At 50.7% G+C, this 249,168-nt stretch overlaps 8 protein-coding genes, 1 long non-coding RNA gene and 18 other non-coding genes across 30 annotated transcripts; 23 read left to right on the top strand and 4 right to left on the bottom strand.

Annotated features, from left to right (window-relative positions):
* Positions 1 to 12,856: 12,856 nt before the first annotated feature.
* Positions 12,857 to 23,682, top strand: LOC144731989 (uncharacterized). Its single transcript, XM_078613178.1, has 2 exons — positions 12,857 to 13,394; positions 18,341 to 23,682. Exon 2 carries the CDS (start codon positions 18,917 to 18,919, stop codon positions 19,964 to 19,966), a length of 1,050 nt encoding a protein of 349 aa, XP_078469304.1. The 5' UTR covers positions 12,857 to 13,394; positions 18,341 to 18,916; the 3' UTR covers positions 19,967 to 23,682.
* Positions 23,683 to 26,593: 2,911 nt separating this feature from the next.
* On the top strand, positions 26,594 to 46,973 carry LOC144732002 (kelch-like protein 29). Its single transcript, XM_078613187.1, has 13 exons — positions 26,594 to 26,753; positions 29,462 to 29,709; positions 30,459 to 30,543; positions 32,360 to 33,196; positions 35,059 to 35,200; positions 36,426 to 36,685; positions 37,053 to 37,312; positions 38,027 to 38,225; positions 39,094 to 39,276; positions 40,020 to 40,200; positions 40,635 to 40,828; positions 43,137 to 43,281; positions 44,597 to 46,973. Exons 2-13 carry the CDS (start codon positions 29,479 to 29,481, stop codon positions 44,778 to 44,780), a joined length of 2,901 nt encoding a protein of 966 aa, XP_078469313.1. The 5' UTR covers positions 26,594 to 26,753; positions 29,462 to 29,478; the 3' UTR covers positions 44,781 to 46,973.
* Positions 46,490 to 52,343, bottom strand: LOC144732014 (uncharacterized). Its single transcript, XR_013588143.1, has 2 exons — positions 52,199 to 52,343; positions 46,490 to 47,857 (listed from the first exon to the last, which is right to left on the bottom strand). It is a non-coding gene; the product is annotated as an uncharacterized LOC144732014 (long non-coding RNA).
* Positions 52,344 to 57,468: 5,125 nt separating this feature from the next.
* Positions 57,469 to 57,542, top strand: TRNAI-AAU (transfer RNA isoleucine (anticodon AAU)). Its single transcript has one exon. It is a non-coding gene; the product is annotated as a tRNA-Ile (tRNA).
* Positions 57,543 to 58,957: 1,415 nt separating this feature from the next.
* TRNAI-AAU (transfer RNA isoleucine (anticodon AAU)) lies at positions 58,958 to 59,031 on the top strand. The gene has a single exon. It is a non-coding gene; the product is annotated as a tRNA-Ile (tRNA).
* A 1,036-nt stretch (positions 59,032 to 60,067) lies between these two features.
* TRNAI-AAU (transfer RNA isoleucine (anticodon AAU)) lies at positions 60,068 to 60,141 on the top strand. Its single transcript has one exon. It is a non-coding gene; the product is annotated as a tRNA-Ile (tRNA).
* A 1,338-nt stretch (positions 60,142 to 61,479) lies between these two features.
* Positions 61,480 to 61,553, top strand: TRNAI-AAU (transfer RNA isoleucine (anticodon AAU)). Its single transcript has one exon. It is a non-coding gene; the product is annotated as a tRNA-Ile (tRNA).
* A 1,884-nt stretch (positions 61,554 to 63,437) lies between these two features.
* On the top strand, positions 63,438 to 63,511 carry TRNAI-AAU (transfer RNA isoleucine (anticodon AAU)). The gene has a single exon. It is a non-coding gene; the product is annotated as a tRNA-Ile (tRNA).
* Positions 63,512 to 64,998: 1,487 nt separating this feature from the next.
* On the top strand, positions 64,999 to 65,072 carry TRNAI-AAU (transfer RNA isoleucine (anticodon AAU)). The gene has a single exon. It is a non-coding gene; the product is annotated as a tRNA-Ile (tRNA).
* Positions 65,073 to 66,385: 1,313 nt separating this feature from the next.
* TRNAI-AAU (transfer RNA isoleucine (anticodon AAU)) lies at positions 66,386 to 66,459 on the top strand. Its single transcript has one exon. It is a non-coding gene; the product is annotated as a tRNA-Ile (tRNA).
* A 1,050-nt stretch (positions 66,460 to 67,509) lies between these two features.
* TRNAI-AAU (transfer RNA isoleucine (anticodon AAU)) lies at positions 67,510 to 67,583 on the top strand. Its single transcript has one exon. It is a non-coding gene; the product is annotated as a tRNA-Ile (tRNA).
* Positions 67,584 to 68,641: 1,058 nt separating this feature from the next.
* Positions 68,642 to 68,715, top strand: TRNAI-AAU (transfer RNA isoleucine (anticodon AAU)). Its single transcript has one exon. It is a non-coding gene; the product is annotated as a tRNA-Ile (tRNA).
* Positions 68,716 to 69,764: 1,049 nt separating this feature from the next.
* On the top strand, positions 69,765 to 69,838 carry TRNAI-AAU (transfer RNA isoleucine (anticodon AAU)). The gene has a single exon. It is a non-coding gene; the product is annotated as a tRNA-Ile (tRNA).
* Positions 69,839 to 70,879: 1,041 nt separating this feature from the next.
* Positions 70,880 to 70,953, top strand: TRNAI-AAU (transfer RNA isoleucine (anticodon AAU)). Its single transcript has one exon. It is a non-coding gene; the product is annotated as a tRNA-Ile (tRNA).
* Positions 70,954 to 72,291: 1,338 nt separating this feature from the next.
* Positions 72,292 to 72,365, top strand: TRNAI-AAU (transfer RNA isoleucine (anticodon AAU)). The gene has a single exon. It is a non-coding gene; the product is annotated as a tRNA-Ile (tRNA).
* A 1,049-nt stretch (positions 72,366 to 73,414) lies between these two features.
* TRNAI-AAU (transfer RNA isoleucine (anticodon AAU)) lies at positions 73,415 to 73,488 on the top strand. The gene has a single exon. It is a non-coding gene; the product is annotated as a tRNA-Ile (tRNA).
* A 1,041-nt stretch (positions 73,489 to 74,529) lies between these two features.
* On the top strand, positions 74,530 to 74,603 carry TRNAI-AAU (transfer RNA isoleucine (anticodon AAU)). Its single transcript has one exon. It is a non-coding gene; the product is annotated as a tRNA-Ile (tRNA).
* Positions 74,604 to 75,941: 1,338 nt separating this feature from the next.
* Positions 75,942 to 76,015, top strand: TRNAI-AAU (transfer RNA isoleucine (anticodon AAU)). The gene has a single exon. It is a non-coding gene; the product is annotated as a tRNA-Ile (tRNA).
* A 1,041-nt stretch (positions 76,016 to 77,056) lies between these two features.
* Positions 77,057 to 77,130, top strand: TRNAI-AAU (transfer RNA isoleucine (anticodon AAU)). Its single transcript has one exon. It is a non-coding gene; the product is annotated as a tRNA-Ile (tRNA).
* A 1,338-nt stretch (positions 77,131 to 78,468) lies between these two features.
* On the top strand, positions 78,469 to 78,542 carry TRNAI-AAU (transfer RNA isoleucine (anticodon AAU)). The gene has a single exon. It is a non-coding gene; the product is annotated as a tRNA-Ile (tRNA).
* A 1,053-nt stretch (positions 78,543 to 79,595) lies between these two features.
* On the top strand, positions 79,596 to 79,669 carry TRNAI-AAU (transfer RNA isoleucine (anticodon AAU)). Its single transcript has one exon. It is a non-coding gene; the product is annotated as a tRNA-Ile (tRNA).
* Positions 79,670 to 90,628: 10,959 nt separating this feature from the next.
* WDR35 (WD repeat domain 35) lies at positions 90,629 to 115,557 on the top strand. 2 transcript variants are annotated; one of them, XM_078613203.1, is made up of 27 exons: positions 90,629 to 90,774; positions 92,483 to 92,600; positions 93,519 to 93,593; positions 93,704 to 93,796; positions 94,230 to 94,358; positions 94,952 to 95,085; positions 96,197 to 96,362; positions 97,172 to 97,317; positions 97,989 to 98,114; positions 98,735 to 98,920; positions 100,358 to 100,418; positions 100,607 to 100,751; positions 101,163 to 101,232; positions 101,356 to 101,409; positions 102,066 to 102,175; positions 103,233 to 103,491; positions 103,856 to 103,936; positions 104,278 to 104,414; positions 106,352 to 106,555; positions 107,066 to 107,212; positions 107,843 to 107,975; positions 108,661 to 108,771; positions 109,238 to 109,402; positions 111,342 to 111,482; positions 112,360 to 112,516; positions 113,719 to 113,977; positions 114,463 to 115,557. In XM_078613203.1, the coding sequence occupies exons 1-27, from the start codon at positions 90,751 to 90,753 to the stop codon at positions 114,611 to 114,613; spliced, it is 3,582 nt and encodes a 1,193-aa protein (XP_078469329.1). In that variant the 5' UTR covers positions 90,629 to 90,750; the 3' UTR covers positions 114,614 to 115,557. The 2 variants fall into 2 exon arrangements, with proteins under 2 accessions (XP_078469329.1, XP_078469339.1); XM_078613213.1 differs by lacking the exons at positions 90,629 to 90,774; positions 92,483 to 92,600; positions 93,519 to 93,593; ... (1 more) ...; positions 94,230 to 94,358; positions 94,952 to 95,085 and adding an exon at positions 97,017 to 97,041 and having other exon boundaries at positions 96,285 to 96,362.
* Positions 112,729 to 122,830, bottom strand: LOC144732030 (opioid growth factor receptor-like protein 1). 2 transcript variants are annotated; one of them, XM_078613226.1, is made up of 8 exons: positions 121,641 to 122,721; positions 121,421 to 121,493; positions 121,238 to 121,313; positions 120,634 to 120,700; positions 118,592 to 118,740; positions 116,812 to 117,054; positions 115,755 to 115,988; positions 112,729 to 114,231 (listed from the first exon to the last, which is right to left on the bottom strand). In XM_078613226.1, exons 1-7 carry the CDS (start codon positions 121,944 to 121,946, stop codon positions 115,757 to 115,759), a joined length of 1,146 nt encoding a protein of 381 aa, XP_078469352.1. In that variant the 5' UTR covers positions 121,947 to 122,721; the 3' UTR covers positions 112,729 to 114,231; positions 115,755 to 115,756. The 2 variants fall into 2 exon arrangements, with proteins under 2 accessions (XP_078469352.1, XP_078469361.1); XM_078613235.1 differs by having other exon boundaries at positions 112,729 to 115,988; positions 121,641 to 122,830.
* Positions 122,831 to 128,854: 6,024 nt separating this feature from the next.
* Positions 128,855 to 142,048, top strand: LOC144732040 (kinesin-like protein KIF3B). Its single transcript, XM_078613250.1, has 8 exons — positions 128,855 to 130,300; positions 136,023 to 136,124; positions 136,794 to 136,916; positions 137,454 to 137,572; positions 138,550 to 138,666; positions 139,439 to 139,541; positions 139,806 to 140,071; positions 140,840 to 142,048. The coding sequence occupies exons 1-8, from the start codon at positions 128,855 to 128,857 to the stop codon at positions 141,138 to 141,140; spliced, it is 2,577 nt and encodes an 858-aa protein (XP_078469376.1). The 3' UTR covers positions 141,141 to 142,048.
* Positions 142,049 to 152,541: 10,493 nt separating this feature from the next.
* LOC144732046 (uncharacterized) lies at positions 152,542 to 170,195 on the bottom strand. Its single transcript, XM_078613264.1, has 19 exons — positions 170,173 to 170,195; positions 168,341 to 168,412; positions 167,413 to 167,537; positions 166,882 to 166,928; positions 166,597 to 166,676; positions 164,023 to 164,226; positions 163,501 to 163,721; positions 162,595 to 162,737; positions 161,256 to 161,409; positions 160,157 to 160,252; positions 159,905 to 160,041; positions 159,219 to 159,402; positions 158,625 to 158,687; positions 157,901 to 158,062; positions 157,173 to 157,286; positions 156,107 to 156,252; positions 154,340 to 154,417; positions 153,586 to 153,735; positions 152,542 to 152,672 (listed from the first exon to the last, which is right to left on the bottom strand). The coding sequence occupies exons 2-18, from the start codon at positions 168,399 to 168,401 to the stop codon at positions 153,618 to 153,620; spliced, it is 2,133 nt and encodes a 710-aa protein (XP_078469390.1). The 5' UTR covers positions 168,402 to 168,412; positions 170,173 to 170,195; the 3' UTR covers positions 152,542 to 152,672; positions 153,586 to 153,617.
* A 3,437-nt stretch (positions 170,196 to 173,632) lies between these two features.
* LOC144732050 (uncharacterized) lies at positions 173,633 to 193,215 on the top strand. 2 transcript variants are annotated; one of them, XM_078613287.1, is made up of 11 exons: positions 173,633 to 173,914; positions 178,278 to 178,360; positions 179,079 to 179,193; positions 179,911 to 180,076; positions 183,005 to 183,135; positions 183,883 to 183,988; positions 185,121 to 185,284; positions 186,401 to 186,494; positions 187,163 to 187,262; positions 187,407 to 187,459; positions 188,175 to 193,215. In XM_078613287.1, the coding sequence occupies exons 1-11, from the start codon at positions 173,861 to 173,863 to the stop codon at positions 190,151 to 190,153; spliced, it is 3,045 nt and encodes a 1,014-aa protein (XP_078469413.1). In that variant the 5' UTR covers positions 173,633 to 173,860; the 3' UTR covers positions 190,154 to 193,215. The 2 variants fall into 2 exon arrangements, with proteins under 2 accessions (XP_078469413.1, XP_078469405.1); XM_078613279.1 differs by lacking the exon at positions 173,633 to 173,914 and adding an exon at positions 176,287 to 176,859.
* An 11,043-nt stretch (positions 193,216 to 204,258) lies between these two features.
* Positions 204,259 to 211,073, bottom strand: LOC144724343 (nucleolar protein 4-like; the record flags this gene model as incomplete). Its single annotated transcript, XM_078603397.1, has 6 exons — positions 204,259 to 204,549; positions 204,874 to 205,126; positions 206,649 to 206,765; positions 208,145 to 208,381; positions 210,215 to 210,415; positions 210,801 to 211,073. Coding segments are annotated over 6 exons (1,359 nt in total), but the record flags the coding sequence as incomplete, so codon positions are not given.
* Between the last annotated feature and the right edge of the window lie 38,095 nt (positions 211,074 to 249,168).

Consider the following 249,168-nt stretch of genomic DNA (forward strand, 5'->3'; position numbering starts at 1 on the left):
ATTGTCGGGGGCAATACACAAATTATGGTTTATGCTCAGGGGCCTTACTAAAGGCTGCCAGGGGCAATCAGTGGCCCGTGGTTCTCGCAATGAAGAACACTGATCTGGAGGGGCTCTCTTGAAGCTCCTAGTGGAGGCCCTTACGCCGTGGCCATGAGCGAGTCAATTAATGCAGTGTTGCTAGCTGCTACGCCACTCACAGCGTCCCATTTCAAGTGTAATACGGAGCACTGCATTCACTTCGCACGCCAAAACTGACTGGCCTAGCGCAAGAATCAATATTTGAGCTAAAAAAACTGATTTTTCATTCAGCCTCTTGCCTGGTCTCCTCCTACGAGCTTCTCCCTCCCACCTCCCCATTTCTCATGGACTCTGAAACTCACCCCAAACACTAAACATTCCTTACCCCAACCCCTCTCCATTGCAGACATTCACGTACCGGAGATTGTGGTACGATGATGATGATGATGCTGTTCTTACAGAATATGGAAAGTGTGTGATGTCGTGACTAATTTATTTTAGCAGGTAAGGCCCACCACCCACAGCTGTTCTTTTTCATAAGCGAACCTGACCACAAGTGATAGCCCAATTGAAGTGGCTCATCATGTGGAAATGTATAACGGCCAAGTATCTTCTTGGTTCTTTCGGTAAAGTCACGTAGAAGGGAAGTAATAAAATAATAAAAATAAAACATAATCCCTTCTACGTGACTTTACCGAAAGAACCAAGAAGATGAATCCCTGCAGTCACGAAAGCTTTAAATCGAAAATGTAATGGCCAAGTACTTTAAACGCACGTGGATTCTAAATGTTGGAGGGAAAAACCGGAGGACCCGGAGAAAACATCCACGCGAACACTGGGAGAACATTCCAACTCCAAATATCTAGGCGTGTCAGGGTCGGGATCGAAACTCTGAACCCCTATCCTGTATATGAGGCGAGGTCGTTAACTGATTTCCACCGTGGCAACCAGGAGTGCAATCCATAAACGTTGCAATTTGGGGGAGACTCTCCAAGCGAATGGTTCCTGGCAGTCACTGGGTAGATTACAGATAGGATCTGTGAAGTTCTGCCCCTGCTGTGTGGCGGATTAAGGAGAGTTCTGCTGCGCTAAAATTATATTAAATCTCTGCAGCTACCGGCTAATGACTGGGTACTTAGTCTACGGTTCGTGCGCTGCTGTATAATTATAATTGTCAGCATAAGTGAGAATAAAGGCCGACACAAAAATCTAATACCATATTTGTCAAAACATTTTGTGGGCGTCTCTCAGCCACATCTAAACATGTTGGGGAATGTGTGGACACCCATACCAGCTACGTTGCCTGTGCCCCTGGCTGTGAAGATAATGTAGGGTTAGGTGAGGTAAAGGTCTATAGATCAACTCTTACTTACCTACTCAACAGTTCATCTGGTGTGAGACCGCCTTCTTCACGAAACATAAAAAACTCGAACAAGACGAATTGACCGAACATCCCAAACGCGGCACTCCAAACGTAAAAAATTTACATTTCAATGATTTTCCGTTAACTCGTTGGAGAAATCACTCCACTTACTGCGATGAAGTAAATAAAGAAATATTCCGTCTCATTCCTTGCCTCCCGCTGCTGCTGATATGCAATGGTTATCAAAGCGCAGAAGTTCCAATCCAGAGGTCGCCGGTTCAATTTTGTTTCCTGGCACGACAGATATAAAACAATTGGCATTTAAATTGTAATCCCCCCAACCCCTAACCCTGTCCACCCAGCAGTATAAATGGGTTCATCAAAGTGAAAAATAGCTTCGTTGCTCAACGGATTTATAAATAAAGATTCCAATTCTAATGTCCAGGTCTCATGTGGTGGGCCAGAGCATAGGTACTACAGCGTCTTCCTAAGACGTCTGGGCAGTATGGAAGAGTAGGCAAAACCACCCTGTAGATGAGCTCTCCGGCGCTCCGCCTAGTGGAGGCCCTTCTGCCATCAGTGGCATGAGCAGGAAATTGCGGGGCTGTACCTTTAACTTTACCCTAACCCCATTGTATTCTAAAGCAATGTTAATATATAAAATAAACTAAACTATTTACCAGGTAAGGCCCACTGAGCTATATAGCTTTTTTCAGAAGCAACCTGGCTATCACAAATGATAGCCAATGAAGTGGCTTATCATGTGGCAATTTATTGCAGCCAAATATTCTAGATGTACGTTGATTATAAATGTGGAGGGAAAAACCGGAGAACCCAGAGAAAAATCTGCGCGACCACCACGGGGAGAGAGAGAGACACGCAAACTCCAAATATACAGCAGGCGTTAGGGTCGAGATCGAACCCACGACCTCCTGTATACAAGGCGAAGTAGTTAACATCTCGCCACCGTGGCGCCCCCTGGTGTTGAGTGGAAACATTTTCTTAAGTGATTTTTCTACAATTATTTATCTTCTAAATTTTTCTAATATCTTTTTTATTTCCTGTATATAAAATAATAACTTTGATATTTTATCCAGAAAAGCCACACTGAGTCGTAGGATTCTTCTTCAGGAGTGTCGCGCGAAATCGCGCTTTTATTTCAAAATATTTTCAGCCAATTAACGCTGAGTGTGTACACCGTACAAGTGGGAGGAAACCAGAGCACACGGAGAAAACCCACGCGCGCGAGGGGACAACACTCAATCCCCGTGCAGATGGAAACAGATGGCGATTAAAACGGCGATTCGTCCATTTGATGAACCGTCTCCTGCTGACGAGCCGGTGTATGGCAACCTCCCACGGGAAGGGAGAGATTCTCAACATTTGTGCGGTGATCCACCAACCCTTGGGGCTGCCTTCACAGTGCTGGACTACAGGCAGCCAACGTGCAGAAGCGTAGCACAGTCACCACCGCCGTGCGGCTATTTTCAGATTACTTGTTTGAACAAAACAAAAATTGGAAACTGTGTGAACAAGACTCGGTAGGAACACTTCTCCTGGGTAAACAAACGTGTTCTCACGATGATGCAATTAAATCATGACTTAAAGCTTTCGTGACCGCAAGAATTTACATTCTTTGGGTATTTCGGTAAAGTCACGTAGATAGTTTGAAAGAAAATTGCGGAAAAACTACGACGTTTCGATCACAACACAGGCGATCGTCATCAGGAGGAGAAGTCGCTTGTGTTGCGATCGAAGCGTCGTAGTTTTTTGTTATTTGATTTCAACCTATCTACGTGACTTTACTGAAAGACCCAAAGAAGATGATGCAATTGTTTAGCTGTTGACACGGAGGGGGGAGGGGCACAACGAACGATGGTTGTCCTCTTCCCGTCGCTGCCTGAGATTGTTCGCGGTTCTGACCCAACGCAGGCAACCACCACGTGGTGGGTAGGGGGGTAGGGTGGGTTATCAAATGACCCGGCCTGCAAACCCCGGATTTCAAACGAGGCTCAACAAACACAGCCTGAAATCACAGGATTTGCTATGTGTCTACTTGCCCTCGCCATAGGAATGTGGAATTTCCCCCACAGGTTCATCAGGCCTGTAGGGGGCGGTTGGATTGTCAAATGACCCGCTCTGTAAACACCGGATTCCAAACCGAGGCTCAACAAACACAGCCTGGGATCACAGGATTTGATATGTGTGTCTAGTTGCCCTCGCCATAGGAATGTGGACTTTCCACCACAGGTTCATCAGGCCTCTAGGGGACGGTTTGGTTGTTAAATGACCCGATCTGCAAACACCGGATTCCAAACCGAGGCTCAACAAACACAGCCTGGGATCACAGGATTTGCTATGTGTCTACTTGCCCTCGCCATAGGAATGTGGACTTTCCACCACAAGGTTAATCAGGCATCTAGGCAGTTGGGTTATTAAGTGACCCGCTCTGCAAACACCGGATTCCAAACCCAGGCTCAACAAACACAGCAGGCTGGGGTCAGAGGTTGTGCTCCGCGTCTACTCAACAAAGGTTCAGTCCCGTCAGAAGTCAGTGGTAGGATGCTTTACGCGGATAATTGTAAACTATTTATACTTACAATTTGCATTTTGAACAAGTGATTTATATTTTATTCACTTTCTTTTAAAGTTGTACGCTTTAATGTTTGCACATATTTGTTTGTTTTTCTCTCTGCAGTGCTTCGAGGTGTTACAGCAGCCCTTTTGCCCACTTCAGCAATTGTTTCTTGCTGTGGTTGTCCCACCTGATGACGGACGCTTGTGTTGCGCCCGAAACGTCGTGATTTAATTTATTTTTTTATACCTACGTGACTTTACCGAAAGAAACAAAGAGTAGTGTGTGAATTATTGCCACATGAGCCATATAAATATCACGTTTGATTGACTATGCAGTACTCTCTTGACTTGGTACAATCAATGTCATCACAAAAAGTATACAGCATAAACATCCGATTTCAATGTGTCCATCTATGTGTGTGTGTACACGCGTGTGCCTGGGGAGCAGTGGGCAAAGTGGTTAGCGCACTGCAATACAAATCCGGCCACCTGGGTTCGATTCCCAGCCACGGCTAACATCAGTAGCGAGTGATATGACAACGGATCCTTGGTCTCCACTAGGTCGACTCAGTCTTAAATGAACGACTTGGTGCAGTGTTTGATTATCACTGGAGAGACAAAGACAGCCGGCCATGCCTCTGGCCACACCATCCTCTTGTGCACTGTGTTGACCTTCATAGGGGCTTTCTAACAGCACGTGCCCCAACAGTCTGAAAAGACAACGTGGCGTGTGTGACGAGAGTGTGTGTATCTCTATAGGTGTGTGAGTGTTTTTGTCTTCTATTTGGGCATCGGTAGTGTACTGGTTAGCGGTTTAACACGTAGGCTTTCGCGACCAATATTATTCACAATCAACGTTTTTGGGTTTAGATCGCGTATTTATAAATAACGCGATCTAAACCCAAAAACGTTGATTATGAATACTGGTTAGCGCTATGAACCCGGCGATCCGGGTTCGATTTCCGTTCGCTGCCACCACCAGTGACGATTATCTGAACCGGTCCTGGGCCTCCCCTAGGTGGACTCAACCTCAAATGCATAGCTGATGCGGTGTGTAAACATCGCCACTGGGGAGACAAAGGCGGCCGTGCGTGGTGCTGGCCTCCCACCCCATATAACAGCACTTGCCGCGAAAAGTCTATTATGGCTATGCAGGGGATTTTTCGATTTAAAGCTTTCGTGACTGCAGGGATTCATCTTCTTGGTTCTTTCGGTAAAGTCACGTAGAAGGAAAATTATGAAGTAATAAAAATAAAACATAATAAGATCATTCTTTTATTTTAATAATATTTTATTTTTATTATTTTATTATTTTCCTTCTACGTGACTTTACCGAAAGAACCAAGAATATGCAGGGGATCTTTGTCTTGATGTGTGTGTCCGTTGTAATTGTTGTGCCTGTTTATCGCTCCATATGTTCCGCAGCAACCCTGAATGGTGAAGTTCACTGGCATTGTGGTCCGAGGGTGCAGCTCGGGATTTGAAGGTTGTCGACTGTGCCCTTCATCCCGACAGATTCCATTAATTGAGTAGCCGCATGAGGAGGCCGTGAGCTGTGAATCTCTTTTTTTTCAAAGACGTCCAGTCGGGACCCATCGTCCCGTGTAGAAACAGACCCCCACCACAGGAACATTGCATTTTCACCACTGGGCTGACAGCATGAGTGCTCTGATATGCTTGTTTAAGCAAGAAACGACTTTTGACTCTTTTCACAAAATTACTTTCACTAACGTTGTAAAGTAAAACATTTACTTTTGGGCCACCCTGTATTTGACTAAGAGGACCTATTCATCTTTCAAAAAAATAAGTTTTTTATTTTACTCAATGACCCCCAAAATAACCTTCGGTGAACATTCTGTGGTCATGGCACTGCCTTTCTTTCTCGGTCGCACTGTACAACCCTCCGGTGTGTTTTCCGGTTGAGTTCCTGAAGGAGCACATGGAGCGAAACGTCAGACACCATTCCCGAACGACATGCGGTACGAAGCCGAAAACACGTCGGGCGTTGTGTGGTCATGTTTTGAAAATGCCAAGTTGACCATTTGTGTTGATTGGGTTTACCTTGAAAAAATACACTTTTACTCTCAATGGCTGTCGTTTGATTCAAGGTCATATTTTCTCTGACTCCAGAAATTATGACGAATTTATATAGTTACCTCCCCAACAGCAGTCATGGAGATATTTTTTTTGTGTTCAGTTTATTGTCCTTCCCCCACACCTCCGAACAGCACGGTTGGCTACGCACGGGTTGAAAGACCTTCAACATACGTACAGCAGAAATTAACAGATGTGTATCTCTACCCAGCTAGGAAGATTGTTAGACTATTCACAATGTGTTAAAAGGATGATAACTCACCACATCACGAACACAACCTTATTTTATAATACATTGGAAGGGCAATGGACCATCTTCAGGTCAGAAAAGAACGACAGCAAGAGGAAACGATTCTAAGTAGGAGGTTGTACAGCGCACTATGTAATACGGTGCCCTGAGAAAACTGCTCATCGCAAACATGATAAATGAACAGTTTTGAATCGACATATGGAGCACGCGCTGCCCTGCTGCAATGGGAAGCACGCTAAGCTTGCGACCCAGAGGGCGCCGGTTCAATCCGAGTTCCCGGCGCGGCAGTTGAAACGATGTAGGGTGCGAGCTCCTCAAATCTGATAATTGGTTTTTTACCCTTCTATCTGGCAACAAAACTGACACCTTTTTACAAGGAGTCATGTTTGCATAGACCGCAATACCTGCAGTCATAAAACAAACAAAAGAACATAACTCTGATAATGTGCACTGTCCTTGAAGTTGATTGGTCCACAACCGAGACAGCTTTCCTTAGAGCCTATAGTCTCACATGGGTTGTTGCCAGATAGAAGGGTAAAAAAACAATTTTCATATTTTTACTGGCAAATGAGGTTCCCATAGTGTAGCTCCTCAAATCTGTCACTGCCTTTTCCCCACCCAGCGGTAATCAATGGGTTCACGCACGGTTATTTGATCGGCAGATCGCGTGGCATGTATGTATGTATGTTGAACTTCTTTCACACCCCACGTAGCCAACCGTGCTAATCGGAGGTGGGGTAATATTGTGAGCATTCTCACCCGCGTCGGAGACGTCTGGCCGGCGTGGAAGAGTAGGCCAAATGCCCTCTCGTGGGGCTCTATCTCGTGTGGCTCTTCTGCCAGCAGGGGCGTGAAGCAGGCGATTGCAGCGCTGCACCGTTACCCTTTACAGCAATCACAGTCAGCGTTGGTGATTTCACATCGCAATCGGTATGTACCGAAATCGTCAGTCGGCATTAGGTAATCATCACGGTCGGCGTGACGGTATTAGTTAGCTATATGAGTGCGGTAGTGCGACCCTAAACTCCCCTTGGAGATCACTTTAAAGACCGTGGCGTCACCACGGCGCCTGTGCCAGGCCAGGTGCACTTCGAGGCCACGTGAAGTGTCGAAGGCCTCGCTTGCCGAGAGGGAGGCTACGCGCTGCGGCATAAGCGACGCAAACAGGCGACGATTTGATTTGACGTCCATTATTACCAGTGTAATCATTAACTTGGACATCGATCCACAATTAGGAATATTCCGGTGTAAGGTTTCCGTTACGCTACAATAATTATGAGCGTGTGCGTTATGGGTGTAGGAGGGCTGGGGTGAGAGCAAGGTCATGATTAGTGGAGGGATAGGATTTACACTTGAGAATCCGAATTCATCGCGGGTGGCCGACCTGATTTGAACCCCAAATCTCAGCTGCATCGGCTCAGTGGTGTTTAATTTGTGTTCAGCTGCTTGTCCTTCCCCCCCTCCCCAACCCAGCGCCTCCGATTAGCACGGTCGATTACGTACGGTGCGAAAGAAGTTCAACGTACACACGCAGTGGTCCTGCCAGTATAAATCGCTTAAGGCACGAGATCAACCTCAGTTGCCAGGGTTACCGTTAAAGGTTCTGTCGGAGGCGAGGAAGGGTAGAATCCCTCCCAGGCGCCTCCGATTAGCACGCTTGGCTACGTACGGCGCGAAAGAAGTTCGCCGTACGGTGCCACAGAATCGAGGCGTCGTGGTCATCTGGGGTGAAATCTTCTTCTAAGCTCAGCACTCGCGGGGGTTTGCCCGTGTGACTCAAAAGCCCGGGACGCAATCCACATCTGATCGGATCAGCGTTGTCCACGCGGGTTTGAACGTGTTCCCTAATTATTATATTAGCAGGCGGCACCGGCTAATTGGTCGGCTTCCCCGCAAAGGGGAGGGAGGGCGAGGCGCCTCCAGGCCCATTAGGGGCCGTCCATAAATGACGTCACGCACCTAGGGGGGGGGGGCGGTCAGACATTTGTGACGATGTGTGACGAGTGGGGGTGGGGGGGTTGAGAAATGTGACGTCACATCAAATGCGCAACTTTAAATAAATATAGACAACACGTTCTACTTAATTAAATAGACTTTTTAATACATTTTTTCTCCTACAACATCAGAGTGCAGCGCCACATTAAATACGCACTACAATGACAATAGTTTAAAGCGATTTGAAGCATGGTTTTTTTTTTGGGGGGGGCAGAGCTTTGTGACGTCATATTTGAGGGGGGGGGGTCCTGACTTTTTGTGACGCCGTGTGACGAATGGGGGGGGGGGGTAAAAAATCGTCCAAAATCGCGTTACGTCATTTATGGACGGCCCCATTACGAGGGTTCGAGGCGAGCACAGCGCCGTGGTGCAGTCGTAGAGAGAGAATCGTTTGAAATTCTGAACGCCGCTGCTCTTGCCCATTGTTGTTGCGTGGCCATGCATGATGCTGGTGTACGCTCATTGCTGAATGCGAACGTGCGTTTGAATGATGTCTTTAGCCTTCGCGTGTCCTCCAATCCTCGTGTCCCTCTTGCTCTTTCTCGGCGCTGCTCCCAAAGCGTGCAGCTCACCACGTTTCCTTTGCGCACTTTTACTTGTTCAAAAAAAAAAATCTAATTTCAAACTCAAGCTGCTAAGAAGAGGACGTTGGCTTGGTTACAAGACCCGTCTCGCTCGAAGGGTACGACGGTCGATGGCCAAGGGTAGTGAAGGAGCGGCAGCCGAGTGAATGGGACGCTTTTCGAGGGAACATGCAGGGAGGCGATCGGGAGGCGAGGGAAGCCCGCGTGAAGTTGCTGGGTGAGGTCGTTACATCGCTAGATGTTGGGGGGGTGGGAGCGGCTTTGGGGAGGCACTCATCCAGCAGTGGATTGACCACGGCTGATGATGATGATACTGTATAGAAAATTGTTTTCATTCATTATCCTGGGTTCAATTTACATTTCGCTGTCTCTGGATGTCGATTAAACTTGAAGTCTATTTTTTTTGCATTGTCTACAATGGGGGAGATGGGCAAGTTTTTGGTTTGACATAGAGGACAATGGGAGGAGCGGGTGAAGTTGTGTTAGTTTCTCTCCGTGGTGTCTCTTGAAGTGCGGTGTGCAATTGCTCCATCATCATCATTATCGTCGATGTCCGAAGGCTTTAATCCCCACCTGATATAACTCTTTGACTCACGTCACTTCAATGTCAATAGAAAATCACTTTCCCTGCAACAAAAAACCACCATCGTGACACATTCTTCATCATCAACGCTGTGGCCTTAAAATAAAAAAATACAAAATAGGCGATATTTGGGCAACGGCCCTTCTTCACCACACAGTCTCCAGCTCTAATTATCCACTTTACCTCTGTGGCCTCGAATATGTACAGGGACTCCTCTGCTAACGAACGAGTTAGGTTCCAGAGGTCTGTTTGCAAATCGATTTGTTCGTAAGTCCAACTTTACTCCTGTCGATTACAAACACGTGGTACGGCGTGCACACTAAACACAGGGAATGGCTTTAAAAGTTGAATAATATCCTGTAGATGCCACTGGTTCTTCACATTCTGTAGATGTAGATGCCACCACCATCTATTGCGCGACGGTTGAACGTATGCCTCTCGGTCCAAACAGGCAACTCGACACACAGACGAGGTTTATCCAATGTCCGTAAGTAAAGGAGTCCCTAGATGTGCTATTCTATTCTTGCGTATGGCAGCGATATGTTCAAGAGCGAAATGACCCAACGTCGAGGAATGTCAAAGCCGACGGTACTACTATGAAGAAGGACCATTGCTTGAAATGTCGGCTATTGTATATTGTTTTCCAGGTCACGTCGCAATTGACGAATGTGTTGTTTTTGTTAATTGTAATTGTGTGATTTTTTCACTATTCAATCGTATCGAGAGCACCGATAATCTGGGGTCTGTTTAGCATAGGATTGCTTAAGATGTGTCCGTATGTTGCAGTGTTCTCCATTTCCAGCAAACAAGTTGACTTCAAACAGCACCAAAACTAATTGCCACTCTTGCTGAGAAAGTTGACGGCCAAAGTGTTGGAAACGCATCAAACTGACACAGGATCCGTCATACGCTCCTGGACACATATCTGGCCAAAATTCACCGAGTATCGCCCATGGCTTCCCGCCCATCCAGTCGATCGGCGGATCATGTGTGTGGTGGGGGAAAGTGTGAGTACCACTGACGTGGAAGAATAGGCCAAAACACACCCTGCAGTACTCTGGAGAGGGGCTCCCCCTGGTGGAGGTCGTTTCACAAAACAGTGGCGTGAGATATAATATTAAAGGTTGCACGTTGGCTTAAAGATGTCTCAATGTTCTTCCAAAGTTGAATATTTTGCCCTTCATTGGAGTACCCCTGTGCTCTGCGAAATACCGCGTGTGGACTTTTCCATCGCGGCTGCCATAAACGAGGGAAAACTTGAGAGTAAAGCATCGGGCCATTGCCAAGCAATTGAGCAAGCTTTACATCACACAGTGTATCGCCTTGGGAAATTGTGGTGCAATGTTGGGATTTATGAGTGTGTTGAACAGCGATATTCATTTTATATGGTGGCCTGTACGCGTGAGAGATCTATTTGCATTGCCCCAATAAAAAAACAACACGTAGCTATGATGGCAAGGGAGCAGGCAGGCAGGCAGAGCCATCAATCCATCTGCGCACGTGCGTGCATACGGTATATGATCCCGGTGACGTGTATGGGGTTAGTGGAGGAGGTGGGGTGCAAGGGAGGTTGCTGGATTGGTGTTCGGTGTCTTTGTCTTCCTGCGTGTGTGTATGACTTTGTTTGGCGCGCGGTGGAGCAGTCGTGAGCGCACTCGGCCGACAAACCCGGAAATCTGAGTTCCATTCCGGACCACGGCTAACATCAGTTTGTGAGGGATGACCAGTGCCGGATTAAGCTAGTGCGGGACCTGTAGCATATGTTATAATGGGCCCTAAATAAAAACACATAAATATTAAAACACATACATTTTTTTACTTGCATAAGTAAAGTAATTATATTCTTTCATTTGCTATACAGCCAGATAATACGACGAATCGCTAACCTTAAACTCCCAGTCGTTCATAAAAGTTGAAGGCAGTATAGTACTATAGTAATAGACCAAGTGCAGAATCACTGAACTGGAATTGATAGCTTGAAAGCATTTAGCGCGGGGCCCTTGAAAGTGCGGGGCCCGTAGCTACTACATATGCAGCTACTTTTGCTACTAGGATAATCCGGCACTGGTTGTGAGGGTTTAACTGACCCTGTCCCGGGCTTCCCTTAGGTTGACTCGGCCTTAAATTAGTACTCTACAGCAGTGGTGTGTAAACATGTTTTGTTATGTGTATGTATGTATGTATTTCTGCATTTTTATTTTGTCTATGTTTCTCTGGCTAATGTACAGTATGCCTACGTGTCTTTGTGTATGTCTTTGTCTGTGTAGGTGTGTATGCCTCTCTATGTGTTATTTAAGTCTTCGTTGTGTGTGTGTGGGCAGCGCACTACGCTAAGAACCCGGTGACCCGAGTCCGATTCCCGTTCACTACCAACACCAGTGGCGAATATTTGAACCGGTCCAGTTCCTGCCGCAGGTCGACTCAGCCTCAAAATGAGTACCTGGTGTGGTGCGTGGTGTGAAAAATATCATCATTAGGGAGACAAAGGCGGCCGGGCACGGGCGCACACACGAGCCCGTGTGTGCCCGTGCCGACCTTCATAGGACAGATATTCATCGCTGTCAAGCCATACGGTTTAGCCGTATTCTTGTACAGGGAAATTGAGTTTTCAGGTCCGTACGGCATACAGCAGTTTCAATACGCGCAAAAAATATTTGTGTCTATTTGTCTGTGTTTCTCTCTTGTGATGGGACTTTGTATGATGAACGTCGAGATTTATACGGTGCACGGGGTGACCAATAAGATCTGAATTGGTCTGATCGGGGGTTGACAGGTATGCAGATACTCGCTTACAGCACTTGCCCCAAATAGTCCGTTAAGGCTATACGAGACGAGGGGGGTCCTTTGCCTTTGTACGAACCATGCTGGGTGGCCAACGCAGGGCGGTGCAGGGGGGGGGGGTAAGGAGGTGGCGGCGGTGGCCTGCAGCTAAAAAAGCCCCCCCACCACCACCCCCCCACCACAACCACCCCCCCACCACAACCACCACCCCCCCCCCCACCACCACCACCCCACCACCACCACCACCCCACCACCACCACCCCACCACCCCCCCACCACCACCCCCCACCAACAACACCCCCCCCCACCACCACCACCCCACCACCACCACCCCCCCCCACCAACAACACCCCCCACCACCACCACAACCACCCCCCCACCACAACCACCACCCCCCCCACCACCACCCCCCCACCACCACCCCACCACCACAACCACCCCCCCACCACAACCACCACCCCCCCCCCACCACCACCACCCCACCACCACCACCCCACCACCCCCCCCACCACCACCCCCCCACCAACAACACCCCCCCCCCACCACCACCACCCCCCCCACCAACACCCCCCACCACCACCACCCTCGTCACGCGCCACCTCGTGACGAGGACGACGCCGCTCAGCGCGCTCCGTGGGAAGCTCCGCGGCGCTGAACCTCATCATCCACGAGCCCCGCCACGACACCGACACGACACCGTCACGACACGCGCGCGCGCAGCTAACGCGGCACGCCTCGATAACATCAACAACGTCGTCGTCATCTTCGTCGTCGTCGTCTTCGTCGTCTTCTCACCCGAGTGTCTACATCTTCGCTTCGTGATTATTATTATTATTATTTGTATTTGTTATCGGCTGGCTAGAAAAGACGTCGTCACAATCACATGGCCGAAGAGGCAAGCCGCGGTTGTTTTTTTTGCGCTCTGCGTGAACGGCGGCGCGTGTGGGTGGCCCTTTGGAATTGAAGAGGCAATAAAAGTTGCCGCCGTCGCTGCTGCTGCCGCTGCTGCTGGACGACCTTTTGTGGCTCAATGATTTCCGAAGACTGATTCAGCCAGCGGCTGCTCCGTCGATTGCCGGTGGATGTGCCCGCGACAGACGCAAGACGCAACTCAAACGTGGAGCGCCCTCTCCGCTGCGTCGCCAGGTGAGAAGCCGTCGAACAGTCGTGCGACCACGGGAGGTCCCGGCGACACGCGACTCCTCCGTAGACGCGTGTCGCGGGGTCCTTTTTTTAAAGGGGCTGCTTCGTGACCGTTATCGATTAAGGATCGTCTCGTATCCACCACCACCACCACCACGGTGCATTGCGGCTCTTGAAAGATTGGCCGAATTCGGAGACAAATAATATTTTTGTTATTTTAGCTGCCGGTCGCTGTGCTGCACTCACAGGCTATGTGTGCGCGCGTGTGTGTGTGTGTGCTACATATTGTGTGTGATTAGAGTCGTTATTATCCTGATGGTAATACAGACAAATAATGATGATAATTACAGCAACTTAATTCATTCACTGATGTGGTAAAGACATCCCCCACACCGTATCGATTATGGATGTGCGCGGGGGGGGGGGGAGTAACCATACTTCACCACGCTGGTCAGTACCGGTTCTGATGTTAGGTGACCACTGATGTTAGCCGTGACCGGGAATCGAACAGAAAATTTAAATCAAGTGTGAATCGAACAGAGGTTTCCGAGTTCACAGCGTAGTGCGCTAATCACCGCGCCACCGCTCCACTCAACGTGTCCTTTATTTAACCAAGAAAGCCTCACAGAGTCTCAAGACTTTTTCACTATTAAAACGCTCACTAACGTTTGACACATTCCATTAATGAGCGTTTTAATATCGCCGTACTCTACAACGTGTCACCTTACGTGGGGAGCGGTGGCGTAGTGGTTAGCGCACTTCGGGACGAACTTCCACCAACTTGAGTTCAATTGCCAACCACGGCTGACATCAGTGGCTCGGTGAAGCCAGAAGCAGCTCTGTATCTCCCGGTGTAATCGTAAATAATGGGGCGGTGTGTGTGTAAAACATCGGCACCGGGGAGACAAAGGCGGCCGGGTGTGGAGTTTTACAAAATCCTCCCACTCGTGCGCCGTTCCGACCTTTACTTATCGTAATAGGCGCTCGCTAACAACACGTGCCCCGGCGGCAGTCTGTTAAAGGCTACACGCGGGGGGATCTTTAACGTCTCCAATTCGCTTCCCGTCAAATTTACATATTCGATTGTCGCTGTAAATCAGCGTCGGAATGTTCATTTATACTGCGGGAGGAATCCGATGAGCTATGAAGCGCGTTCCCCCCCCCCCCCGCCCACAGATTTCCCAGTAGATGGTCTCGCTCAGGACGAATTTCTCTCATGCCCCGACTCCACTCGTTTTGCTCTAAGTTAACACGCGCAAGTCTTACGCAAACTCTGCGGAAGTTGTTTCATAGTCCAGAAGGCTATTAAGAACTTATGATCGGAGCGTGTGGTTACCACCACGACGTAGACAGTACATCCGCATAACGGGAGTTCTCTAGCTCGAGTGCGTCCACTGATTTAAATCTGATTATCTTATTATAATCGTATTAGCCAAAGTATCCCAGAAGAGAACCCTCCTAGAAAAATCGAGCGTTGAGCCTCAGTGGGGCTAACCGTATCAAGGGACGTCTACCTTCGTTATCTTCGTTATACCTTTGTTATCATCATAGCCATGAGATCAGCACGTGCCCCGGTGCTTGGGGGTTGGATTATTGCAGCACAGCGAGGGATTGCGACATCACAAGGGAGGCCTGCATGCATCCAGCAGTGGATAGATGAAGGCTGATGATGAATATTCAGATATACAGTTAGCGGGATGCGGTCAGGATCAGGGGTAGAGCTAGACTTTGCTTGCCTCGTGTGGTTTGGGATATGGTTATGGTTAGTGTCTGGTTTGCTGAGTATAATTATGGATCGAGTAGAATTGGCTAGTTTGTTGTGGTTACAATCTGGACTAGTCTTTGATTGGCGAGTGTGGTTTGGGATATGGTTATGGTTAGTGTCTGGTTTGCTGAGTGTATTTAGGGATAGAGTAGAATTGGCTAGTTTGTCGTGGTTACAAGCTGGGCTAGACTTTGATTGGCGAGTGCCGTTTGGGATATGGTTACGGTTAGTGTCTGGTTTGCTGAGTATATTTAGGGATCGAGTAGAATTGGCTAGTTTGTTGTGGTTACAAGCCGGACTAGTCTTTGATTGGCGAGTGCGGTTTGGGATATGGTTATGGTTAGTGTCTGGTTTGCTGAGTATATTTAGGGATAGAGTAGAATTGGCTAGTTTGTTGTGGTTACAAGCTGGGCTAGACTTTGATTGGCTAGTGCGGTTTGGGATATGGTTACGGTTAGTGTCTGGTTTGCTGAGTGTATTTATGGATAGAGTCTATTTGGCTAGTTTGTTATGGTTAGAGCTAGGGCTAGGCTTTCACTTGTGGTGCTCGCCGCATCGTAACTTGACCTCGGATGAGGCCAACTTTCGCAAATCCTCTCCAGCAACCGATCGCGAACTTAAAATCAATATTTTTTATCGCTTTTGCCGCAGTCTGCTAAAAAGCTCCCACCAAAATACATTTAATCAAAATCGATTTGCAGAAGCCATTTGGCATTAAAGTACATTGCGATACATTTATATAAATGGGTATAACACTGGATTGAGGAATTAATGTCTCACTGAATATTACCTCTGGCCGCATCATGAGGTATCCTGGATGTGGTGTGCCGAATTTAGAATCTTTTTTTGTGGTCACTGACCCAGACAAGACACAGCTAAAATGAATCCCTGACGATATTTTACATCTTCAGTGATGATAGCACGAAGACCGGCGCTAACCTACTGGTTCCTAAGCCTAACGTGAGACATGGCGTTTAGCGAATGTTTAGTGAGAGTGAATGTAAACCGCAATGCTTCTTGGTTCTTTCGGTAAAGTCACGTAGAAGGGAAATAACAAAATAATAAAAATAAAACATAATAAAAGAATGCTCACGACGTTTCGGTCACAACGCAAGCAGCCGTCCTCAGGTGAAGAACAGGTCTGTCGGAAAGACAGCGTCGTGAGAATTATTGTATTATATTTTATTTGTATTATTTTACTATTTCTCTTCTACGTGACTTTACCGAAAGAACCAAGAAGATGAATCCCTGCAGTCACGAAAGCTTTAAATCGAAAATTAAACCGCAATGCCTTTGCTGTTCTCGTCAAGGAGCATAAACCATCATCACACGAACTCCGGTCATCCTCGCAGCAGCAGCAGCAGCAGCGGCTTTTGACTCAGCCATCGAACAAAGACGGTCACCGCATCGCGAGATTTCAGATGCGCTTCTGCGGCCGTCTGGAACGCTCTTCCATCCGATATTAGGACACCACCGGAGCTGTGCACTTTTAAATAATTTTAATTGAAACTCATTTCTTTAGAACTGCTTTTTTGTGTTGAGTTTGTTGTCCTTGCCCGCACATACAGTACATATGTAGTGACATCGCTGGATGTCACCATGCTGTGGGTGTAGTACCAGCCCTAGAGGGGCACGGTGTGCACTGAATAATAGCGCTGGATGGCATCACGCTTTAAGTGCAGTGCCAACCATACAGGACAGGGTGTGTGGGTGCCGACCGAACGATAAGGTTGTGTGAGGCCATGGCACTCTGGTTGACCCTGGAGGACACGTGACCGGTTAAGTTGACAGAGGGGCCCCAAGAGGGGTCTAGGGAGGGTCACGTGATTGGGGCCCAGATCCTTCCCGAGGATTCTGGAAGGTGGGCGTGGCCAAGGGCGAAGCCAGCCACGCCACAGAGAATATAAGCAGGGTCCCGAGAGGGACCGGGTTTGTTGTTCATCCTGGAAGAAACCCTTCGTCTACGATCTCCGTTCAACGAGTCTCCAACACGTGGGCACAGGCCGAAGTCGTTGGTCCCAGTCCGTAGTAGCAGTTACGTGGTAACTAGTGTAGTTAGCTGGGTGGTCACCACCTTAGGTTGTTATTCTGTTCAGGGGAAGTGTGTTGGAACTGAATAAATGTGTCTACGTCTGTGACTCAGTTGAACCTATTACACATACATAAACTAATTTTAAGAGAGGTTTAATTGGCACAGAAGGCCCTGTATGGTGTACTGTTATTAATAAGGCAATTGCATGGTGGCCTGAGTTGCATGTTCTCCTGCCAATCACGTGATGCCTCTCTTGACAGCTTCCATGCAAAGTGGGGGTGTTTTCGGTGGTAGCGCAGACATTAACTTAGCTGACACGATGCACACAACCCTCCTGGGTTTCCACCACAGTAATAGAACAATGGCTGCTTTCAAACCATTCGTTGGTTGTTTGATTGCACGTGTTAAAAATACAAGTTCAACCCCCGCCATCCCAACTCCCCCATCCCCGGCCCGATTGGCATGCGGAGGCGTCGTAGCCTCACGGAGCGCGCTGGTTATTGGTATCAAAGGTATCCGCTTATCTGTGCGCGCCCTCGCACCCAATTGCACATTCGCCCCTTTCACTGCGCGGGCCTGAGGTGTCACACAAGGGAAATTTAAAAAAATCGTTGTCGTCGTCATCATTATCAGCAGCAGCAACAACAACAGCAGCAGTCGCTGTGTTATTATTGATGGAAAAAAAGAAGAGGATTTTTTTTCCTTTCCGGCATTAATTCAGATGTTAAGACGTTCAAACACCAAATATACGCGTTTTGATAAGCGTCGAGTCTGCAATAAACACACATGTTTATGGTAGAACATTCAAACAAACGTGCTTTGATAATAGTGTATGCGTTGTCCTTGGAACTGATTGCTCTACACCACAGACAACCTCCTTGTTTCACCAGTGTCAAACCAGAGAATGACAAAAGGCGAATAGCACAAAGGCAATCCAAATGCATCAATAGCTCCGGTTGAGCAGTTATTATTATAATTATCATCATCAGCAGCAGCAGCAGTATCAGCGTAAGCAGACATCAAACCATCATCATATGCTGCCCTTTGACAATGTGTGCATGGGGAGTGTTTTAAAAGTAAAACTGTGAACTTACCTGTGATTGGTTAAATGCTTGGTGTTATTCATCATGTGTGAGTTTGTTTATATTTTAGGAGAGGAGGCGTCTGACCAGGGCCTACTGACCGGGACCATTTCCAAGTGCTGAATATACCTTGCTGATCTCGTCAGGGAGCATAAAGCATCACGTGAACTCCGGTCATCCTCGCAAGTGGCTTTTTCCTGGCCATCGGACAAAGACGGTCACTGCATCATGCGCTTTCAGAAGCGTTTCTGCGGTCATGGGGATTGCTTTTCATTAAGCTAGTAGGAAACCACTGAGAGCTGCTTTTTGTGTGTAGTTTGTTGTCCTTCCGCCGCACCTCCTATTAGCACGTTCGGCTACAGACAGTGCAAACGAAGTTCAACATACATACAAGCAAAACGAACTCACTCCCTCACTCGCCCAGGACTTTCAGCTCTGCCAGCTCAGCGCTCTTACCCCAGAGCCACCTGGCCAACTCAAACACCCACCCACCGACCCCCACGACCTGCACACTCACTCCCTCGCTCACCCCCTTGCTCACCTACCCTCTCATCAACGCACCCACGCGCTCACCCTTCCCCTGCCACAGCTCCTCTCTGCGCTCACAACTCTATAATCACCTCACCGATCAAAGACTCGAGGCGCGATGCAAAAGGTACAGGCCCCCATGCATCCCACGGGAAAGAACGCGTGGCTATGCCCTCAGGGCCCACAGAGACCTCTCAAATCTGCCCTCAAGGCGGCCGAGGGCGACGGAGACGCCAAGGAGCGACCCGCCTTGCGTGTGGGCTTCGACCTTCGCTCTACCGAAGTTCGGTACGTGCCTCGGGTGGTGAACGGCTCGGAGGAGCGGCTGCGCCGGGAGAAGGCGATCATGATGATGAGCAGCAGCAAAGCCGAGGAGGCCCTGCACCAGCTGCACCTGCACCAGCAGCCGCCGATGCTACTGCTGCAGCAGCAGGGCAGGAGGCGCGCCCTCTCCACGTCGTCACTCACCGACGACCTGGTGTACCTGCAGCCGGCGCACGGCTCCCGCTACGAGCAGCAGCTGCAGCTGTTGAGGGTTCCGCAGCAGCAGCTCCACCGCCGCAAGCGCAGCCTGTCCGTATCGTGCGATGGCACGGAGCGGCAGCTCGGCTCGCCCGGCCGTGTGGTGGTCACGATGCCGGTCAAGGCACAGACGCTTCGCACGCTCAGGGACACGCGGCGGTGGCAGCTACCGGCGTCATCGCAGCAGCAGAGCGAGATGATGGACGGACCCCCGATGCAACTCATGATGGGACGTCGTGTGTCGCACAGCACCCAGGGCACCGAGCAGCACGGACTTCTGCCACGCCGTACCTTGCGCTCAAGCTCGCTTGACCGCTCCACCCTGCGGCTGGTGCCGGATCGGCTGGAGGTGCCGCCCAGCAAGATCGTCCACGAGAGGCGCCGGTCAGCGAGCGTGATAACTTCCCAGGCCGCGGCCAAACCCCCTGTGGGTCCCACGGCCGGCGAGGAGAAGAGGAAGAGCAGCGCCAACGTCAAAGGACGAGCGGCGGAGTCGAACTCGGCCGGGAAGGTCGGGGACAGCCCGAACGGCTCACCGGTCAAAGAGGACCTCACACAGGTGGAGGAGAACTCAAAGCCGTCGCTCCGCGTAATGCTGCTGGGCATCATGAAGATTAAGAATTCGCGTGGCAAAGACACGACGTAGTTTGGCCTCTAGCTGATCCGCGTGAACAGCGCCTGGAGGTTTTAGCACAAGATGGCCGGGTGACACAGGAGACTGATACTGTGTTTCAAGTCTCTGAGCCCTTCACCTGTGAGGTGCGAATCTGAGTTTTGGCCACCCGTGGTTAAACCGAGGTCTCGAATGTAGTAAGTTGGTGGTTTCAGTTCGGTCATCACTGACTGCACTAAGAAGACATTAAGTTATAAAATTTGGGATGTCACTTCAGTCGGTGTATTTAAATTCTCAAAATTACAAACATGTTTGCTTTGTCATGCGATGAATGCCTCTACAGCAGGGAATATGCGTTGGTGCGCCTCGTAGTGTGGATGAGGCAATTGAATGGATTTCAGAAGTAGTTGTTTGCTATCACCTTCCACATGCCATTCTCTAATAAGTTGTGATGTTATGTCACTGCTGTCCAAGAGTTCTGATTAGATAACTCCACCGTGTGACGTAAGCACAATATACCTTGGAAAAAACAAATGCTTTTACACTGCTGTCACTAACAGGCACGACCCTGTAATTAGAAACAGGTGAATGAATTTCGGGGGACAAATACCCCTGGATATGCGTAGACCTTGACTGGAAGGTCTCGAGTTCACATCTCTATTGGGTAGTCAACTCAGCTACTCATTCGTTCATCCTTCAGGAGTGGATAAAATGAGTACCACTTTGTGGGAAGCATCCACGTGGGCTAGAACAAATACGGGGGTAAAGTGCAATTGGCAAAGTTTTTTTTAAAAATAAGTTTCGTGGGCCAAAGTAGAATAATTAAATAAAAACTTGGAAGGGCAAGCGTCAAATGGTTTTAATCATTACTATAGATTACGCTTATATAGCACATTTCACAAACTACTGTTGTTCCAAGGCACTCAACAGTCTATCAAAAAGTGCAAAGTCTCCCAGACTACAACTGTTAATTCAACTTGCTCGCGCTCGCCATAACATTCTGGATTTTTTTTATTGGCAGCTTATGGCTTTGCCACACTTGCCAAAATTGGGGGTGGGTTTGGCGTGGCAGCCATGACAGGCACCCTGTGTTCCTTTGCTCAGGCAATCAACACAGTTGCGCCTCGAAAACACACACACACAAGAACACACATGCGTCAGCGGAGCCATAATGCGGCTCGGTGTTTTTTGTAAACAAGCCTTGCTCACAAAGGTCAGGTTCAAAGTTGACATCGCCTGGGCGTGCCTTTCTCTGCCCAGAGGTCAGGTCAACAATATTGCTGAGAGGCAAATTGTGTTGGGCCCTGCATTCCTGTGAAAATCAAAACATGCGTCTTGAGTTCCTGCAGCTGATACAGGCTGAGTCTGTGCCGTGTGTCTGCATGCGTGTGGTATACAGTGATGTGGTGGTTAGCGCACTGCATGATGAAACCGACCATCCGAGTTCAATTCCCGCTCATGGCCAACACCAGTGACGATTATGTGAACTAGTCCTCGGCTTCCCCTAGGTCGACTCGGCCAGGAATGAGTACCTGGTGCGGTGTGTAAACGTCGCCACTCGGGAGACAAAGGGGGCCACTCACCCCCTCGTGTGCCGTGTCTCATTAACAAGGTGATCGCTAACAGCATTTGCCCCAACAGTCTGTTAAAGATTTGAAGCTTTCGTGACTGCAAGGATTCATACTCTTAGTTTTTTCGGTAAAGTCACGTAGATAAAAAAATTAAATTAAAATTATTATTTTTGTATTATTTTATTTTATTAATTTTAATTTCAGTTTTTTACGTACGTGACTTTACCGAAAAAAATAAGAGTATGAGTCTGTTAAAGGCTGTGCGTACGGCAGCAGTCCCCAACCTTTTTGGGACCAGGGACCGGTTTCGTGGAAGACAATTTTTTCACGGACCGGGGGGGCGGGTCATCATTGGGTCTTTCCCCCTTTTGAAAGAAGCTCTCCAGCGACGTTTGTTTTTTACTCATTTTGGCTACTAGGGTTAGCAGCTTGTGGGCTCACCAAAACCGTGACTGAAGTGGTGAATAAAATAATGGGGCGAGCCACGCGCGGACTCACCGCTCACCTCCTGATGGGGGTTGGGGAGCCCTGCTGTACGGGATATCTTTGTCTTGATGTACAGACAGAGACAAACACAGAGAAACAAACACAACGAGACATGGAGATCTGTGGACACAGAGAAACACAGAGAGACGTGGTGCAGAGACAAACATAGAGACAGGAGGCATGCAGAGAAACACAGAAACGTCCACGCGTGGCGATTCAGAGACGATGAAAGAGACGGACAAGGCAAACGGAGAGACGCATCGAGACTCGGCAAAACACATCCACACAAACGCAAACAAATTTTGGAGGCGGTCTCCCAATCTCAGCGGCCGCGGCATTTAAACCCGGCCACCGGGTCACCAAAGGAACGTGGGCACACAAGGCCAAAGTACAATGCACCGAAATAAACGAGAACGCATTCCCTGGGCTTAGCAAACACGGGCGGAAAAAAGTCCTAAAATAATCTGAGCCATGCGCCACCCAATAGATTATAGGCTTACGTGACATCACGTCCACGCGGAGCAATGCGTAAAATGTAAAAGTATCTGGAAGCTGGATAAGATTACGCCTTATATAAGCACAGCTCCGATATAAGCAACATCCTTCCTGAGAAGTTTGATTGGACACAAGGTGAACACGTGGAAGCAAACTGAGAGACACGGTGTCCTGTGGACACAGTGAGATACGGAGGGAAACCAGACACAGACGCATACACGAAGACAAAGACACAGAGACATAAAGTGATATACTGTAGAGAGAGAGAGAGAGACAGATACTGGCAAACGGAGGGAACACGCTGACACTCAAATATAGACGGAGAAAAACATGTATCAGGGGCACTGGCTCTGGAGGGGGCAAACGGTAACTTAGAATACAGGCACACTTCAGAAATAAGCACACATGGAGGTGTGCATTTCGTTTCTTCTCCCCAGTGCTCGGTGCACATGAGGAATGTTGTGTCGTGCTGGCCTTAATCGGGTGCTCGTTAAGAGCTCTGATTCCCCACGGCGTGTAAAGCTGAGAGTGGCTATATAGTTGCTCTGTTGTTCAGTTATATGTATGTGCACTGAATGGACATCCTGTAATCCAAGTGGGTATTTGTATGTTGAAATTGTACGCATCTTGGCGTGGTGTTTATATATAGCAGGGCGCAGCTTTATTACCGTGTTATTGTTAATTCGGATATGATCCGATCGCGATGTTGATTGACACAGACACGCAGATCGACGGATGCAGATCCACGGCACGGAGAGAGATGTAGTTGAAGGAAAAGTCACATGGAGACAGACCGACAGACACGTGGAGGACGCAGAGATGGCGTTACTGAGACGGGACGGAGAGAGAAGCGTAGACGGTGACTGAGATGGACATGGAGAGAAAAGACATGGAGACGCAGAGAGATGAAGACAGAGATATACGGAGACGATCACTGACATACACATATACAGTGGAGACTCGTATATGTAGCCAATAATGCAGAATATGCTGCATGGATTATTGTTGACATTTGAGTACTAAAATTGTATATTGCAGTCATGTACTATACAAAGCGGGACTTTGTATGTCAATGGCACATGATGTTTTCTGTAATTACTAGTAGTTAGTACTATCACTAACAAACACAACAATAAAAGCGTTTTGTAACCTTCGGCAGAGAGACAATGACAAAATAAACACGTGTCATCAACCGCCGCCAATGTTGTTGCTGTTATTCATGTGTGGGATTCGGTTGACCTTATCTGAGTTTCAGCAGGTTCAAGTTCAAAGGACAGCAGGGCTGGGCACAGCTGAGAGTGCAGATGCTGCATCTGTCAGTCGTCTCGGTCAGTTGAGCAATGCCACCTGGGTCTGTCCCAGGACCTCCTTGCCAGCGGCGAGCATTCCGCACTTGGACATGATGATAGCAGCCTCAAACTGCACGGAGCCTGGCTCAAGTGGCCTGTGGCTATGCCAATGCCTCTTCGTGGAAGGATGGTGGCAGTTGTTGTTGGTGTTGACTCAACGAATAAATGGTGCTGTGCTTGTAACTGCAGTACATGCAGAGGTGCATCTAGTAAGGGGGAAAGGGAGGGCAGTTACCCCCCTCTACGAAATGCTTAGACAGCCGCTGTATCTCATGATTTTAGATAAACAATGTCTCCTTCATATATCTGTCTCGCCAAAGTAACGACAGTATTTCATCACGCGACCCACCAAGTCCAACGTCTGGACTTGAGAGGGCGCCAGAGGTGGGACAAAGTCATTGTTATGCAAGTCCAAGTCGAGTCGCAAGTCATCAAATTCATGACTCGAGTCTGACTCGAGTCCAAGTCACATGACTCGAGTCTACATCTCATAGGTGGGACAAAGTCATTGTTATGCAAGTCCAAGTCGAGTCGCAAGTCATCAAATTCATGACTCGAGTCTGACTCGAGTCCAAGTCCCATGACTCGAGTCCACATCTCATAGGTGGGACAAAGTCATTGTTATGCAAGTCCAAGTCGAGTCGCAAGTCATCAAATTCATGACTCGAGTCTGACTCGAGTCCAAGTCACATGACTCGAGTCCACATCTCATAGGTGGGACAAAGTCATTGTTATGCAAGTCCAAGTCGAGTCGCAAGTCATCAAATTCATGACTCGAGTCTGACTCGAGTCCAAGTCACATGACTCGAGTCCACATCTCATAAGTGGGACAAAGTCATTGTTATGCAAGTCCAAGTCGAGTCGCAAGTCATCAAATTCATGACTCGAGTCTGACTCGAGTCCAAGTCACATGACTCGAGTCCACACCTCTGGAGGGCGCGGATTTCTGCAGCATCATTTCAGTCCGAGGGCACTCGGACTCGGTTTCAACGTGCGACGCCTACATCAGTTTCGTTTCAGTTTCAGTTTCATTTATTTGGTATAGCCCTGTGAGCCATTCGGCTCTTGAATCGGGTGCAACCGCAACAAACACAAAACTAAAACATCTTAAAGTGACTATGCGCAAACAGAAAAATCCAGGGAAAAACTGCAAAGTCTTCCAGAAAAAAGCACCGTACACCAACGCTGTGTGCAAAAATCCCAGTGGGATACAAGTCAAACAACAACAACAACCACAAGACAACTTAGATTAAAGCCATCATTCTAACTCCGTCTAACATCGGCAGATGCAGGCTTGCTGGACGTACGTAGCCAACCATGTTTACACAATATTCCTCCTGCTGCTGTGTTCACATTCAGTAGTTCATTGCAAGTGCGGGGGCCAAGCACGGGGCAGGCAATCTGAAACCACAAGATAAATAAATACAAACTTACACCTCCGTTCCCATAATTGTCTCACCGCATAAACGTTAAAGCGTTTGTGTACACATCCCACGAGGAACCCGGTCACACGGCCTTCTCCGAGTGATTTTGTTCTGCGGCATTTGTTCGACACAAGAAAACTCCGCACCGGTTTCAACATTCACCGTCTCATCAGCAGCGTCGGATTTGCTCAAACTTTCGCTGATCATTATTTTGTGTTTTTATCTACTCCGTAGGTTTGCCTTAGAACTAGAGCCCATAATACTGGTAAGATTCTCCTGGTTACACCAGCCCACAGGGGATTATTGTGTCCGTCTTGCAGGGAGGGGCTGGGTGGGGAGGGGAGGGTGGGGAAGGGCTGGGTGGAGAGGGAGGGGTGGGGCTGGGTGGGGGGTGGGAGGGGTGGGGCTGGGTGGGGAGGGGCTGGTCAGTCTATATTTGAAGCTTTCGTGACTGCAAGGATTCATACTCTTAGTTCTTTCGGTAAAGTTACGTAGGTAAAAAATGAAATTAATAAAAATAAAACAATAAAAATCACGACGTTTCGGAGGCAACACAAGTCTCCGTCATCAGGTGGGACCGTCACAGCCTGATTTATGCAGCAAATCTGGCTGTGACGGTCCCACCTGATGACGGAGACTTGTGTTGCCTCCGAAACGTCGTGATTTTTATTGTTTTATTTTTATTAACTTCATTTTTTACCTACGTAACTTTACCGAAAGAACTAAGAGTATAGGGGCTGGTCACCCCGTGGTGCCCTTATAAAACTCAACGTTCAACCTACTCACGCCGGCTTGTGCCCGCCCTCACAGTCGGCCATATTTGCGGAATACACCACGCCGCCGTTGACCCTGGCCATTGACCGAGCAACCCAACGTTCCTACCAGCTCCCTCCGCAGGAATGGGTTTAAGAGACAGAGAGAGAGGGTCCTTTGCGTAGAGTATAAACATCTGGTAGTTCACCAGCATTGGTTCGAGCAGGAGATGGAGCGATGAAATTAATCCACTCGCTGGGTGGATGTATTGTATGGGAGGAAGACGTTCATCCAGCATTGTATTGAACGTGGCAAATCGTGTTGACGCTGCCACACCACCACGTACGCAGCGAATTCAAATTAAAATCTCGCCACAATCGATGCGCGTGTCGAATCACGTTGAGAATCGACTTTAAATCGATTACACTCAAAGCCAGCGACGTCATTTTGCACGGCAGTGGGTCGCACGCTACGCAATGACGTCATTCGCGCCGAACCGTTTCGCGACCGCACGGTAAAGAAAAAACACGCGGCGGCGTAATGACGTCACGCGTTGAGCTACTGCGCGGGTGGTGACATGACGTAACCGTTACGTCATCACGCAGCTGACTGTCTCCATTGTCGGGGTTGGGTGGTATAGGGTCCGTATCACGTCGTAGGCGCTTTGTGTTTTTTTATCCTTTTGGTTCGTAATTGACGACTTTGTAATCCCTACGACGATTCTCCTAACGACCCTGCAAAGGTAATCTTTTTTTTTAATCTGTTGAGTTGGTGAATGTCACGCGTTTGCGTAGCTGCCTGTGATGAATCTAGTCGAGCCGGGAGTGTGGGTGAGTGCTGCAGGCCGCCACGTGTTGTGATTGCCGTGTATGGGTCCCAGTGATTTTTTCTAAAAGTGAGGAATAATTATAATTGGTAACGTTATAATTAACCGCACAATTAGAGGCGCTCGGAGTTGATCATGCTTGTCAGCGTTTCAGCGGTGGGTCAGCAGCAGCAGCAGCAACGATCAATCGATTGCTTGACAAAGGCCTTCCGAATGCTTCTCCATCCCTCGCTCCTGCACGGCAGTCGATCTCATCTCGCTCCATCTCTCGCGGTGCGCGACCTCCTTTGCGCGCCACTCAGTTATTCCTGCGTTGTATCGCCATCCATTCTTGCCACTGGAGCTGTGCACTTTTAAATCTAGAAGGAAGTTCAACATACATGCATTGAGCCGTATACTGGTACTACCCAAACCCACTTACATACTTAAGCAGTTAGCATTGCCTCACCTGCACATGTACTCTAAGCCACGTGTTTCTCGTGTTGGTCGTGTAATCCCAAGTGTGCTTCTTTGCTCGCTTTTCAACGTTTGTTCCATCTGTTGAATCAGTCTCGGGGTTCACGTTTCTGGTCCAGATTTTCTCGTAGCTATAACATATACAGTGCCAAGTTGGGGTCGCAAACGAATATCTATATTAAACAAAGTTTGCTGTGGCCAATCGTGAGGAGTTGATAATGAGACACCTTTTGGAAGGCTACTGCTGGATGAAGGACTGTTAATTCATACAGGCAGACCTTGTTTAGTGCTCAAGATGCGTTCCTGGAGAGGTGAGCGATAATCGAAGCAGTGCCATTGTCAGAATCAATATTTATAGTGGAGAAATCAGATGAGCAATACAGCTCTTTTTCACAGATGACCAGTGGGGTCACGGGGTAAGAACGTTACAACAACAAACGGTACGAAACATGATAGTTCAAAGTACAAGAAAGGTAAACAAATCACCCAAACACCGACAAATAAAACTAAACCATTCCCAACAGGTGTTAACTTATTTTTCAGAAGCCACAAATGATAGCTCAACAAAGTGGCCCATCATTTGGATATTTGATCTTTATGGCGGTACCCCGGGGTACCATATAATACAAAATAGCCGAAACAATTAAATATTTTATTTCTGGGACACTTTTTTTCCAGGGGTGTACTTAATTCCGCGATTGGGGTACCAATCAATCCAAAATCAGTGCTCGCCAAAAAGCAGAAAAAATCCGTTATCGAAAAATTCAACTTTGAATAGTGCATCGTGTACAGCTCGTCGAGATGAGTCGATTTCCACATCGCCGACCATCAACAGACTAAAAATGGTTCTAGATTTGAAGCTTTCGTGACTGCAAGGATTCGTACTCTTAGTTCTTTCGGTAAAGTCACGTAGGTAAAAAATGAAATTAATATTAATAAAAAATAAAAACAATAAAATCCGAAACGTCGTGATTTTATTGTTTTTATTTTTTATTAATTTTTATTTCATTTTTTACCTACGTGACTTTACCGAAAGAACTAAGAGTAAAACTAAAAATGACTGCATCACGGACATTATGCGATAACCGGGGCACTATGGTACCCCGGGGGTACTGCCATAAGGTTAATTTATAGAAGCAAAATCTAAATAATCTCAATGCATGTTTGTATATGGAGAATGCATTTCCGACAGCTTTATTTCTCACGTCTGAACATATGAGGCCTTCGTTGGGACTTGGGGTATCGGTAGTAGCGCTACTAATAATACATTTGATAAATTATGCATTCTACTGTACTACAGTCCTGCTGGACATTTGTGAACAAAAGAGCTGTCTAGCTTCTCGGATGCCTCCAGCATAAATAATAAATAATAACTCCAGGACCTCCGTTACCTTAGTGATTCCCGAGGACAGCATTTGCTGTAGTGAGGTTTCTCTTAGGTGGAGCCTCAGAGTCTATCCCGGTCTCACGAGTTCTCACGAAGCTGTATAATAACATTGTAATAAAAAATCGATATAGATATTTTTATGTAATCGTTATCGTGAATCTTGTTAATCCATCGCGCCGGAGTGGCTGAACGAATGTCAGCACAGTTGCCAACGGGTGTGCGAACTTTGGGTTTTCTTCTTCATTCTCGTGCAGCGTGATCCACGGGTTGTTAACAACTGCTTGTAAACTCTTCGCCCAAATTGAATGCTGTAATTCAATTCTCTCTTCAAAAATAGATTTTTAAATCGAGATCTCCCTCTGGAGGCGTTCCGCGTATCAAACCACCGGGCCTGTACGCATGGCAAATTTCCAGTGACGGTAACAAGGGTAACAAGCCGGAGGGGATAATGCGTTTAGTGGGTGAATACATGAAAATGAATGGGAAATAAGTAACGGATTGCACCGGCTAATCAGGTGAATGCATTAAAGTATAAAAACTCATGCGTTTATGTGGGGCACCGAGTAGAAATAAATAGCAGAACTCAGTTCTATGTCTGCACATGTAAATTTAATGTTTTAGTCCATCGGCCTATTGGTATTCCAGACCGATTTTATAAGGCAACATTTGTTTAAGCAAGCAAACTCTGAACCAGTTAAGACCTTCTTGTTGAACAAGTTTGACTAATGATGAAAATTATGATGGTAACAATTGTCATAACGGTCACGACTCTTCATCGTAGGCGGTGCAGCTGAGATCATGTCACGGCAGCAAGGCGGAAGGTTCGAGAGAAACTTCGTCTCCAGAGGCTCACGGGACCGCGGGGGCAACCACGTCGTCGGCAGTGGCTCGCGGTTCGCGGGCTCCGTGTCCTCGTTCGCCTCCACTCCCGCGTCGTCCTACTTCTCCGTGGGCAATGCGGCCGGGGCTCAGCTCATACAGAGTCTCGCCACCAACTCGCTCAACTCGCAGTCCAACGTGCATTTCAGGGTAGGGTGGGTCTCGCGTTATACTGGAGCTGTACACTCTTAAATTTCGATTGAAAACGTATTCGTTTAGAACTTGCTGTGTTTAGTTTGTAGTCCTTCCCCCCGCGCCCCTCCCGATTAACATGGTTGGCTACGTACGGTGCAAAAGAAGGTCAACGTTCCTGTAATTTTTCACGATACGACTCTTCGCACTCAGTTTAGCCTAACTTTGCAATTGTATTTTGTTGTCTTGTGTGATGTGATGTAGTTCTTAGTAGGAATAAATATAACTTAAAGGTTTTAAATACTCTCATCATCAGTCTGCCATAAGTGTGCTGATCATGGTAACTTTACAATCTGTAATGCTTAGAGCGCACATGCTCTCAGAACCACAAAACATTATTACGGAAATTACATATGCTTATTGCGCGGTCAATTACTCTGGAATTTTTTTTTACAAAGCACTGATGTGACGGGTAATGGAATTAAAAAAAAATGTATTTTGATGAACTGATTACTTCGTAAATATTTTGTCAATTATTTAGTATGTTCACACACGAGAGGGATACCGAAGGAAACAAGTATATGTGAGACGATTGCACTTAGAGGTGTCGTATAATCCAATACCAGCGTTATATAACTTTATTGACACTGGACACAAGTTTGTGGTGCATAATAGTTTCCGGTTCGTCTCTTAGAATACGGTTACATTAATTATATTTTTCTCTTACAATGTGTGCTGTGTTTGTGCATTGTTTACTCCGTGGCTAGCCATCGCAGCTGCTGCCTGATGGCATGCAGTTTGGAAACATTCCCTGGAACACGGACGAGCCGCCGTCTAAGCAAATGAAAAGCAGTAAGTGCGTTTAGTCAACGTGTGCCTGGTGTCCTGTTATGGTTGCGTCAGAGACTGACATCTGATCCAGTCTCCTAATATACGCCTCCTGCCACGTGGCACGAGACAGTCAATGATAAAGAGGTCAGCGTAAACAGATGCCCTCATGTAGACCCCATTGGTACATTTAGATGAATCAGTATAATTATGCTCGTGTTTCCTTTACATGAAAAATATGACATGTTTAACCGCTTGAAGTTACATTTTCTATTTCCCAGCCTGGCATTTGAAACTGAGCAATATAAAGTCTATCAAATCTCGCCCCCTCCCCTCACCACCTAAGTCCACCCACTAAATGGTTACACCACAGTCTTATCGGCAGTTTGCATGTGGTGGGGTAAAGTGTGTGTACTGTCACCTCTCAAGATGTTTCCCAAAATACCCTTTAGAGAGGGCTCGGCTCTCCAGGGCTCCCACTAGTTGAAGGCCCTTCTGTCAGCAGTGGTATGAGCAATGCGTTTCCTGTTTCGCACCGTTTACAATTTTAATTGGACTGTGACCATATATGTCAGCAGCGACGTGCAGTATATGCTGTACTGGTAAACTGTAGGTGTAAAATGCAGTATGCAAAGCAGAACCAAATAGCTCTTGTAGATACGAAGGTCGTGTATCCTTAACTGTCTATGATTAGTTTAGAGCTTTGTTTATGAAGGAAAAAAAGCACTTTCAAGTCCGTCAGGTGTGCTATGGCACTGCAGTAATGCAACTCCAATACATTTTAACACATCCATAAAGCGATGTCATTGTAATGCTATGCCTGCACACTTGACCATAACGAGAAAACTTTCAATCAACATTTCAAACTCATATTGACATGGCCATCGACAAAATTATAACTATTTACGCATTTCATGTAAACCTCACCGCGATGGGTCCGTCGTCGTGGTGACCAATGGAATGCGAGAGTAACGAGGGAGGATTCCAAAGCGAGGGGCTGATGTGATCATCCCGAGCTATTTCACCCCTCCTACAACCCACCCGTAGCCAAGGAGCTGCAGTCAAAGACTTCATGGACAATTGTCAATGGACCAGAGAAATTAGTACATTTTGATACATATGTAGTGACATCACGGGATGTCACTGTACAGTGGCGGCCCTAGAGAGGCACGGCGTGCGATGTAACGACATCGTGGACCCCGCTATGATGTGGTTGTAGTACCGGCCCTAGAGGCGCTCGGTGAGCACTGGTTGATATCCCTAGGTGGCACCACGCCTGGCGTGCAGTGCCAGCCCTACAGGATAGGGTGTGGGAGTGCCGGCTGTAGGAATGAGGTTACTAAAGGCCATGGCACTCTGATTGACCCAAGAGGACACGTGACCAGTTAAGTCTACAAAGGAGCCCCAAGTGGGGGCTAGGGGTGGTCACGTGGTCTGGGTCCAGCTCGATGAATTTGGAAGGTGGGCGTGGCCAAGGGCAGAGCCAGCCACGCCGCAGAGGATCTAAGCCGGGTCCCCCAGAGGGACCGACGCTGTTGTTCATCCTGAAGAAACCTTCGTCTACGTCCTACCGAGTCTCCAACACGTGGACCTGGACCCGAGCTGTGGTCCCGGTCCGTAGTAGCCAGTTACGTTGTATTTAGTGTAGTTAGCCTGGTATGTCACCACCATAGGTTGTTGTTCTTTTAAGGAACAGTTACCCCGTATTTTGGTGTTAAATAAATGTGTTGCATCCAAGAGTACGTCTGCAACTCAGTTGAACTCACTACACATTAAAATACAAAACAGCTTGCGAAAGTGTCATTTAAATCCTACACGTTTCGTGTCTCCTTTGTCTCAGATCCAACCTGGATGTCAGGGCTGCTGCAGAACCAAAGTGGGTCCTCCACCCAGGACAGCTTTGGGCTTGGCCAGAGCAACAACTCCCTACTGAACCAGCCACCAGCTCAGGGTTTCCCATCGTCCAACCAGAGCGCTTTCAACCAGCAGCTGATCTCACTTCTCCTGCAGAAGCAGCAGCCACAGCAGCAGCAGCAGCCACAGCAGCAGCCACAGCAGCAGCCACAGCACATTACAGCTGTTCCTCCCGTTCGCCTGCTGGGGCCTGGCTTGACTCTGTCCACGCAGCCGAATCAGCAGCAGAAGGGGCTTTTGCCATTGCCGCCGAATTTCCTCTCAACGAGCAGCGCATCCTCGGCCTTCAGCTCGACGCCGTTTATGCAGCTCGCCTCGTCCTCGAGTCTCATGCAGTTTCCCCCGCCCGTGCCTCCCGTTCCACCCACAGCGGGGCTGGCGCCAGGTCTCGGCACAAACGGGATTGGCTCGCCTTTCCCGTCAAATATGTTCTCGTTGCCATCGACGGGCCTGGCCATGAACCAGGCTGCCCAGGCGATGAACCAGGTGGCCCAGCCTCTGTTGCAACATCTCGCACAGCAGGCGCCACCTGGCCATTTCATGATGAGCATGCAACAGCAGCAACAGCAGCAACAGCAGCAGCAACAGCAGCAGCTACAGCAGCAGCTACATCAGCAGCAGAATGCGGCGGTGCCGATGATTGCCGGTGTGCCGCTAAATGGCATGCTCCAGAACCCTGGTACCGTGGGTCTCCAGCTGCCGCAGATGAAAAAAGAAATGAGGGATGGGAAGATGGAGTTCAGCGATCCTGACCACCCGAAAGGTTAGTTATGTCATCCTATGTACCAACTGCCTGTGCAGTGATTTCACGAGCAACTGAGCAGTAGTTGTGTCTGCAATGACGAAACACATGTTTTGAGAGTGAACCTAAAGTGATGTGAACAAACTTAGGCAGATCAGGAATTGGCAACAGATGTCATCATTGAGGTTATCATTTAGTAAATTGTATCATGTACATAAAGTATGTTCTTTCGTGATAGATTGCAATTGTGATAAAAGTGTAATGCGTAATATGGTAGTTGATAATTATAACTTTTAAGCATATCTTTTTTTTTTTCAACGTTTATCATAATTGGCGTTTTTCAATACACTCCGTTATGGCTTGTCAATTGCTTGCTATCGTGTGCAGCTCCTGTTCGTTTTTGTCCCCCATCGACTGGCACAATAATTGTCTTCTTGTGTTCCTATTGTATATGTCATAGGTATTGTCTGCAAAGTTTTGTTTGCTCACACTTTCCAACTAAAGTTGAAAGCGCGTATGCATTCGCTCTGTCTCGGTCTGTCTGTGTAGGCAGTTCCCAATAACTCCCGTAAAGATGATCCAGTATGAATAACATTTTAGTTAAAAGTTGTGTTGCTATACGAGACTTAATATCTCGAAAACTGTCCATATTGATTAAAGGGTTACCCTACGCTTGCCAATAATGGGTAAGCCTTTTCGGCCAAGAAGATTACATGGGCACACTCGCCTCCAGACGACCTCATGTGTGATGTCACCTCGCGACTTAGTACGCCGTGTAACATCTCGTTTTGTGTTTGGGAAAGGTAATGTTGTTCGCAGTCCTTTGTAAATCCACGGTTTTCAATCCACTGTTAGATGAATGCCTGCCCATGCCGTGCCAGTCTTGGGGGTTGTTTGACTATACTTCGCCACACTGTGTGAGGTGGTGAAGGTGGTGGCTCAAGTCGAGTTAGGATGGCACTTGTCACTGATCTTAGCTGTGGCCCGGAACCTTTGTTGCCGGGGTGATCGCTTAACGATGGAACCGCTCCGCCACGACTCCCACCACCACGTGAATCATTGTGTAGTATCATCAGGTGTTAGGCCATTCCTATATGTCGTTTTAAACCACTTGCTGGAATTATTTAAAAGTAATTTAATAAATAACCATTCATAGTCTGAAATATGTCAAACCCATTGTAAAATGTACAGTTTTTAAATATTCTGTTTCGTGACCTTTTTATTTTCTCTCAACAGGACATGGACTGCCTACCACTAAAGAGTAATGTGATTCTGTCCAGTCAGTGTCCCTAATAGTTTATACAGGTCAATCAAGCAGCGTTAGTGCAGCTGTGATACACCGCAGTAAGTACTGCATAAAACTGCGATTTTTAACGGCGGCTCGGAGGAAGAACTTTACATTGGCAAGGAAAAGGAAGTCAGTGTCTGTCTGTGATCGGAGCTTGTTTCTGACAGTGAAACAGCCTTGGGTTCCTCAGCATCCATGGTTCGTCCAGACTCAAGACTCGAAGCCGACATATTTTTTCTTCCTATTTCCAACACCCTCTTCCACCTCCCGCCTTCCCCCACCCTCTGCTTGTTGAACCCACACGTCGTGGGTGGTTGCCCGGCTGCCCAGCGAGAGCGATGAGAGCGCGTGTGCTTCCCAGGTTTGAGTGCGGATGAGACGAAAGGCTCGGCCGTTGGTGACGGTTCCCCATTGGGAGCCCTGGCTGGTCCAACCCCACCCAAGACCCCCCTTGACTCCGACGCATCAAACTCCATCTGCCAGGATCCAAAGTTTTTGTGAAGTGTTAAAAAAATAACTTTGTTGGTGTTATCCCCCCTTCCTCTGTTTTTGTTGCTGTTCCCCCTGGCTGTGTTTGTGTGTCCACTTCTTGCAGAAATGCTGAATGAAATGAACCAGCAACGGCATGACAGAGAGTTCACTGACGTGAAACTTATAGTTCAGGGTGGACTGTCCGTGGATGCTCACCGTAACGTTCTAGCCTCCTGCTCTCCTTATTTCAAGGAACTGATCAAAAGGTTTGCCGAACGCAATCGTCTCCCCCCACCACCACCTCCTTCCCTACCCGCTACTCTACCCGTTCCTTTGCGAAAATATAAAAAAAAAACTACCAACAAGTCATCGATCTTCTCCTGTTCATACTACCCTTTCCCAGTTATAATCTACATTTGTATTCCTTCGTTTCTCTCTCATCAATCATTGCGCTATGATTGATTTATAATTTTGCTCCGCAGAGTGTTGTGCGGAATGTCCCCGTCCACTTGTCCTTCTTTGACGTCCGTTGTTCACAGAGTATTATTTTTCATTCAGAACAAGTGTTACGCTGGAAGAAAAACATCTACGACGAGATATATTCAAATGACCAATAACATAATTAGTACAATAGTTGAGTGCTTTTCGTCTGATGTTCTGTAGGCTTTTCCATTTTGTTGTCGTGTTTCTCCGTGCCTGTTTGCAAGCCTTTCCACTTCCCTGTGCCAAGACATTTGCTTGCAGATCCTTCCAAGGTGGAATTATTCAAAACAGTTTGTTGAGCCGAATAATTGTCGATTTGAATTTGCCGATGGCCACCACCACCAATCCTGCCCCCTTTCCGCAGAAGCCGGGTTAAGAGTACGGTTCCGAATAAGTCCACAAGACAATAACGATCGCTTTTAATCCCAAGGAAGAACTCGGCAACGACGCGAGGTCACCAAATGTGTTTACGGCAAACTGGGTGCGTTCGTGACATTGTCCTAGCAGGTGCTATGGTTTGGCTCCGTTCGAGATTGTTGATTGACGGCGGCAGTGAATGGATGTTGGTTCTTTATAGGAGAGCGAGCTGGCAGTTGCTGAGTGAATGGGACAATGAACACAGTGATTGTTTGCCTACACTTGTCTGCTGCATTTTCACATTTTACACAGATGCCACGCTGCCCAGGAGACCCAACGTGTATCATGTGCTTGTGCGAGCGTACATGATTGTAGGTATACGAGCTGCAAACGGACCCCGCATCAGCATTTAAAAATGTTTGGTTTTGTGTGAATGTGCTTCCGTTCCAACGGTCAGCGGCTACAGCTCGAATTTCCCTGCGTGCCCGTTCGGAACTACACGTGCTAGTGGATGGAGAATGGTCCAGGATGTTAGTAGTGACGATTAGCACGGCGGAATGACGGAGAATCTTGCCTGCCACGCCATCATCTAACCGACCGGCACTTAAGCGCGTAACCGTCTTCTCCCTGGCGCTGCTTTTGCCAATGCAGAACGCAGCTGGAACAGTCGGGCACCTTCGTCCCGACCAGCGGGACCGGCATGGGCGGTGTCCCCCCCCCCTCTGGTCCAGAGTTGCGGGCCCTCGAGCTGCATGTCGAGGGCGTGAGTGCCCAGGTGATGGAGATGCTGCTGGAGTTTATTTACACGGGCCGCTGCGTGTCGGAGAGCATCGCTCACGCCCGCCCCCTGGCAGAGGCCGCCCGCACGCTGCAGATCGCCTCCTTCTGCCGCGTCTGCACTACTTACCTAGGTACGACCGCCGTTAGATAAACTTTAAAAACTTGCGGACAAATCGGAGCCAAAAAAGGGCTATATGCAAATATGCAAGTTGCATTTTGCACCGACAGCTTTACATTAGCATCCGTAAAAGGTAAAAGTTCAGCCTTTCAATTACTTGCTCACGTGACTACTGACGAAGGGCTTCCACTAGAGACCGCTCTTAGAAAGTCTTTGTCCCACTCTTCTACGCTTGCCGGATGTCTTATTGGCATCCGTATACGTCTTATTAAAAACATTGTGAGCGTGAAAGCACATTAGACAGCGTCGCATTATCACGCATGCATCGATTTTTTTTTTCACTTTTTTGTTTTCACTTCACATCATTGTGAACGACGCAGAGAAGCAGCTGAACGTCAGCAACTGCCTGGGTGTGTACGCCATGGCTGAAGCGCTGGGCAGCGCCGACCTGGAGAGACGGGCACGCGCCTTCGTTCTCACCAACTTCCCCGAGCTGGCGATGCGCGAGGAGGTGCTGAGCGTGTCGTGCGCCCAGCTGGTGTCGCTGCTCTCCAACGACGACCTCAACGCCAAGACGGAGGAGCTCGTGTACGACCTGGCCATCCGTTGGGTGCGCAAGGACATCTGCGCCCGCTTGCAGGTGCCCGCCCGTTACCCCGTGATGGAGGCCGCGTTTGGAAGCGTCCGCTCTGTTGTTTTGTGCTCTCGTGCGTATCGTTACTGGCACGTGCCTTGATGGGTACTGCAAGATCCGACCGTGTCCGTCCAATGCTCGCCCAAGCTGCATTGGCTTCCGGTTGCCGAACGAATACATATGCAGAGCAGGTGGGTGGTAAAATGCTGCCCCCTGATTATGTAAATCAAAAGCAGCTTGAAGGGATCTCAGAGGTATCTCCGTGATAATAAAATAACTTCCTTGGGCCATTCTTTCTAACACAAACGGTTAAACTGCTCGTGGCCATGACGCCGATAAAAATTTCGGAAACGTGACCGCGGCATAAATATCCAGAGGCGGCGTGGAGACATTAAGTCCTGGCCTCGTTTGACGCACGTTTTGCCGAACGACATCACATTTATCCCTCTATTTAACAATGAAACAGGAGGATGTCTCCACAAATATGGCTGTCTCCTGATGATGCTAGTCGTAATTACTGGCGAAACGTCGTACTCTGATTATAAATGTTGTGGCTTTACTCTCCAACACACCTGTGTGCTGTACGAGTAACGTATTGGCATGCTGTGTTTTTATGGCAAACCTTACTAAGTGGCTGTGTCGGGTTGCGGCGGGTTTAACGACACATTCACGCGATCTAACCCAAATAAAACTCTAATACGGAACGAAATCTGTGCGCAGCACGCCGCCGAGGTGCTGTCGGTGGTGCGGCTGCCGTTCCTGCACCCGAGCTTCCTGCTGAACACGGTGGATAACGAGGACATCGTGCGCTCCTCCGAGGCTTGCCGCGAGCTCGTGAACGAGGCTAAGCGCTACCACATGTTGCCGGATTCGCGCCAGGACATGCAGACGGCGCGTACACGGCCACGCGCCGCTACGGGTACGGCCTTTGGCGCTGCCTCCCCCTCCTTCCCTATCACGCCTCTCCTCCCCTCCATCATCACCACCACCACCCGCCCACCCATCCAACACCCTATTGCCCGGCCTTCCCTGTCATCCACTCACGTGTAACATTATAGGGAGACGCAGCCCAAAACGAGAAAGAAAAATGCGTATAAGTGTTTAATCCATGGAAGTGTTTAATTGGCAAAAATAATGTTCAGGATATTGCAAAAAATGTGGAGGGGAATCAATCGCTCGTTGCTGGACTGGTATGCACAGTACGTGGACCACTGCAGCACCAACCTGCACTAACCAGCAACCGGTAACAACCTGTACGGCCAAAACGGTGTGGGGAGGTCGTCATCCAGCCGATCTCTAACACAGCACTGACATTACGCGGGAAATCGCACAATCGGGATAAAAGGCGCCACCTTAGACAACGGTGGTGCCAGTGAGCTCGTTGATCCTGACGCCCCGACCCATCCGGCTACCTTGCTTGCTCATTCCCTAATCCATTTAATTGGAAAAGTTCAGCGCTTGGGTCATCGGGCAGAGTCACGAAACGGAAGTGCCAGAAACGCTGTGTGTGTGTGGTAGTGCAGCGGTTAGCGCGGTAGTGCAGCGGTTAGCGCGCTGCACTACGAACCCGGCAACTCGAGTTTCGTTCCCGCTCACGGCCCACACCGGTGATTATTATCTGAACCTATCCTGGGCATCCCCTAGGTCGACTCGGGAGACAAAGGCGGTCGGGCGTGGTGCTGGCCAACCACCCCCTCGAATAACGTTCCGGCCTTCATAGGTGCTCACTAACAGCACTTGCCCCAACAGTCTGTTAAGGCTATACGTGAGATCTTTGTGCGTTGCAGGCGTGTCGGAGGTGATCGTGCTGGTGGGCGGGCGACGCTTTGACGGCGCCAGCCACCGCTGCCTCACGGCCGTCACCTGCTACAACCCGGCGGTTGACAAGTGGTTCCCGCTCGCCAGCCTGCCCTTCTTTGAGCGCGACCACTACTGCGTCGTCAGCGCCGGCGACAATATCTACCTGACCGGTCAGCATCCTCATGCGTCGCACGTGGCGAACACAACGCTAGTGCCGATGCATCAAGTTGCTCGACCTCGTATGTTCTATATGCTGAAAGCCGTGGTCAGGAATCCAACCCAGGTCATCGGGTTTTTTTAGCACAGTGCCGTGAACACCTACACCACCAACCCACGCTGACCAGCGTGGTGAAGTATGGTCCATACAACCCCCATGAACAACACATCAGTGGGTTGACAAAGGGGCGGTACATACATTTTTAAAAATGTATGTGTTCATGTAAAATAATCTCTTATTACAATTATAATTGATTATGATGATGCTGGTGGAGGTGACAGTGTGGGGAGCGGTGGTGTAGCGATGAGCGCGCCGCACTACGAACCTGGTGACCCGAGTTCGATTCCCGCTCATGGCCAACACCAGTGACGAATTTCTGAACCGGTCCTGGGTCTCCCCTAGGTCTACTTAGCCTCAAATGAGTACCGGGTGCGGTGTGTAAACATTGCCACTAGGGAAATAAAGGCGGCAGGGCGTAATGCTGGCCACCCACCCCCTCCGACTTGGTGGGGGGGGGGGGTGGGAATTCCCTCCCTTGTGCCGTGTCGGCCTTCATAGGTTAGAGGAAGGCAAGGGGAAGCAATCTCAAATGCTCCTTCCCTAGGCAAGGCAGGTCCACGGCAAGAGACGTGGACCTGCGAGCGTATAAGTAAGTCTCCTCTTTGTTTGAACGAGTGCAATTGACGTGATTGACAGGCGGCATCGAGAACGGCGTGACGCTGGGTGAGGTGTGGTGCTACTCGGTGATGAGCGACAGCTGGGGCCTGGTGTCCCGCATGGCGATGGCCCGAGGTCGACACAGCGGCCTGGTGTACGATGGCAAGCTCTACTCGCTGGGCGGCGTGGGCAGCTCCAGCACGCTCACGCACTGCGAGAGGTCAATGCTCCTTTGTTGTTGCTACAACTACTGTTACTACTACTACTACGACTGGTTTCATCATCAGGGTTGCCACGATTTAATGTTTCACCATTCGATAGGAAATGATATCGGATTTCTCGATATGACGATCATGATAGTTATGTGTCCTATAAAATTAAACGGATTATTTGGTAATACTATGTTAGCAGTGGGTGCACAAGCACAACAACAAAAATAACCTCATGCGCCATTAAGAAGGGCATTTCCCAAAACTATTTTTCATGAGGCATGTTAAGTTAGTGTAGTGTATTGCATATTTATCATTGATTCTGTGCCTTCGCTGTACTTCTGGTACGGATGCATTGTTTCGAAAAGTTAATCGACTGGTTCACTCGGCCATGACGATGTTTTATTTTTTACGTTTTTTGTTTCGCTTACCGCACCGTCTCCAGGCTGGACACGGTGACCAACCAGTGGGAGGCCTTGTCACCGATGCCCAGGGCCGTCCACTCGGCTGCGGCCGCCACCTACGGGGGGCGACTCTACATGTTCGGCGGCATCAACGACGCGGGCCGCTCGGCCAACGTCATGCAGTCCTTCCTGCCGCACATCAACTCCTGGAGCTTCATAGAGACGCCCATGATTGGTGAGGGACTCGTCCCGAGAACGCGCGGGACGCGACAGCATGCCAGGAGGATGCTTGCTACTCGCCGCGTCTGACTTTTTTTAAATCCTTTATATTAAGTTCGCTTGCTTGCTTAGGACTGTGCAAATATTTCGGTCGTTTTTTAACCCACTTCCCGTGATCCAATCGAGCTGACATTTTGCACACAGACTCGTTGTGCGTGACAATGCATTTTCGTGAAAATTTTTTTCCAAAATTGTTTAGGGAAATTTTTTTAAATATTTAATTACCAATTGTTTAATGCTGCCAGACAATCATCTGACCCATAGGTGGCAGCCATCTCAAGCCAGAGGACGAGAGGACTCTAGCCGCCACGCATATAAAGGATTTATAGTGAAAAACTTTGTTTTTACGGGTTATACTTGTTACGTATGTACGTACGTAGAACTTTCTTTCGCACCGTACGTAGACAACCGTGCTAATCGGAGGAGGTGTGGCCAATTGGAGGTGCGCTTAGCCTAGCGTATGTAAATTTGTCCCATCCTTACCGCATTCAACCACCGCACGCACTGCAGGTCCAAAACACTTCTTTTAATGCCCGACTTCGGAATTCCCTCCCGTCGTATCGTGCCTCCCACCAAGTTAAAAGGTAAAGTTACACATTTGTAACGCGCGCAATGTCCATACGTTCAGAGGCATGGGAAGCCACCGACGAGTGTGAAGGCAAGCGCGAACAGGCGCCTCCAACACATTTTTATTTTCCTTTATATTCATTTAACCTTGCTCAATTCGAGAAATGTATTAACCCTTATCCATTGCAACTTTAATAGTGCTGTGTTTGGACCTTTGAGCCTCTGCTCGGTAACCATAATAAAAAGAAAAAAACGTGCACACACGTACAAACATTCTTGTCAGTCCACTGTAGGATGAAGGCCTCCCACACCCTGAGAGTTATGAGGGTTATTTTATTATATCCTTCACCTCGCGCGTCAGCATGGGTTAGGGAAGGTGGGAACACATTCCTGCGGAGGGAGCTGGTAGGACCGTTGGGTTGCTCGGTCAATGGCCAGGGTCAACGGCGGCGTGGTGTATTCCGCAAATATGCCCGACTGTGAGGGCGGGCACAAGCCGGCGTGAGTAGGTTAAACGTTGAGTTTTATAAGGGCACCACTGGGTGACCAGCCCCTCCCCACCCAGCCTCTCCCCACCCAGCCCCTCCCCACCCTTTCCACCCTCCCCACCCAGCCCCTCCCTGCAGGACGGACGGACACAATAATCCCCTGTGGGCTGGTGTAACCAGGAGGTTCCTACCAGTAAAAGTGATTTCTCTGTACTGTCTTCTGCTGTCCGCAATTGCCTCCAACAACAATTTTTTTGTGCGTGGCGGTCACTCATCCAAGTGCTACCAGGCTCAGCGCAGCTTAGCTTCCTGGGGTCTGATTGGATCGGGTGGCATTTTTGGCAATTTGGACAGGGGCATAAAATGTGGACTTGCAGTTAACAAGGTTGCCAATGAAAGGAAATGTAATTTTGATTTAAAGCTTTCGTGACTGCAGGGATTCATATTCTTGGTTCTTTCGGAAAAAGTCACGTAGAAGGGAAATAATAAAATAATAAAAATAAAACATAATAAAAAAATTTTTATTTTATTAATAAAAAATTAAACATAAAAAATATTGTTTTATTATTTGTATTATTATTTTATTATTTCCCTTCTACGTGACTTTACCGAAAGAACCAAAGAGTAATGAAAGGAAAGTGTATGATCACGTTCTCAGTTATATTATTTATTTGTTTATTGCGATATTTTTCCTTTGTAACCCAGGTGCGAACCTCATAATACTTTCTTTAAATGGATGTGTAAATTCACAGTCTTATCTGCTCATGCACCGTAACAGGTATTGAACGACATGGCTGAGGTTCTTGTCTAGAACTGCTATTTATGTATTTTGTTACCTTAACACTTTGCTTTTCACAATCATTATGATTCATAATTAATTTTTGGGTAAAGCCACCGAATGATCTGGCCAAATTTTTGTCATAAGACCCTCCACCACCCGACAGACAACCAAACAAATGTGTCACATGTACAAGCGTTGCATGCCCCAATTGTTATTGATATTCAGCTCGTCGGTAAGTTTCAGAGGAATATCTTACAGCGAAATTTAGCAATAAGGTATGATGTTTCGCTCGAAATTACGCCAAACATCTTCAGGACAAGATCCAGGAATAAAAAAAAACAACAGCATAATTTTTTGTTGCATCCTATTTTAAGTTGCCCGCTCAACCTTCAGCTATTTGAACGCCTAACCCCTTGTGCCCCTTGCAGACAACAAGTATGCGCCGGCTGTGGTGTTCAACGGGCTGATTTACATCCTGGGGGGGGCGTTCTCGCGCACCACCACCATCTACGACCCCGAGAAGGAAAACATCAAGTCGGGTCCCACGCTCAACTACACCCGGCAGTGCTGCGGGTGCGTTTCCGCGGCAACCACCACCCACAATTCTCGCCGCCCTTACCCGGGAGATGGTCCAGACGGCAGGATTGGTCACCGAAGCGATGGAGTTGGTTGCGAAGGTTTCCCGTCGACAGGGTGGGGGCCAAAAGTAGGCTGTTGTCATCTGCACCACGAGTGTAAAGGGGGCAGGATGGACCTTTGTAGAGTTAGGCTCAGTTGGATGGCTGTTACTCTTGGCTGGATGGATAATTGACTAGATTAAGGGTTTAGGTAGTTAAGGTTATTAAGATAATTGTTAGAGCTGGTGATGGTGGCTGGTTGGCTAGTTCATTCGGGTTATAAGCAGGGCAAGCATTGGGTTAGCTCGTGTGTTCCCATCCCAAACACTATTTGTTTTATGCTCTCCCCCATTGCAATGTGTACGGCCTTTTTAGTTTGTGGCCATTTTTAAATCCTTTATATTAAGTTCGCTTGCTTGCTTAGGACCGTGCAAATCTTTCGGTCGTTTAACCCACTTGCCGTGATCCAATCGAGCTGACATTTTCCACACAGACTCGTTGTGCGTGACAATTTATTTTCGTTACAAAAAATTTCCTAAATTTTACACTTTTTAGGACAAAAATATTTTATTTAATTACCAATTGCTTAATGGTGCAATGCAATCATCTGACCCATAGGTGGCAGCCATCTCAAGCCAGAGGACGAGAGGACTCTAGCCGCCACGCATATAAAAGATTTATAGTGAAAAACTTTGTTTTTACGGGTTATACTTATTGGTTCCTAACCTGTGAGCTGTGTATCCCAACCTGTGGATCATGGCCACTCACTTGTGCTCCTCCGCAAGGCCTTGGACAGTGGTCCGCAGAACTGTTGCAGATACTCTGGGTGATATTTTATAATTTGCCCATTCCACAGCTATTTAGAGCAAAGTATTACTTTTTATGGCATGTTAACTGACATGTCGTAGTGCTTACAGGTAAGTTTCAATTTAGAAAAACTATGTTTTTGGTGAATGGAAGTAAGCGAAAAAACGCTGAGCATTGATAGGGTTGGGAACCACTGCTGTAGACTGTGTTTGGCCTAGTCTTCCACGCTAGCCAGACGTCTTGGAAAAGGCGGCAGTACCCACACTTTACTCCAAAACACGCAACTTGCCCACCTGCGGTGTAATCATTTACACTGCCGGGTGGAGAGATGCAGGGAGATTTCAGAAACTTTGCCCCATTGTTTCAACTGCCACGGTATGGAGATTAAATCGAACCAGCGACCCGTGAATTGCAAGTCTTGGAGCGTTCACCGCAATGTGATGTTTCTTATCGTTTATCCCCAGGGCGGTCGTGCGCGGAAACAGGATCTACGCGACGGGGGGCCTCGTGAGCCCCGAGGGCCCCGCGCTGGGCAACCTGGAGGTGCTGGACCTGGAGAAGAACACCTGGACGCTGCAGTCCGGGCTGCCCTGCGCCCTCTACCGCCACGGCTGCGTCCTCATCAAAAAGTCCTTCTCAAACAATTGACGTGCGTCGCCAAACGCACCACGTGCGGCTTCGTAGCCCCGGCCTCCCAAGGCTCCCTGATGTTCCGGGACGACGTCGGCGGTGGCACGTTTGCCGCACGAGTTCGCCGACCTGGTTAATTGCTGCGGGTGTATTTAACTGTCAAAATAAGCGCCGCCTGCTTTTGCGTTGGACGTTAAAATATCCCGTCACCTTTGAAACGGTAGGCCGCGTTTGCTGAGGTCGAAGTCTAAATTGGCCAAATTCGATAAATTGCTCGCAAATTCCTTCGTTGGGATGCCCACAAAACAACATTGCCTCTCTAATTGCAGACCAATGCCCGCTAACTAGCCGGTGCCTATTTCATTGCTGCATATCAAGAATCAGGAAAATAATTTATGCCGCCAAATTTCAGTTTCATGCTCTGATCTTCTTAACCATCTGCAATTCTCTTTTTCTTGGTATCCCTGCCTCTGCCCCCCACTCCCCTCCAACGAATTGAGAATGCTTCTGCACGAGTTTTTCTCAATCTCCCCTTTAACTCTCACACTTCACCTCTCCTCCTCCAACTCCACTGGCTTTCCCATTCACTACACCGCTGTCTTTTCAAATACCCGATGCTCGTCTTTAAACCTCTTCTATGGCCTTTCCCCACCTCATCTCTTCTCTCTCATCTCTCATCATGTCCCCTCCTTCTCGTCCCCTTCGTTCACAATCTTCTCTCGGTCTCCTCTCCCTTCTCCCCTGTGCCCAATCCTGCAGTGTGTCACAATTGTGTTGACCTGGTTGTACAATGTATATTTTTGTGATTGAAAGCGTCGTGTTCTGCTTTCACGCGAAAACCGTTGATATAATGCACACTGAGGAGTGTGCAATTTACACTTGGCCCTATTCTCCACATTATAAGACACTCCGGAAATGAACACGTACTCCATACTTGTGCCCAGGGGCGGTGGCACGAGGGAAGTGCGTTTTATAAAATGGAAATTGTGCTTTTTGTTTTGTAGTGCCGTATTTACCTAAACTTTAATTTGTTTTCCATAATTCACTCTTATACGGGTATAGATGAATGTTCTGCGAAACTATAATTTAGCCCATAGATATAGTGTTGCATACAATGTGTACATATATATACTTCAGCATTTTTGTAGTGTCGCATACCATGTATTTGCATTTCAATTGGAAATCGTATTTCGCGTGAATGGATTTCATAGGACTTTGCATAAGGCAAATGCTTTTAAGGTGCAGATGCCTTTTCCACCTGGTATATAAGGAGTGTACGCAGTGCAACCACGTTTGTATGTTGAACGTCTTTCGCACTATGTAGCCAACCGCGCTAATCGAAAGTGCGGTCGGCTGAATGCATATGTCTGCGTAACTACCCGAGATCTCGTTTGCGTGGTCCCACCCTGGGGAAGTCAATTACAGTGGCACTGCTGGTCCCACCATGGCGAAATTGGCCCAGTGGCACTGATATGTACACGTACTACCCGCTTGTCAATCCGCTGCTGGATGAGGGCCTCCCCGCACCGTGCTAGCCATGGAAGTAATTTGGCCATATTTCACCATGCTGGCCACTGCGGGATTGGTGAAGGCGGGAGCATAGAAGTATAGTACAGCAATGGCTTTTGCTGTACTGCCCTCTGCTGCCCACAATGTGTACCTCTGTAGCTTGTCAACCTGTGTGTGATGGTCACTCATCCAAGCTCTTTGTAGGGTCAACCGTGATTGGCTTGGATTGTACAAGGCCGGACACATTCTTGGTGATAATGGCCATACGCTATTTGGTTTTGGGCAGTTTGATATTCGAGCTAGTAAGTCCTCATTTATACCCCCCCAATAGTCCCATCCCCTATTGGTGCGACGATTTATGTTTGTTACTTGAGTAACGAACGACTGCATTAATCGATTTTGCATCGCTTAAGGGACATATATTTGCTGTACAGTTTAAATGAATACACGCGCGTGTCGTCCATGACACAAGCACCAACGTTCCTAATATTGACGGTATCGAGGGGCATCTGGGCCAGATCCTTTAATTTGAATGTGGTCTGGTCAGTCCCCCAAAACCAGGTGCCCCTAAATACAAATAAAGACATCTCCCGTTTTTAATTCAAGGACTTTTGTAAATATTGCTCGTATTGTTTTAATGCATATATTTTGTTCCTGCCCTCAACCGCGTACATGCGTCCCGTTAATAAAATGCAATAATTACACGTCTCCTGGCTACTTGTATCAGGGGTATTTAAAAAAAGAGTACTTTTTACGTATATTTTATTGATGGAATTTATTCAACCAAAGCCATGTAACAGGAATAATTTATCCAATTGAAAGCAAGAAGCGCTGTGTAGCTATTCGTAATTTTGCGACGATGCTGCAATAAGTGCAGCTACAAAGTATAGGCAAACGCCGACCACTGGGTTACCAATGTTGATCCATATTTGTTTTTACGGTGAGACACCACGTAGTAATTGTGTTTGCCGAATTTCGTGTCTACTACCTGACAATTGTCACGTCTACAAAGATATTAATACGTGGCAATGCATTGAGAAAATTATTCTTATCAATAAAGCTCCACTGGTGGCTCCAGACTTAACGCACGACGATGTTTGATTCAAACTGATTCGAGCTTCATCGGGTAGTGAACTCGGAATTAAAGGATGGGGATTAAACCCAAATAACATGGATCATGATGGCTACGAAAACCTACATTTTAAGTGCTGTGGCTATGGCCGTGTGTTTATTGTTATAGGTGATCCAATGTGGCAAAGGATTACCCTTTGTGAGAATGACGGTGCATACACAGGCGAGGGTTGCCACCTGTCCTGGCTTTCCAAGACACCACTCAAGACAATGCTTTCACGTGTCGTTTTCCCCACATTCGTGGTTGTCTTCTGCTTCCCATGTCCTGGATTCTTCGTAGCCTGGTTCAGGGGTTTCTTCTTATGCCTCGGAGCTCGCGTCATCTGCGTTGCGTGCCGTGACCGTCCCGTGCCAGACCCGTCTCCTACCCTCCCGCACCACAACCTCTGCACCCGGGTCAAAGGTCAGCGGGATCAAGTTGTTCTCATCCCCACCGATGATCATCCACGTCTCGCCTGTTGAATGTTCAGCAAGGGGGGAGCAGAGTTCCACACGCAAACACAACGGGGTTTGTTGAGTTACTGATGCATTGATTCACAATACGGTACGCACCAAATGCATGCGTGTTTCGTGGATCAAACAAATCACTCGAGACGCCGGTGCATGGCAGCAAGAGCGGTTTACACAAATGCTGTCGCAAGAGGTCACGCGTTGGGCGCCGACTGCCTGATGAATGCATACATTTTGTTTTAACCATTCACACCGAATAGTAGAGGCACTATCACGGTGTTGCCAAAGTCACCGCACACTCAAGCGATCCCAGCAAATGAGGCATTCTTCAATAGCTTTTTCTTGCTGATTGCAATATATTTCATGGAGAACGTGCCGTATATATGTGTGGTGGGTTCACTGAGAGACACACACTAACTCAGTGGACAACACGTTTATTCTATGGACCACAAGGGGATGACTACATAGACCGGCTCAGGACAGTCGCCACACTGCCTGACCCATTATGCCGAGCACAAAGACCGAAGGCGCAGCACGGAGGACTCCATTCCAGCAGACAGCCCCGACCCAGCCTCGTGACCTCTCTTTTATGCCCCCCAGCGTGGCTGGCTCCGCCCTCGGCCACGCCCCCTTCTGGAACCTACCAGAAGGTTCTGGGTCATACCCCACGTGTCCCTTCTGTCACCTTTCCTTCCCCTGGCCTATCACGTGCCCTTTGCCAGCCAACCGGGCTGCTACGTCCTCAGGTTCCCCCTCGTTGCCAGCCACCAGAACTTCGCCCCCTAGAGACCCGTTCCCTGACATTGCATGCCCTTCTGGCACAGAGGGCTACTACACTCCCAGTTGTCTGTCAGTAACTGACGCTCGGCACCGTAGTGACCAATTCTATGTCACTACATATGTTTGACAGTTTTTATAGTAGCTTCCGTGGGATACACCGATAGTTGCCTATGGTTTTTTTTGGTCTAACTGTATCGTGATGGGGGTTTTACTGGTCAGTATTTTTATGACAAACACATTTTTTTAAATCTGTGATGTACAGTGCTTTGAGATTAGCAATATTGAAAGTTGTATTAAACAACTAAGTTTATTATGTGAATAACCATTCAATGACATTTAGATGTCGCCCCACTCCTCCACCTCCATGCCACAACTTTTGATAGTAACCAGAAAAAGTGGATGAAATGCGTTTGACCCTTTTATCTACCATGTGACATTTTATGGAATTTAGAGAGGTTGTGTCAAGTCGCTTGTGTTGCGATCGAGACGTCGTGATCTATTAATATTTTTTTTATCTACATGACTTTAGCGAAAGAACCAACGAGTATGGATTACTGCAGTCACGAAAGCTTCAAATCAAGATTTCGTTTGCAATGTTTCTGCTTTTAGGCGACTGCAGAAAACTGGCCAAATTATTAAAAAGTTGCCTAAAACTTGCACTAAAATGCGTTTTGCCCTGACAGCAACGCAGAGGCGGATCTAGAAACTGGTAAAGATGGTCCCAAATTTCCACTCGTTTGTAAATAGGGCCCTAGATTAGGTGACTGTTGCTCACCCGTCCATACTGGATATCTATGAAAAACAGCTTCATATCTCATCGGATTCCTCCCAGTCTAAAGAAAGATTCATATTTTTATTTTTAAATCATTCAATGTATTTTCTTTGGTGAGTATCAATAAAATACCAAACGAATGGGGGTCTCTCAAGGTGGGGCTACCCCCATTTACCCCGAGCCACTTACGTCCTCCAGGTGCCTGTACGGGATTACGCGTAAGTGAAGTCCCATGACAGCCTCTTTTGCATACGGAGAACTGGATGGTCTAATTTCTGAGACAGCGCCTGAAATACAGTGCTTATCGGCTTAGGGGGTTGTTTGGGATCTTGCCCCGGGATGCTGCCGCGGCTGATCCGACATCTTAACGGAAAAATAATCTGGCATTTTTTTTTATAGCGTCGTCGTGCATGGAAATTGCCTCTCACAATCGCCGAAGGAACCAGAGACACGTGCTAAAAGGCTGGAGCCAGGCTGTGAGCCGGCCCCACCAACAGTCGCTCTGCAGTTCTCAATGTACTAAGATGTTGTTTATTATACATGCGGGAGGAAACCGGATCACCTACAGGCGCACGCATGCGAGGAGGCAATCAGTCCACACACTCGGCTGGACTACATTCCGCTGGCAAGCCAGGTTATGGCACTTCCTCGACACCCCACGGGGAGGGAGTTTCGCAACATTTGTCATTCGATCCATCGTTCCTCGCCTCCCACCGTGCTGGATTACAGGCGTGCATAGCCACCACGGGACCGGCTGTCGATTTCTGTTCGCAGGACTCGCCTTGTGCACATCCCTGCCTGGGTATGAGCGCTGTCTTTCCCACGCTCACAGCGCGAACTTTTACGCGTCGAGCCGGCCGCTAATTCGTTCCGCGAGAGTCGCTGTGTTAAGGCGGCTGCAGTCAGAGGTGAGACCCTGTTGTTGTCACGAGTCAGTGTTGGAACCGGCACTGCTGAGGTTTGCTAGGTTTTGCATCCAGGCAGCCGCCTATGATTAAAACACATTGTCCTGCGGAGGGAGCTGGTAGGAACGTTGGGTTGCTCGGTCAATGGCCAGGGTCAACGGCGGCGTGGTGGATTCCGCAAATTTGCCCGACTGTGAGGGCGGGCACAAGCCGGCGTGAGTAGGTTAAACGTTGAGTTTTATAAGGGCACCACGGGGTGACCAGCCCCTCCCCTCCCCACCCAGCCCCACCCCTCCCACCCCCACCCAGCCCAGCCCTACCCTCCCCACCCAGCCCCTCTCCACCCTCCCCACCCAGCTCCTCCCCACCCAGCCCCTCCCCACCCTCCCCACTCAGCCCCTCCCTCCCCACCCAGCCCCTCCCTGCACGACGGACGGACGGACGGACACAATATTCCCCTGTGGGCTGGTGTAACCAAGCCGTCCCTACCAGTACCAGATTCTCAAGTCTATTAAGTTCATGGTCTCAGCCCGCTCACCAAAGACTGCACACACACTAAAAAGCCATCACTGTATATTATAACAGAAACATATATGTATGTGAACACGCAGGTTTTTGGGCGCCCAATGTTATGATTTATAATCTTTTTTTTTCTCGTTAGGACACGGAAACATTCCGGCCAGATTTGTGTCGTTAATACCCTCCACCACCTCGTAGAGCCGAACAAATCAAATCGTCGAGTGTGCACGCGTTTAACGCGCCATTTAACATCGTGGCAGGTGACCGGTAACTTTAACACCCATTCCTCACAACCAGACCCATCGATTGGAGACATTGTTGAGTTATTCCATCGGTTATTTCGTATCGCTTCTACACCCACTTATGCAGAATGCGTGAACTGTAACGATTTCGAGGCTAATCTCGTTACCTAGAGATTTCGCATTGATTACAGGCAGCTTCCACATACCGTTGACCGAATGTACAGTCGAATTACGGTAATTCCCCCGTCCTGTGCTTAATCAGATAAGAGCATATTAAGATCGCCTCGTGGAAAAGAGACTTGTGTAACCAGTTCATGAGGAATCGTCATTCAGTCTACATTTTATGTATTACGTATGTTGAAACTCTTTCTCACCGTACGTAGTCAACCGGGCTAATCGGGGTCGCGGGTTAAAGGGCATTAAAAGTCACGTGTTTTTATCAGTTGTGTTATGCACACGTAGTTCTCTCCTCGGCGAATATTCATCTTTGCATGATAGGTCACAATTTGTATTGTACCTCAGAAATGGTAATCTTATCTCCAAATGCGGCCGGGCGTAGTGTTGATCACCCACTCGGGCTGAACAATTAATCGATTTCAAATCGGAATTTGAAACAATGCGATTAGCAAATCGCAAAGGCTGCAATTTTTGCGATTTGAAAAGTCCTCTTACTTTCTAATTGGAATAGTTTTATTTTTTGTGTTATTATAACTTTATTTATTTAACTTAACAATTGTTCTATGTTTTATCGTTCTATTTTAATTAAAACATTTTAATAAATACATGTTGGAAGCAATTAATATCTTTTAAGTTCTCATCCTTGCATTAGAATATATAGAGCAGTTCATATTTTGATGATATCATGTGGGTAATGCTCCATCACATGTTTTAAATCTATTACACAGTGAATATTGAATTCAAGCTTGACTTTTAAAAATGTCATCGCAAATCAAATCGCAATTAGATATTTTCTCCAAATCGTTCAGCCCTACCACCCACCCGCTCGTGTGCCGTGCCGGCCTTCATAGGTGCTCGCTAACAGCACTTGCCCCAACAGCCTGTTAAGGCTACACGGGGGATCTTTATCTCTGTGTCTGTATGGGAGCGTCGGTGTCCTGTGGTACCCACCAGCTTGAATCTCGACGACACGCAGCGCGAACACTTCCTTGACCACGCCGAGATGCAGGCGTCCTCCAGCGAGGAGGAAAATTCCCGTCTCGTTCCCATCCGATCCGCCCTGCACGCACGCAGATTCAACGTACGGCAATCAGGGTAACCGATGATCCAGTAATCTACTCCAGGAGTCAGTCGCCCCCATATCACTCTTCTATCGCTGCTACCATGGTTACTGTTCCCACGAACATCACTCATTGATTCGTCCACCCACGTTAATGACTCGGTATATCAGACACTGACGGGTTTGCGTCACCGCACTCCATATCACAGCACTTTCCTTGCTGTCTTTGTCCTAGCCGGGAAACTTGCTCAACTCGATAATCCGTGCACCAAATCAAATAAACTCACACTGCTCGACTTTGACATTCCCTCCCACCGTCTCTTTTCTAGAGTTCTTACAACCTCAATTCAATAATCATATTACTGGTAGGAACCTCCTGGTTACACCAGCCCACAGGGAGTAGTGTGTCCGTCCGTCCGTCGTGCATCCAAAAATGGGAGGGGTGGGGCTGGGTGGAGAGGGGAGGGTGGAGAGGGACTGGGTGGGGAGGGGAGGGTGGGGAGGGGCTGGGTGGAGAGGGTGGGGCTGGGTGGGGAGGGGAGGGTGGGGAGGGGGCTGGGTGGGGAGGGTGGGGAGGGGCTGGGTGGGGAGGGTGGGGCTGGGTGTGGGAGAGGTGGGGCTGGGTGGGGAGGGGAGGGTGGGGAGTGGCTGGGTGGGGAGGGTGGGGCTGGGTGTGGGAGAGGTGGGGCTGGGTGGGGAGGGGCTGGTCACCCCGTGGTGCCCTTATAAAACTCAACGTTTCACCTGCTCACGCCGGCTTGTGACCGCCCTCACAGTCGGAATACAGCACGTCGCCGTTGACTCTGACCATTGACCGAGCAACCCAACGTACCAGCTCCCTCCGCAGGACAAGGTGTTAACTCCTTCAATTAATTTACTCTTCAGTCGTGTTGTTTGTTGCTGGCCGTTTGGCCCCTCCCAATATAAGTGACAGGGGTCTGGAGTGCGCACGCGCGTGAGAGCGCGGAGCGGTGGCGCAGTGGTTAGCTCGACGAACCCGGCAACCCGAGTTTGAATCCTGCTCAAGGCCAACACCAGTGACGATTATCTGAACCGACTACGCCTCAAATGAGTACCTGTCGCAGTATGTAAACATCGCCACTGGGAAGATAAAGCCGATCGAGAGTGTGCTGGCCACCCACCCCCTCGTGTAATGTGCCGGCCTTAATAGGTGCTCGCTAACAGCACTTGCCCATAAAGCCTGTTAAGGCTGTCTTTGTTAAAGTGTGGTCAAAAGTATGGGGCGCCACGCTCGCGAGATATTATCTACCTTGCCTGGTTTACAGGAGGTCGTGGGTTCGATTCCGATCCCGACCCTGACGCTTGCTGTATGTTTGGGTGTCTCTCTCCCGGTGATCTCCGATTCCCCCGGTTTCCCCCTCCACGTTTAGAGTCAACGTGCGAGTATTTGGCTTCTATAAAGTCCCACGCCATCATGTGTTGGCCAGGTCGCTTCTGAACAAGAACTAGTAGCTCAGTGGGCCTTAACCTGGTAAAATAAAAGAGTTTAGTTTTAGAAATCGTTCCCCAGCTCAATGGCGGAGCCAGGATTTTCAGGTAGGGGGGGGGGGCAACCCCTCCAGCAATGAAAAATTATAGAGGAGTTGTTAGTAAGTAAGGACTTGTCCCTTGATTTTTACTCGACGCGTGTGCGGCGATGGCGCAACCATCGATCGAGGGTCGAATTCGAACCGCGCTGTGTGATCGGCATCGCGCTCGCTGAAGGTGTTTGCCTTCAGGGAAGTCGTGTACTGTATACGCAACTGCGCACAATTCTGAGTCACCTATAACTGCTTTGCCGTTACTTATTGCCAATTATGGACTCAGACGATTGTCCTATCATCTCATGGAGTCCCTGGCACGTAATAGCATGCTACACAGTGGCAGTGGGGGTCGCAAAATGCCGATGTATTACTAATAAACCCCAATGATCCGATCGAACTTAGGCATTTGGATCAGATCATTGGAGAGGGGGGCACGTGCCACCCGCCCCCCCCCACTGGCTCCCCTATCGCTGCGTGGCCTTGTACGCCACTACACTCCCTGGGTCGCGAGCAAAACGCGCGTCCAGCCACCTGGCAGGTGACGCGCACCCACTGTGCGCGCTCGGCCTCGGGGACCGTCACGCTCCTCTCGTCCACCAGCAGCGCCACCTGCGCGGCCCGCACCCCGCTCCGAGGTGACCCGTCACCACCACCTCCCCTCGCATCGTCCACCCCCTTCGCCACGCAGCCCGGAGGCGAGTTGCGAACAACGGCACTCGCGCGGACTCGATGCTGCTGCTGCTGCTGCTGCGTCGTCCGGTGATGAAGAGGACAACGTGGTGTCGTCAGAGGCGCCGCGGTCGAGATGGGCGACGTCGGCACCTTGGGCCGATCGGCGAGGTGCACGGTGACCTCGGCGACGTTCGAGTTGAGGCGCTGCACGTTCTGCCGCAGCTGCACGAAGAGGCTGTTGAGGCTGTCGCACACGGAGCTGCGCAGGAGCGGGGAGAAGGTGGGACCGGCGCGGTCGCACTCAGAGGCGGGTCCCGTGCGCACATCCCCGTGGGATCCCAGGTGATCGCTGGAGTCGTGGTGAAGCCTGGGATGTGAGCCGAGCGGTCGTGGGCTCGTCATTAACTTGCCTGCCAATTGTAGGTCTGTTGTTTTGTGTGTGGATATGCATGCGTGCGTGATTGTGTACGCAAGCAAAAACACAAGCCGAGTATTAACCGTGAGTTAGACTTTGGCACGTGGCTTCAATGCACATCCGGAGGAAGCTCCCACAGAGCGTGGAGCGAAACGTCGGACACCGTGCCGAAGGACACGCGGCGTAACCCGAAAAACACATCGGAGAGCTGTACAGCACAACCGCGAAATGCTACGCATTTTAGTTGACTGTATTAATAATACGACGAATAATAACGAAACGACGAGAGTAATCAACTCGCAAAAAACACAGAAACTCGGGTGTGGATGGAGGTTGGATCACGCACCGCCGCTGGGGTGCTCGCCGTTCACGAGGAGTCTGGTGAAGTATGTCTGCGAGGTGGCATGCTCTTGGCCATGCCCTTGCCATTCCCCTGCCCTCGCTGAGCGAATGCCACGTGGCAGAGTTGCCTCCGAGTCTCCCGGGGTCGGGGGTCCGGCCTCGCACTCGACGACCAGCGGTGCACAGATGTCATCTTCACCTTTGCTGTCCGCGCTCACCTGGATTATGGGACAGGCTCGTGAGCATCGTCATCATTGGCGCCGCCGGCAGTAACAATAACACTGGTCAACACACTTTTTCTGGCATAAGGTATTCCAACGGTTTAATTTTGGGGTGCTGATTCCAAATCTGGCATCAGTTTTTATCTATCACATCAGGTTTTTGAGATATCAAATATTGCATTTTCAATAAAAAACTGCAGAAGAAAAATATTAAATAAATGTTGATATCTACATAAAATGATATTATAAACACACTATCCTAAAAAAACAGCACCACTGACTCGCAACAACTTGCAATCATAAGTGACAGAGTTAATTTCGGGTAATTTCGGGTAAAATCAATGAAAAGGGGGTATGCCGATGGCATTAAAATGAGATGTGATAGAGCACATCTCATTTTGGAATCAGCACCCTGAAATTAGTCTAAAACAGCTGCAAAAGTCCAGGCCAGAATTTTTTTTTTTTGTTGACCAGTGTAATCATCAGGAAAAAAAATCGGAATCCCATTCCATTACGCGCCTCCCATGCAGAACATCACGAGGCACCATCGGTACGTGAGATCAACACTTTGGTCAGGGAATGACCGCAGAAGAAATACAATGTATGAAAGCAATGCGGTGGAGATAATGCACACAAACGGGAATTTACAACATTTCATTTTGTGTCATTGGCGGGATGTTAATTATCTCGCCTGGTATACAGGAGGTTGTGGGTTCGATTCCGACCCTGACGCCTGCTGTATATTTAGAGTTGGCGTGTCTCTCTCTCCGTGGTCGCGTGGATTTTTCTCCGGGTCCTCCGGTTTCTCCCTCCACATTTAGAAACATGTCTTTAGAGTACAGTGTTTGGCTGCTATACATGTGGGGCCGTCCATAAATGACGTCACGCGACTTTGGCCTATTTTTGACCCCCCCCCTCCCCCCCCTCGTCACACGGCGTCACAAAAAGTCAGACCCCCCTCAAATATGACGTCACAAAGCTCTGCCCCCCCTCCCCCCCAAAACCATATTTCCATTTTGAAAATAAAACATGCTTCAAATCGCTTTCAACTATTGTCATTGTAGTGCGTATTTAATGTGGCGCTGCACTCTGATGTTGTAGGAGAAAACACGTATTAAAAAGGAGGCGTTGGAAAGCTGAAATGTAGCATAAAATTCACTTGAAAATATTAAACGTCTAACTAAAACTGCAGATGTTCAGAAAATTATATTGAAATTATCTTATAATTATAAAATATTAAAAGTAATAATAACTATTTAAAAAATACTTGAAACTTTGTAGTAGAACGAAGCAAAATGAAGAGTACAGTTATAACAATCACACATTCATTCCACAGAATGAAAAGCCCTGGTAAAATAATTAAAATTAAAATATGTCATAACAATCATAAAAAAAAATTCAAAATGTATGCTTCTCCATTCTCCGATGGAGAAGCAAAATGCTCCTTCATGGAATAAATAAAAAGTAACCTTAGTAAATGTAAATAATCAAATAGTTAATAATGAAAATTAATCAAATATTTTGATGTGACGTCACAATTCCCCCCCCCCTAGGTGTGTGACGTCATTAACGGACGGCCCCGTCCACATGATAAGCCACTTTGTTCAGCTATCATTTGTGGCCAGGTCGCTTCTAAAAAAGTGCTATATAAGTCGGTAAAAATGTAAATAGTTTATCTCTTAATAGAGCTGTCCTACCTCGCCTCTAAGCATCCGGCAGTTCACCAGCATTGGTTCAGGTCAAGCCTAGGCTCTGCTGGTGAGACACTGAAATGTCGAAACCGGTTCAGAGTTTTGCTTGAATTGCACGAAAGCTGCCGAAATTGTGCACTGGCAGAGAGGTCCGTGTGGCAACGATGAACGTGTGGTTGATGGCACGTGAAACAAATACTTTGAAGGCGTGAATGCAGAAATGCGGGTATAGAAAGTACACATATCACGCGTGGACTCCAGCACTGTGAGCAACGTGGCCGGTTAGCTCAGCTGGTTAGAGCGTGGTGCTAATAACGCCAAGGTCGCGGGTTCGATCCCCGTACGGGCCATTGACGCTTTTGTTAATTCACACCGTTGTTGTGTTTCGTTTAGTTTTGTTCAGCCTTATTTATCACAGAACGGTTCACGTAAAAAGCATCGTGATTTCTTAAATTACATTCCTTGAAGAGGACAGTCGTCATGGCTTCTTTCTAAACCGAAAGGTTTTGCAACATCGACTGCTAAGTGGACACGCAGACACCGCATGCCGGTGAAAGTAGAGAACAGTTAAATATAATAATATCCCATGCAGGTATTCTTTGGGTCTTTCGGTAAAGTAACGACGTCGTAGTTTTTTTGTAACTTTTGTCATTTTTTTTGAATCTATCTACGTGATTTTAGCGAAAGACCCAAATAATATTCATTCCTGCAGTCGCAAAAGTTGTAAGTCAAGATTTTATATCCCAGGTGTTATAGGCTGTGGAGCTATGTGCAGGAATGCAAAGGGCATGGGCAACAGCACCCGCTGTTGTACTGAACGTCTATGCTACCCTCCTCCATTCACTTGTGTTACTCACTTCGACTGTGATCCGTTGCTTTGGGGGTCAAGGGTTGGTGGATCAGGAACGTGGTGAAGTATGGTCAAACACATTATTTAAACCAGGAGGTTCCTACCAGTATTACATTCCTTGAAGAGGACAGTCGTCACGGCTTCTTTCTAAACCGAAAGGTTTTGCAACATAGGCTGCAAAGCGGATGAGCAAACAAATGAGATGAAAATGCCAGAGAGAGGACGTCCACTGCTGAGATCCACCGGTATATCTGCAACAAGGACTGCGTGTGTATATAGTGCATGTAGTCTCCAGCCCCACATTACAGTGGATACCATCGTGTGTCATTTGTGTTGGTGGCGATATGTTAACTACCTCGCCTGATATACAGAAGGTTGTGGGTTCGATTTGGACCCTTAGGCCTGCTGTATATTTAGAGTTTGCAATCTCTCTCTCCGTGGTCACGTGGATTTTTCTCCGGGTCGTCTGGTTTTTTCCTCCAAATTTAGAAACATGCCTTTAGAGTACAGTATTTGGCTGCTATAAATGTCCACGTGATAAGTCACTTTGTTCAGCTGTCATTTGTGGCAAGGTCGCTCCTGAAAAAGTGCTTTATAACTCGGTGGGCCATATCTGGTAAAAAACTGTAAATAGTTTGTTTCTTAACAGAGATGTCCCCTACCTCGCCTCTAAACATCCGGAAGTTCACCAGCATTGGTTCAGGTCAATCCTGGGCTCTGCTGGCGAGACACTGAAATGTCGAAACCGATCCATGCTTTTTCTTGCATTGCACGAAAGCTGCCGAAATTGTGCACTGGCAACGATGAACGTGTGGCTGATGGCACGTGAAACAAATACTTTGACAAGTTTGAATGCGGAAGTACGGGTATAGACAGTAGACATATTACACGTCGACTCAAACGCTGTGTGTATGTGGCCGGTTAGCTCAGCTGGTTAGAGCGTGGTGCTAATAACGCCAAGGTCGCGGGTTCGATCCCCGTACGGGCCATTGACGCTTTTGTTAATTCACACAGTTGTTGTGTTTTATTCAGAAATGTTCATCCGCCTTTATCACAGTATTGTTCGCGTGAAAAGCATCGTGATTTTCTTGAAACACATTCATGCGGAGGGAGCTGGTAGGAACGTTGGGTTGCTCGGTCAAGGGCCAGGGTCAACGGCGGCGTGGTTGATTCCGCAAATATGCCTGACTGTGAGGGCGGGCACAAGCCGGCGTGAGTAGGTTAAACGTAGACTTTTATAAGGGCACCACGGGGTGACCAGCCCCTCCCCACCCAGCCCCACCCCTACCACCCCCCACCCAGCCCCACCCTCCCCACCCTCCCCTCTCCACCCAGCCCCACCCCTCCCAATTTTTTGATGCACGACGGACGGACAGAATAATCCGCTGTGGGCTGGTGTAACCAGGAGGTTCCTACCAATATAGCATCGTGTGTAATTTGTGTCGTTGGAGAGATGTTAAGTACTTCGCCTGGTATACAGAAGGTTCTGGGTTCGATTCCGACCATTGCGCCTGCTGCTGTATATTTTGAGTTGGCGTGTCTCTCTCTCCGTGGTCGCGTGGATCTTTCTCTGGGTCCTCCGATTTTTCCCTCCACATTTAGAAACATGTCTTTAGAGTCCAGCATTTGGCTGCTATAAATGTCCACGTGATAAGCCACTTTGTTTAGCTATCATTTGTGGTCACGTCGCTTCTGAAAAAGTGTTTTTTTAACTCGGTGGATCTCATCTGGTAAACATTTGTAATAGTTTATATCTTAACAGAGGTGTCCTACCTCGCCTCTAAACATCCGGCAGTTCACCAGCATTGGTTCAGGTCAAGCCTGGGCTCTGCTGGTGAGACACTGAAATTTTGAAACCGGTCCAGAGTTTTGCTTGAATTGCACTCATGCTGCCGACATTGTGCACTGGCAGAGAGGTCCGTGTGGCTCATGGCACGTGGAACAAATACTTTGAAGGCGTGAATGCAGAAATGCGGGAATAGAAAGTAGACTTATCACGCGTCGACTCCAACATTGTGAGCGTGTGGCCGGTTAGCTCAGCTGGTTAGAGCGTTGGGCTAATAACGCCAAGGTCGCGGGTTCGATCCCCGTACGGGCCATTGCCGCTTTTGTTTATTCACACCGTTGTTGTCTTTTGTTCAGCCGCCTTCATCACAGGATGGTTCACGTTAAAAGCATCGTGATTTTCTTGAGTTACATTCGTTGAAGAGGACAGTCGTCATGACTTCTTTCTAAATCGAAAGGCTTTGCAACATTGGCTGCTAAGTGGACACACAGACACCACGTGCGGTTTAACATAGAGAATAGTTCAATCTAATAATATCCCAGGTATTATAGGCTGGGGAGCTTTGTACAGGGATGCGAAGGGCATGGGCAACAGCATCTGCTGTTGGACTGAACCTCTATGCTCTCACGTCTGTATGCTACCCTCTTCCATTCACGTTTGTTCCTCACTTCGACTGTGATCCGTTGCTTGGAGGGTATGGTCAAACACATGTTTAAATTTGATAAGGTCATGAAAATAAAAACAAAAGCTGAATAAGCCCATGAAGAACGATAAGAGAGATACATTGAGGCAGGAGGAGGGACACGTGGATTGGAGAACACATTTAAATTTAGAGACATCGTTTTGTCTGTTGATTAAAATGGGCCTGGGAAGGACAGGTCAGCTCGAAGCGACGTTGGCAGGTGGTCGAGACGAATGATGGAATGACAGACAAATGAGGTGAATATGCCAGAGAGAGGACGTCCACTGCTGAGATCCACAGGAACATTTACAAGAAAGGACTGCGTGTGTATATGGTGCATGTAGTCTCCAGCCCCACATTACAGTGGATAGCATCGCGTGTCATTTTGAGTCGTTGGCGATATGTTAACGATCTCGCATCGTGTACACGATGTCGTGGGTTCGATTCCGACCCTGACGCCTGCTGTCTACTTAGAGTTTGCGAGTCTCTCTCTCTGTGGTCGCGTGGATTTTTCTCCGGGGCCTCCGGTTTTCCCCTCCACATTTAGAAACATGCCTTTAGAGTACAGTATTTGGCTGCTACAAATGTCCACGTGATAAGCCACTTTGTTCAGCTGTCATTTGTGGCCAGGTCGCTCCTGAAAAAGTGCTTTATAACTCGGTGGGCCTTATCTGGTAAACATTTTTAATAGTTTATATCTTAACAGAGGTGTCCTACCTCGCTTCTAAACATCCGGCAGTTCACCAGCATTGGTTCAGGTCAAGCCTGGGCTCTGCTGGTGAGACACTGAAATATTGAAACCGGTCCAGAGTTTTGCTTGAATTGCACTCATGCTGCCGACATTGTGCACTGGCAGAGAGGTCCGTGTGGCTCATGGCACGTGGAACAAATACTTTGAAGGCGTGAATGCAGAAATGCGGGAATAGAAAGTAGACATATCACGCCTCGACTCAAACGCAGTGAGGATGTGGTCGGTTAGCTCAGCTGGTTAGAGCGTGGTGCTAATAACGCCAAGGTCGCGGGTTCGATCCCCGTACTGGCCATCGACGCTTTTGTTAATTCACACCGTTGTTGTGTTTCGTTCAGCCGACGTTATCACAGTATGGTTCACGTAAAAAGCATCGTGATTTCCTAAATTACATTCCTTGAAGAGGACAGTCGTCATAGCTTCTTTATAAACTGTGTCCGCTAAGCAGACACACAGACACCGCGTGCGGGTGAACATAGAAAACAGTGAAATATAATAATATCCCATGCAGGTATTCTTTAGGTCTTTCGATAAGGTCACGACGTCGTAGTTTTTTGTTATTTTCCTTGACTTTACCGAAAGACCCAAAGAATATTAATTCCTGCAGTCACGAAAGCTTTAAGTCAAGATTTAATTTCACAGGTCTTTTAGGCTCGGGAGCTATGTGCAGGAATGCAAAGGGCATGGCCAACAGCATACGCTGTTGTACTGAACGTCTATGCTCTCGCGTCTGTATGCTACCCTCCTCCATTCACTTGTGTTACTCACTTCGACTGTGATCCGTTGCTTTGGGGGTCAAGGGTTGGTGGATCACGAACGTGGTGAAGTATGGTCAAACACATTATTTTAAATTTTGATTTAAAGCTTTGCGTGACTGCAGGGATTCATATTCTTGTTTCTTTCGGTAAAGTCACGTAGAAGGGAAATTATAAAATAATATAAATATAAAACAATACAAATTATCACGACGTTTCGACTGCAACACAAGCAATCATCATCAGGTGTGAAATCCACAGCAAGAAAATTTTAAAAAAGTAGCGGTTTTTCTTAACGTCAGCACCACAGACAGCGATTTGTCAGTTGGTCGGTAAAGAGGAGGGGGGAGCGGAAAATGGAATGCGGTCTGAAAGTCACCGTAAGCGTGAACACAATAAATTAAGACCCGAAATGCTTTATCAAATCCTTCAAATGATTGCTAAGCCAGAATCCATCTTCTCGGTTGAAATTGTCTCTGTGTTTGTATATGTGAATAGCCTCATGAACGAACCTCTCATGGTAGCCAGATGATTTCCAAATGTAACCTCGTCTCCAACAAAAGACCGGACCCACACCAAAAAGCTAGACGTTAACAAAGTCGTAATTAATCGCAGTAGCAGTTCTCTTTCCGATGGTCTGAAATCCGTTTTAGCTAAAGGGCTAAACTTTGCAGTCACACCTAAACACATACCAGTTAATGGTATCATTGCCCAAGTAGACGTGGCTCTCAAGTGCCTGGGTCACATCGCTGCAGACGTAGCAAGATCTGAAATCGCTGCAACTCTCAAAAACGCTAAGATACCAGCTAGCAACCTCAGCAAAAATTAGCGTTTAGAATTATATAAATTAAAAAAGAGGGATGACATTGTCATCCTCTCAGCCAACAAGGGCAATGCCACTGTCATCATGGATAAAATTGAATATAACAACAACATTCAAGAATTACTTAACGATGGCAGCTATGCAAAAATTAAAATAGATCCCACCAACAGCCTCGTCATTAAAGCCAACAAAATCATTTCAGAATCAACCGCATTAATTGATCAAACCAAACAGTTCTCGTTGAAACCTTCTGCTGCAAGGTCACCAAGATTATATGGCTTACCAAAGATACATAAAGAAGATACACCCCTTCGTCCCATCGTCTCCACTATCAACTCCCCCACCTACAAACTTGCTCGTTTTTTGTCTGAAATCCTGCGTCCGTTCACTGGATAGCAACACCGACGAGGAAGCAGCCTAAGCCTATCAGAGTTTCGTATTCATTAAACCAGGTTTTAATTCCCCTAAATTGCGTTTAATGTATTAAAGAAAAAACCCGATGACTGCCGCTGGAAAAATCGGGTTTTTTCCACCCATGATACGGAAGTACGGGTATAGAAAGTAGACATATCACGCATCGACTCCAACACTGTGATCATGTGGCCGGTTAGCTCAGCTGGTTAGAGCGTGGTGCTAATAACGCCAAGGTCGCGGGTTCGATCCCCGTACTGGCCATTGACGCTTTTGTTAATTCACACCGTTGTTGTGTTTTATTCAAAAATGTTCAGCTGACTTCATCACAGTATGGTTCACTCTTAATTTAGGAGCTTTCGTGACTGCAGGAATTATTCTTTGGTTCTTTTCAGTTAAGTCACGTCTAAAAATAAAATAATAAATTAAAATAAAATAACATATTACGACGTTTCGATTGCAACACAAGCAATTATCATCAGGCATAACAGAAATAGCAACAAAAAATCTAACTAGAAAAAACTATAGACAGACATACAAGCAGACAGACATCACAACGGCACACAGAGAGAGGAGCAAGCTGACAACGCGGCACGGGCACGCAAGCCTGAAAATTAGGAGGCAGGCACACGAAAATTAAATAACCTAGTAAAATATCGAAATGTGATGTAATACAACACAGAGAGTCGGTTAACACACAATTAACGCATAGCCTGGTTGATTACGTGTTTCAAAATTTGCTAAGTTAGAATTTTAAGTATGGTTCACGTAAAAAGCATCGTGATTTTCTTGAAACACATTCCTGCGGAGGGAGCTGCTCGGAACGTTGGGTTGCTCGGTCAATGGCCAGGGTTAACCGCGGCGTGGTGTATTCCGCAAATATGGCCGACTGTGAGGGCAGGCACAAGCCGGCGTGAGTAGGTTAAACGTTGAGTTTTATAAGGGCACCACAGGGTGACCAGACCCTCCCCACCCAGCCACACCTCTCCCACACCCCCACACAGCCCCACCCAGCCCCACCCTCCCCACCCACCCACCCACCCTCCCCTCTCCACCCAGACCCACCCCTACCATTTTTTGATGCACGACGGACGGACGGACAGAATAATCCGCTGTGGGCTGGTCTAACCAGGAGGTTCCTACCAATATAACATCGTGTGTAATTTGTGTCGTTGGAGAGATGTTAACTACCTCGCCTGGTATACAGAAGGTTGTGGGTCGATTCCGACCATGACGCCTGCTGTATATTTTGAGTTGGCGTGTCTCTCTCTCTCCGTGGTCGCGTGGATCTTTCTCTGGGTCCTCCGATTTTTCCCTCCACATTTAGAAACATGTCTTTAGAGTCCAGCATTTGGCTGCTATAAATGTCCACGTGATAAGCCACTTTGTTTAGCTATCATTTGTGGCCACGTCGCTTCTGAAAAAGTGTTTTTTTTAACTCGGTGGGCCTTATCTGGTAAACATTTGTAATAGTTTATATCTTAACAGAGGTGTCCTACCTCGCCTCTAAACATCCGGCAGTTCACCAGCATTGGTTCAGGTCAAGCCTGGGCTCTGCTGGTGAGACACTGAAATTTTGAAACCGGTCCAGAGTTTTGCTTGAATTGCACTCATGCTGCCGACATTGTGCACTGGCAGAGAGGTCCGTGTGGCTCATGGCACGTGGAACAAATACTTTGAAGGCGTGAATGCAGAAATGCGGGAATAGAAAGTAGACTTATCACGCGTCGACTCCAACATTGTGAGCGTGTGGTCGGTTAGCTCAGCTGGTTAGAGCGTGGTGCTAATAACGCCAAGGTCGTGGGTTCGATCCCCGTACGGGCCATTGCCGCTTTTGTTTATTCACACCGTTGCTGTCTTTTGTTCAGCCGCCTTCATCACAGGATGGTTCACGTTAAAAGCATCGTGATTTTCTTGAGTTACATTCGTTGAAGAGGACAGTCGTCATGACATTGGCTGCTAAGTAGACACACAGACACCACGTGCGGTTTAACATAGAGAATAGTTCAAACTAATAATATCCCAGGTATTATAGGCTGAGGAGCTATGTGCAGGGATGCAAAGGGCATGGGCAACAGCATCTGCTGTTGGACTGAACCTCTATGCTCTCACGTCTGTATGCTACCCTCTTCCATTCACGTTTGTACCTCACTTCGACTCTGATCCGTTGCTTGGAGGGTATGGTCAAACACATGTTTAAATTTGATAAGGTCATGAAGATAAAAACAAAAGCTGAATAAGCCCATGAAGAACGATAAGAGAGATACATTGAGGCAGGAGGAGGGACACGTGGATTGGAGAACACATTTAAATTTAGAGACATCGTATTGTCTGTTGATTAAAGTGGGCCTGGGAAGGACAGGTCAGCTCGAAGCGACGTTGGCAGGTGGTCGAGACGAATGATGGAATGGCAGACAACTGAGGTGAATATGCCAGAGAGAGGACGTCCTCTGCTGAGATCCACAGGTATATTTACAAGAAAGGACTGCGTGTGTATATAGTGCATGTAGTCTCCAGCCCCACATTACAGTGGATAGCATCGCGTGTCATTTTGTGTCGTTGGAGAGATGTTAACTACCTCGCCTGGTATACAGAAGGTTGTGGGTCGATTCCGACCATGACGCCTGCTGTATATTTTGAGTTGGTGTGTCTCTCTCTCTCCGTGGTCGCGTGGATCTTTCTCCGGGTCCTCCGATTTTTCCCTCCACATTTAGAAACATGTCTTTAGAGTACAGTATTTGGCTGCTATACATGTCCACATGATAAGCCACTTTGTTTAGCTATCATTTGTGGCCACGTCGCTTCTGAAAAAGTGTTTTTTTTAACTCGGTGGGCCTTATCTGGTAAACATTTTTAATAGTTTATATCTTAACAGAGGTGTCCTAACTCGCCTCTAAACATCCGGCAGTTCACCAGCATTGGTTCAGGTCAAGCCTGGGCTCTGCTGGTGAGACACTGAAATATTTAAACCGGTCCAGAGTTTTGCTTGAATTGCACTCATGCTGCCGACATTGTGCACTGGCAGAGAGGTCCGTGTGGCTTATGGCACGTGGAACAAATACTTTGAAGGCGTGAATGCAGAAATGCGGGAATAGAAAGTAGACTTATCACGCGTCGACTCCAACATTGTGAGCGTGTGGCCGGTTAGCTCAGCTGGTTAGAGCGTGGTGCTAATAACGCCAAGGTCGCGGGTTCGATCCCCGTACGGGCCATTGAAGCTTTTGTTAATTCACACCGTTGTTGTGTTTTATTAAAAAATGTTCAGCTGACTTCGTCACAGTATGGTTCACGTAAAAAAACATCGTGATTTTCTTGAAACACATTCCTGCGGAGGGAGTTGGTAGGAACGTTGGGTTGCTCGGTCAATGGCCAGGGTCAACGGCGGCGTGGTGTATTCCGCAAATATGGCCGACTGTGAGGGCGGGCACAAGCCGGCGTGAGTAGGTTAAACGTTGAGTTTTATAAGGGCACCACGGGGTGACCATCCCCTCCCTACCCAGCCACACCTCTCCCACACCCCCACACAGCCCCACCCTCCCCACCTACCCACCCACCCCACCCTCCCCTCTCCACCCAGACCCACCCCTACCATTTTTTGATGGACGACGGACGGACAGAATAATCCGCTGTGGGCTAGTGTAACCAGGAGGTTCCTACCAATATAACATCGCGTGTAATTTGTGTCGTTGGAGAGATGTTAACGATCTCGCATGGTGTACAGGATGTTGTGGGTTCGATTCCGACCCTTACGCCTGCTGTATATTTCGAGTTTGCGAATCTCTCTCTCCATGGTCGCGTGGACTTTTCTCCGGGTCCTCCGGTTTTCCCTCCACATTTAGAAACATGCCTTTAGAGTACAGTATTTGGCTGCTATAAATGTCCACATGATAAGCCACTTTGTTTAGCTATCATTTGTGGCCACGTCGCTTCTGAAAAAGTGTTTTTTTAACTCGGTGGGCCTTATCTGGTAAACATTTTTAATAGTTTATATCTTAACAGAGGTGTCCTAACTCGCCTCTAAACATCCGGCAGTTCACCAGCATTGGTTCAGGTCAAGCCTGGGCTCTGCTGGTGAGACACTGAAATATTGAAACCGGTCCAGAGTTTTGCTTGAATTGCACTCATGCTGCCGACATTGTGCAGTGGCATAGAGGTCCGTGTGGCTTATGGCACGTGGAACAAATACTTTGAAGGCGTGAATGCAGAAATACGGGAATAGAAAGTAGACTTATCACGCGTCGACTCCAACATTGTGAGCGTGTGGCCGGTTAGCTCAGCTGGTTAGAGCGTGGTGCTAATAACGCCAAGGTCGCGGGTTCGATCCCCGTACGGGCCATTGATGCTTTTGTTAATTCACACCGTTGTTGTGTTTTATTAAAAAATGTTCAGCTGACTTCATCACAGTATGGTTCACGTAAAAAAACATCGTGATTTTCTTGAAACACATTCCTGCGGAGGGAGCTGGTAGGAACGTTGGGTTGCTCGGTCAATGGCCAGGGTCAACGGCGGCGTGGTGTATTCCGCAAATATGGCCGACTGTGAGGGCGGGCACAAGCCGGCGTGAGTAGGTTAAACGTTGAGTTTTATAAGGGCACCACGGGGTGACCAGCCCCTCCCCACCCAGCCACACCTCTCCCACACCCCCACACAGCCCCACCCTCCCCACCCACCCACCCACCCACCCCACCCTCCCCTCTCCACCCAGACCCACCCCTACCATTTTTTGATGCACGACGGACGGACGGACAGAATAATCCGCTGTGGGCTAGTGTAACCAGGAGGTTCCTACCAATATAACATCGCGTGTAATTTGTGTCGTTGGAGAGATGTTAACGATCTCGCATGGTGTACAGGATGTTGTGGGTTCGATTCCGACCCTTACGCCTGCTGTATATTTCGAGTTTGCGAATCTCTCTCTCCATGGTCGCGTGGACTTTTCTCCGGGTCCTCCGGTTTTCCCTCCACATTTAGAAACATGCCTTTAGAGTACAGTATTTGGCTGCTATAAATGTCCACATGATAAGCCACTTTGTTTAGCTATCATTTGTGGCCACGTCGCTTCTGAAAAAGTGTTTTTTTAACTCGGTGGGCCTTATCTGGTAAACATTTTTAATAGTTTATATCTTAACAGAGGTGTCCTAACTCGCCTCTAAACATCCGGCAGTTCACCAGCATTGGTTCAGGTCAAGCCTGGGCTCTGCTGGTGAGACACTGAAATATTGAAACCGGTCCAGAGTTTTGCTTGAATTGCACTCATGCTGCCGACATTGTGCACTGGCAGAGAGGTCCGTGTGGCTCATGGCACGTGGAACAAATACTTTGAAGGCGTGAATGCAGAAATGCGGGAATAGAAAGTAGACTTATCACGCGTCGACTACAACATTGTGAGCGTGTGGCCGGTTAGCTCAGCTGGTTAGAGCGTGGTGCTAATAACGCCAAGGTCGCGGGTTCGATCCCCGTACGGGCCATTGACGCTTTTGTTAATTCACACCGTTGTTGTGTTTTATTCAAAAATGTTCAGCTGACTTCATCACAGTATGGTTCACGTAAAAAAACATCGTGATTTTCTTGAAACACATTCCTGCGGAGGGAGCTGGTAGGAACGTTGGGTTGCTCGGTCAATGGCCAGGGTCAACGGCGGCGTGGTGTATTCCGCAAATATGGCCGACTGTGAGGGCGGGCACAAGCCGGCGTGAGTAGGTTAAACGTTGAGTTTTATAAGGGCACCACGGGGTGACCAGCCCCTCCCCACCCAGCCACACCTCTCCCACACCCCCACACAGCCCCACCCTCCCCACCCACCCACCCCACCCTCCCCTCTCCACCCAGACCCACCCCTACCATTTTTTGATGCACGACGGACGGACGGACAGAATAATCCGCTGTGGGCTAGTGTAACCAGGAGGTTCCTACCAATATAACATCGCGTGTAATTTGTGTCGTTGGAGAGATGTTAACGATCTCGCATGGTGTACAGGATGTTGTGGGTTCGATTCCGACCCTTACGCCTGCTGTATATTTCGAGTTTGCGAATCTCTCTCTCCATGGTCGCGTGGACTTTTCTCCGGGTCCTCCGGTTTTCCCTCCACATTTAGAAACATGCCTTTAGAGTACAGTATTTGGCTGCTACAAATGTCCACTTGATAAGTCACTTTGTTCAGCTGTCATTTGTGGCCAGGTCGCTCCTGAAAAAATGCTTTATAACTCGGTGGGCCTTATCTGGTAAAAATGTAAATAGTTTGTCTCTTAACAGAGGTGTCCTACGTCGCCTCTAAACATCCGGAAGTTCACCAGCATTGGTTCAGGTCAATCCTGGGCTCTGCTGGTGAGACACTGAAATGTCGAAACCGATCCATGGTTTTGCTTGAATTGCACGAAAGCTGCTGAAATTGTGCACTGGCAACGATGAACGTGTGGCTGATGGCACGCGAAACAAATACTTTGACAAGTTTGAATGCGGAAGTACGGGTATAGACAGTAGACATATTACACGTCGACTCAAACGCTGTGATCATGTGGCCGGTTAGCTCAGCTGGTTAGAGCGTGGTGCTAATAACGCCAAGGTCGCGGGTTCGATCCCCGTACGGGCCATTGACGCTTTTGTTAATTCACACAGTTGTTGTGTTTTATTCAGAAATGTTCATCCGCCTTTATCACAGTATTGTTCACGTGAAAAGCATCGTGATTTTCTTGAAACACATTCATGCGGAGGGAGCTGGTAGGCACGTTGCGTTGCTCGGTCAATGGCCAGGGTCAACGGCGGCGTGGTGTATTCCGCAAATATGGCCGACTGTGAGGGCGGGCACAAGCCGGCGTGAGTAGGTTAAACGTAGACTTTTATAAGGGCACCACGGGGTGACCAGCCCCTCCCCACCCAGCCCCACCCCTACCACCCCCCACCCAGCCCCACCCCACCCTCCCCACCCTCTCCTCTCCACCCAGCCCCACCCCTCCCAATTTTTTGATGCACGACGGACGGACAGAATAATCCGCTGTGGGCTGGTGTAACCAGGAGGTTCCTACCAATATAACATCGTGTGAAATTTGTGTCGTTGGAGAGATGTTAAGTACTTCGCCTGGTATACAGAAGGTTCTGGGTTCGATTCCGACCATTACGCCTGCTGCTGTATATTTTGAGTTGGCGTGTCTCTCTCTCCGTGGTCGCGTGGATCTTTCTCTGGGTCCTCCGATTTTTCCCTCCACATTTAGAAACATGTCTTTAGAGTCCAGCATTTGGCTGCTATAAATGTCCACGTGATAAGCCACTTTGTTTAGCTATCATTTGTGGTCACGTCGCTTCTGAAAAAGTGTTTTTTTAACTCGGTGGATCTCATCTGGTAAACATTTGTAATAGTTTATATCTTAACAGAGGTGTCCTACCTCGCCTCTAAACATCCGGCAGTTCACCAGCATTGGTTCAGGTCAAGCCTGGGCTCTGCTGGTGAGACACTGAAATTTTGAAACCGGTCCAGAGTTTTGCTTGAATTGCACTCATGCTGCCGACATTGTGCACTGGCAGAGAGGTCCGTGTGGCTCATGGCACGTGGAACAAATACTTTGAAGGCGTGAATGCAGAAATGCGGGAATAGAAAGTAGACTTATCACGCGTCGACTCCAACATTGTGAGCGTGTGGCCGGTTAGCTCAGCTGGTTAGAGCGTTGGGCTAATAACGCCAAGGTCGCCGGTTCGAACCCCGTACGGGCCATTGCCGCTTTTGTTTATTCACACCGTTGTTGTCTTTTGTTCAGCCGCCTTCATCACAGGATGGTTCACGTTAAAAGCATCGTGATTTTCTTGAGTTACATTCGTTGAAGAGGACAGTCGTCATGACTTCTTTCTAAATCGAAAGGCTTTGCAACATTGGCTGCTAAGTGGACACACAGACACCACGTGCGGTTTAACATAGAGAATAGTTCAATCTAATAATATCCCAGGTATTATAGGCTGGGGAGCTTTGTACAGGGATGCGAAGGGCATGGGCAACAGCATCTGCTGTTGGACTGAACCTCTATGCTCTCACGTCTGTATGCTACCCTCTTCCATTCACGTTTGTTCCTCACTTCGACTGTGATCCGTTGCTTGGAGGGTATGGTCAAACACATGTTTAAATTTGATAAGGTCATGAAAATAAAAACAAAAGCTGAATAAGCCCATGAAGAACGATAAGAGAGATACATTGAGGCAGGAGGAGGGACACGTGGATTGGAGAACACATTTAAATTTAGAGACATCGTTTTGTCTGTTGATTAAAATGGGCCTGGGAAGGACAGGTCAGCTCGAAGCGACGTTGGCAGGTGGTCGAGACGAATGATGGAATGACAGACAAATGAGGTGAATATGCCAGAGAGAGGACGTCCACTGCTGAGATCCACAGGAACATTTACAAGAAAGGACTGCGTGTGTATATGGTGCATGTAGTCTCCAGCCCCACATTACAGTGGATAGCATCGCGTGTCATTTTGAGTCGTTGGCGATATGTTAACGATCTCGCATCGTGTACAGGATGTCGTGGGTTCGATTCCGACCCTGACGCCTGCTGTCTACTTAGAGTTTGCGAGTCTCTCTCTCTGTGGTCGCGTGGATTTTTCTCCGGGGCCTCCGGTTTTCCCCTCCACATTTAGAAACATGCCTTTAGAGTACAGTATTTGGCTGCTACAAATGTCCACGTGATAAGCCACTTTGTTCAGCTGTCATTTGTGGCCAGGTCGCTCCTGAAAAAGTGCTTTATAACTCGGTGGGCCTTATCTGGTAAACATTTTTAATAGTTTATATCTTAACAGAGGTGTCCTACCTCGCTTCTAAACATCCGGCAGTTCACCAGCATTGGTTCAGGTCAAGCCTGGGCTCTGCTGGTGAGACACTGAAATATTGAAACCGGTCCAGGGTTTTGCTTGAATTGCACTCATGCTGCCGACATTGTGCACTGGCAGAGAAGTCCGTGTGGCTTATGGCACGTGGAACAAATACTTTGAAGGCGTGAATGCAGAAATGCGGGAATAGAAAGTAGACTTATCACGCGTCGACTCCAACATTGTGAGCGTGTGGCCGGTTAGCTCAGCTGGTTAGAGCGTGGTGCTAATAACGCCAAGGTCGCGGGTTCGATCCCCGTACGGGCCATTGACGCTTTTGTTAATTCACACCGTTGTTGTGTTTTATTCAAAAATGTTCAGCTGACTTCATCACAGTATGGTTCACGTAAAAAAACATCGTGATTTTCTTGAAACACATTCCTGCGGAGGGAGCTGGTAGGAACGTTGGGTTGCTCGGTCAATGGCCAGGGTCAACGGCGGCGTGGTGTATTCCGCAAATATGGCCGACTGTGAGGGCGGGCACAAGCCGGCGTGAGTAGGTTAAACGTTGAGTTTTATAAGGGCACCACGGGGTGACCAGCCCCTCCCCACCCAGCCACACCTCTCCCACACCCCCACACAGCCCCACCCTCCCCACCCACCCACCCCACCCTCCCCTCTCCACCCAGACCCACCCCTACCATTTTTTGATGCACGACGGACGGACGGACAGAATAATCCGCTGTGGGCTAGTGTAACCAGGAGGTTCCTACCAATATAACATCGCGTGTAATTTGTGTCGTTGGAGAGATGTTAACGATCTCGCATGGTGTACAGGATGTTGTGGGTTCGATTCCGACCCTTACGCCTGCTGTATATTTCGAGTTTGCGAATCTCTCTCTCCATGGTCGCGTGGACTTTTCTCCGGGTCCTCCGGTTTTCCCTCCACATTTAGAAACATGCCTTTAGAGTACAGTATTTGGCTGCTACAAATGTCCACTTGATAAGTCACTTTGTTCAGCTGTCATTTGTGGCCAGGTCGCTCCTGAAAAAATGCTTTATAACTCGGTGGGCCTTATCTGGTAAAAATGTAAATAGTTTGTCTCTTAACAGAGGTGTCCTACGTCGCCTCTAAACATCCGGAAGTTCACCAGCATTGGTTCAGGTCAATCCTGGGCTCTGCTGGTGAGACACTGAAATGTCGAAACCGATCCATGGTTTTGCTTGAATTGCACGAAAGCTGCTGAAATTGTGCACTGGCAACGATGAACGTGTGGCTGATGGCACGCGAAACAAATACTTTGACAAGTTTGAATGCGGAAGTACGGGTATAGACAGTAGACATATTACACGTCGACTCAAACGCTGTGATCATGTGGCCGGTTAGCTCAGCTGGTTAGAGCGTGGTGCTAATAACGCCAAGGTCGCGGGTTCGATCCCCGTACGGGCCATTGACGCTTTTGTTAATTCACACAGTTGTTGTGTTTTATTCAGAAATGTTCATCCGCCTTTATCACAGTATTGTTCACGTGAAAAGCATCGTGATTTTCTTGAAACACATTCATGCGGAGGGAGCTGGTAGGCACGTTGCGTTGCTCGGTCAATGGCCAGGGTCAACGGCGGCGTGGTGTATTCCGCAAATATGGCCGACTGTGAGGGCGGGCACAAGCCGGCGTGAGTAGGTTAAACGTAGACTTTTATAAGGGCACCACGGGGTGACCAGCCCCTCCCCACCCAGCCCCACCCCTACCACCCCCCACCCAGCCCCACCCCACCCTCCCCACCCTCTCCTCTCCACCCAGCCCCACCCCTCCCAATTTTTTGATGCACGACGGACGGACAGAATAATCCGCTGTGGGCTGGTGTAACCAGGAGGTTCCTACCAATATAACATCGTGTGAAATTTGTGTCGTTGGAGAGATGTTAAGTACTTCGCCTGGTATACAGAAGGTTCTGGGTTCGATTCCGACCATTACGCCTGCTGCTGTATATTTTGAGTTGGCGTGTCTCTCTCTCCGTGGTCGCGTGGATCTTTCTCTGGGTCCTCCGATTTTTCCCTCCACATTTAGAAACATGTCTTTAGAGTCCAGCATTTGGCTGCTATAAATGTCCACGTGATAAGCCACTTTGTTTAGCTATCATTTGTGGTCACGTCGCTTCTGAAAAAGTGTTTTTTTAACTCGGTGGATCTCATCTGGTAAACATTTGTAATAGTTTATATCTTAACAGAGGTGTCCTACCTCGCCTCTAAACATCCGGCAGTTCACCAGCATTGGTTCAGGTCAAGCCTGGGCTCTGCTGGTGAGACACTGAAATTTTGAAACCGGTCCAGAGTTTTGCTTGAATTGCACTCATGCTGCCGACATTGTGCACTGGCAGAGAGGTCCGTGTGGCTCATGGCACGTGGAACAAATACTTTGAAGGCGTGAATGCAGAAATGCGGGAATAGAAAGTAGACTTATCACGCGTCGACTCCAACATTGTGAGCGTGTGGCCGGTTAGCTCAGCTGGTTAGAGCGTTGGGCTAATAACGCCAAGGTCGCCGGTTCGAACCCCGTACGGGCCATTGCCGCTTTTGTTTATTCACACCGTTGTTGTCTTTTGTTCAGCCGCCTTCATCACAGGATGGTTCACGTTAAAAGCATCGTGATTTTCTTGAGTTACATTCGTTGAAGAGGACAGTCGTCATGACTTCTTTCTAAATCGAAAGGCTTTGCAACATTGGCTGCTAAGTGGACACACAGACACCACGTGCGGTTTAACATAGAGAATAGTTCAATCTAATAATATCCCAGGTATTATAGGCTGGGGAGCTTTGTACAGGGATGCGAAGGGCATGGGCAACAGCATCTGCTGTTGGACTGAACCTCTATGCTCTCACGTCTGTATGCTACCCTCTTCCATTCACGTTTGTTCCTCACTTCGACTGTGATCCGTTGCTTGGAGGGTATGGTCAAACACATGTTTAAATTTGATAAGGTCATGAAAATAAAAACAAAAGCTGAATAAGCCCATGAAGAACGATAAGAGAGATACATTGAGGCAGGAGGAGGGACACGTGGATTGGAGAACACATTTAAATTTAGAGACATCGTTTTGTCTGTTGATTAAAATGGGCCTGGGAAGGACAGGTCAGCTCGAAGCGACGTTGGCAGGTGGTCGAGACGAATGATGGAATGACAGACAAATGAGGTGAATATGCCAGAGAGAGGACGTCCACTGCTGAGATCCACAGGAACATTTACAAGAAAGGACTGCGTGTGTATATGGTGCATGTAGTCTCCAGCCCCACATTACAGTGGATAGCATCGCGTGTCATTTTGAGTCGTTGGCGATATGTTAACGATCTCGCATCGTGTACAGGATGTCGTGGGTTCGATTCCGACCCTGACGCCTGCTGTCTACTTAGAGTTTGCGAGTCTCTCTCTCTGTGGTCGCGTGGATTTTTCTCCGGGGCCTCCGGTTTTCCCCTCCACATTTAGAAACATGCCTTTAGAGTACAGTATTTGGCTGCTACAAATGTCCACGTGATAAGCCACTTTGTTCAGCTGTCATTTGTGGCCAGGTCGCTCCTGAAAAAGTGCTTTATAACTCGGTGGGCCTTATCTGGTAAACATTTTTAATAGTTTATATCTTAACAGAGGTGTCCTACCTCGCTTCTAAACATCCGGCAGTTCACCAGCATTGGTTCAGGTCAAGCCTGGGCTCTGCTGGTGAGACACTGAAATATTGAAACCGGTCCAGGGTTTTGCTTGAATTGCACTCATGCTGCCGACATTGTGCACTGGCAGAGAGGTCCGTGTGGCTTATGGCACGTGGAACAAATACTTTGAAGGCGTGAATGCAGAAATGCGGGAATAGAAAGTAGACTTATCACGCGTCGACTCCAACATTGTGAGCGTGTGGCCGGTTAGCTCAGCTGGTTAGAGCGTGGTGCTAATAACGCCAAGGTCGCGGGTTCGATCCCCGTACGGGCCATTGACGCTTTTGTTAATTCACACAGTTGTTGTGTTTTATTCAGAAATGTTCATCCGCCTTTATCACAGTATTGTTCACGTGAAAAGCATCGTGATTTTCTTGAAACACATTCATGCGGAGGGAGCTGGTAGGCACGTTGCGTTGCTCGGTCAATGGCCAGGGTCAACGGCGGCGTGGTGTATTCCGCAAATATGGCCGACTGTGAGGGCGGGCACAAGCCGGCGTGAGTAGGTTAAACGTAGACTTTTATAAGGGCACCACGGGGTGACCAGCCCCTCCCCACCCAGCCCCACCCCTACCACCCCCCACCCAGCCCCACCCCACCCTCCCCACCCTCTCCTCTCCACCCAGCCCCACCCCTCCCAATTTTTTGATGCACGACGGACGGACAGAATAATCCGCTGTGGGCTGGTGTAACCAGGAGGTTCCTACCAATATAACATCGTGTGAAATTTGTGTCGTTGGAGAGATGTTAAGTACTTCGCCTGGTATACAGAAGGTTCTGGGTTCGATTCCGACCATTACGCCTGCTGCTGTATATTTTGAGTTGGCGTGTCTCTCTCTCCGTGGTCGCGTGGATCTTTCTCTGGGTCCTCCGATTTTTCCCTCCACATTTAGAAACATGTCTTTAGAGTCCAGCATTTGGCTGCTATAAATGTCCACGTGATAAGCCACTTTGTTTAGCTATCATTTGTGGTCACGTCGCTTCTGAAAAAGTGTTTTTTTAACTCGGTGGATCTCATCTGGTAAACATTTGTAATAGTTTATATCTTAACAGAGGTGTCCTACCTCGCCTCTAAACATCCGGCAGTTCACCAGCATTGGTTCAGGTCAAGCCTGGGCTCTGCTGGTGAGACACTGAAATTTTGAAACCGGTCCAGAGTTTTGCTTGAATTGCACTCATGCTGCCGACATTGTGCACTGGCAGAGAGGTCCGTGTGGCTCATGGCACGTGGAACAAATACTTTGAAGGCGTGAATGCAGAAATGCGGGAATAGAAAGTAGACTTATCACGCGTCGACTCCAACATTGTGAGCGTGTGGCCGGTTAGCTCAGCTGGTTAGAGCGTTGGGCTAATAACGCCAAGGTCGCCGGTTCGAACCCCGTACGGGCCATTGCCGCTTTTGTTTATTCACACCGTTGTTGTCTTTTGTTCAGCCGCCTTCATCACAGGATGGTTCACGTTAAAAGCATCGTGATTTTCTTGAGTTACATTCGTTGAAGAGGACAGTCGTCATGACTTCTTTCTAAATCGAAAGGCTTTGCAACATTGGCTGCTAAGTGGACACACAGACACCACGTGCGGTTTAACATAGAGAATAGTTCAATCTAATAATATCCCAGGTATTATAGGCTGGGGAGCTTTGTACAGGGATGCGAAGGGCATGGGCAACAGCATCTGCTGTTGGACTGAACCTCTATGCTCTCACGTCTGTATGCTACCCTCTTCCATTCACGTTTGTTCCTCACTTCGACTGTGATCCGTTGCTTGGAGGGTATGGTCAAACACATGTTTAAATTTGATAAGGTCATGAAAATAAAAACAAAAGCTGAATAAGCCCATGAAGAACGATAAGAGAGATACATTGAGGCAGGAGGAGGGACACGTGGATTGGAGAACACATTTAAATTTAGAGACATCGTTTTGTCTGTTGATTAAAATGGGCCTGGGAAGGACAGGTCAGCTCGAAGCGACGTTGGCAGGTGGTCGAGACGAATGATGGAATGACAGACAAATGAGGTGAATATGCCAGAGAGAGGACGTCCACTGCTGAGATCCACAGGAACATTTACAAGAAAGGACTGCGTGTGTATATGGTGCATGTAGTCTCCAGCCCCACATTACAGTGGATAGCATCGCGTGTCATTTTGAGTCGTTGGCGATATGTTAACGATCTCGCATCGTGTACAGGATGTCGTGGGTTCGATTCCGACCCTGACGCCTGCTGTCTACTTAGAGTTTGCGAGTCTCTCTCTCTGTGGTCGCGTGGATTTTTCTCCGGGGCCTCCGGTTTTCCCCTCCACATTTAGAAACATGCCTTTAGAGTACAGTATTTGGCTGCTACAAATGTCCACGTGATAAGCCACTTTGTTCAGCTGTCATTTGTGGCCAGGTCGCTCCTGAAAAAGTGCTTTATAACTCGGTGGGCCTTATCTGGTAAACATTTTTAATAGTTTATATCTTAACAGAGGTGTCCTACCTCGCTTCTAAACATCCGGCAGTTCACCAGCATTGGTTCAGGTCAAGCCTGGGCTCTGCTGGTGAGACACTGAAATATTGAAACCGGTCCAGGGTTTTGCTTGAATTGCACTCATGCTGCCGACATTGTGCACTGGCAGAGAGGTCCGTGTGGCTTATGGCACGTGGAACAAATACTTTGAAGGCGTGAATGCAGAAATGCGGGAATAGAAAGTAGACTTATCACGCGTCGACTCCAACATTGTGAGCGTGTGGCCGGTTAGCTCAGCTGGTTAGAGCGTGGTGCTAATAACGCCAAGGTCGCGGGTTCGATCCCCGTACGGGCCATTGACGCTTTTGTTAATTCACACCGTTGTTGTGTTTTATTCAAAAATGTTCAGCTGACTTCATCACAGTATGGTTCACGTAAAAAAACATCTTGATTTTCTTGAAACACATTCCTGCGGAGGGAGCTGGTAGGAACGTTGGGTTGCTCGGTCAATGGCCAGGGTCAACGGCGGCGTGGTGTATTCCGCAAATATGGCCGACTGTGAGGGCGGGCACAAGCCGGCGTGAGTAGGTTAAACGTTGAGTTGTATAAGGGCACCACGGGGTGACCAGCCCCTCCCCACCCAGCCACACCTCTCCCACACCCCCACACAGCCCCACCCTCCCCACCCACCCACCCCACCCATCCCCTCTCCACCCAGACCCACCCCTACCATTTTTTGATGCACGACGGACGGACGGACAGAATAATCCGCTGTGGGCTAGTGTAACCAGGAGGTTCCTACCAATATAACATCGCGTGTAATTTGTGTCGTTGGAGAGATGTTAACGAGCTCGCATGGTGTACAGGATGTTGTGGGTTCGATTCCGACCCTTACGCCTGCTGTATATTTCGAGTTTGCGAATCTCTCTCTCCATGGTCGCGTGGACTTTTCTCCGGGTTTTCCGGTTTTCCCTCCACATTTAGAAACAATCCTTTAGAGTCCAGTATTTGGCTGCTACAAATGTCCACTTGATAAGTCACTTTGTTCAGCTGTCATTTGTGGCAAGGTCGCTCCTGAAAAAGTGCTTTATAACTCGGTGGGCCATATCTGGTAAAAACTGTAAATAGTTTGTCTCTTAACAGAGATGTCCCCTACCTCGCCTCTAAACATCCGGAAGTTCACCAGCATTGGTTCAGGTCAATCCTGGGCTCTGCTGGCGAGACACTGAAATGTCGAAACCGATCCATGGTTTTGCTTGAATTGCACGAAAGCTGCCGAAATTGTGCACTGGCAACGATGAACGTGTGGCTGATGGCACGTGAAACAAATACTTTGACAAGTATGAATGCGGAAGTACGGGTATAGACAGTAGACATATTACACGTCGACTCAAACGCTGTGTGTATGTGGCCGGTTAGCTCAGCTGGTTAGAGCGTGGTGCTAATAACGCCAAGGTCGCGGGTTCGATCCCCGTACGGGCCATTGACGATTTTGTTAATTCACACCGTTGCTGTCTTTTATTCAGCAATGTTTATCACAGGATGATTCATGTAAAAAGCATCGTGATTTTCTTGAGTTACATTCCTTGAAGAGAACAGTGAAATATAATAGTATTCTTTGGGTCTTTCGGTAAAGTCACGACGTCGTAGTTTTTTGTTATTTTCTTTGAACTTATTTTCTTTGAACTTATCGACGTCATTTTAGCGAAAGACCCAAGTAATATGAATTGCTGCAGTCACGAAAGCTTCAAGTCAAGATTAAATTTCCCAGGTGTTATAGGCTCGGGAGCTATGTGCAGGAATGCAAAGGACATGGGCAACAGCATCCACTGTTGTACTGGACGTCTATGCTCTCACGTCTGCATGCTACCCTCCTCCATTCACTTTTGTTCCTCACTTCGACTGTGATCCGTTGCTTTGGGGGTCAAGGGTTGGTGGATCACGAACGTGGTGATGGTCAAATAACCACCATGGCCATCAATCAGGGCGTGGTGAGGTCCTCATCAAGCAATGGATGGAACATGGGGCTGTTCATAACACACTGCAGAGTGGCCTTTGCTGGCAATGATCAGTGATGTCCATGATTTAGAACAGCCTCACACGTTAAATTAAAGATCACTTGTGATTATCGTTAAGCGTCGATGTGGATAATAAGTAATGACATCAACAAGCAGACACAACGCCTCTAATACATATCTGCCATTCAACGTACATCTCTTTATTTGTTTCACACGTCCTATCCGCAACATGTACGGCCCCCTGGGAAAAAAGTGAGTTCCGTATTGAAATTCCTTCGGTATGATATCGTAAACTTTCATAATATGTGTTATTGCGGGAAGGCCAAGAGAAACCAAAATTAGTGCAAAGCAAGGATAAATCAACAACAATTTGCTAAAACATCCTCTTTTAAAAGGATAAGCTTGTGTTTTTGAGAGGGTGTGACATGGCCTATATAGCTAGCAATAATGTTTAATAAAACTATTGGTAGGTTCATCTTCTTGGTTCTTTCGGTAAAGTCACGTAGAAGATAAATAATAAAATAATGATTTTTTTTATATATAAACTAATTATTTTCTTTTTCTTATTCTATTATTTTCCTTCTACGTGACTTTACCGAAAGAACCAAGCAGATGAATCCCTGCAGTCACGAAAGCTTTAAATCGAAATTTATTGGTAGGTTATAATTGCTGGCGAGTGACAACTATTGATAATGATTGAATTCTAATTGTCATATTTTGTAATATATCAACTTTGATGGATGGGAAATTAAGGTCATACATCTATCGACCTCAATAATGGCGTAGCATGATAGGCATAGGTCCTGGTGCAAACCATGAAATGGTCTTAATTCCCCCACCCCCCCCTCTGCCTATCCCACCCTATGGACCTCTCCCAGTGCAGTTTCACCACTCAAACACTCCACAGTTCCCGCCGCTGGACCTTGACGTGCCTGCATGTAGTTGAGGCTGGACCTTGAGCTGGACACGGTGCTCTGGATGGAAGCGCTGCGTTCGTCCTCCGCTGCCCGCGGGGTCGGGAGGTCGCGTGCGAGGATGCGCATGGAGTATTTGCTCGTGTATGAGAACGGCTCCGGTGACGACGTCGATGATGGCGGTGACGATAACACGAGAGGCGCGTCTCCCTGGCAGAGTCTGCCCGATGCCAGCAGCAGGGTCCGGTCGCCAAAGAAGCACATGCCTGGAAGAGCGCAGAGTGCAGTGACGCGCAGGGCGGTGTGTCTGAGTGTGATAAGCCTGGACATTTGGAGTTTGCGTGTCTCTCTCTCCGTGGTCACGTGGGGTTTTCTCCGGGTCCTCCGGTTTTTTGCTTCGCATGTGGAATCATGCGTTTAGAGTATGTGGCTGGTATAAAGTTCTCCATAATAAGCTACTTCATATTCATCTTCTTGGTTCTAAGTTACGTAGAAGGGAAATAATAAAATAATAAAAATAAAACATAATAAAATAATTCTCACGACGTTTCGGCCACAACGCAAGCAGCGTCTTCCCGACAGACCTGTTCTTCACCTGAGGACGGCTGCTTGCATTGTGGCCGAAACGTCGTAAGAATTATTTTATTATGTTTTATTAGTATTATTTTATTATTTCCCTTCTACGTGACTTTACCGAAAGAACCAAGAAGATGAATCCCTGCAGTCACGAAAGCTTTAAATCGAAAAACATCACTTCATATTCTTGGTTCTTTCGGTAAAGTCACGTAGACGGGAAAGGTGTGAAATCCACAGAAAGAAAATTCTGATGATGATTGCTTGTGTTGCAGTCGAAACGTCGTGAGAATTTGTATTGTTTTATATTTATATTATTTTATTATTTCCCTTCTACGTGACCGAAAGAACCAAGAATATGAATCCCTGCAGTCAAGAAAGCTTTAAATCGAAAAAATAAGCCACTTCGTTGAGCTATCTGTTGTGGCCACGTCGCTTCTGGAAAGAGAGCAATATATCGCAGTGGGCCTTTCCTGGCAAAACTAAATTAGTTTAAATTTCGATTTAAAGCTTTCGTGACTGCAGGGATTCATCTTCTTGGTTCTTTCGGTAAAGTCACGTAGAAGGGAAATAATAAAATAAAAAAAATAAAACATAATAAATTAATTCTCACGACGTTTCGGCTACGCTCCAAGTTTGGTGGTGTTTCATTCTTCACCTGAGGACGGCTGCTTGCGTTGTAGCCGAAACGTCGTGAGAATTATTTTATTATGTTTTAGTTTTATTATTTTATTATTTCCCTTCTACGTGACTTTACCGAAAGAACCAAGAAGATAAATTAGTTTAGTTTATCGCTTTCAGATTTCTCAACGTGATTTCCTGCTCAATCGAGCATTGAGGCAGTGCTCATCTCCTCTTCACGTAGCCCTGAGCCAGTGGTGGAAGAACTTCCATAATCTCATGTTTGGGCTGAGTCTATCCATAGGATGGCCACTGTTGACGTCCCGGTCGGCGTAATGGTTAGCACACTGGATGGTGAGCCCATCAACACGAGTGGGTTAGATTCCTGACCACGACTAACATCAGTGGAAAGTGTCAATTAACCCCTTCACATGAATGTCATCAGTCGTCTCTCGTATGGCTAATGTAAATGCAGAACAACCACTTACAATTTCACATTGAGGTGTTCAAGCCATGCAACCACGTCAGGAGCCGGGGAGTGTATCGCTGTGACGTCTCCTTCGTACTTGTGGATCAGGCATTGCGTCGTTTATACGTCGTACGGTCCGTTCCAAATCTCATCGGTGCTTGGCGGGATCGCGCAGGGCGCTGCACCACACGCGCGATTTTGGCCCGCTACCTTTAACCTTCTCTTCCGACGCCAGGCGAACGCTGCCGCTGGCCACGACGGAGCCCAGGGGTCCCAGCGTGAAGAGCAACACGAGGCCCGCGGCGTTGGATGCCAGGGCCAGCGTCGCCGAGCGAGGCTCGAAGGCGACCAGGTCTGGCACGGCGAGGCCCGGCATGAGCACGCGACGGGTGGCGCACGTGCCGTGGCTGCTGCCGTCGAAGGACACGAGCAGGAGCGTAGAGGGCGGGGGCCCCGCGGCCAGGGAGTTCGCGGACTCCACGCAGTGACACAAGTCCGCCGAGCTGCGATGCTGCAAGGCATGGGCCGGATGGATTAAAAGGTAAAAATATATATATACCGATACCACAATATTATCGTTGTCATCATCACGAGCATCGGGATGCTACCGCGGGGGTAATGGTTCGCGGTCTATGGTTTGCAATCCTAGAGGTTAGCAGTTCAAACCAATCTTTTGGTGCGACAGTTATAACAATGGGGCAAGTTTCTTGAGTCCACCTGCCTCTATCCAAGCAGCCGTATAAATGTGTAACACCAAAGTCGATCGGCAGTTACAGCTGTCGATCAGGAAAAATTTGAAAAAAATCTCACCGTGGTCATTTAGCCAACGATGTTAGCGATGGCTGGGAATCGAACTCAGGTGGCATGTGGAGGTCATAATGCAGTGTACTAACGACCGTGACAACCAATCCCTCTTCACGTACATTGCCATAAATGACAAATCAAGGGAAATATTCGCTTACGTTGTTATATGCATGTCGAAGTAACCATTGGCGCGGCCGTGAATCTCTCACCCTCGGGTGGCCCGGCAGCGCCTTCATCTCTTCAATTCCCGGTTCGACAGCGGGTGCGAGGGAGACTTGAGAGCTCGCCAGTCGCTCGCCCGCCGTTTTATTGTGAGGCCACGGAGTTGGCGCTGCCGCCACCGCCGCCAGCCCCGGCGCCTCCAACGCCACCGCCAGGAGCGACCCCCCCACAGGTAGCGCCGCAGAGGCGAACCCTCCCAGGTGGAATATGGGGCAGGTGGCAGACGGGGACAGGGACCGACGCGCCTCGTGCCACTCGTACAAGAAGATGGAGTCACCCGCGGCAACAACCAGACGCCTGCCACCGTCGCTCCACGCTGCGCACCGCACGGCTTGCGGGCAGCAGGGATGGCGCAGCTGGTGCTGGTGCTGCTGCTGCTGGTGGTGTTGGTGGTGCGGCAAGGGGACGCGGATCCGCGAGTTGCCCTGGCGGGCAGCGGGCAGCAGCCACGCCTCGCCGCCGGTGAGCAAGGCCAGCGCGTCGCTGTTCGGGTGCCACACGCAGCCCTGGGGCAGGATGGGCTGGCGCACCGCCACCTCGCAGGTCTGCGAAACGAGCAGGTTCGCGCAAGGGTCGTGCCCTTTGGCCGCCGGGTCCGACGGGAGCTGGCCCACGTGGCGCAGGAGCCACACGGTGGCGTGGCGCTTGTGCTGGACGGCGAGCAGCGCCGCCGAGCCGGGGCAGCAGAAGGCGCCCCAGCAGAGGTCCCGCACGTGCTCGAACGTGCCGATGATGGAGTTGTCAAGCAGCGAACAAGCGGTGGAACTGGCGGGCGAGATCGTTCCGGTTGTGGGCGAGGCTCCGACTCCCACTGCGAACAAGGAAGGGTGCCGTTGTTTATTTCTGTGGCTGGCGTTGAGGTTGTTATGTATATTGAACTTCTTTCGCACCGTACGTAGATAACCGTGCTAATCTGAGGTGCGGGGGATGGACAACAAACTGAACACAAAAAGAAGTTCTCAAGAAATTAGTTTTTCAATCAAAATGATTTAAATGCAGATAACTCCAGTGGCTTCCTAATATCGGGAGAGCGTTCCAGACGGCCGCAGAAGCAAGCACACCTGAAAGTGCGCGATGCGGTGGCCGTTTCTGTTCGATGGCTGAGCCAAAAGCCGCCGCTGCTGCTGCGAGGATGACGCAGAGTTCGCGTGATGATAGTTTACGCACTTTGAGATGGCCGGATTTGCAGGGTTTGTGTAGAGTGTTTCTTTATAGACAAGGATCATCATTGTTATCGTTCACGAATGCCACTTCCAAATCATGTTGATCTCATGTCATTCATCAAAGTTTGTACTCCTATTGTGTTTTTGTATTGTTTGTTATTGTAACTTCCTGACCCACCACTACTGGACATCTGTGAAAAAGAGCTTTATAGCTCTTCGGATTCCTCCAGTAAAAATAAATATTCTGATTCTGAAGTTACTTTCATCTTCAACTTTGTCACAATCATCATTATCATCAATACTGCTATCATCATTATCATCATTATAAAAATCATCCACCAATGTTATCTTCACCATCATCATCCACAAATGTGATTTACAAAACATGAATTGCAATTTATCGTCCATCAATACAATACTCTATTCATCATCACCGTCTGTACTGCTCTCATCATGAACAACCATCGTCCACCAAATGTTTACCGAGTCATCATCATCGTCGTCGTCACAATCACCTGCCGTGTCTGTTCGCCCGTCCTTGTCGGAGTCGGCGCTACGGAGTCTCAGGCAGGCGAGCATCACGCGGCGCCCGTCCGTCCAGGCGAGGCCGTGCACGGGGTGCAGGGCCTTGCGGAGTGCGTTGGCTCCACACCGCGGCATCTTCGTTCGTCCCAACTCCATCTAAACTACAAAAGAAAAAAGAAGCGACCTGGCGCCTGCCACAAATGATAGCTCAACGAAGTGTCTCATCGTCGCGTGGAAATGTACAGCGGGCAAATGCGCTAATCGCTCTTTGATTCTAAATGTGGAGGGGAAAACCGGAGAACCCGGAGAAAAATCCACCCGACCGCACGGGGAGATCACGCAAACTCCAAATATACAGCAGCAGGCGTCAGGGTCGGGATCGAACCCACGACCTCCTGTATACCAGATGAAGTCGTTAACATCTCACGACGGGGAGAGAGAGACACGCAAACTCCAAATATACAGCAGCAGGCGTCAGGGTCGGGATCGAACCCACGACCTCCTGTATACCAGATGAAGTCGTTAACATCTCACGACGGGGAGAGAGAGACACGCAAACTCCAAATATACAACAGGCGTCAGGGTCGGGATCGAACCCACTACCTCCTGTATACCAGATGAGGTCGTTAACATCTCACCACGGGGAGAGAGAGACACGCAAACTCCAAATATACAACAGGCGTCAGGGTCGGGATCGAACCGACGACCTCCTGTATACCAAATGAGGTCGTTAACATCTCACCACGGGGAGAGAGAGACACGCAAACTCCAAATATACAGCAGCAGGCGTCAGGGTCGGGATCGAACCCACGACCTCCTGTATACCAGATGAGGTAGTTAACATCTCACCACGGGGAGAGAGAGACACGCAAACTCCAAATATACAACAGATGTCAGGGTCTAGATCGAACCCACGACCTCCTGTATACCAGATGAGGTCGTTAACATCTCCCGCAGCTCCCGGTCAAGCGGCGCTGTTCGCCAAAATTCGAGATCGTACTAATCGGAGGTGCGGGGAAAGACAACAAACTAAACACAAAAAGCAGTTCTAAACAAATGTATCAACAGTTGCTGCAATATGAGCGACAGTCACATCCACCGTAAGCATCATCCGTGTAACTTCAACAGCGGAAATGTCATCACAACTAGCAATAGCATCAGCAGTAGCAGGAGCATCATCAATTATTGTTGTTATTAAGCAATGTTACATTATTCTTACCTGGAGGATTGTGTAGTCGACAGAGATTTTTCCAGATTTCCTGACTCTACGTCGCAGAACTTATACAAACGTTGAATCAAGCAATTTAGGAACTCGTAGATAACTTGATTTTGTATTTGTAATTCTCAACAGCATTACTACATATCCCGAATACAAATGCCTGTTCAGACATTGTAAAGCTTTACCAGACGCAGATAAGCGATTATAAATGGTGTGGCTTTGCTTTCCAACACACCAGTGTGCTCTACTAGTGACGATAACGAAATGGCGTGTTCTGTTAACGTGACAAACCTTACTAATCGGCTTTGTCGAGTGGTGGCCGGTTTAACGAAATATGTATATGTACGCGACCTAACCTGTATTATGGATAAATGTACCTTTCATAAGTATATGCTTTCATAGCATCATCTCTCGCAGCAGGTGCCATGGCTCTCTGACCAAAGCCTTGTGAGCCGCGCACAATTTATAAAAAAAAAAATGTTAGCCAAAACGCTGTAATCCGTGGCCAGATGTCCACACGGCTCATTGGATTACAGTGTCTCTGTGTGTCTCTGTGTGTGTCTGGAGCGGCGGTGGAGCGATGAGCGCGCCTCGCATCGCGACGAACTCGGCGGCCCGAGTTCCAATCTCGCTCACGGCCACTAACATCAGTGACGAATATTTGAACCGGTCCTGGGCTTCCCTAAAGTCAACTCAGCCTCAAATGTGTACCCGGTGCTGTGTGTAAACATCGCCACTGGGGAGACAAAGGCGGTCGGGCGTGGTGCTGGCCCCCCTACCCCCCTCGTGTGCCATTGCCGGCCTTCATCGGTGATCGCTAACAGCATTTTCCCAAACCAGTATGTTCAGGCTATACTTGGAATATTTGTTTTTGGTTGACCCCTCATGACCCGATAAACGTATCCCATCGCCTCCCGGAGGAGCTCCATCGTAATAATCATCGGTATTGCTGTGAAGGCAACATAAACATTGTCCAGATCTTTTGTGGATGTGTCAGCTCTCTCCACAGTCCAATATGGATTGCACGAAGAGTTCCCAGACAGCATTTAGTCTTAATGCTCAATTCCGCCGCATACACAAACAGTCTAAGTTTGATTTCGATTTAAAGCTTTCGTGACTGCAGGGATTCATCTTCTTGGTTCTTTCGGTAAAGTCACGTAGAAGGGAAATAATAAAATAATAAAAATAAAACATAATAAAATAATTATCACGACAACGCAAGCAGCCGTCCTCAGGTGAAGACCAGGTTTGTCGGGGAGACAGCGTCTGACGCTGTGGCCGAAACGTCGTGAGAATGATTTTATTATGTTTTATTGTTATTATTTTATTATTTCCCTTCTACGTGACTTTACCGAAAAAACCAAGAAGAAGTCTTAGTTTGGTTGGATAGAGGGGGCTCATCGGATGTGGCATGGGAGAGAGAAGAGATGGCCTGATGCGGTGCAAGAGGTCCCTTGCCTCTCTGGAAGATGTTTGAAATCAAGGGGCCGTCCATAGATGACGTCACGCACCTCTGGGGGGGGGGTGTCAGACATTTGTGACGATGTGTGACGAGGGGGGGGGGGGGTTTGAGAAATGTGACGTCACAGCAAAATGCGAAACTTTAAATAAATATAGACAACACGTTCTACTTAATTAAATATACTTTTTAATAAATGTTTTCTCCTACAACATCAGAGTGCAGTGCAACAATAAATACGCACTACAATGACAATAGTTTAGCGATTTGAAGCATGTTTTATTTTCAAAAAGGAAATATGTTTTTTAGGGGGGGTGGGGCAGAGCTTTGTGACGTCATATTTGAGGGGGGGTCTGACTTTTTGTGACGCCGTGTAACGAGGGGAGGGGGTCAAAAATCGTCCAAAATCGCGTGACGTCATTTATGGGCGGCCCCTAAGGTGCTCGTGGGCAATTGGAGGCAGGTAGAGAAGCGACGCTCGCAACAATCAGCAGTCCGAAGCAATTATATTTGTCACTGGCATTGAGTAATTCACCTTTGGATGAGTGGTTAGCACGCTGCACCACGAACTCTGGTACCTGAGTTCAATTCCCGGCCACTGCTAATATCAGTGGTAAGCAGAGGTGGGACAAAGTCATTGTTATGCAAGTCCAAGTCGAGTCGCAAATCATCAAATTCATGACTCGAGTCTGACTCGAGTCCAAGTCACATGACTCGAGTCCACATCTCATAGGTGGGACAAAGTCATTGTTATGCAAGTCCAAGTCGAGTCGCAAGTCATCAAATTCATGACTCGAGTCTGACTCGAGTCCAAGTCACATGACTCGAGTCCACACCTCTGGTGGTAAGTGATTTCAGAACCAATCCATATCTGTAAAATAATCTTTCTGCTGCTGGATGAAGGCCGCCCCAGGCCGTTGCCATCTCTCACGATCCTGCGTTTTTGGGTTATGATTATGAAAAATTAACCCGTAAAAACAAAGTTTTTCACTATAAATCCTTTATATGCGTGGCATCGGTTTTATTTTATTATTCATTTCTGTTTTTCTTGAGTAAGAGTTTCATTTGTATCACATTGGTATTTAAAATTAAATATGAAAAAAAAATTCCTAAAAAGTGGAAAATTTTGGAAAAAAAATTTCACGAACATTCATTGTCACGCACAACGAGTCTGTGTGCAAAATGTCAGCTCGATTGGATCACGGGAAGTGGGTTCAAAAACGACCGAAAGATTTGCACGGTCGTAAGCAAGCAAGCGAACTTAATATAAAGGATTTAAAAAGGGGTCATTGCCTGACACGTCGCCTATATTATATGTTCGCTAACCCGTACTGACCAGGATGGTGAAGTATATATCATGGGGGGAGGGCTGCCCGGATCAAGATGATGACAAAATAAGAGGTTTTGACCTCTCCGGCAATGACACAATGTTCAAACACCAAAGAAACACTTACGACAAGGCATCAAGTGTGGTTGAGCAGACTTGATGCATGAGAAGAGGCGTTTATTTGGTGTTCGAACATCTTAACACCTTTCTAGATTTGAAGTTTTCGTGACTGCAAGGATCCATACTCTTTGGTTCTTTCGGTAAAGTAACGTAGGTGAAAAAATACTGAAATAATACAATGTAAAACATATTTTGTTATTTTCATTTTACTTTATTATTTTTGACCCCCCCCCCCTCGTCACACGGCGTCACAAACAGTCAGACCGACCCCTCAATTATCATCTGGACCAGATGACGCCTTTTGTGAGACTAGGCTCTAAGGAAAGCTGTCTCGGGTGTGGACCAATCAACTTCAAGGACAGTGCATACATTATCAGAGTCATGTCTTTTGTTTGTATTATGACTGCAGGTATTGCGGTCTATGCAAACATGACTCCTTGTAAAAAGGTGTCAGTTTTAATCTTAATTTAGGAGCTTTCGTGACTGCAGGAATTATTCTTTGGTTCTTTTCGGTTAAGTCACGTCTAAAAATAAAATAATAAATTAAAATAAAATAACATATTACGACGTTTCGACTGCAACACAAGCAATCGTCATCAGGCATAAAAGAAATATCAACAAAAATCTAACTAGAAAAAACTATAGACAGACATACAAGCAGACAGACATCACAACGGCACACAGAGAGAGGAGCAAGCTGACAACGCGGCACGGGCACGCAAGCCTGAAAATTAGGAGGCAGGCACACGAAAATTAAATAACCTAGTAAAATATCGAAATGTAATGTAATACAACACAGAGAGTCGGTTAACACACAGTTTTGTTGCCAGATAAAAGGGTAAAAAAACAATTATCGTCGAGCTTCGTCAATGTTCTATTGTGATTGGTCGAGCGGCGGCGGCGGCTGCGTCACGAGCCGCGCTCTTGTCCAATCGCGAGCTTCGCCGGGCGGCGCCCGCGCTTATCGGCGCTGGGAAATGTAAAGTCGGGTGGCGCGTTACCGTGGCAACGGAAACGCCGCGACGAGCTTGGCGGGCGCCCCAACCAGCGCAGCGATTGTTGAAACTTGTTGAAGTATTTACAAATATATAAGAGTTGTTGGCGTAATTGCTGACTTCCTCTGCGCCGCGATGTTTGTCTACTTAAGTAAAAAGGTGCGGAGTTGTTGTTGCTGTTGCTGCTTTACTCGCTCGCGCGTCACTTTGGGGCCAAAGGCCTACGGCGGCGAGACCTGTCTGGTGCTAGCGAGATGTTTGGGGGTTTTCAGTGTTCGATAAAATACAATCGAGTGCATTATTATTCTTAGTATTAAAACTAACCTTGTAATGCATTTAAGCTCATTGTGTTAGTCGATGCTGGTAATTATTAAAAAACTGTTTGTCTTTAATTCGTTATAATTCGCGACGGGTTTTTTGGGAATATTGGCTGGTTTATTCCAGGATGTTTCTGTTATGCGTCGTCGCTTTAAGATGTTCTGTGTTCATTTCTTGTTTGTTGCGGTTGCACCCGACTTAAGGGCCGCATGGATCACAGGGCTATACCAAATAAATGAAACTTGAAACGGAGGCTGATGATCCTGCAGTAGGGTGATCTTGCATGAGCTGTCAACCAATACGGTTTATCCCGTATTCTTGTACAGGATAATTGAGTTTTCAGGTCCATGCGGCGAACAGCCTTTGCGATACGGGCAAAAAACTGTTTTTGCCTATTTATTTGTGTTTCTCCCTTGTGATGGGACTTTGTAGGATGAACGTTGAGATTTATAAGGGCACGGGGTCACCAATAAGGTCTGAATTTCTCTGTAATATGGTAGGGCACTGATATGTGTGATCTTCGCACGGCTGATGTTAAGATGGAGCAACTGTACATTTTACATAATGCATAATTTCGATTTGAAGCTTTCGTGACTGCAGGGATTCATCTTCTTGGTTCTTTCGGTAAAGTCACGTAGAAGGGAAGTAATAAAATAATAAAAATAAAACATATTTTTATTATTTTATTACTTCCCTTCTACGTGACTTTACCGAAAGAACCAAGAAGATAATGCATAATGTTATATAATCATCAGTTTATGTTGTCGCACATCGCTACCCCATCCATTGATGATGAATGTCAACAGTGGTTGTCCCATTGACAGGCCTGCCGCGCCATGGGAATGTGTAATTACCACCACTAGTTCATAGTTGTGCATAGGAGATGAGTGGACAACCGCTTAGTTTATGTACTCTTAAGTTGAAGGGAGGTGACAAAACTGTCAATCGGCAATGTTTGTATGCCAAGGGCGATTATTGAAGGCGGATCGGGATCAAGATGAGTGCTTTTTGAAAAGTTTATTATATCATCAAGAAATACAAATGTGCCCGAAGAACGAAGGTTTCATTCATTGCATATTCCCGTTTACGGCATCGTAAACATGAACATTGACAAAGAAAATGAGGCACAAGCTAAACCGCTTTGTAAATAATCACGGAGAGATTCGTACTTGGAATTGAACTGAGCGACATCGTATTGACTGTTAAAGAAAGTTGATTTGGTCAGGACACTTTGCTCGTAGGGATGATGACCGATGGACATGACTGGTGACAATGTCAGCCAAAGGAGAAACACGCCTTAGAGGGCGATCACCAGAGAGATGGCATGACAAGATCAGTTCATGTGTTGCCATGAGATAGATTGGGCCATTGCAAAATAGTGCGAAGGTAGGGAAGGAATTAATCTAGCAGTGGATAGATTAAGGGCAATGATATTAAATGATAATTGAAACAATACCTTATGGAGTTATCGGAGAATGTATTTGGGAGTGAAGATTATTAGAAATAGCTTCCTAATGAGGTTAAATCCTCTGTATGCTGGATTCCTCAGATCTCTATCCCAAATAGCACCAAGCTGCGCTGCGTGGCCTGGAATAAAGAACTGGGTTACATAGCCTGTGGAGGGGAGGATGGACTGCTTAAGATTCTAAAGTTGGAATCTCAGACAGGTAAGACCAGATCACCAAAGATAGCCCATATTTATCGATAGATTTAGACGCATTGATTTTCATTTAAAACTTGCTCACAGTGGCATTGCAAGGGATATTCGCATATTCGCATTAGCAGTGGTATTAGACAAAGTGGACTTGTGGTGGGAAGACACGTGCAATAGAATAGTAGCTGTACAGTGAATTCTGGTATAATGGAATCAATTGTATGAGAAGGGATGGTTGAATCTAAATACATTTGCTGAAATTTAAAAATATTTTTTTATAATTATTTTTGGTGATCAGAATGTACATGATTTTTCCCCGAAATAATTTCAGTGACAACAATAAGTTTTACGAGTCGAAATAGTTTTGTTTTAAAATTATTCCAAATATACATGACATTTTCAGACAGATATAACATCTGCGTGGATTGAAAATATTCGTGAAAATGTATATATATTTAGCTGTGCAAGCTATAGCTCACAACTCGTGAATTCTGAAAAAAAATCCTTTATGTTTTATTACCTTTACACAGTAGGGGTGCACCATCCCCCAAGCCTGCATGTGACTGGTGTATGATAGTCAAACTGATATGTTTTTTAAATAGTTGGAATGCCAAATAAAGTGCTAAACTCAATGGAATATGATGAGTTTTATCATTGGTGAGCAGAATTAAGATGGTCAACTAAATGTGTTTGAAGACCCGATTTTAATAATCATAAGTAGCCCATATTTGAATCCAGGATATCAGCAGTGCCAGCTCAGATTTCTATAAGAGTGATTCGGCCACCTTTACCTATTTATCTATTGAACAGGATGGTTTTCAAAATCTTAAATGCAGCATCGTACTATTATGATCACATTTTGCCACCTTCGTGTGTTAAATGGAGATATATAACACGTAATATGTCAATGGTCATTCACCCATGTATGTAGGTGAAGATGCTAAACTCAAAGGGTTGGCAGCACCAAGCAACCTATCATTGAACCAAACTATGGAGGGCCACAGTGGTAAGTCAGAATTTTATCGACACTATAATAATGGTGACCTAAATTTATTAAATTGAAGCTGTTTTATGGTTTAATTGATGATGGTAATAATGCAACATTGGTGTTTGTAGGGGCAGTGCAGGTATTGGCGTGGAATGAGCATTATCAGAAGCTCACTAGCAGTGACCAGAATGGCCTCATCATTGTGTGGATGCTTTATAAGGGTGAGTACTTAGAGTAGTTATTTTAACATTTCATGTTGACATTAATGACATGCTAGAGAGCTCAGAAAACAAATGGGTGGCAAGCATCCACCTGCAGTATAACGGAATATGTCTGATTGGCACATATCCGCTCTGAAGAATTAACCCAGTCCAGTATTTGCGCATGATGTAACTAATTTTTGATAGATGTTCAGAAATTTGACTATTTCACGTGCAGGAATGTGTTTTTTTATAACTCGCACACATTTGCTAAAGCAGAGTAACGTGTTTCTAAAGCAGAGTAATGCATTTCCAGTAACCTATTTAACTATTATGTTCGATCGAAGTTTATATATCTGACCTTTACACAAGAACCACCTATATTTCAATCCCCAGTGAATCGGATATTCGACATTGTACATTATATTAATAATTACTATCTTGACAAACTTAGGCTTGTGGTACGAGGAGATGATAAACAACCGAAATAAGTCCATGGTGAGGAGCATGTGCTGGAACCTGGATGGACAGAAGATTTGCATCGTCTATGAGGATGGAGCTGTCATTGTGGGATCGGTGGACGGTGAGAGATTTGCAGGAAATGTCTTTGGCAAAAGGTGAACTTGTATCTGCAAGCCTTATAAGGGCATACATCATAGGCATTTAAGGATTCACCCTGCTCCACCCCATTTTAATGGGACCAGAACAAAAATTAGTATTGCCTAAGGTAGCAAAACTTTATTAGTATATGGACAAAACGAGTAAATTATTTGATAACCCACTCATTTCAAATGGTTATGTTATTCACTGTTATTGGCCACGTAAAAAAATTGGAACCATAAGAGTGATGCCATCTCATGTGGTACCGGGAAGTGAAATACGGTATCTGGTCTGGGCTCATGAACTACCTTTGCTATTTGGGGACAATTATTCTCTGTCTTGTTTGTAATGTTTCGTCTGTCTTTGTTCTTTCTAGTTTTAACTTGTTAATTTCCAAAGCCTGAAGGCAATACTTGCATATAACTTTGAGAAATTGTTAACAGTTCATACTTACACAATTTGCTACATGTATTGTGAGTGTAAGATTAATAACATTCTGACGTTTTAAAATAACCTTTAAATATGACTTTCCTGATGCCCACTCTTAAAATAACAAAAATGCTTTGTGCCATCAAGGAAACCGCATATGGGGGAAGGAACTGAAGGGCATACAGCTTTGTCATGCTGCATGGTCGCCAGATGGACGGACGCTGCTGTTTGGGATGGCCAATGGAGAAGTCCACATCTATGACAACACAGGCAACTTTGTGGTCAGCTTCGCAGCAGTGACAAAGCACCCTGGTTTTGACGGGCATCAAAACTTGAAACATTGGGGCTGATGAGCTTTTACATGTCATTGAAATTCCACCTCGCTGTCTCAAGCACATATATAAGCAGAACTCCATTTTATATCAATGCATACAAATACAAATGTGTTTATTCCATGAGCTTAGACCAATATTATCAAGCTGCATTTGTTTAGGAAAACTCTGGACTTTTTTTTACCTGGATTTCATTAGTAGCGTCAGGTTTGTTAAACAAATGCTGCTAAATTTTCAAATGTCATTGGTAAGGTTACTCCATATAAACTGCAGGACCCCCACACGCATTCAGAAAACAGATTATTCACGATCTCAATTAAATAATCTGCCAACAATGGCCAATTTTTCTTCTATTGGCCAATTTTATCTCCTATTAATCATAGAAACTTAACTTGGGTTTTGAGGCCCTCTAGATACCTATAGTAGTGCCACAGTCAGATTCTCTAATAGAAGATGCAATTCAACAGATAAATCTAGGCCTTGTTTTGTGCATGCATACCTTTACTACTTGTCCTGGGCTATACAACACAACTCTGAAATGTCATGAGAGATATATTTTAAATTTATAATCGTGTCATTATGGTCCACTTTTTTTTTCTCAATAACGAAGTTTCATATTCATATCAGATGACCTGGGAAACACAGCTTAGATGATGTATCTAAAAAATGAGGTTAATTTGCCTTTTGGGTTGTTTATTTATTATTTTATGTTGGAGGCAGTTGCTAATTTCAAGGTTGGTGAGATAGTGGACATCTTCAGGAATAGCTTGGTGACTATTTTAAATGCTGCTGGTGAATTGTGAAAGCGGGCAGTGGTGTACTATGTAGTCCGTGGTTTTAGATTGGTGACTGCACTCACACTTTTGGCTAGTCTTAATTTCTGTTGGTGTAAGTAGATATCTGCAACTGCCGTGCAGTGTTCTCAATTCAATACAGACCATTGCCTTGCAAGCTGTTGTTCTGTGCCATCTTCCTTTGAGGTTTATCGACGTGTTTCAATGTTTATAATGGAAATTTGGGCGGTTGTTTCATTGTCACTTTTTATCGGGAACTCCCACAGGCCAAGATGTCGCTGCAGTGTCTGGCAGAAGCGACCGGAGTTGTGAGCATCGCCGGGTTACATTGGTACGATGGGCGGGAGGGCTTCGTGGACCCTGGCTGTCCCTGCCTGGCCATCTGCTTTGATAACGGGCGCTTCCAGATCATGCGCCATGAAAATGATGAAAGTAAGCTTCTCTTTGACACCGATGAACGCTGCTGTCGCCAAAGGTTGAATTTGTCCTTCACTTGTTTTTGTTGCCTTTCTAGGACGTACATTTATAGGTAACAAATAACATTGCTGATGTTACAACTGAACAGTGCTTCTGCAAACCTTAATGGGACCTCTGTAGATCCTTGGTTGAATTTCAGGATGTTTGGGTGATGATTTTATACTGAGAGACAGAAAGCGGTGCCCGTGGATTTGAAAAAATATTCAGGTTAGAAGCATCATATTGACTGTTAATAAAAGTAAGTCGACTTGGGAAGGACATGTCACAAGAAGAGATAGTGGCAGCCAATAGAGACACTATGCCACGAAGATTGAGCAATGATAACCAGTTCATAGGCAGGTACAATATGGAGTGTTACTTCACAGGACCGGGAGATGGAGGTGGTTTGTAGAGGCTTGTAGAGGCCTTCATATATCGGTGGATTGATCATGGCTGATGATCATACTATGCTTATTGAAAAAGGTTACCGTATTCTCCAGATTAAAACGTGCACTTTTTCCACTGAAAAGGAAGGCAAAAGTTGGAGGTGCATCTTATTATCCGGTAGGTATTTTTGTTTGACTAAATTTACATCATTACCGAGCACAAGTTTGGGGTGTGTCTTTTCAGAGCATCTTTTTACCTGGAGAATACGGTAATGTATGCAGATGTGAGAAAAAATATCACTTTTTTTTTTAAGATTACATGTAAGTTTGCATTCTGGGGTGTTGCTGGGCAGCACACAACAATCCGGTTATTTATCTCTGCATCTGTGTTTGGCACAGAGCCTGTTCTGATAGATGCAGGCATGACGGTGATGAGCATCCAGTGGAACCACTGCGGCAGTGTTCTGGCAGTGGCCGGATCACAGAGAGCTTATGGCCAGGATAAGGAATTCAACCTGGTGCAGTTTTACACGCCATTTGGCGAGGTGAGTGATGCTGAGTGACAAGCTCTTACTCAATTCCGTCAACAATGCAGCTGGTGTTCTACCCAGTAACATTTTTGGCCATAGTTTGGCCTACGACCAAATTACCATGAATGTGCCCGATCTTATCAGATCTCAAAATCTAAGCAGTTGTGAGCCTGTATAGTGCTTTGATGGGTGACCACCATGCATAACCAGTGTTATAGGCTCCAAGGCTGCTTGCTGTGCAGCAGAGGATAGTGTGGCAAAATCTGTTATATTGTGTTTCTATGTTTCCACGTATATACTCCGCATCTTCACCAACCCTGCATTGACCAGCATCGTGAAGTATGGTCAATTATCCCCTGCAACTCGCACGGCATGTGGGGACCCTCATCCAGCAATAAATTGACAGGGGGTTGTACATTTATAATGTTGTAATTTTGCCAATTGCTAACTAGCACTCTGTGCATCTAAAATAAATCCAAACTATAATAATGTTGAATATGCTTAATGGATAGATTGTGTGATTCACTATCGTAAGGTCGCAAGTTTGCTGTCCCAGGAATGTAAATGAGAGATGACTCTCTCCACGTTTTTGTTGAGCAGGAAACCACGTTGACTTTTATTTAGTATGCAGGGTAGGAGCCCGTGGTTTCGCCCTGTGTGAGCGCATTATGCACATGTCCCTGCAGCACCTGAGAAGTCTGAAGATGCCAGGGAAACACCTGTCTGCCCTAGCCTGGGAGGGGGGCGGCCTACGCATCGCTCTGGGTGTTGACTCCTTCCTTTACTTTGCAAACATCCGCCCAGATTACAAGGTAATTTGATTGCTTTCGCTGGAGCCACACTTACGCACAGTGTACAAGGCTACCACAAGCCCGTTATGCAGTGCATTGAAATCCACAATCCAACATGCTTGAGCTGGATGCTTTCCAACTCAGAAGGAAAGTGTTTGAACATTAGCGCTGTCCGTATGTCCATTTGTATGTAGCATGGGGTTAGAGTAACTCTCGTAAATATGTTCCTTTATATGTACAATTTTTGTTTCTGTTGTTATTCTGGACTTACCCTGTATAAAATCGGGAAATTCAGAAAAATGTTACCAAAAACATGGCAATTAAAAACCCAGAGATAATGGGTGAAGGTTTTCCGCCACTGCGAGAACGTTGCTCTCCATGTGTGCACTCGCCTCCCATATAATTACCTGTGACAATCTTACGATGTCACATATATATGTTAAACTTCTTTCGCACCGTACGTAGCCAACTGTGCTAATCGGAGGTGCCATGTGATGTGTAACGTCTCATTCTGTGACTCAGAAAGTATCGTTACAATCACTAATGAAATAGCTGCGCTTCCGAGGACAAACGCTTGTTGGAAAGCAATGCAGGCTGTCACGTAACGTGTCACTGCCCCGCTCCCTGCATTTTCTTCACAGTGGGGCTACTGCTCCAACACGGTGGTGTATGCGTACACCAAGCCTGAGCGCACGGAATACTGCGTGGTGTTCTGGGACACCAAGCACAGCGAGAAGACGCTGAAGTATGTGCGCAGCCTGCTGTCCGTGACGGCGTGTGGTGATTACTGCGTGCTGGCCACGCGCGCTGAAGACACTCAGGCACAGGTGACGATCCGCCTCGCTTGGCAGCGGTGCACGCCTTGCTTTGCAATGGTCTTGCCTTAAAAACAGCCTCTTGTTGCTGATTATAGTCACTTCATGATCATCCATGGATTAGCCCCCTGTATACCGCTACAGTTTCATCTTGATATTTGCCCCTTTATGTGACCTGTGCTCCTGCAACAAGGCATTCCTGTCAGTGCCCTTTCAATCTCCATTCAACGGGGGATTACCCCGGTTAGTGTTTCCCCCGTCTAGAATGTTCCTCTCCTTGGGTATGCACACTGCTGAATACCTCATTCTGTTCGAATCGAGGATAAAGAATTTCTTAATTGCATCTGCCCGTGACTGTCTCTTTGTGAAGTGTCTTCATAAGCAGCCTTATTGTGTCGTGTCCTTCTTTGTCATGTAGACTTCTTACATTTCTAATTTCTGAAAAAAAATCCCAATAAATACGCTGTTTGTTCTACCAGGCCACTCATTGTGCATGCCCCCCCCCCTTCCTTTACATCATCTTAAGATACAGTCATGCTTAAACTCTTTGTAATTACAAATTGTATTATGTTATGCACGGCGTGTTAATTGGGCTGCTTGTGCTGCTGATTGTAGTCTGATGGTGCAACTGCATTCATGTATTAATGTTCGTGAATATCTCTGTTCATAGAAGCAGGATGCATAGCATCATGAGTTTTATATTCCACGTTTAACCACATTAACTCGAACGGGTATTTGCAAAAAAACTGTTGTAAATTTCCAAGAAATCGTTCAACATGGCATCATGCAGGGTGGCTCTAGTGTGAATGAAAATGTGAATTGAGTTATACCATTTGTTTAGCTAAGTCTTTGTGTAGTGTGTACTAAATATTTAATTGGTGCATTTAATTATGATTCTGTCTTATATTTGCCTTGCAAACAAGGAGGAAGGCGTAACTGATTCTGTGGTTGATATGGTAATTTCCTTATTATATTTTCCATTTCATCATACGGTATATATATAAATCTGAACACTGCTGTGGATGTTGCAAGATAATACTAAAATCCCAATTGTCATAAATAAGAAATGTTCCACATCAAGCACATTATTCATTTCTGAACATTGACTCCATATTTCTTTGACGTTCATATGTGGTGTGTCATTGTCAGTTCTGGCAAAGAGTAGAGCCAGCTTCATATCTTGACTAAACGTCTTGGTGAATTTTCTTATGATTGGTAGTGGAAATATCGCCACTTTTTTGACAATCTGAACAAAATGAACATTCCATAATATGTGAATCATTTTCTATACCTCAATCACCACAACAGACACCACCATGCCAATATCAGTGAGGATAAGGCATTGGTATATTTAAACTGTAACTTAAGACATGACCCTAATCAACTTAAGCAGATTGATGTTGCATTTTATCAACCACTGTAGATGTCTGTTGTAACTGTCCTCCACAGTACGTCCTGGTGCTGTGCAACTCTATTGGAACTCCACAGGACTCCAAGTACATTGACATTGGTAATTATCATTTCTTATTGGTACAGCCGTGGATTAACGCTTACGAATGAACCCCACCGGCGACCAGTTATTGAAGCTGATTTAAAGTTGGTAAGACGAGTATTTGAATCTGTGTCAAGTTTTCTACGCCGATGGTCTGGCCATCTCCCACGTTACGGATGTAGCTCTTTATTAAATCTCTCTGACAGAACCTCTGTACGTGGCCATGACACACTCCCACGTCATCGCAGCATCCAAGAACGCTTTCTACGTGTGGCAGTACCGTGTGGCGAAAAAAATAACCGGCCTGGAAATCAACCAAGTGGCCCGGTCTCGTCGTGACGGCAAAGAGAAGTGACCAGCTCTATGCCTCTACATTCATGCTGCATTGTTTTGCATTCCTGTGTTTGTCACGATTTTGGATTCGATTTTTTTCACGTGTCCAACTTTTAATTGTTAATACAGTTTCTGGACACAGACCCAAAGGCCCAACATGTCAAGCAACCAGCATCGCACACCACTCTCAAAGTTTCAATAGACAAGAGTTTACACATTTCTTGAATTGAGCAAGGTTATAAGAGGAAACGATGAGAAGGAATTGCAAACTTGATGCCATTGTTAAAGACAGTGCCCCGTTGATGTTTGCGGTAAAATAAATTGCCAATGTCTCGTGTGTTTGGTGGTTGCACATTCTGTCCTCTTGTAAAATACACATAAATGAAATTGATGATGATGATAATAATGAAAATGTTGTTTCCCTTGAAGGATTTTTCACGTGGATGACCAACCTACAGGAGCTGTTGATAGCATGCCGGACATCAGCAAAGCAACAATTGTATGCTTTTTTTTTATTACAGGCTATACTTAATGTAGCACATGCTGTTTTAACAACACACTTGGTTGTTGACTTGGTATGTTTTGGTGAATGTGCAGGATAATGCCTCTGTTTTCCTTGCAGGCAACTAAAGACCCAATTTGCTGCATCACAGCTTCAGACAAAACCCTGCTCGTGGTCAGTTCCAACAACCAAAAACACCTCCGATTAGCACTGGTGGCTACGCACGCTACAAAAGAAGTTGAACATACATATACATAAAGGATGTTAATTTTGGAGCTTTCGTGACTGCAGGAATTATTCTTTGGTTCTTTCGAAAGAACCAAAGAATAAAGCATGTTTTTACATTCGACCACAAAGGTCAAATTTCTCTGCCATCACCATTTACCGAGTAGAACTTTTAAAGCAACAGTGAGTGATTATACAAAATGCTTTTATGTAAAAATAATTTAACTCCTCTTTCAGGGAAGTGTAGCTGGAATGCACATTGTGCCTTTAGATCTACTACCTCCCATCACTGTCATTAACGAGATGCATCTGTAGTTTTTGTATTTGGTGTTTTAGGCTTTAACAATTCACCTAGCTTTCTGTCGTGACGGATTTGTGTGATTTGTGTATATGAAGAATTCGCATGTGCTCTGTCTTGTGTGCTATTAGCCTAAAAGCAGCAACAACGTATGACATGCATATCAATTTGCAAAAGTCACAAATAATCGATTCTTACGAGCACAATTCAAAGTCTACTGTGAGTATAAACGTATATTTGAATCGATTAATTACTACATTGTTACGTATGACTATATTGCGTCTTATATATTTTGTTTTTGTGGCAGGCAAGAGAGTCGGGCACCCTGCAGCGCTACAGCCTGCCAAACGTGGGCTTGGTGCAGAACTATGTTGCCTCTGCCCGGCCATACCGCCTCTCCCTCAACTGCAACTCCACGTAAGTGCACAAAGAAGCATTGAGAGACACGTGCTTGGAATTACATGTAGAGATAGAGAAACACATGAATTAGTGTACGTGCACGTATGTATGTTGAACTTCTTTCGCAGTCTACGCAGTCAACCATGCTAATCGGAGGTGCGGGTGAAAGACAAAAAAATAAACACGAAAACACAGATTCATGACATCATTCAAACGATTAATAAAAGTAAGTGAGCTTGGGAAGAACACGTTGCTGGAAGGAATAGTGGATGATAGTCAAGAGTAATGACAACAAACACAATGCATCCAACAGGAGATCCATCAAGGAAACTGAGTGATGAATCGGCTTGTGTGCTTATCTCGCAATATTGTAAGAGATGGTGGTGGATTGGGAAGGCCTTTATCCAGCATTTCGATTGACCATGGTTGATGATGGCTATGATGTAAGTGTCTGCACCTCTACCTGGTGGCATTGTATGCCCATATAGGCTAGAATGACAAGTGTATAGACTGCCGTTACGCACAAAGTTTTAATGATCCGCATTATATTTAATATTTGGTTTTGCGAAGACTATTGAAAAAAATAATTGAGAGATGCATGTTTGAAATTAAACGTAGAGATGCAAATCAGAGGCGTAATATTGACTATTAATAAACGTAAGAGAGCTTGAGCAGCGTACATTGCGAGAGGGTATGATTTCTGGTGGACAAGACTATATACAAACTGGCAGCCAAAAGAGAGATTGTGCCCACCGTTGAGATGAAGCAATGAGATACGTTCAAGTGTAGGAGTGACGTGGATTGTGGCATTGCAGGACCATGAGTGGTGGTGATTAGATGGCTAGGTCTTCCTCTGACAATGTATTGACACAGGAAGATGATAATGATGCTGTTTAATTTGTTTACGATAACTTTAGAATCGTACTTTTATAATATTTGGCTGCTATAAAGTTTCTCGTGATAATCCACTTAAGCAAAAATTTGTGGTCAGGTCGCTTCTGAAAAAGAGGTATATAGCTCAGTGGGCCTTACCTGGTAAAATAAAAAAAATAGTTTCGTTTTTTTCTGTTATCAGCCGTCTGGCAGTGGTGGACATCTCAGGCGTGCTTACCATCCTCGACTTGGAGGCTGGCGGCTCACTGATGGGCTCTGAATCCGGCTCGGATGCGGGAGGTGGTGCAGGGGCAACGGGAGTTGCCCCAGGGCATCCGCGGGACCCCATCGGGTTCGAGCGCAAGGACGTGTGGGATGTGCGCTGGGCGGCCGATAACCCCGACCTGTTCGCGATGATGGAGAAGACGCGCATGTATGTGTTCCGCAACCTTGACCCTGAGGTAAGCTGGACAGCGCTATCGTGTTGCTGTTTCCGGTTTAACTGTCCGAGTTGCTGGAGGCGTTTAGACAAATCTAGAATGGTACTACTATGTAGGTTTTCGCCATCGTGCTGTATACATCTAGTTTTAAAGCTGGTCTGATTGCTCTGTATAACTATTATGTATTTTATGTAAAATCATGGAATTTTTTTTTTCTAGACACTTAGAAATTCTATTATGGAGATCCTTACTGAAAATTGATTTGCTAATTAAGGCAGATGGAACACAAAGATTTTATTTGCAAAAATAACATACATTCGCCTGAATTATGTCCACTGCAGTGTATTAGATTCATTTTTTTATTGTAACTCATCCTTCCCAACAGGAGCCCATCCAAACATCTGGATACATTTGCAGCTTTGAGGATCTGGAGATCAAATCTGTACTCATGGATGAGATCTTAAGGGTGAGAAACCTTGATTATATTTGATAGGCAATCACAACATTGTAATGAGATAACACTTGTTTTAGAAGTTTGTGACCATGCATCATTATGAATGTTGTATTCTGGAATAGTGTTACAGTGATAATTCGTGTGAGGAATTGAGTGGCTAGTCCTGCTCAGGCTTTCATTATGTAATATTTTCAAAGCCCTCCTTTTCATATTGCACACAGCCTGGGTCTGTGGATCAGCAATCCATTTGTAAAAGAAAAAAAAAATCCAAACAGCTTATAAGAGAAACCTTGATTGATTTTGCGAGATTTTCATGGATCACCACATACGTGCGTTTTGCTGCTGCCATACAGGACCCAGAGCACCCAAACAAGGAGTGCGTGGCAAACTTTGAGGTGCGCTCACTGAGAGACAGCCGGGCCCTGGTGGAGAACGTGGGCATAGAGGAGGCCTCGCAGTTCATCGAGGACAACCCTCACCCTCGACTCTGGTGGGTTGTAAATCGCACCCGTACACTGCACTAAACATTGGCATTGTTTTATCCGGGCTTAATTTCAGCCTGGGTCTGTGGATCAGCAACCCACTATTTTTTTAATATAAAGTATAAATAAATATTTCAATTCTGATTCTGACATAATTCCAATCTACTACATCTAGTATACCGCTATAAGTGACTCGATACTAGTCACGTGCGTATTACAACATCGACCCAGAATAAAGACCTGCGGCCAGTTGCCGAACATTTCTTCACTGAACTTTGCCCTTGGCACTCATTTACATTGCAAACTAAGACAGAATATAACTTAAGATATTTTATGTAACTACCACTGTCTCCTGGAAACAGACTTGATTTGCTTTACTTTAGATCATTGCTCACTCCTTTGTTCTTTATTTCTTCGCATTATTTATTTATCCAGGAAAAGCATGGCTTTTTTTCACAGGAAATGGGTCATGTATTGGGTTGTTTGGCATGCTAATTTCTAAGGATTTTTTGTATATGGGAGGAAACAGGAGTATCCAGAGAACACATTCCTGCAGAGGGAGCTGGTAGGAACGTTGGGTTGCTCGGTCAATGGCCAGGGTCAAAGGCGGCGTGGTGTATTCCGCAAATATGGCCGACTGTGAGGGCGGGCACAAGCCGGCGTGAGTAGGTTAAACGTTGAGGTGTATAAGGGCACCACGGGGTGACCAGCCCCTCCCCACCCAGCCCCACCCCTCCCACCCCCCACCCAGCCCCACCCTCCCCACCCAGCCCCTCCCCACTCAGCCCCTCCCCACCCTCCCCTCTCCACCCAGCCCCCACCCCTCCCATTTTTGGATGCACGATGGACGGACACAATAATCCCCTGTGGGCTGGTGGAACCAGGTGGTTCCTACCAGTAAAAACAATACATGAGGAGATAACACCGCAAGGTATCCGCAGATGGGCTAAACTCATTTAATGTGCTGCCATCTCATAGTCACCTTACAGCCCAGCAGGTTTGGTTGTTTCACAAACCTGTGTGATCCACCAACTATTGCCTACAGGTTGCAGCATTACAAGTTTGCACTCCACATTATGAACACGTGTATTGCAAATATGCAGAGGCTATCTGCTTAGTGAGTAAACCTGCTTACATAACACATTTAGTGTCCATCACTGAAGATCTAGGATATCTGTAGAGGAGATTTGATAAGCACAGGGACAATAACTGTAAATAGGTAGGAGGTAATTTTAATATTTAGCTTTTGGGTTATGGCACCACAGAGCATGAAATCAGTATTTCAGGTAAGAGTCTGCTTGTAAAATGTTGAAATTTTAAGTGATAAATTCATCTTTTTACTCCTTGCATTTTTTATTACTAAACTTTGCATGTAATTTAATGTATTTTTGTGCGTTGGTTAATATTTTGGCCATGTTTACTGTTGTTTTGAACATTTATCACATGTACTGTAATGATTTTATGTCCTAGAGCTCGTTTGAAAATGACATTTAGTCTCATCGGGCTCTCACTTGGTTTTAAGCAAAGGTGCCAATGAATTTGTTGAATGTATTTTAAACCTGTGGTAATACACCACAACCATCATAGCCTCTTATATGTTATTGTTTCCATTAGCTTCAACAGTACTATGCTTGGCACAGCTCTAAGCACAGTGCTGCATCGGTTTTTTGTGTGGTAGTGCTGCATAGCTCTGCTATGTTTTTTTTTGGTTGCACCATGAGTTATGCTGCATGATGTCCCAACGTTTGGAATCCACGGTGCTGGGAACGAACTATAATTTCTGAAGAATCTACCGGGTTTGGCTCAAAAACGCTAAGAAGAAGCTTCCAGATACGTGGAGCAAAACGTCAGACAACATGCCGAACAACACGCAGTACAACCTGAAAACACATCAAGAGAGCTCCAAGCACAGCATTTCCCACTTGTCCACTCGGCTCGGATGTAGGCGTCTCCTTGCAGAGGCTGCGTTGAAGCAGCTGAACCTGGAGATGGCGGAGCGAGCATGCGTGCGCTGCAAGGACTTCCAGGGCCTCGAGTTTGTCAAGCGGCTGGGCAGCCTCCAAAGCCAGGCCATGAAGCAGGCGGAGGTGGCGGCGTACTTCAGCCGCTTTGAGGAGGCTGAGCGCATGTACCTGGACATGGACCGCCGGTATGTGGCTCGCACAGCTTCATTGTTTATCATTCTATTTTTACACGTCAAAATTTGGTAAAAAAATACGAGGTTATGTCATGGCATGAAGATTATCTCAACATTAACATGCATTTTTTTGAGTAGTTTTATTATCCAGCTGATACAAACTTGGATTTTAATGTCTTGTTTTGACTGCCAGTCTCCGTCCATTTTTACTTTTAAAAATATATAAGTTCGTTGAGCTCAATAATTTTGACCAAGTCATGTTAAAAATATAAACAGCCTCTTGGAAAAGAGTAAAAATGTGACAGGTTGTGATAAACCGTTTTTACCCAGTTTTACATGCTTTAGTCATAATTGGTTTAATGAAGCTCGTTTATTTTCTTTCATGGTAACAGGGCTGTTAAGCTCGTCTTCATGAAGCTCATCTTTGTTAAAATAAAAAAAATCTAGACTGTGTATACATAGTTGGACGTCTCTGCTTTCTAACTTTCTTACATATCCTTCATACCTTATCATGGCCTCCAGTGACCTGGCAGTGAATCTGAGGATAAAGCTGGGAGACTGGTTCCGAGTCCTGCAGCTCTTGAAGACGGGCTCAGGCGACGCAGACGACACCTTGCTAGAGCTCGCGTACAACGCCATCGGCGACTACTTCGCTGACCGGCACAAGTGGTACCCTACCCCCCCCCACCCCCTAGTGGTGTGGTACACAGGACTGTACGTGTTGCCTATAAAGACAGTGTCCGTTGTGCTGTTCACACCTGTAACGAGATGCTACTTGCTTGGAATAAATATTTTAAGATGGATGTTTAGTTCATCCTGTTCATCATCATCACCACCACCCATGATAAGTCCAATCCTTATCCCCTGTTCTTCACTGGGTGACTCTGTGATGTTCCCTCACCTTTGTCCTCCTGTCACTCACTTCCTGCAACCATTTATTCATTCCAGTAAAAGTTTGATCTATGCACATCTTACAGGAGCAAAGTTCTAACAAATGCAATACATCCTTACATTACACTGTTGGGGGGAAGACAAAGGGAAAATTCGAATGCAAAAGCACACTTTGGATATAAGCATAGTTGGCCTTGTTCCCCAGGGATGTGCTTAGCTTCTGCTTTATCTGTGCCAGTCATCCCAAATATATATTATTTCTTCAAAATGCAATATTCGCCACAATATACGGCGTATACCGAGTACAAATTGACTGGGTTGTCGAACGCTAGTAAAAGCGACGCTGTGAGACTAGGCTGCTGTTAATAGTCATATCAAAGCCCCCAACGTACCCCTATCGAAATGCAGGTCCCACGCGGTGCAGTACTACGTGCAGGGGCGGAACCAGGAGAGGCTTGCCGAGTGCTACTACATGCTGGAGGACTATGACGGGTTGGAGAGGCTGGCTACGTCCCTCCCAGAGAATCACAAGCTGCTGACGGTACCGGCATGAAAAACAACTACGTTGCTCACTTTAGTTTACTTAGCCAGGGAAAACCTGCTGAGATGTGGCATGTCCTTATGCAGATAAATGTAGAAGGGAGAAGTCATTGGACTACTCCAAACATTATTTTGGTAAAACTTTCCAAAGCAGGGCCCTCATTAAAAGAGTCTTGACACGCAGGTTTTTTCTTTCCACTGTAAATAAGATGTAATTCATATTTACTGGTGGCTAAATCTAGGTGTGGTAGTGCATACCTGTAATGCAGCACTTTGGAGCCGAAGGGTGGTGGGTAATGGGTATTGGTAAGACTGACAGCCGTCTGAGCTGTGAGTTGGTCTGGAGATGGCAGTACAGAAATGTGGGTTCATCCCTCCCATGCATGGACTTTTTCTCGACATTCTCCCATATTCAAAATACTCATTAAAAGGTTTATTGGTCATATATTTCAAGGCCTGATCCTCCTGAAAGAGCGTTAAAACGTAGTGATGTTTTTCTGGACAATGACATTGTTAGAATTTGGACACAACACACAGTGGCCTACTGATTTTAACAGGTGAAATGACAAGGAGTTATCCATTTGCAGCAGAATTAACTTCTGACTGCAAACCATCTGGTTGGTGAATCTACTGACCACTTTGCCATTCTAATTCATGGCGTGTGTCTTGTGCCCGTGTGGTCGCAGAACGTCGCACACATGTTTGTGACGGTGGGAATGTGCGAGCAGGCCGTGGCAGCCTACCTGAAATGCAACCAGCCCAAGATGGCCGTTGACACGTGTGTGCAACTCAACCAGGTGAAATCATCCCACCTTGTCACGTTGTTCTATTTGCAGAAAATACATACGAGAATTGTAATCCAGCGCTTTGGAGCTTAGGGTTAGTAGATCAGACACTTTTGTTATACTGCCAAATCTGCTGGGCTGTGAGGTGTCCACGAGATTGTAAGAAATACATTTTTCATGGACATATCTTTGTCTATTTTGATGTGTGTGTGTGTGGACCTTTGAGGTTGCCTTTTTTGAAGATCTTTGATTTTCTCGGCCTCATTCGGTTTACTCACACGTGCAAAATATTCCTTAAAAATATCATTACTAAACCTCCCGGGACAGGACTTGGTAAAACAGTGTTTTAGAGACTCCATGACACCTATGTGGACAAATACGTTACATTATTAGTACTCCTTAAGATTAAAGGTGGTATTTACAATTTTACTTTTGTACCGTTTGCCATCACTGCTACCCCCCCCCACCCCACCCACAGTGGAACCAGGCGGTGGATCTGGCTCAAACACACAACATGAAGGAAATTGGCTCTCTCTTGGCCAAGTACGCGGGCCATCTGCTGGAAACGGGCAAGCGTCTGGATGCCGTAGAACTCTACCGCAAAGCCAATCGCTTCCTGGACGCTGCCAAACTCATGTTCCAGGCAAGGTTGCACATCCTCAGCCTTTACACCATTGGAACCTCATTTGCCAGTAAAAAAAATAATAATTGTGTTTTTTACCCTTCTATCTGGCAACAAAACTGACTCCTTTTTTACAAGGAGTCATGTTTGTATAGACCGCAATACCTGCAGCCATAATGCAAACAAAAAACATAACTCTGATAATATATGCACTGTCCTTGGAGTTGATTGGTCCACACCCGAGACAGCTTTCCTTAGAGCCTAGTCTCACATGTGTTGTTTGCATTATGGCTGCAGGTATTGTGGTCTATGTGTAGTAGTATTCAGGAGGCTTGACGACGGGATCGGAGGCACACTTATTTATTGACACCAACTTGTGTACAGTAGCGGGTACACACAGTACTTAAGAGGTTAACGTCCCCTTTACTCAACTAACAGGGAGACACAACATCTAACCCCGCTAACCTAAGCCCAAGTCCTCCACTACGGAGCTAAGGGAGGCTACCTATCCCAGCCCTGGTCAAGCTGGGATCCTGGCACCCTGAGTCTGGGCTCTCGGGGCCACGCCACCGGCTTGCCCTGGTCGGCCCTGACAAGGACAGCGAGCCAGGGGAGCTCCGGGGCCTATGCTAGCTGGTCTTCGGTCTTCGCTGGTTAAAGCTGATACTCCGACCTCGAGCACTCCGGCTCACCACCTTTTATAGTACTCGGCCCCCGGGAGGGGCCCGTGGGGGATGCAGGTGCGGACGTCGGTGTGAGCACCTCCTCTGTGTACGGCCCTAACCACGCCCCTTGTGTTTGTTAGCCATCCGCGCCCATACACAATTACACCTCTACATATGCAAACATGACTCCTTGTAAAAAAGGTGTCAGTTTTGTTGCCAGATAGAAGGGTAAAAAAAACAATTATCATCTTCAGCCTTGCCGACCGTTATTATTGTCCACGTGGCATTGAATGAAGAGCGTTCCCAAAACTTCCTAACGTATTTATTGTCGAGTGTTGCTGATTGCATTGTTATTCACGTTCCTTCGAATGAAACAGTTTGGCGACATTTCGACATGCTTATTTATTTTAACACGTAGGCTTTCGCGACCAATATTTATAATATAGGTTTTTTTTGGGTTAGATCGCGTATATATTAATGTGTCGTTGGCATGTTCTGTTTACGTGACAAACATTACTTATTGGCTGTGTCGGGTGGTGGCGGTTTTAACAACACATTTATATTTACGTGATCTAACCCAAAAAAACCTATATTATGGATACCTATTTATCCCAGAGTGATTGTTTCAGCTGTTTAACAGACTTAAGTCTATGACCAAATCACGCGGAATACACCCGATCTCGTTAGGTCTGGGAAGCTAAACTTAGCAGAGTGTGGCCAGGATAGTACTTGGCTAGAGACAACCATGCACATCTGGTTGTTAGGGCTGCTGTGGGGATGCGTTGTGGGCACCGTAAAATGGTATAGTACACTCCATTGTTTTACCCTACTATGCTCTAACATCTATGTTCCATACCTTTACCAACCCACACTGATCAGCGTGGCGATGTACGGTCAAATAACCCCTGATGACCCATGGGGTGTGTGGGGAGGCCATCATCTAGAACAGTGGATTGAAAAAAGTACTGTACATGTACAGCTTACTCAATGAGAATACAGTCATGCTACACGTAGTTGCATGTATGCTGAACTTCTTTTGCACCGTACGTAGTCAACCGTGCTTATCAGAGATGCGGTTGCAGTATATGAGGTGGTCAGGCAGTACAGCAATCTACATTGGAGCTTCCAGTATTGCCACCTCATATTAGTGTGAGGTTTCTCTCCAGGGACTCCAGTTTGCTTCCATTTGAAGGCATGCGTTAATGGAATTTGCTAAACATCCCAATGCTGGACCCTCCCGAATAATAGTGTTGAGGCTCCGTGAGATGATTAACAAAGGGTGTTATTTGGTACAGGTCGCAGATGAGGAGGCAAAGAAACGCACAAAGCCCCTGCGCGTGAAGAAGCTGTACGTACTGGCCGCACTGCTCGTAGAAAACTACCACGAGCAGGTAAAGAACGGGCAGAGGGAGAAGGTCAAGGGCAAGCGTGTGGAGGTGAGTGAGGGCAGCATGTGCCATTAAAAGCCCCTACCTGAATGTCAAACCTTCACGCTTAAGATTGTTAATTTGTCTTGCTTCACGTAGTAAGTTTGATCCTTACCTGTGTATCGATAGTTACATTTTCATGTGCCATTTTATTGAGGGACTACTGTGTGTGTTATCTTGGTGTGGTCTGGGATTGATTTGTTATTGCTTTTGCTGCCTAGCTTGATAAATTGGACTTATATAATGAAAGTATTTAATATGTATTTATATTTAGTAACTTGTTTACCATTTTCTCTATTTTTCACTCCTATTGTTTTTTGTATTGTTGTTGTAACTTGCTGATCTGCCCATACTGGACATCTTTGAAAAGAGCTTCATAGCTCATCGGATTCCTCCAGTCTTCATAAAGATTGTGATTCTGAACTGAGATTATATGTTTTCTCTCCCAATTCTAAGAATGCTTATGGTATTATGTCATGAGATGGAGAAATCTACATTCAGAACTCTCCCAGAAAGCAGTAATATCAACCCACATTCGAGCCTCTGGAAACCGATATCCCACAACTACTTCTGATTGTAACTTTAATTTCCTCGTATAATAACCAGGGTTACTCCGCCTTCTTACATGCCCTGCTATAGAGATGTTTGCCACATGTCAACGAACAGAAGAATATATCTTCAAAACTAGAAGTATGTTGAATTGCGTGAAAAACTGAATTTAAGCCAATGGGGTTTATTTTGTCGGCATTAGTGACCAAGCTGAAACCATCAAGTTGGTTACAATGGAGAACCTGGTTTAATCACTTGCTCAGTGCTCTGACAAGGGTGTTTACCTCCTGATCCACCGGACCACCTCAGCCGAGACGGCTTTTAATATTGCTGGCAGGCATCTTCGGCTTTGGCCGGGCTACTGGAAGAGGACGCGGCGCTAGATGACAGTCGGCTGATTGATGGGGCATGGCGGGGCGCCGAGGCCTACCACTTCTACCTGCTGGCGCAGCGACAGCTGTGCTCCGGGCAGGCCGAGAGCGCTACCCGCACCGGTACACGCGCGTGGGGCAAGCAGTGGGCACAGCGGTGGGCACAGCGGTGGGCACAGCGGTGGGCACAGTGGTGGGCACAGTGGTGGGCACAGTGGTGGGCACAGTGGTGGGCACAGCGGTGGGTACCCATCGGGGCTCATTGCGTTGGACACAAGAATAGCGGCGATCACTCGGTCATCCTTTTGACAAAAGGAATACATTTTGTGCAACCGTCGTGACCAACACGTTTAATATAGGAAGAAGCTGGGAGCTTCTTTGGCAATTGAATAGTTTAAATTCGGCATACAGTACAATATGTACTACAACCCTCCACATATCAGAGAGCTATACAGCACAACTGAAAAAAAAACTACGAAGTAGTTCATAAACCGCCTCGTCGTGATCATAATGCAAGACAGTACAGCATATATTTCACCCATCATATATATATTTCACCAATTAACTCCTAAAACCCACCTGCAAATGTTTTATATTTTATCGTTCGTTTTGGTTGTTGCTAAAATTGGTGGTTTTACGTCCTGAAAACGGTTTAGAAAGTTGATAAGACAAAGTAGAAATTAAAGTTTCTTTATTAAAGTGTCCCGCTTGAAACCAAAATCAATTTTACCATCTTCAACAGCCACGATCTATTCACTGCTAGATGATGGTCTCTCTCCCTCATAGTCTTGCAATGCCAGAATCCATCTCGCCCCTGCACATGAGCCAATCTCATCGATTCAACTTCACGTGTAGACATTCTCTGGCTCGTGTTCCCTCCTTTGGCTGCCATTCCATAGTCGGTCTCACCCGATGGCCATGATCCCTTCTAGCAATTTCTCCTGCTCTTAGCTCACTTGGGCAGGATGATTAATGTATTAAGTTGATTAATGAAAAAAAAAATGCGTGGTCGGTTAATCGGGCCCCTTTAAAAAATTGAAAGCTCCCCCAGTCTGCCTCACGAAGGCATAAACTCCTGAAAAACTGTGCCCAATGTGATGTGGATGATTCTATTGATGTCACCAAGCCGTGCCCCATCACTTCCCATCCAGCAGCACGCATGGAAACAGTGGTGGAAACCACTGGAAGCGATGAGCCCAACTATTTTCTTTGTGTTATCCAATTGTATAATCAGTCGAGTAATCAATTACTCATGTAATTGGATGCCTCAGCTCTCGTACGATGAATGTCTCTGACAATCCATTATTCCTCCGCCCCTCTGGCAGCACTGCTACTGTGCGACTACGAGGACGTCCTGCCACCGAGCGACGCCTACTCACTGCTGGCGCTGTGCGCCGTGGCGAGCCGTTCGTTCGCCACGTGCTCGCGCGCCTTTCTCCGCCTCGAGGCCCTGGAGGGATTCTCAGAGGAGCAGCTGCGGCCGTACCGCGAGTTAGCAGTGGAGATCTTCACGAGGCACGCGCCTAAGGACCCGCCGGCACGCGGCCAGTCTGACCCCAGTGCTGCCGCGGCATCGCTCGAACTGTAAGGCATTTGCGCGTGCACGCAAGCACCGTGCTCGCACCATCCACCTGGTAGTTTTGTTCGTCCATCGTTGTCAAGAGACCCCCATCATAGACAGGCGCTGGAAAGCATCCCACACTGCACACAGGCCACCTTTTTACATACTGGCTGGCGATTGTCATCTGCTGCATTTGTTTTGTTGAATAGGTATGTAACAGTGCATCAAGTAATCGATGACAACCAGTTCTCAATCTGGTTTCTGAAGATTCATGTATCTGTAAGAAATTACAAATTTAGACATTAGAGGTGATACTATGCACACTTAGGCTTGTTAAACAGACGCTGCTGGATATTGGTCGGGAAAGCCAATAGTCGGATGACTAAAAAAATATTTCATTTGTATGTGGAGACAGAACAGAGGTCTGTTTATAAATGTTTAAAGCCAATAACCCAAAACGATGTTGTGTACTCATTATATTGTGTTGCGACTCTTCCTGAATCCACAGAGGCGAGGATAAGCTGCCCTTGTGCGTGGCTACGGGACGGCGCATCTTCGACTTCCAGTTCTGGATGTGTGGCGTGTGCAAGCACTGCGCCGCCGAACGAGACATTGCGGCGCGCGCGGTCTGCCCACTCTGCCACAGCCCCGTCGCCTGACCACCCTCCAGCTCACAGTATTACATCCAGTACTTGATAATTAGTTTTTTACCCTTCATTTGCCAGTAAAAAAATATGATAAATGGTTTTTTACCCTTCTATCTGGCAACAAAACTGACACCTTTTTTACAAGGAGTCATGTTTGCATAGACCACAATACCTGCAGTCATAATGCAATACATTATCAGAGTTATGTTTTTTGTTTGCATTATGACTGCAGGTATTGTGGTCTATGCAAACATGACTCCTTGTAAAAAAAGCTGTCAGTTTTGTTGCCAGATAGAAGGGTAAAAAACCAATTATATTTTTTACTGGCAAATGAGGTTCCAATGGTGTAAACATCCAGTACTTGTCAAGCCTACTAAGTTAAGTGGTAGGCCGCCGATGTTTAAACCCTTTGAAGGCATGCCAATTTTCGAAGCTAAAATTGTATCCAGAAAAAAAAGTTAGGTTTTTTTTTTTACAATATTTTAAGATTACCTTTGCAAATAGCTGTCCAGCAAGAGAGTTCAAAAATCGGTAGCCTACCGCTTAAATCGATAATGTTGGAAAGTACACAGTAATGACACCAGTGCTTCATGACTGACTCTCAGGATCCACAGAAACTCACAGAAGCACTTAACACTTGACTCTCATTCAGTGACAATTCTGTATGGGTTTGCAAAATCTGAATGCCTTTTGGAAGGTGGAAGGGCATTCTGAAGTGTGTCTCGTGTTTTTGTGACTATTGCGCATTTGGCGATTGCTGCAGTGTACAGTTATATTTTCATACAGCCACTGTTTGTTTTCTTGTAGTCTAAAGGCAAATTGTCTCATGCTTGAAAAATGTGCAGATTTATAGACGTGTATTTTAAAAAGTGTACATAATGATATTTTCTCTTTTTAAATAATTAATATCTTTATTGTGCTGTCTTGTATTCACTTACAATAAAAATGTAAAAGCCGTTTGTGACTAATATGCGAATAAGTGCCAGTTTACGGCTCTGCAGGTATTCCCTGTATGCTGGTAATACGTACACACAGTTTGCCTCGTTTTAAATACAATGTTTCGGAGCTACGTGAAATGGTTGGTGTTTGAGTAGAGAGATGAGTAAGAGGCAGCACGTGACGCGGTCGGTAACATGTTTGTGACTGTACTCACCACTAGCCTATGTCATCATAGCCAGCATCAGACTGTGGAGCATGCTGATGGACGTCCTCTCTGCTTGCATCACATATTGTTTCTAAGAGTTCCTCTCCCTGGCAGTCCCTCGCAGGTTCATTTTCCTCATGAGATTCAACTTCTCGGTCGGACTCTTCGGAATCCGGTGTGACGAGGTGAGCATAGCGAGTCAGTCTCCCTACCGGTGGTCCCCACACGAACTCATCTTCCGGCCTACAAGTATTGCACACAAAAAAACGATCACCTGCTTTACAACAACTGAAAACGTGAAAGGAATTGTTAGTGAGCTGATTGCATGGCCCGACCATGCAACCTAACTCCAACCACACAGATGTATAAAAGATTATTTCAATTAGTCACATTCTTCTGCAAAGGATGGTGGACGAACACTCAACCGTCCGAAAGGAAAAAGGCCACGATCTGACTGGTTGTTGAATATCACAGCATTGGATGGGATGAAAACTATCTCGGTCGAAAGACACAGCGACGAACAGGGACGTGGAGGAAGCACTGCAGGGAGATATCGGTCAAGGAAACGGTCATGTCCCACTGGCCCAAAAGGCCAAAGGACGAGAAGAAGGGTAGTCTTCAATGGACTTAGGTCACTAAATTACACTCTTTCAAACGTTTATGTTCGATGAAACACTGCCCTTCTCTCTTTTGTTTATCTCGCTTTAATCTTACTAATCTATCCCTCTTCCATTGGCACATGCAAACAAGGGCAGTGTGGTGCCTTCACGGTATCGGTGGTTTTTCCACTGGCTATTTGCCGAGCCAAGCCAGAACCAAACATCGTCTCCATGTCACCTACGTGCGACTCGACTCGTTCATTGTGTGCGATGTAGGCGGCACGGTTCGGCTTCTACAGTGAAAAAAACCCCAACCTGGCACCTCCAAAAAGGCGCCAGGCTGGCCCTGCTTTGAAGAAGGCCCTGCTACGCAAATTGTGTTAATGTGGCTTTCAAAAAACGCACCTCTGATTAGCACGTTTGCCTATATACGGTGCGAAAGTTCTGCACACCACATACGAACGTGCCTGTACTTGGCCCGTGCATAGAGCAGCAAGCGTCGGCGCTCTCCTCGGTCTCGCACGGTGAACACAAAGTAGTCGAGGGCGCTGCGTCGCATGTGGGCGGCGGCGGCCTGCGGGCACGCGGGCGACAGTGCAATGCGCAGCAGTGCTCGCACCAGCGGCGCCTTGTAGTGCTCCAAGCCCAGCTCGCCGAGGCTCTTGAGCACCCGCGTGAGCCGCATGTTGTGGTGTTGCGACGTCTCGTCCCTGCGTGGGAGAGACGTGTCCGCCACAGTCTGCATGCAAACCTCGGCAGGAAAACCTTCAATCGCTTTCTCGAGAAGCAATTTGATGCATTAGGCACAATTAGACCTGGGACGATTCAATATTTTTGCGTCATCAGATTAGTTGAGTAATCGATTCAATAATCTCTAGAGAATTTGTTTGCTTAAATAACACTGGTCAACACACTTTTTCTGGCATAAAGTATTCCAATGGTTTTAAGGTAATTTTGGGGTGCTGATTCCAAATCTGGCATCAGATTTGGAATCAGGTTTTTGAGATATCAAATATTGCATTTTCAAAAAAACTGCAGAAGAAAAATAAATGTGGATATATACATAAAATTATATTATAAAAAAAACTTCTAAAAATACAGCACCATATTTTAACACTAAAGCAGTCACTGACTCGCAACAGCTTGCAATCATAAGTGACAGAGTTGATTTTGGGTAAAATCAATGAAAATGGGGTATGCCGATAGCATAAAATGAGATGTGATAGAGTAAATCTGAGATCAGATTTGGAATCGGCACCCTGAAATTAGTCTAAAACATCTGCAAAAGTCCAGGCCAGAAAAAAATGTTTTTTTTTTGTTGACCAGTGTAATCGGATAGCTCGGTTATAGTCATAAATTGAGGGTAAGAATTATATTAAAGAATTTATTTTTATCCAATTTTAATTGTCTTATTTGCATTCTGGTTTGATTGTTCGTTTTAGTTCACTTCATTAAAATAAATGTCATGCATTATAATTTGCAGATAATTTACATGAATGTATGACTCATGGCTTCCCCCACGGACAATTTTATGCATGTATCTTGAGCGTAAGAATATTTTTTGATGAATCAGTGCATCATGACTTGCGTAAAGCATGGACAAACGCACATGCACTCACATGCCCGTACACATGAATTAAAGATGGCATTAAATGGTGCAATCTTTCTGCAATAATGTTTCTTGCAACATTCTCATTGACCAATTTGCACCATTTACCAAGGGCTTCAAAACGAGGTAAACTCCGTTACATGTTTGTTCGCAACAAGAAAATTTGTTCCAAGTAATTTGTACTTTTTAAAACATTGACTGGAACAGCACCGCGATTGCATGACAAGTTCATCGGGCTTAGGATGGCAAGGGTATGGCAGGTCTGGAGATTTTTAATAAACAAATTATCTCCAATTACAATAAAAAATTAACCGACGTTTTTTCACACACATTAAATATTTATCCAAAATGCTTCAATACATTTTCATAGCCCAAACAAAAACATTCAATAAATTCTTTATGATTTCGAGTGCATTGGACAGAGGAGCAGCAAGGAAGCGGGTGTAAAAAGGGGCAGAGATGTGGGTCGTTTGTACATTAAAGACCATTTTTAAGAAAATATTTCCAGATATGTAAAATTGTAAAACTCTTATTAAGCGTTCCTTGATGTGAGTTTCATGTTCGATTTTAAATGTTTGCCTTCTCTGAAATGACGCCCCCTCCGAACGAACGGCACCCGCTGATGCATCCCATCTCACTTGAAGACGTCACGCAGACGCTGGTGGAAGTGATCGGCGCGGCGAATGGTGCCGCGCTCGCGGTCGTCCAGACGCAGCCCGTACGTGTCCAGCATCATCTCGTACGCGCGCACCAGCCGACTCTGCACCGTGGGGGACTCGCGCATCTTCTGTTGAGTGGTGGGGGGGGGGGTCAGAGGCACTCGTGAGTGAACAAGTATAATACTATATTCTTGGTTCTTTCGGTAAAGTCACGTAGAAGGGAAATCATAAAATAATAAAAATATTAAACTTTTAAAAAAGTATAATACTGGTAGGAATCTCCTGGTTACACCAGCCCACGGGATTATTCTGTCCGTCCGTCGTGCAGGGAGGGGATGGGTGGGGAGGGAGGGGCTGGGTGGGGAGGGGACGGTGGGGCTGGGTGGGAAGGGGAGGGAGGGGAGGGGCTGGGTGGAGAGGGTGGGCTATACTCAACGTTTAACCTACTCACGCCGGCTTGTGCCCGCCCTCACAGTCGGGCATATTTGCGGAATACACCACGCTGCCGTTGACCCTGGCCATTGACCGAGCAACCCAACGTTCCTACCAGCTCCCTCCGCAGGAATGTGTTTCACTAATACAAATAACTAGATGTGTGGACATCGTTTGCCTGTAAGTGGCCTCTTGTCTTGTCTGCACTTTCTTTTTTTAACGATGCAGACATCGTGCTGCTCGCAGCAGACATCGCGGCTATCGCGATTTGCACCTGAAGACGGGCGCTTGTGTTGCGTTCGAAACGTCATGATTTATTTTGTTTTATTTCTACCTACGTGACTTTACCGAAAGAACCAAAGAGTTTGGATTCCTGCAGTCACGAAAGCTTCAAATCAAGATTGATGCTATGTTTTGCTCGGTGCAATGTCGTTTTTGATTGATGGCGCATTTATATATTTTTTTTATTGGAGATTAAAATGTAGTGTTTCTCGGTAAACGGTGTGTTTTACCACTGGCACTTATGCCCAATCTTGCACTTTTTGGATTCCTTAACTGGCTAAAACTTTTAAAATAGAAATGTTATATTTGAAATTGTTTTGTTACATTTTTTTTCATTGGCATTATTATTAAAATGTTCTCTGATGTGTTATGTCTGTCACAGAAACGGTGTGTTTTTATTGATGAAACCCAACTTATGTGCTTCTTAGCTCACGGGGGTACTTAAAAGTATTTGAAGGGAATGGTTGCAGAAGAGCAGAAGGGAGATAAATAAGTGACAATGGAAGATGGGTGTGATCAGGATGGTTTAGATATATATATCAATCGTGCGTTTTATGTTTCTCACACCTCAGATTATCACGGTTGGCCACGTACGCTGCAAAATAAGTTCAACATCACCTTGGCTGAGTCGGGGGTTCCAAAGCTCACCATATTGGATGGGTCGCAGCATTAAACCTCAAGGGCAGTGACCTGCTGTGCCCCATAATATACTTCATTGGGCCCTCTTGGCCATTCACATTGGACCCCAATACCATGGCTATTCCTTTATTGCCATTTTGTGCTAAGTGTATATATTTTTTTCCCCCTCCAAATGTTATCAAGATTTTGCTATCTGTATCATTTCTTCAGAAGAAGTACCCAGTCATACCTCTCGCAGAGCAGGGCGACCATTTGTGTTCTAGAACGATCCACGGAAGAAGATATCACAGATCGATCCCCTAACCAGGTCTACACGTAGAGGGCAGCACCCTCTCTGCCATACGAGAGAAATATTCCCTGCATGACGTTGATATATTTAACTCTCAGAGTTAGAACGTAGCCCTATGAAGTGCAAAACCATATTAATCTGATGTTTTTTTGTGTCCACTCATTGGTGATCCAGCTGTGACCTCACCACTTGAGAACATGGTTTAATCACAGACAACTGCCTGGATTTGAACCCATGATTTCAGTAGTCGTAGCTCAGCACTCTGACCTCCAAACCACTTCTCTAAAATGGCATTTAATGTGTATCTTAATGTAATGATTAAATCAGTCGGTCATTTTTATGTGGGGTAAGGGCTATTTAGCAAAGAATCATAACATACCTTGATCTCTGGCAAGGTCAGTTCCATAGCGTACCAGTTCAGACCCATTTCACGTAGCGGAAACAGCCTGCGTGACAAACGTAAGTGAAAATTAATTTCCAGTTAAGAAATGCATTGTTATCCATTAATAGATGTCCCAATAACAATTGTGAAAAAATTACATAAAACATTCAAAGCCTATAAACTTCTCCCACTAATCTTAATGCACTTTACAATATTCTTTGGATTACAATAAGCATTTTCCTCTCTCTTTTAAAGCAACAGATGGGATGCATCTGACGGTCCAGAGCATCTTACAATATGGAGAATACGGTATGAAATCTTTTAATGCCCTCTGTAAAACATTGAGCCATCTTTTTCACAAGATTTAATCACCGTTTGATAGGAAATTAAGCTAATTAGAAATCAATGGGGTATCTATAAATGGCTTGTCTATGTGTGTAAAAAAACGACAGTTGAATGGATATATGTGGACAGATTTGTAAATAACCTAAGACATTACTGTTATTAATCTTTATTTTGCAAGAGAAGCATGCGATACACTTGAATTATTGTAATGTAAATGTTCAGTGATTTCTTGTGGATATTGTAGCCTGTTGTGTACCATTGAATGTAGCTGTGGTTCTGATCCAGGATGGAATAGTTTCCCTTCCACTTGAGGACATCCTCTATTAACACACCTGCACGGTGGACATTCGCAACATCGTAATCACTATCAATCAATGTTACATGCCAGAAAATATTTTATGCATTTTCCCCCACCCATCGCTTTTGTTCAAATTCTCACCGTTTGGTTCGAAGCAGATCCGATTCTGGTAGAACTTCAGGTTTGGCATGTCAGTCCTGTGCTCTTTCTTGTTCTAAAAACAGCAAACGAGCTACTACTACATAGTAATCCTTATTTTTGTCATTGCATCGTTAAAGCAAAATTACTACCACACATCAAGGAAGCAGCATCGTCAATTAAAGCAAGCCGTGGGGCTGAGCAAAGAAAATGATTGACGTACCGGATAGCCGTGTCTGTACTGATGCATGTCGCGGGCAGCGTAGAGGCTTCGTTTGGGTCGTGTGGAGAGGACGGAAACAGCGAAGGTAACAGCAGGGGCAGCAGGGGCAGCATTAGGGGCAGCATTGTCATCAGCCACCGCTCTTGCCAGCCTGGTCCCCGCCGAATCTACTTCACCTCTCACCCCGCTCTTCTCATCCCTCGGTTGGCAGTCAGTCTCGGACTCGCTTTCCCAGGTTGTATCATAGTCAGTGATGGTGAGAGTCCTCGACTGGCCGTTCCTGCCGTCCGATGGTGAATTCCCCATTTGCACAATGTCAGTGGTTGTTACCTGCACCGTCAGATGGTCTGAGGCTGTGAACACCAGATAGGAAGCCCTTGCATTGTAGCAAGGGGGGATGAACAGCGGTTTTGGCAGTAACCAACTAAACTCGTCTACCGCAATACTAAGCAAATAGCCAGCCACTAGTTACTGTCCTATCACTAACACGACCCAACCCTAACTCTAATCATCCCCCAACACAAAGCAACTAGACATTAGTTATAGCCCAATCATTAATACTAGTGCCTCTAGCACTAGCAAAGTAGTCAACCGGCCACTATTGCTGGCTCTACCCCTCAACACCGAGTCAACCTGCCACAAATAGTCGTCCTCTCTCAAACAGTAAGCAAAAGGTTAACCAGCCAGCCACCTTACCTCTCTACTCGTCACCTCGACAGGATTTCGCCAGGGCCGCCTTTTTATTTTTCGTTTTGCTTTTCCGTTTTGGTGTTCAACGGCACATTGCCCAAGACATGGATTCTCTCCTGGATAAAAGAGGTTCGAAACTCTTAAGTTACGTGATATTCACTTTCCCTCTTGCCCTCTCGCCGGCTACTAACTAGTCTGCACAACAGAATTGTCAACAAGCCGTTGAAGAGAACACTATCTGTGCCTCTGTGTCAAAGCGCGCTGCATGCTTTCACCGATGGCATTTGAAAAATGTAGCTTTTCTTTTTTTAAAAATCTGCGCGTCCGCTTTTTCCTCCGGCTTCAAGGGAGGCTCCGTTTGGACTAGAGAGGAAGTGGGCGGGTTGTGGGTAATTTTACATTATTTTTTTAGTGGGTGTATTTGTGGCTGCGGTTGGAATTTCCCCCTGTCGCTGTGGTGACTCTAAGCTGGGTTTTCCCGTGCTGGGGCAGAACAACAGTTCTCGTTAATGATTAACGGAGGGCAAAGTTTGTTTACCGGCTCAGGCCAACTTGTTCTGCGTCGATGCAGCCTCATTGGGGGGCCCTCAGATTTTTTTTTTCGATGTATAATCTCCGAGTCCAATGCCGAGCTTTTGATGTCTAGGCTCAAGCAGTGGAACTTGTTGGATGAAAGTGTGCAAGTCGCAGATCAGAGGAAGCGTCACCAACCTTTTTGCAGCTTCTTCACCCGTCAAGATGGGCTCTGCTTCTGCCACAATGTAACCAGTCTGTTAAAGGCAATCAGAATCGCCTGTAACCCGAATGAGTGGCGCCTATTCATTGACAGCTCATCCAGGAGCCTCAAAGCCGTGCTGCTCCATAATGGTAACAAGTACCCGTCTCTTCCCATGGCTCACTCGGTGCACCTCAAAGAGGATTACAACAGCATCAAGGCCTTGCTGGACGCCTTTAAGTATGATGAGTGCGGCTGGGAGGTCATCGGAGACTTAAAAATGGTGGCATTCCTGATGGGTCTCCAAGGCGGTTTTACCAAGTTTCCTTGCTATCTTTACCTTTGGGGCAGCAGGGACACCAAGGCGCACTACCACAGGCGGGACTGGCCACAGCGGACCGAGTTCTCTGTGAGGAGGAACAACGTCAAGTGGGAGCCACTGGTGGACCCCCAGAAGGTGCTGATGCCACCACTGCACATGAAATTGGACCTTATGAAACAATTTGTCAGACATTCAAGACTTCTTCCCTAAGCTCTCTGAGGCAAAGGTCAAAGCCAGTGTCTTCATCAGACCACAGATAAAGAAGAGTGCAATGAATTCCCCAAGAAGCTCACTAGTAAGGAGAAAGCGGCTTGGAACAGCTTTGTCGCAGTGGTTCGTGGCTTCCTGGGAAATCACAAGGTCTTAAACTATGTAGAGCAGGTTGAGACTCTGGTGAAGAACGACGGCAAAATGGGCTGTAGGATGTCCCTCAAAGTTCATATCCTTGATGCTTATCTTTATAAATTCAAGGAGAACATTGGAGCGTATTCAGAGGATCAAGGCGAGCGCTTCCACCAGGATATACTGGACTTTGAACGTCGCTACAAAGGACACTATAACGAGAATATGATAGGCCTACATTTGGGGGCTGATTCGTGAAAGTGATTTACAGTATAATCGCAAATCTCGAAAAACTACTCACTTCTAAATCTTTTGTAGTAATTTTTGTATGTCTTTAGTATAAATACATGTTAATTTTGAATTTATGTGAACAAAAAGACACAAATTCGCCCGTTTTCTCATGGAAAATGTGTAAATTTCAAAATATCACTGTCCTGGTCACAAAAGCAAAGTTTGTGAGGAATAATAGCCATTTTCTATACTTTCTAAGCATAAGCAATTAGGAAATAACACTTACTACGCAGGAACAAAAATTGTGTGACAGTGTTCTCATCGTCGTCATCAGCCATGACCTATCCACTGATGTACGAAGGCATGCCCACGCCCTCGCTACCCTCCACGTGGCCCAGTGCTGCGACCATCCATCTCACTCGTGCACGTGAACTGATCTCAGGGCTCCGTCTATGCGGTGACCGTCCTCTTGAACGAGTTACTGGGGACTTGCTCTTTTGAAAAGCGGCCAAATTTATTTATCCAAGGGGGTTGCCCAAAACGTGGAGGCCCAAGCCAGAGCAAAACGAACGACTCTGCTTACAAATATGTAAATGAGGTTTGCCCTTGACAGCTACCTATCAGCTGTCATACTGCTAATTAAATACTGCTGAGGACAAACGCTTGTTGGAAAGCGTTGCATACGCCATGCCTAATGCATGGTTTTTCTCCTAACTTGTTTCTGCACGAGTGTACTGCCCTCTGGCAAATTCATTGCCCAGCCTCGAGCTCCCTCGATCCCACCCCTTTCATCTCACGACACTCCACTCGGGTTATTTTTATTATTATTTAAACACTTTTATTTAACTCACTCCGTCTGTTGTATCCTCAAAAAAGAAATCTTGTAACTCAATTTTGACCCACTTCCCAATGTGCTATCGACTGCAAACTTGAAATACATATGTCATACTGATGCCAATACTATATTCTATCATTAAAAAATCGAAAACATCTTTTTAACATTTTACACGCTTTTATTTAACTTACTGTGTGTTGTCGTATCCTAAAATCTTGTAACTCAATTTCAACCGTATTCCCAATGTCGTATCGACTGCAAACTTGGTATAGGTATGTCATACCGATGACAATACTATATTCTATCATTGAAAATTAAAAATATATTTTTAAACAATATTTTTAAGGGCTCTAATTGTCCACGTTTACGGCTGTAATTGTCGACGCTCAACTCACGTTGCCTGTAAATCACCACGGTCCTTTAGGTCACGGCAAGCCTCGGGGAGCCACGCTAAGAGGCGGGGGATGTGGAAGGAGGGGAGGAGCGATGGGGGAAGGGGGCACGGGGAGGGGCAGCTCGGACAGTACATTTCATTAAAGCGTGTTTTTTAAAAAAGTATTTTTACACGATTTTTATTTTGTGACGGTCGGATATGCTACGTATTATAAAACACAGGGTGACTCGCCCATCAAGGGGAGATGGTGGGAAAAGGGGGGATTATTTGGGGATGGGGGGGGGGGCAGTGCAGCAAAATCCATAGTTGTGCTGTACTATGCCCCAACTTCTATGGGGAGCGCTGGCGACGCATTGGGTTTTGCGCACTGCATCGCGAATCCGGCAACCCGAGTTTAATTCCCGCTCGCTGCCACCAGCGACGAATATTTTAACCGGTGCCGTGCCCCCCCCTAGGTCAACTCAACCTTAAATGGGTGCAGTACATGGGCAACGTCAGCTCTGGGGGATACAAAGGCAGCCGCGCATGGTGCTGGCCACCCGCCCCCTCGTGTGCCGGCCTTCATAGGTGCTACTCGCCAACAGCACTTGCCCCAACAGCACGCGTGGGCTACACGGGGGATCTTTGTCTTTGCCAACATGTGTGCTCCACCACCTGCAACAAACCGCACGGCGTGGTTAGGCTCGCCTCCGGCAGCGGATTGACAAACCGGCTCTGAAGGGTTTTGGCGAAGGGGGCACGATTGCGGCAGCGTAGAAGTACAGCACAACGCTGTCGATTGTTATTTGTCGCTGCACTGCCCTCTGCTGGCCGCCTTGCCATAAATGACGTCACGCGATTTTAGACGATTTTTGACCCCCCCCCCCCTTCGTCACACGGCGTCACAAAAAGTCAGACACCCCCCTCAAATATGACGTCACAAAGCTCTGCCCCCCCCCCCCCCAAAAAAAATATAAAACATGCTTCAAATCGCTTCAAACTATTGTCATTGTCGTGAGTATTTAATGTGGCGCTGCACTCTGATGTCGTAGGAGAAAACATTTATTAAAGTCTATTTAATTAAGTAGAACGTGTTGTCTATATTTATTTAAAGTTGCGCATTTTGATGTGACGTCACATTTCTCAAACCCCCCCCCTCCTCCATCGTCACACATCGTCACAAATGTCTGACCCCCCCCCCCCTAGGTGCGTGACGTCATTTATGGACGGCCCCTTATGAGACGCAAACCAGCATTGACGAAGCTCAACCGGCCTGACATCAAATCGGATCGCTCGCCTATGCCCACCGATGTGCACTAGCGAATACAAACGTCGCGAGTCACGCCTGCCAATGCGCACTAACAATTACAACCAAGTGCAGCACACACACACGCACATATATAAAAACCAAATGTAATCGCACTGTCAAGTCCTCCTATTGCATTAGGGGCCGTCCATAAATGACGTCACGCACCTAGGGGGTGGGGGTCAGACATTTGTGACGATGTGTGACGAGGAGGGGAGGGGGGTGAGAAATGTGACGTCACATCAAAATGCGCAACTTTAAATAAATATAGACAACACGTTCCACTTAATTAAATTGACTTTTTAATAAATGTTTTCTCCTACAACATCAGAGTGCAGCGCCACATTAAATACGCACTACAATGACAATAGTTTAAAGCGATTTGAAGCATGTTTTGGGGGGGGGGGCAGAGCTTTGTGACGTCATATTTGAGGGGGGGGGGGTTCTGACTTTTTGTGACGCCGTGTGACGACGGGGGGGGGGGGGGTCAAAAATCGTCAAAAATCGCGTGACGTCATTTATGGACGGACCTTTATCACATCACTCCCACCTGTGTGCACCTGCAAACCTCTTCCGTACACCCGCACGGTGCCCAACGATGAATGCAAGTGTAGCCGTGCTCGCGCATACACACTATGATATCTAATACGTACGGTGCGACAGAAATTCAACACACGCAGACACTCTCTTAACACGACCGCCTATGTAAACTAGCAAATACAAATCTAATGCCGCTCCTCTATTTATATGCACTGGCAAATACAATAGACTCGCCACGACCGTCTCTGTCTCTAATGGAAGAGCCGCCATTGGTCAATGTGCACTAACAAATACGATCGCATTATCGCGCACTTATATACTCTACCAAATACAATCCATTGCCCACCCCGCGTCAAACACAGGACTGACGTGCCTACCTATATGCGTTACCAAATCTAATCCCTTTGTCACGCATACCCTTATGCATTACCAAATACAATGGCGCTGCCACACCTAATTACATGCACGGCTAAATACAATCCCTCACCGACTCCCACCCAAAGTGTGAAACTAATTGCCTGGTAAGGGCTGCTGATAACATTGGCACGGGTGCACAGCGCGCAATTAATAGCGACAACACAAACCCTCAGGGAATTCGTACAAACATCACACGTGTGTCTGTGTGTGTCTGTGCGTGGCCTTAAAAGGAAATATTAAATGGGTGAATAAGCCCCTTCATGGCACATCCATTTGCGTGTTGCCCGTAATGTCTCCCAAGTATATAATAATAATATTATTATTATTTTACGGCGGTTGTATTGACGAATATTTATATTTTGTTAAATGTGACGCCATGTAATACAATTAGACTGCCACGCCTACCTACCCGCATGCATTACCAGATCTAATCGCGATGCCAACACAATGTTGCATTACAACATCGATTGACATTGCCACCCCCGACCCGATGCACACTACCAAATCTAACCGCAATGCCTCGCCTCCCCACCTACACTACCAAGTCTGAAGGCGCTGCCACGCCCGACTGTGTGCACTGGCAAATACAAAGCCGCTGCGGCGTGCAGGAGTGGAGCTGCAGTGGACGAGGAGGGGAGAGGGGAGAGGGGAGGGGGGAGGGGGGAGGGGGAGGGGGGGGGGAGAGGGGGAGGGGGGGGGGAGAGGGGGAGGGGGGGGGGAGAGGGGGAGGGGGAGGGGGGGGGGAGAGGGGGAGGGGGGGGGGAGAGGGGGAGGGGGGGGGGGAGAGGGGGAGGGGGAGAGAGGGGGAGGGTGGGGAGAGTGGGGGGAGGGGGGAGGGAGAGGAGGGGGAGGGAGGGGAGGGGAGAGGAGAGGAGGGGGAAGAGCGGGGAGAGGAGGGGAGGGTAGGGGGGAGACGGGAGGGGGGGGACGGGAGACAGCTGGGAGAGGAGGGGAGAGGGGAGGAGGGTAGAGGAGGGAGAGGAGGGAGAGGGGAGAGAGAGGGGAGAGAGAGTGGATACGGGAGGGGAGAGAGCTGGGAGAGGGGAGGAGAGGACGGGAGAGGAAATACGGGAGGGGAGAGAGCGGGAGACAGCGGAGAGGAGGGGGGAGAGCGGGGAGAGGAGGGGAGGGGGGAGGGGAGGGGTAGACGGGAGACAGCTGGGAGAGGAGGGAGAAGAGAGAGAGGGAGAGAGAGGAAATACGGGAGGGGAGAGAGCGGGGAGACAGCGGAGAGGAGGAGGGGGGAGAGAGCGGGGAGGAGAGGAGAGGAGGGGAGACGGGAGGAGAGGCGCGCTCTCTCGCTCTCTCCCAGGGCCGCGACGGGGGCATGAGAGACGCGAGCCCCGGAGAGGAGGAGGAGGAGGCAGCGGCGGCAGCAGCGGCGACGAAGAAAGAGGTGTTGGAGGAGGTGGTGGTGTTGGTGTTGGAGGCTCAAACGCCGCGATGTCGTCTCGTGCCAAGGCGCAGGAGACGGTGCGAGTCGTGGTCCGCTGCCGACCGCTGAGCCGCCGTGAGGAGTCGGCGGGTTGCTGCGGCGCCGTCGACTTGGACGTGAAGCTGGGCCAGGTGACCGTGAGGAACCCGCGCGCCGGACCATCGGAACTGCCCAAGAGCTTCACCTTCGACGCCGTCTACGACTGGAACTCGAAGCAGGCAGACCTCTACGACGAGACCTTCCGTCCGCTGGTGGAGTCGGTGCTGCTTGGTTTCAACGGCACCATCTTCGCCTACGGACAGACGGGCACGGGCAAGACCTACACCATGGAAGGTCCGGGCAGGGCTTGCGGTGACCCGGAGCGCCGCGGCGTGATCCCCAGCTCGTTCGAGCAGATCTTCACGCACATCTCGCGCTCGCAGAACCAGCAGTACCTGGTGCGCGCCTCCTACCTGGAGATCTATCGGGAGGAGATCCGGGACCTCCTCTGCAAGGATCAGAGCCAGCGGCTGGAGCTCAAGGAGCGGCCGGACGTCGGCGTCTACGTGAAGGAGTTGTCGTCCTTCGTGACGAAGAGCGTCAAGGAGATCGAGCACGTCATGAACGTGGGCGGTCAGAACCGCGCCGTGGGCGCCACCAACATGAACGAGCGAAGTTCGCGCTCGCACGCCATCTTCGTGGTCACGGTGGAGAGCAGCGAGCGCGGCGTGGACGGGCAGGCGCGCATCCGAGCCGGGAAGCTCAACCTCGTGGACCTGGCAGGCAGCGAGCGGCAGGCCAAGACGGGGGCGCAGGGGGAGCGACTCAAGGAGGCCACCAAGATCAACCTGTCCCTGTCGGCGCTCGGCAACGTCATCTCGGCCCTGGTGGACGGCCGAAGTAGCCACGTCCCGTACCGCGACTCGAAGCTCACGCGGCTCCTGCAGGACTCACTGGGAGGGAACGCCAAGACCATCATGGTGGCTACGGTGGGTCCCGCCGACTGCAACTACGACGAGTCCCTGACGACGCTGCGCTACGCCAGCCGTGCCAAGAACATCAAGAACAAGCCGCGCATCAACGAGGACCCCAAGGACGCGTTGCTGCGCGAGTTCCAGGAGGAGATCTCTAGACTGAGGGCGCAACTGGAGAAGCGAAGCCTCTGCAGGGAGCGGCGCAGGAGTCGGACGAGCAGGAGGAAGTCTCGCGCGGGCGGTGACGGCGAGAACGACAAAGATGACGATGGTGACGACGACGACGTTGACGATGATGAAGTGGACGATGACGGTTTCGCCGTGGACTCGGCGGGCGGAGAGAAGCGGGATGAGGCGGAGGTGCGCAGCTGCGGCAAGAAGCAGGAGAAGCGAGAAGGAACCGAGGAGGAGGAGGAGCTGCTCATGGCCGAGAAGGACAAGGTGGTGTGGGATCTGTCCAAGGAGCAGGACGCCAAGGACGCGCTCATGTCCAAGATCAAGGTGTGGATGATTACGCACGCACCGCTCATTCAATCCCTGTCCGTTGCCTCCCCCCCACCCCTCTACTCGGCGCCGAGCAGGGTTCGAGCCCTGGTTCGTGCTTGGATGGGGTGGCCGCCACGAGTGTTGTTCAGATGTTGTTGGGCGTCGGGGAGTGGCCAGACGATGGCAGTGCTGAGTGTCACCCCCATCGTTTGCTTTTGGTGGCTTTTCTCTGGGTACTCGAGTCTGCTCCCACATGCCACAACGCTCACCAGTGGAATTTGGCTAAACGTCCCAATGCAGAGCCCTTTCCTGAATCAAAATGATCGAGATTCGATTGAGGCGTAGTTATTGTTATTGTTGTTTTTGGAATTAATTGTGCGGGGAAGTGGGGGTGTGGTTGATCTGGTTCGGGTGAATTCTCTGCCTTTTTCTTGATTGGGAGACTCGATATCCCGGGGAGAGGAATATCCTTTGTGAGTCTCGCTGCCCCCAGGTCTTTCCTCCTCACCGCTTCTGTCAACACAGTCGAGGCTTTGCTTGGCTTGCCGCCTCGGCAGGCTGAAGGAAGTTCCCGTCTCTGAGCTCTTGAAGGGACCCCAGCAGAGTGAACCACGGCACACGGGGTGCGGGGTCGAAGGGGTTAGAGGTGTGTAGGGTCGAACCCCAAGGATATCCCCAGTCGGATTGACACGAACAGCACCAAAAGACTGTTTTAGGATTTCTCCTCCTATGGCCACTGCCCGGCATTTGATCGAATTCCCACTGGACCACCCCTCTTGCTGCTGCTGCACAGTACAGTATTACCGATAGCAACACTGTAAATTAATTGATTAACCCAAGGTATTCTCCACACGCCCATGTCGGTCAGGTCTTTATCCATAACCTCATGACGCTGGTAAGTGCGGGTTGATGGGGAAGTGAGCAAAGATGGAGCGTGGAACGCTTGTCATGTCCGACTTTAGCCGTGACTGGGAATCTGTCTCGGCTGCCAGGGCTCATAGCGGGCCTAGACGTCTGCTCCAAGCCTGCACGGCAATAGGGTTTCTCTCAAGCTGCCCTGCAGAAATCCGCCCGTTTGTTGCATACGAAAACAGCTGCTGCACAGCAAGCAATGGGGGTTCGCAAACTATGCTTAACCTGCCGGCGTGACTCTGTGTTTGAATTCAGCACCATGGCCAGCAGCTTCCGTGTCCCAGGGCCCTGCCTTTGGGTAGATCCCTGAAGCTGCGTGAAGGTGCGTGGTGAAGTCGCGCATGATAATAATAACTCTCGTGCCAATGATTCACCTGCGAAAGCATCTTTGAGTCTGAAGACTCTTTTTTTCAGGAGGGTCCTGCACTGGCATATTTGGCTATTTCCGAGTGGAAACCGGAGTACCGTACCTGGAGAAAAACACACTGTGCGTACGTGGGAAAGTAAACCAGATGAGCCGCACAGATAGATTAAATAATCTGTCGCTGTACTGCCATCTCCCGGCCAGCTCGCAGCCTGTTGTTTTTCCTAGGCAGCGTCCTAGCTGGGTTCCAGCCGGACTCTCGCATGCTTAACTTGTGAGGTTTGGCAATCGGAGGCATATACATTAGTTTGGTTGCAGCCTTGAATACAATAGAATCTGGATGCACATGGATATCAGTGGATAAATATTTCGTAATGCGAATGAAGCATATGTTTTTTTATGTTCTATTTATGTAAATTACGGTAAACTAATTCGACGGAACAGTTTGTGCAGGTTGGAAACAAATGAGAGTTATAATATTTGGTGATTGATTATAGGCGGCATGAAATCGGTCGTTCCAGCATTCCTTGCATGCCACGTGACATCAACGCACTGTGTGTGTGATGCACACAGCAGGGGAGTGAGGGAGCGGCTTGCAGTCGCAACATTGCCAGTTAAAATGCCCATTATACCTCCGGTGGGTCGATAAAATTGCTACCACGTTGCGGGGGAAATCACAACAGTGGATGCAACTTTGCAGAGACCAGCCCTTGCCATAGAAATGTGGAATTTTCACCCCTGGCTCAAGGTTGTAAACAGGAGATGAGCACCGCCTCGATGCTCAGTCGAGCAGGACATCACTAAGCGTTGGCCTTTTTGTTATAGCCAGCAACAGGACAGGAAGACAACTATTCCGGTTTATTAATTATTTATGAATCATCAGTACACTATAGCCAATAAAACCAGTGTCAGCACCAGCTCTCAAACTCTTCAGCTACGAGCATCTGCAGTGATGGCACCGTGGGGCCACAGAATTCAGCATTTTCGCTGTTCTTTATTCAGGGCCTCGCTTTGGCGTTCTACAGCCCCATGCGGATTTTTTATTGTCAAAATGGCAGTGGATCATGAGCAGAGCGGATCTCTGCTTCGGTGCAGGGCACGAAGAGTGAAAATCAATAGGAAGCGGCCTCGTAGCAGCTGGCTCGGTGGGGAGGCTGAGAGCCCGGGCAGGGTGGGTTAGGGGAGGAGTCGGAGTGCCTTTCTGAGAGAAGACGGGCAAAGCGGGGCTTTTGGGAAATCAACATCCGGCCATTTAACACGCGTAGGCTTTCGCGACCGAGGTTATATTCGCATAAAATGTTTGGGGGGTTGGATCGCTTAAGTAGATTGTGCGTCGCATACCCTCCTCCACCCGACGCAGCCAAATAAAAGGGTCCCATGTAAATGCATTAGTTGCCACGTGAACACACGCGCCCAATGTATTACTGCTCGAGCAGCACCAACGATAGTGTTGCTGGAGAACGATCCACGCTGGGTGTGGACGCTTCGCTCGTGGCTACGACCAGCATCATCGCGAAGCTGCCAGAATTCCGGCAATTGCGTCGGGTGGAGGAGGGCGGAACGGCGTCAATCTTATTTGCGAGAACTGTCCCTAAAGAAAACTACTGTGCAACATCCACCCGTGTTTACACGTGGTAGCTACCCTGATTAATGCGACGTTGGTGAACGTTCGTTCCTTCCTTGTCGCCGGAAGAGACTAAGACGAATGCCGGGCGAACGGAATTCCCATAGACCGGCGTTATTGTTTGTTACGGAAAAGGGAATGGCCGCAGGCTGTAATGGAAAATAATGCCCAGAGACGAACGGGGCTTCCCGATTCCCATCCCACTCCGTGCGCATTCCTTTCCCCCGACATTTGCTTCAGGCTGTTGTCCCCCTCGCTGTCGGGGTCCTTTTGGCGACCGCGTGCCGGTGACTCCCAACGCAGCGACTCCCCGATGACGATTCGTGCGTTTCGTGCGATTCGTGCGTTTAAAATGCTTCGGTCTGGGCTCGAGATTATACCCCCCCCCCCCCACTGCACCCCCACAACATCCCCACGGCACCCCCAAGACACCCTCTGTGACGCCGCCACTTCAACCCCAATGCTTTTCAAATGCACCCCAGCAGCACATCCCCTCGAGACCCATATCACAAAGACTGCTGGGGCAAGTGCTGCTAGCGAACAGCACCTATGAAGGCCGCCATGGCACGCGAAGCGGTGGGTGGCCAGCACCACGCCCGAGCCGACATGGGGGGGGGGGCCAGGACTGGTTCAGATAATCGTCACCGGTGTTGGCCGTGAGCGGGCAATCGAACTCGGGTCGCCGAGTTCGCAGCGTAGCGCTAACCGCTACCCTACTGCCGTCAACCCCCCTGTAACACCTTCACTGCTCTTCCAAAGCATCCTAACGATACAGTGTATCGGATACACCCACAGCAATCCTACGGCACACTGATAATGTACACATTTTAAAATTATTCTTCAGCGCCTTGGATAAATGCGCTTTATAAATTTATATAAAATTAAATAAGCCCCCCCCACCCCCCCCCCCAACACTGCACACTCGCAGCATTGATGTCACGGGCGCGCAGTGAGCCGTTGAAACAGCGCAGCGAGTGGGGAACGCGCGCGTTGTGACTGGGTCCAAACGCGGTCAGCCCTGACGCACGCACACACGGAATGGAATGGATGGCGGCGGCGGCGGTGGCGGAGGAGGAGGAGGAGGGGGGCTTGTAAAGAGCGGCGTTGTTCTGCGATCGCTGTGCTAATTGTGCGCGTGCCTCGGTGTCCCTGCCCTAGGCGGGGGGTGGGGGGGGGGGTCGACTCATGATGGCTCCGCTATAGATGGCCCGGCCACAGACATTCCGTCGCGCCGGCCTTAATCGCAGGCGGGTAACACAGCGCTATTGTGTCCCCTCTCTCGTGGGAGAGATCATTGATGCTTTATATTCTGGGGGGGGGGGGGGGGGGCGGTGGGGGGCGGTAGTGTCCACCGCTCGGCCGTGTGTGGCTGGGATGCCTCCTCCTCCTCCTGCTGCAGATGCCTGTGGTCGGCGTTTGCCTCCAGCGGGGAGCTCATCTCTGATGCGCTGCACACACATAACATCCCTCGTGCAAGAATACTCATCCGTCAATGATGGAGGGTGCACGTCGCTCCCTGACGCAGTGTGTGCATGGCTGGCACGGTGACGTGTGTGCGTGCGTGTGTACATGGAGGCGGGGGTGCACAGCCAGGCCGTGGGATACACGTCTGGCTGTGGCTCTCTCTGACAGCACAGACAGGGAGGTAGAGAGTGTGCTGTGAAGAAGGCCCATTGCCCGAATCGTCACCTATTACAATAATTTTCTACTCGTTTTAAGAAAATAATAAGCAGACGATACACCCCCTACACACCCCCGTCTCTCAACATTAACGGCGGAAGTGTTTCCCACGCGACCCATCAGGACGTCACAGCCTTGTGGGAGAGTGCATAGCTTCAGCAGAATTGCTTCAAGGCAAGCTAACTCTGGACCGGTTTTCGACACCATCATCAGCCATGCTTTATCCGTTGCCGGATGAAGGCCTCTCCTAAGTCGTCACCTTCCCTCGTGGTCCCATCTCGCCGTTGCACGTTAGCGGATTTCATCGCTCCGTCTCTGCGAGGTGGACGTGCTTGACAGGCCTCTCTACCCGCCCTGGACCACCGCTCGCTTGTCAGTCTTGACCCTCGGCCTTCGTCCACCACAAGCCCCCACTTACTTGTCTTCACAGCCGATGTGTTGAAATCGGGGGAACGGTAGTATTGCATAGGTCTGTGCGGAGCGTCGAGTGTCATTCCCTCCATAATACAGGTTTTTTTGGGTTGGATCGTGTAATAGATATTTACGCGATCTAATATATATTTACGCGATCTAACCAAAACAACTTGTATTTTGGATGACATTGGTCGCGAAAGCCTACGTGTTAAACTATCATCCCCTCGTATGCACGATGGGTCTTCTCCGGGCACTCCCGTTTCTTCCCACGTGCCAAACAATCGTTAGCGGAATTGGCCAAACATCGCAGTGTAGCAGGACCCTCCTGACAAATTAGTCTCAGGACTCGCTGAAATTTTCCTGGCTAAAGGTAGGGCATTAATAGTCCTATTGGTGCAGTCTGTTCTCCTATAACGCGGATGAACGGAACTACGTCGCGCGAGTAAGAATAAGCGGTCGTACGCCTGCCTCGGCGTAGCATAAGGCAGTGGGATGCTGCTGGATGCTTCCAGGTGCTACCAACGCGCCTCAGTCTTTGCTCGGCCTGCGTCACGCATCTCACCGTGTTATCGCCGACTGCACCTCACCCTATATTATATATTATTAATGACACGCGATTTTTCGACAACGCGGTGTTGTTCCGTAACGCAACGACCGCGTCATAGGAGCACAGACTTTATTGTCTTGAGCTTTTCCCTGCTTTGGTGACGCTTGCTCGATGCAACCCGTTGTGGTCTCTGCAGGCCATGGAAAGCAAGCTGCTCGTCGGAGGCAAGAACATCATGGACCACACCAACGAGCAGCAGAAGATGCTGGAGCAGCGGAGACAGGAGATCGCAGAGCAGGTCCGAGTCTCCCCGCAACGTTGCGGTTGGAACTATGGTTGGCGCACGGATAGCGCTACCTTCAAATGTATTCACATTTTTTTTATATACATCATCATCGCTGAACGCAGGCCTAAAGATGCAAAACGCCAAGCGGCCAGCAACACACGGCATGATTAAAGCTGTAATAGAAAAGAGCCCGTACATGTCTTGGATTGAACAAGATTATAAAAACTTGGGGGTGGGGGGAAAGGGACGATAATGGGAGTTGCGTAATCACGTTGGGTTGTGTTGGCGGGGAGTGCCATGTTGTTCTCTTGCGTTGCCGTATAGAAAACTAAAACAAAGCAATTTTTATTTTATTTTAGCAGGTAAGGCCCACTGAGCTATATAGCTCATTTTCAGAAGCGACCTGGCCACAAATTATAGCTCAACGAAATGGCTTATCATGTGGAGGTTTATAGCAGCCAAATACTCTACATGTGCAGGAAAAAACCGGTGGACCCGGCGAAAAAAAACCACGGGGAGAGAGAGACACACAAACTAAATATAGAAGCATCAGGGTCGGGAACGTAGCCGCGACCTCCTGTATACCAGGCGAGGTAGTTAACATCTCGCCACAACGTTGCGTGGTCATATGTTGGCGTGGTGTCGGCGCTGCGTCGTCCCTGTGGCCCATCGCGCTCCCAGAAATGGCGCGAGCGGGAGATGCAGCAGCAGGTGGAGCGTCGCGACGAGGAGACGCTGGAGCTGAGGGACACGTTCACCTCGCTGCGCCAGGAGGTCGAGCTCAAGACCAAGAAACTCAAAAAGGTTCCGTGCCCGGACACAAACGCCGCCGTTGCCTGTCGTCACTGTTGTCACGCCGCCGGCGGAGCGCCCGGTTCGTGCCTCGCTGCACCCGCAAAGCAGAGGAGTCCGGTTGAGTCGATGATCCAACACTCGCCGATTCGCCGCCGCCGCTGCTGCTGCTGTTTGCCACGCCGCCGCTTCGTGCGCCGTGCCGGCTTTTCGTGGGCGCTTGCACGTGGACACTACACGGGCGGCGAACCTTTGTGCTGTGCGTGTTATTTGTTTCCAGCCTGAGTGCACTTTTTTATAATTTGCCGAAAGAAATGGAACAGAAAACTTACAAATCGCTTGTGCCGATGTGCATGTAAATTAAGATCGTTTTGCATTCCAACCTGCGACCAAACCAACCTGAATGTGTCCGATCGTCAGATCTCACGCTTTGGGCCTGGCAGGAAGCTGCCTGGGATAGTAACAGGCATTGTAAGGCACGCGGCTGCGATTTGGCCAAAGAGGTGGCAGTGGAATGACGTATTTCTTGGATCTATCCGTGTGGCGCAGCTGTTTGCGAAGCTGCAGTCGGTGAAGGCGGAGACGCAGGACGTGCAGGACGAGCATGTGAAGGAGCGGCAGGAGCTGGAGCAGACGCAGAACGAGCTCACGCGCGAGCTCAAGCTCAAGTACGTGCGGAGACACCCAGCCACCCACCTAGCCAACCGCACAAGCACCCCAGCCACCCAGCCAGCCACCCACTCACTCACCTAGCCAGCCAGCCACCCATCCACCTGTCCAAGCACCCAGCCACCTAGCCGCCAACCCACCCACCCACTCACTCAGCCACCCACCCAGCCAGCCACCCACTCACTCACCAAGTCCCCCACCCATCCACCCATCCACCTGTCCAAGCACCCAGCCACCTAGCCGCCAACCCACCCATCCACTCACTCAGCCAGCCAGCCACCCACTCACTCACCTAGCCACCCACCCATCCACACATCCACCTGTCCAAGCACTCAGCCACCTAGCCGCCAACCCACCTATCCACTCACTCAGCCACCCAGCCAGCCACCCACTCACTCACCAAGTCCCCCACCCATCCACCCATCCACCTGTCCAAGCACCCAGCCGCCTAGCCGCCAACCAACCCATCCACTCACTCAGCCACCCAGCCAGCTACCAATCCACCTAGCCACCCACCTAGCCACCTGCCCACTCAGCCACCCACCCACTCTCAGCCACCCAGCCAATATTCACCCAGCCACTTACCCAGCCACCTGCCCAGCCACCCTAAAGCAGTCAAACATTTATTCGATGTTGGTGTTAGAGGCGTGACATTTTATCGACTACCCAATATTATAAGTCGGTCAATCGTTGAACACGCCAACCATCTTTTCATACACAGCTAATCACCATGGTTAATCTTACAGACTGCATCACCAATCACGTTCTTAAATCTTCTCATTCATTCAGACTTGGTTCATTTCGTTTGTCTCATCAGAGTCGGTCATCATCGTCGCGCTTGACGATTTTCATCCGTTCTCAGTCATCGTTGATGCGAATTAAAGGTGCTCCATTGACTAACACTTTATCCCATCGTTTCGTTAAACTCAATTGATATTGGTGCCCGTACCAACCCACACCCCACTCTCCTTCCCAGGTACCTGACCATGGAGAACTTCATTCCTCCGGAGGTCAGGAGCAGGTTGATGGAGCGAGCGTTCTTCGACGAGGAGGAGGAGCAGTGGAGGCTGCAGCCGATCGTTCGCAACCCCGGGTAGATCTGTCCCCCACTGCCCCCCCCCCCCCCTCTCGGGGACCCCCCCTTGCCTTCTCCCCAAACCGCGTCGCTGGTGCCCTGGCCTGGTGCCGAGTCCTGGTCGGGCTCTTCCTGCTCGGATAAACACGTCTCGATCCACGCCCGGCCGTGCTTAGTCAACTCATCTTGTTGTACTTTACATTCACAGAGCGCCTTAAATCAAGGTGGCGTAACATAATAATAATAATAACAGTACAAGCAGTGGCACGCGAGAGATGAGGAATGGGTGACTGCGATAGAGGGGTGCGTAGGGGCTGAGCAAGGGAGGGACGGGAAGCAGTGGAGGGGCGGGGGCGAGGGAAGAGGAAGAGAATGGGCGATGGAAAAGAGGTGGACCTTCAGGAGTGGAACGGAAGGAGGTCAAGGAAGGGGGACTGCTCAATGTACAAGGGAAGCTTGTTCCAGTGGAAGGGTGCAAGGAGATGATAGGTTAATTGATATCGCCGCAACACGAGATGGAGCCGGATCCCAGGGGGTGCTCCTGGGCTGCTCGTCTGCCCGTCTCTCTTTAATTCCGCCTGGGTCAGTCCAGCTCGACTACCTGGAAAATATTTTCCACGCCCGGTACACCGCATCCCCGAGCCACGGGCCACATCTCGCTGTGGCCCGTGGCATCTCGTCAACGTGCCTGCTGTCGCGCCGGTCTGCCGGCGGCCTGGGGAAAATATAACGTAGGCCGAACGTCTTAACGCTTGCGTGGTCGCCGCTGTCGTTGACTGCGACTTGGCAGAGCCCAGCAGCTGAAGAGGCCGGTGTCGGCCGTGGGGTACAAGCGGCCCGTGAGCCAGACGGCCTGTGCCACCGTGCGCTGCTGGGACAACCCGCGCTTCCGGGTGAGGCGCTCGCCAGCGACTCGATCGTCGACGTTCCGGCTCGTGGTTTGATTTAAGTAATGGCGTTTTTTGTTTTTTGTTGTTGATTACCTCTGCTTATGCTTTCCAGCTAAGGTTACAATCATTCATGTGGGTGGGGGGCTGGAAGCTTGAGAGAGAAACCCGCCGTGAGATAATCGACGGCGGATCGTCACCGTTGTTTTCCCCGCGTAACCATGTCCACAACTGTGCCGCTCGTCGCGTTGGGGGGGGGGGGGGGAGCAGGCGGAGAACGTGATGTTCGTCGAGCTGGAGCTGCCGTCGCGTACGACACGGGATCACGTCGCGCCCCGCGGACGTCACTCCGTCCCCTGCGCGCGAGATTCTCCGGGGCAAGGGGCCTCTCAGCAGCAGCAGCAGCAGCAGCAGCAGCCCCATGCCGCTTCTAGGGGCGGCGGCAGCAGCAGCAGCAGCAACGGCAGCAGCAGCAGCAGCGGCGCAGCCGGAGCGTCTGAGAGCTCCGAGTGGGAGATGAGGAGAAGCAAATCCAGGTGAGGCCTGTCGTCCCTCGGCACTCGCTCTCGGCCACGGCACCCACACGCACCTCCGCACGCACCTCATCGTTGCTATTACACTGGTCAACAAAAAAAAAACTTTTTTTTCTGGCTTGGACTTTTGATGATTCCAAATCTGATCTCAGATTTGCTCTATCACATCTCATTTTGATGCTATTGGCAAACCCCATTTTCATTGATTTTACCCGAAATTAATTCTGTCACTTATGATTGCAAGTTGTTGCGAGTCAGTGACTGCTTTAGTGTTAAAATATGGTGCTGTATTTTTAGGATAGTGTGTTTATAATATCATTTTATGTAGATATCCACATTTATTTAATATTTTTCTTCTGCAGTTTTTATTGAAAATGCAATATTTGATATCTCAAAAACCTGATGTGATAGACAAAAACTGATGCCAGATTTGGAATCAGCACCCCAAAATTACATTTAAACCGTGGGAATACCTTATGCCAGAAAAAGCGTGTTGACCAGTGTCATTTATTCCTGTGGTCGTCGAGCGGAATGGCTCTGTAAGTTGTAGAGGAGCCGTGCCGCTCACCGATGTGTCTTGGGGTCGTTCCGTGTTTGCTTTTCGGCGTGACATCCAACGTTTCGCCCCGCGAGCCGTCAACGCCTCCTTCAGGTCTTCGGTTTCCCGAAGAAGCTGTTACGGCGCAACCGCAAAAAACCCACGCAGCGGATCCAGTGCACGGACACGTCTCTAACGTTTGCTTTGTTTATTTTTTGGTGCTCAACAAACAGGACCAAGCACAGCCGAAGACCCGTGTCTGCGATGTCCTTGTTGCCGATTCCGATCTCCGCTCTTGGCGTGCGCTCTCGCCACTCGCAAATCTACCCTTCGTCGGCTTCCGCCATCGCCTACCCACAGTGCTCCTCTGCTTCTCAAAGCTACCCGCAGCCCTCCGCCGTCCTTCAGGGCTACCCACAGTTCTCCGCCCTGCAGGGGTACCCGCAATCCTCTGCTACTGCGGCCTACTCTCAATCTCCGGCCTCCCAGGGCTTCTCGTCGCAGTTGCTCCCGCACGCACACGTCCCCACGTAGTGGCGGCGGCGGCCGCGGACTCGGGACGGGCGGCTGCGTCGGGAAGTTTGACCGACCCGGTGGCGCTTGCGCGGATGCTTAGGGGCCTCTGCGACGTTGGTCAAGAGTTAAATTTGCCCGCTCGGCAGCCAACCGTTGAGCGTGCGTGCGTGTGTGTGGGTGCCACCGAGAGTTCGTGCGGGTACGGGTCCCGACGGGCAGGTCGGGGTGGCACGCGCGCCGCACAAAAAAGAACCCGCGGCCTCGCTTGGCACGCACAGGGTGGCTGATACGCCGGGGAGCCGTACACAGAACGCTCGCTCGCGCGTCCGGCTTCTGCGGAGGCGGCTTCGTCGTTGTCTGCTGCCGTCGTGATTCCTCGAAGGCCACCGTGGGTCGTTCACGGTCGCGCGCGTTCCCGCGACACAACGACAACGGAGCGGTTTGGCTGCGTTATCGCTCAGGCCGGCAAACTCGGCCCGGTGATGTTGCGCCGCCAAGGTGTTTTCCTTTGGGGCTCCCTTTCTTTTCTTTTCTTATCTCGTGTTTTTAAGATGCAGCGGCAATAGCTGCCGACTGCGCAGACGGTGCAACTGGGCCAGGGATGGCCGCGTGTAGCCTTGCCACCTGCTCCCGGGATCGTCTTCTTTTTGAAGTGGCCTGTTCTGGGAAATCCGTGCATTTTCCCAGGATGTTTAAGCGTCCTGGATTTTGTCAGTTGCGTAATTCAAAATAACAATACAATAAGTAATACAGTACACATAATGGTAATGCACCGCGTAAAACGATGCGTTCGCACGTAGATCTCCCCTCTGCCAGTGTTGTGAAGTGTTTTTCTGCTTCCTCTCATTGACATGCTCCGGTCTTTTTTTTATTGTACTTCCAGAAGTGGCAACAGTAGCTACGGGCCAGAGGGGCCCAGGCACAGGGTCACGGAGTGCGGGGGCGGGGTGGTTGGGGGGGGGGATGTGGGTGTGGGATCTGGGTATTTAATCCCTTTCAACCAGGGCCCCAATGCCAACCAGGCTGGGCCACCGCTACCACGTCACCTGCACCATTGCCTTTCGGTGCGGCTGACGTGGTGGACGGTGGCTAAGTGGGCGAGCAGTCGGGGAGAAGACGTGAACGCCACGCGTGGTCGTACCCAAGCAGGGTGGTGGTCAGAGCTCCACGTGCGGAGATTCCAGCCCAGATGACGTTGCCGTGCTGGATACGGATGCAAGTGACGGTCTCGTGGCTCCAGCTTGGGTTGTTGTTGTGGGGGGGAGGGGTGGGGGGAGGGGTGGGGGGAGGGGTGGAGGGGGGGCGCGGGGGGTGGGGGGGAGGGGTGGAGGGGGGGGCCCTGCAAACCCCGCGGTGGCGTTTTCAAGTCGTGGGCGTCGCGTGCAGCTCGTTTTCAATGAGGAATCGTGAAGTGCCGGTCGTTCCGTGCGTATGGGAGTAACGGATTTCTCATCCGCCGTAACATCAGGTCTTTCAGTTGGCGGTGCACGCGGCGCTTTAAGAATCGTTTGCTTGTTCAACGTCGCCGCCGCGTCACCGTGGCCGAAGCCGTTGATGCGACCGCCGCGACTACTCGCCGGATCCCGCCGCGGCCGCCGCACATTCGGCACGCAGCGGCATCCCAAGATCTGACCTCGCAGCATCCCCCGCCATCTGCTCTCGGGTCTTGCTCGCCAAATTCGCGGAGGCCACGCTCCAGTGCCGGTCTCGGTAGCCGGGCCATTCCCCCACCCCCACCACTGTCCTGCACTCACGTCCTTCCCAGCGCGATGGGGTTTTTTCGTGCGCGTGTCAAAACGAGTTCCTCCGGCCGCTGGAGGCATTCGCAGCGGCGTTACAACAGCGAAGGGATCTACAGCCGTTCTCCGCGTCGAACCGCAAAGCTGGCCTGTGACGAGCCACTGCATTGCCGGCGACACAATTCGAGCACCCAATGCTCAACGTCAAGTTCAGAGGTCCCCCTGGTAGGGCACCCATTGGTCCCACTGCTGCCTATGTTACGCACGGTTGGCAACGTGCAGTGCGAAAGAAGTTCAATATATGTACGTACGTACGTGTTCGCTGCCGTTCCCCCCTCTGCAGTAACGACGCATCTTGGGAATGGGAGCCGCGTTGAATAGTGCCCGTGTACAGGTATGTGGTGTTGTGAGAAGTGCCGTGGGTCTGGCGTGAAACGTCGTATAGCGACGACATTCCCAACACCGGTGACACCCCGCGTATTGTGCTCCCATGCTGCCACTGGCGCCAGGCCAGACCTCTGCTGAAGCTGCGCTCATTTCCACGACTGAAAAGCCCCCAGGAGGAGATTTTGCCACCGTCTTGAGCGGGAGTCACTAGCCGGGCTCTGAACATGAGAGCACGCACGAGTGTGTGGGTGTTTGTGCGTGGGTGTGTGCGTGGGTGGGATGTGTGTGTTGTGTGTGCCCTGCTCACAGCACTGCTGACCGTTCATGACGGTTAAAAGTGGGTCAAGTGGAAATGCCGCGCATATCTGGATGCGGCAGCGACATTGGCTTCTCACATTCTCACATCCCGTGACAACTTTCAATTTCATTTTGTTTTACCAGGTGAGAACTCAAGAGACTAGGATTCGTCTTATTTCCAAGAGTGACGTGGGGCGTTGATTGCTTCTGCCGCTGCTGTGTGAAACCCCCAAGCGAGTTATTTGCGGGGGAATTTAAAAATTTGCCAAATTCGGACCCTGACGCCGGCACGTGGCGGCCCACTCTTGCGCGTGACGTCAGGGGAATCTTCAACGTGCACTGCGAAACAGGACGGGCGCGTGCTACTTTTGGATGCCGTCCCACCGCAGTATTAACTGGGGTGGCCGCTGGATTGGAACCACGAGCCTCTGCGAACGCGCGCTACCTGCCGCGCGTCACCGCCGCGCATCCTCGGCCGAGGGTCGCTGTTCGCGACAACGTGCTTCACAATTAGCCTCGCATTTATTAATCAAACCCGTACCGCTGTACTCGGTGTTTAGAGATCGTGGTCGTCCTTGTACTTGGATTCATGATGTGTCGTGCCTAGCTTATTAACCCTGCTGTTGCGTAAACCGGCAGTCGGGAGTTTTAAAGCATATTGCTTCAATTTAATTTAAATATTGCAACAAAATAAAGTTTGCACCCGTTATAATTTACCCAATTTTAACCGCGCGTCACGACGCCCAGAGTGGACGCGTGTGAACGGCGAGGGAGCGCGGCCCGCTCTGATCTTCTGCAGTAGCATCTGTACGAGCGGTACCCTTGCAGGAGACTCGACACCGCCTGCTCGCATCGCTGCCCTTGTTTCTCAAGTCAAGGTGCAGCCCTGCAATTACTTGCTCACGCCGATGCTGACAGAAGGCGCCTCCGCTCGAGGCCACCATGGAGAGGCCCTCTATACGGTATTCTTTTCGTGTTTCTCCAAGAAAGTCGCTGAGCCTCAAGGCCCATTTTTCAGGAGGGCCTTGCCAATTATTGATGTCATGCCATTTGAGTGATTTTGTTAGTCATGTGTCAATATTGGAATGTGGTTTGGCCAATACCAGTTGCATTTTATGGGGGGTTTTTTTTATTAGCTTTGGGAGGAAACCGTAGAACCCGGAGGAAACCCATTCACAACAGGGGGGAGAACATTCAAACTCCACGCAGAAAAGCGCCTACGTCGGGAATCGAACCCAGGATTTTTTTCCCCGCGAGGCGCGAGTATTGCCACCGCACCTCCCTGCCGCCTGCTCTTCGTCGCCGGTCAGATGTCTTGGCAGAGGTGTGAGTACCCACACTTTACCCCACCACACGCGACCTGCCATTGGACGAAACTGTGGGTTTCTAACCCTCTGTACTGCCGGGTGAACAAAGACGGCGGCTTGGGGGTGGAATTGACCAAACTCCCCCGCCCCCCCCCCCCCCCCGTTTCAACTTCCGTTGCGGGAGATGGAATCTAACTGGCGACATCTGGGTTGTAAGTCATTTGTGCTGACCATTACATCGATGTGGCAGCATCCCAGATAAGTGGCTGGGGTCACAATTTGGCAGCATTGTGGCTTCGTGGACTGAATGAATTTCGCCCCCCCCAACTCCACTCCCATCAGGTCTCCACGCTTGTTCGCCAAGGCCTAATTACGTACCTCCTCGTTTCACCGCGGTCTCCCCAAAATAAGCTGTGGCTTCCTCCCGTCTCCGAATGCCAATCGTTTGAATGCGAGATTATTTATTTTAAGGAAAGGTGTGTGTGTGTGGGGGGGTGTATTTGTGATTGGGGGAGTGGTGTAGCGGTTAGCACGCTGTGCTAGGAACCTGGCGACCTGAGTTCGATTCCTGCTAACGGCAAACACCGATGACGGTTATCCGAATCAATCCTGGGCCTCCCCTACCACGCCAGGTTCTCATTTGATTCGGCCTCAAATGAGTCACCTGGTGCGGTGTGTAAACATTGCCACTGGGGAGACAAAAGCGGCCGGGCGCGGTGCTGGCCACCCACCCCCTCGTGCGCCGTGCGGGCCTTCATAGGTGCTGCTCGCTAACAGCACCTGCCCCAAAAGTCTGTTCAGGCTATACGGGGGGACCCTTTGTATTTGGGATGGAGGCTACACATGGGGTAACTTAGGCATATTTGCATGCAGTCCCCCTTCTCGTTAATGCCCTGTGCATCCAGTCTGAGTGCGGTGATGTGCAACTTCCAGTCTTGTGAATGGCGACTGGTGCCATGAACTTATTGAGAACCTGTAATAAAGTAGATTTGCGCATTACGTGCCACGATGTTTATTCGATTCGCTCCGTTAATGGTCTAAACTGTGATATCGTCAGCATTTTAAATGTTATTGGCAGTTTAACCCAACACTTTCAAGCAATCGGTATAATGTATTCTCATTAGAGGTGTAAGCGATGCATTGATTCGACAATTCTAAAGCTTGCGATCACAAGTGTAAGAGTAGACGCTTTTTCATTCGTAGCATCGTCTCATCATCCATGGTCAATCCACTGCTGGATAAAGGCCTCCCCAATCCGACCGCCATCCCTCACTATCCTGTGACGTAACAATTGTATGCGATGGCTTCACGTGACCCCTGCAGCCACGAGTGGCCGCTGCACGCGCCACAATGTAAACAATAAAAGGACTTGATTTTTATAAATCCAACCGCAACCCTCCATTGCTACAATTCATCGACTTGCCAGGGAGACGGCTGGATCATTACTCCTCTGTAACGCATGTTGGCAGAGCTCTGCTTTAAGCGTTGATAAGAGAGGGCCATGGGGCATTCATAAGCCAGGGCCAGTGTCCCTGGTTTCCCAAGTTGTCATGGAAGGAAGATGTGAAGCTTGAATTGCCATGCACTTTCTAAAAACACAAATCCAGGGATCTGGAACTCGGGTGCTGTGTAACCCAGCGCTGCAAGGGTATAACATTAAAAGCCTCCCAGAAGCATCCAGTGTCATACAAATGAGGCGGACGTGTGTATTCAAGATGTGGGGACTGGTTTTGTGTTGAGTGGTCTTGAATTCTTAAATGAATTGGGGCAGGCATTGCAACACGCCAAGTTGTGCTGGCCCGAATTTAATTAACGCTTTGGCAGTGCAGTATTTGTTTAGACGAATGTTATTTTGCTGCGCTTTGACTCTTTTTTTAAATCCTTTATATTAAGTTCACTTGCTTGCGTGCTTGCTTGCTTGCTTAGGACCGTGCAAATCTTTCGGTCGTTTTTTAACCCACTTCCCGTGATCCAATCGAGCTGACATTTTCCACACAGACTCGTTGTGCGTGACAATTAATGTTCGTGAAAATTTTTTTCCAAAATTTTACACTTTTTAGGACAAAAATATTATATTTAATTACCAATTGCTTAATGCTGCCATGCAATCATCTGACCCATAGGTGACAGCCTTCTCAAGCCAGAGGACGAGAGGACTCTAGCCGCCACGCATATAAAGGATTTATAGTGAAAAACTTTGTTTTTACGAGTTATACTTGTTCAGCATGCATATGTGGAGGAGCAGCGCACCTCCGATTAGCATGGCTGGCTGCAGTACGGTGGCGAAAATAAGTTCAACATGCATGGCGCATCGCGCGATGAACCCAGAAACCCGAGTTCGATTCCTGGCCACTGTTCACATCGATTGGCGAGTGACATCTGCGTCATCATCCCCAGATCTGACCGGCGTGGTGAAGTATGGTCAAACAAAAACTTCCATAACTAACACGTGTGTGGGGGGAGCGGGGGGGGGGGCATCATCCAGCAGTGGATGGACAAACGGGTTGTAGTAACACGTGGGCCTTCAATTCCTTAATGCGTGAACGTACAAGTGAAGAAAAAAAAGATTCCAACGCACACATGCACCCACCCTCATCACACACAATGCAGTACAAATAACCCGAGGCGAACTTATTACTGGGACAAAACAAGGCGGCCCCTAGGAACTTGACGCCGTGCCAGCGGGACACGTACCGGTGAGGGTGGGGACCCTGGGCGGGGTGCGGGGGGTTGCATTGCGAGGGCGCTTTCCAACCAGCGGAGCAAATTGTGAACCAAAACATGAAGATTTTTTTTGTGGGGGGGGGGGGGTGCGTCTGAAAATCAGCTGACAATTGGTAAAAGCAACGCGGGCGTTGGCGGATCAACGAGCTACGCGCGTACACTGCGGCGCTCTGTGCGTGTGCATCCCAAAGGCTTGAACCGTTTTGACAGCATTATGCACACCCACGTGCACAAACACAACAGAGGCGCGCGCACAAAGACAAAGATCCCCCCCCGCCGCCGCCGGCCCTCCGTATAGCCTTGAACGGACTGTTGGGACAAGTGCTGGGCCGGCGACTGCACTCGAAAGTGAGTTGGGGGTGCGGGGGGTGGAAATGCCACGGCGGGGCCGCCTTTGTCTCCCCCCCCAGTGGCGATGTTGAAGACGCCGCACCAGGGACACACGTGGCCGGGCGGTGGTCGCTATGCACATCTGTTATCCATCACTCGAGAGGCAGTGAGGGTTGGTGGATTGCACGCAGATGGTGTGAAACTTCCCTTCCCGTGGGCGTCGAGGGAGCGCCATACCCTGGCTCGCCAGGAGAATGCGGTACAGCTAAGTTTGGACCGACATCATGTCCCTCCTTCAATATGGGATAAAGTGTTGCCCCCTCGCATGCGTGGGAATTTCTCTGGGTGCTCCGGTTTCCTCCCACGTGTACAACAAACACTCACTAATTGGCTGAAAGCATCTTAATATGTAGGGAACTGCAGAGCAATGTTTGGCGCCGGCTACCGCCTGGAAGCATTCCAGTTTGTCTGCGGTTCCACAGCGATTGTGAGATGCAAGTTGCACGAATGACGCTAAATAAAAGGAATCATTAAGATGTTATTTCAAGGTACTGTACTCATTTAGGGCTGACTCGACCTAGCGGTGGCCCATGACTGGTTCAGACGTTCGCCATCGTTGTTTGGTCGTGAGCGGGGCAATCGAACTGGGGTCGCCAGATTCGTAGTGCAGTACACGAGGCTTCTACCAACACTCTCGCACCCATCTTCAAAGCCCGATCCAAACAAACTCCGACCGGACCGACACACGTGTACAACATTGACAATTGTAGGGCGCTGTCCAAGTATTGTCCTGTACTTATACACAGTGTGGTGAACACGTTGGTGGCGATTGCAATTGTCCTGGTATGTCCTGTCGCAGGCTGCACGCTGTGGCAGAATTCAGCCTCATTAGACTTCGAAAAAATAAAGTCTGACACTATTGCAGATATCACTTCGTGTTGTTTTTATTCACGCGTACCGGGTAAACATGCCATTGCACAAACGTATGGATGTGGTCTGAACCATTGATCCAACGTTGGCATGTTATCGGAACCATTGATCCAAAGTTGGCATGTTATCGGAATTGGCCCAACGTTGGCATGTTATCGAAATCATTGGCCCAACGTTGGCATGTTATCGGAACCATTGGCAGGTTCCATGTTTACTCGATAAGAATCTAACAATCCATACCTGTGGATTGATTAATTCATTCTTTCCGTCTTACATTTACCTTCATTACCATTACGACCACACCTACGCTTGTTTACGCAGGGAAAGCGCCGAGTCTCAACTCTTTTTCAGAATCTTGCCAAGTTTCCGCAGTCGGGGGGTGATGTTGCTACTTGTCCTATACTGTACTCTAATCCTTATAGAGTCATTTGCAGGTACATTTATTATTTTGTTTCACCATTGGGATGTTTTGTCGGAGACTGAGGGCAACAGTTATGCGGTCATTTTTTTTACCAAATGTAGCCAGAGCCACACATTGTTTTATTTTTAAATGTCATCAGCAATGTTACACTATAATTATTATCGCTTATCTGTCACTAGTAGACACGACACTGGCTTCGAAAATGTTACTTACAAATTGTATCCAAATTCTACAAATGCATTAGAGTTGCTGGTGATTGTCATTCCGCCTTGTCTCTTTATTAGCAGCATGATTACCCGGACGACACTGTACCCCTTTAAAAACTAGTTGGCTCTGATATACTGTAACCCCATTGATAATCAATTTACAATTACAACAATACTACGTTTCACCACGTTCAATAATACCGCTATAATCACTGACAATGCTTTATGAATGCATGTTTGCTAGGTACTGCCGTGGCTTGTCTTATACGCTGTTTCATCAGTAAACACATTTTCAAAAAAATCTATACATTTGTATCATATATCATGCACGATATATCACTTGTAATATCATACATTACATAGTATCATTCGTCTATCATCATCATAATAATATATTAATACGACTCACACAGTTATTAACAATCCATGGTTATATTCTATATGACGGGATGGCTAATGTATGAACAAACTGCATTGATTGGGACAAACAATGTGAGGAGACCTGGGACGATTATGACGGATCAACTAAAAATAATCATCAACTACGTTTTGTCTTCAAAGTTAAACAAATTACTTTGCTGATACTAGCTTCTCTGGCCTACATATGGTGCTGTGAAGAATGGCCATGCCCCGAAACGTCGCCTATTATATTATAATAGGCGCCACGGTGACGAGATGTTAACTACCTCGTCTGGTATACAGGATGCTGTGGGTTCGTTCCCGACCTTGACGCCTGCTGCATATTTGGAGTTTGCGTGTCTCTCTCTCATCATCATCACGGTGGTTAGGAGATGTTAACAACCTTGCCTGGTATACAGGAGGTCGTGGGTTCGATCCCGACCCTGACACCTGCTGTATATTTGGAGTTTGCGTGTTCTTTCTCCCCGTGAATTTTTCTCCGGATCCTCCTGTATATTTGGAATTTGCATGCTCTCCCCGTGTTCACGTGGCTTTTTCTCCAGGGCCTCCGATTTTCCCCCTCCACATGTCGACACATGTGTTGAGAGTATTTGGCTGCTATACATTTCCACATTATACGCCACTTCGCTGGGCGATCATTTGTAGTGAGGTCGCTTCTGAAAAAGAGCAGCTCATTGGGCCTTACCGGGTAAAACAAAAATACGTTTAGCAGTTACATACCTTTCAAACGATATTGTTTATCCCGCATTCTTGTGCAGGGAAATTACGTTTTCAAGTCCATACGGCGTACAGCCGTTTCAATACGGGGGAAAATCACATTTTTGCCTATTTGTTTGTGTTTCTCCCTTGTGATGGGACTTTGTCGGATGAACGTTGAGAGTTATAAGGGCACGGGGTGACCAATAAGATCTGAATTGGTCTGTAATAAGGTAGGCACTGATAAGGGGTTGACAGGTATGGAGTTATGTTATAAATGCAGTTGCGCTGTCAGCGTGAGTGGTGTCACGTGTCCCGAGTGGCGTCGAGGACTCTGCGTTGCCGCCCTCTGCTGGTGACGTTTCGTGTTCAGCCGTGATGAAAACACGTTCCACCGACTCCCGGCTCTCATCAGGAGCTCTCAAGAACTCGACGACTCTCTTCAGAGCCTCCTCTACATCCCCCTGAAAACAACAGTGAACAAAACCTCCTTTACCGACACCGCTTCACACTCCACACTTGACGGCGCAAACGGGGTTTGGGCAGGACGTGTCGCGGCTAGGATGGACAATGGCTGATGGTCAAGAGTAGCGATGGAGCGGCAGCCGGGATATGGGATGCGTCCGAGAGGAGATGGAGTTATAGAATCAGCTGGTTATGCAGGCGGATTATTGCTTCGCCGGATCGTAATAGTGGCAGTATGGGGAGGCCTTCATCCAGCAGTGGCTTGACCATGGCTGATGACAATGATGACGATGGTATAGTACACAGCAGAGCTTTCCAAACTACACTCCAACAGACATTGAGTCAAGGAATCTAAGAGAGAGGTTTGCAGTTCTTCCCTTAAGAAACAAACGAAAAAAGTTTAATATGGGTCCATCGTATTGATTTCAGCACTAACAAGGCATCGATCTTGCCTCTTCTGGAGTCACATGGAATAACAGCCCATGACCAAAATGGTCCAGAACGATGCTGAGAGATCCAGTGGCCAAGGTGATGGTGATAGATGAGGAATACCAGAGTATACTCCAACACGAGGACGACGCAAAAAAAAAACTCCACACATTCGTCAATAACATTGCCTACAAAAGGAAGGATGCATAATTGTCTAGTTTTCACGCACGATCTAGCCACACGCCAGAGGAGTAAGACCCGGCATGAGTCGAATATCGTCAGACCTGGGAGGCTTTGCAGACTAGGGCCTGGATAGTTGGTGGATAGGCAGCTACCGTGGATCAAATAGGATATCGTAGACTGCTGCAGGGGCTACATCGTGGACAGCAGAAGGCAGCAAAATACATTCTTCTGTGTTCCCCATTCTTGTACTCGACTGTGGTGGGGTAAAGTGTGGGTACTCCCATCTCTTTAAAGAGGTCTGGCGAGTGTGGAAGACTCGTCATGAATACTCTCTACAGGGGCCTCTCCAGAGCTCCCTCTCGTGGACGCCTTTCTGCCAGAATCAGATAATGTATTTGTACTGGAGGAATCTGATGTGCTATAAAGCTATTTTTTCACGGATGTCCGGTTGGGGCGGGTCAGAACGTTGCAACAGAAAATAATACGAAACACGATAGGAGTGCAAAGTATAGGAAAGGTAAACAAATCACTTAAAAATATATACAAATAACACTTTTTTTTATCTTACCAGGTAAAGGCCACTGGGCTTTTTGCTTCTCTTTCAGAAGCGACCTGGCCATCACAGACGATAGCTCAACGAAGTGCCTTATCATCATGTGGACAATTTACAGCAGCAAGCAATTGCAGGGCTGCACCTTTACCTCTCACTACGCTCCCGCATTTATACTCCCCAACTTCACCGACTGGCTCTGACCAGCGCGGTGAAGTACGGTGAAACAACGCCCACAGCCCCGCACGGCACAGGGAGGCCCTCATCCAGCAGTGGATTGGCACACAGGGGGCTGTGTCACGTGCTAGGCGTTCGGCTTGCGGTCTCCTACCTGAATCTCTACCACCTGCTGTGCATCGTTCCAGGACTGGGCCTGGAGCTCGTTGAGGCTGGCCTGACCACACAGGCCTCTGTGGCGGAGGTAGCGCATCAGCAACGCCTGCATGCGGGCCTGCAGTAGCTGGAGCTGTAATTGGGTTTGAGAGGAGAGAGGCGTCAGTGAAAGCACAACCTTTTCATTATTTTCGTTGTTGTTGTGCCTGCGCCAAATTAGTTTTGTGCCGATTATGCTCTCGGCGTCATCGCACATTGCAAATGATTAATTTGGTACTAATATAATAATAATTAAAGTAGCCCCACAAAATAGACACGACACATCTGAGATCCCCTTAAGTGACCTCTGGTCCTAACAGTAGAAGGCACTTCCCTGCCTACCATGTCACTGAGAGTAATGTTCACGGAATGACAGTACAAACAACATTTTTAATTCTCAGAGCTGGATATTCAGACAAGATTATTGAGCTGTCGCGATGATGTCATGAGATCAAGTATCCATTTGGATCTCTCGCAGAGCAGCTTAGTCCTTCATATTATGAATGGCCCACGAAAGTGGCTTTTGAAGAGCCGCATCTGAGATCCCATTCAGTTGACCTCTGATCCACGCAATAGAGGGCACCACTTTTCCACCCGCCATATCACTGACGGTAATGTTCAAGCAAATCAGTAAACCGATATATATATATTTATTAATTCCCAACAGCTGGAATTTATCAAAATAAGCACAAAACCAAATAAAATGCGATAGTTTTTTTTACGTGCAGCCATCGGTGACTGCGCTGAAACCATCAACTCACTTCACTTGAATCCACAGTTTAATCACAGGCGGCTGAAACCTGGATTCAACTTCTGAGCCACTCGGCCGGCTCAGTGGCGGCGTTTTCCAAACCCAGCCTTGCCTTTAAAACGGAGTCCTCCATTTTGTGTAGCACCAATGGTCAATGTCCTGGCGCAGGATGGACACAACGTTCCCCGCAACGGTGGCATTGCCTCTCCCGTCACCGCTGCCACGCGGGACGGTCACGATGGGGGAGGGGCTTCACCTGCTCGTGGTCTTGGACGGCGGACTCCAGCCTCAGTCGCTGCTCACAGAGGGCGGCGGTTCGAGCTTTGGTCTCCAAGTGCTTCTCTTGCAATTCCCGATATTGGCAGGCCAGCATCGAGTTACTCCGCAATTCTGCCTCCAGTGCAGCCTGCGAAACGCAACCGGATTCGTGAAAAATTCGCCCCCCCCCCCCCCCCCCCCCCCGTTAACGGCAGTAATGCGAGGCGCGTGGAAATTGGCCGCGCTCTTGGCCGTATCGAATGAGCCTGCCCGTTTACAACGCACGCGGTGGTTAATGCGTTTAGGTGGCTCCATCAACTGCTTCGATAGCGGCGACTGGTCACTGCTACGCACACCTCTTCCATAATCGCGAAATTAAAGATGACCCCTTCCCCCACCACACAGTGCGGTGACTGCGGCCACCCAACCCAAACAATGGGCCACGTCGTGAACCGCAACCGCATCGTTCTACGCCCACTCTCTTGCGGACTGGACAGCATGGGTCGCGCTACTCCCGAAGCTATTATCGCAAACTTTAACCTGGGCGTATAATTTACACGTACTTTCCATACGCTGGAAGAAGAACACTATCGTTGGAGACTGTAAACTAAAACATCGCTGACTAAGATAACACCGGAGCTGGAATCTCGCGGAGCCCACTGCCCGTCACCTCGGCGTCGCCGAGGACGCGGGCGCGCGACGCGACGAGCGCGGCGTGCGAGGTCCGCGAGCCGTGACTCCGCGCAACGCACGCGCTCAGCTCGTCCCGCAGGGCCGCCAGCACGGCGCGCCTGTCCTCGCAGCGGCCGCGCAGCTCCCCGGTCTCGCTCCTGACACGCCGCGGCATCCGAGGGGGGCGGTGGGGGGGGGGGGTGGGAAGGTGGGGGGGGGCGAGAGGTGAACGAGGCAATTGGCGACGGTCGCTCGCCGTTGCTCCCCGGAACGGAGAAAGAGAGATCGCTCGCAGCGCCGCCGACGGCGAGCCGGAGCCAGCGAGACGGAGCCACCGTTCGAAGTGGCGCGTGCACGTTGGGGGATCAAACGTGTTCAAGCGTCAGGGTTATTTTGTTTCGCCAGGGGAGGGCTGAAGATACCAGAAGGAAACTCTGGGCAATGTCACCGTGGCCCTTTGGAGAAAAAAAAATCTAATAGGCAACTCTTTGGCACATGGCTCCTTCTTCAGACCATGAAGGGCCATTAAGAAGGGAGGGCCATTTGTCTGTAATGTCACCTGTTGTTGTTATTTTTTTTCTGTTAAGGCCGCAGTATTTTTGGCGAACGTGTTTGAAGTTTTGTTTTGTTTTGTTCCTCAATTGTGCTTTGTGCACCGCTGCCAACTCTGCAGCATTACCAGATAAACATTTGCATTGTTTCTGAAGAGACCAGGATGAGTCTCAAATTTTGCAAGAGTGACTTGCATCGCCAACAGCAGCCACATTGAAAATATTGCAAACAGAATTCCCCGCAGCGCAAATCGGCTCGGGCAGATTATCTCAAGGTTGAATGCACGACCGAAGATAAAGTCACGACTGATAGATAACGGTGACAAATACAGGTAACGGTGGTAATTCTGCCCCTGCGGCCTCAATATCACAGGCGGTGTCGACGAGCGATCGACTTAAAAGCTTAGAATTTGAGTGGTAGGATGAGGTGGCCATGCTTGTTCGTTCAGAGGTCACAGCGATGAGCCGGCACGGCCGAGAACCTGGGTTCGAACCCAAGTGTCAGCCACCTGTGATTAAACCGGATTCTCAAGCGCAGCGAGTTTATGGTCTCAGCTCGGTCACAAGTGACTGCACAACAACAAACCCTCATCACGTTGTTAAATTTGACTCCGCGTTTAATGTGGTCCTATTCGAGCTCTGTCATGCGACAAACATTGCTCTCTATGGCAGGGCGGGTGGGAAAGTGCCGCCTCATACTGCGTGGATCAGACGTCAGTTGAAGGAATCTCAGACGGAGCTCCGTGACATCCGTTTCTGCGGGCAGCCGCTTTGTGTCGAGAGCATAACTGGGATAAAATAGGGGAAAATGAAAGCAGGCAGCCGCAGTCACTTAGCATTTGGTGAGCCGGGATATAGTTACGTACCCAGCGTCCCTCTCACTATGGCTGGGGCTACAAGTCACTGTACCCGATGCACCGGTCCACTGTGACACAACGCCGATAGCACAATTCGGATACAATTTGAGAGGGGGGAAATACCAAAGAAGAAAATGTTTCAGGGATGGAACAGCACTTGCTAATGAGCTACAAGCAGTGATGACGCATCGATTCTCAAGCTCCCCATATACAACTTATCAAACCGTACGTGAGAATCAATATTTTCTCATTCACACGTGTTATATGTGATGGGTCGGTGTAGCCCTTGGCAGCCTCCAGTGGCCGCTATATTTCCACACTATCAACAGATAAACAAGATAAAAATGTGTCGAAGACAAAGAGCGCGAGCGATGAGGGAAAAATGTATGTTGTAACGGCGGAACGACGGAACAACGGTGGAACAACGGTGTAACGTAACTGTAAGTGGTTCAGGGCCTCCTCCGTGTTCGTGCGGAGTTTGTCGAAGACGAGCAGCGAAGGGCGCAAGCGGGCGAGCTCCTCGCGCAGCCCGAGCGCCGTCTCCTGCATGCGCTGCGCTCGTGTGACCGCCTCGTCCCGCCGCACCTATGGCGCACCGCGCACAGTGCACGTGTGTGATTACATTTTCGTGAAATCAAGAATGAACCGTCCAAGTTGCGATTTTTTCCGGGTTGGACCGCGCGCTGACCGTTTCTCCTCTCGGTCTTGCGCCACGCGCTGCCGCCGCTGCCCTCCGCAACTCCTGAAGATGCTCCACGCGGTGGCGCGTGGCAAAGGCTTCCGGGGAAGAAGCGATCACAAAGCGCAGTCCATCCCAGAAAACCGAATGTGGATTAGAAGGGGCTGAGAATAATGCGAGTTAAATTAACGATTAGAACACGTTCCACGAAAATTGAACAAAAATATTCAACAGTTCCCGCGAGATTCCAACTACAGTCACTTTTAATTCACACGAGTAGTCTAGGGGCATAGACGGGAAGGAAAAAAAAAGGAATAAAAGGGAAATGCCAATGGCACTCAAGCAACAGAGTCACAATCCCCAAACTAATCAATCCATCAACCGCTCATCGACTCTCACCACCATTCCCTTTAGTCTCACCAAACCGTCTCTCGAAAAGTTCACGAACGCACGCCACACCGTCTGACACTGATAGAGTTGAGGACCGAGGCCAGGAAGCGACGATGTTTTTTACGCAAGGAGCGGCGGAACGGGCTGCCCACAGCGCACACGGTGGAAGCCGATTCACTCGGGACTCTTCTTCAAGAGACGCCTCGATCATATCCTGGAATCAATCTGCTACTCACAGCGGTGGGCCGAATGGACCTCTCCATTCGATTGTAACCTTATGTCCTTAAAAGCGGACGATATTTTACGTGGAGCGGAAAAACCTTTCATGAAGGAGCAAGCCTTACTTTCGTTTCCGGATCCTATTTGTACGACGTCATTTCAAAGACCGGCGGGGAAGACGATGTGCAAGCGAAGGGTGGTTCCCTTGCTTCCTCACCTTTGCGGCTCGCAGTGCGACCTCAATCCCCGCCGTCTGCTCCTTGATCTCCCGTTCCATGGTCGCCTGCTTGAGGGACACGTCCCCGAGCTGCTGCTGGAGTGACTCCAGTGTCTGCCGTCAGAGCAAAGGAGACTTTCGCGACAGCGTCCTCGGTGGCCGAGTGTAGTTCTCATAGAGCATCCGCTGGACTTCAGTGGAAAAGTCATCGACGATACGCGCGACATCGTTTGCACGGTGCCTGTCATGAAGGCCATGGTTAAAAGGGAGTATGGGGCGAGTTCGGGTTTCAAGTTTATTATGTTGAGGCCGGGTGAGAATTCAAAAAGAGACCAGGATGGTTTCATTTTGTAAGAGCGACGGACCTGGGTCACCGGAATGACGAAAGCGATCACATCAAAATGAAGAGCAACAGTGAAGCAAATAGAAATCAGCACGAAAACGACTGTGTTGCGGATGACATCTAAACATGCGTACAACCAAAAATAATTTCCTGGAATGAAAGATGGCTCGGAAAATCTACATTTAAAAAGCATTTGTGGTAAGAATTAAAATGAAGTTAAAGACACATCTAAATGTGATCGGGGCTATTATTGCACACGTATGGGCAGGGAGACGATCTTGCAGCAGCAGGCAGGCAGCACTAACTGAGCATGCAACGACACAAGCATCTCGCGGCGCTCGCTGTCCGTGCTGCCCTGGGTCTGGTATCCCGCGGCCATCCCTACCTGCTGGCTGTGCGCGTGCTGCTGGCGCTCGCTGTCCGTGCTGCCCTCCATCTGCAGGCGGCGCTCGGCCGCGTGGGCGGCGCGGGCCTGCGCAGCGCGGCACTCCCCCTCCACCTCGGCGCGACTCCGCTTCAGCTCCGCTCGCCCCCTGTCCAGCGCGGCCTGAAACGCGCAGACACGCACGGACGGGGGCAGCTCGCTTGCGCTCCGCCGCCAGAACAGCACGGTCGCATCGATGCGTTCAGATCGGCTGAAGCCTCCCATAAATCACGTGGCTTCTGTGTGGCCAACCACACTCTGAATCCCTCTCTTCCGCCCCCCTGTGAAAACGGACGCCGCTTCGTGTAGCAGCGTCCGAGGCCCTTGCGTAGCTTCTTCTTCCCCTATCCTTTTCTTTCCTGACCCTTTGCTCCCGTTTTTCCGTTCCTTTGACATCATTTCCCCCCTCTTCCCTTTCCCATTTATTTTCCTTCACTTACCCATTCTCAGAACACTATTGTAAGGTTTAGCTTCTACGTTCAGGGCAGTGGCGGATCCAAGAAGAGGGGAGAGAAGGGGGCATTTGTTCCCCCCCACCCTGACCCCTTGAGACACTGAATATTAATATGTCAGTGATATTTACAATACAAAATAAATCGATTTTTGTTGATTACAATGTTTAGATGGGCCCTGTTTAAAAGCTTTGCATTTCACGAGTTGGGGGAGATCTGTGTTGTATCCCAACCTCAGCTCTCTCCTTGCCCTTCACTTCTCGCGCCAGGTCTCTCTTCATTGTCTCCACCGTATTCTGCAACACAAATATAGGACAAGGTCCACTTTGACGTCGTGCGCAGGGAAAAGCGATGTTTAACGGAGATGTGATCATGAATTATGTCGGAGGTGGTTCTGCGAAATGAGTAACAGTGGACAGCCGTCCATTCAGATGTTCCATTGTCTTGAAGGTAAACAAATCGTTTTTGGTGATCATTAAATATATATTGAAAACTCATTTCTTAAGAGCCGTTCTTTGTATTCAGTTTGTTGTCCTTCCGCTGCACCTCCGATTAGCACGATCGGCTACGTACGGTTCGAAAGACGTTCAACATACGTACACACGTACGTGCATGCAACACATCCTGCAGCATTAACCAGGACGGTTGCCGGGCTCAAACAAACGAAGCTACGCTACGAGCGACAAACGCCCTGCCGCTCCGCCACGTCTCAACAAAGTGCGTGGCGTATTGGCCGTGACATTATCTCACCAGCAGTTATAATGAACGGCGACGGGCGGCCCGCGTCGCTGAGGCACGTGGACAGATCCACGTCCGGGCTTCCTCACCTTCAGGTTGGCCTCCTTCATCCGCGCGACCCTCTCAGCCTGCTGGAGGGCGGCCTCAACGCGCGACCTTTTGGCCTGCACGGAGGCAAGCGTGACCGGCAGCTGCTCCTGCTGCGCGGCCATCTTGGCCACGTCGCCAAGGAAACGCTGCGTCTCTGTCAGCGCCGAGTCTGTCGCCAGCTCACTGTGGTGGACATTCGCCCGTCATTCAACGTATCGACAATGTCAAGCGACGTCCTCCCTCGTGACTACTTTACGTATGCCATTGGATCTCACAGTGGAACTCGCTAATCGGTATATATTACAAGCGTAGCAAGGTGACTATTTTCTTTCAGTTGCTTTTTCTTTCTTACAGTTGTTATTGATATCGTGCAATGGCGTGAAGCATCTACCCAGAATGCTGTTCAGAGCAGTGCAACCCTTGTGCATTGCTTCTCATAGTTTAGATGGAGTGCCCTTGCCAATAACATCTGCTAATCAAGCACTATTTGTGTAACGATCCCCGACTCTGCTGACGAGACCCAGAATATCCCAAATAAGGTCCAGAGTTTGCTGGCTTGCTTGCCTGGACAAATACTGCTCGGACGATTTTGGTCCGGAATGTCAAAAACGCCGATAGACTTGAAATGTATTTTGAATTGAATTACATGTGATGAGGCTTTAACCAAAGTGAAACGGTGCTATACCTTTTGGTGGCCTGGCCTCTCAAGTTCTTAAGTTCCAAAGCGGAAGCCTTGTTTTCTTGATGCAGGTGATGCAGCTTCTTGGTGTCCACCTGCTCTTTGTTCTCAAGTGCTTTGATCTGTATCTCCAGGTGAAGTCTCTAGCAGAACATCGCCACGTGGTATTAATTCTGCCGCGAGACATTTTCAGCGATGCGATCTGTACAATCAAAGCGGTTTCCGCGTGCGGAAGTGGCCACGATCCGCCAATCTTACCAGGTTCTGTTTTTGTTCTTGCAGGACGCTGCAGTCTTGACTAAGTTTGTTGTGCTCGCGTTCCTGCTTCCTGAGTATATTCTCGAGCTTCTTCACCTGTGTGCATAACCACGTGCAGATGATGAACAAATAAAAGTTGAACATATCCACTGATAGCACTTCTACAAGTTTGAAACAACCACCGACTTTTTTTTTCATTAAACGAGGAAGAAAACATATTTTCCAACAAGCGTTTGTTCTCGGAAGTATTGCATTTTTCTTGGAGAACGTTCACAGGCTCATGACATCAAACCAAACTGTAACGTAGTCGTATACCGAAGTATATCGTCGTCGTTTTTACGCTTGCTTACCCGGGGAAAGTCTCGAGACTCTTTCTTAGGAGGGTCCTGCCAAGTCTTTGGAGCGGGGCGTGACGTCGCTTTAGTTTAATCGTAACTGAGTAACTTTCATATCATTTCTCAGCATTGGAATGTTTGGCCAATACCATTGTTTAGTTGTTGTTTTTTCATCTATGGGAAGGAAACTGGAGAACTCAGAAGGAAACCCACGCAGAACAGGGGGATAACAGAAAGATGCCCGAGTCAGGAATCTAACCCATGCCCTCCCTGCTGTGTGGAAGGATCAGTCTCTTAGAACCAAACGCTGCATTCTCGGGTTAAGCTTTGGGGTTCCCAACATAACCCACCCTTAGACAACGGCTAGGCCTTTTGCATTTCCTGCAGTTTTGTTGGCCGTGTGTAGTCACAGTGAGGGGGATAGTGGCCGTGCAGCGATTAGCGTGCTGCGTGATGAACCCGCCAACTCGAGTTTTGATTCCGTAGTGAAGCATGGATAATAAGCCATCGAACAAAGGCGGTCACCGCATCGCGCGCTTTCGGATGCGCTTCTGCGGCCCGTCTGGAACGCTCTTCCTTCCGATATTAGGAAACCACTGGAGCTATGCACTTTTAAATCTAGATTGAAAACTCATTTCTTTAGAACTGCTTTTTGCGTTTAGGTCGGTGTTCTTCCCCGGCACCTCCTATAAGCATGGTCGGCCTACGTACGGTGCAAAAGAAGTTTAACAGAAATATATACATGGCTTGTAGGTCGAGAATACCTCCATCTGCTGCTCTGCCTCTTCCGCGTTCAGCTCCTTACATTGCTCCTGCATGGCCTTGTGAATCTTCTCAATCTCCTCAATTTTAATCTTCGATTCGGCAATTTTCCGATCGTACGCGGTGAACAGACTCCGCGCCTGTGACACCTCCGTCCTGTCGACCCACACAAAGTAGGCACGCGGCGCGGGCGTGAAATGTGGTGGCGTGTGAACAAGGGTCCATGTAAGAGATGCGGAGACATTACGGTATTATCCCTCGTCAGAACGAACAACCATGCTTATACCCCTCCCCCCACGTCCTCCCCCCCCGTTATTAATGAACATGTTCTCTTGTGTTGACTTACAGCTCCATACAGCGATAACATTACTGCTGTGCAAAGTGTTTATTTTTGCATCTGGCTAGGAGACGAGTGCAAATATGTATTTGCAAACGTTTGGTACATTGCTGCCAAACACACAATCCTCGTTCGTTTTGTTTACAGTCAATACTGTACACGTGTATTGGTATGTAGATGCATACATTTTTGCACGTGACTAGGAGACCTGCGCAGATACAAATAAAAAAAATATATAGGCGGCGATGCGTTCATGTCTTCGCATGCTTCTTCAAAGACCCAGCTCACTGTGCCATTAAACCTGGGTCTAGTGAGCCACCCCTGATAAGGGTAGTCAACTTTCCGCCGGTTCCACGCATGGTTCCATTATAATGGGGTACCACCCGTGTAGAAAAGAGCCATTTCTTAAGTGGCCAGAAATTCGGTCCCTCATTGTTTACTGGAACATTTGTCAAAAACAACAACAACGCTCAAAGGCGGTGGAAGCAGTGGCACAGTGGTTAGCGCACTGCAATACAAGCCAAGCGACTCGAGTTCGATTCTCGGCTGCTGCTACCGGTGGCGAGTGATATCCGAACTGGTTTTGGTTTCCCACTCCTTCACCACCCCGGCACCTGACCAGCAGGGAGCGGGAAGGCCTTCATCTGGCAGTGGATTAACAGAGGATTACACCGCTACGTGACACGAATGCTCACAGCAGCACCATAAAACCGACTTTTTCGTCTCATCCTCACTGCGTTCAACCACCACACAACACTTCTCTCGCTGCTCGAGTTTGGAATTGCCTCCTCCCATCATCGTCCCTTTTCCCCAAGCACTTACAGCAATAACCACACCTGATTCCACAAACGCATTACACTGAAATCTGTTACAACTTTGACAGTAGTTCTAGTTTGCCGGAGCCGTAACACCTTGGGGATTTTGGGCCTGGGCTTGGCATGGGCCCAAAGAAAAAATAATGAACGAGCGCACAGCTGCGTGATGCGTTTTTTTTTTATCTTAACTGCAGCTCTCTCAACGCTTGCTGCAGAGCGCCGGTCTCCTCGCTCATGCAGCGTCGCTGGCGATCGGCGTCCTGACACACGGCGTGGTGCCGCGCCTCCGTCTTTTGGAGCTGGGCCAGCACTGAGCTCAGCACCGCGGAGGCCTGCGTCTCGATCGTGGAGAGAACCGGTGGTTAAAACGACGCCAAAGCGAGCACCTCAATGGGCACCTGCCATACACAATATTGCATTGATGAAGAAAAGTGGACAGCGATATTCCTTTTGGCTGCCACGCTCGCGAGATGTGAACTACCTCGCCTGGTATACAGGAGGTCGTGGCTTCGATCCTGACCTTGACTCCTGTATATTTGGCGTTTGCATGTTTATCTCCCCGTGGTCACGTGGATTTTTCTCCGGGTCCTCTGGTTTTCCCCTCCACATTTATAAACAAGTGTTTAAGAGTATTTGGCTGCTATAAATTTCCACGTGATAAGCCACTTTGTTGAGCTATCATTTGTGGCCTGGTGGTTTCTGAAAAGGAGGTATATAGCTCAGTGGGCCTTACCTGGTAAAATAGAAATAATTTATAGGGTTTTTTTTTCCACTGGCACACCACCTGAGCACTCACGGCGAGGGTGTTTTTCCACCGGCTATTTGCCGTGCCGAGCCACAACCAAACCATAATGTGCTGGCCTCACAAGACACCTGAATCTAACTTGGGCTGGGGGCGTGGCTAGCAATGCGTGCGATGCCAGTCCGTACACGGTGAGGACACAGCATCACCGAGTCCCCGACACGCGAATCAACGCCAGTGGCACAGCTCGGTTCAGTTTCTGCAGTGGAAAAACAACTTGGCGCCTCCCAAGCCCGAAGCCGCTTGGGTTAATCCGGCCCCCCCGTTTCGTGACGCACGACAGAAGATGTCACCTGTGCCTGCGAATGGCGAACGTCTCCCACGGCGGCGGCCTCTGCGCGCATCTTGCCCTCGACGAGCGGACACTGCCTCCGCACGGCCTCCAGCTCGTCGCGGAAGCGGCCGCCGCGGTCGGCGGCACGAGCGACCGCGTCGCGCCACGCCCGCGCCTCTCGCTCCGCCTGCTGGAGCCGAGGGAGCAGCTCGCACAGCTCGGGGGCGCTCCGGTCGTGCTCTGCGCGAGACGCGGAGCCGTTAGTCGCTCGTGCGCCGCTCGTGCACCGCGCGGAGTGCGACCGTTCGCATCTCACGCGCTCCCTGTGGCTGAGCGCGCCAGCTGGGGGCTGTGTGCGTGCCTGTAAACTCGCGCTGTGTGGAGGCAGTGAGGTTTGGTGGATCATGCAATTTTTGTGACACTCCCTCCCTACTTGTGGGTGTCGGGGTCGTCATGAACATCTGTGAACAAGAGCCTTATAGCTCATCGGATTCCTCCAGTATAAATATTCTGATTCTGATGTCCGCCCCAGCGACGTCACCTTTCTGCACATCGGCCGGAGCGCCGCGTAGGCTCGCGAGCACCAGCTGCTCGACGGAGAGGCCCAGCCGGTGGCAGCGCCTGCTCTGCTGCTCCAGCGAGTGCTCCAGCCGGCGCAGCTCGCACTCCATGGAGCTCAGCAGCGCGGCCGCCTCGTCCAGACGCAGGCGAGCGTGGCCGCAGGGCTCCGTGCCGGCTCCGTCGCCTTCACTCAACACGGCCGGGAGACCGAACACGCGCGACGCGTTCAAGTCTTCGACTCCACCACCACTCATTCTCTCGACACCTCTCTAGGACTCGCGTGGGAGCATCAACGCCACGTAGCTAACGGTTCACCATTTCACCCGTTCGTTATTACGTTTGTGACGCGCACACGTTGAACCGAAAAAGGGCATTCGGAGGCGCGGGATAATTCATAAAATAAAAGACAGAGAGAAGTCTTAACGGTAGAATGATGAAATGTCAATGCCAATGTGCGGCACGGTGACAGAGGAGGAAGTGATTTCCAGACGACAACCGCCGCGACAGAGAAGCGACATTCACCTCGTCCGGAGGCTGATGGAAGGTTGCTTTACCGATGCCATTATTGTGTTAAACAATTCTCTTTGTCAGCTGTAAATGCCACTTAACTGCTACCAGACTAATGCATATGGTGCTATTGGTTACGCAATGGCAGTGACGTGTTTACAATCAAATGATTGTTAAACAGTGGTTACAAAATGAAGATAAGGCAGCATTGTTCATTGAAAAATAATGACTATATTTTAATAATGCTAAACTCCAGCTTAAATATGAATGGGTTATTATTCAAGAAGAGCGGAAGATCGTGGAGCCTTAACAGTCAAGGAGCCTATTAGTATTGGCTTTTTGTTATGTGTTTTTATAGAAGTTATTTAAGATGTGTTAATACAATTGATTCAAGAAATGTGTTTTTTTCAGGTAGCCATTTTTTTTTACTTCATCATAATAGATAATAATAATTTGGATTGTTGTTGGATCTTAATGCGAGAAGCATCGCTCGAAGCTGTATGTCAACAACAATTTGTTAAATAATGCGGATGAAAGATTGCATTACCTTAGATTAATTATATCAACAGGGACCAAGCACACATAATCGGTAAATATAAAATGGCATTGAGTGAAAATGTATAAACTATATTAAATCAAAACACACTATCGTATAGGATACCATCCTATGAGGCGTAACCTATTTAACATATGGACACGATCTCGCATCAATAGTCATAGGAAACGTAGCTGCAAACGAGTCCAGGATACATTTCTGGGGAAAGGCGGTTAACGCAGTGCGCTATGAACCCACCGAACCCGAGGTTGAATCCCGCACGTGGCTAACGTCCGTGGTGGCGAGGGATATCCCAACCGGTCCTGGGTACCTTCCCTCCCACCTTCACTAACCCGCACTGATCAGCGCGGTGAAGTACGATCAAACAACCCCCCACCGACACGACATGGTGAAGCTTTCGTCTAGCAGTGGATTAACAAAGGGCTGTACATTATTTTTGCATGGTATAAACGCCGCAGGAATCGGTAAATCGATAGCGTCTCCCTGGCGAAAGCAACCAGAGAACTCATGTCAATATTGCCTGAACTACAAAGCGTTTCTCATTTTTTACGAAAACACCGGTGGCCAATAAACCCGCTGTCGATACAGACATAGCCGCTCAATGTAGCAACAGCACGGGGCTATTGAAGAAAACATTCCACGTCTAAAAAAACAAGTGTTGACAAAACCCATCACTTATCAGGTTCGAATGGACATTTCCTTCCCCAGGTAATAATAATAATAACAGAGTAACGATGCCAATTAGCAAAGGGTCACTTGAAGTGTCAAGGACATATTCCCTTTAAGCGAGCAGCCATCCGTTCAAGTGTCTCACAAGAGATTACCACTGTAACGCACTCTACGCGGTGCTCCCACTAAGCACGTGATGAGTAAAACACACGTGCAGCATTCACTTGGGCAAGAAGCCTCGAGCGTTTCGTAAAGACAGCGGGGTGAGACTATCACTACCCCTTTCTAAGTGCGCGTCTGTGCCAAGACAGCAAGGGGGCCAGCATGGCACAGGTGGTTTTCCACTGGCTATTTGCCGAGTCGGAGAGGTGGGGGAGGGAGCACATATGCAAATGGTCTTGGAACAGCTGTTTCTTTCAGAATTGCAGAAAACTATCTGTAGGTAAAACAATAATGTCGGACTCTAAAGTAATAATTAAACATGCCTGCAGTGATATTTGCATTTGTGTTTATTGGTTTCAATGCATAAAAGCTCCCGTGTGTGTGTTGATAAAGCCGAAACTCTATTGTTTAGCAACCTTTGAATTGTCGTTTTTTCTGCACCTTGGCTGTAAATTCTATGAAAAAATCACCCTACCAAAATCACGTCTCTCATTGCGTCTCTTTATCTCATATATCTCTCTCTCCGTCTGTCTTCTACCACTGCGTTTACCTCTCCCCGTCTCTCTCTCCCGTTAAGTTCAATTGCATCATGTGATTTTAACTGTAGTTCAGCTGGCAAGCAAAAGCCCTTGGCCATCGTGAGTGCCGTGACGAACATACCTTTTGCGTACATCTCTTTGCCTTCTACACGAAGGTCCATTTGGTCCAAAACATTGTGTTGTTCACCTTCACGATTACGTCTGAAACATAAATATGAGAATTTAGAAACCCTCTTCGGTCAGATGCACATGTCTTTCTATTTTTTGTGACATCTTAATTTATACGTACGAAGCATCACTAGTTTATTGTCCTTCCCCCGCACCTCCGATTAACATCACCGCGTAATGTATGCGTATGGGTTTTTATGATGTAAAGGCAAATATATAGACGAAAGTAATTACATACCTGGGCATTATTGGACATGGAGAGTCGGATGAGATGTTTTTGGAGGTCTGTGAAGCACATACGTGAAAAAGACACATTCAGCATGAGGGCTGTTATGTTTATTGTGTAAAAACTGTCACAATATTCTCACATTTGTGGCGAGTAACACATGACCTGGTACCTAGGGCAGACCCCCTTCACCAACCCACACTGACCAGCATGGTGAAGTATGATAGAAACCCCCATAACTGACAAGGCATAGGAAATCCTTCAGCAGTAGATTGGCAAACAGCTGTGAACTATTATCATAATTATTATTTCTTATTCAACTGGCCGATGGTCAAGAATAATAATGGAGTAGCAACGAAGGAATTGGACGCTGGAGGAGACGCAGTGATGAAATCGGTTCATGCGCACGTTTTAGTTGGATTATTACATCGGTAGATCGCGAGAGGTGGTGGCAGCTTTTGGGAGGCTTTCATCCCGCAGTGGATTGACCATGGCCTATGATGCTGATTGTGAAGGGCACTTGCTGAGACCACCCATCTGTACCTTGATCTGCAGATGCTGGATGAGTTGCAGCACTCTCTTGGCGAGAGGAGATGGCTCAGGCTTGGGTAGAGCCTCCTGCACAGCTTCTGGCTGTGGGTCGGTGTGCAGGCCTCTCTCTGGCTCGCCTGCACACGCGTATGCGCAACGGGGACCACCGCATGAGAAGGGGCAGTAGGAGCAGCATTAGAGCTGAGGCAATTAATCGATTAAGCAGGCTAATCGACTAAAAATTGTAAACGACTTCTTTTGCTTTGGTGGATTACTCAGACCCCTTTAAAATTGGTGGCCGCCCCAAATCAGTTTGCCTCCAGAAGGAGGGAAACCCCCTACGAGCTACGCCCAGTGTGACATCCCGTATGATGCCAATGACGTTACCAAGCCCCGCCCATCATCTCCCATCCAGCGGCACACATGGGAAATTAGATATTTATTTTTTCTCCCCATAGAATTAAGATTTTACTGCTCGACTTTTTGTGGTTGTAAAGGTGCCAAAACGCGGATTGAAAAGTCGAATATGCCGAACAGCATGCGACACAACGCAAAAACACATAGGAGATTTATGCAACACAACTGCAAAATACATACGCTGTAGAGGCACTGGTAGATTGGAGTACGCATGTGACTGGCAGCCACGGATGTAGCAAGAGGTTTACAGGATGTGTTGTCCTGGGGCGTGACAATATGTTTCTTGGTTCGCCGACCCACAGACTCTCTCGAAATGAAGCCCTGATTTCGATAGAGTTTTGCCATCACATTCAGTGATCACATCTCTAGATGAAGAGCCCTTATCTTGTCGAGGGCCAACAGAGTCTTGATCGGCGCTCTCTGCTTTTACGATAAAAGGGCAGCCACGAGTCAAGTGAACGCAGCGTCCCACATACATCACCGTACGGAGTTAATCACACAGAGTGGTGCACCCTGGCCAAACCTGCGGTCTGCTGGTGCCCAGCCCATCTTGCGGTGAGGGCTGAGTGCTCCGTGTCTGGCATCACCGCAGAATCTGTGGGGAGGAAAAGCGCACAACAATAACAACAACAACATCAGAGTATAGTGATGGCATTTGTCACAAGATGTAGCAACGCCTGTGGCCAAATCATCTGAAATGTGCTAGATATAATCAGATATCTCGCACAAAGGTACGGTATTATTTTATGTTCATAAAGTGTCCAAATTCAGCCGCATCTCGAGACTGTACATCATTTATTATGACAGTATTATTACACTTGTTTACCCTGAAAATTCCTGGCTTGAGGCTCAAGACTCTTGTAGGAGGGGTCCTGTTTCGTTTTCGCAGCAGGGGGCGATGTTGCTACGTTCACTTCAATCCCCATAGAGTCGTTTGCGGGGTTATTTTTCAGCATTGCCCAATGACGGTTAATTACAGTATTTGCCGATACTGTACTGCCATTGGCAGTCGTGCACGAGCACAAATAACACATTCGTCAATAACACTGCCTGAAGAAAAAAACAGAATAGGCGACGTTTCGGGCATTGGTCCTTCACAGCACAGAGAGTTCGCTCTACATTGCCCAAAAAAACATCGCTTATTTACTTTTTCAAGGCGGCGTTATTGCCAAATGTGTTGAGTTTCTCCGCTACATTGTACGTGAGTTTTCATTCGCTGAACATAAATGTTTTAATCCATACTTTTGTGCAGAAGGCTTAGTTTTGTATATACCGTACAACCTGGCTCCTGTATTTTAAATAAGTATATACTTTTTAAATGAAAACAGGTGCATCATGGAAAGAAAGGAGGCAAATCCTGCACAATACAGGACTTGTTATTTATTTGTGAAGGTATAAAGTCACCCGCAGATGAGTGGGCCCTGAACGAGGCAGGGAGTTAGCAGCACGGATGGCATTGATGGTGGAGTTGAGAGTCGAGTTGAGATGGAGTTAAGGGTGGAGTTGAGATGGAGTTGAGGGTGGAGTTGAGATGGAGTTGAGGATGGAGTTGAGGGTGGAGTTGAGATGGAGTTGAGGGTGGAGTTGAGATGGAGTTGTGGGTGGAGTTGAGATGGAGTTGAGGGTGGAGTTGAGGGTGGAGTTGAGAATGGAGTTGAGATGGAGTTGAGGGTGGAGTTGAGATGGAGTTGTGGGTGGAGTTGAGAGTGAAGTTTTAGGGTTGAGATGGGGTTGAGGGTGGAGTTGAGGGTGGAGTTGAGGGTGGAGTTGAGATGGAGTTGAGGGTGGAGTTGAGATGGAGTTGAGGGTGGAGTTGATGGTGGTGTTGAAGGAACAAGGAAGGCAGCAGAGGAGACAGGGCAAACACACATCGCTCAAGAATAAGATAGGGGCCGTCCATAAATGACGTCACGCGATTTTGGAGCTCTGCCCCCCCCCCCAAAAATAAAACATGCTTCAAATCGCTTTAAACCATTGTCATTGTAGTGCGTATTTAATGTGGCGCTGCACTCGGATGTTGGAGAAAACATTTATAAAAAAAAGTCTATTTAATTAAGTAGAACGTGTTGTCTATTTAAAGTTGCGCATTTTGGTGTGACGTCACATTTCTCAAACCCCCCCCCCCTCGTCACATATGTCTGACCCCCCCCCCCCCTAGGTGCGTGACGTCATTTATGGACGGCCCCTAATCCTTCGAATACGGTCACTTACAGCGGCTGTAACTTTACAACGCATCAAATACCCGTCTTGTAAAATAATAAATCCCTTCGTCCCACACCGCACCTCCGGGGTTGAGCACGGCTGTCTACGTAGGGTGCGAAAGAAGTTCAACGTGCGTGCGTACAGTACGAGTACCTGATGGGGGTGGTGGTGGGGGGGTGGTGGGGGGTGGTGGTGGTGGGGGGTGGTGGGGGGGGGGTGGTGAGAGTCGTCGCTGTCAACTGCGCGTCACCGAGTCGCCGGCTCCCGCGAAAATCGCCGCGTTTTGTCGTCACGGCGTCGTCGACTCGACGGCGTCGCTGAGGTAAAAGCGCCTCCTCGCTAAAGTCGGTCGCCGTGAAGTCTACGGGCGACCACCTCGCCCCCAAGTAGTCCAAGTAGTCGAGGACGAGGAACAGTCGAAACAGCGGCGTCCACACGACTTCTCGGCCACCCACGATCACCACGATCACCACACGCCGCCCTCACCACTTAAGCGGGGCGCGTTGCTAGGGGGCCGTTGCTAGGGGGCGGGGTAGGGGGCGGGGACTCGGAGCCTCTGGCGCGAATCGCTCCTCCCCGAAGGGGGAGGGGTGCCCCCCACGGGCCAATCAGCACGGCGCTCAGAGCTCCTCCCCCTCCTCGCGTGAGCCAATGGGGCTCCGGCGAGCAGTCGCAAACGAAGCAAAATACACAAACAAATTCAAGTTCATGTATTAGGTGTAGCCCTGTGAGCCATTGGGCTCTTGAATCGGGTGCAACCGCAACAAACAAAAAACATGAACAAGAAAACATCTTAAAGTGAATATGTGACTAAGTGCAAACAGAAAATCCAAGAAAAGACAGCAAAATATTGCAGAAAAAGCACCGTACACCAACGCTGTGTGCAAAAATCCCAGTGTGATGCAAGTCAAACAACAACAACAACCACAAGACAACTTAGATTAAGGCCATCAGTCTTACTCCGTACTACAACAAACAAACATGGCCAAACCAAAAAACTTTTCGAAATCACCAAAATAAATTCAGCAGAGTCGCAAGTTATGGAGTTAACGCCGGGGAGGTGGTGGTTGTGGTGGTGTGGGTGGGTGGGAAGGGCAACGTTGTTGGGTTCTAATGTGGTTGTGACAACTTTGGGCTACTTTAACCGGGACCAATGATGTGGTGATGCTGCTGCTTCTGCTGCTGCTGCTTGGGCAGTGGTGGACAGGCACTAATACTGTGTCGACAAAAAGTCAACACGTTTGTTCACAATACCGGTCTTATAGGGAAATATATACAGATAATATGCAACGGAGCTTGAATGTGTTGATATTGCTCTTGCAAGGCCACTTGTTTGACGAACGTGTTGATGCCGATTGGGATGCGTAAAATAAATGTATTTATCAGTGGAGGAGCAGACATCTGCAGAGGTGGAGTCGTGGTTCGAGGATGAGCGGGAAGCATGAATCATTGTGTAGAAGTTGGAGTTGAGTATAAGGAGGAGCTTTGGGATCGGGTGGACGCACACACAAGGAGGATGATTCATCCTGGAGGAGGAGTGGTGGAGAGTGAGGCGGAGCTGAGATGATCTGGAGGGGTCAGATTGGAGGATGAGAAGGAGTAGGAGCCGTTGCATTGGAGGAAAGATGATTGTGAAAGAGGAGGTGGGGGGACTTGGTTTAGAGTTAGACAGATAAGTTGCAGAGGCGGAGTCGTGCAACATGATGAGTCATTGAGGATGGAGTTGTGGAGGATGATGATGAGTCATAGTGGAGGAGGAATAATTTTAGAGAGGGAGGCGTTGGTGGTAGAAGAAGGATTCAGAACTGAATTTTGAAGATCACATTGATTATATTGGTAAGAAGACAAAAATAAAAATTGGTTTTCTATATCGACACAAGCACTGCTTCCCCCCTATGTTCCGTTTGGAATTGATTAAAGCTACCATACTGCCTCTACTTGATTACTGTGACAGCGTGTATAATCAGCCCCAAGTACTGTACTGAAGAAGCTTGACTCAATTTATCACTCGGCCTTAAGATTGGCATTGAACTGCCCATATAGGACTCACCACTGTGATCTCAAACTTAACATCTCTTAATGTTCTACGGCTAGTGCACCAGATCTTGTTTACTCATGATGTACTTACAAAAAAATCCGCAGATTACCTGCTGGATCTCCTCTCTGTTTCAAAGAACAAATTTGACTTTCGATTTAAAGCTTTCGTGACTGCAGGGATTCATCTTCTTGGTTCTTTCGACTTTACCGAAAGAACCAAGAAGAACACATTTGACCTAAGGTCTTCGCTCATTTACCAGCTTTACATTCCCTATTGCCGTACAAATACTGGAGGAAGGGCCTTTGCTATTGATGCCCCCAGGGTCTGGAATGCTATTGCCAATAAACTGCAACTTGAATCACTACCTATGAGATCTTCACTTAAAACTGCTCTAGAGGAGTTGTACACCCCTAGCTGCCAGTGCGATTCAGTGGCCTAAAATAAAATGTTTCACTCCGGATGACCGCTGCAAAGTATGATCTGTGTTTTTATTTAGTGTGCTGATCTTAAAGGTGCATTGAAATTTTTTGATACCCCGACTGTTGTGGAGTGACTCATGCAGCCAGCTATGGCTGCAGGGTTTGGTGGTACATGTTGTTTATGTCGTTTATTGTGAAAATTCGGTCACAGTTCCTATGATCACTGTTACATTGCTTTTATGGCTTTATTTTGGTGATTTCGAAAAGTTTTTTGGTTTGGCCATGTTTGTTTGTTGTAGTACGGAGTTAGACTGATGGCCTTAATCTAAGTTGTCTTGTGGCTGTTGTTGTTTGACTTACATCCCACTGGGATTTTTGCACACAGCGTTGGTGTACGGTGCTTTTTGTGGAATATGTTGCTGTCTTTTCCTGGATTTTCTGTTTGCACATAGTCACTTTAAGATGTTTTCTTGTTCATGTTTTTGTTTCATGTTTTCGTTTTTTTGTTGTTGCGGTTGCACCCGATTTAAGAGCCGAATGGCTCACAGGGCTATACCAAATAAATGAAACTGAAACTGAAAAACTGAAGGGCCATTGCCCGAAACGTCGCCTTTTACCGCGTTGTCTTTTAAGGCCATGTTATTGGCGAACGCGTTCAGATGCGTTTTTGTTTTTATAAATTGCGCATGTGATTCAGTGTTTCGGTTTGGAGGATGATGAGTCATTGTCGAGGAGGAGGGGTTGTAGAGGAGGAGGAGGAGGGGTTGTGGAGGAGGAGGGGGGGTTGTTGTGGTGGAGGAGTTGTAGAGGAGGAGGAGGAGTTGTAGGGGATGAGTCACTGTAGAGGAGGAGGGGTTGTGGAGGAGGAGGGGTTTGGAGAGGAGGGGTTGTTGTGGTGGAGGAGTTGTAGGGGAGGAGGGGTTGTAGAGGAGGAGGGGTTGCAGAGGAGGAGGAGTTGTAGGGGAGGAGGAGTTGTAGAGGAGGAGTTGTAGAGGAGGAGGAGGAGTTGTAGGGGATGAGTCACTGTAGAGGAGGAGGGGTTGTGGAGGAGGAGGGGTTTGGAGAGGAGGGGTTGTTGTGGTGGAGGAGTTGTAGGGGAGGAGGAGTTGTAGGGGAGGAGGAGGGGTTTTTAGGGGAGGAGGGGTTGTAGAGCAGGAGGAGGAGGGGGAGGGGTCGGCACGCAACAGCAGCAGCAGCAGCCGCGGCGTTGGCTCCGAGTGGCATCCCGCGCGGGTCTCCCCGCCATGATGATGCGGCCCGGGCCCTCGTCCCTGGCGGACGACGAGGCCTGGGCGGCCCGGGCCCTGCGCTGAGACGAGGACGAAGAGGAGAAAGAGGAGGAGGAAGAGGAGGAGAAGGACGACGAGGAGGACGACGAGGAGGAATGAGGGAGTCGCCGCGGAGGACGGGCCGCACCTGGCTGGAGGCCGCCCGGGTGGTACGTGTGGCGCAAAAGTTGGGTAGGCTGACCCCGGGGGGAGTGAGGCCCATCGATGGGGACCCCTGTTAAAGGGGACCCCATCGATGGGATACCCGACTGTAGTACGGAACCCCTTGGAGGGGATCGCCGTGGTGAAGGGGATCTCTGGGGTCGTGGCTGTGGAGGGATCCGAGGTGGTGGGTGGGGGGAGTCTCGGCTGTAGAGGGACCCCCGGAATTATCGCTGCTGTCTGGGGGGCCCCCCTGTGGAGTTATTCCCTGCCCCCCCCCCCCCCCCCAAGACGATGGGATCACCGGGGTCCCAGATATTGAGGAACCCGGTGAAGTTGACCCCTGCAGAGCGAACCCCGTGGAGTAATCCCCTGCGTAAAAGGGGGGGGGGGCGTGGTGAAGTGACCCCCTTTGGAGAGAGGTTTTTTGGGGTCCTGGGGGCTGTAGGATGGGGACCCACGTGAAGTTAAACGGGACCACGGCAACCTGACAGGGGAGGCGAGGGGGTTGGGGGTGAGTGGGGAGGGGGGGGTATCCCTGTGATGAAGGGGGGAGTCGAGGGGGCCTGTTGAGGGGTGTGGGGGGGGGGTCCCGGGTTGATGGGGAAGAGATGGCGCAGCGCGGGTGAGAGAGACGGTGCCTCCTCGGCCTTGTTGTTTGTGTCGCCTGCGCGGCGTGGAGCCACCAGATGTCTCTCTTGTGTTCCAACTCTCTCCCTGTGCCACCACCACCACCACCCTGTGTGTGTACTCCATGCGTAACACGTGTGCGAGTATATACACGTGTATACTCACACACGTGTGTGTGTATACGCGTACACATCAACACATTGACACGTGTGTGTGTATGTGTGTGAAAGAAAACACATACGCACGTGTGTGTGTGCGAACGTACACACATCAACACGTGCGTGTGTGTACACATGCACACGTGTTGATGTGTTTTCGTTCACACATCAACACGTGTGTACACATACACACGTGTTGATGCGTATGTGTGTAAACAAAGACAAAGATCCCTCCGTATAGCCTGTAACAGACTGTAGGGGCAAGTGCCGTTAGCGAGTCGCCCCTATGGAGCCCGGCACGGCACACGAGGGCGGTGGGTGGACAGCACCACGCCCGGCCGCCTTTGTCTCCCCGGTGGCGATGTTTACTACGCACCGCACCAGGTACTCATTTGAGGCCGAGTCGACCTAGGGGATGCCCACGACCGGTTCGAGATAATCGTCACACTGGTGTTGGGGAATCGAACTCGGGTCGCCTGGTTCGTAGGGCATCGTATCGCTGACAGCTACACACACACACGCAGACATGCATTTGCACATGTGTGTGTTGCTGGTCTGGTCAATGTTTTACACTCGCGTGCTTCCGAGTGTTTGCATGTGCACACGTGTACCGCGCGTGATGTCGGTGTGTGTGTGTAAACTCAACGTGTGTCCACGTGTGTGTCCACGTGTGTGTCCACGTGTGTGTCCACGTGTGTGTCCACGTGTGTGTCCACGTGTGTGTCCACGTGTGTGTCCACGTGTGTGTCCACGTGTGTGTCCACGTGTGTGTCCACGTGTGTGTCCACGTGTGTGTCCACGTGTGTGTCCACGTGTGTGTCCACGTGTGTGTCCACGTGTGTGTCCACGTGTGTGTCCACGTGTGTGTCCACGTGTGTGTCCACGTGTGTGTCCACGTGTGTGTCCACGTGTGTGTCCACGTGTGTGTCCACGTGTGTGTCCACGTGTGTGTCCACGTGTGCCGATGTGCGCACACGTGTCGCTGTGTACAGACGCGCGCTGAGTGTGTGCGTGTGTACACGTGCGGCGCTGGTGAGTCAGTGTGGACCCACGTGACCCTTGTGTGTACCCACGTGACCCTTTTGTGTGCACGTGCGTGGTCATGTTCACACACGCGTGTGTTTAGTGTGTGCGTGCGTACTGTGGGGTAGCGGTAGTGTAGTGGTTAGCGCTACGCCACGCTCAGAACCTGTGGTCCCAGAGTTCGATTCGTGCTCACGGCCAATACCAGTGTGACGATTATCAGAACCGGTCCTGGGCCTCCCCTAGGTCGACTCAGCCTCAAATGAGTACCTGGTGCGGTTTGTAGTAAACATCGCCACTAGGGAAACAAAGGCGGCCGTGCGTGGTGCTGGCCTTCATAGGTGCTGCTCGCTATCAGCACTTGCCCCAATCGTCTGTTCAGGCTATCGGGGGGATCTTTGTCTTTGTGTACACGTGTGTCGGTGTCTAGTCGTGGCTGTGTGTACACACAATGTGTACTCGCTTACGTGTCCACGTGCGCATAAATAATCGCTAAACTAACTGAATGCCTGTCATACCTGTCAACCCATAACAAGGGGGGGAGGGGTGGGTAAACCGTATGGGTTGACAGGTACGACACGTGCACTCGTTTACGCATGTGTACACAAAGGCGTGTGTCCACGTGTACAGACTCGGTCTGTCGTGTGTACTTATGTACACACACACACAATTCGTGTCCGTGTGTATGTGTGTACACACGTTCGTCCCCCATGTTTCCATGGCGCTCATTATCACTAGGCTTGTTTACTTACCACCCAAGGAAGCCCCGAGTCTCATGATTTCGAGGGGGGGTGTGGGTGCCAAGCTTATTCGCAGCAGGGGGCAACTATTGCTATGTACATCGCGATTGAGTAATATGGTACACACACACCGGTGTGTGTGGACGTGTCTCCCCTACTTGTACACACACACGCTCTCTTGTGTTTTCGATTTCTGTGCTTATTTGGCGTGCGCGCGCGCGTACACACGCATGTACACACGCGTGTGTATATGTACGCGTGTGTAAACCCCGTACGTGAACACACACTGGCAGCTGTTGATAACCGGACGGGTGGAGTGCTTGCGATTACGCACTCAGAAACCTCGGCGCTCCAAGCCCTCTTCTCGCTGTGACCGCTGCTGATCAAGAATTTGGTTTTCTGGTGCGTTCCTCTGATCAGATATGTTGGCTTCGTGAACGCGTTTCCTCGCTCGCTCAAAACGGCACCGCCATCAGAATCGGCACAACAGCTGCTGCCGCCTCTCCCCACAAAGCGGAAACTATCGATTAACATTTTTTTACATGGTCATTGCTGGGTTTTTTTTCTCACTCCGATAAAAAAAACAATTCTAGGTTCCCCCCCCCCCCCCGATTGGCAGTGGAATGGTCATAAAGGGTTCCACGGTGGTGAAATGTTAACTACCTCGCCTGGTATACAGGAGGTCGTGGGTTCGATCTCGACTTCCGACTCCTGTATATTTGTAGTTTGCGTGTTCTCCCCGTGGACGTGTGGATTTTTCTCCGGGCCCTCTGGTTTTTCCCTCCACATTTAGAAACATGCGTTTAGAGTATTTGGCTACGATAGATTTCCACGCGAAAAGCCACTTCGTTAAGCTATCATTTGTTGTTTCTGAAAAAGAGCTCAGTGAGCCTTGGTAAAATAAAAAAAATGTTTTTAGTTTTAAGTCCGTGATTTCTTGCTCAAACGAGCAGGAATGACATCCTCAAAGTCATCCTCAAGGAAAAGTGCATTTGTTGTTTACAGCCCATGGATCCAGTGGTGGAAATTCCTCATTCCTGTGGCGGTAGCGAGTTTTTTCACTGTTAACTTCCCCATAAAGTGGTTCTTACTTTCTATCAACCCCAGAGGGGGATGATGGGCTGAATGAACCTCCCAAGCACGATTTTAAATTCGCAAACCTTTCAGATCGTAGACCGCTCGCCCCGACCGCTGAGCCACCTGGCCCAATTCTCCTCTAAAACTCGACTACGCACCCCGATTGGCCGTTTAAAGGTGATGGCGAATGAGTGCTGTCGGCTGGCCAGCTGACGTGATTTGTGTGTGCGGTGGCTTGTTAGGCTGCTTTTACAGTGGAGTGAGTGGCCATGCACTGTTGGCTGGGCAAGGTGCCCAGCCGCTTGTGTTTTTTTTCTTCTGGGAGGCAGTTTGTTGTTGTTGTTGTGGGATTTTTGTTTTTAATCTCGCTGAGCACAGGCCCAAAGGTGCACCAAAATGCCAAACGGGCAGCAACTAGGGGCAACTGTGAACGTCATAACAAATAGAGCATTTTATTAATTTCCGGAATTGAGCGAGGGTATCACACGAGACCTTGGGAAAAGAAACAACGGGAGGGAATTCCAAAGTCGAGCAGTGCTCAGAAAGAAGCCAGAAAGGCGAGGTGTTTTGACCGGCTGTAAGGTGCTTTTAACGCATTGTGAATGAGATGAAGCGGTCAAAGTGTGATAGACCGAGTCCTCGGCATAGGCGGAGGAATCGATGAGAAAGGGTTCACGGTTGGAAGGAGGAGGAGGAGGTGCAGAGGGGGGGGGGTGGATTATACTCTCATTTTCTCGCTGCAGGTCCTGGAGAGCCACCACAACACACCGATGAGCAGGAATGACATCCTCAAAGTCATCCTCAAGGAAAAGCTCAAGGACATCAGGTATGTGGCTTGTTCTTAGCCTTCACATTTGCAAGGAGGAATCCACTGGACTTTCACGTCTTGTTAACTTTTCCAGAAACGATTGATGACCTCAAGTCAGTTTCATGATTAAATAAAACCTGGTCACTTGTAACTATTCTGCATTTGTTGTTGACCGCATTCCTCGCTAAGCAGATTGTTTGGCAGACTTGATTTAATTAGTCTCACACAAACGTTGCAAATACACAGAAGGTCCCAGGGTGCTTACATTGCGGAGCTAAATGCGCCACAGTGAACCTAATGTGTCATTGCTCCTTTCTAAAGCCGTCAGAGTGCTCGCACTGCACACGTGTACACACGTGTGCAGCCTGTGTGTCAATCCACTTCGGGGGCGAAGGACTGCCCACGCCGAGCAAGCGGCGTGGCTTATTTGACCGTACTTCACCAGGCTGCTCAGTGCGGGTTCGTGAATGTGCAGGAAGTACAGAATGACAGAAGCTCACGTATTGCTGTTAGGCTTCCTCGAAAACGGTTAACCTGCTAAAATCCTCCCTATAGAACGTTTACATGTCAAGCTATCAACCCAGACCAGGTGAGTGTGGCCGATGAGGGAAGGTGAACGCCTACGTGGGGAGACGGGAAATGGTATTGTCTTTGCGAGCAGTTGCGTAACCTTTGCCCTGCTCTGATTTTAACATCTCACCGTTGTCGTTGTTGCCTTTTGCTCGGAACATTCCAGTGGAAATTCCCAGTCATCTCTGAATACGTTGAGTGCAATGCTTTACTCCAACTCGCGAACCCTGGGTGGCATTTTCTACAAACTCCCAGGCAGACCCGGAGTCTACAAACTGAAGGCAAGTTGCTGTCACTGCACTTTATGTAATTTTATTCCAGGTCATACCGTGTGTGTATGTGTGATGACCACAACGCTACAGTCGTTTCCTTCGCATTTCGGGTGTGTGATGTACTGACATCACCTGATACACGTCATGATAGTATGTTGTATTATGTTGGTGCGTAACACTTTACGTATTTTGGATGGACTCGCCGCCCGCAATAGGAACCTGGAATTTCCACTCTCGGCTGAGTGCTGTAAATGGGATGTTAGCGCTGCCTCAATGGTCATTTGAGTAAGGAATCACTTTGAACTAGTGCATCCTTGGCACACACTGCTGCGTCTTTGCAGTGTGCCAAGGGTGGGTGCCTTTGCCAACACCATGTATACATTACGTGTGATTAAGCAGAGGAAGATGATGATGTTGATTGAGTTGAAGGGAAGGATGATATGATGAGGATTGAACCAACGCTGCCGAAATTATGCGCTACCAGAAGGCCGTGATGGGTTGTTTAAAAAAATACTTTTATTATTTTTCTTTATATGGACGTACAGATATGTGAAGGAGACTTACTGTCTGCTTATTTATTTTGTGACTTGCGTGCTCCACAACGATACCAAACGAGTTCATGGTATGCTAGGACCTGGCAATATCGACGGAACACAAGTCGGAAACCATGGAACAGTGCAAACTGTTTTGTCATTCGTATTGGTTTATTATTATTTTTGTTTGCAGAAATTTGCGTCTCACAGGCGCAGAGGCAAGAGCGAGTGCCACGGAGCTCGGGAGACACTGCTGACCAGAAGGAGCAAGTTCTCTCCCGCAAGGTCTCCTGGCGGCCAGGGCTCGACGCCTTTCCAGCGACACCACGCGGGAGCGAGGACTCTCCCAGCGAGACGAGGTGATCGACGACTCGTCCCCCCGCTCCCTCCTCGTTTATCTCGTCAGTGCTGTTGTTGTTGAAGTCTACGTGTAACTTGCCACCGCTTGGGAGAGGCCTCCCCTAGTTTTCTTCCTATTCCTTTGCGGGTGATTCTGGGTTAATACCGTATTCTCCAGATTATATGTTCCGGAAAGTAGTCGGTGTCAATAAAGTTACACAAATGTAGTCTGTTACACGCACACCGACTGGATTATAAGACGCACTCAAAACTTTGGCTTTAAATTCAAAACGTAGGGACGATTACAAACGAGAGGAGAGGCCCATTCGGCCCATTTGGTTCGTTTGGTTTTGAGTAGCGGATCGATTCTAGGATATGGTCGAGGCGTCTGTTGAAGAAGAGTCTCAAGTCAATCAGCTTCGACTGCGTGCTGTGTGCACAGTCCGTTCCAGGCTCCCACTACTCCTTGTGTAAATCATCGCCTCCTGGCCTCGGTCCTAAATTTTAGCCGTACGCAGCTTCAGGGAAAGAAAAAAAAATCGCGTGTTATACAATCCCGAGAAGACAGTCTTTTGCGTCATCATCATCATACTACAAATAATTGGCATTGTTATTAACGCGCAGGCTCATGTGTGAAAAGGCACCAAGGGAATGGAGAGTGGGAGGAGGGGTGAGTCACCCTCTCGCTTGTTTTGCTCGGCTGCTGGTGAGGGCCCAGTGCTCTAGTGCGCATGCGTTGGCCAGGGAGTGGACACGTGCCTTAGATGTTTACAAGCCCTTTCTCGCCACTGACCTCTCGGTGACGTCACTGCAAAGAAACGCAAGGGAGTTGCGCGTGACGCGTGCTCGCTGCTGCCATCTGATGTTGCGTTTGGTTGAGCGCAGTAGGGGGGGGTGAGGGTCTTGTAAGACGTAGCTTCTGTAGGGGGCGGTGGCAGGATTGCACTGAAATGTGAAGCAGATTTTTTTCAATGCTTATTTTTCTTTTTTGGGGTATATTTTCAACGGGGGCGGGGGGGGGGGAGAATAAAAAAAAATAGAAAATAAACTGGATATGCTGATGGAAAAAAATGTAAGATTACAACATGGAAATAAATAACTTTTCTGATTATTTGCCCATGAATGCCTCGGAGAGTGTCGGGAATAATTTTTCAAGACTGTCCTGCATTGGGATCAGGGGCGGCTCGACGAGCTGCTGCCAGCAACTGACGCCGTAGGGCAAACCACGCAATTGACGCCCCCAAACCCCAAGGGCAGGTCGAGGCTGGCGTTTTTTGGTGAACTGGGAAACATTTTGCCCTTATTTTCCATTGAATGTTTTTTAAGCGTATTTTTTTAAAATAGGCGTACTTATTTGGTTTGTCCGTCCAATACATTCTCAGAAATGTTTAGAAATAAATTAGAATTCATATTCCCTCTGTATTCTTGGATCTTACGGTAAAGTCACGTAGAAGGGAAATAATAAAATAAATTATACATTATAAAATTCTCACGACGTTTCGGCCACAACACAAGCAGCCGTCGTCAGGTGAAGAACAGAGCTGTCGGAAAGACAGCATCCTAATGTCTTCCACAGCATCCTGTTTTTCCGACAGCTATGTTCTTCACCTGAGGACGGCTGCTTGTGTTGTGGCCGAAACGTCGTGAGAATATTATTATGTAAAATTTTTATTATTTTATTATTTCCCTTCTACGTGACTTTACCGAAAGATCCAAGAATATGAATCCCTGCAGTCACGAAAGCTTTAAATTGAAATTCCCTCTGTATTCGCACGTAAATTTAAATAATGACATCTTCGTTATTTAATTTGTATTTTTTTGCCTCGAATTTGCCCCCCCCCCCCCCCCCCCACTTAACTTGGCGTCCTAGACGACCGCCCCTAGTTCGCCAAGATGGATGGGCTGCCCCTGATTGGGATGTTTAATCAATTCTATGAATTAGTGTTTGATTGATTGGCTTTATTTCACCAGGTGAGAACCCACTGAGACAACAAGTCTTCGTTTTGTAACATTGACCTTGGTCAACGGCTGACCACAATATGGTTCAATTTAGACAAAAACACACGGAGCTGACAGATCTACAAGATAGGTTTGGTCACATATCACCAACATGGATGAGCAAGTGGCATATTTGTCATCCCTACCGATTTTAAGCGGTAGGCTTCCAATATTTAGACCCTGTTACTGCAAACCGATTTTTCTAAAGCCGGTATGCTTACCTTTGAAATTCGGCATGGGGTAAGCAGGTTGTCGGTAGGATTGGCAAACCTGACGTGGGGGAAAACTTGACATCCTGGAGAAAATCTACTCACATGAGGGGATGACGCTTGGCACTTCCAACTCCTGGCCACCTCAAAACCCCCACACCTACAACACCTGGCAAGCCCCCGTTGGTCACCCATCCAAGCACCAACCAGCTACGCTGCTTCGATCTTGCTTAGCTTCTGAAATCTGATGAGGTCAGGCGCATTGACGGTGACTTGGTCGTGGACGTGTTTGTTTCTGCTTCCTCGCTTCTCTGTGGGGTGTTCAAACTTTGTGCTACTGTATAAAGCACAAGTTTTGCCAAAGGTTGGTCTATCGTCAGGTCTGGGGTGGAGCACCCAGTTCCTACCTCGCTGCACTTTTAGAGAACTGAAAATAAAGCAGTCGGGTTGATTGATGATCCAGAAATGACCAATTCAGAAACTGCCAGTTACTCGCTCACCGCAGGTAAGTCGCCTCCTCGCCTCTCGTCAATTGCTATTACTATGTTGGGTTGACCCAGCCCATCGTCTGTCTGGGATCGATAAAATGTGTATCACTTTGCGGGGGAAGTCAAAAGTAGTTGTCCCTATGGAGGTGACTCACCTCCACTTAGCTGGGTTCCCAGAGCTCAAGAGTTCACGAGTGCGGCCGTGCGTGCGTGCGTGCATGCGCGCGCGCGCTCTTCTGCGGATGCTCGGCAGGTTCCCTGCGCCTCGTGTTGCGGAGGGGCGGCTCGCGGGCCCGGAGCCCCCCGGCCCACGGCGCCAAGACTGCGCCGCCAGCGCGCGCCGCTTCCGCCAGCCAGCGGCACTGCAGGAGGGCCCTCAAGCAGGTGGGCAGCCGCAGGTGGAGACTCGGTACAGAGCTGCGACGGTGACGTCGATGAATCGGCTCAAAAATAAAAAAGAAAGTTAACCGATTACTCGGGCCCCTTGAAAAATGGTGGTTGCCTGGACACCCTGTGAAAGATGGAAACTCCCCCCCCCTCCCCCCACAAGCTACGCCAAGTGCTAAGCCAGTGGGGAAGCCGATGATGTCATCAAGCTGACGTCATCAAGCTCCGTCCATCGCCTCTCGTGCAGCGGCGGCACACGTGCTAACAGAGGAGAGATAATTTCCCCCCCCCCAGCTATTTTCATGTTATCCAATTACTTGAATGATGGAACTGATACATATAATCAGCAGAGGAATCAATTACTTAAGTAATTAGAGAGGCCAGCTCTATACGTTACTGTGTCTTGGTTACAACTGGGGAAATATTAGGTTAAATGTATATTCAGGTGTTTTAATGTGCTTTGTATGTGTTTTTGCTGCTGATGGGGTGCGGTGGTGTAGTGGTTAGCGCACTGCGCTTGGAACCTGGCGTCCCGAGTTCAATTCCCGCTCTCAACCAATAACAGTGGCGAATATCTGAATGGGTCCTGGTCCTCCCATAGGTCGACTCAGCTTCAAATGAGTACAGTACCTGGTGCGGGTAGGGTACGGGTACGGCCGGGTACGGGTACCCGTTTGCGACCCTGGTGCGACCGGGTACGGGTAAGGAATCAAAACCCGTTTGCGACCTCTGTGTTGCACGCAGGCTCTGAAACAGCAGAGGGGAACGCAGAGCCGGAGGCTGTCTGCGAAAACGCTCGTCTTGCAGTACTCCCTCAAGAAATCCCTCGACGTTCAAGCAACCCTACCCGGTAAGGGATCAGCTGTGCCCAGTTCTCAGGAGGCCAAGTCTCCTGCTTCCTAATGTAAATCCCCCCAAGAACATAATCTGGTTTTTGTCTTTGGTTGTAAAGAAACTCGGACTTTGCAGTGTAGTTACGTAACACGCGAGCTTAGAGGTAGAGTGCAATGGTCTAATTAATGTCCGACTCGCATGGGGGTTGAGGTGTAGGCGGATATGTGAACATGTACACAAAATTACCGTTACACCGTGCATGCAGCAGTAGGTTACTAGACACAAATAAAGCACTGCTTTTAACTTGGGGATAATGCTTTACTGGGATTTAACAGTAACCAAATGTGTGTGAGATTGTGACTGTGTGTGTGTGAGAGAAGGTCTGATTTGTGAACATCTAGGGGACACGGCAATTACACCATGCACAACCACTGCACTGAGTGTGGACGGTTAATTGGTAATTGTTGTTCAGGGTGGTTGTGTGACGGTCGGATATGAGACGTCGTACTGTACTTGGTAGGAAGATGTGAAGCCTGAGTACCCATGCGCTTACCCTTGCGACATTGCGGCACCCGTGCAGTAATGGAACTGCACATGAGCAAATAGCCTTGTGTAAGTTTACATCGGTCACGTAACGTAAATCGTTGGTTCGTTTCTCAGTCCGCTGGTCCTGGTGAGGGTCGCGGCGGTAGCGTGTTGAGTAGGGGCGGTCCACACCTCCCTTTCCCTGGCCACAGACTCTAGCTCTTCCTGGGGAATTCCCAGGCGTTCCCAGGCCAGCCGAGCGACGTAGTTCCTTTAGCGTGTCCTCGGCCGGCCCCGGGGTCTTCGCCCAGTGTATGTTGCTGAGGGGACTGCGATGTGAACCTGGCAACGCGAGTTGAGAGCCCCTTTGGAGGCCATTATTATTTGACCCATTTCCCACTGGCTAGACGAAGAGGTGAGAGTACCCTCACTTTACCTACCGATGGACCAACAATACTGTTCGGTCGATTGGTGGTGGTTAACAAACTTTCATCGTTGCTCCATCTCTGCCGTGCCGGTGAGACGGAACCGCGGCCGGCGACCTCTTGGATCGCAAGTCCGGTGAGCTCGCCGTCACGACTGCGCGGCTCGCGCGGTAGAAACCCGTGAACTCTTCGCCGCAGACGATCGTTTGCGCCCCGAGGAGGACAGCATGGACGTGGACACCCCGCACTCGCTGCTCGTGAACACGGAGCTGAAGGCCCTGATCAACGTGCACACCTTCTCGGCCCTACCAGCCGACTGCCGGTCTAAACTTTTGTCTCAGCTGCCTCCCCTCGACAAGGAGGTGCGCACGCGAGTGTTAATTGCGGCCAACAAGTTTGATTTTTACTTTATTCAAGTATTTTTTTAACACATCACCTTCAGCCACATGGGCGTTTTGTGGGATGGCACAAATTTAGCAGCATTGGGTTGGTCAACACAAGCAAAACCCTGGACCAGCGTTGACATTCACTGCAGAGTCAAGCTTGAATGAATGCTGTTGAACTGTCAGGTGGCTTATAGGCAAGGAGACCTGTCTGTGTTTGTTGTTGGTCCGAGTTCGACGCAAAACTGTGTAACTCGTAACGCAATAATCATTAGCGTCGTTGCGGAGATTATACGCCTTCCAGAAGGCCGCATGGTTGATGAGATGTGTAAAAAAAAAAAGATGTTTTCAGCCAATTGGTGAGTCTTTGTACATGTGGGAGGAAACCGGAGCACCTGAAGAAAACCTACCCATGCGAGGGGGCAACACTATCCCATACAGAACTGTCGGTCGGTATCAATTCACACTTTGCTGTGCTGCGTTCTGCTGGAGAGCCAGGGTAATGTACCTCGATACCCACGTGAAAGGGAGTCCAGCAACATTTTGTAATCTTTATCCGACCCACCAAAGCCTCTCTTCCACGGTGCTGGATTGCGGGCATGCATAGCCACCGATGTTGGGAGGGCCGATGTTGCTGTGAGTCATCCCAATTGAGTAATTTTCTAGGCAATGTTTGCAACTATTGCAAACTTAGAGCCCATGCCACACCAGGACATCGTGGCCCCCCCCTCTTTTTGCAGCGTCGTCACTGAATCTTTAACGTCCGCCGTAAGTGTACGGCAAAAGCAGCTTAAGGTCAATGCACCTGAAGTGTTAGCCAGGGCGGCATGCCGGGATCGAACCACGAACCTCTGCACCACGCGGGGAGAGAAATTACAACCGCTGGGTCATGCCAACGCTCAGTTTCTGGGTGAGGACGGGAAACCTTGAGCAAAAATATATTTATCCGTGATGGTATCCCCTTCTCCAGCTTTACAAAGGATATCGTGTCTGTACCTCTACGACTTTTTTCTAGGGATACAAAATTGGATGCAGAAAGGAGCTTATCTCACCCGGCTCACAAATGCTCGTGTTCCCCCCCCCCCCGCCCGTCAGGTGAAGGCCGGCGTCGAGCAGCCGAGCAGCACTGCCTTAAACAACGAGTTCATCAACGTCGCTCTCGCGGAGTGGACCCACCGGCTGGCCGAAGGTACGGTACGGCACGACACTGGGGGCCTACTGATGGGAAAATCAGCACAGTATTGGTTCTTTCGTGAATGGAGCAGTTGTGGGTGTGAGTGGAACAGGTGTAATGTGAATGGAGCGGTTGTGGGTGGAGGCGCGTGTGGGTGGAGCAGGGGTGGGTGTGAGTGGAGGCGGTGTGGGTGTGAGTGGAGATCGGTGTGGGTGGAGCAGGTGTGAGTGGAGCAGGTGTGGGTGTGAGTGGAGGTGGGTGTGGGTGTGAGTGGAGGTGGTGTGGGTGTGAGTGGAGGCAGGTGTGGGTGTGAGTGGAGGCAGGTGTGAGTGGTGGAGTGGTGGGTGTGAGTGGAGCGGGTCTGGGTGTGGGTGGAGGCGGGTGTGGGTGTGAGTGGAGGCAGGTGTGAGTGGTGGAGTGGTGGGTGTGAGTGGAGCGGGTGTGGGTGTGAGTGGAGCAGGTGTGGGTGGGGTGGGTGTGAGTGGAAGCGGTTGTGGGTGTGAGTGGAGGCAGGTGTGGGTGTGAGTGGAGGCGGTGTGGGTGTGAGTGGAGGCGGTGTGGGTGTGAGTGGGGCGGGTGTGAGTGATGGTGTGAGTGGAGAGCGAGTGTGAGTGGAGCGAGTGTGAGTGGCGTGAGTGTTGTGTGCGCCCTTGTCTGAGATGTGGGTGTCGTGGCACTGTCAGGTGCATTCACAGCGGAGATGCAGCTGCGCTTGAAGCAGGAGAAGGAGAGGAAGGTGGAGGCGTGGAAGGAGGAGTTCTTTGAAGATTACTACGGACAGAAGTAGGATACTTGCAATCCCTGGAGGGCCACCCGCCCTTTGTTTAGGCCGTGTACAACACCCCCGGATGTTAATAGATACATCATGGTTATTTATAACAAAGGTGTGCGTGGTAATGTAACGTGTCATGTTTTTCTGTTTTTAAGGTCTGGGTTTTCTGAAGAAGAAGTGGCCTTGCTGATGGAGAAAGATGATCGAGGTCAGTGCGATTTTTTAATTGGGAAAGTTTATTCATTCATACGCATGAGTTAAGTAACTACTTTAGTACAAAGGTGTGTTGGAGAGCAAACCCACAACATTTACAATGGAGTACATTTGTCAATGTTCTGGGGTTGAGTACAATTGTCAGTGTTGTAAATGTTGTGGAATTGCTCTCTAACACAGCAGTGTGCGGAAGTAGTCCTGAAGTAGTAATTTATTGGCACGTTCTGTTCATGTGACAACACATTGACATTTACGTGATCTAACCCACATTTTTTTTAAATCGCAAGCAGTAATGGCACTGTGGGGGAAAGATATGAACTACCTCGCCTGGTATACAGGAGATCGTGGGTTCAATCCCGACCTTGACGCCTGCATATTTGGAGCTTGCATTGTCTCCCTGTGGTGGCGTGAATTTCTCTGTGGGTCCTCCGGTTTTTTCCTTAAAATTAAAAAAACATATGTTGAGTGTTCGGCAACGATACATTTCCACACGATGATAAGCCGCCACTTCGTTGAGCTATCATTTGTGGCCAGGTCGCTTCTGGAAAAGAGCAATGTCAGTCAGTGGGCCTTACCTGATTAAAATTTAAAATTGTAAAAAAAAAAAAATCAAATATTTTCCTAGTAGCGTTTACTTTGTGTGCCACGTTCTCGTCCCCGCAAAGCACCGTCTTCATTCGCGTTGCCCTCGTATGTTGTGCTCCGCTCAGATCCGTCTGGGGTCGGGAGCGTCGCGGCTCTGCGCAGCGCTGCCGTCCCCGCCGCCGCCGCCGAAACGTCCGGCCCGGACAAAGGCGCGGCGACTGCCGCTGCACGGCCCCAGTCCTCCAGACCGTCGGCCGTTTGCTCCAGGAGACGAACGCTCGCTAGGGGGGCCCCCGCGGCCGAACCGTGCCCGCCGTTGTCCCCTGCCGTCAGAGTGGCCGCTCCACGCGAGAAGAAGCAGGCGAAACAGCTCGGCGCGGGAAAGGGGGGCGGCAGTGGCGGCGGCGGCGGCGGGGTGGAGTGCGACGGCGTGGACGCCGCGTCGCTCGGCCAAGCGTCGCCTTCCCAGGCCTGCCGCCTGGGCGGCGAGGATTGCGCCTCGGAGAAAACCCGGGCTGGATCGGCGGGAGCGCCGCCGTGCATCAAATCGAGGGATCTGCCGTGGCAGAAGTCGGGCGTCCAGAGCGCGAAGAGCGGCCCGTCGGGAAAGAGGGAGAATTCCGAAGAGGGGATAATCCCGCGGTGCTGCGCGGAGAATACGGACAGCGACGAGGCTGCAGCCGCGCAGGCAAATCGGCACCGCGGGCCATTCGCTGCCGATGCTTCCGCCAATTCCCAGCCGCCGGCTCCCTCCGCGGCAATGCAGAAGGGCGCGTCCGGCGAGAGCCTGTTGAAGTGCGCCGCTCCTGCAGCCGTCGGAGCGGAGGTGTCGCCCGCCGTGAAGAAGCAGGGGCAGGGCAGGTGCACGAGGAAGTGCAAGGCCCGGCGCAGCAGCCAGAGCAAGAGGAAGCGGTCGCGCAGCGAGGCGGAGCCCGTGCCCGAGGAAGGAGACGACTCGGAGGTTGCGGACGACGCGGAACCCGCCGGCGCCTACGCCGGCCAGGCCTTCTTCCGGCTCTGGGAGCCTTTGCACAGCATCCCCGTCGTCTACTTTTCCCCGTATTATTTTGGCGAGCAGCTACTGCCGCTCGTGCACGAAAGGGAGCCGTGCGCGACGAGGGTAGGCCATCACAAGGACTGGTGTTGCCGGAAGAACCACAGCGATCCCTGTCTTTTTCCCGACAAAGGCAAGGTGGGTTGGTTCGGAAACCAAGGCAGCGCCATTCACGAGCACACCTTTGGGAAGCTTCCTTGGTCAGGTCTTTTGCAAGAACCTGAGCAGAGCAGCATGAAGAAATCCGCACTCTCTTCCCCCGGCCATAGAAGCTCCGCGGTGAGTACGGGCAATGAGAACAGCAAGGGTTTCCCCTCGCCCAAGCCAGACACGTCACACTGCCCCTCCGGTGGCGGTGGCGGCCAGCCTTGTGAGTCTTTCACCCAGCCCAGGGACAGACGATTCCCCGAATGCAACTTCTTCCAAGCACTTTTACAGGTCGACCTGAAGACCAACGACAAATCCCCGTCGCCGACGGGGAGAGCCTCGGCAAACGCGAGGCACGTGCGCGACCTCGCGACGTGCGCCAACGACGGCGGCTTCGAAGCCGCGGGGTACCGCGGGGGGACCGAGCGCGAGGCAGCGAGGGGCGGCCGCGGCGATGGCCGGGGTCGGCGACCGCCGCAAGCCCGTCGAGTCCTCCCCGCCGCTCCGGCCGCGGCACGGCGGCGGATCGCCGGACGGCGGCGACACGGCCTGGCGTGCCACCGTCACGTCCATCCCCATCTGCGGCTCTCCGCTGAGCGACCCCCGCCTGGCGCTGTCCGTGGGCGGCCTCCCGCTGGCCTGCGTCGCCGCCACCGCGGGCCGCTCGTCTCCTCCGGCGGCGCAAACGCCCGGGCGCCAACTTCCCGGCCGCTGCTCGGCCCGGGCGGCCGTGGGAGGCGGTGGGTCGGTGGCCCGTGTCCCCTGCCCGCCGGCGGGCTCCACGAAGGCCTTGGCGGTGGCGGCACGGCCAGACGTGGGCCACGCGGCCGCCTGTCGCGAAAAGTGCGGCACCAGAGGCGCCAAGCTGTTTGTGGGCTGCCCCGTCTCCCAATAGCGTCGTGACTCTTGCCGCGCGACCGTCTGCTAGATGTGTAGAGAGAGAGCGAGCCGCATTTGAAACTGTTGTCCACATCAGCGTTCTTTTTTTTATATATATACATGCATAAACCTAATTGTATCTTGAATATGTTTTTTCTATAATATGGTTATCGTGTGTTAGCTCATTGTACAGTACATGAAGGCTTCAGTAGTAAGTAAATAGACGTGATTGGTCTGTGTATGATCGGTCAGCGAGTGGCAGTGTGTGTGTGTGTGCGCATCCCTTGCCTTCCCAACTTGCACTGTGCTGTGTCCTGCTATCAGCACAAGGCCTGAGGTTTTAATAAGAGAATATTGCACTTTCATTGTTAATGCTGGTTTGTATAAGTAAATGTTTTTTTTTTTGACACTAGGGTTGAAGTGCTGTAATCTGAACCGAGCTGATGTAAACGCGCCCGCCCGCCCGCCCGCGCCTCGCGTGTGCGCTGCCTCCAGTGTTCAACAAAAAACACGAGAGGTGCGGGACCACGCGGCGCAGCGGCACGAAACCCCCGACCCCGACTCAGTCGAGCGTTCGCAACGGCAGAAACGGGGCAAAGTTTTCCCGCGGCTTCTCTCGTGCGCGCGGCTCTCTCAAGCGGAGGCGAGAGTCGGAGAGGGTGGGAGAGAAATTGGTAATGTCGGGGGGAACGTCGTAGTAGGAGTGGAAATCTGAGCGAGACGATTGGGCCCCCGACGGCGAAAAAGCGAGCGGCCGCGGTTTGACAAGGGCTTGGATGCGAGCGTGGTGCCCCGTTAAGCCTCCCGCGCGTTTCCTTTCTTCCACTTGACGTCTTGTTTACGCGTGTCCCCTACGTAACCCTGTCCCCGTCACTGCCAGTGTCGCGCGCCCTGCCCGTCGTTAGTTTAGGGCTAATCGACTATAGTTTTAACGAAACTGATAAAAAAAACTGAAAAAAAACGTACGTGTATGAAATACATATGGTTACAGAGTTTACGTAAACGTGTGATTTTAGTCGTCAAAATGTTAAGGTAACGAAATGCAATATAACACAAAAAAAAGGATGAGGATGCAAAACGTGCTTCCACGGAGCATCTGGCTGATTTTAAATGCTGCAGATAAAAGAATGTAAAGAATGTATGTTTTTTTTGTATGCGGTGCGCATGCCTTTATGTGGCTGAGCTGGAGTATTAGCCGAAAGGGAGTTTGCCAAAGCTAACCACGAGGTTGCCTAAAAGGAGCCGAGTTGAATGTACTGATGATTACGCAGATACTTGATGGCGGGTGGATTGTGAGTGAAGAACGAGTCAATCATAGGATGGGGTGGGGGGGCACTTGTGGAGCCCCCTAGCGAGGTGATGACGCCGGTGAGATGTGGCGGTGGTGGATAGGGAGGGGGGGGGGTAGGCAGGTTTGGCGTAGGGTTGCTGTGATATGGCGACGTAACGTGGCGCGATTGTCGTTTTACCGTCCCGTTGAGCGAAATATCCGTGGCGCGATAATCCGTCGTTTGTTGAATCCTTCTGAGATCTCGGTTTTTTTGTTTGTTGAAAAGGCCCTGGCAAAAATACGTACGAAATATAGGACGCTCCGAAGTTAAAGTTGTAACCGAGTAACTGTTGGCCGTTCAATTAGTGCTTTTGGCAAAACGTTTTCTGGAGTCGTTGATGGTGGGGGCATTTTTAATGGCTGCATCTTTTCCGTCGTTCCTGTAATCGCCTAACTTCTTTTTCTTGTGACCGATAGCCGTGTGCGCCGTAAGCGTTACAGAATTGTCAGGTTACAATGATTATAAGTAAACTCGGCACATTCGTCAATAATACTACCTTAAAAGGAAAAAATATGTAAAAGGTGACATTTTAGCCGATAATTATAAGACGTATGAAGACTTATTGCTTTTAGGAGATCTATAACTGTTCAAAGACTTGTGGCAGGATTGCGTCGATTTTACTGCAGTTGAAGAACTTCCAAGTAGATCTTTACTTGTGCTGAAAGTAAATCGATCAGAAAAGCACAAACGCCACAACATACGCGACAATTCACGTGTCCACGGTAATCTATCCCCACGAGCGTCGTGTTCGCAATCATCGCGAAAAAATCATAACGCGGCAACCCTACAGATTGGAGTCTCGCAAGGGGTAGCAGAGGGAGGGAGGGAGGGAGCGCCGGACGTTTCTACGCTGCGTCTAGACGGGCGCTGAACTTTGGCCCCACGTTTGCCACCACTCGCGCGACATCGCCCCGAGTCCTGGACAAAAGTGGGAAGAGAAAGAGAGAGGGGGGGGGCCGCGGCTGTTCCCTGTTGCCTCCCGGCAAAGCGGCACCTGCCGGACCAATCGCCGCCTGCCCCAAAGCGAGAGACCCCCCCATCCCCTACGTGAACGACGTCGACAGCCCCGTTTGTTTTTTTTGGCACGAGTTTGGCTCTCTTTTTTTAAATCCTTCCCATGCCGGGAACAGCACTTGGGGCAAGGCGCAGGCTTCTCCACGACTTGCCATCTCGCCAGCTGGTGACTTGAAGCAACAACGAAACACCACTCCCGTTCAGAGGCGCGTGCGCGCGCCTGTGTCTGGGGTGGTGATGGCTGGCGGTTCACTCGCGGAGTGGCTACTCGTGATGCACTTAACGTCAACTCCGTTTGCTATTGGCATTACAGTCGACGATTGGCTCTTGAGCGACTCGGAACATACAAAACGCACTCGCCGGAGACCATTGCCCGTGTCTGGGGTGGGTGGCGTCACCGTCACTTTGTGGCAAATTTGTGTTGGCAGCCGGGACATTAGCAGAGTGAGCAGTGGCGATGCGCAGCCAGCCACTTGCAGACGCCAGGCGAGACGGCTTTTGTCATTCGCCAGATAAGGAACCGGAACTTCCTTGTTGCTCGCTCAACAACAACAGCAAGTCGGCGAATCGCTGCTCAAATGAGCACTGAGCCCTGTGCCAGTGATGGGAATTCCACCTATGGCAGGGGCGAGTCTGTCCGTAAGACAACCACTGTTGACTACCCCGCAGAGTGGTAGTCGTTTTATCGACCACGGAGAGAAGGATGATGGGCCGTGTCAACCCCAACCCCCCCCCCCCCCCCAACCAGGATGTGAACTCGCAACCTTCCTATTGCGAGCCGCTCGCCCTGCCGCTGAGCCACCTGGCCATGTTAACTCGCACAAACCTGACGCGAGAGTGAGCCGCGTGTGTTAACCTGTCTCTGGGGTTGGGTTGGGGAGGGCGTCTAGGTTGGCGTTGGTGGTTGTGAGCGTCCGAGAAAGGGGCGGCCGGGCCTGGCCCCGCTGTGAGTGGCGCTGTGTGGGGGGGGGGGGCCCTTGCCTGACCCCGCTGTGAGTGGGGCTGTGTGGGGGGCAGCCCTTGCCTGGCCCTGCTGTGAGTGGCGCTGTGTAGGGGGTGGCCCGGGTCTGGCCCCGCTGTGAGTGGCGCTGTGTGGGGGGCAGCCCTTGCCTGGCCCCGCTGTGAGTGGCGCTGTGTGTGTGGGGGCAGCCCTTGCCTGGCCCCGCTGTGAGTGGGGCTGTGTGGGGGCAGCCCGGGCCTGGCCCCGCTGTGGGTGGCGCTGTGTGGGGGGGCAGCCCGGGCCTGGCCCCGCTGTGAGTGGCGCTGTGTGGGGGGCAGCCCTTGCCTGGCCCCGCTGTGAGTGGGGCTGTGTGGGGGCAGCCCGGGCCTGGCCCCGCTGTGGGTGGCGCTGTGTGGGGGGGCAGCCCTTGCCTGGCCCCGCTGTGAGTGGCGCTGTGTGGGGGGCAGCCCTTGCCTGGCCCCGCTGTGAGTGGGGCTGTGTGGGGGCAGCCCGGGCCTGGCCCCGCTGTGAGTGGCGCAGTGTGGGGGGCAGCCCTTGCCTGGCCCCGCTGTGAGTGGCGCTGTGTGGGGGGCAGCCCTTGCCTGGCCCCGCTGTGAGTGGCGCTGTGTGGGGGGGTGGCCCTTGCCTGACCCCGCTGTGAGTGGCGCTGTGTGGGGGGGTGGCCCTTGCCTGACCCCGCTGTGAGTGGCGCTGTGTGGGGGGCAGCCCGGGCCTGGCCCCGCTGTGAGTGGCGTGTGTGTGTGTGTCCATCCGCCCGGCGCTGTTGGGGCAGCCTGGAATTCAGGGGCTGGGATTGGAAAATGTGTTGTTGTGGATAACTCTTATTGTGTACAATTGTTGGTCTGGTGGGAGACCCAATGTGATTGCACTTGCCTCTTAAAAACGCTGCGTGTAGAGAACATATATTTTAAAGCTTGCTTGCACGATTTGCTTTTTTTTTATTTGCCCAAGAGTTTTATGTTTTAAGAAAAAAAATATATGGAAACAAATTACCAAGTAACTGTTACGATGTAATAGGAATTAAAAATGTATCTGTATATTCTACAAGTAGACGTCTGTTCACCTCATGATATCTGTGTTGCACATTTACTGTTTAAAGGAAACAAAAGCAGTGCAGTATATATATTAAAGCGTCTGGTCCCAGTGCCCTTGCTCTTCGCGTGTCCCTCCTGCTCATGTCTTGAGCCACGTGTGTGTCACGTGTGTGCCCCACGAACCACGGGTGATGGTGACGGTCAAACTGGGGGGCCCCTCTAGAACTTGTGTGTCCCTCCTTCTCTCCCTAACCACCCCCACCCCCTCCTCCCATTGTAACACATTCCTGCGGAGGGAGCTGGTAGGAACGTTGGGTTGCTCGGTCAATGGCCAGGGTCAACGGCGGCGTGGTGTATTCCACAAATATGGCCGACTGTGGGCGGGCACAAGCCGGCGTGGGTAGGTTAAACGTTGAGGTGTATAAGGGCACCACGGGGTGACCCAGCCCCACCCTCCCCACCTAGCCCCTCCCCTCCTACCAGTATAAAATCCTCGTGAGATGATTGAGGATGTAGACGAGAGGTGGTGGAGCCTGGAGTGCGATAAGAAGTGTAAGACACAATAGAGCTGTAGCGAGATGATAAGAGAGATTCATGTACTGTTATACGTGCATCCTTTTGTTAAGAGTTTCAATTTCAGAGATGCTATTTGACTCGCTCATCATTTTAATTTTTTTTTTCACGAATCCTAAAGGGGGCGGGGGGGGTGGTGACCCCCTGCGCTACTTGGTGCCATTAGATGTTTGCTTGGTTGCCTTCATGCCATGTGCCGCGAACAGCAGGGGAAAAAATTAACCCGTAAAAACAAAGTTTTTCACTCTAAATCCTTTATATGCGTGGCGGCTAGAGTCCTCTCGTCCTCTGGCTTGAGATGGCTATCACCTATGGGTCAGATGATTGTCTGCCAGCATTAAGCAATTGGTAATTAAGTATTTAAAAAAAATTCCCTAAACAGTGTAAAATTTTGGAAAATGTTTTCACGAAAATTAATTGTCACGCACAACGAGTCTGTGTGCAAAATGTCAGCTCGATTGGATCACGGGAAGTGGGTTCAAAAACGACCGAAAGATTTGCACGGTCGTAAGCAAGCAAGCGAACTTAATATAAAGGATTGAAAAAGCTACATTCTGGGTTCTCCCACCTCTTACAAGTGGAAGAGTAGGCCAAACTAACCCCGTAGCGGGGGAGGGGTGATCTCTCCAGATCTCGCTCTGGAGTAGGCTCTTCCACCAGCAGTGGTCTCAGCAGGAAATTGCAGGGCTGCACCCAGTACCCTAACGAGCGTGGGGGCAGGGGGTGCCTTGCCCCCCCCCCCTCTCCGTGTGCGGCAGCAGCTATGAGTTGGGCCCTCTTGACGATCACCATGAGATGTTTTCAACAACAGCGTAAAAGAACGCAAACACGTATTTAATTCGGAGCGCCCCGAGACCCCGTTAAATGTTCGAGACCGTGCGCGTACCGATGATGTGATTAGGCAAGGCGTAGCCGCGATAGAGAGAATAGCCTGGGTATGACCATGCGAGACAAATCGAAGTATTCGGGCCTCCACCTGGACCGATTGCCGCACCACATGTGCACCTTTACCTTAAAATAAAACACTTTTACTGGTAGGAACCCACTGGTTCCACCAGCCCACAGGGGATTATTGTGCTCGTCCGTCGTGCAGGGAGGGGCTGGGTAAGGAGGGAGGGGCTGGGTGGCGAGGGGAGGGGCTGGGTGGGGAGGGGCTGGTCACCCTGTGGTGCCCTTATAAAATGCAACGTTTAACCTACTCACGCCGGCTTGTGCCCGCCCTCACAGTCGGGCATATTTGCGGAATACACCACGCCGCCGTTGACCCTGGCCATTGACCGAGCAACCCAACGTTCCTACCAGCTCCCTCCGCAGGAATGTGTTTTAAATGTAGATTGTGATTCGAGCAACAACGAACACCGGGTTTTGACCACGCGGGGTTTTTCCTTTATTGGCGCCGTTCAGCCACGGTGTGTATGATATGGACATCTTCAGACTTTTTTGAGGTCTCTTTTTTTTAACAACATCACAAGGAGCAAATCACAGGCAAAACCGACACTGTGCAAACTGCAGGGAGGGTGGGGGGGGGGCACGGTGGAATACCCCCCCCCACCCCACGACACGGCCATAACAGCAGTTACACCCCACCGTCCCTCAAACAGTGATATGTTTTGTTAGGTTAACGGTTACAACAGAGCCCCCCCCTCTCCTCTCTCGGATGCTTCTAAACACTTTTTTTCGTCCCTTGGATTATCAGAAGGAACAACCCATCTCTTATGAAGCGGGGGACGTGCCCCCCTAGAAGCGGGCACATTCAGTTACTGGGGAAGGGTCTGGGTCGGTGGTTCTTTTAATGCGAGTCCATTATCTCCGTCGTGTCCGGGGTAAGGGACATGCTGGCGATGTCACGCGGAGGTCCGGGGGAAAAGGGGGGGGGGGGCAACCCGGGGCCTTTTAAGTTCCACCTTTCTGTTCACAGTGCCGTGATGACGATGACGCGTGACCAAACGGTTACACCGAACACGATCCCAAGCCGCTGTACGTGTGCGCGTGGGTTTGTGGTGTTGCGTGTGGGTTTGTGGTGTGCGTGGGTTTGTGGTGTGTGTGGGTTTGTGGTGTGCGTGGGTTTGTGGTGTGCGTGGGTTTGTGTGTGCGTGGGTTTGTGGTGTGCGTGGGTTTGTGGTGTGCGTGGGTTTGTGGTGTGCGTGGGTTTGTGGTGTGCGTGGGTTTGTGGTGTTGCGTGTGAGTTTGTGGTGTGCGTGGGTTTGTGGTGTGCGTGGGTTTGTGGTGTGCGTGGGTTTGTGGTGTGCGTGGGTTTGTGGTGTGCGTGGGTTTGTGGTGTGCGTGGGTTTGTGGTGTGCGTGGGTTTGTGGTGTGCGTGGGTTTTTGGTGTGCGTGGGTTTGTCTGCGTGGGTTTGTGGTGTGCGTGGGTTTGTCTGCGTGGGTTTGTGGTGTGCGTGGGTTTGTGGTGTGTGTGGGTTTGTGGTGTGCGTGGGTTTGTGGTGTGCGTGGGTTTGTGGTGTGCGTGGGTTTTTGGTGTGCGTGGGTTTTTGGTGTGTGTGGGTTTGTCTGCGTGGGTTTGTCTGCGTGGGTTTGTGGTGTGCGTGGGTTTGTGGTGTGCGTGGGTTTGTGGTGCGCGTGGGTTTGTGGTGTTGCGTGGGTTTGTGGTGTGCGTGGGTTTGTGGTGTGCGTGGGTTTGTGGTGCGCGTGGGTTTGTGGTGCGCGTGGGTTTGTGGTGTGCGTGGGTTTGTGTGTGCGTGGGTTTGTGGTGTGCGTGGGTTTGTGTGCGTGTGGGTTTGTGGTGTGCGTGGGTTTGTGTGTGCGTGGGTTTGTGGTGTGCGTGGGTTTGTGTGCGTGTGGGTTTGTGGTGTGCGTGGGTTTGTGGTGTGCGTGGGTTTGTGGTGTGCGTGGGTTTGTGGTGTGCGTGGGTTTGTGGTGTTGCGTGGGTTTGTGGTGTGCGTGGGTTTGTGGTGTGCGTGGGTTTGTGGTGTGTGTGGGTTTGTCTGCTTGGATTTGTGGTGTGGGTGGGTTTGTGGTGTGCGTGGGTTTGTGGTGTTGTGCGGGTTTGTGTTTTTTTGTTTTGAGCCCTTTGTTTTTGGTTCTGCCGTACACAAGCGGCCGCAGCTGTTGTCCCCCCAGGAATTGTCGTGACGCGCGCACTCTCTCGTTTTTTGTTGTTGTTTGTGAGCGGCGCTATAATTCCGCCGGCTGGTGTTTGCCTGTCGTGGTGGACAGCGCGCACACACACACGCGCACACACCGAATGGTTTTCCATCGGCGGAGAAGTCGAGGTTTGCCGTCAAATTTTCTTTGAGATTTCACTTGACATTTCCCCCCACCCCCCACCCCCTTGTTGAGCAACGCGCTGTTGACACGCGAGTTGGAAAGCCGCTGGGAGCTATGCACATTTAAATCTAGATCGAAAACTCATTTATTTTGCGTTTTAGTTTGTTGTCCTTCCCCCGCACCTCCGATTAGCACGGGTGGCTACGTACGGTGCGAAAGAAGTTCAACATGAGTTGTAATTATCAAGCGTTTTTTTTTTTACATAAATAAATGCATCGTGCTGTCAACACAACACAGAGGAATTGCATTCTGCAGAAATGTGCAAATTCAACATATATTATCTTTGTAAGAATACAGTTACTTGAAGCGAACACACCGCTCGCCAGGCATGCCTTTGCTATTGCACATTTTTGGATATCGCAAACTCTTAAACAATCTTAAGATAAAATAAAAAATAAAATTCTCTTTTTTTTTACTTTACTCGGGAATGACCACTTGTGTGGTGGCATACCCAGATAAAGTTTTAAAATAAATTGCAATCAAGGCTGCGGAAAACCTAAAATCTAAAAAGCAGTAAAATGTCCCTTTAAAGGCATTACAGTGTTCACTGCAGCAAAACATCTGAGTGGCCAAGATTCGATGAAATCAAAGGAGCGGTGGTTGTGATGGCGGTGGTATCTGTGCTGGTGGTGATGGTAGAGGTGCCACTGTCGGTGGAGGAACTTGCTGGTGAAGGTGCCGGTCGCGACGATGGTGCTTTGCGAGTGTTTGTAGTTGCGAGCTGGTGCTGAAGATGATGTCGGTGGTGGCATATCTAAGTGTTGGTACGAGTGCTGACGGATGACGGTGCTGTGGTGAGGAAGGCGTTGGTGGTGGTGTTTGGTGTCGGTCTACCAGTGCTGATCAGTGTTGTTGGTACTAGGCTGCTGCCCTCGGTGGTGGAGCCGCTAGTGGTATATGTCGCGATGGTGCCAGTCCCCGGTCACGTGTGTGTACTGAGCTGGTACGGGTCGCGATGATGGTGCCAGTGGTGCTGGCAGTCCCGGCTGGCACCAATCTCCCGTGCTCATTTTGGCAGCGCCGGCGTTTGGGACGTGGAGAAATTTTTTTTTTAAAACAATCCAAATGCAGGCATTTCCTGGACAGATAGCAAAATGTGGTGGCACGCCGAGAGAGGTGACTTTTTTTTAAGTGGCCACGGTTTCACGGCGTGAACGGTCGCCCACCGCCGTCTGGGTGAAATGAGGACAAACATCGTGCCCACAGGTTCGCAAGACCGCGGGCTCGTTGGGCGTTGACACGGGCCCGGAGAAAAGCTGCTCAAATATTATCAGAAAAAAAAAGAACACGAAAGAGGAAATGCTCGCGCACTTTACAGAAGGGAAGCTGTTAAAAGCCGCTGGGTGACACCGAAAGTAAAGTTTAAAAAAAAACCAATCCGTTTGCAAGGAACGTGGTGGGGAGGGAGTGACTGTGTGTGGATGAGAGCCAGGCAGACGCTGCTGCCGGCTCGCTTGAACCTGAGACGTGCGTGGGGCAGAGCCCGTGGCAGCGTGCAGCGATGGCAGGCTGACCCTACTACGGTTGGCTGAGTGTGGTGGCCGTGGCGGGAATGGGGTTAGTGGAGCGATTCGACGATTGAGAATGGCGAGTGGCCGAATGTGGCGAGTGGCCGAGGGTGGCGAGTGGCCGAGGGTGGCGATGGATGCCCCAGGTGTGCCGAGTGAGTAAAGTACGTAGACGTGGGTGAGCGGTGGGGGTGTGTCCGAAGGTGAGCGAGAGTGGTGGGTGGATTGTGGTGAGTGTGGCGGGCCAGCAGCGGGTAGGCGAGTATGGTGAGCGAGAAAGCAGTGGGTAGATGAGCGAAGCCCCATGGTGGAGAGTTGGGGCGGTAGGAGGGTGGGTCTGCGAGTGTGCATCACATGCAGGCAGCGACAGCACACGCGTGGGACACCCTCTGAGAAGCCTGTGCTCCCACCGCCACCGCCACTGAGCCGTGTCCACAGCCCACAAGCACCGTCTGCAGGTGCCGTCGTGCCGCGTCGCTCGCCTCCCGGTGTCGCGGTGGCAGTCGCGGTGACATCCGAAGCCGGGCGCTCGCGGTCGAAGCTCCCCCCGAGTGAGTCCTCCGCGCTTTGGTGAGCCGCAAGCAAGAGCGCTCATCCTCCCTTCCACGCGTTGTCGTGTTTCGGCGCGGTGTTCCCCGCGCGGGCGCCTGCTCGGGACGCTGGGAGCCATCGCCACCCCCCCCCCCCCCCCCCCCGTGTCTCCGCACCGCCACGGCTGCGGTGCCCGCTCAGCACGCGAGGATCGCTCCCTCGGACTTGGCGTTCGTTTTCGATTTGGCATCGTTCCTGGGAGTCGATCGCAGTTCTCCTCGGCTCTGCGGTCTACTGACGGGGAGTGGGGGGAAGCACCGACGGTTTTACCCAAAAGTGGCTTGCAGCGCTTCAATTTCGCTGCGCTACGGCCTTTCGAAAGCGGACTCGAGGAGTAATGAGATGACTCGGCTGAGTGCTGCGGCATCAGGTGACCGTCTCGCGCCTACGCGACCCCAGCGACGTCTGAAAGCGGACTCACAATCTCCACCACGAAGCCCTGGGGAAATCTTGGGAGACGGTCGCTTCGCCCCACATGAGTCGAGGTGGGTTTGGGTGCAGCGGTGAGCCACGTGACTTGATCACTGTTAGGGTTGCCACCTGTCCTGGTTTTTTTTTTCTCCCCCAGGGTCATCCTCGTTTGGAGGCAGCTGTCCAGGGAAACGTGTAATCTCTCACTTAAGCGTACCTGGGTTTTGTCAGTTGCGTGACCATTCGCCACTCGGGACAATACATGAACACGATCTGCCCTCCTCCGGTATTGTGAGATGTCCATCTTCCCAATGACACGTCCCGGGGTTTTCGGAGGTGGCAACCCGAATGAATGAGTACGCCCAATCTCTTGAGCAACAACGGTGGAATTTTCAATTTTAGCCGTTTCGTATTTTTTTTTTACTTTCTCCAAAATTTGATTTAAAACAACAACAACTACAAAAAGCCACCGCAGCGCAGTCATGCGCAGAGAGAAACGGCTTCCCAGTTGGCACCAGGGTTCAAGCGGGAATCTGTCCGCGGCCGTCGTGCCAACCGACCGCGGCGTGTTTCCGAAATCTTCACGAAGTCGTTTCGTTTTTGATCGCACGAGCGCCCCCCCCCATGCCCCCCCCCTTCCCCCCCCTGCCCCCCCCCTGCCCCGCCGGTAATTTTCGCCGCTTACGGTCTTTTGTCGTGAATCCGGGTTCACAAATCGTTCATCGCTTTCCACTTTTATTTTTCGTCGACCTCCGTTATTTTGCCGCTATGGTCACTTGGCACGGAGAGCCAAGCCCGAGGCTCCATGTTCGTGGGGGGGGGGGGGGCGGACGGAGGTTATTTTAAGCAACAAGTCTCTGGTTCTTTGTTGCGACTTCGTATTTCACGTTTTCCGAACTTCAAAACGGCTCGAGTGCGTAATCCGCGAGCCGTGAAGGAGGAGGCGGGAGGGCGGGGGGGGGTCCACCTTTCCTCCCGCGGCTCCTGCCGAGGCGGCAGGAGCCGTCGCTGTCGCGCCAACGCGGTGGGTCGCACCGTCATGCGCGGGTTCGGAGCCTGCAGGTGGGCCGCCCGGCACAGTTTTGGTTCCCGTCGTGCCGACAAAAGGGGAGTGCGGTCCCGTGAGCCGTGTCCCTCCCGTGACCCGGTGTCTCCCGCGACCCGGTGTCTCCCGCGACCCGGTGTCTCCCGCGACCCGGTGTCTCCCGCGACCCGGTGTCTCCCGCGACCCGGTGTCTCCCGCGACCCGGTGTCTCCCACGACCCGGTGTCTCCCGCGACCCGGTGTCTCCCGCGACCCGGTGTCTCCCGCGACCCGGTGTCTCCCACGACCCGGTGTCTCCCGCGACCCGGTGTCTCCCGCGACCCGGTGTCTCCCACGACCCGGTGTCTCCCGCGACCCGGTGTCTCCTGCGACCCGGTGTCTCCCGCGAGCCGGTGTCTCCCGCGACCAGTGTCCCTCCGGGGAGGCCCCGGGGTCCTCGTGCAAAGACGAAAGCAGTGGCGCTGGCAGGAGTCTCTTCCCCTGTGCCTCCATCCGCGTCGCGGGAACGAGGTCACGGATCGCCGTGCCGCGCCGGGGTGGGGGGGGGGGGGGTGCGGAGAGGCCTCGGGGTTTGTGGCTTCTGCACGGCCGACGGCGCCTTCCAAGCTGTCGCGAGGAGGAGGTCGGTGGCGAGCGGAGAGGAAGTTGTCCGAGAAGCCTCGGCACGATTCCGCAGAGATGAGCGCCGCGCTCGATTCGCCATCTCGTCGGTCCACTGCTCTGTTTCCCGCAATCCGCATCATCGCGCCGTGGAGGCTCAGGGAATGGGTGGGCATGGAGGGGGGGGGGGGCACCTTATCGGTTGTGTGAAGCGCCCTTGGAGTTGTGGGGTGGGTGCCTTGAATGTTGCGCGCGAAAGTGTGGATGGAATGTCTGTATGTTGAACTTTTATCGCACCGTGCGAAGCCAACCGCGCTAATCGGAGGTGCGGAATGGTGGTGCAGTGGTCGGTGCACTGCGTTACAAACCCGGCAACCATGGCCAACATGAGTCACGATTATCTAAACCGGTCCCGGCCATCCTCTGTGTTGACTCAGCCTTAAATGATGACCTCGTGCAACCGCGGCGGGGACGGAGAGCGACACCCACAGAAATGAGCGAAGCAACCAGGCCGCTGCAACACAGCAAGTTGGCACAGTAGGGAGCACAGGCAAGTGCGTCTGCCAGTCAAGTGGGTCAACCCGTAACACCTGGTTCTGTCCCGTGACTTCCTGCCAGCGAGCCTTCGATACAGTCACGTGCCCTAAAAGTTCACCGAGCCTGGCACAAGCACCGCGGTGATATTACAGCCGCTTGGTTATTGGCGGTTGTTGTGTATGCGTGTATGCGTGTATGTATGTGCGTGGTTGTGTGCACGTGCGTGGGCATGCAAGCGCGCACGTGTGCATGCGTGCGCGCTTGGGATCTGCGTGCGTGCTTGGGATCTGCGTGCTCATGAGTGGCGAAGTCAGGGCTTAATATCAGCTGGGTCCGTGCGGGTCGGTGACCTAAGAGAATACTTCCGTGCCCAGAAAACCACATCCATCAGTCTTCATTCCTCTCGCTATGGCTGTGACTGACAGACACGTGCCTAATCCAGTCTACCAGCGACACGGAAAATGTTCGACGAGAAATTAAGCCCCGGGCGTCAATGCCGAGCGTGTGGACGTGGGCGGTGCAGCGGCAACCAGGGAGGGCTCACGGGCTGGAGGAGACCCAAGCCGTAGGCTCCGAAGAGAAGGGGTAGGGGGCGTGGGAATTTGGACAGGGGTGAGGGCACCCCCTCCCTTCCCCCCCCCCTCCCTTCCACCCCTCCCCCATTTAATCCCTGCACCAGTTTGCCATGCCAACCAACCCTCTAACACCACTGGTGCCCCTAGGGATCTAACGATGCCACCTGTCCTGGATTTCCCAGGATCCTCCTTTTTTTTTTGACAGAGCCGTCCTGGGCGAGTCTTCAAGTCCCGGTCGCGGTTTTTGTTGTCGTCGGTTTGCGCCAAATAGCACGCCGCTCAAGACGACGCATTTAGCGTGCAGTTCTCCCGTCTCCCGGTACTGTGAGATATTCTTCGTGCCGCGACCAGTCGCGGTTTCCTTTTGATTTCGTTGTCTACCTGAACAGGCGGCAACACCCCCCCCCCCTCCCCGAGACGTTTTGGCGCCCGAAGGGCAAAGGTCAAAGGTGCCATGTCCGCTCGCCGCCACCGCAAGCTCCAACCACCAGCCGCCACACGCTCGCATCGCCTCCAGAAGTTCGGCCCACGTAGCCGGCCGGTGCCCACCGCCCCCACGGGAGGGGCAGCGACCCTGCCCCCCACCGTCCCCACGGGAGGGGCAGCCACCCTGCCCCCCCCCCCCGCCCGGTTGCCCCTCCCGCCCACCCCCACCCTCGGCGGCGATTCCCTCCACTCTCAGTTCTGCTGGAGGATGAGGTTCTCGAGTTCGTCGGCCGATCGCAGGAGGAAGGCGGCCGACTCGCGGTACCCGGCGATGAGCTGCCTCACGGCCGACACCTCCACGGGGCTCAGCTGCTGCTGCTGCTGCTGCTGCAGGGAGCCCGAGGTGGGGCACCCCACCGAGCCGGGGGTCAGCGGTGGGTGGGGACCCTTGGCCACACCGGCGGCGGAGCCCCCCTCCGGGACCCCGGCGTCTCCGTTCACCGGCCTCTTCACGCTCAGGTCGGTGGGGCCTGTGGGTGGCAGCAGGGGTGCGGGCAAACCTGTAGCGTGGCCTTGCTTTTAAGTGTTGGAGGGGCGGGTCGGCGGTCGGGGGGGCATACAAGAACTTAGGGGGGCCATGAAACATTCACTTTTAAACTATATTCTTAGGTTTTTTCGGTAAAGTCACGTAGGTAAAAAATTAAAATTAATAAAAATAAAATAATATATGAATCCTTGCAGTCACGCAAGCTTCAATTCCACTTTTAAACTCTAAATAAATGGCAAATGTAGAGACAGTGGGGGGTGGGGGCCCTCACCATTGGGGATGTGTGGGGGTGCACGGGGACCCTCACCGTTGGGGATGCTTGGGGGCGGCAGGGCGGACACGTGTGGGGGTGGGAGCCCCGCGTAGGCGTGGCGGCCGTAGCGCGCCGCCCCGTTCACCAGGCTGCTCGGGTCCGGGAGGAACGTGGCCGGGGATGGAGACGGGGCGGCCGGGAACGGCGGGTGGCCCCCTCCTCCGCCCCCGACGCCCCCCGCCACCGCCGCGTGCAGAACGTCCAGCGGTTGCAAGGCATGCTGGGAGTGCATGTCCGCCGCCTCGTCCTGAGGGAGAGGGGGGGGCGGCCTCCGTTAGCTTCTGTGCCGCTCTGCGTCAGTTTAACACCAGCTTAAATAGTCATTCAGACTCTGTCTACTCGACAGACCTGCTCTCCACCTGAGGACGGCTGCTTGCGTTGTGGCCGAAACGTCGTGAGAATTATTTTATTATGTTTTATTTTTATTATTTTATTATTTCCATTCTACGTGACTTTACCGAAAGAACCAAGAAGATGAATCCCTGCAGTCACGAAAGCTTTAAATCGAAATTTGCTGTCGTAATTTTTAACCACGAATTTGCGCCGGTCGCTCCATTGGCGTCGCGCCGCACGACAAGGTATCCTTTCGGGTTTCGACCTGCTGGGTCTCATCAGCAGAGTCGGGGCTTGTTAAACGAATTCGGCTGGCTGGATTTTTTTCGCAGAGCGGCGCAAGCACCTTGCGTTGTTGTTGGAGAACGCTCCACGGAAGCGGACATGACAGAGCTACCTCTGAGAGATCCCTTCGCGTGACCTACCTCTGGACCACATGTGCGTGTGATGAACTTAATTCGCACCGTACGTAGCCAACCGTGCTCATCGGAGGAGAATGCAGCACCACACAGGCTCACCACGTGATGGTCAAAACGGATATTTTCATTCTCGGAGTTGAAATTTAGCCAAATTAAGTGCGGAACCAAAGTGAACGCGATTGTCATTTGTGGCCAGGATGCTGTTTTTTTCCCCTAACATCACCATTGCTGAGCACAGACCTGAAGACCCAACAAGCCGAACAGGCAGGCAAACTTAACTGCACTTTTGAAAGGGAAAATCGTTTTTATGGAGTGCTATTCCCAAACAAACATCCGGTAATTAATCCAGCAGCATTATTTTAACAACCTGGCTGATGAGACCCGGAAGGTCGAAACTGGTCCAGAGTTTGCTTGCTTAAAACAAAACACTGCTTGGGTAATACTGGTTTAAAAAGACAATGAAACTTATTGTGAATTTGAATCCATCTGAATACACAGCTAGCGAGGCTTCCCCACAGTGGATCAGTGCTGTACCTTTTACTGGCACTGGCCTCTCAAGTTATCAACCGGAAGCCTTGTTCTCGACAGTTTAACACGTGGGAGGCTTTCGCGACCAATATTATTCATAATCAACGTTTTTGGGTCTAGATCGCGTTATTTATAAAAGTGTCGTAACCCTCCACCACCCGGCACGGCCAATCAGCAAAAAAAAAGTGTCACGTTGAAAAAAGACAAATAGTTCACTGCTTTAGCCCACCGGTGTGTTGAAGCGTGAAACCACAACATTTACAAAAAATTTTGTTCTCTACGTTGTAATCGTTAAGCGGAGACACAGATCAGCATCCCGCTAAGCACGGAGAGCGCCGGGCCAACGCTGCTCCAACGGCTCAACGTTTGGCCCCGCGTTGCACGATTCTGCTTCTTCGTCCTTGTCATTTTTATTTTTACCTGGAGCTTGGGAAAAACGACGTCACCGAGGAGGACGAGGAGGACGAGAACGAGGAGCGGCGCCCGTACCTGCAGCTGGCTCTCGATGCGCATCCGCTTGGCCGCGTTGCGGCTCTCACTCTCGCACGCTGCCGCCAGGATCGTCTCGGCGAGCGCCGACGTGAGGTGGGCCGGCGGCGGGCGGGACTGCAGGTGCCGGCAAAAAATCACGGGGTCATCGCGACGCTCACACGTGCACCCCTGTGCCCCCCTCGCCACCCCCCACTGTCTCTGGGCGGGTGGGGCGACTGCCCCTGGGCACCTCTCCCAAGGCTGCGTGGGGTGGGGTGCGGGGGCTTCGCATCGATGGGTAGCTACAAAATAGTTTCGAAATGAAGCGAGTAGCGGCAGCTGGTGTCTCGCTAAGTTTTTGGTGAGGGAAGTTTTTTCTGTGTGGGTGGGGTGGGGCGGGGGGGGGGGCGGCGTGGAAGGGGGGAGGGGTGCGAGGTGTGTGCTGCTGCGGCGGCGAGATGTTATCTCCCTTGCCGGGTATGCAGGAGGTCACGGGTTAGAACCTGCACCCTGAGGATGCCTGTTTGGAATTTTCGTGTTTTCTGTCCCCGTGGTGGCCTCGTGCGTCGTTTTACGAGTTCCTCAGGGTTTTTCCCTCCGCATAAAAAAAAAACACGCGTTCATATTATTTGGCAGCTGTTATAAATTCCCACATGTGATGATGATCCTATGTGTGTGTGTGTGTTGAACTTCTTTCGCACCGTGCGTAGCCAACCGCGCTAATCGGAGGTGAGGGGGAAGGAATGATAGAAGCCACTTCGATGAGCCAGGGTGCCAGGTGGCCAGGTCGCCTCTGAAAAAGAGCTCATGGCTCAGTGGGCTTTACCTGGCAAATAAAATAGTTTAGTGTGCACGTGATGAATGTGTGTGTGGGGGGGGAGTGGTAATGTAGCGGTTAGCGCGTTGCGCTACAAATCTGGCGATCCAGGTTCGATTCTCAATCACGGCCAGCACCAGTGACGATTATCTGAACTGGTCCAGGGCCTCCCCTAGATCGACTCGGCCTGAAATGAGTGCCTGGTGCAATGTGTAAATATCGCCACTAGGGAGACAAAGGCGGTGGGGCGTGGTGCTGGCCACCCACACCCTCATGTTCCGTGCCGGCCTTCATAGGTGCTCGCTAACAGCACTTGCCCCAGCAGTCTGTCGAGGCTGCGCGAGGGATCTTCGTCTTTGTGCCGACAGTGTAAATGCGTGCGGTGCGCGTGCTGGCGATGTGCGCGCGATCGTGCTCGCTAACCGTAGGCGCACGCGCGCCGACCGAGCGCAACGCGCCCCCGCGCGCGTCAACGAGCTCGCTCACGGCACCTGCCCCAAAAGCCCGTCGAGGCTACGCACCGGGGATCTTCGTCGTCTTCGGACGCGCGCCGGCCGGCCGGCGGCCCACGCCGCGGGTGTCTCTCGGGCCGCGTCTCGCAATGTTTAGGGGCGCGGGGGTTGGTGGGCCGGGTGAGAGGTGGGTGGTGGGGGTAGGGGGGGGGTGGGGTGGGTGTTCGGACGCGCACGGCACTCACGGTGGCTGCGCACTTGCGGCGCGTGCCCTCTTCGGCCGCCCCCACCTGCTCGGAGCCGTGCTTGCGCGTGCGCCGGCAGGACTTGAGGTATGTGCGGATGCGCTTGCGGGCTCGCTCCTGGAACTCGGGGAACTGGCGGTGGCACGACTCGATGATGGCCTGCACCTTCTCCTTGGGCTGCTTCGAGATGGGCACCATCCGGTCCAGGTTCTCGTCCACGAATAGCCGCACGAACATCTGCGCGGCACCGGCAGCGGCGTCAGCGTCGCCGTCAGCGTCGCCGTCGTCCCAAGGGCCTCTCCCAAAAAACTAAATAAATCTTCAAGTGGCATTCTTATCGCGCAGTGAGATCGTCGCATTACCGTCGAACTGGTCAATTTAATCTTGATTTGAAGCTTTCGTGGCTGCAGGAATCCAGGTGGAAAAGCATCATGCTGATGACGGACGCTTGTGTTGCACCCGAAACGTCGTGATTCATTTTATTTTATACCCACGTGACTTTACCCGAAAAAACCAAAGAGTATGGTCAATTTAAATTGTCGGAAATGCAATGAGGCCCAAATCAAGCGCGAAACTTTTACTTGTTGTGACCGGGGCTAAGACGAACCCAGGATCTTTATGGTGTCAGCTTGGAGCTCTGACCTCTGAGCCACGCGATGACCTTTGACAGTGAGAGGAACTCAAAAGGTTTGGGACAACTGGGCCCGACTCTCCCCGAGGACAACGTGCCAATTGCTACATTACAGATATTGCAACGCAGCTCCAAGGCAGTGACTTCTACGCTCTGTGCTGAGATTTATATCAATACCAGTCAAGGAAATAATTTAACTTGTTAAACAAAAGGGGCCTTTTTTGTTTTATGGACAAGATTGATAGACTCACTCTTGTCTTTCTCTCATCTCACTCTACTCCCCTCCACGCACTCTCCTACCTCTCCTCTCTCATCTCACTCTACTCCCCTCCACGCACTCTCCTACCTCTCCACTCATCTCACTCCACTCCCCTCCACGCACTCTCCTACCTCTCCCCTCTCATCTCACTCCACTCCCCTCTAAGCACTCTCCTACCTCTCCCCTCTCATCCCACTCCACTCCACTTCATGCACTCTCCTACCTCTCCCCTCTCATCTCACTCCACTCCCCTCCACGCACTCTCCTACCTCTCCCCTCTCATCTCACTCTATTCCCCTCCACGCACTCTCCTACCTCTCCCCTCTCTCCCCTCCACGCACTCTCTCCGCTCCAGCAGCTGAGGCTTTTTGTGCAAACACTCAGTCACACGCCACACCGAGGGTGACGGAGTTACGCGTCCACACGGTAGCGGAATTGTCCCCTCTCAGCAGCGAGTGAGAGAACGAGAGAACCGAGACGCGCACGTGCGTGAGTGCGACGCGAGTCGACGGGAACTCGCGATCTGCGCTTCATTTCGTGCCGGATCTGTCTGCGTGGGCAACCACGGGGAACCCGTTTCCACGCCGTGGTTCAAGATCACCTCGAGCAGCCCGTGGCTGCATCATCTCTGGGCTGTCAAGGGTGGACAAGGACGTCTGTTTGAGTGATGGTCAGTGTGAGGGTCAATCCGAGGGTCAGTGTTCAAGCCCATCCAAGGGTCAGTCCAAGGGTAAAGGTCAGTCTGGGGGTCAGTCTGGGGGTCAGTCTGGGGGTCGGTGTGGGGGTCAGTCTGGGGGTCAGTCTGGGGGTCAGTCTGAGAGTCAGTGGGGGTCAGTCTGGGGGTCAGTCTGGGGGTCAGTCTGGGGGTCGGTGTGAGGGTCAGTCTGGGGGTCAGTCTGGGGGTCAGTCTAGGGGTCAGTCTGGGGGTCAGTCTGGGGGTCAGTCTGGGGGTCAGTCTGGGGGTCAGTTTGGGGGTCAGTCTTGAGAGTAAGAGGGTTAGTCCCGAGGGTCAATGTGAGGATCAAGCATCTGTGTGAGGATGAGTGTGGCGGTCTGTCGGTCAATGTGAGGGTCAGTCTGTGGGTCAGTTTGAGGGTCGGTTGCACATGGCGGGGGGCAGGGGTGGGGGGGGGGTAGGGGGGAGTGAACCGTGCGGCGAAGCCAGCGCGGCCGTGCTCACGTTGAAGGCCTTGAGCCTCTCCTGGTCGACGCCATCGCTCTCCGCCAGCCTCTCCCCGTCGTCGCCGTCGTCGTGATCGTCCTCGTCATCGTCGGCCCGGCCCCCCACAAAGGAACCTTCGCGAACGCCACCGCCACCGCCGCCGCCGCCGCCGGGTCCCGGGGGGCCACTCGGTCGCACGCAGCCCCGAGCTCCTCCAAGCTGCCGCGTCGGAGAGGAGAGACAAGCCGAGCGAGGAAAGATCCCCCGTGTAGCCTCTAGCAGGCTGTCGGGGCAAGTGCTGTTAACAAGCACCTATGAAGGCCGGCACGGCACACGAGGGGGTAGGTGGCCAGCACCACACCCGGCCGCCTTGGTCTCCCCAGTGGTGATGTTGACACACCTCACCGGGTACTAATTTGAGGCTGAGTCGACCTAGGGGAGGCCCAGGACCGGTTCAGATCATCGTCACCGGTGTTGGTAGCCGTGAGCGCGAATCGAACCCGGGTCGCCGGGTTCGTAGCGCAGCGTAGCGCTAACCGCTGCACCGCCGCTCCCACATACACATTCGCTCGCACACCAGACGGCGCGCGGCAGAAGCACGCACCTCCCGTGGCGCCGCGCGGGAAAACTTGAACCGGCCGCGCGGTGCCTCGTCGTCGTCGTCCTCCTCCTCCTCCTCGGGGGGGGGGGGCCCCGTGCCCCGTGAGCCCCGGGCCCCGACCCGGACCCCGACCCCCGCTCGGGGCCGCGGCGACCCCGCGCTGCGCGTGCGGCGCTGACGCCGTGAAGGCCGGCGCGGGGCTCCCGTAGCCGTTGGTGGCCCCGGGGCCGCGACCTCCGGCCCCCGGCGCGACCCCTCCCTCCGCGGGGTCAGAGGTCAGGGTGGAAGACTCGCTGTCGCTGAACCTCTCGCCTGGTGACGCTGCGAGCAGACAGCGCGGCGGCCCGTAGTCATCATCCCCCCGTGTTGGGTAAAACGCGTACAATTTTGTGGGATGTAAATTGTTGGTAAGTTGTCCTGGGGAGAGAAAACTCACTGCCCAATTTCCGCTCTTGGCTTGGGGCTGTGGGCTCTGAACCTGAGATTAAGTGCTACTCCATTTGTCCAATGCTCATCCGAGTAGAAAGAAAATCCCACTAGGATCTAAATACTTGTAGGAAGACTCTTCAACCACCAATACTGCATGCATGTTAATACAACACCAACCCACTCATTTACTCACTAATCTACACACTCAATTATCCACCATCTCGCCCATCCGCCCATCCACTCACCCACTCACTCACTCACCCACTCACTCACTTGCTCACCCACTCGCTCAACCACCACGCTGCAGGTTACAATGATTCTCTTTCTGATTCAACCTGCGCACCGCTCCACTTTGGAAAGTTCCCTCCCATCATCGCCTCTCCCCCTCCCCCCCCACAAGCCCCTACAATAATAACCTCGCTCGATTTTAAAAGTGCCCTTTGCTCGCCGCTTGACAAGTTGGGCCTCTGGGCTTGTGGTCTGTGGTTTTATATGGAACTCAATTAAGGCTGGAGTGGGTGCCACGTGACTTTTTTTCCCAGAGTCCGGTGATCGCAGGTAGACTAAGTGACATCGTTGTCCACTCAGGCGCTATTATTTTAAGGCGTTTTGAAAAGTGCGCAAAGAACCGTGGAGAAACGCACGCTCGGAATTGATCGAGAGACGCAAAGACGGACACGTGGGATGAGAGGACGTACACCGGGCTAACGTCGAAATTGAAATTCTGACGAAAGGTCAGCGAGGCCTAGGGAAGGACGCGTCATGGCCAGAAGGGACGACCGCCAAGGGTTGCAAATAATGACGGAGCCGAGGGATGGAATGCGTCCGAGAGTACGTCCACCGAAGAGAGATGGGAGCGATGAAGTCGGCTCATGCCGGGTGGATGATTAGCTTGTAGATCAAAGGATCACGATATAGGTGCTAGGTGGATGAGCCGACCACCACGCGTGCAATGGGTGCCAAAGGCCTGCTGCGCACCTACATCGTCAGCTGAGGACAGAGCAGAAAAATCAGTTGTACTGTACTCCGCATCAACATCTATGCCCCCCTTCCTCGCACTAAGCAGTGTAGTGTGGTGAAATATCACCCACTACCCGCGCAGCGTAGGGGAGGGGAGACACTCGTGCAGCAGTGGATTGACCATGGCTGCTGCTGCTGCTGCTGATGATGCTGATGGTGAATGATGATGCTGATGATGCTGCTGCTGATGATGCTGCTGATGATGCTGATGGTGGATGAATGCAAATTGGACGCAGCTGCGTGTGTGCACTTGGGACGAGAGCCACAGCTGGAGGGGCTGTTGTTCGGCCGCTCGGCCGGGTGACTCGGGGTTAAGGGGTTGGAGGGGAGACGGCGTGCAGTGTCGCATGGATGACAAAGGGCCACTCCGAGCCCTCCAAGACACATTTTCTGGTCGCTTGTTTGCCCAGGAAAAGGCCTCTCTCTCTCTCTCTCCGAGTCTCGGGACAACTTTCCATTAGGAGGGCCCTGCCAAGTTCGTCACAGGAGGGGGCGATGTCGCCTCCGTGCGTGATCACAATTTGAGTGATGTGCGCGTGTAAGTCGTCATCACTGGGCTGTTTGGCGAATACCAGTTACATTGTGTTATATTTGTTATTTTTAGCTATGGGAGGAAACTCAAACAGGACAGGGGGAGAAACGTACATATTACAAACACAGAAAGGTGCACGAGTTGGGGATCGAACCCAGGACCCTTGCTGTAAGGGGAGCGGAGTGAGACGAGAGGTAGGAGAGTGTGTGGAGGGGCGGGTTGAGTGAGATGAGAGGGGTAGAGGTAGGAGAGTGTGTGGAGGGGTGAGTGGAGTAAGGCCCCAGTCGCCCACCGTTCTCCCCCTTCGCTCCCTATTGTTTATTTGGCAAATGAGCGATAAATCGGCGCAGCCATCAGCGAACGCATCTGCTTACCGCGTGATTTACGCGGTGCGCCCCCATCGGACGGACAGGCAACGCACGAGTGTATCTTTCTGGGGAGCGGTGGTGGAGCGGTTAGCGCTACGCTGCGCAACGAACCCGGCGTCTCGTGTTTCCGATGCCCGCTCACGGCCGCCAACACCGGTGGCGATGATCTAAAACCGGTCTTGCGCCTCCCCTAGGTCGACTCTGCCTCAAATGAGTACTTTGATGCGGTGGGTAAAAACATCGCCACTGGGGAGACAAAGGCGGTCGGGCGTGGTGCTGGCCACCCACCTCCTCGTGCGCCGTGCCGGCCTTCGTAGGTGCTCGCTAACAGCACTTGCCCCGACAGTCTGTTAAGGCTACACGGGGGATCATTGTCTTGTCCGTCTGTGTGTCTGCCGCGCAACCGAAAGCCGAGCCCTAACCGAGAGGCTTCGAGACGCCGTCGCCACCACCGTCAAGAAGAATCTCGATCTGAAATTCGTGGTGCAGTCACACCACCACCCCAACCCCCCCCCATCCCGGCGCTGCTGCAAGATTCGTGGCCAAAAAAAATATATCATCCCGGCACACCACATCCAGTATCGCTACGGGAACCGTGGGCTACTAAGGCACGTGCCACCTATTCGTCTAGCGGCGGCGACGACCACGAAAATATGCGGTGGGCCATGAAGCCCGGCACGCCGGGGATGTTGGGGAGGGGAATGTCGTGCCGTGTGGGGGGGGGGGGTTGCAGGCGGCTGGGCGATGGGGTTTGGTGGAGGGGGGGGGAGACCCCCATCGCCACACATCGCCCTTGAGCCTGAGCTCATCTGCCAGCCAGGGCACATCCTCCCCTCGCGAGCACGCGTGCGTGTGAGCGTGTGTGTGTGTGTGCGTGTGAGTGTGTGCGTGTGAGCGTGTGTGTGTGTGAGCGTGTGTGTGTGCGTGTGAGTGTGTGCGTGTGAGCGTGTGTGTGTGTGAGCGTGTGTGTGTGCGTGTGAGCGTGTGTGTGTGTGAGCGTGTGTACGTGTGTGCGTGTGTGTGAGCGTGTGTGTGTGTGAGCGTGTGTGTGTGCGTGTGAGCGTGTGTGTGTGTGTGTTCGCGTGTGAGCGTGTGTGTGTGCGTGTGAGCGTGTGTGTGTGCGTGTGAGCGTGTGTGTGTGCGTGTGAGCGTGTGTGTGTGTGCGTGTGTGTGAGCGTGTGTGTGTGCGTGTGAGCGTGTGTGTTCAATAGCTGTACCGGGGGAATTACCATTTGGTACAGATATAATGGGAGGCTGATCGACGCCCGGGTGCGATCAAGGGATGGCTCCCTATTGGTCAACCACGTTATGTATGCCGATGATTTGGTAATAGCTGCTCATTCAGAAGAGGAGTTGGAGACGCTGCTGCTGAGACTGGAGCGTGCCACTAAGAGGTGGGGCCTTACCATCAGCCCCACCAAAACTAAGCACCTGCCTGGGTATTTTGTACCATCTGGCACTCCACCCCCACAACTCCCAATCGGTGATGGGGCAGTTGTGGAGAGAGTGGAGAGTTTCCCATACCTGGGCAGTGTGCTTATGACCGGCTCCAGTTTATCAGCAGAGGTCTCACTCCGAATCAGTCGAGCGGCAATATCTTTTCATCGGTTGCGTAACGCTGTGTGGAAGCTACCTGGTCTGTCGCTCCGCACGAAGCTTCAGGTCTTCTCGGCCACGGTCATTCCCTCCCTTCTCTACGCTTGCGAAACGTGGACCCCCCTAGTGGAGCATCTTCGCCGGTTGGAAACATTTAGGCTGGCCTGCCTACGATCCATCTGGGTTTAACCAGGCTGGATTGTGTGAGGAGCTCACAAGTCCTTGAAAGATCTGGGCAAAGTCCTATCAGTGAGCTCCTCCGGCAGGCAAGGCTGCGTTGGCTGGGTCATGTAGCCCGCGATGCCCAGCCACCGCATGCCTAAACAGCTTTTGTTCGGCCGGATCGAGGGGGGCTAAACGGGCGCGGCACGGGCTAGAGAAGAGATGGAGTGATGTGGTACAGGAGGACGTGGAGCTGAGTGGACTTGCCGATGACTGGTACCAGCGGTTGTCAAGATCGGCCTCAGTGGAGGAGGCTCGTTGAAGGACGCTACTGGGCAGTTGGAGGCAGTCGCCCTCCAACAACAACGGAGGGCGGAGGAGCGACGCTCACAACAACGAGCGGAGCGCTGGGTGGCTAAAGCACAGCAAGTTGGCACAGTAGGGGCACAGGTGGTGCATCAGCCACTCGTCTCGGTCATCTCGGTCAGTCGACCCGTGGCACCTGGGTCTGCCCCGTGACCTCCTGCCAGCGGGGCGTTCGACACTTCACGTGGCCTCAGGGTGCACATGGCCTGGCACAAGCGTCGTGGTGACGTCACCGCCACTTAGTGGCGAATGGCGGTTGTTGTTGTTGTGTGCGTTGTGAGCGTGTGTGTGTGCGTGTGAGCGTGTGGTGTGTGTGGTGTGAGCGTGTGTACGTGTGTGCGTGTGTGTGAGCGTGTGTGTGTGTGAGCGTGTGTGTGTGCGTGTGAGCGTGTGTGTGTTCGCGTGTGAGCGTGTGTGTGTGCGTGTGAGCGTGTGTGTGTGCGTGGTGAGCGTGTGTGTGTGCGTGTGAGCGTGTGTGTGTGTGCGGTGTGTGTGTGCGTGTGAGCGTGTGTGTGTGCGTGTGAGCGTGTGTGTGTGAGCGTGTGTGTGTGCGTGTGAGCGTGTGTGTGTGCGTGTGAGCGTGTGTGTGTGTGCGTGTGTGTGTGCGTGTGAGCGTGTGTGTGTGTGTGCGTGTGTGTGTGAGCGTGTGTGTGTGTGAGGTGTGTGTGTGTGCGTGTGTGTGCGTGTGAGCGAATGCCTCCTCCTATTCCTCCTCCTTACCCACTCGTGCGCCCTGCCCTCTCATCCGCCTGCACCCCCCACCCCTGCTCTACCCCCACCCCTACCACCCCCCCTCCCCACCACCATCGCGGCGGACACTGAGTCATAGCGGAGGAGACGGAGCTGCACTTTGACAATGCAGCTCATTCCGCAAGAGAGAGGGAGGGGGTTGGAGGCCACGGAGAGGAGTCGGGGAGGACGAGGAGGACGAGGGAGGAGGACGAGGGGGGGTGGGAGAAAGGGGGGAAGGAGGTTGGGAGGGAGGGTGGGAGGGAGGGGGGGTGGGAGTGGGAGGGAGTGGGAGGGAGGGGGCTGGGAGGGGGCTGGGAGGGGTCCTGGGAGGGGGTCTGGGAGGGGGCTGGGAGGGAGGGGGGCTGGGAGGGAGGGGGAGTGGGAGGGAGGGTGGGAAGGAGGGTGGGAGGGAGGGGGAGTGGGAGGGAGGGTGGGAAGGAGGGTGGGAGGGAGGGGGGTGGGGAGGAGGAGTGGGTTGGAGGAGGAGTAGGAGGGAGGGAGGGGGAAGGGAGGGTGGGAGGAGGGTGGGTGGGAGGGAGGGTGGGAGGGAGGGTGGGTGGGAGAGCGGGGGAGTGGGACGGAGGGGAGGTGGGAGGGGAGGGGGGTGGGAGAAGGAGTGGGAGGGAGGCGAGTGGGAGGGAGGGGGGTGGGAGGGAGGGGAGTGGGAGGGAGGGGGGGTGGGAGGGAGGGAGGGGGAGGCACGTAATCTCCGCTCCTGGGCTTAGTGGCAACAATCGGCTTCCGTGGGAGGGTGCAGAGGGATATTGTGAGAGGGGTCCAGGGGATACTGTGACAGGGGACACAATATCCCCCCCTAACCGTGTCGCCTGCTCCCCCTCGCAATCTCACAGTATCCCCTCTCAACCGTGGTGGAGCCGGCGCAGGGGATAATGTCAGTGTGTGACACAGACGTTCACAAAGGCACGCCACAGTCCTGGCAGGCTGTAGGGCGGTAAGTGATGTTGGGGAGCGCACGCAAGATGTGTCACGCAGTCGCGCACAATCTCACAAGCAAACAGTCAAAGGCACACTCATAGAAAGGCAAAGATCCCCCGCATAGACTGTAGGGACAAGTGCTGTTATGTCAACCGCTTATGAAGACCGGCACGGCACACGAAGGGGCTGGTGTGGCCAACACCACGCCCGGCCGCCTCTCTCTCCCCCCAGTGCTGATGTTTTAGACGACGCACCCGGTACTCATTTGAGGCTGAGTCGACCTAAGGGAGGCCCAAGGCAAGTTTTGATAATTGTCGCTGGTGTTGGCCGTGAGCGGGAATCAAACTCGGTCCTGCGGATTCGTAGCGCAGCGTGCTAACCGCTACGCTTCCCACACAAAGACAATTTTCAGGCACACACAGCCAAACACATTCACCCAGACACAGCACCTTTGAAGGCCAACACGTGCACTAAAACATACGAAACACCGAGAGAGAGACGCACATGTGTTACGCACACGGCGACACATTCAAGCAAACGAATTCAGACGCGTACACACGCACACATCCACACACTCACATAGACACATGCACATATTCACGTAGACAAAAAGTCACACATTCACACAAAAATTCCGTTTGCCACGATGTAGCGGAGACGTGGCCACGTCAAGTGTCGAAGGCTCGCTGGTAGGACACAAGTCACAGGACAGACCCAGGTGTCAAAACTTGACTAACGAAGATGACTGACAGTTTGCACCCCACTGTGCCAACTTGCTGATTTTTAGCCGCTCGTTGTTGTGAGCATCGCTCCTCTGCCCTCCGTTGTTGCTGGAGGGCGACTGCCTCCAACTGCCCAGGCGCGTCCTTCACGAGCCTCCTCGACAGACGCCGATCTTGACACCAATGGTGCCAGTCATTAGCAAGTACACTCAACTTCTGTACAACATCAGTCAGTTGATCTTTAGCCCTGCCGCGCGCATTTAGCCCGCTCTTTCCAGCCAAACAAAAGTTGCTTGGGCACGCGGTGGCTGGGCATGCGGGCTACATGACCAACCCAACGCAGTCTCGCCTGCCGGAGTAGCTCACCGCAGGAACTGGGTCCAGATCTTTCAAGTATCTGTGAGCTCCTCGCACTGTCCAGTCTGATCAATCCCAGGATGGATCGTCGGAAGGCCAGCGTTTATATTTCAAACCAGACACAGATGATCCTTTAGCGGACACCACGCGTTGCAAGCACAGAGAACGACGGGCATAACTGTGGCCGAGAAGACCCGCAGCTTCATACGGAGCATTAGGGCCGGGTAGCTTCCACCCAGCGTTACACAGCTGATAAAAAATAAAATGCCACTCAGCTGATCCGGGGGCGAGACCTCCGCTGCCATTCACACACGAAGACATTCAACAAAGACACATTCACACATCAAGACACGCGCGCGCACACACACACACATCAGGTGGGTGCGTGCAATCGTCCACCATAAAATGACCGAGGGCAGCGTGGGCGAGCGTGCGATGGGGGGGGGGGTGGGGGGGTAAAGGTGGACTCACCTTGACCGTGCGAAAAGGCCATGCCATTGTCCTCCCCTGAGCTGGGCTCGGAGGAGGTGAGGTGGCCGGGCGATGCCGTGCCAGGGTCGCTCATCTCAGGGCCCCCTCCTCGTCCTCCTCGTCCTCGTCTTCCTGCTGCCACTGCCACCGCCGCCGCTCACTGCTGGAGCAGCATCGCTGTGGCCGACGAGACGGGCGCAGGGTCAAGAGGAGCGACCGCCGGTCCCGTATCACTCCCCTCGTCTCCGTCCCGTCACTCCCCTCGCCTCCCTCCCGTCACTCCCCTCGCCTCCCTCCCGTCACTCCCCTCGTCTCCGTCCCGTCACTCCCCTCGCCTCCCTCCCGTCACCTCCCCTCGTCTCCGTCCCGTCACTCCCCTCGTCTCCCTCCCGTCACTCCCCTCGTCTCCGTCCCGTCACTCCCCTCGCCTCCCTCCCGTCACTCCCCTCGTCTCCGTCCCGTCACTCCCCTCGTCTCAGTCCCGTCACTCCCCTCGCCTCCCTCCCGTCACTCCCCTCGTCTCCGTCCCGTCACTCCCCTCGTATCCCTCCCGTCACTCCCCTCGCCTCCCTCCCGTCACTCCCCTCGCCTCCCTCCCGTCACTCCCCTCGTCTCCCTCCCGTCACTCCCCTCGTCTCCGTCCCGTCACTCCCCTCGTCTCCCTCCCGTCACTCCCCTCGCCTCCCTCCCGTCACTCCCCTCGCCTCCCTCCCGTCACTCCCCTCGTCTCCCTCCCGTCACTCCCCTCGTCTCCCTCCCGTCACTCCCCTCGTCTCCCTCCCGTCACTCCCCTCGTCTCCGTCCCGTCACTCCCCTCGTCTCCCTCCCGTCACTCCCCTCGTCTCCCTCCCGTCACTCCCCTCGCCTCCCTCCCGTCACTCCCCTCGCCTCCGTCCCGTCACTCCCCTCGTCTCCCTCCCGTCACTCCCCTCGTCTCCCTCCCGTCACTCCCCTCGTCTCCCTCCCGTCACTCCCCTCGTCTCCGTCCCGTCACTCCCCCTCGCCTCCCTCCCGTCACTCCCCTCGCCTCCCTCCCGTCACTCCCCTCGCTTCCCTCCCGTCACTCCCCTCGTCTCCCTCCCGTCACTCCACTCGTCTCCGTCCCGTCACTCCCCTCGCCTCCCTCCCGTCACTCCCCTCGCCTCCCTCCCGTCACTCCCCTCGTCTCCCTCCCGTCACTCCCCTCGTCTCCCTCCCGTCACTCCCCTCGCCTCCCTCCCGTCACTCCCCTCGCCTCCCTCCCGTCACTCCCCTCGTCTCCCTCCCGTCACTCCCCTCGTCTCCCTCCCGTCACTCCCCTCGCCTCCCTCCCGTCACTCCCCCTCGTCTCCCTCCAGTCACTCCCCTCGTCTCCCTCCCGTCACTCCCCTCGTCTCCCTCCCGTCACTCCCCTCGTCTCCCTCCCGTCACTCCCCTCGTCTCCGTCCCGTCACTCCCCTCGTCTCCCTCCCGTCACTCCTCTCGTCTCCCTCCCGTCACTCCCCTCGTCTCCCTCCCGTCACTCCCCTCGCCTCCGTCCCGTCACTCCCCTCGTCTCCCTCCCGTCACTCCCCTCGTCTCCCTCCCGTCACTCCCCTCGTCTCCCTCTCGTCACTCCCCTCATCTCCCTCTCGTCACTCCTCTCGTCTCCCTCCCGTCACTCCCCTCGCCTCCCTCCCGTCACTCCCCTCGCCTCCCTCCCGTCACTCCCCTCGTCTCCCTCCCGTCACTCCCCTCGTCTCCCTCCCGTCACTCCCCTCGCCTCCGTCCCGTCACTCCCCTCGTCTCCCTCTCGTCACTCCCCTCATCTCCCTCCCGTCACTCCCCTCGTCTCCCTCCCGTCACTCCCCTCGCCTCCCTCCCGTCACTCCCCTCGTCTCCCTCCAGTCACTCCCCTCGTCTCCCTCCCGTCACTCCCCTCGTCTCCGTCCCGTCACTCCCCTCGTCTCCCTCCCGTCACTCCCCTCGTCTCCCTCCCGTCACTCCCCTCGTCTCCCTCCCGTCACTCCCCTCGCCTCCGTCCCGTCACTCCCCTCGTCTCCCTCCCGTCACTCCCCTCGTCTCCCTCCCGTCACTCCCCTCGTCTCCCTCTCGTCACTCCCCTCGTCTCCCTCTCGTCACTCCCCTCGTCTCCCTCCCGTCACTCCCCTCGTCTCCGTCCCGTCACTCCCCTCGTCTCCGTCCCGTCACTCCCCTCGTCTCCCTCTCGTCACTCCCCTCGTCTCCCTCCTGTCACTCCCCTCGTCTCCCTCTCGTCACTCCCCTCGTCTCCCTCCCGTCACTCCCCTCGTCTCCGTCCCGTCACTCCCCTCGTCTCCGTCCCGTCACTCCCCTCGTCTCCCTCCCGTCACTCCCCTCGACTCCCTCTCGTCACTCCCCTCGTCTCCCTCTCGTCACTCCCCTCGTCTCCCTCCCGTCACTCCCCTCGTCTCCCTCTCGTCACTCCCCTCGTCTCCCTCTCGTCACTCCCCTGGTCTCCCTCCCGTCACTCCCCTGGTCTCCCTCCCGTCACTCCCCTCGTCTCCCTCTCGTCACTCCCCTGGTCTCCCTCCCGTCACTCCCCTGGTCTCCCTCCCGTCACTCCCCTGGTCTCCCTCCCGTCACTCCCCTGGTCTCCCTCTCGTCACTCCCCTGGTCTCCCTCCCGTCACTCCCCTCGCCTCCCTCTCGTCACTCCCCTGGTCTCCCTCCTGTCACTCCCCTCATCTCCGTCCCGTCACTCCCCTGGTCTCCCTCCCGTCACTCCCCTCGTCTCCCTCCCGTCACTCCCCTGGTCTCCCTCTCGTCACTCCCCTGGTCTCCCTCTCGTCACTCCCCTGGTCTCCCTCCCGTCACTCCCCTCGCCTCCCTCTCGTCACTCCCCTCGTCTCCCTCTCGTCACTCCCCTGGTCTCCCTCTCGTCACTCCCCTGGTCTCCCTCCCGTCACTCCCCTCGCCTCCCTCTCGTCACTTCCCTGGTCTCCCTCTCGTCACTCCCCTGGTCTCCCTCCCGTCACTCCCCTCGCCTCCCTCTCGTCACTCCCCTGGTCTCGACCTCGCACCACTCCCATGTATACAGCAGTACAGAACTGGACTCTAATCCGATTATTACTTGGGCTATCGATTTCTCTACCGATTTCGGTTCGATTACTCGACCGCAATCGGATAACACGAAAATAATTTGTGGGGGGCGGGGGGGGAAGTCTCACCTTTGTTCCCACGTGTGCCGCTGGACGGGAGGTGATCGGGCAGGCCTTTGTGGGTGATGTCACGCTGGGCGTGTCTTGTAGGGGGATTTCCCGCATTCGAGAGGCCGGATTGGGGCGGGGTGGGGGATGACGCCATTTTTCAAGGTGCCCGAGTAATCGACCGTCGATCAAAAAAAAATCGATTACGATCCCCTATAGATTACACGACAATCGATTAATTGTCCATAGATCTGCAGCAGCGTCTCTCATCAACAGTTTAGTTCTGTTCATATATTAGGTATAGCCCTGTGAGCCATTCGGCTCTTGAATCGGGTGCAACCGCAACAAACAAAAACATGAACAAGAAACATCTTAAAGTGACTAAACGCAACAGAAAAATCCAGGTAAAAACCAGCAAAGTCTTCCAGAAAAAGCACCGTATTTCAACGCTGTGTGCAAAAATCCCAGTGGGATGCAAGTCAAATAATAACAACCAAAAGACAATTTAGATTAAAGTTATCAGGCTAACTCTGTACTATAACAAACAAATATGGCTAAACCAAAACGTTTTCAAAATCACCAAAATAAAGATATAAAAACAATGTAACAGTGATCATAGGAACTGTGATTCAAATTTAACAATAAACGATAATACATAACATGTACGACCAAACTTTGCAGCCATAGCTGGCAGCATGAGTCACTCCATAACAGCAGGAGTATCAGTAGCAGTATCAAAATTTTTCAATGCACCTTTAAAGATCAACACACTATAATCAAAACTCAAGATCATATTTTGCAGCGCCCATCCGAAGCGATAGATTTGATTTCAGGCCACTGAAATAGAGTGGCACTAAATTATTGTTGAATTGGCAGGGACCCTCCTGAAAACGAGTCTTGAGACTCGATGACGATCTCCAGGGCGAAGAGGCGTAATAATATGAAAATACACACCACTCACTCGCGCACAAAAATCCCCCGTATAGCCTTCAACAAATTTTTGGGGCAAGTGCTGTTAGCAACAGCATGCGAGCGGGTGGATGGGTGTCCAACACCACGCCCGGCCGCCTTTGTCTCCCCAATGGCGATGTTAACACACCGCACCGGGTACTCATTTGAGGCTGAGTCGACCTAGGGGAGGCCCAAGTTACCCGGTTCAGATAATCGTCACCGGTGCTGGTGGCCGTGAGCGGGAATCGAACCCGGGTCCGCCGGGTTCAAAGTGCAGCGCAGTGCTAACCGCTGCACCACCGCTCGCACTCACACAGACTCGTGCCGACCCCTCTCGGGCAGTGATACTCAACATCGTGTTGGCTACTTGCTACCACCCCCCCCCCCCACCTCTTGTTGAATTTTGTTGCAACCGAGTAACCTCCTTGCTTGACCACCCCCGCCCCCCCCCCCCCAACGTGTACGGATTAATGCACGTCAATGTTTTTAACCAAGAGTCCAACTTGTGAGGGTGTACACTAACTCGCTATTCACTGCGAGCGAATTAAAACGAAATCGACGGACGCTCTGCCGTTAGTTCCCGCTCGCCGGCTACCCTTGGAAACCCGGCATTGTTTACGCGATCGATGAGTTTATCAAGGTCTTTGATATCGCTCCCGGTCACCATGTGGATGAAATGGTTAGCGTACTTATTTTAGATTGGCATATTCGCACGTGATTATTCACCAATAGCTCTCATGCATGGCACAAATGTTCACACATTCATGAAGCCACCTCACGTACCCCCGGGGGGCTCCACGTGCCCCCCGGTTGAGAATCCACTGCCATCGGGGTTTCACGAGAAGGATTAGATCAGCAATGTCGCTCGTGCGCGGGCGTTGCACAGGTTTGCCAGGCTTGAACAGGTGTGAGTGTGTATGTGAGCGGGCAGGTGTGTGCGTGTGTGCCTTCACAGGTGAATTGTGGGGAGTGGTGGCGCAGAGATTAGCGCACTGCGCTACTCACCCGGCGTGTAGCCTAGTTCGATTCCCGCTCGTGACCAACACCAGTGACGATTGTCTGAACCGGTCCTGGGCCTTCCCCTGGGACGGCTCGGCCTGAATTGAATACCTGGTGCGGAGCGGTGGCCACCCACCCCCTCGCGTGCCGTGCCACGGGGCCTTCATAGGTGCTCGCCAACAGCACTTGCCCCAACAGTCTGTTAGGGCTACACGGGTGGCCTTTGCCTTTGTGCGCGTCTGTAGTCATGTGAGAACCACGGCACACAAGTTGGTGCGGGCAATCCCACGCACGAACGCCTTTGTCCATACGGGGGATATTTGTCTTTTTTATTGGTGTACAAGTATGTATGTCAATGTGCAGGTGTGTTGATATGCAGGTGTGCAAGTGGATGGATATGTGCGTGTACCAGTTTGCAGGTGTGTTGATGTTTAGGTGTTCATGTGTGCATGTGTGTTCAATGTCCTATATATGAGTGCTGCTTCGGTGTGTGGGTGAGTAGATAAGAAAGAATGCAGGTACACGTGCATTTGTGAGTCGATGTGTAGGTGTGAGTAATTGTAAGGGATTTGAATGAGCCAGGGGCTCGAGAAGGTATGGAGGTGTGAATAGGTAAGATACTAACACTCTCTACCCGGTACCTGTGAAAAAATTAGCTTTATAGCTCAACGCATACCTCCATTATAAATACATTGATTCTGAACTCGCCTGGCTCACCCCCTTCCCTGGCACTAACATCTGTACACACACACACCCTGTATCACCCACACACAGCAAAAACGCAGTCACGCTCAATTACTTATTATACACACACAAGACTAAAAAAATCCCCCATATAGCCGACTCAGGCTGTTGGGGCAAGTCGAGTTAGCGAGAAACATACATATTCTTAGGTTTTTTCGGTAAAGTCAAGTAGGTAAAAAATTTAAATTAATAAAAGTAAAATAAAAATAAAATAACTTGATACAGCAAATCAGGCTGTGACGGTCCCACCTGATGACGGAGACTTGTGTTGCCTCCGAAACGTCGTGATTTAAATTTTATTTTTATTTTACTTTTATTAATTTAAATTTTTTACCTACGTGACTTTACCGAAAAAACCTAAGAATATGAATCCTTACAGTCACGAAAGCTTCAAATCTGGAGAAACCTACACATGCCCAACGCGTCACACCAGGCTGCCTTTGTCTCCCCAATACCGACGCTTGCACGCCGCGCCAGAGAGAAGGCCGAGGACTTGTTCAGACAGCGACCTCCTCTAGGCACGGTTGGCTACGTACGGTGCGTGAGAAGTTCAACATGCGCACGTACATCACCGGTATTGGCCGTGAGCGGGAATCGAACTCGGGTTCGCCCGCCGTGACCGCTACCGGTCCCCGCACGCGCTTACACACAACGACAGATATCCCCACACGGCCTTCAATTCCAGTGTTCTACATTGCAAGTCTCGCGGGCCACTGCGGTCCCTGGTGGCCTTTAGTGCGGCACCTGATGTGCGGCCCCCGACACAATACACAGCATGTGACAACACCGCCCCAACATCATCATCATCATCGTGCCGCTGTCAACCCCCCCCCCCCCCCCAGTGGTTTCAAGTGTGTGGCAGCCCTCACGCACTGATGAAGAATATGGCTTTAAGGAGAGCGTTGGGGGCAAAGTGCCTTTCGCGAGCACCTATTTGCACGCACACCCTAACCCACTTAAACACGCACACCTTACCGATAGACACGCGTAACACCCACACCCCACCTCTCATTCCCATCCCTTTCTCGTCCTCCTCGCACAGTTGAGATGACCAATAAGCCACGTGCGCTGTCGAAGCCAAGATGCACGCGGTCGCGCATTCGACCACGCGCGGCCTCTGACCTACCCGATCGCCCCCAGATCTCGGAAGCTGCGGCGATTGGGGAGGTGGGGGAGCATCGATAGTTGCTTGGACGGATGGGTGGGTGGGTGACTCGTTCACGAAAAAAAGTCCCGTGGGGCCACGTGAAAGTGGCAGACAAAATCCACACGGCTCTAACTCCACCGCTGAAGCTTCTATTCTCAATCCGCTAAATGTTGCGACCGGTGAGTTGACGTGCGGTCCATCCTCGCGACTCGCACGCAATCTCGCACACATCTCGCTCGCACACTGTGTGTGCAGACTGTTGGGGCAAGTGCTGTTCGCGGTCATGTGGTAGCACACCACGCCACACAGCCGCCTTTGTCTCCCCAGTGCTGATATTTACGCATCAGCTCCAGGTACTCACTTTGAGACTGGATCGACGGTAGGTGTGATGTTAATCGCCGCTGATGGTAGTTCGATTTCCTAGCCGTGGTCTGAAATCGAACTCGTGCAGCTGAGTTCGTAGCTTGGAGCCACTGGTCCACCACCACCGCTCCCCAAACGTGACACGCACGCACATACACGCAAACTGTATCACTCAGTCAAAGACAAATACAAAGATCCCCCGTATAGCCTTAACAGACTGTAGGGACAAGTGCTGTTATAGGGAGCACCTATGAAGGCTCGCACGGCACACAGCGGGTGGGTGACCAACAACACGCCCGGTCGCCTTTGTCTCCCCAGTGGCGATGTTTACACATCGCACCAGGTACTCATTTGAGGCTGAGTCGACCTAGGGGAGGCCCAGGTACCGGTTCAGATAATCGTCACTGGTGTTGGCCGTGAGCGGGAATCGAACCCGGGCTCGTAGCGCAGCGCGCTAACCGCTCCCCACAACTCACAACAAACTCTGGACACACACACACATGCACTCACACGCATGCACTCACACGCACGATAACATCACACCGCTCTCATGCACAGTCTCTCTCACACACACACACGCGCGCTCTCTCATACTCACATCCCCCCAAACACGTGGCTTTGTGGTGTGGCCAGCACCACGCCCAGTTCCTCCCAAGTGCTGGCCGCTGTTGACACACCACGCCGGGTACGAACACATTTTTTTTTTAGAGGCTTAAGGCAGGGCAAGGGTTCCGGTTAAGTTTTCAGTAGCCACCGATGTTAGCTCTGACCGGGATTCCAACTCAGGTTTGCTGAGGTCGTAGTGCAGTGCGCTACCGGCTCCCTGAAACACCAGACGCGCGCGTGCGAGTACACACACACACAAGACAAATGTCCCTCGTATAGGCTTAACAACCTGCTGGGGCAAGTGCCGCTAAGCACCAGGCACTTATTTGAGGTTGAGTCGACCCAGGGCAGAGGGCCAGGACCGGTTCAAATATCCACCACTGTTGTTGATGGCGAGCGGGAATCGAACTCGGGTCACTGTGGCTCTCGTAGCGCAGCAACGCGACCCGTTGCGCTACCGCTCCCCGCACGCAAAGGACACACACACACAGGTGCCAACACCCTCCACATCCGTGACCACCCACGTAACCACAATCGTGGCAGGCCGCCTCCGTGGCCATGGCCTGCAACTCGGATGCGAACTCACTCCACCCAAGTGTGAGCTCTGCCTGGTGTCTCAGCACAGGGAGGAGATCGACAGAGAAGGACAAGGAGCAAGGGGGAGCCCTGGGGAGAAGTGGGAGCAGGAGAGAGCAGGGGGAGCAGGAGAGAGCAGGGGCAAGCCGAATGCAGAGCATGGAGAACAATGGAGAGCACGGAGAACAATGGAGAGAAGAGAGAACAATGGAGAGCAGGGAACACAATGGAGAGCAGGGTAAACAATGGAGAACAATGGAGAGCAGGGAGAACAATGGAGAGCAGGGAGAACAATGGAGAGCAGGGAACACAATGGAGAGCAGGGTAAACAATGGAGAACAATGGAGAGCACGGAGAACAATGGAGAGAAGAGAGAACAATGGAGAGCAGGGAACACAATGGAGAGTAGGGTAAACAATGGAGAACAATGGAGAGCAGGGAGAACAATGGAGAGCAGGGAGAACAATGGAGAGCAGGGAGAACAATGGAGAGCAGGGAGAACAATGGAGAGCATGGAGAACAATGGAGAGGATTGAGAACAATGGAGAGGATGGAGAACAATAGGGAGCAGGGAGTACAATGGAGAGCATGGGGAACAATAGGGAGCAGGGAGTACAATAGGGAGCAGGGAGTACAATGGAGATGAGGGAGAACAATGGAGAGCCCGTGATAACAATGGAGAGCAGGAAGAACAATGGAGAGCAGGGAGAACAATGGAGAACAATGGAGAGCATGAGGACAAGGGGGAGCAGGAGAATACGGGGGGAGCAATGAGATTCGGGGGCAGCAGAGGGGGCTGAAGCATGAGGTGGGGGGAGGGGGAGGGGGAGCAGGGGGAGCGATGGGAGCAGGCAGGTTCCCTCCGCGACCCGAATCGTTCCTCCTCCTCATCCATTCGCCTCGCACTCAACAACAACAACAGCGGCAGCGGCGGCGGGCGGGGCGAGCACATGCGCGCGTGTGCACGTGGTGGAGTGTGTGCGTGTGCGGTGCGTGAACGTGTCAGTGTGTGTGTGGAGGGGAGCGGTGGTGTAGGGGGTTAGCGCGCGCTGCTGCGCTACGAACCTGGCGACCCGAGTTCGATTCCCGCTCACGGCAATCAACACCAGTGTGACGATTATCTGAACCGGTCCTGGGTCTCCCCTAGGTCGACTCGGCCTCAAATGAGTAGCTGGCACGGTGTGTAAACATCGCCACCGGGGAGACAAAGGCGGCCGGGCGTGGTGTTGGCACGCTCACCCCCTCGTGTGCCGTGCCGGCCTTCATAGGTGCTCGCTAACAGCACTTGCCCCAACAGTCTGTTAAGGCTACACGGGGGATCTTTGTCTTTGTGTATACGCGTGTGTACGTGTTTGTGTGTACACACCAGTTTTACCCTGTACGTGTATGTGCGCACGTGTATGTGTGTTGATATGCGCACACGTGTGTGGGTGTACGTGTGTGCGGGTACACGTGTGTTACTGTATTACACACTGCGGTGAGAGGGACATGGAGTAGGGGAGGGGAGGGGTGGGACGGCGGTTGTGGGGGGGGACGTGGGTGGGTGGGAAGAGGCACGGAGGCACGGGGAGCGGAGGGAGGGAGGAGGTGGCGGACAGAGGCACAGAGGCAGGGGAGAGACACTGAGACACGGGGCTAGAGGCTGGCTGGTTCCTCCCGCGGGAGACGTGGAGACACACGAGGAGGGAGCGGACCTCGCGAGACGCAAGAGACAAATGGAGCGGACACGATCGTGGGCAGACACCGGAGGGGCAGGCAGACACGGCGACACGAAGGGGGTGGCCAACGAGAGACGCTGAAGGATTTGCCCAGATCCCCCCCCAACACCCCCCCCCCCATCCCCATCTCTCCCTCCCGCCCCTCTCCTCCCCCGGGCGCCCATCACCGCGGCAGCATGGGGAGGGGGGGGGCCGCAGCGAGGATGGAGGGGTGGGGTTAGGGGTGTGGGGATGGAGGGTGCGGGTAAGCGTAGGGGCGGGGGAGGGATCGGGGCTTGGGGAAAGGGGTGAGGGCGCAAGGCCTCTCCTCTGCACCAGGATTCGCGCTGAGCCGTGCCCCAGTCCGTGCCTCCCTCTGTCTCACCCATGTCTTCCCGTGTCTCCCTCCTGTCCGCGTCTCTCCCCATGTCTACGTGTCTCCCTCTGTCTCACCCATGTCTCCGTCTCTCCCACTGTCTCCGTGTCTCCCCATGTCTCACCCGTGTCTCCCCATGTCTCACCCGTGTCTCACCCATGTCTCCTCCCGTCCACGTCTCTCCCACTGTCTCTTTTTTTTACGATCAGTGGAAACAAGAAGATGCTCGGTGTAGTCGGCACTTTGCTTCGTTCATCATTTCGTAATTTTTTGTGCGGGTCTCTTTTCCTGTCTCACCCATGTCTCCCACTCCCTCCTGTCCGTTGTCCGCGTCTCTCTCCCCTTGTCTCACCCCCCCCCCCCCCCCGTCTTTCTCTGTCTCTCTGTCTCGCCCTGCTCGTGTTTCACCCACCCCCACCACCACCCACCCCACTCCCGTGTTCCCGTCTCGCTGTGTGTCCCCTCCTGTCTCGCCGCTGTCTGTCTCCCCCTGCCCCTCGCCGCCAGAAACCACGCACGTCTAAAGTCTGCGGTGCTCTGGGCTCCTCGGCCACTGCCCCTCTCCTCTCTCTCTCTACGTGTCCTCCCTCCCATCATCGCGTCTCGTGTCCTCATCTCGCTGGCCATCGTCACAGTCGTCGGCAACATCATCATCAGCAGCATCATCGCTCTGGTACCCTCGTCTCGCTCACACAGCAACAGCATCAATCATCATCAGCAGCAACATCAGCAGCAGCAACATCAGCAGCAGCAGCAGCAACATTATCATTCGCATGGCCCTCGTGGCCCCGTCTCGCCACTCCGCGCCCCCCTGGAGAGAGAGAGAGAGGCGGAGGGGGGGGGATCACGTACCACCACCACCTCCTCCTGCTGCTGCTGCTTCTCCACCCGCGGCTACTCGGGGCTTCATCTGGAGCCACGGGCGGCGCGAGAAGGCGACGCTGTGGAGCTTCTAGGAGCGAGGCGGCGGCGGCGGTGGCGGCAGCGAGGAAGACGTTGAGAGGTAGAGAGAGGAGGAGGAGGAGGTCGTGGAGGAGGAGGAGCGCTGAGCGGAGCTCGGAGGAGCGCAGAGCGGAGCCTCTGACGTCAGCGCGCGGGGACTTCCGACTCCCTCCGAGGGAGCGAGCGGGGGCCCCGTGCCACCCTGCACGGGAGGGAGCGAGAGGGAGGGAGGGAGAGACGGGGGCGGCGGGCGGGGTGTCGGCGGCGATACGCGGGGACAGGGAGACGTGTGGGGAGAGGGAGAGATACAGAGAGGGGAGTGGGGGGGGTGTACGCGGAGAGAGAAAGAGAGCGGTACATGGGGAGGGAGAGAGAGAGAGAGTGGGAGGGAGAGAGAGATACACAGGGATGGGGAGACATGGGGAGAGAGAGAGAGCTAACGAGGGGTACACGCGGGAGAGAGAGAGAGAGGGGGGGCATGAGGGATACACGGGGATGGTGAGACACAGAGAGGGTGAGGAAGAGATACTGAGAGAGGGGGGTAACGTGGGAGAGAGAGAGTGGGAGGGAGGGAGAAATACACGGGGATGGGGAGACGTCGAGGGCGAGACAGAGAGAGGGGTGCACGGGAAAAGATGAGAGAGAGATGCATGGGGATGAGCAGACATGGGGAGAGGCAGAGATGGGGATAGTCGAAGAGAGAGGGGGGGGGAGAGATACGTGGGATGGGGACACAGGAGATGTGCAGAGAGGTACACGGGGAAGGGAGGGACGGAGAGGGAGAGAGATGCATGGGGATGGGAATACATAGCGAGATGCAGAGATACAGAGAGAGATACAGAGAGAGGGAGGCAACCAGAGATGGGCACAAGAATAAGAAGAGAGATACACGGGAGAGAGAGAGGGGTACAGGTACAGCGAGGGGGTACATATGGAGGGAGAGAGCTCCACGGGGAGAGAGAGGAAGAGTGGGATATATGGGGAGAGTAAACGAGAGAGAGAGCGAGGAGCGAGAGGGTTAGAGGGGTGCGCAGGGGGGAGGGAGAGGGAGAAACACACGGAAGGGCGATGCTGGGATGACCATGGGGAGAGAGATACACAGAAGCACATACGGCACACAGAGACACACAGAGACACATACTGTGTATAGTTCGATATACAGAGATGCAACGCATAGATTCCCACATACACTGAGATTAACATGCAGATATGTATATGCAATAGATAGCGGTTCACGTACACACTACTGATTACACATCGAGGCACACGTATTCTGAAACAAAGCTGCGTTCGTATTGGTATTTGCACATGTGTAGACTGGACGTACACAAACGTGCATACCCACATAGAGACAAAGACGAAGATCCCCCGTGTAGCCTTTAACAACCTGTTCGGGGCAAGTGCTGTTAGCGAGCATCTCTGAAGGCCGGCATGGCACACGTGGTGTCGCAGTGGTTAGTAGCGCACCGCGCTACGAACTCGGCAACCAAAGTTGGACAGGAATGATGACAATACGAACAACCTTTCGCAGTGTCGAATACATCGGTACGGGGAAGACAAAGGCGTTCGTGCGTGGGATTGCCCGCACCAACTCGTGTGCCGTGGTTCTCACATGGGTACAGACGCGCACAAAGGCAAAGGCCACCCGTGTAGCCTTAACAGACTGCTGGGGCAAGTGCTGTTAGCGAGCGCCTATGAAGGCCGGCACGGCACACGAGGGGGTGTGTGGCCAGCACCACGCCCGGCCGCCTGTTTGCACACACTGCTCCAGCACGTGCACATTTAAGGCTGAATCGACCCAGGGCGGGCCCAGAACGGGTTCAAATATTCGCTGTCACGGCCATCGCGTCGTGAGCGGGAATCGAACTCGGAACGGGCTTCTCGCTCCGCGGCGCGGTGCGCTAACCGCTGCGCCACCGCTCCTGAACACACTCGTTGCTTTAGCGCAGACACGCACCGCCGTGGGCAATGGAGAATGCCCACGTGACCCGACACGAACCCAACCTCGTCAGCTCTCGGAAGCTAAGCGGGGTTTGATCCTGGATAGCGCGTGGATGGGCAAACACCCAAGCGCGCCAGCAGTCGGAGCCGGCGGGCGGGCGGGCGTTGTTGCGTAGTCCTGCACCCTGCGCGCCCTTCACCCAGCAGCACTGACCAGCGCGGTGAAGTATGGTCAAAATACCCACCACGCCCTGCACCCCCCCCCCCGCCCCCCCCCCCCACGGCACGGCGTGGGGAGGCCCGACTCATCCAGCAGCGGATTGACACACGGGACTCTACAAAATAGCCACAGGTAATCACAAATACCGCCCCTCCCCCCCGCGCCCCCTCCACCCTGCCCCCCACCGCCCAGGTGAAGTGGACACCCAGGTAGGCGCAGACACCCCCCACCCCGCCCCCTCACCCCCACCCCCCTCAGCCACCTGGGGGGGGGGATGAGGGGGGTCATCCAACCAGGGGGTCAGCTATCTAGGGGTTCACTCAACCGAGTGGTTCGGGGTCTATGAAAACCAAAGGGGTCATCTAGACGGTCATGCGGTCACACAAGGGGTCAGCAGGTCACATGGTCATCCAACCTAAGCTAAGGGGGGTGGGGGGTGGGGGGTGGAGCTTGAAGGACATCTAGCGGCGGAGAGAGGGACGGGGAGGGGTCACCAGGTGTCCATGGGGTGGGTTTACGAGGACTGTGAGGGTCACGTGTGTAGGGGTCGGTAGGTCACCGAGTGTGGGGTCACCAGGTGTAGGTGTAGCCGGGGGTGTCTGGTCGCCTGCTGTAGTGTGGGAGGAATGGGATCGCCGGCTGCAAGGAGGGAGAACCGTGGCAAGATCTAAGGTCGTCAGGTGTAAGCCAATGAGTGCGGGGATCACGAGTACATACGCGTCCTCTGCACGCTGCTCGAGAAAACCCTGGAAGACGCGGCGATGAGGGAGTCGCGAAATCTCGAGGAATCGTGAGAGAGCTCAACACTGGAGCCTCGCTGCCTTGGGCTGTGTGTGTGTGAGACACAGGCTCTGTGTGTGTGTGAGACACGAGCTGTGTGTGTGTGTGTGAGACACAGGCTCTGTGTGTGTGTGAGACACGAGCTGTGTGTGTGTGTGTGAGACACGAGCTGTGTGTGTGTGTGAGACACAGGCTCTGTGTGTGTGTGAGACACGAGCTGTGTGTGTGTGTGTGTGAGACACAGGCTCTGTGTGTGTGTGAGACACGGGCTGTGTGTGTGTGTGTGAGACACGAGCTGTGTGTGTGTGTGAGACACAGGCTCTGTGTGTGTGTGAGACACGGGCTGTGTGTGTGTGTGTGAGACACGGGCTGTGTGTGTGTGTGTGTGTAAGATACGGGCTGTGTGTGTGTGAGACACGGGCTGTGTGTGTGTGTGAGACACGGGCTGTGTGTGTGTGTGTGAGACACGGGCTGTGTGTGTCTGTGAGACACGGGCTGTGTGTGTGTGTGAGACACGGGCTGTTTGTGTGTGTGAGACACGGGCTGTGTGTGTGTGTGAGACACGAGCTGTGTGTGTGTGTGTGAGACACGAGCTGTGTGTGTGTGTGTGAGACACGAGCTGTGTGTGTGTGTGTGAGACACGAGCTGTGTGTGTGTGTGTGAGACACGGGCTGTGTGTGTGAGACACGGGCTGTGTGTGTGTGTGAGACACGGGCTGTGTGTGTGTAAGATGCGGGCTGTGTGTGTGTGAGACACGGGCTGTGTGTGTGTGTGAGACACGGGCTGTGTGTGTGAGACACGGGCTGTGTGTGTGTGTGAGACACGGGCTGTGTGTGTGAGACACGGGCTGTGTGTGTGTGTGAGACACGGGCTGTGTGTGTGTAAGATACGGGCTGTGTGTGTGTGTGAGACACGGGCTGTGTGTGTGTGTGAGACACGGGCTGTGTGTGTGTGTGAGACACGGTCTGTGTGTGTGTGACACACGGGCTGTGTGTGTGTGAGACACGGGCTGTGTGTGTGTGTGAGACACGGGCTGTGTGTGTGTGTGAGACACGGTCTGTGTGTGTGTGTGACACACGGGCTGTGTGTGTGTGAGACACGGGCTGTGTGTGTGTGTGAGTCTCGGGCTGTGTGTGTGTGTGTGAGACACGGGCTGTGTGTGTGTGTGGGACACGGGCTGTGTGTGTATGTGACACGGGCTGTGTGTGTGTGTGAGACACGGGCTGTGTGTGTGTGAGACACGGGCTGTGTGTGTGTGTAAGACACGGGCTGTGTGTGTATGTGACACGGGCTGTGTGTGTGTGTGAGACACGGGCTGTGTGTGTGCGAGTCTCGGGCTGTGTGTGTGTGTGAGACACGGGCTGTGTGTGTGAGACCCGGGCTGTGTGTGTGTGAGAAACGGGCTGTGTGTGTGTGTGAGACACGGGCTGTGTGTATGTGAGTCTCGGGCTGTGTGTGTGCGTGAGAGACGGGCTGTGTATGTGTGAGTCTCGGGCTGTGTGTGTGTGTGAGACGCGGGCTGTGTGTGTGTGAGACACGGGCTGTGTGTGTGTGAGACACCGGCTGTGTGTGTGTGTGTGAGACACGGGCTGTGTGTGTGTGTGTGAGACACGGGCTGTGTGTGTGTGAGACCCGGGCTGTGTGTGTGTGAGACACGGGCTGTGTGTGTGTGTTTCTGGCTGTGTGTGTGTGAGACCCGGGCTGTGTGTGTGTGAGACTCGGGCTGTGTGTGTGTTGGTCTCTGGCTGTGTGTGTGTGAGACACGGGCTGTGTGTGTGTGAGACCCGGGCTGTGTGTGTGTGAGACTCGGGCTGTGTGTGTGTGTGTCTCTGGCTGTGTGTGTGTGAGACTCGGGCTGTGTGTGTGTGAGACACGGGCTGTGTGTGTGTGAGACACGGGTTGTGTGTGTGTGAGACACGGGTTGTGTGTGTATGAGACACGGGCTGTGTGTGTGTGAGACCCGGGCTGTGTGTGTGTGAGACACGTGCTGTGCGTGTGTGTGTGACACGGGCTGTGTGTGTGTGTGAGACACGGGCTGTGTGTGTGTAAGATACGGGCTGTGTGTGTGTGTGAGACACGGGCTGTGTGTGTGTGTGACACACGGGCTGTGTGTGTGTGAGACACGGGCTGTGTGTGTGAGTCTCGGGCTGTGTGTGTGTGTGTGAGACACGGGCTGTGTGTGTGTGTGTGACACGGGCTGTGTGTGTATGTGACACGGGCTGTGTGTGTGTGTGAGACACGGGCTGTGTGTGTGTGAGACACGGGCTGTGTGTGTGCGAGTCTCGGGCTGTGTGTGTGTGTGAGACACGGGCTGTGTGTGTGAGACCCGGGCTGTGTGTGTGTGAGACACGGGCTGTGTGTGTGTGTGAGACACGGGCTGTGTGTATGTGAGTCTCGGGCTGTGTGTGTGCGTGAGAGACGGGCTGTGTATGTGTGAGTCTCGGGCTGTGTGTGTGTGAGACGCGGGCTGTGTGTGTGTGAGACACGGGCTGTGTGTGTGTGAGACCCGGGCTGTGTGTGTGTGAGACACGGGCTGTGTGTGTGAGACCCGGGCTGTGTGTGTGTGAGACTCGGGCTGTGTGTATGTGAGACACGGGCTGTGTGTGTGTGTGTGTCTCTGGCTGTGTGTGTGTGAGACTCGGGCTGTGTGTGTGTGAGACACGGGCTGTGTGTGTGTGAGACACGGGTTGTGTGTGTATGAGACACGGGCTGTGTGTGTGTGAGACCCGGGCTGTGTGTGTGTGAGACACGTGCTGTGTGTGTGTTAGACACGGGCTGTGTGTGTGTGAGACACGGGCTGTGTGTGTGAGACACGGGCTGTGTGTGTGAGTGAGACACGGGCTGTGTGTGTGTGAGACACGGGCTGTGTGTGTGTGAGACACGGGCTGTGTGTGTGTGTTCCTGGCTGTGTGTGTGTGAGACCCGGGCTGTGTGTGTGTGAGACTCGGGCTGTGTGTGTGTGTGTCTCTGGCTGTGTGTGTGTGAGACATGGGCTGTGTGTGTGAGAGACCCGGGCTGTGTGTGTGTGAGACCCGGACTGTGTGTGTGTGAGACACGGGTTGTGTGTGTATGAGACACGGGCTGTGTGTGTGTCTCTGGCTGTGTGTGTGTGAGACTCGGGCTGTGTGTGTGTGAGACACGGGCTGTGTGTGTGTGAGACACGGGTTGTGTGTGTGTGAGACACGGGTTGTGTGTGTATGAGACACGGGCTGTGTGTGTGTGAGACCCGGGCTGTGTGTGTGTGAGACACTGGCTGTGTGTGTGTGTGAGACACGGGCTGTGTGTGTGTGTGAGACTCGAGCTGTGTGTGTGTGAGACACGGGCTGTGTGTGTGTGAGACACGGGCTGTGTGTGAGTGAGACACGGGCTGTGTGTGTGTGCGTGTCTCTGGCTGTGTGTGTGTGAGACACGGACTGTGTGTGTGTGAGACTCGAGCTGTGTGTGTGTGAGACTCGGGCTGTGTGTGTGTGAGACTCGGGCTGTGTGTGTGTGAGACACGGGCTGTGTGTGTGTGTGAGACTCGAGCTGTGTGTGTGTGAGACACGGGCTGTGTGTGAGTGAGACTCGAGCTGTGTGTGTGTGAGACACGGGCTGTGTGTGTGTGAGACACGGGCTGTGTGTGAGTGAGACACGGGCTGTGTGTGTGTGAGACTCGAGCTGTGTGTGTGTGAGACTCGGGCTGTGTGTGTGTGAGACTCGGGCTGTGTGTGTGTGAGACACGGACTGTGTGTGTGTGAGACTCGAGCTGTGTGTGTGTGAGACTCGGGCTGTGTGTGTGTGAGACACGGGCTGTGTGTGTGTGTGAGACTCGGACTGTGTGTGTGTGAGACACGGGCTGTGTGTGAGTGAGACTCGGGCTGTGTGTGTGTGAGACTCGGGCTGTGTGTGTGTGCGTGTCTCTGGCTGTGTGTGTGTGAGACTCGAGCTGTGTGTGTGTGAGACTCGGGCTGTGTGTGAGTGAGACTCGGGCTGTGTGTGTGTGCGTGTCTCTGGCTGTGTGTGTGTGAGACTCGGGCTGTGTGTGAGTGAGACTCGGGCTGTGTGTGAGTGAGACTCGGGCTGTGTGTGTGTGAGTGTCTCTGGCTGTGTGTGTGTGAGACACGGGCTGTGTGTGTGTGTGTGAGACTCGAGCTGTCTGTGTGTGAGACACGGACTGTGTGTGTGTGAGACACGGGCTGTGTGTGTGTGAGACTCGGGCTGTGTGTGAGTGAGACACGGGCTGTGTGTGTGTGTGAGACACGGGCTGTGTGTGTGCGAGACACGGGCTGTGTGTGTGTGTGTGTGAGACACGGGCTGTGTGTGTGTGTGAGACACGGGCTGTGTGTGTGTCTGTGTGAGACACGGGCTGTGTGTGTGTGTGTGAGACACGGGCTGTGTGTGTGTGTGAGACACGGGCTGTGTGTGAGTGAGACACGGGCTTTGTGTGTGTGTGAGACACGGGCTGTGTGTGTGTGAGACACGGGCTGTGTGTGTGTGAGACTCGGGCTGTGTGTGTGTGTGAGACACGGGCTGTGTGTGTGTGAGACACGGGCTTTGTGTGTGTGTGAGACACGGGCTGTGTGTGTGTGTGAGACACGGGCTGTTTGTGAGTGAGACACGGGCTGTGTGTGTGAGACACGGACTGTGTGTGTGAGTGAGACACAGGCTGTTTGTGTGTGTGTGACACGGGCTGTGTGTGTGAGACACGGGCTGTGTGTGTGTGTGAGACACGGGCTGTGTGTGTGAGACACGGACTGTGTGTGTGAGTGAGACACAGGCTGTTTGTGTGTGTGTGACACGGGCTGTGTGTGTGAGACACGGGCTGTGTGTGTGTGTGAGACACGGGCTGTGTGTGTGTGTGTGAGACACAGGCTGTTTGTGTGTGTGTGACACGGGCTGTGTGTGTGTGTGAGACACCGGCTGTGTGTGTGTGAGACACGGGCTGTGTGTGTGTGAGACACGGGCTGTGTGTGTGTGTTTCTGGCTGTGTGTGTGTGAGACCCGGGCTGGGCTGTGTGTGTGTGAGACTCGGGCTGTGTGTGTGTGCGTGTCTCTGGCTGTGTGTGTGTGAGACACGGACTGTGTGTGTGTGAGACCCGGGCTGTGTGTGTGTGTCTCTGGCTGTGTGTGTGTGAGACTCGGACTGTGTGTGTGTGAGACACGGGCTGTGTGTGAGTGAGACTCGGGCTGTGTGTGTGTGAGACACGGGCTGTGTGTGAGTGAGACACGGACTGTGTGTGTGTGAGACTCGAGCTGTGTGTGTGTGAGACTCGGGCTGTGTGTGTGTGAGACTCGGGCTGTGTGTGTGTGAGACACGGACTGTGTGTGTGTGAGACTCGAGCTGTGTGTGTGTGAGACTCGGGCTGTGTGTGTGTGAGACACGGGCTGTGTGTGTGTGTGAGACTCGGACTGTGTGTGTGTGAGACACGGGCTGTGTGTGAGTGAGACTCGGGCTGTGTGTGTGTGAGACTCGGGCTGTGTGTGTGTGCGTGTCTCTGGCTGTGTGTGTGTGAGACTCGAGCTGTGTGTGTGTGAGACTCGGGCTGTGTGTGAGTGAGACTCGGGCTGTGTGTGTGTGCGTGTCTCTGGCTGTGTGTGTGTGAGACTCGGGCTGTGTGTGAGTGAGACTCGGGCTGTGTGTGAGTGAGACTCGGGCTGTGTGTGTGTGCGTGTCTCTGGCTGTGTGTGTGTGAGACACGGGCTGTGTGTGTGTGTGTGAGACTCGAGCTGTCTGTGTGTGAGACACGGACTGTGTGTGTGTGAGACACGGGCTGTGTGTGTGTGAGACTCGGGCTGTGTGTGAGTGAGACACGGGCTGTGTGTGTGTGTGAGACACGGGCTGTGTGTGTGCGAGACACGGGCTGTGTGTGTGTGTGAGACACGGGCTGTGTGTGTGTGTGAGACACGGGCTGTGTGTGTGTGTGTGTGAGACACGGGCTGTGTGTGTGTGTGTGAGACACGGGCTGTGTGTGTGTGTGAGACACGGGCTGTGTGTGAGTGAGACACGGGCGTTGTGTGTGTGTGAGACACGGGCTGTGTGTGTGTGAGACACGGGCTGTGTGTGTGTGAGACTCGGGCTGTGTGTGTGTGTGAGACACGGGCTGTGTGTGTGTGAGACACGGGCTTTGTGTGTGTGTGAGACACGGGCTGTGTGTGTGTGTGAGACACGGGCTGTTTGTGAGTGAGACACGGGCTGTGTGTGTGAGACACGGACTGTGTGTGTGAGTGAGACACAGGCTGTTTGTGTGTGTGTGACACGGGCTGTGTGTGTGAGACACGGGCTGTGTGTGTGTGTGAGACACGGGCTGTGTGTGTGAGACACGGACTGTGTGTGTGAGTGAGACACAGGCTGTTTGTGTGTGTGTGACACATGCTGTGTGTGTGAGACACGGGCTGTGTGTGTGTGTGAGACACGGGCTGTGTGTGTGTGTGTGAGACACAGGCTGTTTGTGTGTGTGTGACACGGGCTGTGTGTGTGTGTGAGACACCGGCTGTGTGTGTGTGAGACACGGGCTGTGTGTGTGTGAGACACGGGCTGTGTGTGTGTGTTTCTGGCTGTGTGTGTGTGAGACCCGGGCTGGGCTGTGTGTGTGTGAGACTCGGGCTGTGTGTGTGTGCGTGTCTCTGGCTGTGTGTGTGTGAGACACGGACTGTGTGTGTGTGAGACCCGGGCTGTGTGTGTGTGTCTCTGGCTGTGTGTGTGTGAGACTCGGGCTGTGTGTGTGTGTGTGAGGCACGGGTTGTGTGTGTGTGAGACACGGGCTGTGTGTGTGTGAGACCCGGGCTGTGTGTGTGTGAGACCCGGGCTGTGTGTGTGTGAGACACGGACTGTGTGTGTGTGAGACCCGGGCTGTGTGTGTGTGTCTCTGGCTGTGTGTGTGTGAGACTCGGGCTGTGTGTGTGTGTGTGTGAGGCACGGGTTGTGTGTGTGTGAGACACGGGCTGTGTGTGTGTGAGACCCGGGCTGTGTGTGTGTGAGACACGGGCTGTGTGTGTGTGAGACCCGGGCTGTGTGTGTGTGAGACACGGGCTGTCTGTGTGTGTGAGACTCGGGCTGTGTGTATGTGAGACCCAGGCTGTGTGTGTGTGTGAGACACGGGTTGTGTGTATGTGAGACCCAGGCTGTGTGTATGACCCTGCCTCTGGCATGGCGAGTCTGAACACTTGTTACCGCGCACTCTCGTGACTCCAGTCCATCACGAATGCGCACTGATCGCACGCAAGTGCCCTCTTTGGCACGACCCTCTTTGAAGTCTGCTGCAAAATTGGCGCGCGCGTCTCCACGACCGTTTTTCAGCCGCTGTCCTTGGTGCTGAAAAGGGCCGGGCGGAACCATCCTTTGCCCCCCCCTCCGCCCTCCTCCCCCCCCCCCCATACAACGCTCACCTGAATGCTCACCCGTGAGCTGCTTCACCTGTAGGCTCCCACCCGAAACTCAGCATCTCACCACACCAGGCGCCTCGCAGCTCATTTGAAATGACCACGGAAAGCGCACATCACGTTGCTGGTTGCAGTAAAGCCCAGGGACATCCAATTTCAAGTGGCAGGCGATGAACTATTAATTAAACTCAGTTTAACACGTAGGCTTTCGCGAACAATATTATTCATAATAAACGTGTTTGTGTTAGATCTAGATCGCGATCTAATTGAACTGCTGCTCCAAAACGAAGCCACCCACCGCACGCACGACCCTGCACGTGGCTGACGATCCACGTGTGCCAACCCGATGTGTCCATCCACTACTGGATGACGCCCTCCCCCATGCCTAGCGTGGCACCCAGGGATACTTGACCATACTTCACCACGCTGCTCAGTGCTGATTGGCGAAGGCGACGAGGATAGACGTTGGAAGCAAAGAGGTGCAGAACGACAATGGATTCTGCTGCAATGGATGTTGCCCACAAAGTCTGCAGTACTTGGCATTTGCCCATAATGGTTACCCATTTATCCAGGATCAAAAGTCCTGTTTTAGCTTCCGAGTTGTGGCGAGATCGGGCGTATCCCGGGTGACCTGGTGGTCAACTGACGGTGGCACACCTTTGTGAATAACAGGGGACACACCACTGACGCTATTCAGCTCTTTGTTATGCGGGCATTCCCACACACAGGTAACATGGTGATCCAAGCTCTACTCTCCTGCTCCAGATGTCTTGTGATCACCCCCCCCCCCCCCTCCCATTGAATTCTCTAAAACTTATTTTTTTAAAGTAAGGTTTATTTAAAACATAAATGAATATGCAAAGGAAATACTTATCAGGGGTCATACTCTTAGGTTTTTTTCGGTAAAGTCACGTAGGTAAACATAAAAAATATATATATACAATAATAAAAAAATCAGGGGTCAATTAATTAGGGGTCACAATACATCTGGACCGTCCTGTACATCGTCGGGGTCTCACTTATCATGCAAACCAGCGGTCGTCCCAAGTCCCGTTGATTTTGTTTAACCAGGTGAGACATTTATAAACTAGGATGAGTCTATTTTGTAAGAGTGAGTGGGTAGGTAGGGTACGTGGGTGGGTGATTAGGTGAGTGGGTGAGTGAGCGAGATGGTGAGTGAGATGGTGGGTGAGTGGTTGAACAAGTGTCTGAGTGAGACGATGTGTGAATGAGTGAGTTCAAGCTGAAATTGTTTTACCAGGTGAAAACTCAAGAAGGCAATGGCATCGAGTCGTCGCATTTGCAACAGTTACTTGGGTCACCAAAATGACGAAAGCAAATAAAATAAAGTACAGCAATAAAGCAAATATCAATCGGAGCACAAACAACTGCTGTGCCGAATAAAAAAATATAAAATATTACGCAAACATAAATCAACGTTAAATCACACGTCCCCTGCAGCATGAGCGTTGGCTTGGGCAGATAATGTTTATACCGATCATCGTACAATTACACATTAAGTTACAGAAACATTTTACAGATATATTGTGACTATGTAGTGATATGTAAACAGACGAGGATACATGTCGAAGGCAATTGCAAGTGGGGGGGGATTTGTGTGGTGGTTTTTATATTATATATTTATTTGTGTAAGGTTTGTTCTGTGTGCTACGTGGGTGCTGTGTGTGTAGGGTGTCAGCTATGTGCAAGCAGTGAGTGTGTTACATCGATATACTGTGGCGTATAACGTATGTAGGCTGTGTGTATGCAATGTGCAGGGTGTAGTGTGTATGGTACACCTCAGCGTATGACTTGTGCAGGCTGTGTGTGTTCTATGTGCATGCCGTGTGTACAATCGTTGTTTATAGACACCATGTGGATACTGTTATGTGGTGTGTGTGTGGGGGGGGGGAGATAGTGTAGCGGTTAGTGCGCTGCGCTATAAACCCGACGACACGGGTTCGATTCCCGCTCACGGCCAACACCAGTGACAATTATCTGAACCGGTCCCGGGCCTCCCCTAGGTCGACTCAGCCTCAAATGAGTACCTGGTGCGGTGTGTAAACATTGCCACTAGGGAGACAAAGGCGGTCGGGCGTGGTGCTGGCCACCCACCCCCTTGTGTACTGTTCCGGCCTTCATAGGTGCTCGCTAACAGCACTTGCCCCTACAGTCTGTTAAGGCTATATGGGGGATCTTTTATCTTTGTGCTTGAGCGTTGTTTCTATAAGCTACGTGCACACTGTTTATGCCATACTGTGTCTGTATGCTGTGTGTGTATGCTGTGTGTGTATGCTGTGTCTGTATGCTGTGTGTGTAGGCTGTATGTTGGCTGTGTATTTGTGTGTGTGTGCTGCTGCTTATCCACGCACGTGCAGAGGGAACTCTCAGCGCGGCCTGCATTGACTCCGCGTGGAGATGCGGAGAACATCTCCCCCTGCCAGTTTCCATCGCTGCCCCCCCCCCTCTCCCCCACCCCTCTATCCAACTACCCCTAACCCCCCCCCCCCCCAAAAAAAAAGAATAGAGCGAGTCGAGGCTCTGGTCCCACGGATCCGGGAACCTCTACGGGGCACCACGGGGCGAGGGATGCGCAGCGAGCGGTGCACGAGTGGCCACGGAGGAGGAGGAGGATAAACATGGTGGGTCGGGGGGGTGTGGTGGAGGGTAGGGGTGTGTGTGGGGGGCACACATTGTCTCCGGATAGCGCAAGGAGGTGAAGTGGGCGGGTGGATACAGGGGTGCACGGGGCCCCATTGAGGAGGGGATGGGTAGGGTGAGGGGGGGGGAAGATCGCCCTCCCTCCCTCCCTCCCCCGCTCGATCCCGCACGCACGCGCGCGCGATCAATCAGGCGCCGCTGCCGCTGCTGCTGCCGCGAAGGGAGGAGGAGGAGGAGGCGCCGCTCATTCCAATGCGCGGCGCGGCTCGGCCCTGCGAGCGCCAGGTGGTAGGGACCGAGGAGGGCCCGCGTGCGGTGGCCAAGCTTTGGGAACCGGGGTCATTCATGGGTCCAAGAATCAAAGTGCTGGGTCATTGGCACAGAGTTCAGGGACCTCCCCCCCCTCACCCCGGGCACAGTGTCCGTGGAGTAGGTTCACGGTCAGGTATTCAGAGTCCGGAAATCGGATCCTGAGGTCAGGTTTATAGGGATTCGCTGAGCAGAGTTCCTGAACAGGGGTCGGAAAACTGGAGTTCAGTTCGGTAAAGTCACGTAGGTGCGTGACTTTACCGAAAAACCCAAGAATATGAATCCTTGCAGTCACGAAAGCTTCAAATCTGGAGTTCAGTAACCAGAGTCCAGGGTTCGGGCTTCACAGTCAAGGGTCCGGGGGTACAGGGTCCGGTGTTCACGAATCTCACGTAGGACGCGATCCGAGGTAACAGAAATCAGGGGTTTGTGTCCGTGATGAGTGCTCCTGGGTCAGAGTCCTGGGTTCGGGGTAGCGAGGGAGTTTAGCGTCCAGCTCACCAGGATTCGGTGACAGGGGTCAGATATGTTGTGGTCCGATTGCTCCCGGAAACTCAAAGATCCGTGAGCCACAGCCTCACGCACCGAGGGACATGGGGACATGGGGACACGGGGGGGGGGGGGGCAAAAGGAGACAAGAGAGAAATGGGAACACGAGGGACGAGAGTGACATGGGGACACGTGGGGCATGAGAGCACGAGGCGACAGGGGGTCACGAGAGACACGGGCACACAGGGGGTGGCACGGGGAATAGCAAGCTTGCCAACTCCGTGCTCCCTACATCAGCACGCGTTGGCATCGCGTGGCGCAGCTGCTGAGTTCCACGCCACTATTGCCCTCCTTGCGCGTGTTGGGTGTGTGGGGGGGGGGGAGTGGACTCTGAGCTTAATTTCCATTCGATTGGTATTCGTTCGTTCCTCCCCTCCGAATGGGCGCTGGCGACACCAGTGCCTCGCTTCATCTGCCACGCGGGGGGCACGGGGGGGGGGTGGGGGGGGGGGGCGTTCCTCTACTGGGGGGGGGGGGGTAGAGAGGGGTCGTGTGTCCATAGCGACCACGGGGGGGCCGTATTAGGCACGGCAAATTAGAGAGTGATTGCCCTCCACCCCGCCCGCTGCTGCACCCCTCTCTCCTCCAGCACCCCCCCGCCCACCCAGCCGGGTCCTCCTCTCCTCTCGCGACGCGAACAGCGATCTGTCTGTTACCATAGCGACGGTGTCAATCTACTTATCATTGCCCCTATGAGGGGTGGGCGAGGAGGAGGAGGGGGAGGGGAGGGGTGGGAGACAAGGGGGTTGGGGCAGGAGGAGGAGGAGGGGGGACTTGAGGGAGGAGGCGTGGAAGGAGCTGTAGAGAGAGTGGAGAGAGAGTGGAGAAGGGAGAGTGGCGAGAGAGAGGATGCGGCGCCGAGGCGGGAGCAGGAAGAGGAGGAGGAGGCGATGGAAGCGAGCGACACCCGAGACGGGGGGGATTAGGCGAGTCCATTAGCCAAATGGTCGCCATGGAAACCGTGGCCTCGCTGTAAAGCGGAGGGGAACAGGGGGGGAACCTCCCCCCCCCACCAAAACCGCCCCCCCCCCTTAATCTCACGTGGCCTTACTCGTCACTAAGGACGCGAGTCGCTTTCAGTGAGCACCTCAGGGTCACAGGCGAGGCCGCGTTAGGGCACGGGGATCCGTGACCCCCAGAGATGAGGGGTCATCTGTGGGCCCCATTCTCTCTGCATCCCATTCACGGCCCGTGCCCCTTCACCCTCTTTCCTTGCCACGCTGCTGCCCTCTCCCACCTTGATTGGGGCCTAGGGACGCGGGTTAGGGTTAGATTCCAGACCCAGGGCGGTCGTGGTCATACCCTGGGACTGGGGCAGAGATGATGGCAGAGAGTGGCCGGTGGGAATAAGGCCCTAGCCACCATTACCGGGGTCAATTTGTCATTGCCACGACTCGTGAATGTCAATGGACATCGGTGTGCCTTGCCAGTGTAATTATCAGTGTGTCACTGCGTGTGTCACTGCGTGTCATTGTGCCAGTGTCACGGGGTGTTGCCGTCAGTGGCTCCATGTTAACCGCCTCGTTTGGCATTACAAGAAGGTCGTGGGTTCGACCCCGACGCCCGCTGTATATTTGGAGTTTGCGTGTCTCTCTCTCCCCGTGGTCACGTGGATTTTTCTCCGGGTCCTATGGTTTTTTTCGTCCACATTGAGAAACATACGTGTAGAGTACATGTTTGGCTGCTATAAATGTCCACGGTAAAGTCACGTGGAAGGTAAATAATAAAATAATACAAATAAAAATAATAAAATATTTCCCACGACGTTTCGGCTACAATGCAAGCAGCCATCCTCAGGTGAAGAATGAAACACCACCATCATTCTTCACCCGAGGATGGCTGCTTGCGTTGTAGCCGAAACGTCGTGAGAATACTTTTATTATGTTTTATTTTGATTATTTTATTATTTCCCTTCTACGTGACTTTACCGAAAGAACCAAGAAGATGAATCCCTGCAGTCACGAAAGCTTTACATCGAAACGTAAGCCACTTCGTTAAGCTATCGTTTGTGGCCAGGTCGTTTCTGAAAAAGAGCCGTATAGCTCAGTGGGCTTTACCTGGTAGAATAAAAATGTTGATCGTTTTTAGCATCACAATGTTTGCCCGTCACTGTGTCATTGCCAGTATCGATGTCGTAACTTTACGTCAGTGAGGCTATCACTACGTGTGATAGTGTCGGTGTGACCGCGTGTTATCGTCACTGTTTGTTCACTGTCAACGGGTGATGTTGGTATGACACCGACAGAACCACTCGGCGTGTCACTGCTCAGTGTCAAAGTCACCATGAGTGTGTCAGTGTCAATGTGAGTGTCACTTTCGTTTTCAGTTTGTGTCCGTCTCACCGTGTGTCAGTGTCACTGCCTCAATGTTACCGTGTCACTTGATCGCTATGTGTGTGTGTTTCGTGTCACTGTGTGAGTGTCGCACTATCGCAATGCGTGTCTGTCACTGTGCTTGAGTTAGTGTCACGTTGCATACGTGTCCATATATCACGGTATTAGTACATACGTATCAGTGTCAATGTGCGTCAGTGTCAACGTGTTGCTCTGCATCAACATCAGCCACCGTGTCACTGCGTGGAGCACAGCCTCGAGTTTCTATTGTGCCCGGCAGGGGGCGCTAAAGGCTCTGAAGTCAGATTGCAAGAGGGGACCTGGGTGAAAAAAATTAACAGGTAGGAACCTCCTGGTTCCACCAGCCCACAGGGGATTATTGTGTCCGTCCGTCGTGCATCAAAAAATGGGAGGGGTGGGGCCGGGTGGAGAGGGGAGGGTGGGGAGGGGCTGGGTGGGAAGGGGAGGGTGGGGAGGGGCTGGGTGGGGAGGGTGGGGAGGAGCTGGGTTGGGAGGGTGGGGAGGGGCTGGGTGGGGAGGGTGGGGAGGGGCTGGGTGGGGAGGGTGGGGAGGGGCTGGGTGGGGAGGGTGGGGCTGGGTGGGGGGTGGGAGGGGTGGAGCTGGGTGGGGAGGGGCTGGTCACCCCGTGGTGCCCTTATAAAACTCAACGTTTAACCTACTCACGCCGGCTTGTGCCCGCCCTCACAGTCAGGCATATTTGCGGAATACACCACGCCGCCGTTGACCCTGGCCCTTGACCGAGCAATCCAACGTTCCTACCAGCTCCCTCCGCAGGAATGTGTTAATAAAGTACAGCAATGTATGTACTGTATGTTGAACTTCTTTCGTACCGTACACAGTCAACCGTGCTCATTGGATATGTGGGGGGAGGACAACGAGCTAAACACAAAAAAAGCAGTTTTAAAGAAATTAGTTTTTAGTCTCGATATATAAGTGCACAACGCCAGTGGTTTCCTGTTATCGGAAGGAAGAGCGTTCCAGACAGCCGCAGAAGTGCATCTGAAAGTGCACGATGGAGTGACCCCTGCGAGGTTGACCCGGTTTCGCGTGCCTGCTTCATTCCACAAAGTGGAAAGCACTTTGTGGAATGAAGCAAGGAAAACCGCGGGAACTAGACCTAAACTGTGATACATCGTCGAGAAACCCTGGAGTGAGACCTTGGCCATACGAATGTGGAAATCTCACGGCCTGGAAGGAGGCGTTTGAGATTTGGTGATTTTTAGGAGGATGTTCAAAGGAGAGGATTGACAGAATATTTCTTCACAAGGAATAATAGTTAAATATGCTGGGGTGCCAAGTTACAGGTAATCACACACACAAAGACAAATATTATCAGTACAGCCTTAACAGACTGTTACAGGGCAAGTGTTTTAATCGAGCACTATGAAGGCTGGCACGGCACACGAGGGGGTACATGACCAACACCACGCCAGGTCGTTTTGGTCTCCCTAGTCGCGAGGTTTACATATCGCACTAGGCACTTATTTTAGTCTGAATCGACCTAGTGGATGCCCAGAACTGGTTCAGATAATCGTTACTGGCGTTGATGACCCTGAACGGGAATCGTCACTGCACGTGACGCGCATGACGCCCGGCCCCCTCCCGCCTCTACCCCCCCTCCCCCCAACGCACGTCACAGACCCCACGTGTCTATTACGGTGACGCGGTGTTGGCGTCACAGATGGCCACGCTGCTTATCAAAGGCGAACGTCACTCGCTCGCTCGCAGATGCATCTGCTACTCCGAGACGACGCCACGACCTCTGCTGCTGTGAAGTTAAGTATGAGATGTGACCTAATTTCTTTGTTATTGTTTTTTGTTTGTGCTTTTCTTTTCGGTGCCATTTCTTAATTTGTTTATCCATTTGTGATGCTGCTCGGAACTTGGTATGTATGTGTGTGTTTTGGGCTTCTTTCGCGCCGTACGTAGCCAACCGCGTATATGGCATTTAGTCATTGTATATCATTAATGTGCAGCGTCGTGGGATGCTGTCGGCGTGAATGACGCCGCTATATAAAATGAAAGTATTATTATGGAGGGCCTTGGGCTTGCCTACAACCTCACGCGCCCTTTTGTGGTACCAACCGGAATGTTCCATACGGCGCGGGGCGAGAATTTCTCCTCAAACTGGCTGGTGAAGTCGAGTGCGTGTGACGCCCTACCACCACCACATCTGACCGATCCAGACATGGCTGACCGCCCCACCAACCCTGCCGAGCGAGAGGCCTCGGCGTCACTTGGTCGAGAGGGCACACACTCCGCCTCAAGCCGCTTCCTCTCCCGGCCACGGAAATGTCAGCTCTGCAACGTGGCCGAGCCTGAGGGAGATGCTGCCGGGTCAGAGGTGGCTGGACGCCATCGAGGAGGGAATTCTCGATGAAGAATCTACTGCACAGAGTGAGTGTTGTTCTGGCTTCACTGTCACGCCGAGCATCAGTGTGACACCACACCAGACACAAGCGACACCGCGCGCAGAAACACACCGCATTCACTACGATAATGGGCCAAGAATGTCTGTGTGTCCTGCACGTGACGTCACTCCACGTCGACCAGCCCCCCTCATTAATAATCATGAACAGGTTACGTTCTCCAGATGCACCCCCCCCCCCCCCTCATTAATAATCATGAGCGGGTGACGTTACTCCGCATGGAGAACCCCCCCTCCATTAATAATCCTGAACAGGTGGCGTCCTCCAAATGGACACCTCCCCCCCCTTACCATTAATAATAATTAGCGGCTGACGTCACTCCACATGGGGGGGCGAGGCGCCTCCTCCCCCCTCCTCGGCGTCAACTTACAACCCTCACTACAAAGGCAGAACCCTCACGTCACGCGATCTCCGTAACGCTGTTGAGACATCGAAGTAAAAAGGACGTCATGATGAACGAGGGATTATAACCTTTAAATGAAATAAGTCTGTGTCACCGCGCCCTTACAAATTGCACACGAATGGACGCAAT

Source organism: Lampetra planeri, chromosome 2 (genome assembly GCF_965212315.1).
Source record: "Lampetra planeri chromosome 2, kcLamPlan1.2.h2, whole genome shotgun sequence".
Lineage (NCBI taxonomy): Eukaryota > Metazoa > Chordata > Hyperoartia > Petromyzontiformes > Petromyzontidae > Lampetra > Lampetra planeri.

Bases quoted from the DNA above. Each gene is read 5' to 3' on its own strand.
- LOC144732050 (XM_078613287.1), top strand. From the start codon at position 173,861: ATGAGGGAGTCGCCGCGGAGGACGGGCCGCACCTGGCTGGAGGCCGCC. The intron at 178,361-179,078 runs GTATGTGGCTTG...GGAACATTCCAG, and splicing joins GAAAAGCTCAAGGACATCAG to TGGAAATTCCCAGTCATCTC. The intron at 187,263-187,406 runs GTAGGATACTTG...TCTGTTTTTAAG, and splicing joins GAAGATTACTACGGACAGAA to GTCTGGGTTTTCTGAAGAAG.
- LOC144732046 (XM_078613264.1), bottom strand. From the start codon at position 168,401: ATGCCAGACACGGAGCACTCAGCCCTCACCGCAAGATGGGCTGGGCAC. The intron at 159,403-159,904 runs GTATAGCACCGT...TGTCCACCACAG, and splicing joins AGAGGCCAGGCCACCAAAAG to TGAGCTGGCGACAGACTCGG. The intron at 154,418-156,106 runs GTTACGTTACAC...GCGGCGTGTCAG, and splicing joins GAGGCCCTGAACCACTTACA to GAGCGAGACCGGGGAGCTGC.
- LOC144732002 (XM_078613187.1), top strand. From the start codon at position 29,479: ATGTCACGGCAGCAAGGCGGAAGGTTCGAGAGAAACTTCGTCTCCAGA. The intron at 33,197-35,058 runs GTTAGTTATGTC...CACTTCTTGCAG, and splicing joins CGATCCTGACCACCCGAAAG to AAATGCTGAATGAAATGAAC. The intron at 43,282-44,596 runs GTGCGTTTCCGC...GTTTATCCCCAG, and splicing joins TACACCCGGCAGTGCTGCGG to GGCGGTCGTGCGCGGAAACA.
- WDR35 (XM_078613203.1), top strand. From the start codon at position 90,751: ATGTTTGTCTACTTAAGTAAAAAG. The intron at 92,601-93,518 runs GTAAGACCAGAT...CCATGTATGTAG, and splicing joins AAAGTTGGAATCTCAGACAG to GTGAAGATGCTAAACTCAAA. The intron at 93,797-94,229 runs GTGAGTACTTAG...TGACAAACTTAG, and splicing joins TGTGTGGATGCTTTATAAGG to GCTTGTGGTACGAGGAGATG.
- LOC144732030 (XM_078613235.1), bottom strand. From the start codon at position 121,946: ATGGGGAATTCACCATCGGACGGCAGGAACGGCCAGTCGAGGACTCTC. The intron at 121,494-121,640 runs GTACGTCAATCA...TGCTGTTTTTAG, and splicing joins AGTACAGACACGGCTATCCG to AACAAGAAAGAGCACAGGAC. The intron at 115,989-116,811 runs GCACGTTCGTAT...CAATACTTGTAG, and splicing joins TATGCACGGGCCAAGTACAG to GCCGGAAGATGAGTTCGTGT.
- LOC144732040 (XM_078613250.1), top strand. From the start codon at position 128,855: ATGTCGTCTCGTGCCAAGGCGCAGGAGACGGTGCGAGTCGTGGTCCGC. The intron at 138,667-139,438 runs GTAGATCTGTCC...GCGACTTGGCAG, and splicing joins CCGATCGTTCGCAACCCCGG to AGCCCAGCAGCTGAAGAGGC. The intron at 139,542-139,805 runs GTGAGGCGCTCG...GGGGGGGAGCAG, and splicing joins GGGACAACCCGCGCTTCCGG to GCGGAGAACGTGATGTTCGT.
- LOC144731989 (XM_078613178.1), top strand. From the start codon at position 18,917: ATGCAAAAGGTACAGGCCCCCATGCATCCCACGGGAAAGAACGCGTGG.